At 44.5% G+C, this 288,358-nt stretch overlaps 1 protein-coding gene and 1 pseudogene across 1 annotated transcript; one reads left to right on the top strand and one right to left on the bottom strand.

Moving 5' to 3' along the window:
- The first annotated feature begins 44,604 nt into the window (after nt 1–44,604).
- On the top strand, nt 44,605–45,096 carry LOC147724054 (large ribosomal subunit protein P1 pseudogene; annotated as a pseudogene).
- Nucleotides 45,097–62,316: 17,220 nt separating this feature from the next.
- LOC147724053 (histamine H3 receptor-like) lies at nt 62,317–251,225 on the bottom strand. The gene is made up of 5 exons (XM_086917981.1): nt 251,171–251,225; nt 131,113–131,397; nt 130,557–130,726; nt 62,806–63,417; nt 62,317–62,337 (listed from the first exon to the last, which is right to left on the bottom strand). Exons 1-5 carry the CDS (start codon nt 251,223–251,225, stop codon nt 62,317–62,319), a joined length of 1,143 nt encoding a protein of 380 aa, XP_086774107.1.
- Between the last annotated feature and the right edge of the window lie 37,133 nt (nt 251,226–288,358).

Here is a 288,358-nt window from a genome sequence, read left to right as displayed (position 1 = left end):
CGCGGAGGTAACACTACCGTCCGCACATGCGCATTACTAATCACGGGTACCACGCATGCGCGACCGCTCCTCGTTCATCAGAGCACGCCCGGGCGCCCACGCAAGCACCATGACTCGACAGTTCGAGTCTCTCTACCCTTTCCTCCACTATGCAGGTGCAAGTAATTATCTAATTAACCACAGTATAAAACACTCTGCAGCACCGGCCATTACTTACCGGTATGCGAAGGAGGCACTACAGGTCCAGAGCAGGCTCTGCCCAGAAAAGCTGTGAGTATGATGAAAAACCACCACTACCACTGGTAAGCGCTACCTTTCTCCCCTACAGGTCTCCTAATCAAAGTGGCCAAAACCTTTTTTTCCCACAGGGTCAACCCCTTGCCACTTCACAACCTTGGAGCAGAATACTGCTTAAACTAGCGTAAGAAACAACTCTTGCGCCTTTTTTACCACACATGCACTATGGTTGTGAATACCATGTTTTAGCCACTCCACCCCCGAACTACAAGTGCGAAGCTCACCCTACTGGTACCACCAATACCATTACACTGTAGCCGCCTATAGCCTGCACTCCCTCCGCTATAGTGTCGTCAGTCAGATGTATATAATGCAATACATTTAAGTGACTCTCTTTTCCCCTTGTATGTTTTGTCCTTGTCTATATATGTTACATGTACAGGTGTTTTGAGAAGGGAATCCCCCTCTCACACATAGAAAAACACTTTAGGGCGTGTATACACATAGTCTGAATTACACACCCACTAGTTTAATCACATACACTTATTTTAATATTAGTCCTGAAGAAAGCCAGCATATTCATAAGGCACTGGCTGAAACATGTTGACCCACCAATGGATATGGGAGGTCGTAACTCGCCTCTAACATCCAACAGCCTTATTTTTAACCGCTGACGGTGGCCCAGGTATTAAAGTTTAATTCACCTTTGGGTACTGGGACCCCCGCCAAGTCATTTTAAATCACATTCATAACACTCTTCACCGCACACTCAGCGTCATACCTGCTCCGCTGTAATCAGGCGTCGAAGCACACCCGGGACACCCTAGGTGTCACTGGGTGGGCCCGATGATAAAGTATGCCACCAACTAGATTGGTGGGTGAGGGCTTCATGCGCACACTCACCAGGTGCTCCTACCCCCTGATAAAACATACTTGAGTCCTTGACTTTTGTTAACTTCGTAATGCATAAGCCAGTCTCCTTTTGATTAACTATATATAAACCCCGGGGATAAGGACTAGCTTTCTGGTCCTCTCTCTCTCTCTCTTGATACGCAATCACCCTAGACTATGAACACTAATATCAAAATGAAAGAGCTTAAACAAGACGTACTAAGGGCTAGAAAAAACTCCACCTAACACTCAGCATAGGAAATCTAGCAACTAATTAAAAAGTCAAATCAAACCATCTTTAATCCAAACATTCACTGACTTTTAGTGTCAGCTCTTGCAACCATGCATATTAAACAGCATATTGAAACAAACACTGCCGTCTCAATTCAAGATATTAATCCTTTGGCAGCTCAAACACAATCATTCCCCGATGGCTGCAGACACATGGGGATTCCAAGAACTTATCTCTCACGTTTTCACATAACACTTGTGCACATTTTCTAAACATTTTCTCTAATCACTTGAAAGAGATCCAGCTCTCTCCTACCTAACGTAATGATAACATGCTATTTACAAGCCATATTTACAAGGTGCTATTCACAAGGAACTCAACAAGTCATATTACACTGAATACATTTCACATTTCACAGCACAAGCAAATGCAGCAAGCCATTTAATAGGCAATTTACAAGCCTTTTTCATACACATATTTACAACTGCATCATCACCAACATGTAATTGGCTCCATCACGTACTGTTACCCTTCAAGCCTGTCAGTTCAAACACCAAGATGAAAACCATTTCTCCTACACTGCATAAGTCAGATGCCATGATGTACTGCAATCGCCTCACACTCCAACTGTTCAAGCCCATAGGTCAGGGACCACACCTCACCATGCAATTCACAGACTGTTCCCAGATGTCAAATTTTAAGCATTTCAAGTCCATACACATGTCAGGGGCCTCTCCCCATGTACTTTATTCGAAACTGATTTGTGACGCCAGATGCAACTGGCTATCAGGGCACTCCCCCGCAACCTATTTGACCTGTTCGACTACGCCATATGTAACTGGCTATCAGGGCACTCCCCCGCAACCTTTCGACCTGTCCGACTACGCCAGATGTAACGACCGGATTTTCGGACCAGATAGAATCAGCTCACCAAGACACCGCCAACCCAGCCGAAACGTAACCACCTCCCTCCTCAGGACGCACTTACCAAGGCACCTGGGTACCTACCTGAGGATGGGGGATTAGCAATATACAAGCTTAGATCCTCTAAACCACCACCAAATCTATAGGGATTACTTGAAATACTCACTGATTACTAAGGGATTCCATATTCTACACCACACTCATACCTTATAGTCTCACAGCAACTTAGGCCGAGACTATGCTACCCTCCTACTCATAATGAAGGGGGCAGTTCCGATGACTTACCATTACACACTGACCGCAATCAGTGCTTACTCAAGCCACTATCCTGTGGGTATTTATTTACTCAAGCCACAATCCTGTGGGTATACACATTGATCACAATCAATGCTCTAACTAACGCCATTACACAACAACGATCTCACTCAAGCCACTATCCTGTGGGTATTTATTTACTCAAGCCACAATCCTGTGGGTATACACATTGATCACAATCAATGTTCTTACTAATGCCACTCTCTCTAGCAGCAATCTCACTACACACCGTATCCGTCTGGTGCTCTCACAAGCCACAATCATGTGGGTAAAAAAAATTGATAACAATCAATGTTCTCACTAATGCCACCCTCTCTAGAGGCAATCTCTGTCCTATGAATACCTTCAGCTCTCTCTCTCTGTTGGGAAGTTTCTCTATATATCTAATATCTACTGGGGATGCCTCATACACAATTGTTATATTTTATGTGGTAGATAGACAGTTCAATCCTCTCACACAAGAATGGCCAAATCACAATATGCAAAGGTTATTCTCTGATTTAAGTGCTCCCTGCTCCCTTGCTCAGTTACCACTTACCCAGACGGGAAACGCATCCGTCCACATAACAGCATCTGAGTAGAAGAAAGGTTAACCCTATCAAGAAATAACAGTTACACAATGGTTCACTAAGAACTGGGGTCCCTTTATTACACAATAGCAAATTATAACATCACAATAACTAGCAATCTGGACATAGCCTGAAAAGTAAAGGGGAATAGACACATACACAGATCTGCGGGGTGTCTTTATTATAATGGAAAACAAGAAAGCTTTATTACTAACACATCCACATGTAGCTGACAGGAACTGTAGATAGCTAAAAAGGGAAATTGATTATAACAGACTGCACACAGCTGAAAGAAAAGGGATTAATCAGTGTAACAATACAGTAGGGAATATAGCTTAGGAAATAAAGGACAAAATTAATGTATATGTATATATATATGGGCACTAATATAACTGGACAGATATCACCTGATTATTATGAAGTCTTGTTCTAGCTGTCATCTGCATTCCTCTCTCGTCTGTGCCTTGGCTCATCTCAGATTCTCCCCTGCACTCTTGGACACACATCTGCGCCGATCACTCTGCAGTGGATTCCTCTCTCCCACGAACTGTCTTCACCTTCCAACTTCAGTCTAATGATATAGTTTCTGTCGCTCTGATAACCGTTCGCTCCACTAGCTTCTTCACTCTGTCTGATTGTTCCAGCTCCAATGTCCAACTCACTCCAGCTGCCCCCACAGACTAATCCACAATATAACTTCAGTCTCTTCCAAAAGATATCAATCCAAACTCCAGCTGTTAACTGCCTGCTCCAACTGATCACAACTCCTTCTGACAAGTAACTGCTTCTGCCCACAACTGCTTCTGACTGCTTTCTTCAGCTCCAAAAATCATCTGACTGCTCTCTTCAGCTCCAAACACCATCTGACTGCTCTCTCCAGCTCCAGCAACCATCTGAACTCTCTGCCTCTTCTGCACTTCGCTAATATGGAATGCTCTCCCCTAGTGGAAAGTTCCAGCCAGTAGCCTCCTCCCACCAAATGCATGTACCAGGCTCCCTGCTCCAGACGCTCTCACAGTGATCAGCTGCTTGTTTCGTCTAGAGACTTGAGCCCCAGGGACACTTCTTGATAAGATTCAGCTCCGGCCGGTTCTCTCCAGTTTGCAAAGAGTGAACATTACCTCATAACTAAAACATCACACTTGACCTACATGCATCTCAGTCTGCAGAGGCAGAAAGCAAAATGGAGTCTCTCTGGTTCTGGGCCTTGTAGGCCCGATAAGAATGAAATAGACACTTAGCTCTATATTCAAACCCTACCAATAGGTCATATAAAGTCAGAACTACAGGATCCACCCTCTACTATAGGTAGAATGATGAAAGGACACATAATTATGTCAAAGCCAATAGGCAATAGATGGATTAGGGTCAGGAATAAGGGATCTATCATCATATAAAGCGGCTATCCTCTAGTTTATGCTTCTAGGTCTGAAAAGAGGTCTGAAAAGGACCAAAACAAGCTAAGAATAGGGATCTAGGATGGTAGCAAGCTAAAGTCACCATCACTCAGAAATAGAGCAAAACACCCGGTCAATACATATGACTTGTTCACAGTAAAAGTCCGACCCAAAAAAACATGTAGCCAAATGCAAAAGATCCTAGGTAACTAAATGGTCAGAACACATTTGCTACAAACACATTTACAATGGATACACACCCTTCAAATTATTCTATATTGCAGACCAAGTTACACACTGTGTCCCCAAAGTGGTGGCCAGGGAACTGGGATATATTTCCACTCCTGTCCCTAAAGTTACAAATCGTAGGGTCTACTTCAACAATCAACTTTCCTTTGATAATCATGTGAATTCAAACACCTCATCATGTTTCTTCTTGATTTAAACCCTTAGGAAAATATTTTCCTACATTTCCCCTGAACTGCAACATGTGGTGAGCTCTGCTCTCATTCTGCAACATTGTCTATTGTAGCGCTCATTTCACCAATATTCAGAAAAAATCTAAAAACAAACTGCAGCTTTAAGTGCACAACTGTTTTTGGCTATTCCAAAACATCAATCTGTATCTTATGTTCATCCAATCTCCCTATGACTTCTGGTTAGGAGAAGGATTGAATTTAGAGCCCTTTGTACTGCTGTAAAAGCCCATCATGACTCTGGACCGGACTACTGGAAACTGAATTTTTAACACTATGTTTCTGGCAGGTCTTTGCGCTCCTCCACAGCTCATTCTCTTGTTATCCCCATGGTCAATAAAGGCATGCGCTGTAAAGGCATATTTGTGGAAAAATCCTGCGTGGCAAAGGTAATGTGTGGTAACTGTACCTGAGCAGTTACAGCTGCCTTTTAAAAGCATATGTGGTAATATCATATGTTGTTCTGTGATACATTCATAACTAAGCTTTAACCTTTGATTATTTAATTTAGTTTCAATGGTTTTAAAAAAAGAAATTAATCAAGATGTGTTTCAAATTGTAGAGTCCAGTGCCGCAATTGGAGATTTGTTAAGTGGAGTGTTTCACAGTACGTTGGAGGAGAGTGTTATAAAGTCCATTGTCATAGACCGGAGTATTGTAGATTTGAATCAAATGGAGAAGAGCCGAGTGTAGTAGCATATTGTACAGTGTAGTAAGGTTTTGCATAGACTAGTGGCATGGTGTCTCATATAGTGGAGTCAAGTATTGCAGAATGGAGCAGCGAGTTGCACAGTCAAATGTTGTTTTGAACAGTAGAGTAGGGTTTAGTAGACCGTCCAAATGTAGAGTAGAGTGTTTTAGAGTGGAGTAGGGTGACGCAGAGAGTCAGTGAGAGTAGTATCATCAAGTGAACAGTCGTTCTGTATAGTGGAGTGCAATGTCATCTAGTGGAGTTGCGTATCATAGACAGAAGTTGGGTGGTGTGTTGCCAAGTGTCCTAGAGTGTATTACGGTTGCATAGAGTGGATAGGCATTCAGTGGATTAGAGTGTCATGGACTGTCATAGAGTGTAGTATATTGTTGGAGAGTGTAGTTGCATACTATGGAGTAGAGTGTCAGAGAGTGGAGCAGCGTAGGGCTGAGTATAGTACAATGGCATAGAGTGGAGTATAGTGCCGTACACTGGAGTGATGTATTGTAGAGAGAAGCTAGGTGGAGTGTTCCAAGTGTCACAGAGTGTAGTACAGTGGTGTAGAGTGGCTGAGCATAGAGTGGAGTAGAGTTCTATAGAGTGGCATAGAGTGTAGAACAGTATTGGAGAGTGGAATTGCATACAGTGTAGTAGAGTGTCAGACAGTGGAGCAGCATAGAGCTGAGTATAGTACAGTGGTGTAGAGTGGGATAAAGGGTACTAGGGTGGAGAATAATGGAGTGGAATACACTGGAGTTAGGTGGTGTGGAGTGGAGTAAAGTGTTGTAGAGGGGAGTGGCATATTGTTGATCATAGTGGCGTGGAGGGCAGTAGAGTGGAATGGTGTAGCATACAGTCAAGTAAAGTGTCATAAACTGGAGTCCCGTGTTGTGCAGTAGAGTGAAGTGGGGTGTCGTACATTATTGGAAAGTGATGTAGACCACAGTAGAGTGGCATGCAGTCTATTTGATTTTTGGAAAGTGGCGTAGTGAACAGTGTTGTAGAGTGTGATACAATGGATTAGCACACAGTGTTATAGAGTGCGATGCCCTTGAGTGGCATAGAGTGGAGTGGCATACAGTGAAGAAATGGAGTAGATGAGTAGAGTGGAGTAGAGTAGAGTACTGTGTCAGAGTAGAGTGGAGTAAAGTGGGGTACAGTGGCGTACAAAGAGCTGATTGCAGTGTTGTATAGTAGACTAGAGTATCATAGCATTGAGTGGAATAGAGTGTTGTACCTTGGCCTACAGTATAGTACAATTAAATGAAGAGGTTTAAACAGGAGTAAAGTGTCATTTCTCTTTATTTGGTTTGTTCTTACTGACAATCTGTGGGCATATAACTTTCAGACAATGCTGCCTTCATTTTTATTCTTGCCTTAAGACAATTGCAGGTAAGCAATATGTTAATAGGCTGATATGTAGCAATCATAATGAGGAAATTACTCTATCTCAACCTGATTGCAGATATGTTATCGTGAGAATAAGCTGTCTCTATTTTCTAAGAAATAGAACTAGTTACTGTGCATGTAATACATTGCCATTATTTGAAAACAAGATACAATAAGGTGCAATATTGACCTTGTAGATTGAATAATTAAAAATTAATTTGAATATGCCAAATGGATTTAATTTCTAGATCCCGTTATAACAGCGATGAATACAACACTCAGTTCTGGAAGTGGAAATTATGCAACACAGCTGTATATGAATTATAAATCTAAATTGATCTGTGCATTGAGGTTTATTAGCAGGGCGTCTTTTCACTTACAACTGCTACACAAGGTATACATTTTTCTTAAATCATGTATATCTGAACAGAGGTAAGTTGTAGCTAGACCTTAGCAAAGGGAGCTATTTACTTAAAAAGTAAAATATGCAGTTTGAAGTTTCAGTGAGCTATATGCACCTACATGCCCATTATACATTCAGCCTACACGCTGACCTAAATGCAAGATACGTAAGTAAAAAAGCAAACAGACACTGAAACACCTAGTGAGATAGCTAAAGAAGTAGTGAATGATTCAGTCGCACTGACAGGCACAACTGATATGTATCTTCCGGAAATAAAGGCAGTTTCTTACAAACGTAAATAACCCAATACTCACTAGTACACCCGGGAGGCACTGTATGCAGGCTGTTACAGACACATTTAGAGAACCATATATCACATAAAGAGAGGCGGAGATTTGGTAATACATTTAAATGCATATGAAATCACAGCCACAGATAGGAACTATAGAACTCATACACATGTATACTAAACAAGTGACCCTTTCAAGTTTATCATGTAGACAAGTAGTGGTTGTAATATGTCTCAGGCCCGGTATACTTAAGTTTAGGCATTTAGTTTTAATGGTAGAGCTCTCTTATCACTTAAAAGTGCTACACAAGGTGTAAACCGTTCTTGTACCAGATATAAGTTAACACTATAGTAGGTTGTAGTGAGGCCATAGCACAGGGAGCTATTTGCCTAAAAAGTAAACATGCACTTTGATGTTTCAGTGAGCTATGCGCACTCAAAGAATCCTTTGTACCCAATTATACATCCAGCCTACTCCCAGACTTAAATCCAAGATACCAAAGTAGAAAAGCAGACATACATTGAAACCTCTAGTCAGATCTTTAGAGAGGCACTTACAGATTCAATCAGACAGACAAATACAACTGATATGTATTTTTGGGTAATAAAGGCAGTTTCATATAGACTTATATAACCCAATATTCAGTAGTACACCCAGGAGGCATTATGTGCAGGCCCTTACAGACACATATAGACAATCACATAAAGAGAGGCAGTGATTTAGTAATACATTTACATACAAATGGAATCACAGTCCCAGATAGAAAATGAAACACATATTCAGCATATTCAGATATCTGCTAAAGAACTGTGCACATTACACATCCAACATTAATCCAGACTTACATCTGAAATACCTAAGTAAAAAAACAGACAGATACTGAAACACCCAGTGAGGTAGTTAAATAAGCATGCAAAGATTCATTCAACAAATACAGGTACAGTATATATATATATATATATATATATATATATATCCACACAAAACCTCCAGCAAGCAGAAGGAAGGGGCCACACGCAGGGAATCCAGGCAAAGATCTTTAATTGGAAAGCAGTTTGGCATAATGCATTTCGACTTCACTGTCTTCTTCAGATGCCGCTGCTACACTGAAACTGATTCACGCTGCCGTTTTCTAATGTCTCTGCAGTCCTCCCTTAATTGAAAAGGCACACCTCCCCAGCCATGTGATCGCTCACCTGATGTAGTTTTGTCAGTCCTACATCTCCCAGAAAGCATCTTCTCTGGGTAAGTAATGCGTGGGGAAATTATGAAAATATAAAGTCCATGTGGCTTCAGTGTGTTGCAGATCCCGGCGTGCTGAATTCAGTGTAATTGCAATCCTCAGACCTCCCTGGGTCCCCGCAAACGTTCCACCCTCCCAGGCATAAATCCGCCAGGACGTGAGCTGGTTTAATAGACCGAACTCCTCATGCAGTCATGAGCTGCCTGCTGACAGCGTCCCTTGCTGGACCCATACTCGGGAGGTGGACTGGTGCAATCCAATACCTTGGGCGACGAAACACTGCTTGCGCAGACACCAGTTACAGCACCAGCCAACTTGACAGAACGAGGGCTCCTTAACGCGTCTCTGGTTGACGCGGAAATATCCACACAAAACCTCCAGCAAGAAGAAGGAAGGGGCCACACGCAGGGAATCCAGGCAAAGATCTTTAATTGGAAAGCAGTTTGGCATAATGCATTTCGACTTCACTGTCTTCTTCAGATGCCGCTGCTACACTGAAACTGATTCACGCTGCCGTTTTCTAATGTCTCTGCAGTCCTCCCTTAATTGGAAAGGCACACCTCCCCAGCCATGTGATCGCTCACCTGATGTAGTTTTGTCAGTCCTACATCTCCCAGAAAGCATCTTCTCTGGGTAAGTAATGCGTGGGGAAATTATGAAAATATAAAGTCCATGTGGCTTCAGTGTGTTGCAGATCCCGGCGTGCTGAATTCAGTGTAATTGCAATCCTCAGACCTCCCTGGGTCCCCGCAAATGTTCCCCCCTCCCAGGCATAAATCCGCCAGGACGTGAGCTGGTTTAATAGACCGAACTCCTCATGCAGTCATGAGCTGCCTGCTGACAGCGTCTCTTGCTGGACCCATACTCGGGAGGTGGACTGGTGCAATCCAATACCTTGGGCGATGAAACACTGCTTGCGCAGACACCAGTTACAGCACCAGCCAACTTGACAGAACGAGGGCTCCTTAACGCGTCTCTGGTTGACGCGGAAATATCCACACAAAACCTCCAGCAAGCAGAAGGAAGGGGCCACACGCAGGGAATCCAGGCAAAGATCTTTAATTGGAAAGCAGTTTGGCATAATGCATTTCGACTTCACTGTCTTCTTCAGATGCCGCTGCTACACTGAAACTGATTCACGCTGCCGTTTTCTAATGTCTCTGCAGTCCTCCCTTAATTGGAAAGGCACACCTCCCCAGCCATGTGATCGCTCACCTGATGTAGTTTTGTCAGTCCTACATCTCCCAGAAAGCATCTTCTCTGGGTAAGTAATGCGTGGGGAAATTATGAAAATATAAATTCCATGTGGCTTCAGTGTGTTGCAGATCCCGGCGTGCTGAATTCAGTGTAATTGCAATCCTCAGACCTCCCTGGGTCCCCGCAAACGTTCCACCCTCCCAGGCATAAATCCGCCAGGACGTGAGCTGGTTTAATAGACCGAACTCCTTATGCAGTCATGAGCTGCCTGCTGACAGCGTCCCTTGCTGGACCCATACTCGGGAGGTGGACTGGTGCAATCCAATACCTTGGGCGACGAAACACTGCTTGCGCAGACACCAGTTACAGCACCAGCCAACTTGACAGAACGAGGGCTCCTTAACGCGTCTCTGGTTGATGCGGAAATATCCACACAAAACCTCCAGCAAGCAGAAGGAAGGGGCCACACGCAGGGAATCCAGGCAAAGATCTTTAATTGGAAAGCAGTTTGGCATAATGCATTTCGACTTCACTGTCTTCTTCAGATGCCGCTGCTACACTGAAACTGATTCACGCTGCCGTTTTTTAATGTCTCTGCAGTCCTCCCTTAATTGGAAAGGCACACCTCCCCAGCCATGTGATCGCTCACCTGATGTAGTTTTGTCAGTCCTACATCTCCCAGAAAGCATCTTCTCTGGGTAAGTAATGCGTGGGGAAATTGTGAAAATATAAAGTCCATGTGGCTTCAGTGTGTTGCAGATCCCGGCGTGCTGAATTCAGTGTAATTGCAATCCTCAGACCTTTCTGGGTCCCCGCAAACGTTCCACCCTCCCAGGCATAAATCCGCCAGGACGTGAGCTGGTTTAATAGACCGAACTCCTCATGCAGTCATGAGCTGCCTGCTGACAGCGTCCCTTGCTGGACCCATACTCGGGAGGTGGACTGGTGCAATCCAATACCTTGGGCGACGAAACACTGCTTGCGCAGACACCAGTTACAGCACCAGCCAACTTGACAGAACTAGGGCTCCTTAACGCGTCTCTGGTTGACGCGGAAATATCCACACAAAACCTCCAGCAAGCAGAAGGAAGGGGCCACACGCAGGGAATCCAGGCAAAGATCTTTAATTGGAAAGCAGTTTGGCATAATGCATTTCGACTTCACTGTCTTCTTCAGATGCCACTGCTACACTGAAACTGATTCACGCTGCCGTTTTCTAATGTCTCTGCAGTCCTCCCTTAATTGGAAAGGCACACCTCCCCAGCCATGTGATCGCTCACCTGATGTAGTTTTGTCAGTCCTACATCTCCCAGAAAGCATCTTCTCTGGGTAAGTAATGCGTGGGGAAATTATGAAAATATAAAGTCCATGTGGCTTCAGTGTGTTGCAGATCCCGGCGTGCTGAATTCAGTGTAATTGCAATCCTCAGACCTCCCTGGGTCCCCGCAAACGTTCCACCCTCCCAGGCATAAATCCGCCAGGACGTGAGCTGGTTTAATAGACCGAACTCCTCATGCAGTCATGAGCTGCCTGCTGACAGCGTCCCTTGCTGGACCCATACTCGGGAGGTGGACTGGTGCAATCCAATACCTTGGGCGACGAAACACTGCTTGCGCAGACACCAGTTACAGCACCAGCCAACTTGACAGAACGAGGGCTCCTTAACGCGTCTCTGGTTGACGCGGAAATATCCACACAAAACCTCCAGCAAGCAGAAGGAAGGGGCCACACGCAGGGAATCCAGGCAAAGATCTTTAATTGGAAAGCAGTTTGGCATAATGCATTTCGACTTCACTGTCTTCTTCAGATGCCGCTGCTACACTGAAACTGATTCACGCTGCCGTTTTCTAATGTCTCTGCAGTCCTCCCTTAATTGGAAAGGCACACCTCCCCAGCCATGTGATCGCTCACCTGATGTAGTTTTGTCAGTCCTACATCTCCCAGAAAGCATCTTCTCTGGGTAAGTAATGCGTGGGGAAATTATGAAAATATAAAGTCCATGTGGCTTCAGTGTGTTGCAGATCCCGGCGTGCTGAATTCAGTGTAATTGCAATCCTCAGACCTCCCTGGGTCCCCGCAAACGTTCCACCCTCCCAGGCATAAATCCGCCAGGACGTGAGCTGGTTTAATAGACCGAACTCCTCATGCAGTCATGAGCTGCTTGCTGACAGCGTCCCTTGCTGGACCCATACTCGGGAGGTGGACTGGTGCAATCCAATACCTTGGGCGACGAAACACTGCTTGCGCAGACACCAGTTACAGCACCAGCCAACTTGACAGAACGAGGGCTCCTTAACGCGTCTCTGGTTGACGCGGAAATATCCACACAAAACCTCCAGCAAGCAGAAGGAAGGGGCCACACGCAGGGAATCCAGGCAAAGATCTTTAATTGGAAAGCAGTTTGGCATAATGCATTTCGACTTCACTGTCTTCTTCAGATGCCGCTGCTACACTGAAACTGATTCACGCTGCCGTTTTCTAATGTCTCTGCAGTCCTCCCTTAATTGGAAAGGCACACCTCCCCAGCCATGTGATCGCTCACCTGATGTAGTTTTGTCAGTCCTACATCTCCCAGAAAGCATCTTCTCTGGGTAAGTAATGCGTGGGGAAATTGTGAAAATATAAAGTCCATGTGGCTTCAGTGTGTTGCAGATCCCGGCGTGCTGAATTCAGTGTAATTGCAATCCTCAGACCTTCCTGGGTCCCCGCAAACGTTCCACCCTCCCAGGCATAAATCCGCCAGGACGTGAGCTGGTTTAATATACCGAACTCCTCATGCAGTCATGAGCTGCCTGCTGACAGCGTCCCTTGCTGGACCCATACTCGGGAGGTGGACTGGTGCAATCCAATACCTTGGGCGACGAAACACTGCTTGCGCAGACACCAGTTACAGCACCAGCCAACTTGACAGAACGAGGGCTCCTTAACGCGTCTCTGGTTGACGCGGAAATATCCACACAAAACCTCCAGCAAGCAGAAGGAAGGGGCCACACGCAGGGAATCCAGGCAAAGATCTTTAATTGGAAAGCAGTTTGGCATAATGCATTTCGACTTCACTGTCTTCTTCAGATGCCGCTGCTACACTGAAACTGATTCACGCTGCCGTTTTCTAATGTCTCTGCAGTCCTCCCTTAATTGGAAAGGCACACCTCCCCAGCCATGTGATCGCTCACCTGATGTAGTTTTGTCAGTCCTACATCTCCCAGAAAGCATCTTCTCTGGGTAAGTAATGCGTGGGGAAATTATGAAAATATAAAGTCCATGTGGCTTCAGTGTGTTGCAGATCCCGGCGTGCTGAATTCAGTGTAATTGCAATCCTCAGACCTCCCTGGGTCCCCGCAAACGTTCCACCCTCCCAGGCATAAATCCGCCAGGACGTGAGCTGGTTTAATAGACCGAACTCCTCATGCAGTCATGAGCTGCCTGCTGACAGCGTCCCTTGCTGGACCCATACTCGGGAGGTGGACTGGTGCAATCCAATACCTTGGGCGACGAAACACTGCTTGCGCAGACACCAGTTACAGCACCAGCCAACTTGACAGAACGAGGGCTCCTTAACGCGTCTCTGGTTGACGCGGAAATATCCACACAAAACCTCCAGCAAGCAGAAGGAAGGGGCCACACGCAGGGAATCCAGGCAAAGATCTTTAATTGGAAAGCAGTTTGGCATAATGCATTTCGACTTCACTGTCTTCTTCAGATGCCGCTGCTACACTGAAACTGATTCACGCTGCCGTTTTCTAATGTCTCTGCAGTCCTCCCTTAATTGGAAAGGCACACCTCCCCAGCCATGTGATCGCTCACCTGATGTAGTTTTGTCAGTCCTACATCTCCCAGAAAGCATCTTCTCTGGGTAAGTAATGCGTGGGGAAATTATGAAAATATAAAGTCCATGTGGCTTCAGTGTGTTGCAGATCCCGGCGTGCTGAATTCAGTGTAATTGCAATCCTCAGACCTCCCTGGGTCCCCGCAAACGTTCCACCCTCCCAGGCATAAATCCGCCAGGACGTGAGCTGGTTTAATAGACCGAACTCCTCATGCAGTCATGAGCTGCCTGCTGACAGCGTCCCTTGCTGGACCCATACTCGGGAGGTGGACTGGTGCAATCCAATACCTTGGGCGACGAAACACTGCTTGCGCAGACACCAGTTACAGCACCAGCCAACTTGACAGAACGAGGGCTCCTTAACGCGTCTCTGGTTGACGCGGAAATATCCACACAAAACCTCCAGCAAGCAGAAGGAAGGGGCCACACGCAGGGAATCCAGGCAAAGATCTTTAATTGGAAAGCAGTTTGGCATAATGCATTTCGACTTCACTGTCTTCTTCAGATGCCGCTGCTACACTGAAACTGATTCACGCTGCCGTTTTCTAATGTCTCTGCAGTCCTCCCTTAATTGGAAAGGCACACCTCCCCAGCCATGTGATCGCTCACCTGATGTAGTTTTGTCATTCCCACATCTCCCAGAAAGCATCTTCTCTGGGTAAGTAATGCGTGGGGAAATTATGAAAATATAAAGTCCATGTGGCTTCAGTGTGTTGCAGATCCCGGCGTGCTGAATTCAGTGTAATTGCAATCCTCAGACCTCCCTGGGTCCCCGCAAACGTTCCACCCTCCCAGGCATAAATCCGCCAGGACGTGAGCTGGTTTAATAGACCGAACTCCTCATGCAGTCATGAGCTGCCTGCTGACAGCGTCCCTTGCTGGACCCATACTCGGGAGGTGGACTGGTGCAATCCAATACCTTGGGCGACGAAACACTGCTTGCGCAGACACCAGTTACAGCACCAGCCAACTTGACAGAACGAGGGCTCCTTAACACGTCTCTGGTTGACGCGGAAATATCCACACAAAACCTCCAGCAAGCAGAAGGAAGGGGCCACACGCAGGGAATCCAGGCAAAGATCTTTAATTGGAAAGCAGTTTGGCATAATGCATTTCGACTTCACTGTCTTCTTCAGATGCCGCTGCTACACTGAAACTGATTCACGCTGCCGTTTTCTAATGTCTCTGCAGTCTTCCCTTAATTGGAAAGGCACACCTGCCCAGCCATGTGATCGCTCACCTGATGTAGTTTTGTCAGTCCTACATCTCCCAGAAAGCATCTTCTCTGGGTAAGTAATGCGTGGGGAAATTATGAAAATATAAAGTCCATGTGGCTTCAGTGTGTTGCAGATCCCGGCGTGCTGAATTCAGTGTAATTGCAATCCTCAGACCTCCCTGGGTCCCCGCAAACGTTCCACCCTATATGTGTGTGTGTGTTGTGCTAAGAAAGTCAGTTTCACATGCTCAAATAGCCCAATGTTTTACAGACACACTTAGAGGACTGTAGATATCACAACAATAGACATCCATGTATAAACAAACTTACATACTCATTGAATATGAGCTCCTGTTATCCTGCTAGGGACCTACACAGTAATTGACATATATGTGAAAAGAAAGAGACATTCAAGTCTAATAAATAAAGCCCTTCTCAAGTTTTAAGCTACTCTTCTACAATATATGACTGTCTGCCTAGGTAGGCTGTAGGTAGTAAAAGGGTTATGCTCCATTAAGTTAATGTCTATGTAAGTAGGTGTAGGTCTGATGAGAGGGTGTGTGAGTAACATTATAGGTGAATACATCTGTGTCAGTAGGATTATGAGCAACCGTATACTCACCCATACATATAACTGAACAATAATATAAGTTGTCAGTAGTAATAGGATGGGTGATACGTACTTAAAAGTGTGCAAATCTAGTCTGAAGATTGCTTAAGCTATATATCGTCACATAAACTAAATGTTTATATAGTTAAATATGTAATGTAATACTATATAATTATGTGATAAATGTAGTTTTCTATTTGTGTTCCCAGACATTAATATCTAGTTATTGACACAGATTGACCATGCCAACAAAAACTCAGAGAAGAAAGAAGCAACAGCAAATAGACCACCTTCTTAGAACTAAGAAACTAAAGGGGCAAAATGCAGAAAAGATGGTAAAAGACAAAAGGCTTGCTGGAAAGAGATCCAAGACAGTCTTTTAAATTGTTTGTGCACAACTGGGTAAAGTGCAAAAAGAAGTAAAGAAAAAGAAAACTATAATTCCAAGTTCTAAAGCACAAAAAGTCTCCGATAGAAAAAGTAAGAATTCATTGAAAAAGTGGGAGACTTTAACAAGAAGGCAGAAGCAGTTCAAAGAAATCAGACGTAGAATGCTGGTACAAGAGTAGTTTGCAATTTGTTAGTATCTATGAAAAAGTATAAAAGAAGAACACAAGTGATCAGATAGAAGGAATACATTGCAGGTGTAGTTGATAAAGCCTTTGCTCTGAAGAGAAAACTATTTATCTTAGTTTTAAACAGAATTAAGACCCTGGACAAAACTGTGTTGTCTATGAGAAAGCAGAGCTAAACGCAAGAAGTAATTTTTGAGAAGGTTTTAGCGGTGAATGGATTCATACTTCAAGTACTGAGCCTTTCTTCAATGAAGAAGGCTATTTTCAAGACAACACATTAGTGTATTTTGTTGATGAAACTAGATGATTTTATGAGATAAAAAATTGTATTCCTGTTTCAAAGAAAGCAATGGTACCTGGAAATGTTGAGGAAGAGATTGCTGAAGAGATACAAGGAAGGCGTAGACAGGTAGTGTTTGTAGTATTCGCCAACAATCAATTGATATATTGAGACATTTACTCTGTATGTTTGTTTCCGGAAGTTTAAAACAGAAAATACATACTTTGCAAGGATTAGGTCCATGTAAAGTAAGAAAGCGTACTAATTTACAAGGACACTCACTAGCTAGTCTGTCAAAAAAGTGTGTCAAAGTAGTTTTCACCATTTTAGAATGTTAGATGTACACCATCCAATAATGGGAACTTTTGTTAGAAGGCTTTAATATATAAAAACTCATGCTCTATATTTAGGAGAAATGAATAGAGCTCTTTTATATGGTAGTCTAGTACAAGTAGAAAAGGTTTGTGCTGATTTTTTAAATGTGTTTTTTGGAACAGAGCAGGAGTGTAGGGGAATGAAGAGTTGGTCACAACAGGAGTTGTGGAGCAGAACAGATGTATTAGTGTTTCTAATTTTGTAAAAGAGATTAGAAGGTTTAATGTAGTTTCTTCAGAGCAACAAACTGTGTTTGTAAATTAAACTTGAAAAAGAGAATAGTAATGAGTGGCGAGAATGTGCTGTTTATTTATTTGTAGAGGAACAATTTGACTTGTACATTCATCAAGTTATATGTAAGTACCGCTAGAATAGGTTAGAGGAAAACAAAATGCCTGCAAGAGCAGTACACAACAACTTAGAAATAGTAGCTGTTGCAGAAGTACTTAAAGATTTGAATGTATATGACTCTTTTGAGGAAAACACTTAATAGTCCTGCTACAAGTAACTCCACTAAAAGGACAGCCTGTTTTCGAGAAACTACTACATAATGGAAATAGGAATTTCCTAGGAAGTAGTTTCAATACAAATAATTAATCCAAAATATGCGTCAAGCATCAGATATATATTATGGAGATATACTAAAGGACATAAGAGTGGGAGTTGTCACAAAAGATGGCATGACAGTATTAGAAACCCGAAAAATGTGTTTCCAAGTAATGTTTCAGCTGCTGAAGTAATGTATAATTAAAGTAAAAGTAAAAGATGTATTTGTTAGTTTGATGCCAACACCTGAGGAGTGTAATACATTCAATAAACACTTATTGCAACTGGAAAAAGAAGAGATCATCGAAATTAGAGCAAATGATAAAATGGAACATCAATAAGTTACAGTGCTACTAACAGAAAACTGCAATCAATATAGGTTAGTTTAGAAAAGACTGTGTCAAAGACTGCAAGATTAGAAAAACAGTTTACAGTACCTGTAAAAATTATTGTGTAATCATACATCATAATTTAAATGTTGAAGAAGGGCTATTGAAGGACGAACAGGGTAAAGTTATGAAATTTATTTATTGTCCAAAAGGAAATTATGTGGAATACTTAGTCATACATTTGATGATGTTGGTGAAGTTAAGCACATTAGTAGATGCATTGTACGTTCCCTACTAGTAAAAGACTTGTATATAAAGCGAAAGCAGTTCGCAGTGTCCTTAGTGTATACAGTAACTATTTACTAATGACAAGGTTTAAGTGAAGATATAGCTCTTGTCAATATTGGTAGTAGTGTATTCAAAGAAGGAATGTCAAATGTAGCTTTGTCTCAGATTAGAACATTGTCTGGTTTGATTCTGATTGACTTTGATGAGAAGAAAGTAAATGCTCATGTGAACTGTGTAAGGGAGTATAATCGGTTAAGAGGTTAGTATGCTCCTCATTTAGGCCAATGTCCTGTGTTTGAAAAATAGATCATGTGTCCAAAGCGGAAATCAAAGCAGACTATCAGTGCTGAATAGAAAGATGAACAAAAGGAAAAGCAACAAAGAACTAAGAAAAGAAAACTACAGCACAATGAGGAAACTGATGGTGATCACTTTGATAATACGTCTCGAGTGAACTGTTATGCACATGTAGTGTTAAATAGACTATGCCATTTGCCCCATTTTACAAATTCAATTAAAAAAGGTAGATAAAATAACATCTTCACAACTATGTAATTTGCTTGAAGAATTAAGAAGTAATAGAAGTATTATATATTCTGCTATAAGTATAGGAAAATGTACAGATGACTGTACTGGATCAGTAGTGTTTTCTCAAGATCTGCAGCAGGATGCTCAATAGGTTTTAATGGTAATGCTAGGACTATTAAAGGAAGAAGATGTGAATATCAATTAATTATTTGGTTTAACTTATTGAATGGAACCATAACTGTGAAGATTGTGAATTTACATCTAGCACTGATATCAATTCCGAACGATTCCTGTACTTGCCCTTGCCAGATTGTAAAGCTGTGCCTGTGAGAAGTTGGCCTGGTATATGCTGCCAAATAGTTAAAGTGGGCCCCTTGTGCCAGTCTAACCGGAATGGTGTTTAGGTCAAAGATAACTTTTATTGAAAGCTATCCTAGTGGTAGCCATGGAGAGCAGCCTTCAGACTAAGTCTTGAAGGAATGTTAAGCACCTTGTTTTACCAGAATGCAACTTTATACTACTGGTTAAATGAAAGGAAACCACACAGTAGTTATTAAAATATGTATTTATTATCTATAACACTCTCTAGTATCCTCTACACGAGGATAGAACACAAATCAATAATACAGTTGCAAAGAATCAAACGTAAGTGGCACAATACACAGTTGACTCCACGGGGAGACCAAACCATATACTAAATAAGTGGTATAAGAACGACGACTCAGGACTAGACTTAGTATAGGAGGTGTAGCATTACTGGGACCCCAAGAAATGACCCAAGGTGAATGAATAGGACCCCCACGGAGGATGGGTACAGAGTGTGAACATGAACAAGTGCTCCGTATAATTTAATGGGAAAGTCGCAGTTGGAAAATCAGAGATTAAGGACCCTTCCCTGCAGATTACAAAGACAACCCTTGGACCTTAAGAGTTTGAAGAGCCACCCCACCCGTGGATACCTTCGTACTAGAGCTACCTATTTCAGAGGAGCCGGGGGCATAGGCACGAAGTGGCGTTGGAAACCCTCGTCATTTTCCATGGATGTCGACAAAGTAATTCTACTGGAAGTATGAAAAGTGTCTGGTGGAATACAAATGTGGATGCTAGATGAGAAGAACCTGAAAGCAGTGGGGACAGAGTCTGGGCCCCTTTGGAGTGACCAGGGGCTCGGTAGATGAATGCCCACCGATATTGGGTGCTTCAGGTGTGTTAACGGTGATCTTGACTCTTCAGCTGCTAGGACCCAGAGATGTCTAGGATGACCAGGATCCAGAGGAGAGCTGTCCCATGAAGGATGTCAGGTGCTGAGGGTTCAGTGTCCTGCGAGAGCACCAACAAGCCTTGGCAGCTGCAACCAATGTAGATGCTCAAATTCAGTGTCGATCTGGCCCAGCAAGGACCAGGAGACTCACCACAGCAAGGGGAGTTAGGGCAGGCCTGGAGCAACCAGGGGAGCAAAAATAAAGCAAAGTTGACCCTCAAGTGGACCCACAGGCAGAAGGCACAGGAGTCGTGAGGAGTCTTCAGGTGGGTTTACAGGATACCAGCTAGCAGGGCACAGATTGCAAGGATGCTGGAGTCCTTCTCAGAAAAGATGCGCTGTGGTCAGGGCTACAAATGGCCCAGTGCACGGAATTGTTGCATGACAACAAGCATGTGCAGCTGCAAATAAACACGGTGCACAGGGGTACAGGTATACGGTCCCCATGAGGGATATCCACCTCATAATTGTGAGAGGGTAGCTCCATTTCAGAGACCTTCAGAAATGCACCTGCTGCATTGCTGGAGTCTTCCAGAGTCTGCAGGAGCTCTGGAGCAGCAAATTGGTCAGAAGTGTTATGGTGGCTGCGTTTGCAGGGGAGTGACGCCTTCACCCCAAAGGAGATTCTAATGTTGTCTTGGAGGTCCACAGGGTCCAGCACGGAGCCTGTATAGCCTGTATGGATCAAGGACAGTGAAGAGACTGGGGATGGCAAGGGAAGATGAAGTCAAGCCCAAGGGAGATCCAGCAAGTCCGGCGTGTCCTGGCGGTCGAAGTGTAGTAGTATATTTTTTAGAATCTTGTCCACATAAAATCTAATGTCCAGTAGCCAGGTACTCCATTTTATACCCACGGGAAAAGGTTGGACAGATTCTAGGGACCCTCCTAGGGGAGGGACAGAACAGAGGGGTGGCTACACCAATGTCCTTTGTCCAGTTTTGCCCCAGGGCAGGAGCAAATGGCTACCCAGAGCTGGTCTGAGCTGGAATATGCACAGGGACACCAAATGTGCCCCTCCTGCAGACTTTCTGGAACGGAGACCATGCACCCACCCAGTTCCAATACACTAAATCTTGTCTGGGAGGTGGTCACACCTCCCTGTGACAGGATACCTATTGTCCAACCTTCCTTCGCACAAGCTTGGCTCAGCAGCAGGAGGGCAGACTCATGTCTGTGGCTGGCTGCATCCATTTTGTGCTGTAAGGCTCGAGAAAGTTGGTACCGGTAGACTTAGGTACCCCCAGTCCCTCGATTCTGAGGGCAGGAATCATACCTCCCACACTAGTTACTGATGTTGAGGTATGATTCCAAGGTGTTTTACAACAAACACAACATACTTTGTTGCAGCTGTTTTTGAGATAGCATTTACGGTGAGGTTATACTGCACCTCTACCTGTATGTCTGGCATTATCACGTACATCCCGGGAGAATGGTCTCTGAAAACTGCAGACGGGCCCTGCTCATGCAGCAGCACCCTCTCACATAAAACCCAGCACCCTCCCTTCAGGATTATTAAGGCCTGCTATAGGGGGTTAAGTGTAGTGATATATATAGATATCTGCTATAAGATTACCCTTATAGTGGGAAGCACTCAGACGCTGTTCTTGGTATAAAACCTTTTATTGGCATGAGGGCAATCGTGTCACCAAAAGCGTAGACTGTTAAACGGCGTCCTTATCCCCTGATGCATTTCAAAGTAAAATCCTCTTCCTCAGAGGCGTGGAAGCAGGTGAAAGTTCTGTTTCAGGACCACCCTTTTTTAATGTAGGTAAGCCCACCATGTATGGGCAGTTCCAATAGAACACAGGCAAAGATTGCTGGGCATCATAGTCCTGATGAATAGTTTCTTTCATCCCTACACAGGTGATTAACTGCCGCAAAGTTCCAAGCCCCAAGATGGGCCTCGAGGCAAAGGCTTCCCCTCTCAATCCATGTCAGCGTCCCCAACACGAAGATCCAGTAGTTGCCGATCTCCTGGCCCCCTACTAGGGGGTAGTGCATTCCCGACGGCCGGACTGCTGCAAAAAATACCTACATTAAAGAAGGGTGGTCCTGACACAGAACTTTCCCCTGCATCCACGCCTCTGAGGAAGAGGAATTTACTTTGACACGCATCAGGCGATAAGGACCCGTTGAACTGTCTACGCTTTTGGTGACACGATTGCCCTGATGCCAATAAAAGGTTTTACACCAAGATCAGCGTCGGAGTGCTTTCCACTATAAGGGTAACCTTGGAGCAGATATGATATATATATAGATATAGTGAACCTATGTCTCCCATAAGTGGTGCAAGCACCAGCTTACACAGGCTGCAGTAGCAGACCTGAGGTTCCATTTTGCATGGCCTCTCATCGGTGGCATATTACATGCTTCAGCCCAAGGGAGGCCTCTGATGTACCTATGCCCTGGGTACATGTGTACCATATACTAGTAACTGATAAGGGTACCCCAGTATCCAATCTGGAGTTGTACTAAAGTACATACATGTCAATTTACAGGAGAACGCAGATAGGCTGAGGTCCTGAATAACAGGACATCAGCCAGACTAGTCAAAACAGTGGCTGCAAAAAGCAAAAAGTTGGGGTAACCATAAGAAGCAGATTATACTTTCCTACACAACCCCCACAAACAAAAGGAGATGAGACTAACCATGCTCAGTTGAGTCTTCATGTTCTAAGTGGAAGTATCTGGAGAGTCCATCTCCATTGGCATGGTTTCTCCCAGGTCTATGTTCCACTGTATAGGCCATCCCCTGTAGGGAAATAGACCACCTCAAAAGTTGGGGTTTTAGCCATAAGAGGAGCTTGTGGTCAGTCTGAACAAAGATGTGAGTTCCAAACAAGTATGACTGCAACTTCTTCAGAGCCCAAACCACAGCAAAGGCTTCCCTCTCAATAGCTGACCAATGTTTCTCTCTGGGGGGTCAGCCTTCCGCTAATAAAAGCTACTGGCTGATCCTCTGCATTCAATTGTGATAACACAGCCCCTACCCCCAACCCAGATGCATCAGTTTGAACAATGAATTGTTGAGAATAGTCAGGACTCTACAGAATGTGAGCAGTGCACATGGCCTGCTTGAGGTCATCAAATGCATTTTGACAGCTAACTGTCCACAGAACTTTATTTGGCATTCTCTTTCATGTAAGAATATTCAAGGACTCACTATGGACCCATAATCATTTACAACTCTTCTGTTGTACCCAGTCAGGCCCAATAAAGCTCTGACCTGAGTCTGGGTAGTTGGAGCAACCCATTACATGATGGTGTGGATTTTGCTCTGGAATGGTTGAACCTGGCCTCCACCCACAAGGGGCCCAGGTATACAACCTGACTCTGCCCTATCTGGCACTTAGTCGCCTTGATAGTGAGTCCTGCCTTTTGCAATGCCTCTAAAACATTTCTCAGGTGGACCAGGGGATCCTCCCATGTGGAGCTAAAGACAGCAATATCATCTAGATAAGCTGCACTATAGTCTTCCAGGCCTGTGAGAACTTTGTTCACCAACCTCTGAAATGTGGCAGGTGCATTGTCTAAGCCAGAAGGCATCACCACAACTTGGTAATGCCCACTAGGGGTTGAAAATGCTGTATTTGACTTGGCATCCTCAGCTAGTCTGATTTACCAGTAGCCAGCTATAAGTTCATCAGCCCTTGGAATAGGATGAGCATCAGTACTAGTGACTACATTGAGTCCTCTGTAATCAACAAAAAACCTAATTTTTCTCTTACCATCTTTGGTGTGAGGTTTTGGTACCAAGACCACTGGACCAGCCCAAAGACTAGTTGAGGGCTCAATGACTCCCAATTCCAACATCTTTTGCACCTCAGTCCTTAAGCAGTCACTGACTTGGTCATTGTTAGAAATGAGATGTCTGGTTGGCTAAGGCTTGCGCCAAAGCCAGGCAGAAACCACCACTCTAGTCAGGGCAAGGGAGTTACACGTTGAAAATAATCCCTGCTCACCCCCTTGGTAGCTTGGCACGAGCAGTCAGGCTTATCCCAGAGGCAATGCGTAAAGCATTTGCGCATCACACACACAGCAGCAACACTTTAGTCACACCACAAAAGGAACCCACATAAGGTTATACATAAGAATAGCCTTTGTATTATCCAAAAAACATTAGAATAGTTATCACACAATATACACTGTGCCAACTGGCACTAGGCAATATTTACAGGAGATTATGTACAAATGACATGGCCACTTGGGCCACTGTCAGAACCATCACAAAGCACAAATAGTAAATGTAGAACACAACCAGTAATTACTGGGAAAACAATGTACTCAGCATTATATCCTGCAAGATAAATCACATTATGCAATCAGCATCACATTAGGCGTAAAACACCCTATGCTCCAACCTCCTAAGCATAAATGCATTAGACAATAATATCCTCACCAGCATAAACACATTATGCAATAACTACATAAACAGAAATCTTATTAGAGGCATAAATCAGGGTGTATAACTTACATTTATCATAGGTACCACATAAATCACATTAGGGCCTGGCGCACTATCATTCTAACACTGACCCCCTGGCCTACTGTCCTTCTCAGAGGGCTCAAATGCCCTATGTCCCAAATTTCAGGGCTGGCTGCCATTGCATCCAAGGTGTGCAATCGCGCTGGCACCACTGTGCCTCTTGGGTACCCACTGGGACTTCTAACACATTTTTTGGTCTAAACGTTGCAGCTGCTGCTTATTGCGGTGCAGGCGTGCAGATAACTGTGGGCACTGGAACTCACAGTGCGCTCTGGGACCCTCCTGGTGCTCTGCCAACAAATGTAACTCAATATAGCAGTTGCCCCCTATGGCAGCACAACTGAGGTAAATAAATCAGAACTGGTACCACTGTAAAACCCGAGGCCCACTCCGGGACTTCCTAACCAAATGTGCCCCAACGTTGCAGCTTCCCACTGTCAGGCGGGGCAGCTGTGATCATATTCAAAAAGAAGCACAGGCACAGGCACAACTGTTTCCTCTGGACCCCCACTGGGGCCCTGAAAACAATGTGCCTCATGTTGGAGCGGCCCAATCTCCTGTGGGTCTGCTCAGAGCAAATAGGCACAGGCAATGTGCCTCGAAAGGCACCAACAGGGTGCTACACCGAGCCCCTCTCACCTGGGCTCTGTTTCGGTCATGGCTTTGCTCCTCCCGCCTCCTCTGGAGTCTTACGTTCTCAGCAGCCTGAGGAGCCCGCGAGGCTCCCCCTTCACTTTGCCTTCAACGGGTCCCTCTCCTGGGACACTGGACTTCGGTGGGGAGCCAGCTTGGCTCCGGATGGCTCTTGTGGTGGGCGGGACTTCCTCTCCCTGCTCCACCTGGACGTCTCCTAAGCTCCCCCTACAGTCAGTCGGACTCTGCTTGGCTTCCAGGTCGGGCCTGCGGCTCCTGTATCGGCCGCAATGCAGTGTGGGCACCCGCCTTAAAATAAAGGCATAAAGCGGGTTGGGCACCTGCTCGAAAGGCACCACAATGCAGGGTGGGCATCCGCCTCTAAAATATTCATAAAGCGGGGTAAGCTCCCGCTCGGCGTGCAAAATGCGGGGTGGACTCCCGTTGAAGAAAGTAGCAAATGCTGGGTTATCCCCATGTCGGGATTCCCTCCAATAGGGCTGCAGCTCCGCGCTGCAAAGCCCATACTCTCCTCTTTTTGGACAATTAAAATATAAAGATCGCAGGGCGCTGGGAGCCTGGACTTAAAAAGGAAATGTCCAAAGCAAAGTTTCTAGTGGCACAGCTGGGACCAGGGAGGCCAGCAAGCTGGGCCCTCCAGCATGGAGTCAAGCCCTTGTGGCGGTTCCTCCTGGGCCCCCAGCAGCAGTCATTTCCCTGCAAGACCAGTAACAGCACGCCATTTCATGGGGTCACAGCCCCTATATTTATATCACCTCTTGGCTTTGTCTGCCCTGGCACAGGGCTTGGGGGAACCAGCAAAAACTGGTTATGGGGGGAATTGGAGCACTATGCTTACCAGGCTCCTCTTCCCCTTTGTCAGGTGGTAGCTCGCCATCAGACACACCACTGTGGGGCGGAGCCAGCATTGTACAGGACTGGCACAATCCTATTTAGGGTCAGGGGACTACTCCTCCCACTACTCCAAATGTAGATGTCCCATTCAGCCTTGTGCTGACTCACCCTGCCCCTCTTGGAGCCACACACACCTCACCAGCCCCTGTCACTTAAAAGCCAGACAGGCAACTCACATCAGGCATGCAGACACATAGCACACAGAAATGCCAACTTCTAAAAGTGGCATTTCTAAAATAGTTATAATAAATCTGCGCACACCATTGCGCAGCATTCATTATTACCATTCCAAAAATATACTAAACATGACCACGCTGCTCCTCTCATATCAGGAATTACCACTGACACATTTATCAGGGAATCCCCAATGCATTCCTATGGGAGGGAAGCCCCACACTAGTGAGAAACCAAAATGGCTGTTTGTCACTACCAGGATATGTCACTCACTTAAGATACATGTCCTATCTTTTACCTACAATGCTCTCTGCCCATAGGGCTAGCTGGCCCCTACCTTAGGGGTGACTGACATGTAGTAAAAGGGGATCATAGACATGGCACATACTTCAGGTGCCACGTCACAGCAGCAGTAACACTGAGTGCACAGGCCCTGCAATGACAGTGTCCTGAGATAGGTTTGAAAGACTACATTGGTGGGTATTTACAACAAGGGGTGGTGAGGGACAGAGTCTCTGAATTAAGCAGAAAGCTCTCAACCAGTCAAGAGATCAGGGCTAGATCCAACACCGTTTTTTAGCTCACTGCACCATCCCAGTTTCAGAACCTGGCTGTATGCAAATTAGTCTGTTCCTGTCCCAGTGCATGATGGGAACAGGGCAAACCAAACTACAAAAGCCAATTCTTACACTGGGAAGGAAACAAGCTCCCGGGGACCGGTTTCTGGCATTACAGCCGTCTTCGGCCCGGTTTGCTTGAATCCTGATGGTGCAATGAGCAAGGGTCTCACATCTGAGAATACCCTTCCACGCTTAGGGTGGACAAAAATATTTACAACAAGGGGTGGTGAGGGACAGAGTCTCTGAATTAAGCAGAAAGCTCTCAACCAGTCAAGAGATCAGGGCTAGATCCAACACCGTTTTTTGGCTCACTGCACCATCCCAGTTTCAGAACCTGGCTGTATGCAAATTAGTCTGTTCCTGTCCCAGTGCATGATGGGAACAGGGCAAACCAAACTACAAAAGCCAATTCTTACACTGGGAAGGAAACAAGCTCCCGGGGACCGGTTTCTGGCATTACAGCCGTCTTCGGCCCGGTTTGCTTGAATCCTGATGGTGCAATGAGCAAGGGTCTCACATCTGAGAATACCCTTCCACGCTTAGGGTGGACAAAAATATTTACAACAAGGGGTGGTGAGGGACAGAGTCTCTGAATTAAGCAGAAAGCTCTCAACCAGTCAAGAGATCAGGGCTAGATCCAACACCGTTTTTTAGCTCACTGCACCATCCCAGTTTCAGAACCTGGCTGTATGCAAATTAGTCTGTTCCTGTCCCAGTGCATGATGGGAACAGGGCAAACCAAACTACAAAAGCCAATTCTTACACTGGGAAGGAAACAAGCTCCCGGGGACCGGTTTCTGGCATTACAGCCGTCTTCGGCCCGGTTTGCTTGAATCCTGATGGTGCAATGAGCAAGGGTCTCACATCTGAGAATACCCTTCCACGCTTAGGGTGGACAAAAATATTTACAACAAGGGGTGGTGAGGGACAGAGTCTCTGAATTAAGCAGAAAGCTCTCAACCAGTCAAGAGATCAGGGCTAGATCCAACACCGTTTTTTAGCTCACTGCACCATCCCAGTTTCAGAACCTGGCTGTATGCAAATTAGTCTGTTCCTGTCCCAGTGCATGATGGGAACAGGGCAAACCAAACTACAAAAGCCAATTCTTACACTGGGAAGGAAACAAGCTCCCGGGGACCGGTTTCTGGCATTACAGCCGTCTTCGGCCCGGTTTGCTTGAATCCTGATCACTGCTCCATCAGGATTCAAGCAAGCCGGGCCGAAGAGGCTGAAATGCCAGAAACCGGTCCCCGGTAGCTTGTCTCCTTTCTGGTAAAGAATTGGCTTGGTAGTTTAGTCTGCCCTGTTCCCATGATGCACTGGGCCAGGGACAGACTGATTTGCATATAGCCAGGTTCTGAGCTGGGATGGGGCAGTGAGATAAATAACGGTGATGGATCAAGCCCTGATCTTTGGACTGGGTAAGAGTGGTCTGCTCAATTCAGACACTCTGTTCATCACCACCCCCTTTTGTAAATCGATTTTGGCCACTATAGGTGTGGCAGGGTATACTCAGACATGAGTCCCTTTCTCACTGCTCCATCAGGATTCAAGCAAGCCGGGCCGAAGAGGCTGAAATGCCAGAAACCGGTCCCCGGTAGCTTGTCTCCTTTCTGGTAAAGAATTGGCTTGGTAGTTTAGTCTGCCCTGTTCCCATGATGCACTGGGCCAGGGACAGACTGATTTGCATATAGCCAGGTTCTGAGCTGGGATGGGGCAGTGAGATAAATAACGGTGATGGATCAAGCCCTGATCTTTGGACTGGGTAAGAGTGGTCTGCTCAATTCAGACACTCTGTTCATCACCACCCCCTTTTGTAAATCGATTTTGGCCACTATAGGTGTGGCAGGGTATACTCAGACATGAGTCCCTTTCTCACTGCTCCATCAGGATTCAAGCAAGCCGGGCCGAAGAGGCTGAAATGCCAGAAACCGGTCCCCGGTAGCTTGTCTCCTTTCTGGTAAAGAATTGGCTTGGTAGTTTAGTCTGCCCTGTTCCCATGATGCACTGGGCCAGGGACAGACTGATTTGCATATAGCCAGGTTCTGAGCTGGGATGGGGCAGTGAGATAAATAACGGTGATGGATCAAGCCCTGATCTTTGGACTGGGTAAGAGTGGTCTGCTCAATTCAGACACTCTGTTCATCACCACCCCCTTTTGTAAATCTACATTGGTGGGTGGCACAATCAGTGCTGCAAACTCACGAGTAGCCTGTAAGCTACCAGCCCTTGGTATATGAGATACCACTTTACAAGGGACTGACAGGTAAATTAAGTAGGTCAATCAGGTGTAGACCAATCTTACCATTTTTATCACAGAGAGCACACACATTTTACACTGAACAGCAGTGCTAAAGGGCCCAGAGTCCTAAAACCACCAACACCATGTCAGAAAAAAGTCTAGGAGAAAGGCAAAAAGTTTAGGGATGACCGTGCAAACAGGGCCAAGTCCAACAGTCATGTTGACTGTAAATGTTGTTCTTCACAGGTCAGATTTCACCTGATTTCACTTCATGGGTACACCAGATTGTCTGACTTGGAGTCAGTGAAAACATGTTCCTAAACTGATTGAGGACTTTCCTGCAATCAGACTAGTGCTGATGAGTGAGGCTGCTTCCCAAAGCTACAACTTATACTGAGCGATCATCAGGGTTCTGTGAGAGGTCAGGGAGTGGGTCACTCTCTTCCTCCTGTCCCTCATCAGTAGCCATGAGCAAGCCCATGTCTTCCCTGTCAACATAAGGCTTGAGCCTGTTCACATGAAGCACCCTATGGGGGTTCCTGGGAGTTCCAAGGTCTACCAAGTAAGTGACCTCTCCCTTTTGCTCAAGTATGGTGTTGGGTCTACCCCATCTGTCCTGGAGAGCTGCTGGGATCACTGGCTCCAACACCCACACCTTCTAACCTGGCTGGTAATCAGTCAAAAAAACAACCTATTGGTCATGACAGGCCTTTTGTAATTCCTGGCCAGCCTCAAGGTTTCTTGGATGCCTTCTTCATATACTCAGCTATCCTGGAGTGGAGACCAAGTTCATAGTCCACAATATCTTGTTTGAGAGGTAATTCCCATCTCCTTCACCAAACACAGTGGACCCCTAACTGGGTGACTACACAGAAGTTCAAAAGGGCTGTAGTCAACCCCCTCTGTGGCAGCTCTCTGTAGGCAAAGAGAAGGTAGGGCAACAGAACATCCCATTTTTGCTTGAGCTTTTCTGGGAGCCCCGTTATCATGCCCTTTAGGGTTTTGTTGAGCCTTTCAACTAACCCATTGCATTGAGGATGATATGGTGTAGTAAACGTGTAGTTAATTCCACACTCTTTCCACATTGCAGTTATGTAACTAGACATACATTTTCTACCTCTGTCTGTTAAGAACTCCTTAGGAAAACCCACCCTGGAGAAAACCCCCAGGAGGGCCCTGGCCACCACAGGTGCGGTCCTAAGGGAATAGATTTTGGATACCTGGTAGCATGGTCCACTACCACCAGGATGTAAGAATGTCCAGATGCTGTTGGAGGGTAACCCCCATCACAGGTAGTGGTATCAGGGGGTCCTTTGTAGTACCACCTGCCTCACCACTGGCTTGGCAAGTGATACAGGAGCGCCAAAACTCCTTTATGTCCTCTGACATATGAGGCCAGTGAAAGTGAGGGACAAGCCTGTCCCAAATCTTGCTTTGGCCTAAGTGTCCTGCTAGGGGACTGTCATGTGCTAGGGTAAGTAGGAAACCCCTAAACTTCAGAGGTATAAGCAACCTCGTAGTGGCACCAGGCTTTGGGTCTCTACCCTCTGAATTTAGAAGTCCCTCATCCCAATAGATCTTGTGGGATCCACTGTTATTCCCTGCAGCCTCAGCAGCAGCTTGCTGTCTGAAGGGTTCAAGAGAGGGGGAGGTTTGCTGCTCCTGGCTCAGATCTGCCCTAGAAGGTCCCCCTGTTCCCAAAAACTCAATATGATAAGGTTCAAGTTCATCTAAGACAGTTCCTTCTTCAGGACTGGAGTCATCGTCCTCAAAAGACTGACCCTCACTCGGAGCCTGGGGGGAAGACACAGACTTACCCCTCCTACTCCTCTTCTTGGAAGGCACCTTGTCCATTATTTCAGGATCCAAGGCCTGTTCAGTGGCTCTCTGTTTGGTCTGCGACCTAGTCACAGCAAACACATCTGCAGTGAGCCCAACATTGCTGCATGAGTCCTAAGTTCCATTTCAGCCCAGGCTGAAGCCTCCAAATCATTGCCCAACAAGCATTCCACAGGGAGGTCTGAGCTTACCACAGCCTTCTTTGGGCCAGTTACCCCTCCCCAGGTGAAATTAACAACAGCCAAGGAATTGTCTGTCCTGACATTGCTAGCATTGGTCACTTGGGACATCTCACCAAGTTTGATCTGGTCAGGGTCCACCAGATCTTTTGTCATCAATTTGACACTTGCACATGTATGCTATTGCCTCCTTACCATTTATTAAAGGCTATTGTCTGTATTTGCCCTGGTTAAGACTAACTAATATGGAGGCAATATCCATACCTCCATCACAGACTAGAACAGCCTAAGCAGGAGTGCTGACTAGGCCAGAACCCATCTCAGAGCCCAAGGTTAACCCCACTATTCCCTTGTTCTGTGTACCACCACTTGAAACTATGCTAGGGGGAGCAGGTGCCTTAGGGGCAGTGGTGGTAGGAGTAGCTTCCTTGGCCCTTGGACAACTGACATATTTTTTCCAATGGATCTTCTCATTACAAATATGACATCACGGTTTCCTTTTGCCTTTTCCCTTGTTAGATTGTGCCTCTCCCCAGATGCAGGTTTTTGAGGCTCTGGTGAAGACTTTTGATCTTTATTTTTGCCCCCCCCCTTATCTGAGTTCTTAGAGTCTGGTTCTTTCAGTCACCATCATTGGTCTGAGTTTTCTGCTTCACCCTGGTTCTGAACCACTAATCTGCCTTCTTTCCCAATTCTTGGGGAGAAGTCAGATCAGAGTCCATCAAGTGCAGATGCAACAACTATTTTTGGCAATTAATAAGGATCTGTTCCCTCATAATCAAGTTGTACACTCCTTTAAAATCATTCACCTTGCTACCAAGTAACCAGCCTTCCAGAGCCTTAATGGCACAATCAACAAAGTCTACCCAGTCCTGAGTCTGTGCTTTCTGGGTGTCTCTGAATGTAATCCTGTACTATTCAGTGATTAAGCCAAACCCTTCAATGAGAGCACTCTTCAGGACTGAATAATTGTCAGCATCCTCTTCTCTAACAGTGAGGAGCTTATCTCTATCTCTATTAGCAAAGGAGAGCCACATGGCAGCTGCCCACTGCTCTTGAGCAACCTTCTGTTTTTTTACAGGCCCTCTCCAAAGCAGTTTTCCATTTCTGGATGTCATCCCCTACATGGAAGGGAAGGACAATCTTGCTCAGGTTCCTATGATCAAAAATGTGTTCCCTAACCCTAGGGACACTATAGCTGCCACCATGGGATTCTAGTCCCAATTTCTTTCTAGTCTTCTGAACCTCTAGGGACTCTTTGTCCAGGGCCAACTGCTGTTGCCTGATCCTAAACTTAGCTCTCTCAAGCTCCAGAAGTTGGCACTCCCTGTCATAAGAGTTATCCCTCTTACGAGAAGCAGAGGTCTCCACAGAATGTCTAGAATTATCTAACTCAGCAGAGGGAGATCTAGAGCTCCTTGGTAAACTCTGCACTCTCCCTGGAGAAATAAGGGGATGGTCCTCTTGACACTCTTCCTATTCTTCCTCTGGGGGATCTGAGTTGTTCACGGGTTGATCATTTTGATCCTCCTGTCCAGGGTTGGACTCTAGGTCATAGAAGGTGTCCCCTCCTGACCTATCCTCTTCCCCTGTACCACCCACTCTATCCTGCTCATCTGACCCAGGAGTCTTCCGAATGTCATCTAGCAGTATTGCATCTATATGACATTGAGTGTTGGCATTGCTCCCTGTCTTCAGCTTCCTAGATACACACATGGCTTTCAATTCTGTGAATGCAAAGCTAATATTTTTAGTAGATAGCATGCCACCAGTGGCATTTCCAGTAGAAGACATACTAAGTGAGGTGTGGTATAGGCACCTACCTAACATAGTGGGAACAAAACCCTCTTAATCTGGAGAAAGGGTGTACTAGACCCCTGACTTACCCATCCCCAAGTTCAGTCGAATTTACTATCTTAAGCTAGTATTATATGTTCCTAGATACTAGTGGTTTTTCAGTTAATCAATACAAAAGATTAATCTGGTAAAACAATGCAGGCTTATATCCCCCCGCTGACACCAATGTGAGAAGTTGGCCTGGTATATGCTGTCCACTAGTTAAAGTGGGCACCTTGTACGAGCCCAAACAACCAGTATGGTATTTAGGTCAAAGATAACCTTTATTGAAAGCCATCCTAGTGGTAGCTATGGAGAGCAGCCTTCAGGCTAAGTCTTGAAGGAATGTTAATCACATTGTTTTACCAGAATGTAACCTTATAGTATTGGTTAAATGAAAGGGAAACCACACAGGAGTTATATAAATATGTATTTATTATCTATAACACTCTCTAGTATCCTCTACATGAGAATAGAACACAAATCAATAATACAGTTGCAAAGAATCAAACATAAGTAGCACAATACAAAGTGGGCTCCAGGGGGAGACCAAACCATATAGTAAATAAGTGGTATAGGAAGCACAACACTGGACTAGACTTAGACTAGGAGGTGTAGAATTGATGGGACCCCATGGAATCACCCAAGGTGAGTGAATAGGGACCCCACGGAGGATGGGTGCAGAGTGCAAACACAACCGCGTGCTCCGTACAATTCAATGGGAAAGTTGCGTTTGGAAAATCAGAGATTAAGGACCCTTCCCAGCTGATTACGAAAACAACCCTTGGAACTTAAGAGTTTGAAGATCCACCCCACCCATGGATACCTTTGCACCAGAGTTACCTATCTCAGAGGAGCCGAGTGCATAGGCATGAAGTGGAGTCGGAAACCCTAGTCATTTTCTATGGATATCGACAAAGTAATGCTGCTGCTGGAAGTATGAAAAGTGTTCGGTGGAATCCAAATGTGGATTCTAGATTAGAAGAACATGAAAGCAGAGGGGACAGCATATGGGTCACTTTGGAGTGACCAGGGGCTCGGTAGATGAATGCCCACCGATGTCGGGTGCTTCAGGTGTGTTGACGGTAATCTTACTTCTTCAGCAGCGAGGACCCGGAGATGTCTAGGATGACCAAGATCTGGAGGCGAGCTGTCCCACAAAGGATGTTGAGTGCTGAGGGGGTCAGTGTCCATCGAGAGCACCAACAAGCCTTGGCAGCTGCAACAAATGTAGATGGTCAAATTCGGTGTCGATCTATCCCAGCAAGGACCAGGAGACTCACCACAGCAAGGAGAGTCCGGGCAGGCCTAGAGCAACTAGGGGAGCCCAAATAAAGCAAAGTTGACCCTCAAGTGGACCCACAGGCCGAAGGCACAGGAGTCATGAGGGTACCTCAGGCGGTTTCACAGGATACCAGCTAGCAGGGCACAGAGGATGCCAGAGTCCTTCTCATAAAAGATGCGCTGGGGTCAGGCTACAAACGGCCCATTGCATGGAATTGTTGCAGGACAATAAGCATGTGCAGCTGCAAATAAACATGGTGTACATGGGTCTGGGTATATGGTCCCCACAAGGGATATCCGCCTCAATCTCAGAGAGAGGGCAGCTCAACCTCAGAGACCTTCAGAAACCCACCTCCTGTGTTGCTGGAGTCTTCAGAGTCTGCAGGAGCTCTGGAGCAGCAAAATAGTTACATGCATTACAGTGCTTGTGTTTGCAGGGGAGTGACTCTTTCACCCCAAGGGAGATTCTTCTATTGTCTTGGAAGTCCACAGGGTCTAGCTTGAGCCTGTATGGATCACAGACAGTGGCATGACTGGGGACAGCAAAGGAAGACGAAGTTGAGCCCAAGCTATGTCCAGCGAAGGCCAGCGTGTCTAGATGGTCGTATTGTAGTGGTATCTTCTTGCAGAATCTTGTCCACGTAAAATGTAATGTCTCGTAGCCTGGTAACCCATTTTATACCCACTGGAAAGGGTTGGACAGATTCTAGTGACCCTCCTAGGGGAGGGACAGGACAGAGGGGTAGTTACATCCATATCCTTTGTCCAGTTTCACGCCAGAGCAGGAGCAAATAGCTCCCAGAACTGGTCTGAGCTGGACTATGCACAGGGACACCAAATGAGCCCCTTGTGCAGATTTTCTGGCATGGAGACTGTACACCGACCCAGTTCCAATACACTAATTCCTGTCAGGGAGGTGGTCACATACTGCAAGGATAAAAGATCTCCGCCAAAGAGCCCCCACTGAGGGTACCCGTCATGAATTGCAACGCCGTCCCGACGAGGAACACGCCCAATGATGAAGCATGACACCTAGCGGGCTGGGTGTGTGAGGGCATTACATCCGAATACAGAAATTCCCTTTCCTCTCTTCTGGGCGACTGTATATAGTCAGTCAAGTCAAGTCATAACATTTATATAGCGCACTACATACCCAGAGGGTTTCAAGGCGCTTAGGAAGGGGAGTAGGATTATTTGTCAAATATCCACGTTTTAAGCTGCTTTCTGAACGCTAGGTGATTCTGGGTGAGGCGAAGGTAAGCGGGGAGTGAGTTCCATGTTTTGGCAGCCAGGTAAGAGAAGGATCTGCCTCCCATGGTGGTCTTGTTGATGCGAGGTACAGTGGCCAAGGCTTGGCTGGAAGAGCGAAGTTGGCGGGAGGGGGTGTAAAAGGACAGTCGAGAGTTGAGGCACTCTGGTCCGATGTCGTAGAGTGATTTGTGTGCGTGGGTAAGCAGTCGGAAAGTAATCCTCTTATTGACGGGTAGCCAATGGAGGTCTTTAAGGTGACCAGAGATGTGTTCGTTGCGTGGGATGTCTAATATGAGCCTGGCTGAGGCGTTTTGGATTCGTTGTAGTTTCTTCTGGAGTTTTGCAGTAGTACCTGCGTAGAGGGTGTTTCCGTAGTCCAGTCGGCTCGTGACCAGAGCGTGGGTGACTGTTTTCCTTGTTTCGGAGGGGATCCAGCGAAATGTTTTTCTGAGCATGCGAAGAATGTTAAAGCAGGAAGACGATACGGCGCTGACTTGTCTGTTCATTGAGAGTGAAGAATCCAGGATGACGCCTAGGTTCCGTGCGTGGTCTGTCGGGATGGGTGCTTTCCCGAGGGCTTCCGGCCACCAAGAGTCGTCCCATGCAGAGGGGGATTTACCTAGGATGAGGACTTCTGTTTTGTCTGAGTTCAGTTTCAGACGGCTTTGTTTCATCCATTCGGCGACTTCTTTCATTCCCTCGTGTAGGTTAGTTTTGGCGGTGCTGGGGTCCTTGGTGAGAGATAGGATCAGTTGAGTGTCATCCGCGTAAGAGATGATGTTGAGGTTGTGTTGGCGGGCGATGGCCGCGAGGGGGCTCATGTATACGTTGAAGAGGGTGGGACTGAGTGAGGATCCTTGTGGTACGCCGCAGATGATTTCTGAGGCCTCGGACTTGAATGGGGGAGGCGGACTCTCTGGGTTCTTCCGGTGAGGAACGAGGTGATCCATTCCAGTGCCTTTCCTTGGATTCCGATGTTTCTGAGGCGTTGTAAAAGGGTGCTGTGGCAGACTGTGTTGAAGGCTGCAGAGAGGTCGAGGAGGATGAGGGCGACTGTGTCTCCATTGTCCAGTAGAGTTCGAATGTTGTCTGTTGCTGCGATGAGGGCGGTCTCAGTGCTGTGTTTGGCTCGGAAGCCAGATTGTGAGGGGTCGAGTGATTTGTTGGCTTCGAGGAAGGCGGCGAGCTGGTTGTTGACAGCTTTCTCGATGACTTTGGCCGGGAATGGAAGAAGCGAGATGGGGCGGTAGTTTTTGAGTTCGGTGGGGTCTGCTGTTGGTTTTTTCAGAAGGGCGGTGAGTTCAGCGTGTTTCCAGTCTTCTGGGAAGGTAGCGGAGTTGAGGGAGCAGTTGATGACGTCTCGGAGGTGCGGAGCTATGACGGAGTCTGCTTTGTTGAAGATGTAGTGAGGGCATGGGTCAGTGGGGGATCCAGAGTGGATGGAATTCATCAGGCGGATGGTGTCCTCAGTGGAGATTGGGTTCCAGGCGTTAAGGGTGTTAACGGGGGGAAGAAGGTCAGCTGATGGTGGGGTGGGTTGGCTTCCGGGTTGGTTGTCAAAGCTGTTGTGGATGTCAGCAATCTTGTTGTGGAAAAAAGAGGCTAGGGAATCGCAGAGGGTTTGAGAGGGGGTGATGTCGTTGGAGTTGGCCGAGGGGTTGGAGAATTCCTTGACGATGTTGAAAAGTTCCTTGCTGTTGTGGGCGTTGTTGTCAAGTCGATCTTTGAATGCTGTTTTCTTGGCTTTTCGGATCAGTTGGTGGTGAGTACGGATGGCGCTTTTGAAGGCGTCCTTGTTGCTGGTGGATGGGTCTTTTTTCCAGGCCTTTTCAAGGGAGCGGCACAGTTTCTTGGACTTCTTGAGGTCGTCGTTGAACCATGAGGCCTTCTTGATGCCAAGTTTGTGTTGACGTTTTTTCAGTGGTGCTAAGTTGTCGACGGTGTTGGATAACCAAAGGGTGAGGTTGGAGGCGGCTTCGTTGGCGTTAGAAGAGAGGGCTGGGGAGGTTTGAAGGAGCGATGTGGAGATCTGCTCCGTGGTGATTTTGTTCCAGTTTCTTTGTAGAGTTGGTTGGAGGAGGATGGTGGGTTTCGGCTTGTTGTAGGTGAAGTGAACGCAGCTGTGGTCAGTCCAGAGGAGATCCGTAGTGTGGCTGAAGGAGACATGGTTGCTGGAGGTGAAGATGGGGTCGAGAGTGTGACCTGCGATGTGGGTGGGGGAAGTGACCAGTTGTTTAAGTCCGAGGTTGGCGAGGTTGTCCAAAAGGGTGGCGGTGTTGCGGTTGTTGATCTTTTCAAGGTGGAAGTTGAGGTCTCCCAGAAGGATGTAGTCTTTGGAGGGGAGTGCGTGTGGGGTGATGAAGTCCGTGATGTCTTCACTGAATTTTGCGCGGGGTCCTGGTGGTCTGTAGAGGAGAGTGCCTCGGAGTGTGGATTTGGGGTCGATGTGGATCTGGAAGTGAAGGTGTTCGGAGTTAGCGAGGTTGGCGTCAGAGCTGGTTGAGATGCGGATTGATTTCTTATGGACGATAGTGATTCCTCCTCCTGTATGGTCGGTGCGGTCCTTGCGTGTGATCTTATAGTCATCAGGGATAGCGATGGCGATGTCAGGGGCGGAGGAAGCGTTCATCCATGTTTCCGTTAGGAAGGCGACGTCCGGAGAGATGGTGTCTAGTAGGTTCCAAAGGTCAATGGCGTGCCTGTGGACCGAGCGGGTGTTGAGAAGGATGCATTCTAGGTGGTTGGGGTCGGTAATCTGTGTTGTGGTCGCAGCGGAGATGTAGTCGGTGCCGCTAAATTTGCAGGAGAGGCAGGAGAACGGTCCATGGGTGCGTCCAGGAGCGGCTTGGACGCAGTTGGGGGCGCGACCGGGGTTAAGGGCTAGGAGGGTGGCGGCATCATAGGTAATGCGGGGGGGCTGGGAGGGACGGGGGCCAGGGGGTATGGCGCTGGGCGCGGTCCAGGCGCGGACGGGCGTAGACGGGCTTACCTTTGGCGCACCTTCGGCGCGGGTTGGGCGCGGTCGCTGCGCGTGGACGCTGCACGCGGGAACTTCTGTCATATATGGATGGTGGGGGGGAGGGGCGAGGGAGGGGCAGCGGGAGGCGGGTGCGTGCTGGGGAGCCTCGCTACGAGGCACAGCAAACAAAATGGCCGGAAAAAGTAAACAAAGTCGGCAAATGCGAGCGCACTATGTAACTGCTAAGCGCTATGATTATTTAGCAGATGCGAGCGTTTTGGAAGCTGAAAATCAATTAATTAGTCACAGGTGAGGCAGTAGCGGGGAAATACCAGATATCCAGGCGGAGATCGGTCAGGGAGCGACCACTGGTCACGAGGATCAGGAGGTCACAGAGCAGTGGGCAGCGAAGCAGCCTGAAGGCAGTCCGTGGGAGGGAGGGGCAGCGGGAGGCGGGTGCGTGCTGGGGAGCCTCGCTACGAGGCACAACAAACAAAATGGCCGGAAAAAGTAAACAAAGTCGGCAAATGCGAGCGCACTATGTAACTGCTAAGCGCTATGATTATTTAGCAGATGCGAGCGTTTTGGAAGCTGAAAATCAATTAATTAGTCACAGGTGAGGCAGTTGCGGGGAAATACCAGATATCCAGGCGGAGATCGGTCAGGGAGCGACCACTGGTCACGAGGATCAGGAGGTCACAGAGCAGTGGGCAGCGAAGCAGCCTGAAGGCAGTCCGTGGGAGGGAGGGGCAGCGGGAGGCGGGTGCGTGCTGGGGAGCCTCGCTACGAGGCACAACAAACAAAATGGCCGGAAAAAGTAAACAAAGTCGGCAAATGCGAGCGCACTATGTAACTGCTAAGCGCTATGATTATTTAGCAGATGCGAGCGTTTTGGAAGCTGAAAATCAATTAATTAGTCACAGGTGAGGCAGTTGCGGGGAAATACCAGATATCCAGGCGGAGATCGGTCAGGGAGCGACCACTGGTCACGAGGATCAGGAGGTCACAGAGCAGTGGGCAGCGAAGCAGCCTGAAGGCAGTCCGTGGGAGGGAGGGGCAGCGGGAGGCGGGTGCGTGCTGGGGAGCCTCGCTACGAGGCACAACAAACAAAATGGCCGGAAAAAGTAAACAAAGTCGGCAAATGCGAGCGCACTATGTAACTGCTAAGCGCTATGATTATTTAGCAGATGCGAGCGTTTTGGAAGCAGAAAATCAATTAATTAGTCACAGGTGAGGCAGTTGCGGGGAAATACCAGATATCCAGGCGGAGATCGGTCAGGGAGCGACCACTGGTCACGAGGATCAGGAGGTCACAGAGCAGTGGGCAGCGAAGCAGCCTGAAGGCAGTCCGTGGGAGGGAGGGGCAGCGGGAGGCGGGTGCGTGCTGGGGAGCCTCGCTACGAGGCACAACAAACAAAATGGCCGGAAAAAGTAAACAAAGTCGGCAAATGCGAGCGCACTATGTAACTGCTAAGCGCTATGATTATTTAGAAGATGCGAGCGTTTTGGAAGCTGAAAATCAATTAATTAGTCACAGGTGAGGCAGTTGCGGGGAAATACCAGATATCCAGGCGGAGATCGGTCAGGGAGCGACCACTGGTCACGAGGATCAGGTCCAGAAGCCAGTCTTTTCACATTAGTCACTGTTGTCCCTTCTGAGGAACTGCATACTTCCTTTTTGTTGCTTATATTACATGGGCACTTATGCTGGACCTGTTTAAAATAGCCCTCCCCTGTCTCTCCTCTTGTTGATATATAAGTATCATGTACAGCCCAGGAGAATGGTGTCCGTAGACTGCAGAGGGGTCCTGCTCCTGCAGGAGCACCCTCTCACGTAAAACCCAGCACCCTGTCTTCAGGATTGTTAAGGCCTGCTATAGGGGTGACTTATAAGGTTTTAAGTGTAGTGATATATATATATAGACATAGTGAACCTATACCTCTCGTCAGTGGTGCAAGCACCAGCGTACACAGGCTGCAGTGGCAGACCTGAGGTTCCATTTTGCATGGCCTCTCATGGGTGTCATAATACATGCTTCAGCCCATGGGGAGGCCTCTGGTGTGTCTATGCCCTGGGTACATGTGTACCATATTCTCGGGACTAATAAGGGTACCCCGCGATACAAATCTGGAGTTGTACTAAAGTATATACATGTAAATTTACAGGAGAAAGCAGATAGGCTGGGGTCCTGAATAGCAGGATCCCAGCCAGACTAGTCGAAACAGTGGGTGCAAAAAGCAAAAAGTGGGGGTATGTAACCATAAGAAGCAGATCCTACTTTCCTACAGTGTCTTATGCATTTTTTTTAATTAAAATCGCCCAGCAAGAAATGACCTGTGGAAACTGCAGATCAGAACTTAAGTCAACGTTGTTTCTACAAAAGTGTGAAAAATATGTCATAGTCATGCTACAACAATACAGAGTGCAGGGTACTAAATTAGGAACTGAAATTACAACTATGTAGCTGGACAAATTTCCATTTCAAAAAGAACTTTCCACCGGTGTAGCAAGTGGGGGTAGGGGGGAGGGGGGGGGGGGGGGCGGTCCGCCCCAGGCGGCACCTTTTTTAAGGCCGCTGGCACTGACTAACTGGAGGCCGAGGCCTGTTGCGGCCGGGGCGGGCTCTAGCACAGACAATTTCTTATTTCTAGGGATTGCATTCACATAGCAATTTGCATGGCATACCAATAAAGTTATAAATAGTGTAACTGAAATCGGTTCGGCATTCGTTCGAAAATCAGAGTCAACTCATCACCAATCTGTCTGTGTGACTACTGTTGTTGGGCCCCCCTCCCAGCCTCGCTCACACTAGTCCTCCAGGGCCGTCAATCCAGTGGTAGCGCGCTCGAGCGCAACCAATGACGACCCTCTAAGGACATTTTTGGCCAGCCCTCGCCGCCGGCGCAGCACCGTAGCAGTGTGACACGCTACGCGCTAACAGCCCCATACGCTCGCCCCTCGTCGTGTCGAGCCAAACTGGAGTCGGAGTGCGTGGAGACCACCACCATTCTTCTTGCCCAGCCAGCCTGCTGCTTTCTTTTGTCTGTGTGGTGAGCGGCACGCACGCAACTATAAAACAATTCAAGTGAAGGTGAGTTGGTGACCGTGAATTGTGCATGGTGCAGCTTGTGCTCCACCATGCTAGAGCTACATCTCTAATGCTTGTGACAATGTTATTGCTCAACTTAGGCTCAAGCAGGCAAATGGAGCGGCTGGCGATCATTCCAGTGAACAATTCCATTCATCTTGGGATCCAAGCCGGCTGGCTGCTGCCTGTCGTTGGCAAGTACTTATGGAATACATTTTGAAACTTACCTCCTGTCTGGGAGTTTCATTTAAAACACTTAGTTGTACAGATAATAGTATTTAGGGAATATTCTCCACTTCCAGCTAATCTAGTCTCACTTGGACCCACTCTTCGTTCTATAAACCCTGTTACCCATTGCCATACTGATTGGAAATGGATGGAAATAGTAGATGTTAAAAAACATTCCCTTTAGTAAATTACACTGCTGCTGTTTTTCCGTGATGCAGTTGATTTGCTGAGCTGCATTCGCCTGGTATTTTCACTCCTGTAATTCTATAGAAACCCCACCACTTTATATATTAGCAGCTTGCCAGTGGTTGCAATTAACATCCTGTGCAAATCATTTGACCTCACAGTGCCTGTAAAAAACAAAACAAGCATTGGTATAGCCAAGAGGTCACGTATTTTGCCAGAGCTATTGGCTTTGCCAATGACCCTGTCATGTATGTGCATGTAACTTGCATGATCAAGGTAAATGTTAGCAGCAATACTACGTGTCTCTCAGAGTCTCGGACATCTTTCAAGTGCTCACCCTCCTTTTTCCCCAGCAAAGGAGGGGGGGCAATCTGAGGGGTAGCCCGGGGCGCCACAAGCTCTAGCTACACCCCTGGAACTTTCACAACTATAGCAATCATATTTCATGAAGGAGTTAATATAAACTCTGGACACTACACAATATATTTAGGATGTCAAACAGGATGGACAGAGTGCAATGATATACAAATGACATTCAAATGAAGACTACCTAAAAAGTTACCAAACTCATATCTGCTAATTCTATAACTGAAGTTCTAAGGAGGATTTAGGATAATAAAATGTGGTATGGTGTTGCCATATATATATGGATTATCTGTTTCTGAGACATTATTCAGCCTATTAGGGGTATTGTCTACAGCAAGCTGTCAGAAATTAAAGACTCTTAATAAATGTGGGAAAGGAATTTATAAAACGTTTCAGGCCAGGCACTGCACTTGCTTTCATCCAATCTTCCAGGCACTGCACTTGCACTTATACACTCAGACACTACCCATGCAGTAATGCAATCACCCAGGCACTGCACTTGTACTCATTCATTCACTCTGGCACTACACTTGCACTCATCCATTCGCCCAGGCATGCACTACACTTGCACTTATAAATTCACCCAGGGACTGCACTTACACTCATCCAGTTATCCAAGTAGTGCACTTGCACTCATTCAATTACTCAGGCAATACCCCTGCATGCATGGAACCACCCAGGTATTGCACTTGCACTCATTCATTAACCCAGGCACTGCACTTGCAATCATTCCTTCATCCAGACACTGCACTTGCAATAATTCATTTACACAGGCATTACACTTGCACAGATGCATTCCCCCAGGCACTGGATTTGCACTCACCAAGGCACTACACTTGCACTTATCCTTTCACCAAGGCACTACCCATGCACTCTTCTATTCACTCCCGCACTAGCCATTCAGTTTTGCAATCATCCAGTCACTGCACTTGCGCTCATACTCTCACACAGGCACTATCCATGCACTCACCCAAGCACTGCATTTTTAGTCATTCATTCTCCCAGGCACTACACTTGCACTCATTATGTCAACCAAGCAATACACTTGCACTCATGCTATCATCCAGCCACTGCTCTTGCACCCATACAATCACTCACACAGTACCTCGGCACTAATTGAATCACCCAGGCACTACGTGTACTCTCACCCAATAATCCAGGCACTACCCATACATTTATCCAATCACCTAGGCACTACTCATGCACTCATTGAGTAACACAGGCACAATACACACACCCATCGAATCATGCATGCACTACCCATGTAGTCATTCAATCACCAATGCACTACTTTTACACTCATCCAATCACATATCCACTACTCACGCACTCATCCAATCACCGAGGCACTACACATGCACTGATCCAATCACCCAGGCACTACACACATACTCATCCAATCCACCAGGCTTGCCAAATGCATTTGCCCAATCACTCACACAATCATGTAATCATGCATGCACCACTTTGGACTCATTAAGTCATCCATGCACCACTCATACACTCATTAAATCAAACATGCACCACTCATAAACTCATTTAATCATAAATGCACTACTCATCCATACATTCAATCACCATATACATTTTCATATACTGATTCATTCACCTTATCTTTTTTAACTAAAAAGATGTTTGTTTTTTTGGACTTTTTTGTGAATGTCAAAGTTTTCCTGTTGGAGACAAAAATGGCAACTGGGAATGCAAAGACTTCAACATGCACTAAAAAATGTTAAAAAAAACAATGAAGGGCCAAAAAAAACAAGAATTTGTGATTCTTTGAAGCATTGTGAAGGGCTGTTATGGATTGCTTTCCAGCACCCACCACAGTTCCACAATCCATGCAGTATGATGCCATTCGGTAAAACTCAGGAGACAAATCTTGAAGTTCAGATTGGACCTCTGAAGGGACTCTCTGCCCTGGTGTTGTTGCGGCTGCTATTGAAGCTGAGGGTCCTTCAGTCTTGTGTTGCCTTCTTGCTGCTTTTAGACAATTGCCATATTATGTGTTTAGAAGGCAAAGAATGGATGCCGTTCTGCAAGAATATAACTTGATTTACCCCTTGACAATTTCTTGCCACATATTGTGCATTGCACAAATTTGGTAACTGTTTTTGCTTCTTCCTACAAAATCCTGAAGAAATACCAAGCAACGGTTGATCTCTTCTGGGAGGCCCCTCATCTCCAGAATTAGAAGAATCCACCTCTTGTACTCCCTGGTCCACCTGCTCTTTCCTGTAGGATTACAAGGTGCTGGGTTCTTCTTCGGAAGCTAAGGCCGTTTTGGAGCGTACTTCAATCCGGCGACTAGCACCCTCTAATCCACCCATCCGCCCCCCAGAGCGACCCAGACTTTGACGCCATGGCCTCAGTATCCGAGCTGTCTTGTATCTACGCTGCTGTTATCCTCCACGACGACGATGTGCCCGTCACGGAGGACAAAATCAATGCCCTGATTAAGGCGGCAGGAGTGTCGATGGAACCTTTCTGGCCTGGTCTCTTTGCAAAGGCTCTTGCTAGCATTGACATCGGAAGCCTGATCTGCAATGTAGGAGCTGGTGGTGGAGGTGCCTCTGCAGCTGGTGCTGCAGTTGCTGCAACAACTGCTGCTGCTCCTGCCGAGAACAAGAAGAAAGAGGAGGAAAAGAAGGATGAGTCTGAAGAATCTGATGATGACATGGGCTTTGGTCTTTTTGACTAAATGGACATTAATCAGACTTTCCCTGGTCCACCTGCTGTTCCACCTAATCTCCCTCTTCTAGCTGAGTTGCCAATTTTGCAAAAATATTTGAAAAAAACACTCCAACAAATGCTAGTGAGCTGCTCACAATGAACGTTTCTTATAGAATGTTCAAGATAGATAAATGGGCATGTTCTTTCTATTCTTTTAGTTGAAAAGTGTACCATCCAATCATATTAATTTATTTCCAGATCACATAATCTTCACGATGATCAGCATCTTTACGAAGACTGGAAATTGAACAGAATTATACTTTATTTGAAAATAAGTACTCAAACATAAGTGTTAATCGACTTATATTAATCCCCAAGAGTGGATTATAGAATGTAATATGTATAAGTATGTGTTATACACTTTACCAAAAGCACACCTTCACCACGGTTACCAACGTGATCACTGCTTCCGGCATTGCCACGATGATGCACAACACCAACTAAAAGTCTTTGAATTGAAAAATTCTTACAAAAGTTAGGTTTAAAGAATATATCAATAAACAACTTGTGTCAAACATGAATTCAACTATGTCTAAGTATGTGTTCCCGAGTTTTAAAAAAACACGCGCATTTCAAATCTACCAATGACAACGCAGTCGACAGAGTCACAGCGATTATATAAAACATCACATTGAAGAGGTTTCTTCACAAAATATTCACACAAACTCAAATATAAAGTCTACATTACTAAACAACTAGTGTTTGCTATTAAGTCAAATCTGTTCAAATATATGATTAAGACTTACTCAAAAACATGTCACCACTGTTATCACGATGTTTGTGCGTATATATAAAAAATGCAAAGAAAAAAACTGTGCTTATCAATCCAATGAAAAAAATACAAGGTTATAAAAATACGTGGTATAGAGCAATTATAGATGCAATATACCATTTAAAAACCTTAAAAAATCAATAAAAAATTGTAGGTTGCATGGATGGTATAGATAGGAAATAGAATTTAGAAATCCATCAGCCGAAGGTTACAGGGACTTTATGGTTAGGCTCAGGTTTCACCCATACAAAACAAGTAAAATTCGCCAGTTATAGTTAGCTGAGCTAACTATAACTCGCATCCCCGCAATGCACTGCTTATGATCTCACATATTACATCACTCATGACATGGTCAGTGACATCACTGATGACTTCTCAAATGACATCACTGATGACATCATCCACAGAATCTCAGATGCACCCACTCACACCCCAATATAACCTTTCATACACCAACTCCAACTTCCACACTAACAGTCTCAAAACCATTGACACACCCATACCAGTACATATACACTTACTCACTGATTCATAGGTCTACACACACATCCACTCAGTGAACCATGCAGCCACTCAAACACCAACTCACTAGCTACTGCTATATCCACTTAAGCACCCATATAGCCACTCACAAACTGTCAGACACCAATAGAGCTACTCACACACCGACTCACTCACCAATAGAGTCCATCACATAGCCACATACTCACCTATACAGTTATACATACATCCACTCACTTATTCATACAGATACTAACACATACTCACTCACCTATAGTTACTGACACAAACACACTCTCACCCATACAGCCTTCTCACATTTACTCATTTACACATTAAGTCACTCATATAATCCAAAACTCACCTATACTGTCTTTCACATATGCAGTTACTCACTCATATACCACTGACATACCCATTCACTCACCGGTACAGCCATACACACGCTCAGTCACCCAAACAGCCTCTAACGGATGTGCTAACTAACCAATAGGACACAGAATCACTCATCCATGCAGGCAGTCACACAGATCCTCACCCCACCACACAGACACTCACACATCCATACAGGTACTCAGACAACAAATCAGTCACACATACAGCCTTCCATGTACCCACTCACCAACCCATACAGGCACATAAACACCACCTGACAGATTGGTACAGACATTCACAGAACCTAGTCACTCACCCATACATTCACTGAGACATCTAATAACTCACTCATACAGTCAGTCACAACCGTACAAGCACTCATACACCCACTGATTCACCAATACACCTTGTGAGGTCATAAGCAGTGCATTGCGGGGGCACAATTTATAGTTAGCTCAGTTAACACTTGGGAGAGGCATGATGCTCTCATAAATAGCGTGGTTGACTTTCGCAGACCTCTTGCCTGAGCCACGGACAAAGTTCTCCCCACCCACTCCAAAGGGGCAGTGATTGTTGCGTTACGCTTGCAAGCCTTTCTCTCGAGAGCAAACTTTTAGAATGGAATTTGCATTTTTACTGAACATTATTTATACGATCTGCAGGAGTCTATCTTGATTGTAACTTTTTGAGGAAAATAGGAATGAATTGTCTGCTCCTCACAGTACGTATCTCTGATACACTTTCCCTCTGAAACAAGCACCACAATATGCATTCCTACTAATGGAATGTATTGAGAACTCATCTACTCCTTTTAGCTATTCGCAATCCCTTGAGAGTCCGGGCAGATCGGAAAAATTGGTTAAAAACAACATTCATTCATTTTCTTCACAATAGTTATCCCTTAGACACCTCCTCTTTAAACGTAGGGGACAGCATGCCTTTCTGCTTCCCCCTTATATAGATTTTCCATTTCATTTCAACAACTCCTCAAATTTATCAGCCGAAATGTAGACCATGGCACTGAAAGGGAATGTTACAGATTTTGGGGTGGTGACACAGAATAGGGATGTACCAGGGATTGAGATGGTGACAGGTACAGCTAAAGAAACATATTACTGGAGAGAGGATTCCATCATGCTCTGCTGCCCCATGCCTGATTCCCTCACTTGCTGAATGCCACATTGAGCAAGTCAAAAAAGTCAGGCAGACGTTGCCTTAATTTTAAATCATTCAAAGCTTAGAAAGTGTGTAATACGCCCATATAAAATTTGAGATATCTCCTCAATGTTTTCATTTATCCTTAGCCAATCAGCCCATCCTTTCATTTTCTATCTTCTAGGCCATTATCACTATCTTCCTTATCTTATTAACTATGGCACGGCCCACTAGTCTCACTGTCTTTGCCTTTCTCATCACCCTGCTCTTTCTCTTCTTTCTAAGCTCCCCATCAGGGCCGAACTTGCTACTGGGCAATTTGGAATGCTGCTGAGCTGGGGGCTGATTTCGTTGATGGGGACAGGTCTCCATCAACGAAATCAGCCCCCACCGCAGGGAAATCAGCCCCCAGCTCGGTAGCATTCCAAAAAGCCCAGTAGTCAGTCCGGCCCTGCTCCCCATTCTTTTTTGTACATGCATATCCCCTCTTTGAATTCACTTCAATTAGCTCTTCTTCTCTCCACCAAATATGCATTTCTTCTCTAACATTTGATCGGCCTCATACCTCCTAATACTGTGTTCATGGATAAAGTGCCTACTACAGTAGAAGTCATTTGGTTTCCTCATAAACAAACAGATTTCACTATGCATTCTTTGAGTTTAGTAGTTGACTGTGAAATGGTCACTTACAGGCATGCATAGTATTTAAAAAAAACTCTAATATAAGTAATGGTTCTAGGTGTTTTGATCTCCTATGGATTAGATTGAGATATTTGTTGGTGACATGCTTGTTGCACATATATCCCAGCAGAAAGTGCTTCACTCAATGAGCTGTCCTCCTTACTGCATCATTCTCTCTTACTTTTGCCACTGATGCATATCTTCATTCCAGGGGAGATGATTACTGTTAGACCTGTCAACCCTTTGGGTGGTCCCTTCTATTGTTTATTTTTTTGTCCCCTTTCTGCCTTCCAATACCTTTCATTTTTATGTCCACTGAGTTTTTTTGTGGTGTTGTCCTTGGGGATAAGTGTTACTGGGCCTCAGAACCCCCCTTTTTCCCTGACTTAGGTGCCTTTCTGACTGGATCCACAGGGTCCACAAAATGGTGGCTTACAACTGCCACCTGACTGGTTACCACAGGAGCCAGGTCCATAGGACAGTATGAGGGTTTCCAGAACCTTCTGGACTTCTCTGGACATTCTAGGGGCATCCTATAAAAAGTGGAATGTTGGGCAGCCATTTTGTGTCGTGTGGAGTGGAAGCAGAGAAGAGAGAATCTTGGGGGAGTCCAGGCTGTGGAGGAGGAGCTTGGCACTGTGGAGAGAGGGGGCTTGACTGCCTTCAGAGGATGCTACCCCTTCCTGAGATGCTACCCCAAGCCCATTGACCTGACCCCACGAAGACTCTGGCACTTGAAGCCACAATTCGACTGAGGGTATCAGTTTCTTGAGTGGAAATTCGGGTGGAAGACTGATAGAAACCTAACCGGACTGGTGAGGGTGAGTGGGACTGCCTTCCTAATGGAGCTGTAGCCCTGGGAAAAACTCCTTTGGGTTAGTCATCTCCCTTCGCCCAGCGCTAATTGTTCCCTCGTTGCCTTACTGTTACCCGCCTGAACCCGCTAGACGCCGCAGCCAAACTGACCTGGATTTCCCTGCCTGGGAGGTGATCTCACTATTATACCGTCATATTTCCCGAGGATAAGCGCCAGCGGTGATCTAGTGTCTGGTTCCCCGGGGTCCAAGAAGGGGTCTGAGGAGAGGTCGGGGCTTCAAGAAAGGAGACGTCCTTACGAACGAAGTTGTGCACAGGGGCCGGCACTGACAGGGTGTGCGCGGCGTCCTTGAGGTGGTTGCTAGGCCACGGAGATCGGAGGAGCGTCCTGCCCTGACGTAAGGAGGAGGAGCGGGGCGGGCAGTGAGGCGGTGAGTCTTGCCTTGAGGGAGGAACTGAGGCAGAGACGTGCCGGAGTTTCCGGTATCTGTCAGGCCCAGGGGCGCTTGCGGTCTAGGGCCCGCCCCATTTGGCCTTCGGCCATGTCCCAAACGTTTATGTGGAAAGACTCATGGGTCTTCCCCTGCTGGACATTGGTGGTTGCTTTGTTATAGGGCTAGGGCAGGCTAAGCTTTGGAAATGTATTTTTGCCCAAAAAATTCCATTGATTCCCTATGGTCCGCGAGATGAGTGAGGTTTGGCAGGGTACGCGAGATGAGTGAGGTTTGGCAGGGTACGCGAGATGCGTGCACTTTGGCAACCACGTACCGCGAGATGCGTGCAATTTGGCATGCTGTCGCATTTCAACGCCACAAGCATGGGAAATTACGCGGGTGTGGTTACGTTGATGTACGTGACCACACCCAAGGATCTGTGCTCACTATTCTGGAGATTTCTGAGAAGGAGGTTGATTCCAGGCAGGCTCTGTGTTTTGGTATGCTGTTTAACCCTTTGATGCAGATTCGTGTGTGCCGCGCTGAAGCAGACCTTTCCGGAGGAGCTTCTTGAGTTGGTAACTTCTCCGGCAGTCTTTGAGAAGGTGGTTTTGGACCGGATTTCTTCGCGGAATTTCTTCCTTTGGGGTCCAGAGTTTGCAGATGAACCTATAATTAAGAGTAGGTCGTACTCTTTAGGTATGAAGGCGATTTAATGCACAAAAAGGTTTTCATTTTTTGTATTTACAGAATCTAAAGAGCAAGAAAGATTTAAACGCTGTTTCAGTTTTTTATATCATGTTATTTAAGGAATTAGAAATCTTCAATGTTTTTGGTATGAAGTAAACCCAACATAATATTTCGAATAGAAAGTTATTGTTTTAGCACAGAAACAAGATAAATCTCTTGCTTATGTTTTCTACATGTAACTTGATTATGAAGCTATAACAAGACAAAATTAGAGTGTTTTGCAATACGCAGTTTCGTGCTGTGTGAACAAGTTTAAAGGTTTTGATACTATCTAACAGTGAACAATTTACAGAAGATAATGTAAATCGTGCTATTTTTTCTGAGAGAGTTTTATCAGAAAAGTACAGATGTTTTATGTGCAAAGAAATATCAAGCATTTGAAAAATAATTAGTATAAAAGGTCAAATTGCAAGAGGTTTAATTGCGATATTATTCCACAGAATTTTGTGAAGTGAATCTAGTTTTACATGAAAACTCCATGCTTAGATTGCTGCTTGCATTAAGGAAAATTTACTGAAATATAAGTAAATAGGTATTAGTGTGTGTCTAACTTTTTCCTTTTCAGATCTCCCTCCCAGCTGTTCCCTTCCCAACTCCCCTTTTCCCCCCGCTTGATCACTTCAATATTCTGTGTATTAATTACAATCAGAATTGGAGGTATCGAGAGGTGGGCCCTTATATCATCGCATCAGATTCCGAGGAAGACTTCGTCTGACAGAATCACGCTTCGCTTCTGAGAAGAGCGCGGGCATTTGGTGCCGAACTTGGAAGGGAAGTTGCTGCATGAGAGCGCCTTGTAACAGGTGACGGTTTTACCCTCAGGGGGCTTGCTCCGGTGACTGGTGACTGGGGAACTTAACCCCCACTCTCGGCCAGTGTACAAAAAGTGTGCTGAGGTATCCCGGCAGGAGGGAGCAAGGGTTAGCCGAGGAAAAGGGAGGGGGAGAAAGACGCATGACCTCTATGGCAGTTGCTAACCAAATGTAAAGTGCTTTATTTACTTTCCCTTGAAATTGGGGATAATCGAAGGAGCGGAGTATGACCCAATAATTTCTAGGGGTCAAACCCTCCTTCCACGAATAAGGTGTACTCTTACTGGGGTCAAAACAGGAGTGCTTTAAGTCTTCTAAAGTAAAAGAATGCTCTGACTGTGCTAATTGAAAACCTTTTTGCATGGATACTTTTGCACTAATGAAATAACATAATCTATTGCATTTTTAGACGCTGCTTTGAAAGTCAGTTGTTAAAACCAAATGCTTAATGTAAACTAAGGGTCATTCTGCTGATTTGTCTTTTGATCACCTGTATTTGCTCCTAATGTTTTTAATGACTGTACAATTCTAAACTTCTGCTGGTGCTGTGAAAAAGTAGGATTCACTGGTGTGACTGGAGCTTTTGCTCTGACTGAAATAGGAGACAGGAATGCTATTGGTGAAATTTATGAAAAGATGACAGGTTATTTCAAATGCAACTAAGAAAAAAAAATCTGAAGGAAAGATAAAGCTTTTCTTACTTTTTATAAACATGGTGTGGTGTCATTTTTGGGTGGACGCTCGCTAGACCACTGTGTGAGTGTGGCGCAAGAACCTCAGACAGCCTAGGAATTAGACTTTATCGCTTGAGCCAGGCTATCCCAGGTGGACCGGTAACCCCGGGTCCAACATATTGGTGTTCAGAGGTGGGATTGAGCTTGTGCTTGCGTCCACTTAGCAGTAGTCTAGTGTACTCCACAGACCTACACCTGCAGTTTTCTCCTAGCGGACTCTCTAATTATATATTTGTTTTCCCAAATTCACTCCTGGTGGTGGGTGGAGGTAGCCCTTACTTAACGCCCTTCCTTGAATTCTTCCAAGTGGCTGTCCCTGACTCTCTTTGGCAAAATGGATTTTGCTCTGGAAGAATTGGAGACCTATACTGTGGCTCAACTCCGAGAATTTTGTCAAAATATGGGAGTGTTCTTCAAATGTGGAGCTAAAAAGGGGGAACTCCAAACCAGCTTGAGAGCGTGGGTGGCAGCTCACCCAGATGGGAAGGAGGAGGAGGAGGAGGCAGACCGGGACACTGTCATCGGGGTAGATGTTTTGTACCGACCTGAGAGGGAGAACCTACTGACAGGCCCCAGACCACTCTCAAGGTAGGGCAGTAGTGTCTCTGTGAGGAGCTTGACTGAAGCTGAACTAGCGGACAGGAGGGAGGAGAAGCAGTTAAAATGGGAGTTGGAAAAATTAGAGAAGGAGAGGGAGGAGAAGAGGCTAGCTCATGAGTTGAGTCTTAGAGAGTTAGACTTTAAGACCCTGCAAGTAGGGACTTCCAGTACTCCTAATGGTGGCAGCGAATCCAAAGATACTACCTGGGAACCCAGACCCTATTTACCAAAGGACGTAGTCGCCAGCGACAGTGCAGGAGATGACATCGCCAAGTGGCTGGCTGCCAAATACCAGAAAGGGTCAAGGCAGCAGACCAGGTCAAGCACTACTAGTTCCGTGTTTCTAAGTTTTGGGTGGTGCAAACTTCTTCCTACACCTGCTACCAATAGGTGTTTAGGTCAAAGATACAAACGCAAAAGTGGAAGGTGCACACATCGCCAAGTGGCTGGCTGCCTATGAGGTCTCCTTGAGAGCCCATGGGATACTGGAGAAACACTGGGGGGGGGGGTAGCTTGTATAAATACATGCCTCCTGCAGGAAGGGATACACTATTGGCCCTAGAGCAGGGAGAGCAGACCCACTACCCCACCATGAAAGTGGCGCTGATAAAAAAGTTTGGGCTGACTCCAGAAAAATACCGACAGAAATTTAGGAGCACACAGAATTGGGTGGATTTTCTGGACTACGCAAAGAAGGCATTAGAGGGTTGGGTACAGGGCAGCGAGGTGGGGGACTACGAAGGGTTGTATAACCTAATCCTCAAGGAGCACCTACTCGCAAAATGTTTTCCCAAGCTGCGACAACACCTGGTGGACAGCAAGCTGACCAGCCCCCGGAAGCTTGCTGAGGAGGCGGATATCTGGGCTAATACCCGGGTGTCCTCAAAGGGGACTGGAGGGGACTCCCAAAGGACCGGACAGGGCGCTCCCCAGAAGAAAGAGGGGGGAGATAAAAAGAGGGAATTCTCAAGAGGCCCCCAAAACAGTTTCCATGGGATACTGGAGAAACACTGGGGGGGGGGGGTAGCTTGTATAAATACATGCCTCCTGCAGGAAGGGATACACTATTGGCCCTAGAGCAGGGAGAGCAGACCCACTACCCCACCATGAAAGTGGCGCTGATAAAAAAGTTTGGGCTGACTCCAGAAAAATACCTACAGAAATTTAGGAGCACACAGAATTGGGTGGATTTTCTGGACTACGCAAAGAAGGCATTAGAGGGTTGGGTACAGGGCAGCGAGGTGGGGGACTACGAAGGGTTGTATGACCTAATCCTCAAGGAGCACCTACTCGCAAAATGTTTTCCCAAGCTGCGACAACACCTGGTGGACAGCAAGCTGACCAGCCCCCGGAAGCTTCCCGAGGAGGCGGATATCTGGGCTAATACCCGGGTGTCCTCAAAGGGGACTGGAGGGGACTCCCAAAGGACCGGACAGGGCGCTCCCCAGAAGAAAGAGGGGGGAGATAAAAAGAGGGAATTCTCAAGAGGCCCCCAAAACAGTTTCCAGGGAAAGGGAACAGGATTCACCCCTAAGGCTAACCTGCCCAGAAACCCTCATCCTGGCCAAAGTCAGCAGCCAAGAGTTGTCCACTGCTTTGAGTGTGGTGGCATTGGGCACTATAAGGGAGATGTCAAGTGCCCAAAGAGACCACCCCCTCCCACTGGAGGAAAAGCTCGGAAGTAGCTAGTGTAGTGCTCAGGGAGGAGTTGCCCTTAATTAAGGGGCGGAGTGGGCGGGTGTCACCTTAGTGTCCCTGGGAGATCAGGAGATGGTTCCTAAGATCCAGGTGCCCCCAAATACTACCAAGTATGGGCAGTGGGTCACCATCAATGGCCAAAGAGGGGAAGCTCTGAGGGACACAGGAGCCAGTATGACTATGGTAAGGAGTCAACTGGTTTCTCCAGAGCAGGTGATTCCACATGTACTCCACCCCGCCGCGATGGCTGACGGCAGATTGGGCCACTACCCTGTGGCCGAGGTTCCATTTGAGTGGGAAGGGGTTGCAGGTTCACTTCGAGTTGCCATAAGCCCTGCTGTGCCAGTCGATTGTCTGTTGGGGAATGATATGGAGCACCAAGCTTGGAAGGAGGTGGAATACCGGACTCATTCTGAGATGCTGGGTACACCTGACTGGGCCTGTGCTAGCACAAGGTCCGCGACTACTCGGAGGGGGAGTTCGCATGGGCTGGAGCCTGGAACAAAGGCACAGCCAGCTGCCAAAAAGGGAAAGAACCGAGGACAGGAGAAGCCTGCCTCGGCATCCACGCCCCGTGAGACAGATAGGCCACCTGCAGTGGTGGACCAGGAGTCCGTGGAGGGGGATGTTCTCCCTGGAGAACCTACCTATCCCTGCTGAGTGGTATGTGGAAGGAGGGCCAACCAGGGAGGAGTTTTGTAAGGGCCAGAAGGAGTGCCCTACCTTTGAGGGACTGAGGCGACAGGCCGAAAGCTCAGGCAGCAAGGAATGTTGCTGGGAATTATCATATTTACTGGGAGGATGGACTCCTCTACAGTGAACCTAAGGCACCCATGCACGGTTCATCACGGGCCTTGGTTGTCCCTCAACGTTACCGAGCCTTTCTTTTAGAGCTGGCTCATGAAATACCCTTGGCAGGACACTTGGGTCAGGACAAGACCTTTGCCGTACTTGTCCCCCACTTTTATTGGCCTCAGATGAGGCTGGCATCCAACACGTACTGTCGGACATGTGTGTCTTGCCAAGCCAGTGGTCACAGGTTCATCCTGGTTTTGGTGGATCACACCACACGGTACCCAGAGGCAATTCCTCTGAGGACCATTACTGCACCTGCAGTGGCTAGGGCCCTGATGGGGATCTTTACTCGAGTGGGTTTCCCCAAGGAGGTTGTGTCCGACAGGGGGACCAACTTCATGTCAGCATACATGTGGGCTATGTGTAAGGAGTGTGGAGTTACCTACCCGTTTACCACTCCTTATCACCCCCAGACCAATGGTCTGGTGGGAAGGTTCAACAAGACCTTGAAAGGCATGATAAGGAGTCTGCCTGAGAGCCTGCGGAGGAAATGGGATGTCCTCCTACCTTGTCTGTTGTTTTCCTACAGGGAAGTGCCACAGAAGGGAGTGGGCTTCAGCCCCTTCAAACTTCTGTATGGGCACCCTGTGCGCGGACCTCTCAGCCTGGTGAAAGAAGGATGGGAAAAGACTCCTAGGAAGCTTCCCCAGGATGTGGTGAGCTATATGCTGGCTTTCCGGTGCCAAATGGCTAAGTTGTGGAAGCAAGCTTCTGACAACTTGGAAGCCAGCCAAGCAGTGATGAAGGAGTGGTATGGCCACAACTCTCACCCTGTGGAGTTGGAGCCTGGCCAGAAAGTGTGGGTGATGGAACCTGGAGAGCTTAGTGCCCTCCAAGATCGCTGGACAGGCCCCTTTGAGGTGATGGAGAAAAAGGGTAAGGCCACTTACTTGGTGGACCTTAAGACCCCTCGACAGCCCCTACGGGTGCTTCATGCAAATCGTCTCAAACCCCACCTTGAGAGGCCCGAGGTCATCTTGATGATGGTGACTGACGGAGCAGAGGAAGCGGAAAGCAAGCCTCTCCCTGATCTCTTTTCGTCTCAGGAAAAGGATGGGTCGGTGGAGGGAGTGATTCTCTCACCATCCCTGACTCCTGAACAGCAGAGGGATTGTCGCCAGGTCCTATAGCGAAATTCCTCGCTGTTCCCCCTTGTCCTGGGAAGAACCCACCTGTGTACCCATGATGTGGACACAGGAGACAGCCCACCTGTGAAGTCTAAGACCTACGGGCTGTCAGACAAGGTGAAGGCCAGCATCCACAGTGAAGTCACTAAGATGCTGGAGCTAGGAGTAATTGAACCTTCTAGTAGCCCCTGGTCCAGTCCTTTGGTTCTGGTACCAAAAGCTGCCCCACCGGGCACCACTCCAGAACTAAGGTTCTGTGTGGATTACCGGGGACTCAATTCAGTGACCAAAACTGATGCACATCTGATCCCTAGGGGGGATAAACTTATTGACCGGCTGGGAGCTGCCCAATACTTGAGTACCTTTGACCTTACTTCAGGGTACTGGCAGATCCCCCTTACTGATGGAGCAAAGGAAAGGTCAGCCTTCTGCACGACTGAGGGCCACTACCAGTTCTGCGCAACGCCCTTTGGGTTCAAGAACGCCCCTGTCACCTTTCAGCGGCTGGTGAACCAGGTCCTCTCTGGGATGTAGGCCTTCTCCGCTGCTTATCTGGATGACATTGCCATCTTCAGCAGCAGTTGGGAGGACCATTTGTGTCACTTACAAGCTGTTCTCCAGGCCCTGAAACAGGCTGGCTTGACAATCAAGGCCAGTAAATGTCAGATCGGGCAGGGGTCGGTTGTGTACCTAGGCCACTTAGTGGGCAGGGGAACGGTGTAGCCCCTCCAGGCAAAGATTGAGGCTATCATGGCCTGGGAGCCCCCCAAGACCCAAACTGAGGTCCGAGCCTTCCTGGGCCTCACAGGTTACTACCGTCGCTTTGTGAAGGGGTATGGCACTATTATGGCACCCCTAACTGAGCTCACATCCAAGAAGCAACCTTGACGGGTAGTCTGGAAAGAGGCTTGTCAGAAAGCCTTTGAGTAGTTGAAACAGGCAATGTGTGAGGCTCCAGTCCTAAGAGCTCCGGATTTTTCCAACGAATTCATTGTCCAGACAGACGCATCAGAGCATGGCATTGGGGCAGTGTTATCGCAATTCAATGAGGAGGGTCTGGATCAACCTGCTGTCTTCCTGTCTAGGAGACTGCTTCCCCGGGAACAGAAGTGGAGTGCAATTGAGCGGGAAGCCTTTGCGGTAGTATGGGCTCTGAAGAAGTTGCGGCCATACCTGTTTGGCTCACACTTCCTGGTTCAGACCGACCACCGACCCCTACGTTGGCTGATGCAAATGAAGGGAGAAAATCCCAAGTTGTTGAGATGGTCTATCTCCCTACAGGGAATGAACTTCAGGGTGGAACATCGGCCTGGAGTGCACCACGCCAATGCAGACGGTCTCTCTAGGTATTTCCGCCTTAGTGCTGAGAACTCCCAAGGGGTTGGGTAGCTCTCCCCACTTCCAGCTGGGGGGACACACCTGTTAGTCCTGTCAGCCCTTTGGGTGGTCCCTTCTATTGTTTATTTATTTGTGTCCCCTTTCTGCCTTCCAATACCTTTCATTTTTATGTCCACTGAGTTTTTTTATGGTGTTGACCTTGGGGCTAGGTGTTACTGGGCCTCAGAACGCCCCTTTTTCCCTGACTTAGGTGCCTTTCTGACTGGATCCACAGGATCCACAAAATGGTGGCTTACAACTGCCACCTGACTGGTTACCTCAAGAGCCAGGTCCATAGGACAGTATGAGGGTTTCCAGAACCTTCTGGACTTCTCTGGACATTCTAAGGGTAGCCTATAAAAGGTGGAATGTTGGGCAGCCATTTTGTGTCGTGTGGAGTGGAAGCAGAGAAGAGAGAATCTTGAGGGAGTCCAGGCTGTGGAGGAGGAGGTTGGCACTGTGGAGAGAGGGGGCTTGACTGCCTTCAGAGGCTGCTACCCCTTCCTGAGATGCTACCCCAAGCCCATTGACCTGACCACACGAAGACTCTGGCACTTGAAGCCACAATTTGAGGGTATCAGTTTCTTGAGTGGAAATTCGGGTGGAAGACTGATAGAAACCTAACCGGACTGGTGAGGGTGAGTGGGGCTGCCTTCCGAGTGGAGCTGTAGCCCTGGGAAAAACTCCTTTGGGTTAGTCATCTCCCTTCGCCCAGAGCTAATTGTTCCCTCGTTGCCCTACTGTGACCCGCCTGAACCCGCTAGACGGCGCAGCCAAACTGACCTGGATTTCCCCGCCTGGGAGGTGATCTCACTATTATACCGTCAGATTTCCGGAGGTGGTAGCGCCTACAGGATAAGCGCCGGCGGCGATCTAGTGTCTGGTTCCCCGGGGTCCAAGAAGGGGTCTGAGGAGAGGCCGGGGCTTCAAGAAAGGAGACGTCCCTACGAATGAATCTGTGGAAAGGGGTCGGCACTGACAGGGTGTGCGCGGCGTCCTTGAGGTGGTTGCTAGGCCACGGAGATCGGAGTAGCGTCCTGCCCTGACGTAAGGAGGAGGAGCGGGGCGGGCCGTGAGGCGGTTCGTCTTGCCTTGAGGGAGGAACTGAGGCTGAGATGCGCCGGAGTTTCCGGCATCACGCTTCGCTTCTGAGAAGAGCGCGGGGTATTTGGTGCCGAACTTGGAAGGGAAGTTGCTGCATGAGAGCGCCTTGTAACAGGTGACGGTTTTACCCTCAGGGGGCTTGCTCCGGTGACTGGTGACTGAGGAACCTAACCCCCACTCTCGGCCAGTGTACAAAAAGTGTGCTGAGGTATCCCGGCAGGAGGGAGCAAGGGTTATCCGAGGAAAAGGGAGGGGGAGAAAGACGCATGACCTCTATGGCAGTTGCTAACCAAATGTAAAGTGCTTTATTTACTTTCCCTTGAAATTGGGGATAATCGAAGGAGCGGAGTATGACCCAATAATTTCTAGGTGTCAAACCCTCCTTCCACGAATAAGGTGTACTCTTACTGGGGTCAAAACAGGAGTGCTTTAAGTCTTTTAAAGTAAAAGAATGCTCTGACTGTGCTAATTGAAAACCTTTTTGCATGGATACTTTGCACTAATGAAATAACGTAATCTATTGCATTTTTAGACGCTGCTTAGATAGTCAATTGTTAAAACCAAATGCTTAATGTAAACTAAGGGTCATTCTGCTGATTTGTCTTTTGATCACCTGTATTTGCTCCTAATGTTTTTAATGACTGTACAATTCTAAACTTCTGCTGGTGCTGTGAAAAAGTAGGATTCACTGGTGTGACTGGAGCTTTTGCTCTGACTGAAATAGGAGACAGGAATGCTATTGGTGAAATTTATGAAAAGATGACATGTTATTTCAAATGCAAATAAGAAAAACAAATCTGAAGGAAAGATAAAGCTTTTCTTACTTTTTCTAAACACGGTGTGGTGTCATTTTTAGGTGGATGCTCGCTAGACCACTGTTTGAGTGTGGCGCAAGTACCTCAGACAGCCTAGGAATTAGACCTTCTCGCTTGAGCCAGGCTATCCCAGGTGGACCGGTAACCCCGGGTCCAACAATTACATTATCAGATACAGTTGTTGACAGATGTAACAGAAGTAGAGATGACACTTGAAAATAAGATCTTTTCATGTTTGGAGATTATGACTGGGTCAGTAGCTGATACTTTATTAATAATGCCCGTAAAATCCCCTGTGTTCTTAGCATGGCAATTCAGTCTTTATTTACATGCATCATCATTTAAGATGAGCTTACACAAATGTAAATGTTTTTAGGTGTCTTCAAGTTGTGCTAGCAATTCTCGGATTATTTCGAAATGGGCGTAAATCAGTATTTTATCCGTCTGACCATAATTATTTAATTGTCTTCCCCGAAAACATGAATTGGATTGCATTGGATGCCCCACATTACATACTTTTTATTGCACAATTAATTAAAATCATTGCAATTAGGCCATATAAAACAATCTAAAGTGTATATATTCCAATATTATAAAAAGGGGTATACATTTTTTTCACTCTGTTCTGAAGTTTAAAAGTTGTAATCACCACTTTAGCAACTATAAACATGAAGCTCTAAGACAGTTTGCGCTGCATTATGGATTATAGTTCAGTGTGAATTGTCAGGATCCAAAACTGCTTTGACTGTCGTCAAGTATTTTATGAAGCATGCCGCTGCACTGATTCGCCTTACATGCACTCGACCAGGGCAGCTTGACATGTCCGTATATTTAAAATACGCCAAATTTCATGTTTGCACTTTTTAATTCTCCTGCTAGGCCTCTTTGCTGTCGTCCAACCCTGCTGCTTCCTCTTCCATCTGGCGATATGGAGTATGTTCTGTTTTGGTTCCTTGTTGCACACTTTGTCATTGCTGACAATCTCGAATCAAAATACACTTGATTCCAAACTTTTGAGTAGCTGACCTATCATGTTCCTTCTTTTCTTCTGCACTGCTTTCGCCAGAGAGGTTATATCTTTATCGAAGAAAGATGTAGGGGATCTAGTTCAAAATCTTGTAAACATCTCTTCGGGATGTTGTTACATTGATTCCAAAGCGATGATCACTTCAGCTTCTCCTGCTCAGCTCCTTTGGGGCATATCAGCAAGGGCTTTATCTCTGCTTTTTTGGCTTTAAAAGCCAAATAAGTCGCGATAAAACTATCACCCTATCAACAAGAGGGTGCTAACATGCGAAATCGCATGTTAGCACCCTTTTTCACTACGCCTCCCTTTGCATCTCTAATGAGATACAAAATTGGAGTTCCTGACAAAAATAACTGAAGAAGTGTCGCTAACCGACATTTCTCCAATTATCAGTTGGCAAGCTAACAAGCATAACAATAGGAAAAGTAGCACTAACTGCGGTTATCGCTACTTTCCTTACGCCAGCTTTTAGTTTGACTTATCCATGATTTCCAATGGACGGTGGATATCATGGTTAAGTATGCCATGCCCTATAAACAACGTAGCGCCAAACATTGTGCGATTATCGCTGGAATCCCAGCGATAATTGCACATTTGGCAGCTAACTCAGGTATTTTTATCGCTCTGGAGATAAGCGTCGCTGATAGCACGCTATCTCTGCAATAAAAACAAGCGATTCCTGGCAATAATTATCCCAGCGCTAAGTGCGCTTAGCGATAATTATTGCTAGGTGTTGATGATATGCCCCTTTGTTCTTTTATACCTTAAAATTTGGTAACTATAAATTGTCTAATATCTGTTTAGTCTTAATTACCAAAAGTATTTTCAATTTTACTTTCTATCTGTGTGTGTTTTTTTGGTCATTTTTGTTTTTTACCAAAGGTGCTATTTATTCAATCTTTTATCATTTTTCAGACTTTGAGATGTTGCTCATAAAGACCTCATGGCCCGACTTAGAGTTTGGCTGACCTGTTGCCATGTCACCGACGTGACAGATGTCCTGTCTGTCTTGTTACAAGGGCCATAGCATATAATGTATGTGTAGTAAGGTAGGCAGGATCTCCGTCACATTAGTGATGTAACTCACCCAACGAACTCTAGTCAGAGCCAGATTTATCCTTATTATTTATCTGAATTCACTGAATCAGCACTTCTTAAAAAATCCATTTTTTCAAAACAATTAGGGCGATTTGTATCGACACCCTCATTTGCGATTCTCAAATAGCGATTTTTTTAGAAGGGCATGTATGTGCGCCACATGGAACTTTCACAAATGGCAAAAAGTGCATTTGTGAAAGAAATTGCAAATTACCACCAACTTCAAGTTGGTGGTAAATTGCGATTTCTTAATGAGAAATCGCACAACTTGGGTGCTTCATACATAGCATTTAAGAAATCGTAATTTGCGATTCCTTAAAAGCTGACGCAAAATTAAGGAATCTCAAATTTTGCAATTCCTTAATTTTGTAATGCGATTTCAATCATACATCGCATTATCCGGATTTTTTGCCGCAAACGCTGCTGTTTTGAGAATCGCAGCATTTGCGACTAAAAAAAGGATGATACATATGCCCCTTAATTCCAAAAAGCAAATAGCTGCAAATATAACACACATAAAAAGAAGCTTTTTAAAGAATTTTACATAACAAAAAAAAATTGTATATTTGTTTTGCTACAACTAAAAAATATAGGAATTTTGCATTCGATCTTTATACCTAATTTCTCGAGGACTGCCGAACATTTCTTACGAAATAAAAACATGGCTAAGACTAGAATTCCTTCCTCACCTCTTATTCTGTTTTCTCTAGTACTTCACTTAGGTAATCCTTATCTCCTATCTTAAAATTCTTCCCTTGACATGTTCTTTCTAGCATTCCCAGATTTCCTTGAGGCACTTTTACATCTACATATCTCAGGGAACAATATTTTAATGAAAGCTTTTTTAAAGGCTGGGTGACATAATGGATAAATAAAGGGATTGAGTGAGGAGTTAAGGTAAGTGAAGAGGTAAGTGGTATCAGACCACTCTGTTGGTATACAATCTTGTTGGCATGCTTCACGTACAATCATAATCAAGGAGTAGGGCGCCCAACAAAAGCAGAACGTGCCCACTAGAACTGCTAAGGACTTTGCAATTTTGATATCTGCAGACAGCACTGTAGTGGTTGTTGGAGGCGGAGATGTTCTTGGTGTCTTTCCTGTACGGTGCTCCAAAACAACAGTTCTGTTGAGAAATGCATTGAGGTTCGTAAATAGTTTACTACGTTTAAAAAATGATGCAGGCTTCTCTTTCCTTTCTTGTTTCGAAGGCGAGTTTTTGTTGCCATTACAGTTTGTGAAATATGCAATGGTGAAAATAGGACTGGAGTCTGTGGTGTTTAGGACCAACGATTTCTGTCTAGTCCTTGTGCGGTTTCTGATATTAATGTAGGTGTTCAGGTTAAAATAAAGAATGCCGACAAGGGGGGTAAAGAAGAAAATAATCGATGACCACAGCCGGAAGTACTGGTTGTAGAAGAACTCAGGATTACAATCCCCCTCTGGAATGTTGCTGTAGCCGGCTACATATTCCCAGAATATTATCACTGGGCCATACACAAGGAAGGCGAGTGTCCAAGCAACCATCATTTTCTGAACAGCACTTCCGATGTTATGTTGTTGTCCTCTGTAGCTTACCTTTAAAAAAATAATAGATAAGAACATTGTGTGCATTTAGCCACTAACACAAATATCATGGTCTATTAATCTAGATTGCTCCGATCAAAATGACAGAGCTCCTTTTATGGGTAACATTTCAGGACAGTCCTTTTCTGCTCCTTCCACCCGATTTAGAATTTGTTTGTATAGGTGGTTAATCCACATTTGTGTAATGCATTTATGAGTGAAAAATGTGTTGCCTGTTATGGAGCCATAGGGCGGTCATTCTTCAGGCACACGTTAAATATGTTCCACGGTCTTTAGTCACTTAATTTGCAAATGTACTAGAACGTTCTAATATGAGGCACAGTACAGGTGCATACTACTTCCACATGACCTAAAGCAAAACTCAGGAGCAACCAGGAGTGGGGCGTCTGCATAACCTCTAAATCCTCACTCCATTCTCATATGTAAAAACAACCACTGGTAACACCAATGGGTCTGCCTTAGCCACCAGTGGTTTGGCTTTGCCAATGCATGTTTTATTTTGTAAAACAATATTGTTAGGGGAGCTGTTCGGCACTCATCATTAGCTAAAAACAAAAATATTTTTGGGTTCTCAAAAAGAACACATTTCCATAGTACACCCTGGCAATGAACGGGATGGGGTGCTTGTGAAAGAGCAGGATGTTATCATTCACAAAGAAGGTAGCCAATGGGTGGAGGGGACTGACCATTTTCACCATGCTGTGCATTGAAGTGGGCAGAAGAAAAATGTAAATGGCACATTAACAGACAGATGGATGAAGAGGGCTGTTTGAAAGACCCTTTAAGCAAGCATGTTAAATATTTCATTTTAGTAAAATCAAAAGGTCATGGCCAACATCAAACCAAATAAAACATCTTTCAACTGCGTCAATCTAAAAACCCTATAAAACACTTTGAAAATGAATGTGGATGCTGAATCTCTAAAACTGCATGAGGGGCTGTATTACACACAGTGCCTAGAGGGAGCAACTGCTGTGTGAATTAACTGTGTGTGCCCCCAAGGCACTATTGCATTACAGGAGGAGCTGCACATGCTTTTGCAGCCCCATCTGTAATACTGATAGTGCTGGCACACTTACAGATTTAGCCCTATCTCCTCAGGGGGTTCCATTACTGGCATGGGGTGGTGCCCCATGCAAATGAGGGAATCACTGTGCCTCTGTACCCCTGCCATATTATTGGCGAAGGTACTGAGGCAAAAAGACCTTCAGGGGATGCACAATTACCTCTACGTCCCTCGTCCTCGACCCAGTCATAACACATGAGGAATTCCATACGACAGGAAACAAAACAGGAAACGCTTTTAGACTCCACCCACCCTCCTGTCAGGTGCTATAACCCACCTCACCACCAGAAGCAAATCCTGTTTTGTTTCCTGTCGGATGGAATTCTGATGGGGGACGCTTGGGTAGGTGCCGGGCACTTACCTGCTTCGCCTGTCCTGTGGTTTCCTCCTTTGCTGGGCATTGGGGGTGCTCATGGACCTCCGTGGGATGTGGACACCAGGCTGCTGGGCTTCCTGTGTTTCCTGGATTGCTGGGGACCTGGGTTGCGGGGCCTCTCGGGTCCCCGGGGATTTCGTCTGTTTTGTTACTGAGAGTGTCTCTGCATCTGTCCTTGGACCAGGCTGCCGGTTGGAGCTCCGGTTCTTCTTGTGCCCTGTGCCTTTGGATTTCTGGGCGCAACGCGACTTCTCGCTCTCCGGACATTTCGTGGATGGCCGTGTTGCTGTTTGCCGGAGCCCCGCCCCACAGTCCAAACTCCGGAGGCTGGCTCCCACTGTCGCTCTCTTACCGGCCGCTTGTTATTCTCGGATGTGTATGCTCTCCCTCCTGGAAGGGGGGGGGGGAAGCTGATTCTGCCTCGGAGCCCGTTTAGGATGTCTCGGCTGTGTGCGAGGGCTATCGCCTGGGCGGCGGGGGCTGGAGCCTACTTGTCATGGCGGGCAGCGGCCGTGAGGCCGGTTGGATTTCTGCTCCACATTGGCTTGTGCAGGCGCCTGGGTGGGCTCCGGGCTGCTTGGCTTTCGATGCCGTTCGGCTGCTGGAGGTGATGTCATCGTTTATTTGGAAGGATTCATTTGCAGTCCGTGGCTCGGCTCCTCCTTCCTACCTTCCTTCCTCCTCGTCTTTCGGCTATTGGGTGAGTGTTTCTTTAACAGTTTAGGCGGGATTCTGCTGATTTGTCATTCATCTCTGCTGCTTGTGGTGCTTTTGGGTGTCTCAAGTCTCCTCTGCTAGCTGGTTGACTGTGCTGCTTTGCGATGGGGAAACGCCGCGGGAAGAGAAAGCATGTCTCTCCTGTTCGGTCTCCTTCTTCCTCCTCGGATAGTGAGGATTCTGCCCCTGCTGCTCGGAGTACCAGTTTGGGTGACTCTAAGCGTCTGAAGCGCCTGATTTTGGAGACGCTGTCTGAGCTCAAGGCTTCCAGTAAGGGTGCTGGGGGTCGCTCTGAGGCTGCTGCTCCCCTGTTTTTGGACATTTCTTCCTCTGCTTCCTCGGATGAGTCCACGTTGGGCGTGGTGGATCTGTAGGGCAAGTACATTTCCAAGGACCTGATGCCTGATCTTCTTGGTCATGTTAGGGAGAATATGGGATTCCCTGAGGTCTCTGTGCCGGGCCCCTCCAGGACACTGTTCTGCATCAGTTTCAGAAGCCGTTGTCTTCTTCCATGCCCGTCCACCCCTTTGTCATGGATGTCCTCCTAAAGGAGTGGAAGGACCCAGATCGTATTTCTATGCCAAGATTTATGTCTAGACTTTATCCTTTGCAGGATATGGAGGTTGCCCTGCCTGATTCGGTGCAGGTGGACTCCATTGTTGCTTCTCTGGTGGGTCGGCCCTCCATGGCAGATGATAATATCCTGAAGGATGGGGTTGATAAAAAGATGGACTCTGCTCTGAAGAAGTCCTATGCTGGATCTCACCTGGCTCTTAGGTCGGGGGTATGGTGCGTATGTTGCGCAGTCTTTGCTGGCTGACTTCAAGACTTTGGTTTCTACTATGCAAGAGGGGGGCACTTGTCCGGAGTTGCTGGAATCTATGCAGCGTCAGTCGGAGTTCCTTTCGGACCTCGCCTTTGACTCGGTCAGGGCTTCAGCTCTGTCTTGTGGTTCCTCTGTTGCTGCCCGTCGGAACTTGCTTCTGCGAGGTTGGAAGACGGATGCTGCGCAGCGATCTATGGCCTTGAGGTTGCCCTTTTCTGGTACTCATCTTTTTGGGGACGCCCTGGAGGACAAACTCCATAAGGTCTTCAAGGAGAGGAAGCATTCGTTGTCATTTCGTCATACTCCTTCTCAGAGGGGGTCCTCCTTCTCGAATGCCCGGTCTTTTTGCCAGCCTTCCAGATTTCAGCAGTCCTCGTTTAAGGGCCAGCCTGGTGCTCGTAGGTCCTTTCCTAGGAGGTTCCAGAAGAAGCCCCAGCCGGATGGTGGGTCTGGCGCTCCTCGTTCCTGACTACGCTGTTCCGGTACCCGTTCTCGCTGGTGGTCAGCCCACGGTTGGTGGGAGACTGCGGCTGTTCCTCCATGCTTGGCTGCTGACGACCTCCGACCAGTGGGTGCTGGATGTTCTTTCCCGGGGTTACCAGATATAGTTCCTGTCTCCCCCTCCTCCCTCGGGTGTGGTGGTGACCTCTTTACCTTCGGACCCTTCTCGCCGTCTGGCATTGCTGGAGGGTGTTCAGTTACTGTTCGAGAAGCGGGCAATTGTCCCGGTTCCCCCTCTGGAACGGGGACTGGGGACTTATTCTGTTGTTTTTGTGGTTCCGAAGATCACGGGGGGTTTCCGTGTTGTCATCAATCTTCAGACCCTGAACTTATTTGTGCAGAAAATCCCATTCAAGATGGAGACTTTGCAGAAGGGGATTCCCCTGATACAGGAGGGTTGGGTGTTCACCTCGCTGGATCTCCAGGATGCCTACCTGCATGTTCCGATGGCGTTGGGGGATCAACGGTTCTTGCGCTTCTGCCTGGAGGGTCATCACTGGCAGTTCTGCGTCCTTCCCTTCAGTCTCCGGTCCGCCCCCAGGGTGTTCACCAAGGTGGCTGCTCCCTTGGTGGCTCATCTCCATCTCCTGGGGGTGTCCGTGTTTCTGTACCTGGACGATTGGCTGCTGCAGGCTCCGTCTCTGGAGGTCATGTCACGCCACCTTTCCTTGACCATGCATACGCTCGAGGATCATGGCTTCCTTGCCAATCTGCCAAAGAGTCACCTGGACCCTGCAACACGGAGGACCTTCATTGGGGCGGTGCTCGACTCTGTGCTGGGCAAGGTCTTTCTCCCGAAGTCCCGGATTCTGCGGCTTCAGTCTTTGCTGAGGAAGTTGCTTTCCAGGGTTTCGGCTCCTCTCCTGCAGTGGCTGGTGGTTCAGGGCCACATGTCTGCCACTGTGTTCACGGTGCCCTGGGCCAGGGTTCATCTTCGGCCTCTGTTGTGGCATATTCAGCGTTGGGTGCCCTTTCCTGTCCAAGACTTCTCGATTCCTGTGCCTATGTCTCCAGAGTTGGTGTCTGCTCTCCAGTGGTGGCTGGATTCTTTGAATCTGTCGCGGGGCATGTGGTTCCATCCTCTGCCCCCCTTGGTGTTGACGACGGATGCCAGCACTTCCGGATGGGGTGCAACTCTGGGCCCTTGGGCGGTGCAGGCGCGTTGGCTTCCTTCGGAGTCTCTCCGGTCTTCGAATTGGAGGGAGCTGTCTGCGGTGGAGAGGGCTCTTCGCCTTTTCAAGGATCATCTTCTGGGGTGCAACGTGTTGGTGAGGTCGGACAACACTGTGACCGTGGCCTACATCAACCACCAGGTCAGTACCCGCTGCCTTTCCCTGAACTTGGTGGCGTTTGCAATTGCGAGTTTGGCCGAGTGTCATCTGGTGGCCCTCTCCACTCAGCACATTCGGGGTGTGGACAACGTGGTTGCAGATTCCTTGAGTCGGAGGTTCCCGTCCTCTCTCTTCCTATGTCTGGCCCCTCGGATTTTCAGGTTGCTGTGCATGAGATTCGGGACTCCGGTGCTGGATCTGTTTGCCTCCCGGTCTGATGCCCTGCTTCCCCTGTTCTGCTCCAGGACTCCGGAGTCGGGGCATGGGGAGCGGATGACTTGTCTGTCCTTTGGCCTCCTTGGTTCCTCTATGCATTCCCCCTTTCCTCTGATCCCTGCTTTCTTGCTGAAGGTTCAGCAGGTGGGGGCTCAGGTGGTGGCTGTTCTGCCTTATTGGCCTCGCCGCTCCTGGTTTCCTTTGCTCCTGAGTCTGGGGGTGGGCCCTCGGTGGATCCTACCCTGCTACCCGTCTCCTCTGAGTTCCCTGTCAACCTCCCTGTTGGTTCCTCTCTCCTTGGCAGTCTGGAGGTTGAACGGCTGTCTCTTGGTGTCCGGGGGTTGCCCGACCACCTCATCACTGTGATGCAGGCTTCTCGTCGGAAGTCCACTCTTTCCTCCTATTCCAAGCACTGGGTTTCCTTTTCTTCTTGGTGTGCTTCCCTGGGCCTGTCCCCTGCCTCCTGTGATGTTTCTTCTATTCTTCCGTTTTTTTTGGATGGCTTTCGAAAGCACTATACTTTGTCCACTTTGAAGGGTCAGTGGGCTGCTATCCGGGCCTTTCGGGATCCGGCTTCTCTTCTGCCTTCGGACGGGTTGTTGGTTTCCCGTCTGCTTCGGAGTTTCTCTCTTTCTGCTCCTTCTGTCCGCTCCCCGGTTCCTCCTCGGGATCTTTCTTTGGTTTTGGGTGCCTTGCAGTCCCCTCCCTTTGAGCCTTTGGAGTCCCTGGACTTGAAGTTCCTGTCTTTCAAGGTGGCCTTTTTGGTCGCTGTTACTTCTGCTCGGAGGTTGGGCGAGCTTACGGCGTTGCGCTGTTCTCCCCCCTTCTTGAGGTTTATGGACGACGTGGTGGTCCTTTCTTTGGACCCCGAGTTTTTGCCTAAGGTTCGTTCACGTTTCCATTCCTCCCAGGAATTGGTTCTTCCTTCTCTCTGTCCTTCTCCTTCCTCGCCTTCTGACATCTTGCTCCATTCTTTGGATGTGAGGCGTGCTTTGTCTGTTTATATTGCACGTTCTGCTGGGTTTCGGTCTTCTGACTCCCTCCTCGTGACCTTTGGTTTGGCTGGTAGGGGTAAAGCTGCCTCTCGCCTTACTTTGGGTCGGTGGATCAAGGCTGTGATATCTTTGGCTTACCAGGGCTCTGGTTTGCCTTGCCCGTCTGGTGTTCAGGCGAGATCTACCAAGGGTGTGTCTGCTTCTTGGGCTGCTTTCCATGGAGTTCCCGTTGAGGAGATTTGTAGGGCGGGGACCTGGGCGTCCGAGTCCACTTTTGTGCGACATTATCGCTTAAATTGTGCTCTGTCTGGCCGCCCTAATTTTGGTTCTGGAGTGTTGCAAGCTGTGGGGGTCCCCCCCTGTTTGATTCTGTTTGTTTCTGTTTATTATTAAACTCTGTCTTGCTGCACTCTTTGGTGTCTGTTCCTTTCTGTTTGTGGTGTGCTAAAGGCCTTTTGTGGGGTTGCTTTGGTATGCCTCATGTGTTATGACTGGGTCGAGGATGAGGGACGTAGAGGTAATGCTATGATTACTGGTGGTAATCCCCATTACTCTTAGTCCTACTCGTCCTCGACCCAGTCATACATCCCGCCCGCCCTCCCTTTCCAGGCCCTTGGTGCTTGGTACATCAGGATTTGCTTCTGATGGTGAGGTGTGTTATAGCACCTGACAGGAGGGTGGGTGGAGTCTAAATGCGTTTCCTGTTTTGTTTCCTGTTGTATGGAATACCTCATGTGTTATGACTGGGTCGAGGACGAGTAGGACTAAGAGTAATGGGGATTACCCCCAGTAATCATAGCAATAGTGTGCCACAAAACATTGGTGCACTGTGTGACCCTCTGAGTGCAGCCTTATGGGAGGGGCAAAGGATGTCTTGTGCACCCCAGACATTCTCTGACAAGGGAATCCCTGTTCCCTCTTTACAGCACAGGCAGGTTGCCATCTGCACTGTGAATTACAGAGCAACTTGTAATCAATCTCTCTGTGTTTCACTGAATGTGCTGCAACCAGGGTAGCGGCGAGTTTGAGGCAAACTTGGGGGCAGCACATTGATTCTAATAGCGAGCACTGTCTTTGTTTGCGCTTGGTGCACCTGTTTAAAAAGGTGCATCATGGTGCAAACAGAGACAGTGCACCCATATTATAATACAGAAGCAGGAGTGCAAATGAGAAACATCCGGAACAAGATGACAAGGTCAATTTGAGTGTGCTTGTGTGAAAATGTCCTCCATATTCTGGAATCTGAACATCTGCCTCAAAAGAATGCAAATTCACTTACCTAATCGACGTAAGGACTCATTCTGATGCTGCCACTTTTTAAGGAGGTATTATCGCAACGGTTAAGAAATAATAAAGCAAGTACAGTACCATTTGCCTTGTGCAATAATATATTACAATTCCGAGTTTTTCCAATATTAATGGTGATTATGCAGTCATTCAATGTACATTACTTGTTCCCTGTTCCTGCTGTGTTGGGTTTTTTCTTGCAGAACCTTCAGCAGGCCCTAACTCACCAAATTGGTGCAGTGAAAGTCCACCATGTACAGTAATTTCACTTACATTGTACAATTGATTTGGTTCCAAACTCCAGTTTGCGCCTGAATAAGGATTAACTAATTGCAGTAGCTCGTGCCATGTTTAGTTGGAATGTTCATCGGTGTAGAGTCTCACTGCATGAGTATTCTACACCGAGTGCTGGAAAAGGCAGTTGGTGGTTGTCGACGCCACAACTGCTTTTCCCATGATGGCTCAGCTGTAATTTTAAAATAAAAAGCACTTACCTGTTCCAGTCTCCCTGTGTCTTTACTCGTTATGACACAGTTTTATTGGCGACGAGTGCTGGCCACCTAAATGGACCTACGTGCCTCCAGGATGCGTAGTCAGCTGCTTGCTTGAAGTACTTGGAGCGTAGTATCCTGGGCTGATGTTACAGATGTCTCCACTGTGACTTTCATTCAGATCCGGCAAAAAGAAGGGGCAAAGCAATAAAAAGTTGCGAAGGAGCAGTGAAACGCAAAAGATGGTGTGCGTTTCACCAACAGTGAAGAGGATGACGGCGGCATGGTGACGTATGCTGACGAGTTCTCGGTGAGCGCAAGAATCTTTTGTTGGAACGCACGGGGAGATTTTTTACGTGAAAGCTCACAGAGAAGTGAACACTCTGCATGGTGACGTGTTGTATCCATGGATACGGAGGTACAGAAAGACACTCTCAGTATACATTGTGGCGCATGAAAAGCAGACTGCTTTTTCATTGTTCTAGTTGTGTGCATGCCATAAAGACACAAAAAGACAATACAAAAATGCAAAAAGGAAATTGTTATAAACTCTTTACTCCAGATATATTTACTGGGAAGAACTGCATTTTTTATTGAAAATTTTAAGGGATATCTACAAAGGAAAGGACAACATCATTACAACAAAGTATATCTTGAACTATTTACTTGCAGAACTTCTAGTTTCATCTATTTTTCAAAGATAAAAAAAATTAAAATCAAGATGCAGACTGTATCCCCACCTCCACCTTTTTTGGAAAGTCCAGGTGAACCTCCAATAAAATGGAAACAGTGGTTCGATGGATTTCAGACATATCTTGGTGCTATTGGTGCAATAAGATTTAGATCTGAGAGAAGGAAATACCTTCTTCATTCTTTGGGGTTTGAGGGAAGGGAGAGTTTGAAACATCTTCCTCCACCTGTTCTAGTTGGTGAAGAGACCCTCGATGAATATCAAGATACTGTCTAAAGATTGCAAACTAGGTTTGATGTCCAGCCTAGCTAGGTGGTTTTGAATCACAAGTTTTTTTGAGAGTCCAAAACAGTGGAAAAGATGTTGACACTTATATAACAGTTTTGCGAAGATTAATATCTGAGTGTCAATTTGAGAATTTTGTGGACCAGCTGGTTCGAGATCAGTTCATTTGTCACTGCACAGACAAGACGATCAAACAAAAGCTCCTCTCGATGGGTAACCCAATGTTATAAGAAATGATTAAATTGGCCAAAAGTAATGAAACGTCTCAAATATCTGCAAAGGAGTTAGAGCCGAAACACAGTGAAGCAGTTTCTGCTGTCAGGATTAAAGATTCGAAAGATAATAAACAAGGAGACAAGTCACAATTCAGTGTTGGTGGAAAACATAGTTTGTTTTTCAACCAACATAATATGTGCTTTAGATGTGGTTACAGAGCTAATTTTAAAGGTAATGTTTGTCACTTGTAGAGTTTGCAATAAACAAGGTCACTTTGCTAAGGTTTGTCAAACTAGTAAGGGTATACAAACCTTGTCAGTAAAATGTGCTCAGGATGACAACATGTATGAAGAGGGAGAAAACTTTGTTACCAAAGACATGATTTCAGTTGTTCAAGATGAAGGAGTCAAAGTGGGTAATCCTGAACTCTGTGTCAATACTTACGTTGATATAATAGTTGGTGAAAAGGTTTTGAAGCTTTTAGTATACTATGGAGCGAGAATTTCGATGATCATTAAATATGTTTTTGACAGAACTTGGCCAACTAGATCTCTGTTGCCTCCTGATCGAGAAGCTCTTTCATATGAGGGAAGGGAAATCGATTTGTCTGGTTACATTGAGGATATTATGGAGTTTAAAGGGAGGAACATTTCTGGTAAACTTTACCAGAAACTCAAGGGTTTAAATATTCTCGGCTGGTTTCACCAGGGTCTTTTCAGAATGGTACTTAGACCTGGGACCAGTGAACAAGTAGCCGTGGTGAGGGACAAATTGGATCTTGAAGAAAGCATTAATGAATGTCCCTATGTTTTCTCTGGAGAATTAGGGGAAATTAGTGATTACCAACATGAGATCATAGTGAAAGAGGGTGCAAAACCTTTTAAGCACAAACTCAGAAATGTCCCTTTTAGTATTAGGCAAGACTTAGAAAATGAACTGAAGTGGTGCCCCCTTCCCCCCCCCCTTAGTAGTTGCCCGTAAACAGAGTGGGGAACTTAGAGTGTGTTGATCTTTGTTGCCTCAACAAGGAAATGTGGGTGGATTCCAATCCACTGCCGAACACTAATTAGTCTTCTAGCAGATTTCAAAGATGCAAAAAAGATTATGAAACTAGACTTAGCATCTGCCTACAACCAGTCTGAGCTAGCTCCTAATTCCAGACATCTGACTGCTTTTATTTCACCATTTGGCACCTACCAATATGTTTGCATGCCTTTTGGCCTAGCATCAGCTGCGTTTGTGTTTCAGCGTTTAATGTCTGCTATGCTTAAGGGAATTATTAGATTATCTGTTTTCCAAGAGGATGTATTCATTTTTGCACCAGATAGGTCTACCGTTGATAATATACTTAAAAAAAGTGTTATCTAGATTTCAGTCGAAGTGGATGGTATTACGCCGGGACAAGTTAATTTTTCTCACAGATGAGGTTGACTATTTAGGACTGATCCAGCGCTCCTAATGAAAAACTGTCTCACAAATGCTACTTATCTCCACAATACTCACCAATAATCATGAATCACTACCAAGGCCCATAAACTAACAAGACAATTTTTGAGCGACTGAATCATGTGACCTAATTAATCAGAACTATTCACAGACTATTTACAATATTATATACAACTGCAGTTTATCATTTCTTACCATGGTTTTTAAACATATGACATTTAATTAAGTCACTAAGGCGAATGGATCAACTAATGATAATTAGACCATGAATAAACAAGACCAGCTTGTTGTTTCAAAAATCTAATTTGTATTAACTTTATTATTCAAAGAAAGAGCATTTTTAATCAAGAATCATTATTTAATTAGCAAAATGAAAGCCTCATTCAAGGAAAAGATTTTTTGTCTGACATTTTAATGATAAATCAGTTAGCATGAATTAGAACAAAATATATATTTCCATTCCCTAAATTCTAACTCCGTATCTAAAACTCTCTTCACCTAAAAGAATAATCATTAAAGACTGCTGTCCTTACTTGCGCCAAAGAGTCCAACAGCACGTTACTCCCTTCAGGAATCGGAAAGAGAGGAGAGATTCCCTCCTCCCTATGAGCCAGGTTTTATACCTTTCTAACTAGCTAAAGTAAATACATTTTGCATTCTTCTCCATAAATCCAAACTTGTCATTGGCTGAGCCATGTCAGTCCACCATTATGTCACTACCAATTCCAAACCAAGAACGGGCTTTTCTTTAGCCCTATTGTCCTTTGCTTTCGTGTCATTTCGCTTCCTCGAAATGTATCCTATTCGAGCTACAGTTCATGACTTCCTGGCCTTGGCAATCCTGACGCTTTCTGTCCTTGGACCTTCTCCATGAGCACATTAAGCACAACTTATTCAACAGTATTTTCTGACAAAATTGTCGACGTGGTAAAACTTTCCACTGTGCAAGGCTCCTTTCTGGACAGGATTCGAAAACGCCATCTTTTGTAGTCCTAAGGCCTCTCACGGAAACTAGTATTTAAACAAATACAAAACAGTAATTATTTAGAGAATTGAGACCCATTCTGTTACCCACCCCCTTTACTAATTATTACCCCGTTAATTTATGTTACCTAGCTAAGCACACAAAGTAGTATTTATATTAACCTTCTTCGTTTAGATCATAAGGATTCTCCACGAACTTTTGCCACAGAAAAGACATAACATTACATAAGCACACAAATGGGCACATGCCATTAATTAAACAGCCGTATTTAATAATGACAAAGACAATAGACAAGGTTAGTTTATTTTCCACACACTTGCAATTGCAACATAAAGCATAACAATTAGTCCCACATGTTATTCTGAATGATTGCATTTTTAAAACTAAGTTGGTTAATTATTTCAACACATGCTTATTAATACTATTACATTTGTTATGGAAGTTTAACTTTGCGAGTATGAACAACATTTCATTCAACAGCTCGCTCCATCAGGACACAAGATCACGGGACAAAATATTCATCCCAAATCTAGTTTGGTAGATTCTATTTTGAAAGCAAAATCACCCTCTGACTAGCCTCAAGTTCTTTTTAGGACTTTGTGAATTTTATTCTCGTTGTATTCAATATTTTGCTAACAAATTGAGGACTCTTTCTCAAATGCTTGTGAAAATATTTTTATTTGAGTGGACTGCTGAGTGTCAGAGTGTGTTTGAATGGGTCAAGAGATAGCTTATTTCTCCCAAAGTTTTGAAACATTATGATCCAGATCTTCCTTGCACTATGTTGCCTCAAACTGAAAATGATGAAGTAAGAACCCTTGGTTTTGCTTTGAGATTTCCTTCTCCAGCTGAAAAGAAGTACTCAGTTATAGAGAAAGAATTGTTAGCTTGTTGGTGGGCAGTGATAACATTTCGTAATTTTATTTGGGGAAGAAAGTTTTGTCTCCAGACTGACCACAAGCCATTGGTTTTTATTTTGAGTGGAAAAAACGTAAGAGGTTTTACTCCCCACATAGCTAGACTGTCGTCTAAGCTACTCCAGTTTGATGTTTCTCCTGTGTATATTCCAGGAAATAAGAATGGGTGTGCTGACTATCTTTCTCGTTCTTCTGACACTGTGGAAGATGAGTTTGTCATTGATGAAAAAGACAAGGAAGAATGTAATGTTGCTTTAGTTGATAACCCTCAGATGTGTGCTATCACTGAGAAGGAGTAGCGTTGTGTTCTAAGCAAAGATGTGTCTTTGACGACAGTTATGAAGTATGTGAAGTCCGGTTGGCCGAAGGAGTGGAACCTCAATTTTGAATAGAAGACTTTTGTACAAGTTGCAGACGAATTGTCTATTGAGGACGGTTTATTACTTTGGAGTGATGAATTGGTTCCTCCTGGTTGTCTCAGATCTAGTATTGTTCTGCGTACACATGAAGGACATCCGGGAGCTACTATGACAACAAAAAAAGGTTAGGCTTTCTTTTTTGTGGCCTGCAATGGACAGGGAGGTAGATGAAGTGGTCATGTCTTGTGTAGTTTGTTCCAGCTGTGATAAAACTGCAAAGTTGCGTACTCCTCTGTCTCCCATAGAGTTGCCTTCAGCACCATGGGTAAAGTTGGGGCTTGATATTGTTGGTCCTTTTCTTGCGCTTGATCCCTCCTCAAGGTTTGCTTCAGTCATGATGGACCACTATTCTAAGTGGCTCGAAATCAGGTTTGTTAAGGAAGTGACATCAAAGGTTGTTGTCGAATTGTGGAATGATGTTTTTCGAGAGAAGGTTTCCTGAGTTTCTTGTGGCGGACAATGGGACTCAATTTGTAGCAAGTGAACTTGATGATTTTCTTCTTTCTAGTGGTATTAAACATCTCAGGAGTTCACTTTATCACTCACAGACCAATGGTCTCATAAAATTCACCTGAACAGGATGTTAGGTGAATGTATACAGTGGGCCTTGTCCAATAAGTGTGTTGTTGCTAATTCTGTCATAAATATGCTTTGGTTCTATCATACCACTCCTCATTCTTCCACAGGTGTGTCACCTTTTGAGTTGCTGCATGGAAGTAGAGCCACTATTTCTTTTTCTCCCAGTTGGATGAATAAATGGATCAAAGGTGGAAAGTGGTTAGATGAGTGTTTTTGAAACCGGGTTGGTCTTACTCAGAGTACTATGATTCTAGGAAGAATGTCAAGGTGATTGAGCTGTTGGCTGTGGTTGGTGATTGTGTTCGGGTGAAAAAGCCTGTCCAAGTGAGGAAGGGTGGTTTCAAGTTTGGCCCTCCCATTAAAGTGGTAAAAGTCTTTGGTGATTCTGTAAACCTTGCGAACCGTCAGTGGTGGAACAAGTGTTTTTTAGTAAAGTCCAGTGTGATTGATGAACCATCTTGTGGAAGTAGTCAAGGTCGTTTCTCCCATGTCGGTCAGTCTGTCTTAAAATTTTGTTCTAGGATTAGGAAGCTTTCTGTACGTTATAGTGTTTAACTGTTTTAGTTTATTTTGTACAGGGATTGTTAATATGATTTGCTGATTGTCATTTTAGTTTTTCTTGCATCTCATCCAGCTCTGTTTTTCTTGTTCCTTAGGCTCTGCTTTCTTCCTGTTACTACTTTCTCCTTTTCTGTTCTCTTTTCCCTTTTCTCTGCTCTTTTCTTTTTTTTCTATTATAGTTTTAGGAAAGACCCATGTAGTATTCAATTTCAATTCAATTTATTTTATTATGTTTTGGCTCTCAACGAGGGCCACATAAAATACACAATACAAATTACATGCAAAAGAAAAATTCAATACAGCAAGCACAAAGCAAATTGCATCCATTGACAATAGACAAGAATAATCAACATCAGACACCTCCATAACACATTAATAAATAGCTAAAAAACCTTTAAAAAAATTAAAAATATAGAAGCAAAACATTTCATTTGGGGGACAGTGTAGAAATTGTAGGAAGATATTTACATTGGAAATGCCTAGTTGGAAACATATTGGTTTTAACCATTTAAACCGCAATAGACGGAGTGCAGGGCAAATCAACAAGACATGCATTCGATCCTGAGCACTCATATTACAAAGATTACACATCGGAGAGGATCCATACCATTTAGATAAGAGTAGATTTAGGGGCAATAAATCATATCTTAAAAGAAACCATAATCTTCGGACACCATGTGGAATATTCCATGTGGCATAGGGTTGGGCCAACTTCATAGAATAAGAATTAAGGAGGAGATCACAACCCCTTTTTTCTTGTATTACATTCTTATCTGTTTGAAAACAGAGTTCCCACGATGCCTGTTTCAGCAGGGTTTTTAGCTGGGTCGGTGAGTGTAGGAATAAAGCACTTTTGTCTAGCTTTAGAAGTGACACAGCTCTTCTAAAGTTCCTTACTATTCGAGAGAACTCTTTGAAGTTGCCCAGCAGTTCTCCTTTAAGGAGAGCTCTCATCGATCCCGGCTCAGCTCTGGCCAAGCAAGCCACCCATCTTACCAGAGCACATAGTCCCTGAACCCAACTGCTCCTAAGGCCAAAATCGAGCCTACATTCGGCCAAGGAGCACGCGGTGTTAAGGGTAGATAAGGATCTTAGGAGTTTCCCTTCAATTTTGTGTCAGAAACCCCAGTGCTTCAGCTCTACAAGTTCTATGCCATATAATATCGTAGCAGGAATCTTTGCCCTATACACCTCAAGTAAACAGGCGAAGTGTCTTTTACCAGTGGCGAGATAGAGGGAATTCAAGCCTTTGCCATGAGCGAGGGCTTTACGTGAATTATGCTCGATATGGGGCTTCTCACTCAAATTGGCCGCAATTATTTTACCCAAGAAGGTATAGGATTTGAGAACCTCTAATTTCTGGCCACCTATAGACCATCCAAAGTTTTCAGATCGACACTTCTTTTTCCCTGCAATACACATAATTTTACTTTTAGATGTATTAATCTTCATAAAATGAGAGTCAGCAAATGCATGTAAAGCCTGCAGCCGATTAGCCAGACCCTTAGGTGTTAAATCTAGGACAAGAATATCATCGGCATACATCAGACAAGAGATAGGGAACCCCCCCACCACCGGAACTATACCCACACAAGCAGTCAGGGAAGCAGGAAGATCTACCGTGTACAAGGAAAACAATAATGGAGCCAGAAGGCAACCTTGTTTAAGGCCGTTCAAAGATGGAATTAATTGCGAGAGTCCCCTTTCTCCACCTTGAAGCACACGACACCAAGTATCCGTATGGAGAGCACGTACAAGATCCAATAAATAAGATGGTAAGCCAAGGGCTGCTAATTTTCTCCACAGCGTACGACGATCTACTTTGTCGAACGCTGTGGAGAAATCAATGAACGCAGCAAACACCACCCCCCCTCGCACATGTGTGTATTTGTCAGAGATCACATGTAGGGCGGTGAGATTATCTAGTGTGCCGTGCCCTCTACAGAAACCAGTTTGTTCTAATGGTAAGATATTATTCTCCTCGATCCATTCGTTAAGTAATATTAGGATACATTTTGCAAAAACCTTTCCGATTGAGTCGAGGAGGGCTATCAAACTGTAGTTCATGGGGTTGTCCCTAGCTCCCTTCTTAAAAATAGGGATCAATAAACTTCCCCTCCAAGAAGCAGGGACTGTTTTAGTGACAAAGCAGGATCTAAACAATGGGTAGAGGATCTTACTCCATAAAGAGGGCTCCTGCTCCAAAACCGTCATAGGTAGTTCGTCAGGTCCCATTGCTCCGGAGGAGCGCATGTTCTTTATGGCCATTTCTATGGTTTTCTCTGTTGGGAAATTAATAGGACCCTCAGATGTTAGAACAGGCTCACTATCTTCAACCAATGTATCATTCCCAGCATACAGCTTCCGAATGTGAGAGGACCATACCTCTTCAGATATTGGGGTGGGGAGAGGGCTAGTTCTGGCACCACATCCCTTACCAACTATGGACCAAAATTCTCCAGCCTTACCATGCACAACGGCTTCCCTTAGATTTATCCATACAGAATCTTCCTTCTCTTTTTTTAGTTTCAATTTCAATCTAGTTCTCCTTCTTTTTAACCTCGATATTTCGTTTGCTAATTCACCAGATCTACCTAAGAATTGCTCCCGTACTAGTTTATTTATTTCCTTATTCAGGGTACGCAATACACTAGGATAAACTACCTTTTTCCTAGAACAACTAGCCTTTTTCACATCCAAGATGATCTTCCTCATAAATTTTTCAAAGTTAACAATTTCGGAACCCTGCCAATCGTTTAATTCTAATATGGTTTTGCATAGAATATCCTGCACACCTATAATGGCAGTTGGGTTCCAAAAACATCTACCCGAAGATCCATGGAAATTAACATCGTTATTATTAAGGGACCAAGACCCAGTGGGGGGAGGTTTTCAAGAAATAGTTATAGTGATTATGCTGTGGTCACTCAAGGGTGTTGGGGATACCATAAGATCATGAACGCATGGGAAAATGTCATAATCGGAGATCACATAATCAAGTATTGAGGCACTAAAAGGGGACCTATGGGTAAATTTCGCAGGGACATCAGAGGGGAATCTCCCATTTAGAATAAGCCCCTCGACTGCCGGTAGTTCTTCCAAAAGAATCTTCCCTCTTTTATTAGTTATTATTTTATCTGGAAAGAGGGATTGTGGAATAAAGTAGGCCTCTTCTTTAGGTTTATTTCTAAATAAATTTAAACTAGCATTAGAAATTTTACAGTTCAAATCTCCTACAAGGATAACTTCAGGTGGAGGATGAACCTTTTTAATCTGTCTGATATACTGAAACACTTGCTTCAATAAAATGTTAAAACACTCTTCGGGAGGAATGTAAACATTAATGATTACGACAGCGGACTTATTTGGAAAGCTAGGGAGATTTGCTATTGGTATAGCTTGGAAGAGATTACTTGGGTCAGTATAGTGAGAGAATCTCCACTGCAGTTTGTTAGACAATAAGCAAGCAATTCCCCCTTTAGCATGACCTTTCTTGGAGGGAGCAGCCGGCGCTTCCAACACATAGTAATCCTTCCCTGCATAAATGTTATTAGTACACCATGTTTCTTGGATGCAGATCACATTTGCTTCCAGCGAGAATAGAAACTCTAGTTTCTCTGGACTACTATATAGCCCAGGCGCATTCCAAGAAATAATTTTCAAATTATTATTAAAGATGGTGAAATAATTTGGGATTATCTGTGCTCTTATTTGATAGGGCACTAGGCAGCCAATTCCACCGTTGATTATCCTCTGATGGGAGAGAGTTCTGAATTAGTGGAGGGGGCAGTACCTGGGAGACCGAACGTTTCCCCTTAGAGACCCAAATCTTTAAATCTTTAAATGGAGAAAGGGCCCCATCTTGTTTATCACCCTTTTGGGCCATCCTATGGGAATGAATGGCATTTCCTAGAGTGAAAATAGGCAAAACATCAATTCCTCTGCATTGGAAATTCTCCGCTTGTTGCAATATAAGATTTACAATAATTTTCGAGTGAAATTTGACCCTTATGCGTGTCACACTATCTCCACCTAACAGAGTAACTAACTCAATGTCACTTGATTGAATAAGGTGAAGACTTTCCAAGTCTCTGAAACATTTAAGCAGCCATGATCTGTTTAAGGGCAAATCAGCATCAAATAAAGGCAGGAAGTCCAGAACCAAAGTGTCCACATAAGACATTGATATTTTTGCCTGGGAGGAAAGATGTGGACGTACGTCAACCCCATCTATAGGAGAAAAAGAAGAAGCCAAAGGGTTGAGGGCCCCAAGTTCGGCCGGGATAGATCTCCTCACCTCCACCATTGGAGGGGCAATCAACCCATGACCACCATTCAGAGGTAGGTCCTCCACAGTCATAGGAAGAGTATTACATATGACCTCTGGACCACAATCTGAACGGCAGGTTTCAATAGCCGAATTCGTGGCCACCGGGTTAGAGTCGGAGACATTATCTTCATTATCAGTTAAAACAATTGGATCTTGGAAGATTATCCGCCTCTGTCTTTTCTTCCTGTATTTGCGCACAGGTTTCCTTTTTTTTCCTTTATTATTTCTATGTTTGCCGATTTTTTCCTTTATCACTTTCTCATCATCGTGTTGCCCTTTTTTTTCAGGGATGAATATTGGAAATAATTCTTGTGTCACTTTTAAAACTGAGACAGACAGATTTTCTTCTTCTATTTCAAGATCTGAGTTCTTTACACAGTTAGTCGCCGCAGTGACTGGCAGGACCGTGGCATCGTTTTCTTGAACTACTACTGTAGGCTTTATACCAGAGTTACCTGCAGGAGCATTTACATACCCCGTTGCCAAGCTAATACCAGCCTCGGGAGAGGGGTCACTCCTCTTTTCAGGAACTTTTAGCAGCATCATATTCAATATTTGAGTGACAGAATCCAAAATACAGTCAGAGCTGCCCACAAATTTGCCCAAAAGAAGTAATATAGAGGCCAGCAAATGTTCCAGGGCAATCAGAGATTCCGATATAGGTTTTTCGCCTGCAGCAGCAGAAGGACAAATTCCAGATAGATTGAGCTCAGGGCTCTTGGAGACATTTAGCAACGCGGACATGTCCTGCACATTTATTGAAGGAGTGCTGCTATACAACAGTAACCCAGAAGGAGTAGCACCCACTGATGGCTTAATGGCATCTGGAGATTTCAAAGTAGCATCCAAATAACGGCCACAGAGTTCTAGGTCAATGGATGACAATGAGGAATCTCCTCCTGACCGAACATAAGGAGTAGAGGCTTGTTGAGTTGGTGAATTGTTAGTTTGTTTTCCCTCCGCAGTTTGAACATGGAGCTTGATATCACTATAAACTTCGGAATGTACAAGGCAGGTCCTCGCAGTAGTTTTTATTTGGGATGGATCTCTCACCGAAAAATGGGCATGTGCAACTGAAACTGAGCCTTCTATTTCATCAACTGGTAAATTCTTATCCACTGGTTTTTCCCACAGTTTAAAGAGCTGACATTGACCCTTTAGTAGAGGGTTGTTGACTGATTTATTTCTTAGGGGGTTGGATTTTGTTTTGGCACAGGTCGTTCCCCCCCAATATTCTCCCAGAGCGAAGTTTCTTTGTCATCCTCTCCAGCAATTTTTCAAAGTATGTCGTTTATAAAGAATAAACTTCCACAAAGAGTGTGATTAAGAACGAGAATAGACCATAAAATAAATGTTATAATGGAGGAAAGTCTGGTGTTGCCTTCCAGTCAGTGTCAAAGGAGCAGAAAACCGATTTTAAACCTCACAAAGCGGCACTTCGCTTTGAAACGCAACACGTATTTTAAAAGCAAATATAAATAACCTGGCCCAGCCCAGCCTACCTCAGTCACCGAGGGCCACAGAGGGCCCGCCCTTTGCCCGGGCTTAGCCCGGCGCGTCCCGCGATGCGCGGTCCTGCAGCGCAATTAGAGCCAGGTGAGGGAGGCGTGGCTGGCAGGTGCTCCAGGCCCAGATGGCTTGTGGGCGATGATGTTTCCAGGCCTCCCTGTCCGCCTACAAGCCCACAAGCGGGAAACGTGAGCAGTTAAGTACAAGCGCTGCCAAATAGTGCTTTGAAATGAACAGCGTTTTGGAATGACAGGAGCGTTCTTCCCAGCGTTACAGCTGTGCGACGAGAGTTCACCTCCTTAGCAGTACGACAGCCAACTCAGGATCAGCAGCAGCAATCTCCGCTCCCCAGCGGTCCTGCAGCGCAATTAGAGCCAGGTGAGGGGGGCGTGGCGGGGAGGTGCTCCAGGCCCAGATGGCTTGTGGGCGATGATGTTTCCTGGCCTCCCTGTCCGCCTACAAGCTCAAAATCACGAGTGTTTCCCACGAAGCGGGAAACGCAAGCAGTTAATACAAGCGCTGCCAAATAGCGCTTTGAAATGAACAGCGCTTTGGAATGACAGGAGCGTTCTTCCCACAGTTACAGCTGTGCGACGAGAGTTCACCTCCTTAGCAGTACGACAGCCAACTCAGGATCAGCAGCAGCAATCTCCGCTCCCCAGCGGTCCAGCAGCGCAATTAGAGCCAGGTGAGGGGGGCGTGGCGGGGAGGTGCTCCAGGTCCAGATGGCTTGTGGGCGATGATGTTTCCAGGCCTCCCTGTCTGCCTACAAGCCCACAATCACGAGTGTTTCCCGCGAAGCGGGAAACGCGAGCAGTTAAGTACAAGCGCTGCCAAATAGCGCTTTGAAATGAACAGCGCTTTGGAATGACAGGAGCGTTCTTCCCACAGTTACAGCTGTGCGACGAGAGTTCACCTCCTTAGCAGTACGACAGCCAACTCAGGATCAGCAGCAGCAATCTCCCTATCCTTCGTCCAGTGCTTTGCCTTTTCTCCTCCTCATCCAACCGAGCAGGAAGTGCACGGCATACTTTCTATCCATGAAAAGTATGTAGTAGCTTGTTCCATGTTTAGTTGGAATGTTCATCAATGTAGAACCTCACTGCGTGAGTATTCCACACTGAGTGCTGGAAAAGACAGTTGGTGGTTGTTGACACTGTGACTTCTTTGCCAAAGATGGCTCAGCTGAAATTTTAAAATAAAAAGCACCTACCTGTTCCAGTCTCCCTGTGTCTTCACTCGTTGCGACACAATCTGAGAAGAATGAAGACCTAGATTCTTCAGTCCTATTTTTTTACTGCATACATTTTCTTTGACTTTTTAATGTGAAAAATGGCACATTCAATTTATTGAATACACTTATCAAATATAGGTTTAAATAAAATAAAACATCCTCAAACACTTATATGGCAGAGAGAACAATTCGCAAAATTAAAAACATTGAAAGATATAAACATCTATATCTAAAATTCCAAATTCTCAGACATAAACAAATCAAAAGAGAGCAGGGGATGTTTTGATCCATCGAAAGAAGGAACAAGAGATCCAGGTTGAGTAGGGAAGTGAAGTGTATATGTACTAATGGTAAGAGCAGCAAGTAATTTTAAATAGTGGCACTACAATCCCTTAGGATTCTGGTAATTCTTTGTCTGCAAATTTACATGATGAAGGTGATGTTCATCATCCCACATAGGCGATATTGCCTGCAGCATGTTAGTTCTTTGCTAGGTAGGCAATTAGTTACTCTTGAAATAGGGCATATAGTTACTTTTGACATTATTTTCATAGCCTCCACACTTGACCCATAAACTATGACAAAATGAATGTTGCATTTTCTTTTTTTATAGTCTTCCATGGCTTTTAATGTTCGTGCTTATGTCACATTTACTAAGTTTGTGCCAAAAGTGTAAGAAACAAAATGGTGAGAAATGGGTTCTTTATAGTCAGAGTTGTGTTGGCATACAGTAACATTCTTCTTTTTTTATTTGCTTAACTTCACCTGACAGGTGTTTGCTTCCATGAGAAGTGTTGCTGCTTTTTGGCTAGCACATTTCTTGTTTTTGAAAATTCTATCTAGATTTTTCAGTTCTGCCCCCAACCTTGGATGATTAAGTTGCTGCCGTAGCGGGTGCAGAAGGGCAGTATTACCTTTTCAACTGCTGTAACCTAATGACTTCTTGTTGTAGAGGGAAGTAAATGTGTGTCTATACATGTCATTGCCAGTTTGAACCAGAAGGAGCTCTTGTCAACTGGGTTGCAGTTGGAGGAAGTATTCAAGAAAGATGGGTACATAGAGAAAAGAGTAGCCTTTATGGATGTATTTTAAAAGCAGATGCACAGACATTTGGCATGGTTGATACTCAGTGTTAGGATGTTATCATCTGGCCACTAGGTGGCACTCACAAAGTCCCTCTATGGCCCTGCCTTTCTCCCTAAATAGGATTGTATACACTTCTACACTTTGCATTCTCTGATCTTCTTCAAATACCCATCCAGGCTTTTGCATTACCTTCATGATGCCTCATAGTTCCTGTAGTCCTTTCTGTCTCCCAAGCCTGCCCCAATCAAGTCATGGTGGTGGTATTCTATTCTCTATCTTGATTCCTGGATCCTAAATCTGACCTCTTTATACTTGCCTTTTGGACTTTTCATGCTCTTGGCTCTGACCCATTCTCCGTTCCTGGCTTTCTGTGTTCTGTCTTCTGTTTTCCACAGTCTTCCTCTTTCCAAGTCTCAGAACTGATTTCCCTTCATTGGTGGTTCGCAGATTCCTTGCCCCTGGTTGATTCCTTGTACTTGGCTCTCTCCCTTCACCTGTGCTCCTCCACTTAGCCACCTGCTATTTCTGCTCTGTCACTCTAGGGGCTCACTGCTGACCTTGCTGCTGAGCCTCCTTGAACTCTACTGACCCTTCTACTCTACTTCAGGCTTGATTCCTGTTTTCATTGTTGTTTGATTCCATGTTCCTATTCTGATTAGTTTTTTGCAAACAAATGTTAGTGCCTTTTACATGTCATATAGCATATCCACTTTCAGGGTGGCAATGTGCAATAGGAAGTAGAGCACGACCAAGCAAAAGCATCTGTTATTGTCCCTACTTGGTCCCATTCGCAAATGTTTGCTATAACATTCACGCCGCTATCTAATAGCGGTACAGCATTCATACAAGAAATTCCCCCGCCCCTCCTCCCCAACAAATAACTAAGCATCCCCTGCCCCTCCCTCCCCGCACTGCTGTCTCCTCGCGACCACTATTGATCTCAGTTAGTAGAATCTCTTGCGTTTGAGGTGTGTGTAATGGTGCAACGCCGGAGCCTCCCATCGCAACTCCTTCCTCTCCTGTGTGTGTCGATGCCATGGAATGCTCTCATCCCTCTGGCTGTACTGAGTTTTTCCATCCTAATCTGGTCCCTGGTGGTTCACCACGGGTAGGGGTCTCTCGGGGGTGGAAGCCTCTGATGTCCCGCCATCTCTTGTTAAGTCCTCCATCAGCCCCTCCCATGCCTGGGCTCATTCCGCTTGCCCACTCCACGCTGTGCATTCCTAAGCAGGACCCTGCCCTCATAACCCGCCCATTTCACCAGCTCTCCCTTCCATCTGTGCACGTTGGGGCCCTCTGGTTTCTTCCAGCTACTGGTTATTTCTCGTTTTGCCGGGATAAATGCCAGGTCCTGAAATCTAGCTATGGTTTTGGTTTCGGCAATGTGTGGGAACAAGTGTAGCAGTACATGGGTAGATGTGCAGGGCACCACCCTCTTCGTCACCCTCGCTGTCACCTGTGTCACTTCCTGCCAGTATTGCGTTAAGGAGGCACAGTTCCACACCGTATGGGTAAGAGTCGGCCCCTGAGCATGACACCTCGGGCATCGAGCATCCGCGCCATCAAAGTAGCGGTTAATACGTTCTTGAGTTAGGTAAGCTTTGTGAGTATATAGGAACTTATCAGGCTAAACCAGGTGTTTCGAGATACTTTGACGGTTCATTCTAAAATATTGTCCCAGTCCTTGTCGTCTAGTGGCCTGTCAATGTTGTCACCCCATTTGTGTCTTAGTCTGTCCAGCGATTGTATGGAGTCTCGCCCTATGGCTCTATAGAGGCACGCCACGGCCACAGGTTTCTCCCGCCAAGCTTATTTTTTCACATGTTGTGTGTCGCTGTGGTTCCTGCGTCCCCGCTCCCCAATGTCATCTCACCACTCCTTTGACCGCCCCATATAGTAGATAATGCCCCCGTGGTATGTCACCGTCAGCACTGAAGATCCTTAAAGGAGAGAAGCTCCCCATCTCAGAAAAGATCCCCAACCTTCATCACTCCTGCTTCAACCCAATCGTCCAAGCTTCGCCACTGTCCTCCAAAGTGGAAGAGCTTCCAACATCGACAGCGCCTCTCCGGAGAATATGGGCGCTTTGCTCTGGTTTTCTGCTGGCATCTGCCCCAGCAACGATTTATCACTCTATGTTCGTTGCTGCGGATCTTTTGAGGCCTGGCCATCCTTAGTAGAGTTCGGAACACATCAGCCCTGTCCGGGGTGAAAGGTGGCACCCCCTTGTCCGGCTCCCTGCTTCCCGCCACCCACTGTGTGAACCTCTGCAGTTGTCCTGCTAAGTAGTAGGCCTCCATGCCAGGCACCACCATGCCTCCCCCAACCTGGGCCGCTTTAACGTATTAAGGGCTACCCATCTGCGCCTTAACCCCCATATGAAAGGCGACAAGCAGGAGTCCAGCTCTCAGAACTAAGTCGCTGATTTCCAGATTGGGAGTGTTACAAAGAAGTAAAGCAGCCGAGGAAGAGCCACTATTTTAAGTAGGGAGATGCAGCCCATCACTGAGAGGGGAAGTCTCCCCCAGAAAGACATAGTGTCTTTAAGTGAGCGTAGAGTCCTCCCTACATTGTTCCTATTCTGATTAGTTATTGTGTTTGTTGCCTTTCTCTTGATTTTCCTGCCTCTTTGGTCCTTTGTTTGCCTTGTTCATAGTTCTGAAGACATCCAGATCTGCATTGTATATGCAGATTCCTTCTTTTTTTATTTCTGTGTTCCTGTTCTGACTTTATATTCCTGTTCTGTCATAGTTAGTGCACAGGTTTTCAGTATATTATATTAGGTGCATTCCTGTCCTGTTCTAGCCCCTTATTTTAGTCCAGATTTTCCCTGAGCCCAGTTCCCATTTCTGTGTAGCTTCCACTGTTTTCCTTTGCCTTCTTGTGTGTATATGTGATAATGCTGATTTTCATTGCTTCCAAGGGTGCCAGTTAGAGCCCAAAGTGTGTGCCTTTGGCGCAGAGAGCCACCCAGTGCTCCTTCATAAGAGCTGCTGGGTGTCTCGCTGAACTGGCCGAAATGAATCTACTCCTTTCTGTCTTCTAAGAACCTTTTCACCTCCCAGAGATATCACCTCCGAGGAGCATACAAACTATAATTTATGATAGTTAGTCTATTGTTTCCATGATGTTACCTTATTGTTTTTACTTGTGTTAGCTTCATAGTTTTCAATAGAGACATCCAGTAACCTATTCACTGCCTGTTGTTACATGCTTCTGTCTAGTTTCCCTCCCTAGCTCCAGGTAATCTCTTGTTTAAATCTTACCTCTTCTCTAGAAATCCTGTGCCCTGCATAGAGTAAGCACCCCCATTACCCTGTCTTGTCCTAAACTAAGCTTGTATCCCTCACATGTTGTCTTGAACTTTGCTGGATCTCCGACACTCAAGCTCTAAACTTGTGTGGCACAGGGCTAAGGTTGGTCTCTTTCTCCACTAAAAATGTAGTTCTTTGAGAGAGAGCTTTGAAAATAATTCACTCTCTATTTGTGATGGGTAGACTGGCATGTGTGAGCTGATTTCCGACTTTTTTTTGACATAGAGAAATACTCTGGTGGACATCAATAAAGATGTAAATATCAATGTACAAAGGAAAAAGTGGAAGGCCTTGAAAACATGTGTTATGCTTTCCTGATAAAACAAGTAAACTACATTTGAAAGTATGCCTATGGGTGTATGCCACCATAGGATATTTGGGAATGTATCAAAGTTTGCCCCACTATGAAAGGTTTTGTTGCTGTGGTAATGCTACTGCTGGATCTTTGGAACACCTAACCTTTAGATGTCCATTATTAAATACCCACATTTCTAAATGACTGAGAAAAAATTGGTGGTTACCTTCATAGAAATCGGAGGCTGAACAGCTACATTTCAGTTTTTTGGGTGAATAGGAAGACATAATAAGATATACTTTATAATCACTGTGTAGCATGCTATGGCACATTGAGGAGGATTGTCAAATTGACAGTTTGCATGTTATTTCTATGTATATATGGATGAGTACTGATGGAGCAAGGACTCATAAATCAGAGACTTGCTCGGAAGTAATCCTCTCATATAATCTCGTAATAAAGTATTAATAATGTTTGTAATACTAATTTTACACGACATTTCATATTTCTAGAACAGGGAGAAGCTTGCCTATGTGTTTTACTAAAAAGTAACCAGAGTGCAACTAAAGATGGCTGCTAATGCTGGAAAATGAACTGTGTAAGCGTCAGATGCATGGCGTCTTAACGCTAGGAGGGAAAACTCTGCTTCTGCACAATAGCATTTAAAATGGCCGCTTGAGAACTCACATGCTAAGCATCTGCTTTACTGAAACTAATATGTGTTATATAATAAATACTAATGCATAAAGTCTTCATAAGTAAATGGGATTAGAGTACATATAGGTGGTATGCAGTGAAATCATTTTATTTGTATATAATACGTGGCATTGCTATCTCTCTATTAGTTCATATTTGGGCCTCCTAGAAGGCTAAGGTTTGATAACCATGTGAATGGCTGGGCATGCGCAAGAGAGACCACTCTAGAGCAATGAGCTCAAGTCTTGGGACTCGTCCGAGGACATCTAGTGGACGTACCCTGGGAACCAGCTGAGCATCCTGAAGATTCAATGAACAACTGTGAAATCTTAGACATTGTTGTCAAATAAAGTTTTTAAATATGGGTGGGAAATAAAGCTTGGGAGAACAAATTAATGGGCGGTAACTTAAAAGAATAAGCCCTTTAGAAAGTGTTAAACTTAGCATGGTGAGATGATCATCCCCTCAGCTTGTCCAATCAGATTTTGGAAATTCATACGGTTGAAACATTTAGGGGTGGAACATGCCATTAAGAAGGGATAATTGGGGTAGTTAGTTAGTTCAGATGTAGGAGTCGCTGCCAGAATGCTGAAAGACAGAGAAGCTGTCCAAATGCTGATTGAATACCTAATGAAGCGGTACAAAAGGGGGTGGTGATGGACGGAGCATCTGAACCAATCAAACACTCACATCCAGTCAACAGATCTGGGTTTAATCCATCCCCGTTCTTTAGCCAACTCTGCCACCCCAGTACAGACATGGCCAAATGCAAATCAGTCTGACCCTGTGCCTCATGGGAACAGTCCAGCCCGAACTGCCAAGCCATGCCTTCCCTGGACAGGAAACAAGCTACCGAGGACCAGTTTCTGGCATTACAGCCGTCTTCAGCCCGGCTTGCTTGAATCCAGTGGCAAAGTGAGCAAGGGACTCACGTCTGAGCATACCCTGCCAACTTATGGCGAACAAAGCGGTACAAAAGGGGTGGTGATGGACCGAGCATCTGAACCAATCAAACACTTACACCCAGTCAACAGATCTGGGTTTAATCCATCCCCGTTCTTTAGCCCACTCTGCCACCCCAGTTCAGACATGGCCATATGCAAATCAGTCTGACCCTGTGCCTCATGGGAACAGTCCAGCCCGAACTGCCAAGCCATGCCTTCCCTAGACCGGAAACAAGCTACTGAGGACCGGTTTCTGGCATTGAAGCCGTCTTCAGCCCGGCTTGCTTGAATCCAGTGGTAAAGTGAGCAAGGGACTCACATCTGATCATACCCTGCCAACGTATGGCGAACAAAGCGGCACAAAAGGGGGTGGTGATTGCCGGAGCATCTGAACAAATCAAACACTCACACCCAGTCAACAGATCTGGGTTTAATCCATCACCGTTCTTTGGCCCACTCTGCCACCCCAGTTCAGACAAGGCCATATGCAAATCAGTCTGACCATGTGCCTCATGGGCACAGTCCAGCCCGAACTGCCAAGCCATGCCTTCCCTGGACCGGAAACAAGCTACCGAGGACCGGTTTCTGGCATTACAGCCGTCTTCAGCCCGGCTTGCTTGAATCCAGTGGCAAAGTGAGCAAGGGACTCACGTCTGAGCATACCCTACCAACTTATGGCAAACAAATCGGTACAAAAGGGAGTGGTGATGGACGGAGCATCTGAACCAATTAAACACTCACAACCAGTCAACAGATATGGGTTTAATCCATCCCCGTTCTTTAGCCCACTCTGCCACCCCAGTTCAGACATGGCCATATGCAAATCAGTCTGACCCTGTGCCTCATGGGAACAGTCTTTGAATACCTAATGAAGCAGACTTAGAATTGTATAATTCATTTAGATTAGAAGAAGATTGCGGAAGAATCAAAGTAGTAGTAGGTTTAGAAGAAGATTGCGGAAGAATCGAGGAGGTAGTAGGTTTTAGAAGAAGATTGCAGAAGAAACGAGGAGGAAGTTAGTATCAGAGAGGGGTAAGGCGCAGGCATCGAATCCAGTAGAGGATATCTGTCCTGTCCTATCCTGTCTGGAAGAACCTGTAACCTGAATTTCCTTTAAAGGCCCTGAACTCTTGGTTAGTGGGGTTTGATTTTCGCACCATCCTAGGTAATTATAAATCTGTGTATTGTGTCTATGTGCTTTCTCTCTCTGTCCTCTTTTTCCTGAGGCACTTGGTATTGTGAAATGTTATTAATTGGATAGACAGATTCTACTTCCTCTTAAAGATGGAGTTATCACTGTAAATGTTTTGGTCTTTATGATTGATTTAGATAAACATTTAAAACTTTCCTGAATCTGTGGGTATTTAATAAGAAATCAGGTAAATGAGACGTATGTGATAATCATCAAATCCTAATTAACTAAAATAGATCCATAAGTTATGAAAGGGCTTTAGATCTGTAAAAATAGGAGAAATAGATAATCAATGAGCTTATAACTTTAGCCCTGTAAACTTGATCCCCAATGGTGTTCACTGACCTATGTTGTGTGAGTGAATGTATAAGCCCAGATGAGCCTATTGTGATAGATATCCGCAGGTTGGTGGTCCTTTGGATCAGTTTGCTGGTAGCAGAGGATGGTTTGTATTCATTAGTTTTGTGATTATAGGTTATATATTTATGTATTAACAAACACGTCTGTAAATTGTTTCATGTTGTCTGGAATTTCCCGGGAAATGTATAGCGGTGATGAATGGCAATCACACTGCAGTGAGGTTACTCGTCGGTTTTAGAAATTAAGTTGTGAATAAGTGAGAGTAATTGTTAGCAAGGAGTTCACTGGTGCAATGTTGGTGTTATATGAAGAAAAGGTAACACTGGAAGAGTAACAGGTTCTACTTAGTTTGAGTGAAGGGTAAACAGAAAGGTTTTACTGGCAGTGTATGAGGAGTAAGCGGAAGGTTTTACTAGTAGTGAAAGAATCTATTAATCTTTTGGTTTATGAAAATGACAGAGTAGCTAATGTTGTTATGTTGTTATTACTTACAGTTTTTGGTGAAAAGCTAAAAGAAAGTAAGATTTGTATTACCTTGTGACAAAGAAAAGAAATTGTAAAGGAGGGGACAGGAGTTGCACTGACATCACAGAGTGCCACGCTGGAATTGGTCGAAACAGAAGCTGTGTGAGTTACAGAGGATTATAAAAGAGGGGTCAGTAGTGTGTAGTGATACTGACGACAACAATTTATTGAAAAATATAAAATAAAGCATTTGAAATAATGTTCACTGACCATCCATGCATCATTCTGAGTAATATGGAATATTGTGTACTTTTGTTTGTAGGGCCTTAAGGTGCTGTGTGGAACTATTTATATTCACTGAGCACATTGAGGTTTAGAAAGCCTAGCAGGTGTTTTATGATATAAAAATAAAACATATGTGTCAGGTGGTGTGTGTGTTGTACTATGTGTGTACGGGAAAGGGGCAGGGGGAGTGTTAACAGTAAAAATAATCCAGTTTGAATATATTGGCCATATCAGGCACACAATATTTTGGCCTTTTACTCCACCACTGGAGAGGTAATTTTTAAGGGGGGCACAGGCACCAAAGTACCTGCTATGAATGAAATATATGGGAGAGGGCAAGAGGCAAAAAGAAAGGAACTTGGAATTAAGAAGAAAATAGAGTGAGGGAGCTAAAAGAGGAACTGTATTGTTGCATTTATATAGTGCTTCCTGCCACTGACTGTGATGCAAAGTGCTCCAATGTGCACCAGGATCCTGCACATTTTTCGTAGAGTGCAGGGATGAAATAGTGTTGATTGTAGGCTGACCTACGTAGGCAGTGTTGTTTGATGTGCATGAGGTGTGGACACATGCTCTAAAACATGATGTGCAGGTGTTGATTTGCATAAGCAATAGGTGTTGCAGAGCTGAGGAATAATAGAGGTTTTGAATATGTAAATACTTACCTATTTTGAAATGTTGCAACAACAGGATTTTAATGATCCTCAAAAGGTAATAGGTTTGCAAAACATTGTCATTTTGTAGGTAGATGACTTAACTGCTTTGGCCAAAGAGGAGTTTACACCTGTATTCACGTTGTTGAAGGCACAGACAGTAAGAGTAGAGCTAGTCTGGAATGAGGCTATCTGCACTAATATTATATACAGAGTCTTTAATGAAGGAAGCGTAGTTCCTAAACCTTGAATGGCATGATGGAGTAAGCATATTGCTTTGAAGGGTATGCATCTTGCCAGAGAAAGTGTTTGAAGAGATTGAGTTACAGGAGAAATGTGTGACCTGGAGTTAAGTTTAATAAGTTTCAAAGCTGTGCTCTTGATTCCCTACGGAAGCTTTAGTTTTGCAACTACTTTATTGATTACTATATGGTACATTTGGCAAGCTTTAATTGAAAGCCTACAACACTGTATAACTTTTTTGCTGCATCTCTATACAAGGGACGATTTGACTTAGGCATCTCATCTTGTAAAATGTTCCCTCAGTAACTTGATGCCTTAAGGTATCAAACAGATGTTTGTATGTATTATTAAATTCAGATTTTTTACTTGGGGTGATGGTTTAATTGTTAGGCTCAGCCCCTTTTGCTATATGATGGGTAGTTGGTTCATTTACCACAGGCTAGTAATGTGAATAACTTTTGAGCAAATCCATTCACATCTAATGGTCTAGAGCTATGAGACATCAACTAATGTCTCAAAAGTCTAACGTGGATGGGTGAAAAAGTTTTGGTAACATTTGTGTGCTATCCTTGTTAGTTGTAGCAGTGGGTTTGAAAGAAGATGTATATTCTGGTAGTGGTTTGACATGTATGATAAAAGGAGGGGTTGATTCTGGGGCTTTAAAGAACTTCTTTTGAGGGCATAGGACAAACCCAATTAGTAGAGAGAGAGCAAGAGTGAATGACAGATACAATAACCAGGAAGGAATAAATCTAGTGGAAGATGAAGCCTTAGAACTCTACTGATATGGAGAAGGACAAGATAATCAACCATTTAAAATCAGAAGATATATCCAATAGTAGGAGGGCTGTCCCATTTGAGCCGCCCTCTGTAGATTTGATATAGTCCTATGTTACACTTATCACTGATTTTGCCTCCTAATGGTACAGAATACTGTGTGGACGACTGGGAAAAGGTGATCTTCAATAATGTAGGGTAATAGTTGGTCTTTCAATTTGCTTGCCTGCGAGGACAGTTACATATAAGGCAACAGTTAGATGGAAATGTTGGGTCTGGGCCTGTTTCTTTTAATAGATTTAATGTGGATAAGAAATGAAGAATCAGTGTCAAGGTGATAAAGTAACACAGGCAAAAATCTATGCAAGCACATGCATGCAAACTTATAGACACTATTTCTGTCAGCGCACGACATACACCAACCAGTATGGTGCAGTCGCTGGTCCTACAGGAACAACTGGAATCCACCATCTCCTCTCTTAATTGTGACTACTGCTGTAAATTTTAACAGAGTGAGTGACAAAAACAGTGGACAATGGAATGGGTGGGACCAGTAGCACTTATTGTGCCACAAACCTAAGTAGGCCTTTTAAACATGTCCCAGGCCTGCTATTGGAGCCTGTGTGTGAAGCATTAATCTGCCATTTCAATCTGGCAAAATAAACCTTTTGGCAGGCCCAAATCTCCCTTTTTAAGACATATAATTCAAGCCTCCGTTAGACCCACCACAGCAAAGAGTGTGGGTGCAGTGTATTTAAAAAGTTGGACATATATGTTTAGGTTTCAGATGCCTTTTTGATGGAAAGCTCCGAAATTAATTTTTCAGTACTATGAGGGTTACATCTCCAAAAGGGTAACATTGGATTCCCCTTACATTTAATAAGTGGAATATGACTGTCAAGTTTGGTATCAAAAGAATTATAATTTAAAACCCTTTTTAATGAAGAAGTCAGATTTTACATCACCATTTTGAAAATGCCACTTTAAGTTTCAGGCCTGTTGGTCAGCTACGTGAGTAAACCGGACTACCCACAACTACGAAGTGAATTTTAGATTTATAAAGAGGTACATATTCCCCGGTCTCTGCTTGAGAGCCTATACTTTAACTAGATAAGGAGGGCAGGTGTTTTAAAAAAATATTCTTACCTTATTGGTTTTTCAGAATCCAGTCACAGCCCTGAAGAGAATCCATTGAAAGAAATTAGGATTCAAAACATGTTGGCACGTGATGGAGCAGGCTGATGAGCAAAATTTTGTTCTAACCTGTGAAGTTAATCTTCCATAATAAAATAACTTGACTAATAAGCATGTGGTGAAATTATTAATCAACTTAGTTTAAAAATGCAGTTCTCAGTACACGCAGGATAAATCAATGTGCTTTATGTTGCAAACGCAAAGAAGAAAATAATTAACTAACCTTGTCTATTGTCTTTGTCAGGAATAAATGCGGCTGTTTAACTAATGGCATGTGCTTATTATGTGTGCTTATGTTATGTCTTTTGTGACAAAAGCTCATAGAGTTCGCGCAGTTCCTGAAGGAAAAGTAAACATATTGCTGCATACATGTGCTTCGGCTAGGTAACATAAATAACCTGATTAATTATTAGAAGGGGGCGGGTAACAGAATGGGTCTAAATTCTTTAATTAATTGATGTCTTGTGTTTGTTTAAATAATAGTTTCTGAAGTGAGGCCTAGAAAGTGGCTCAGAAAGTATGGCTGACAGAGATGCAGACATGAAACCTAGTCCAGAGTGGAGCCTTGCATTTACGTAGTGGAGAATTTTTCTGCACAAACATTATTAATTGAAAAGAACAATCTTTTGCCTGAATAAAATGTGCTCACGGAGAGAAGGACCAAGGACAGGAAGAAAAGTGTGTGCCAAGATTAGGAAGTGATGTTCTGAACTCGAGTAAAGTAACATTTCCAAGGAAACGGAGAAACGTGGAATTGAATAGACAATAGGGCTTATGTAAAGCCTAGTCTTGGTCAAAATTTGAAGATGACCTAATAGTGGACTGACATGTTTCAGTCGATGAGAAGCCTTGATTCCATTGAAAGAATGTAAAATGTAGAAAGTTTAGATAGAAGAAAGGTATAAAATCTGACATCATGAGCAGGCAAAAAGCTTGCTCGCTCGCTTGCTTCCCGATTCCTGAATGACAGGCTGCTGGACTGTTGGCGCACGTAAGGACAGCAGACTTTAAATAATATTTTCCTTTTCAGGTGAAGTGAGAAATAGACAGGGAAATAGAATTAGGGTATGGAAACTGTTATTTGCTAATATTTCATGATTCTGAACTTGCTTAAATAATGTCAGTTTATTAATTCATTTCCTAATAAAATGCTGCTTTCTATTTGCTTATAAAATAAAGATTCTAAATCGTAAATGCTCTTTCTTTATGAAGAATAAAGTTAATAAAAATTAGATTCGAAAATACCAGCTGGTCTTGTTTATTCATGGTCTAGTTACTATTAGTTGATCCAATCGCCTTATGTGGTTTGATTTAATAAATGTCAAATGTTTAAAACCATGGTAAAAGATGATAAACTGCAGTTGTATATAATAGTGTAAATAATAGGTGAGTGAATTTATTAATCAAATCACATGATTCAGGTGCTCAAAAATTGTCTCATTGGTGTTATGGGCCTGTTTGAGTGTTTCATGATTAATGGTGAGTATTGAGGTAATAGGTAGCGTTTGTGAGACAGTTTTTCAATAGGAGCACTGGATCCATTTCTTGGTAGCAGAGTTTGGTTACTATGGTAACTGACATGTTGCATGGTAATACATAGGATACATGTCTAAAACATGTTAAGTTTGTTCAGTTGTTACATGTAGTCGAAAGGTTTTTTCCAGCAGTGTGGAAATTCCTAGTTGAACTGGCATAAGTAGTGTCACAGGTGAAGTTACACAGTGCATTTGTTCTGTTTCAAAATAGTGGTATCGTCGTATATCACAAGTGTTGTGGACATACAGCACAAGTTTAGGGATTTTAGGTGTGTAAGGTAGAATATATAGCGAGGATTGTCTATGAAATCGTAGCTTTCGAGTATAGGGACTTTGATCCTGTTTTAAAACTCACTGTGAAAAGAGTAGTAGAATTTATCTAAGCTTGAGTGAAGGGTAAGGAAGCATCATCTATCCTACTGGCGAGTGAGTATTTCTGTCAGTGGGTTAAAGACCTACTAAAGATTTATGTATGAATGGTTAGGGACTTTTTTCGTATGGATGTGCGTAAATGAATGGTAAAGTAGCCTTACTTTATCGACGAATTTAAATATTCTGTGAAAATAGTGTTGTCTATTTCACGCGAAAAGAATACTTGATTGTTTGAGAAAGCTATCACTTTATTTGATGAAACAGACAAAGTCTAAATTTTGGCAGTTGGAAGATGAAAAGCTTAATGGTGGAAATGTAAATGTTGCAATTCACATAGATAAACCTGTTAGTGGAACATTTTGTATAAGAAGAGGTAATACCCAATTCGATAATTATTTCGTAGGTGCAAGTCAATGTGAAGAAACTTATTGAATTGTAGGGGGTTGGGGATTTAAAGGAGGCAAAGATCCAATTTTTCCTGGAATTTATTTTATCTGTGGAGATAAAGCCTAATATAATCTCCCGGACCACTGGTATGGGACATGTTTCGTAGGTTTAGTTTTTCCAAAAATCTTTCATGTGGATAGAAATGCAAAGGGTTCATTTGAAATTGGTAATCACTTGAGTAGATATAGAAGGGAAAGCTTTTCAGAAATATTGGGAGATATATTTGGTGAGTTAATACCTATGGTAGGAATAACCCTGAATGCAAACAAAATCAGAAAATTGTCCACAATTGTTGACAGATTGTCAACAGACACTGCAGGTGGATTTCAATTAGTAGATACAGAACTTGTTGCCATGAGATCCATGGTAATGCAGAGTCGTATTGCCCTAGACATTTTGCTAGCAAAGGAGGGTGGAGTTTGTGGGATACTACATGTTCAACATTGCTGCACATATATACCTGATAAGAGTCAAAATATAGAAATGTATATAAAGAATATTACAGAGCTACATAGTGAAATAGAACCTATAGAAGATGAAAGTTTTTCAGAATGCTTGGGTAAAAGATTTGCAACAATTAAGCGCTGGTTTCAAGAGATTGGTAGTTCAATTATAGGTAAAATAGTTTTTCCTTTAATAGTCATAGCTATAATAACACTTTTGTTTAAAATTAGTTGCATGATACACAAGAGAAGAAAACACTTAATAGAAAAGAAAAGAATTTTCAAACTCAGAAAAGAGAAAGAAAAAGAGATAGAATTAGAAGAGTTTCGGAGAGCACAATATGAAAAATACAGAAAAACAGATGAATCTAAAGTTTAGAAATACTAATATTAAGAAAGTCCAAAACATGTTCAAAGGTTGAACATTTATAAAAATTTGGGTATTGCTTGGTGATTTTGAAATCACCAGATGAGGGAGTTAATGGAGCAGGCTGAAGAGTAAAATTTAGTTTTAACCTGTGAAGTTAATCTTCCATAATAAAATAACTTGACTAATAAGCATTTGGTGAAATTATTAATCATCTTAGTTTAAAAATGCAGTTCTCAGTACACGCGGGATAAACTAATGTGCTTTATGTTGCAAACGCAAAGAAGAAAATAATTAACTAACCTTGTCTATTGTCTTTGTCAGTATTAAATGTGGCTGTTTAACTAATGGCATGTGCTTATTATGTGTGCTTATGTTGTGTCTTTTGTAACAAAAGCTCATAGAGTTCGCGCAGTTCCTGAAGGAAAAGTAAATATATTGCTGCATACATGTGCTTCGGCTAGGTAACATAAATAACCCGGTTCATTATTGGAAGGGGGGCGGGTCAAGAATGGGTCCACTGGCAGATGCATCAAAGTTATGTTTTGCGAGTCCTTAATAGCGAATTCTAAGGAATCGCTATTAAAGACTCGTAAAACGGGATGCATGTAGGAATCGCAATGTTATTAGCGATTCCTACAGATTCCTTATTAGCGATTCGGTAATAGCTAATCGCTAATAAGGAATGGCTTTCCCATTCATTGCTATGGGCCTAAAGGCCCATAGGAATGAATGGGATATCCATTCCTTAATAGCGATTAGCTATTACCGAATCGCTAATGTTCCACTATTTCAAGGGTGCCAGGGTGTCCAAAGGACACCCTGTTCCACCCCTGAAATGGACCTGTGCACAAATGTTACACACACACATGCCCTAAGGGCATGTGTGTGCGCAACATGTAACTTTGAAAAATGCACAAAAGTGCATTTTTCAAAGTTTTAGCAAATTATTACGAAGTTCAACTTCATGGTAATTTGCTCCCCCTATTAGCGAAATCGCTATTTTTTGGGGGTTTCATGCATTGCATTTAAGGAATCTCATTTTGGGATTCCTTAAATGCAAGAGCAATTTAAGGAATCGCTATTTAGATATTCCTTAAATTGCGATTTCTGCATTTGGGATGATACATCCCAAATGCAAAAATACCGGGAGCAAATGGCCTGATTCTGAGAATCTGCCCATTTGCTCCCGGTATTTTCTTTGATGCATCTGCCTGTAAATTATTTAATTAATTGATGTCTTGTGTTTGTTTAAATAATAGTTTCCGAAGTGAGGCCTAGAAAGTGGCTCAGAAAGTATGGCTGACAGAGATGCAGACGTGAAACCTTGTCCAGAGTGGAGCCTTGCATTTACATAGTGGAGAATTTTGCTGCACAAACATTATTAAATGAAAAGAACAATCTTTTGCCTGAATAAAATGTGGTCACGGAGAGAAGGCCCAAGGACAGGAAGAAAAGTGTCTGCCAAGATTAGGAAGTGATGTTCTGAAATCGAGTAAAGTAACATTTCCAAGGAAACTGAGAAAAGTGGAATTGAATAGACAATAGGGCTTATGTAAAGCCTAGTCTTGGTCAAAATTTGAAGACGACCTAATAGTGGACTGACATGTTTCAGCCAATGAGAAGCCTGGATTCCATTGAAAGATGAGCAGGCAAAAAGCTCGCTCGCTCGCTTGCTTCCCGATTCCTGAATTACGTGCTGTTGGACTGTTGGCGCACGTAAGGACAGCAGACTTTAAATAATATTTTCCTTTACAGGTGAAGCGAGAACTAGACAGGGAAATAGAATTAGGGTATCGAAACTGTTATTTACTAATATTTCATGATTCTGAACTTGCTTAAATAATGTCAGTTTATTAATTCATTTCCTAATAAAATGCTGCTTTCTATTTGCTTATAAAATAAAGATTCTAAAACGTAAATGCTCTTTCTTTATGAAGAATAAAGTTAATAAAAATTAGATTCGAAAAGACAAGCTGGTCTTTGTTTATTCATGGTCTTGTTACTATCAGTTGATCCAATCGCCTTATGTGGTTTGATTTAACAAATGACAAATGTTTAAAACCATGGTAAAAGATGATAAACTGCAGTTGTATATAATAGTGTAAATAAAAGGTAAGTGAATTTATTAATCAAATCACATGATTCAGTTGCTCAAAAATTGTCTCATTGGTGTTATGGGCCTTTTTGAGTGTTTCATGATTAATGGTGAGTATTGAGGTAATAGGTAGCGTTTGTGAGACAGTTTTTCAATAGGAGCGCTCGATCACACGCATCATCATCAGGGGAAGAGTTCCTATAAAAACATGTATAGCGACTAGGGAAATAATTTGCTCAAAATGTATATACTCTGTTGCGCAAAATGTTTTACCCCAGTTGGTTGGTAACCCTAGCCTGTGTCACTAAAATTTTTATTGATTTAAATGTGGTTTACCTTATTGTTGTTCTCTCCTGACTGGTAATAGTTTATATTGATTGTCATTCGCAATTTGATCTGATGTTTTCATTTTTATAGTTTTGTCATGATGTTAGGTAATTGTGAAGTGTAGTCCATATGGGTCTAACTCACAAAAAGAATGATAATGGAAAACAATGAATAATTAAATGATATAGACCATCTTATTCATGATTTTGGTCTGAGTCTGCTCTAATAGTTGGCAGCCCAATAAATGGTCAGCTAGATTTTTTATGTATTTTTATTTACTGGCCCAATCTATCTGTGTGATACAGGGCCCACCCCTTTCCATAACTAAACATTTGGAAAGTTGGCATATTCTTATCCTAACCTTGTGGTGCCTGCTGCCTTTATTCTGACTATCCTGACATGACTAAGTGTAGCTAGCAGTTGGTCTTTGTGTATTGCTCCCAGTGAGACAAAGGGGAAATAGTTGTTGCCAGGATAGCCCAACTCTGACTTCATAGTGGGCATAGCTGTCACCTATCACATTTACACATCACAAAGTGTCTGTCTGAGCACACACACAAAGTCTCTTGTACCCCCAGACAGGCTGGGGCCAGGGCAGTGATGCAGGAATTTACAGGCACTTCTAGAGGATGTACGTCTCTAGAAACTTCTATTTTTAAGTGGGCACCAGGCATAAATATTGGACTCTCTGGCCCAAGTCTTCAGTCCACCTCTGGACCTGTGGATACTATAGAAGAAGGGCTGCTTTGATACTTTTCTCCCAGAAGGACTGCCCCTGCTGCTCTGTTGCTCTTCTACCATGCTACCCTGCTTAATGGGAAGGAAGAATTGGCCTACATCCTTCAACCCAGGCTGAAGTAATTCCAAGGGTAGGCTGAATGACCTCCTGTTCTGAGCCACAGAGGCATAACATGCTCCAGAGTCTCCTTGCAACTACCCATCTGACCTATGCCTGGAACTGCAACTGGGCCTGCTTGAGCTCTGCTGGCTTCTTTTGGAGTGAGTTACTGATCATAAGAGGTGTCCCTCAGGTCCCAGACCCTTAGTGTGGATTCAGTTGAGCTCCCTCTCAAAGTAAACGAGAAATTCTGAGGTTTTCGTCGGTTCACACTAATATCTTGCTGCCTGGACCCACTCGACAACGTGAAGCTCCAGTGAATCTCACTCTACGTGCCACAATCAACACCAGAGATGCCCCGCAAAGCAAGATCTGCACGTCTCCCTACAGCTTCGACAATCCACAGTGACCGCTAAAGTGAATTCCCATCACCTGACAGGAACGTTCATGCTAAGGGGATGACTGTCCACAAACCTGGCTTGTTTCCGTGCTACATCAACGCCCATCTGTGATCCTCTCCTTACTTCTCATGGAATCCCTGGAGACTCCCTTTAGTGCTGGACTCCAGAATGTAGGTACACAAGGGGGTGGTGATGGACAGAGCATCTGAATCAATCAAACACTCACACCCAGTCAAAGGCTCTGGGTTCAATCCATCACCGTTCTTTAGCCTACTCTGCCACCCCAGTTCAGACATGGCTATATGCAAATCAGTCTGACCCTGTGCCTCATGGGAACAGTTCAGCCCGAACGGCCAAGCCATGTCTTCCCTGGACCGGAAACAAGCTTCTGAGGACCGGTTTCTGGCATCCCAGCCGTCTTCAGCCCAGCTTGCTTGAATCCAGTGGCAAAGTGAGCAAGGGACTCACGTCTGAGCATACCCTGCCACAATTATGGCGGCCAAAGGCAGTACGAAAGGGGGTGGTGATGGACGGAGCATCTGAATCAATCAAACACTCACACCCAGTCAAAGGATTTGGGTTCAATCCATCACCGTTCTTTAGCCCACTCTGCCACCCCAGTTCAGACATGGCTATATGCAAATCAGTCTGACCCTGCGCCTCATGGGAACAGTCCTGTTTGTTTGCGGTTCTGTGTAAAAGAACTGAAATTTATATTACCTTGTAGAAAGTCTATATCTCCAGAAATCTATGGTGGGTTTTTTCACCTTGGACTCTAAAATTCATATAATAAGATCTGTTTTTATAAATTGTTTTCAGATTTCTTTCATATTGTGTGAATTTATGATTTCGTTTTGCTGCTTCTAAATGTTTTACACTTGTTTCTTTGTTTAAGCCATGGTGCTCGAAGACATAGCTACTCAGAGTTGATTTTAAGGTTTACAAATGAGCCTGATTAACCCCAACACAGTTTTTGTGAGTGAAAACAATCACTGTGGCAAGGTTATTGGTGGTGCAAACCTAAAGTATTCCCATGTTAATATCACTTTATCTTACGGTGCTCCAAAGGGAAAAGAGTGGCCAATAACACCCCAACCTCATTATGGGTAACATCCCCAACTCAAATGAATTAGTAAGAAGCATGAGCAGCGCACTGTTCAAAATGTCAGTACGTAAGTGCAGTGGTGTTTCTTCACACAAGATTTAGGTAATCTCAATACATTCTTTAGTCACTTTGATCAATCCAGAAGCCAACACGTGTTTCATCATTAGGTACATGCACCTCTGACTTCATCAGGGCTTTACTTTCATGTATCCTACTTTTTATTATTGTTGTTGTTAACACATTACAGTCCCAAGTGTATTCATTGAGCAGTCAAAAATAGTAATAATCCTCTTTAGGCATGTATGTATGTGCATACAAAGCAAGCCTCACAATCTACAAAAAATTACTTCAGTAATCAAAAAAGGCCTATTTTTCCGAACAGATCACTGAAGCTAAATCCTCTGCGAAGGAGCTCTTCAGAACTGTGACCAATCCTATGAGCCCCCCCAAACCGATTACTCACAGCAGTCCAGCTTTCTTTGATGCTCTAGCCTCTTTTCTTCTGAATAAAGTAGAGGTTATCTTCTCCTCATTCAGCAATCAACAGGATGAGGCCAGGGAACTGGCAGTCGGGATAAAGGTGATCAACAACTCTCCCTCGTTTAACCGTTTCACCCCATTTGGGAACAAGGAGGTTAACAATGTGCTGATGAGATGCCGCTCTGTTTCCCCTATGGACCCTTGTCCGGCAGCAGTAATTAAAAACTCCCCGGAGGTTATTTCTAACACCATAACCCCTTTATTGAACCTCATATTGGAGGCAGGTCATTATTCTACAGCATGGGAAACTGCCTCAATTCTGCCACTGATTAAAAAACCTAATATGGAGCCTAGTGATCTTAACAGCTATAGACCCATTCCCTGACTCCCTTTACCAGCAAAAATATTGGAGAAGGCTATGAGCATACAACTAAGTTTGTTCTTTTAGAACACCTATACGTTGGATCCTTTTCAGTATGGGTTCCGCGCGGGACACAGCACTGAGTTAGCATTGATCAATGCCACGGAGGAGGTTCTCAAGGCGGTGGACCAGGGAGGCTCAGCCATCTTGATCATGCTAGATCTGTCGGCAGTCTTCGATACGGTCCATTATGATGTGCTGATGGGCCGTTTATCAAAGGCAGGGGTCCTGGTAAAGGCCTGGAACCTACTGAAATAATTTCTGGCTGACAGAGTACAAACGGTGGATGTAGGAACTGACAGATCAAACCATTCTCCCTTCCCTGTGGAGTGCCGTAGGGGTCTACCCTCAGTCCGACGCTCTTTAATATATATTTGAGCCCACTGGCCGCCCTCATAAGATCCGCTGGGCTACTATTAACTTCTTATGCAGACAATACCCAAATCGTGCTGTCATTTCAGTGGGGCCAAGAAGCGGAAAAGGCCCCTAGTTGTCATGACTGCATGTTAGCAGTAACTGGCTGGATGTCTGCTAACTGCCTGAAGCTGAATGCTGGCAAAACAGAGGTGCTTATATTTGAGGACAACCCCAACCTCTGGTCTCTAGCATGGTGGCCCAGTGATATGGGCAATCCCCCACTCCCTTTGTTGAAAGTCAAGAACTTGGGGGTGATCATGGACAACATATTCACGTTTGGTGACCAGGTCAGCGGGGTGGTGTCAACAAGTTTTTTCATGCAGAGAACAATGAGGAAGATAAAATTCTTCCTCGCTGAAGATAGTTGCAGAACAGTCGTCTCAGCCTTCCTTCTGTCCTGCCTGGACTATTGTAACAGCCTATACTTGACTATTCATAAGAAACATCTCAACAGATTACAGATGTTGCAGAATGCGGCAGCCAGGCTTCTCACTGGCACTCCAAGGTTTATGTCTGTTAGAATTGGCCTATGTTACCTTCATTGGCTCCCGATAAAACAACGAGCTCAATTCAAAGCTCTTTGTACAGTTTTTAAGCCCATGAGAACTCCCAAGTAGGGACCCTCCGGCGGGGGAAATCAAGAGCCCTAAGAACCAACCAGGTTGGTTTACTAAAAAATGTAGGGAAAAAAAATCTGACCTGATTACCGCTGTCAAAGGCAAATCCACGGTGGTGATCAGGCTTGCCAGGAAGGAGTACACCCAGACCACTAATGCAGCCAAGAAAGAGTGGGAGGATAGGTATTGGTCCGATCTCAAGGAAGCAAGTGTGGGTAGAAACTCCAGAGGGTTTTGGGATCTAATAAGAACAAGAAACAGACCAGATAGCACTTTAATCACGTGCAACATCCCAGACCAAAATTGGTACAACCACTTTCTCTCCCTCTACACCTCTAATGAGGTGTACACCCAGACATCCCCCACTAGTGGTTTCCTCCCACTCAAATCCCTGGGGGACTCAATGGGCGATCCCTTTACCCCTAGAGAAGTCGAAAACGTAATAAAAACTTTGGTTCCCCTTAAAGCAGCTGGGCCAGACAGGATACCGGGTGATCTGTTATGCGCTAATCCTAAAGAGTGGGGGAAGCTGGTCTCAACCCTGTTAAACGCAATTAACAATGGTACACCTGTCCCTGAATCCTGGAAAGGGGTGGAGGTCATCCCGATATTTAAAAAGGGGTGTAGGGACGACCCCGCCAACTACAGGCCCATAAGCCTTATCGACTGAACTCAAAAGGTGGCGGGGAAAGTGATCTTGGGAAGGGTGCTCCAGTGGGAAGATGATAATAACATTCTATCGGACTACCAAGCCGGCTTTCATCCTGGAACAGGGACCATAGAACAGGCCTTCAGATTTGTCCTTCTTTACTGGAAGGTGGTGGTGCTGGGCAAGGGCAGTCTTTATCTGGCCTTTATAGACCTGAAGACTGCCTTTGACCTAGTACCTAGGGAGGGGTTGTGGAAGGTTTTGTCTGAGATGGGGTTGCCCCCTTATATCCTGTCCCTACTGGTGAAGCTCCATGCTGACAATTTCGTGCTGGTGCGATGGGGTAAGCATGGGGAGTAAACAGAGAGGATTCCAGTGGAAAGGGGTGTCCGCCAGGGATGTGTGCTTGCTCCCACTCTGTTTTCTCTTCATGTGAACAGAGTGGTAGAGCATCTGCTAAGAAATCCTGCAGATGCACCATCCCTGATGGGCAAGCGCATCCCCACACTGCTTTTCGCTGACGATACTCTTCTTATCTCAAAGACCCCTGTAGGTCTGCAGAGCCTCTTGAATAGTTTCCAGGAGCTCTGCTCACAAAGGGGTCTTATAATTAACACCAACAAAACTAAGTATCTGGTTCTGAACCCGCCCAAAAAATTGGGCCGCCCCCCGCTGCTGAACTCCGTGCTCCTGGAGAGGGTGGACGAATTTGATTATTTGGGCATTTGTCTTACGGACTCAATGCACTGGAACTCGCATATACAAAAGATGCTACTAAGTCATAAAAGGGTGGGTGGTGCCCTTCTCAAGGAGCAACGCTCCTCCACAACTAAGCCTATTGCCCCTGTTATGGAGATTTATAAAGCAAGAGGGGTCAGTGCAGCTTTGTATGGGGTGGAGTTGTGGGGCACGTGCAATCTTGAAGTACTAGCCAGATCAGAGAACAAATTCCTGAAGGACCTGATGGCTCTCCCTCAGAGCACTCCAACAGTTCCTATGCTAATGGATTTGGGATGTAGATCAATTAAAGATCAAGCCCAACTCCGCCCCCTCCTACTATGGGCGTGGCTGTGGCGTGTGCCAGAGCTGGGCTCATATGCGCAGACTTTGCGAGAGGTTATGCTAATGGAGGGCTGGTCTAAAATCAAGTGGTTGAGGGATGTGAAACGGCTGTTAGGGGTTCTAGGCCTTGGAGATGCATGGGAATCCAGGACATCCCCCCTAAAGCTGTTTTAAAAAAGTTGTACTGGAACTGGATCTCTTGCAAAATCTTCACAGAGTCGAAACATTGTAAATCCACTGCTGATTTTGTGAGGATTAAGGATGTGGTGGCTTATGAATTGCATCTTGACATTATTTCTAACCCCATAAATCGGGCCTTGTACTTTAAATTTAGAGTAGGGACCTTACCTGTAGGCGAACTGACTGCTCACTGGAAATCTTCCCATCAGTCTTCGCCCTTCTGCGCAACATGCCTAACACGAGTAGAGTCGGTTGTCCACATTTTCTTCGAGGCGGCGCTGGCTCAAGCCTTTATGTAGACTATTAGGCACTCGGCAGCATAAAGTGGCGCTGCGTATTTTAATGTCTGATACACGCACCTTGTTTGTCTGCGGTGTGTCCAAGTTTTTAAAATGGTCATGGTTAATACGATCGAAAAGGCTTTCTTTGTCTATTTAATGCTTGTTTTAACTGTTATGCAATGTTTTATTTGTGTAAATAGAAAGTGCCAGTTTTAAATGTTGTATTTTAAATTCACTGTACACTGCTTTTATGATATTTTATATATCGAAATAAAGCCTTCAATCAATCAATCAAAGTCCATGATGGGGATTGGCCCAGAAGACCTAAAAAAGCGCATTAAATGGTATGTCCGTGGGAGAATGCTGCGCTCAAGGGAAGCAAAGTGGGTGATCCTTCCTAGAGCTAAAAAGGCTAATTGCGGTCAAAGGAGCTTTGTCCAAGGAGCCACCAATGCCTGGAACAACCTCCCTTTACATCTAAGGGCTGCCACGGAGCTTCTTTTGTTCAGGAAATGTCTGAAAACTTGGTTGTTCTGAGTTTAGTCTCAGTCTGGGCTCAGTGATTGAGGGTTCCAGCTAGATAGTGCTCAGCGCCAGGACACCCTTGGGTAACATGGCGCTTTACAAGCCTAAATACCATAACATACCATAAGTTTGTTTCTATCAATATTGTGTCAACACCTGTCTCTTGGTAACCATAACCAAAGGAGAGTACTCCTACGTTGTATGCAAACCTGAGTGTCAGTGTATTATACGGTAAGGTCGCACAACCATGCCATGTAATGCCCCCAAATCCTCACATTGGTGTCTAGTGGTGGGATCCAGAACTTGTGTTTAGCTCTACCAGACAATTAATACTTTCATAACCATCAAAACATCTGCCAAGTCGACACTGCGAAGTTTCTAAAAGTTTTTGCCAAGTACTGTATATCCAAGGCGCCTATTTCCAGCACTTACTGACTAGTTGTAAGAAGACTACAAGTTTCTCAAAATTTAGTAAAAGGTTTTGCAAGGTCTTCAGGAATGAAAAACATGAATATTGACTTGGCAATCTTGCCCACACTATGGGTCAATGATTTAAGGGTGTGCAAGGCTAGAACAATCAGCCCAGGCATCACTGCCAAGAAGGAGGACCTGGAGAAGGCCCTCAGAACTTGGGATGACGCCTGGAGAGCCCTCGCCCAACTGGCAGAGGAGATCACCTCTGTCAGTGAGGGTGAGGAGGATAGCAGATTTCTCTTTGACAAGGTGGGAGACAAAGAGAGTGTGACAGTTCGTTCAAAGCATGACTCCAAATCTGGAAGTGAATGAGCTGCACTTGAGTAAGGAGACCCAAGGATCTAGAAACCCAACTCTGTCTTTTGGATATCCAAGAAAAGAAGCTGGCTCTAGAGGAAAGGAAATTGGTTCTAAAGGAGAAAAGTGTCAAGCTGGGGCAGAAACCCCAAGGACATGGTGTCAGCAACAAAGATGCATGGGGTGCCTTTAGCCCTAGGTTGCCCAAGGGTATTGTTCCTAAATATGTAAAGGGGCTGACAACATATGAGACGGCTCTAAGGGTGAGAAGGGTGGGTACCCAGCATTGGGGGTCCGTTTGTGGAAACTAGCTCCAACGGTAGGGAGAGATAGACAGCGGACACTAGAAGATGAGGTGGCAGAGTCATACACTCACATGAATGGGGCACTCATCGAGCTATTTGGTTTAAACCCAGAAAAGTATAGACAAAAGTTCAGGAACAAGCGCAAGGGGTCAACTCAGACATGGGTGGTTTTTGTGAATACCTCAGTAAAGTTACTGGAAGGCTGGATAAAGGATTTCAAGTGCATTCCTATGAGGGGCTCTACAGCCTGGTGGTTAAGGAACACATACTTATCCCTTATCACTGGCATCTAGTTGATTCTAAGCTATCTAGTCCTAGAGAATTAGGCTAGTTAGCTGATGAATGAGTACACACTAAGGTGTCCAAAAAGTCCCAAGTTGGCGATCATTAGAAAGGAGGACATGCCCCTTTCATGGGAAGAATGGGGCCAAGCATAACAAGTCAGAAACACCCAGAGAGTCCTGAAAAGGTTCCAAATGGAGGGAAGCCAGAACCACATCCCATTCAAAGTGGAGAGGATACATGGGAAATACTTTTTTGATCCTGCAAAGGCTGTGGGTGTACTTTTACTGTAGGCATCCAAGGCACAAGAGGGAAAATTCTGCATGCACCACAAAATCACCCACTGGTGACCATCTCAAGTGCATTGCCAGTGTAGAGATGGGGTAGAAGTTGTCCCTCTGGGTCGCAAGCGACACACGGAAGCCACCTTAGTTTCGATGGGTCAGGAGGAAGTTGAACCCTTGGCTCACTTGCCTACCAACATGAAGTACAGGTAGTGGGCAAGAACCAAGGGGACTGAAATACTGGATACAGGAGTCACCATTGCTAAAGTGATGGCTTAGCTGGTTTCTCAAGGGCAGACCATACCTGATGAGCTGCACCAGATAGTTAACTTTGACAATGTTACAGAGTCAAATCTCAAGGCAATAGTGGACATTGAGTGGGGAGGGGTTACTGGCCCCTAAGAAAATAGATGTGTCCCCTGACATCCCAGTGGAGTTTCTATTGGGTAACAACCTTGAAACTACGGCCTAAGCAGAGGTGAAGAAAACTCATGCAGCAATGCAGGGTCTCCCTGAGTGGTATGTGTCTCCACTAGAGCACAAAAGACCTTAAAGGGAAGTCAAGGTACCTTGGAGCCAGGAAAAATGGTATAGATCCCTAGTTCCGAGTGGAAGGACAGGAAGAAATGCAAGGCCACTGAATCATTTTCAAAGACCCAGGAAGAGCCTCACCCACAAGGGGAGGCCTGGTGTCTGAAAAGGAGACTGCTTCCTTGAGAAATTTGCTTAACTTGCAGAGCTCCAAGGAGCAGGTGGACACTCCAGAGAGAACTTACACCTGTCCCACTCTTAAGGGCTTGAAACAGCTGCTGTCGAACTGGAGCAGGGAGATGTTAATGGTACCCATAAGGTATACCAGGAGCAGGGAACCCTGCACACTGAGGCAAGGGACCCAACACCGGGGGACAACCAGGATAGATGTGATCCCCCAACAGTCCAGAGAGTTCCTCTTTAACCTGGTCCATGACATCCCTACTTTTACTGGTCCCAAATGTCAGAAAAGGTGAAGGTGTTTGTTGCTCCTGTGTCACCTGTCAACCCAGTGGCAATGCAGGTGGCAAGCCAACGGATCCCCCTATACCATTGCCTGTGATGGGGACTCCCTTTGAGAGGGTGCAAATCAATATTGTTGCCCCCCTAGACCCACCTACTGCCTCTGGCAATAGGTTGATCTTGTTGGTAGTGGTCCATGACACCAGATACCCTGAAACTATTGTCCTTAGGACAGTTCCTGCTCCTGCAATAGCTAGAGCCCTGCTTGCCATCTTTACTAGGGCTAGGTTCCTTAAGGGGGTCATTTCAGCAAGGTTGCATGAATTGCATGCGCATCTGAAAGTCTAAGGGATGATTTACCATGCCCAAGGAAATGGTCTTGTGGAGAGATTCACATAGACTATGAAGTGCATGGTTATGAGTTTATAGGAGAAAATCAGAAGCAGATTGCATGTTCTGCTGCCATGCCTGCTGTTTGCACACAGGGAGGTTTCTCTGAAAGGAGCAGTTTTCAGTCAATTTGAACTACTCTGCGGACACCCTGTAAGGGGTTTGTTGTACCTTGAACCTCCTGTACTTCCTTACCTTTCCTCTATCTAGTATTCTCCTTTAGAATGTTGGCCTGTTGCTTAGTAGCCCTGTCATATTGTTCCATAATTCAAACTGATTCAAACTGTTGTGGAGCAGTTGGGGTTAAATGTCACCCACCTTGGTGCTCCTGGCTGCTGTGTAGCCTGTTTGAATTAAACTTGATCTCCAGAACCTACTGCGTCTACAGAGTCGCTCACTACAAGGTTCTGTGAGTTTGGTGAAAGAAGGCTCGGAAAGACCTACATAGAAGCCCAAACAAGACATTTTGGAGAGTGTGCTCGTCAACGGTTGAGTACATGAAGAAAGCAAACAGAAATTTAAAGACCAGCCAGGAGCTTATCAAGCACAGGTACAACCAGAAGTCCTCCATGGTTGAAAAGCAACCTGGACAACTGGTGTGGGTCATGGAATCTGTGGCCCCTAGAGCCCTGCAAGACAAGTGAACTGAGCCTTACCCTAACTTGGAGAAGAAGGGGGAATTGCCATATATGGTGGACTTGGGAACCCCCAGACACCCCTATAGGGTGATGTGACTAAGCTCAAGCTCAATCACAATAGAGCAGATATCACACTACTCATGGTGACAGAAAGCAGTGAAGAGGAGAGTGAACCTCTTCCCAGCCTGCTGTCTACCAATGTTAAAGATGGCTCAGTGGAGGGAGTTTTCTCTTGCATGTTGATAGAACAGCAGCAAAAGGACTGTTAAAACCTGCGCAGTCAGTTTGCTGATCTCTTTTTGTTGACCCCAGGTTTAACAACATGGTATGAACATGATGTGGACACTGGGCACAGCTTGCCTGTCAAAAGCAAAATTTACACTGTGTCAGACCAGGCCAAACTATCATTAAAGCTGAGGTTGCAAACATGCTTGAGTTAGAAGTGATTGAGTCCTCTAGCAGTGCCTGAGCTAGCGCAGTAGTTCTGATGCCTAATCCCCTTTCCAAGGGAAGAAAATCAGAGGTCAGATTCTGTGTGGACCATAGAGGTTTGAATGCAGTCATCAAGACTGACTGTCTCCCCAAACTAAGAGTTGATGAGCTCAATGTTAAGTTGGGGGCTACAGAATACCTGAGCACCTTTAAACTGACTTCATGTTATTGACAGATAGCCATCACAACAGGAGCCAAGGAGAGGTCTGCTTTTTTAACTCCTGAAGACCACTTCCAATTCAAAATGATGATCTTTGGGTTGAAAAAGGCACCTTCCAGAGGAGAATAGAGTGCTCTGAGGGTAGAAGACATTATAGCAGCTTATCTGAATGATATTGCTGTGTTTAGTTCCACCTGGGAGGATCACATGGTCCACTTAAGGGGAGTGATGCAATCCATACAGCGAGCAGAGCTGACTATCAAGGCAAGTAAATGCCAGATAGGGCACAGTTCTGTTGTGGGCCTGGGCCACAAAGCAGGTGGAGGCCATGTACATATCATGCTCAAAATCCTTTCAATTGTGACCTGGGAAGCTCCTATGACCCAAACCCATATCAGAGCATTCCTTGGCCGGACTGGGTACTGCAGGAGATTTGTTAAAGGGTATGGTACCATATTGGCACCTCTGGCAGAGCTAACCTCCAAGAAACAGCCAGGCAAAGTTATCTGGACTGACCAATGTCAAAAGGTATTTGACACTCTTAAGGAACCTTTGTGCTCAGTACCTGCCCTAAAGGCACCTGATTTTAGGAAGGAGTTGGTTATCTAAACTGATGGTTCAGAGCATGGCATTGGGGCAGTACTGTCACCGCTAAATGACCAGGAGCAGGATCAACTGGTTGCCTTCATTAGCAGACGTCTCCTCATCAAAGAGCATCATTGAAATGTCATTAATAGAAACGCCTTTGTCATGGTTTGGGCACTGAAGAAACTGAAGTCCTTTCTGTTTGGGACACACTTCTCAGATGGTTGATGCAGATGAGAGGCATGAACTGTTGAGGGGGTCCATTTCCCTACAGGATATGGACTTTTCAGTAGAACACAGACCTGGGACTGACTATGTCATTGCAGATGGCCTTTCCATGTTCTTCCACTTAGATGATGAGAACTACCAGGACAAAGGTTAGTTGCTCATCACTTTCATCTGGAGGGGGGCAATGTTAGGAAAGGCTTCTTTTTTGCATGAACATTCCCACAATTTTGGACTGATGCTGTTCGTTTTAATCTCTGAGAGTCCACAGTCTTCTCACTGTACCCAGTGTTCTAACCATTACAAAAGGTATATTGAGTTGGCTATCCCCAATTGGCATATACTGACTTAGTTGTAAGTCCCTAGTACATGGTATACAGGGTACTATCAAAGACATGTAAGACAGAGTGTCCACTCAGATCTGCAGCACTGGTTGTGACACCCTATGGGTTCCAGCCTGCAACTGCAGCATGAAAGAACAGTTTTAAAACTGCTTGTCTGATTTTGCCAAACCACCACTTTCTTTAAAAACATATGTAACTTTCCCTTAAGGAAGGCCCACTAACGCAGGGACTGTATATTATTATTAATTCAGCATATATTTTTAATATGTCCTAACAACAAAACGTCCAATTGATGTGGGAGAGTTACTAGCCCCATCGACTAACACAGAGTTACCAGCTGAACCCTCAGCCTGGCTAACTTCTGAATGGGACTACTAAAACTGGTATGTCAAGGTTTTAAATTAATCATGGCATTAAACCCGTCAATTTTAATGCCACTTTTAAGGAAAGGCAACTTTTAGAAAGTTGCCACTCTATTGCCCAGTTCATCCAGCTGTTGGCCAGCAGACAGCCTTCTGCCCTCCCAGAGAGAGGTGCAAACAACTCCCAGGTGCAGGAAAATAAGATCCTTCTGTGGAGAGAGGTGGCAACTCCCCCTTGCAGGAAGCCACTCAGGGCGTTCGCCCAAAAGACTAGCTTCCAAGGCATAGCCATCCTTGGTGGGCAAATGACGATCACAAGCTCGAGAGGTTGCCTCTTTGTTCAGGTAGACAGGATGGGAGTGGTAACAGAGCGAGGAGACCAAGCCAGTTTTCTTGTGGACATGTAGCCCACCGGTAGCCACATCTCGAGGATAGGCTACTGAGCTCTTAACATCCAAGGAGGGCTTCAGACATCTTGGGAGTGGGTAGAAGATTGCACTTTGGGATTGCAAGATCCCACACATAGCCAAGGTCGTCATAGGGTGGGAGGGATCCTGGTAGCCAATTTGCTGGTGACAGCATCATTCAGAGATGGCACTTTTTGAGCATAAATATGGAACACCAGGCACCTTGAACCGCAGATCAATGTGGAATTGGAGAAAGTACTGAAGAAGGACTGCCCTGCTTTCCCCTGGATCTGGCAAAGAGACACTGCACCATCTGCTGGACTCCACCTACCACACGTTGGGCTAGAAAAGAGGACTGTGGCTCCAGGCTTGAGGAAATGTCGCTTCCAAGCCCTAGACCAAAGAATCGACTCTATGGGTCGGTTGACTGATATCCTTGAACCGGCACCAGGGCCATCAAAGTAGAAGAAGCCCAACTCGGCAAGTCAGTAGCTACTTCAGGAGAATCGCCGTTCATTGACGTTGAGTGTCCCAAGAGACCGATCCTTGATGACCAAAGGCCAGAACCTGGTAAATGTCATCTGAGTCCAAATTGGTCACCCAGAAGTGACTCTAACCTCCACCAAATGATACCGCTGAACCTGTCTTGGACGAAAACCAGTAGCCCAGCCACTGATGACCTTCTACTGGCTCAATGAGAACTTCAAGGGACCCGACATCTGCAGCCTAAGTCACCCCACTTGATTTGCAGACTGAGGATTACCCGCAAGGACACTCCTGTTGACCTCACAGCACCATGAGCATCCTTGAGCATCGTCCATCTCCTGCATACCCAGCATCAGAATGACTCAGTGAAAGTCTATTGAAGTCATGATGTAAAGCTCAGAACCGGACTGGAGAATTCTTTGGTAAGCATGTTAACTCTCCAAATGCTCCCTAGTGGCCCTCCTGACCTTCTCCTTGCCAAATCTGAATGCCATGTTTGGACTGGAGTAGACAAACACAACTCTTGTCAACTTTTCAAACGTTTCCACATTTTACAGTTACTAATGCTTGTTTGCGATTGTGACTAAAAGTACTGATATTAATATTACCTTTGAAAATCTATACCTCTGTAACCCTACAGTGAATTGGATAATTTTGGGCTCTAAAAATTCATACAAATATAATTTATTTTTATAAACTGATGTCAGCTTTCTTGCGTTACTTTCTTATTTCGCTATTTGGTGTTTTTAAATATTTTACACTAAGGACTAGATGTATGTAATTCTATTTTACGACCTCTTAAATACCGAATTTTACCGATTCGGTATTTAAGAAGTGGTAAAATAGAGGGGGGGGGGGGTGTAGGTATTACAGAATCGGTAAATACCGAATCCTTAAAATTCGGTATTTACCGATTCTGTAAATACCGATTCGGTAATGCCCATTGATTCCTATGGGCATTGAATACTGATTCCAGCAAGGGTGCATGGGGTGTCACTTTGACACCCTCTAGCTCCCCAAATACAGGCATGAGTCCCATGTGGAACACAGACATGCCCTAAGGGCATGTCTGTCTGTCACATGGCATAGGTGTGCATGCACACATGTGCATGCCCACCTGGATTCGGTATTTTACCACCCAATTGGATTGGGTGGTAAAATACCGAATCTGAAAGGCCTTTGGGACTCAGAAGAGTCCCACCTACATCTAAAAGTTACCGAATCAGTAAAAATACCGATTCGGTATTTTACCGATTCGGTAAATTTACCGAATCCGTAAATTTACTGAATCAGTAAAATTGGCCTCCTACATCCCAAAACCCCATTTACCGGTCGGTAACGGCCAAAATCGGCCGTTACCGGCCGGTAAATGGCCACCTACATCTGGCCCTAAATCTTTTGTTTCAGCCTTGCTGCTCAAAATCTCAGCTACCCAGGATTGAGCTTAACGTTTACAAAAGAGCCTGACTTGGGCCCAAGACAGTTTTTCCGAATGTATTACACTGAGTTTTTGCGCAACCATACCATAAAATATGCCCAAATCCTCACAGCCCCTTCTCTTTTACATCACCTGAATCCCATTTGTGGGTTTCTGAGATGTCTGTCACTGTAATGTTATTTCTGTGAAAGTACCATAGTTTTTGTAAGTACTTATGCAGATCTTATTGGCGTTCCACAAATCTAGTTGTTAATCTTATTGTTGTGGGTTCCTTTCGATGACTTTTGGTGGGTAACAGGGTTGATCTATTCAGCTGTCTGACCTCAGCATTTTTTTAAATGTTTTTGTTACATATCCTGGGTCAAAGAGGCACTTAACTAGGTGAAGGTGGTGAAGACATCGTCCTCAAAGTGGTTTTGTCTTGTTTTAAGAAGTTCATAGTTTGATATACCTGGAATGAAGGACTTTGGACGGACAGCAATCTGCTTAAAGAACAGAGTTCAAAGTTGCTGGTTTTCATTGACGTTTTGTTTGCAGTTCAGTATTATTGTTATAAATGGTGCTCAAAAATCACTGCATGGTTGATTTGGTATTGGATGGATTTTGATTCATTAATGTGACAGATATCTGTATTGTTCCTGTTTCCTTATCAAATTTGGAGATTGTCATCAATGAATCTCCCCCAATATAATAGAAAGTTGGATGAATTCAGTGACATTTTCATCACAAAACCATTGTCATTCCACTTGTTCCACGAAGAGAAAGGCACAGGATAGAATAGTATTTTGCTTCTGCTGCTGTTCCGTGAGTTGGATATAGGTTTCATTGTTGAATGTACTAACCTGGTGGCTAGAGTTTTTCCAATCACTTCTAGGCCATCTTATTTGTCAATGGACATAGAGAAGCTTACTATTAGGAACAATCAGGTATTCTGCTACTCAACACATCTGGTAAACATTCGCCTAATTTTCTGTAGTCTGCTGTGGGCATCTCAGAAATGCTGACCAGCAATCGACTGACCATTGGTTATGCCCGTGCACCCGATGGAGGTGCTGTAGTTCCATGGTTGGTATGGGTTTGTTCAAGCAGTTGAAATCCAAATCTTTGGATTTATTCATGCAAGGCATTCCTGACCCAGGGCTGTATGCAGGCTGCTTGTCTTCCAGAGAGTATGTTGATTATGGCCATGTTTTTACAGAACACCAACAGGATTGCTCCATCTTGATGGCTCACTCTGTATCTTCCAGGCTGTTCTTTCTCCTGCTACATGTCTGCTGTTGCCTGTCTTGGTCTGCTTGACTGAGCTTCTGAGATATTTTCTGGTCTCAGTTTCATAGCTGGGAACCAGGTTTTTTCTCAAGTCTGAATTTCTTTCACTCTCCTGCTTCAGTAGTTAGTACATTATCATTCTGATACAAGGAATTCATTATGTAGAGGCAAGATGGCTGCCGTGGCGTGGGCTGTATGAGCAGCTCCGCTCCCTGCTCCGAGTACCTTGACAGGAGAACGCTTGAATATCAGCCGAAATGTCAGCCGAATCAACCCGGCTTTTTTTTCTTGTGGGTATTTACGTGTTTCTTGGAAGGGTTTCTGCAACAATGTTTCCGCTAAGCCACAAGCTGTAATATGTAACCAGAATCGAGCGGCAAGAGACTTTGTGTGTAATTGAAAGCCAGAAATCATACCTATCATCTGATGCAGCTGGAGCCTGTAGATTTTGCAACCTGAGTTCTCTGTGTGCGGATGCTAGCTGAACTGCTCCTTCCTTGGCGGTGTGCTCCGCTGTGGCGTTTACCGGTTTTGACATTCGGTTTTCGCAGTTTTCGTTGTTTCATGGTTCGTGGTCGTGGAGGTGGAGGTGTCCGTAAGAAGAAAATGCTGCCTAAAGAATCCAAGGAACAAACCAAAACTGTCACCCGGAGTACCGCGAATAAAGCTGTCGTGGGAGAAAATAATGTAGGTACGGCGGTGGTGGGAGGTAAAAAAATGCCTGCAAGTATTGAAGTGCACACGGATGTGTCTACACCCGGGAAAGGAAAGGCTTCAACTTTGCCTGCATTGTTTGAGAAGCAGGGTGCTATGCTAAAAACCGTAATGTGAGTGAAAATGTTGAATCTGTTCAGAACATAGAGGAGGTGGTACAAAATATCAATGCAAATATAGCAGACAGTGGATTGTTATATTCATGTTTGAGTGACACGGTCGCAGAGAACAGTTGCATTATGGGAGATGGAGTCCTCACTGAACCTTGCGAGCGTATAATGCTGGATTCTAATTTCAATGCTATGTCACAAAACTCTAAAATTCTTGGGTCCACTGATACATTACCGGCACAGGCGCTAGAGGGATTGGAGGCGTTTGTAACACAAGAGGCAGTTGAGAACTTTTTTTCACTATCTGATCCCTCCTCTGATGAGACTATGAATCTCAGTAAAGACTGGGCAGACTATGGTGAAGACACTAGCTCTGCTGAAGCTGGATTGGAATTGGAGGAGTCAAGACATAATCTAACGTCTCCGCATTCAAATGCTTCTACGGTCAGAAGGCGAAAGAAAAGAGGTTCACAGCGCACGACTGGTATAGTCACTGAGGCATGCGCTGAGACACCCAAGGGACTTGAAACAGCTACAGTGGATTCTATGGAGTCTGTGGAAGGAGTACGATTAAAAAGTGGTACCAAAACAAAGGAGGTTGTATTAATGAATCCAGAAGAAATAACTCTAACTACTATTTACACCACCATGATGACTCATCACGCTGAAAGTAAGTCAGAAAACTTGCGTACCCAGGCAACCTGTTCAAAACTCAAAAACACTTTGCGACGAGCCATTAAACTTTGTACTGAAACAGCTAATAGAGTCTCTGAGGGTGAGGCAAGAATTTTGGCATTGGAGGAAGAAGTTATTTCACAAAAACGTGAACTTGAGAATGTTAAAGCGCACAAAGAGGATATTTCACATAAATTGTCTGGGCTGGAGAATCAGGCGCGCCGGATTAATTTCCGCTTTCACGGAATACCAGAGAAGAAGGAAGGGGTCGACACAAGAAGATTTATTATCGAACTCTTGATTGAAGCATTTCCTGATCTCTCATCATGGGACTGGTCAAAAGAAGTGCAGAGAGCACATAGATTTCCGCTTAACATCAGAAAACCCAGGCCGGGGGAGGAGGAATATCCTAGGGCTATACTAGTCAGTTTTAATAACTTTCTTGCTAGGGAGGAAATTTACCGCCTAGCCCGCCCTGACAAAAAAGCTGTAGCTAAGAATTGTTCTTTCTTCGTACGACCTGACTTCTGCCAGGCTACAGTCTCCCAGCACTGGCATTTAAGAGAGCTAATTCCAGAATTTCAAAAAAAGGGGGCTACTGTATACTTGCAGAATCCGGCTAAATTAAAAGTTATGGTTAAAGGGCAGACAACATTTTATCTTTCAGAAGTTAAAGCAAAGGAGTATTTGGTTTAATTATGAGGTCTAAAAATTAGGGTTTGATTTAGTAAGAAGTTTATTAATTACTTTGATGACCTGTAATTGTTATTGTTATTGCTTTAATCAGATGAACTTTGTTAGTTAAGCAGTGATAGAGTTGATACATGTTATATGATATTTATATCTATTATGTCTTTTATGTTGGTACTATCAGTTATCTATCACGCTGCTCTTTGACTAATATTTTCTTCTTTTCTTCCTGGGGGGCTCTCGGGGTGGGGGGACACGGCAATTCATACTTTACAGGAACTGATGGTTCCTGAGTCTCTTTTGGTGGGGAGGGGGGGTAGTTGCAGGGTGTGGGGAATGGGGGGCATGGTGGGTGGTGGGGGTGTAAGGCAGTGGTAGTAGTTAAGGTACAGAAAGGCAAACAATCTGATATAACTGGTACAAATTTCTGTAGAAGAATATCAATGATGCTAAGTTTTGTGATAATTTTTTGTTATGATGGATAAGAAGATTAAAATTTGTACGCTAAATAATAATGGCCTTAATGACCCTAAAAAGATAGGAATCTTGTCTAGATTAATTCAGTTGACACAAATTGATATACTGTGCTTACAGGAGACGCACATTTCTTCGGACAAAAGAAATATATTGAATAGGTTGGGTCTTGACCTTTTAGTTTGCTCTAAGCAGACTAGCATTAAAAGAGGGATTGCGATATTTATGACAAAAGGGATCGGGAAATGTATCAGAACGTTAGCTGATAGGTGGGGAAGATGGGGGCTTGTAGAAATGATTATAGAAGGCAACAAATTCACAATATGCTGTCTATATTGGCGAAATCTTGATGATAACGAGGTATTTGATACTATTAATTTGGAACTTGCTACTTGGTGTCAACCGCTAATATTATGTGGCGACTTGAATATAAATATTGAGTCCGATTGGAATATCCGTGTTCATTAAAGGTAAACTGGCCAGAAGATTAGGACTTATACAGCTTTAAGAGCCCTAGTGGTAGGTAATGGTTTGTTTGATGCATGGCATAGATTTTTCCCCACTGATCCCGGATATACTTTCTTTTCTTCGCCGCATCGAAAATTGGTTCGATTAGATTACTGCTTCATTTCCTCTTCCTTTTTTGGAAAGGTCTAATATTGATATTATGCTTCAATTAGTCTCGGATCATAATCCTCTTATATTAGAATTATCATTACCTTCCCAGAGCTCAAATTCAAATCATCAATGGTCATTCCAAAGGAGTCTACTTTTAAATGAACAATATCTGATACATATGGCTAAAATCATTCAAGAATTTTTTCTATGTAATGATGGGACGGCCTCAACTCAGATAGTATGGGACACATTCAAATCTGTTATTAGAGGGGAAACTATGCATTTTTCTAATTTTCATCGGACATTTAAGAACAAATCCGATCAAGTTAGGGGGGCAGAGTTTAAACTAGCCAGTACTATTAGCAATGGTCATGGAATAGAGGAAGCACAGTGCCTCCTGACGATTAAGCGGGCTGCCCTAAATGCTTACTTAGCAGATCAGGTTGCCATTAAGTATAAATAGCATAAAGCAGAATGTTACGAACTAAATGATCAGACAGGAACATTTTTAGCACAGAGGCTAAGACAAAAAGCAGTTTTGAATGACATAACAAAAATTGTTGATCTAGCTGGCTTAACTCAAGAAAATCAACCAGGGATACTAAAGGCATTTAGAGATTTTTATAAATTACTATACAACAAAACTAGTGATGACAATATCCAAGACAGCGTACCATTGGATTATTTGAGGAACATTGATAATCTCTTTATCAATGACACAGACATAATGTCTTTAAGTGCTCCGATTTCTTGGGAGGAAATAGAAATGGCTATCTTGAGCTTAGCTCCAGGCAAAGCAATGGGGCCAGATATGATCCCTCTTGAATTTTATCGGGTTTTTCGAAATATGCTCAAACCCCATTTGCTTAAAATATTTCAACAAGCCTTTCAAGGACATTCGCCTATCTCTTGGTCGTTGGCTACTATAGTCATATTTAGAAAAAAGGAGAAGGATAGCAAGGAAATGGGTTCATATAGGACGATCTCTTTAATTACTTCAGATAGCAAAGTCTTCTCAAAATTACGAGCAAACAGATTAAATGATATAATGCCAACGATAGTATCTAAGATCCAACATGGTTTTATAAAAAAGAGGGACACCACTGACCATGTTAGACGTATCATTACTTTATTGGATTGGGCACAGGCCACAGGATCCCCAGTCGGTGTTATATTGCTGGACGCTGAAAAAGCTTTTGACAGGGTCGACTGGGGATTCCTGTGGTCTGTCTTAGCATGGAAAAGATTTCCTAAAGAGTATATTCAAGCCGTTCAGGTGCTATATAATAATCCAAAAGCTGTAATACGTATCGCTACTGGTATATCTGATCCTTTTTCGATCACAAGGGGTACAAGGCAAGGGTGTCCCTGCTCTCCCCTGCTGTTTGCGCTCTATATCGAGCCTTATTTAATCAGACTAATAACAGAAATTAGGATTACCCCAGTTATGTTACATTATGTGGCCTATAAAGTCCTGGCATATGCCGATGATGTGGCTGTTGTCACATCAGACGTAGCATTAGCCTTACCTAAAATAATAGAACTTGCCCGAGAATATGGGGAATTCTCTGGATACAAATTAAATATCTCAAAGACCTAGCTTATACATTCGGCTGTAGGCAAACCGGATGATTTGGTATTTTCCCCCACAGCCTCATATCTTGGTGTGACAATTCCTGCTAAAGTCGAAGATATTGTTGGGCAGAACACAGATTCTTTACTATCTTCTGTAAATAGGACTCTGGAAAGACTGGATAATTTACATTTATCACCATACGGACGTACAAATGCAGTAAAAATGATTATATTTCCCAAATTTTTGTATCTATTTCGGACTATACCATTATTGTTTTCCTCTGCTTTTATTGGTAAATTAGATAGAATTACTTCCAGGTTCATATGGGGCTATCGGAGAGTTAGAAGATCTTTGAAATGGTGCACTTTGCCAAAACTAAGAGGAGGATTGGGGGTTTTGAATTTTAGATTATATTATTGGACAATCTTCTTAAAAGCTATGGGTATTATGATCTTTCCAGATTTTTGTTTGGATGAAGTATTGGCCCCCTCTATTTATGAGATGCTGCTAGGAGCAGAAGCCCGACAATGTTTAACTAGGTTGATAGAACCAAGTTATTACAAAAAAACAAAGTTCAAAGTTTTGATCGCAACATTCCATATCTGGAATACAATTTAATAAAAAGTTTGGTTTTAATATGAAGCTAAATTATTACACACCATTTTGGAGAAATTCTTCGCTCCCGGATATCTTCAGGTATTCCGTAATGCAGCGGTGGATAGACCTTAAGATCAGTACATTTGGAGATTTGTTTCAGAACGGGCAAATGGTATCATATTCATATTTGCAGGATAATTATACTTTAATAAGGGGAGATTTTTTTTTAAATATCTCCAAATTCGAAGTTTTATAGAATCTAAAATTTTAATCAATACCAGTTCTATGAATAAAATAGATGTGTTGGAAAGTTGTATTAAGAAAAACAGAATTGGTACGATATATCAATTGATGTTAAATAGAATAAAAGATGACCTTGAGATCTATACTAACAAATGGCAAACAAATCTAGGTATAGAAAAGATCGATATATCTAGATCTTTAGAAATGGCCAATATGGTATTATTCAATGGGTTTTTAAAAGTCAGCACTTTATGGCCGCTTTCGATCTATACTATACACTCTCGAAACTGTCATTATGGAAAGCTAAGGGGGCAAGAGCTGTAGTCGCTGTGGGTTTGCAGCTGCCAATCTAATTCACATGCTTGTTCAGTGTCCAAAGTTGAATCAATGTATACAAGAAATACAAAGGTTTCTGGATAGTATTTTAGAGCTATCAACAGTATTACTACCAGAACTAGTGATATTCGGAATCCAAGCTAACCTAGTTGGTATTAGAACGCTCGAAGAAGAAGGCTTCTTATTTATAGCCATGTCGGTGTATAGATATTGCATAACTTCTCGTTGGCTTGATGCGGACCCTCCAGCTTTCCATCATTGGCAGTCAAAATTATTAAGAGTCTATCGGCTTGAAAGTGCAATATATAGACTTAAGGGCTGACAGAAGAGGACGTTTGGTGATAAATTATGGTCACCTATTCATAATTGGATCTAATAGGTCTATCATGACTTGATAAATTAAGTGAACCCGCTTTTTGTTATCATGTATATTGCTACGATATAGTCTATGTCATTCTGTCTTTAGTTCTTTTTTGTTCTTTTTTTTCTTTTATGAATTACCCTGTAAAATGTACCTTATGACTTTCGTCTGCCAAAATAAATTAATTAAAAAAAAAAAAGGAATTCATTATGTATTTTCTTACCAAGCCCGGGCACTCGTGAATGACTACACAACACACGGAGAGTAGTTATCCATGTCTTTATTCTTCAGCGTGTAAGCAAGAACTCCACGTTCTAAATCCAGATTCATTTCATTACCATCCAACACTCATGTCACAGGTTTATGGAGTCCATCAGGAACCAAAGGAGTTCTGTCATTCTTTATGTACACAACACTACATCTCCCCCTTAGTTAAATAAAAAGTTACAACTTTTCCAACAAATAAATGAATGAAGTGTACATAAAAATTTACATACACACATAACTTTTCAATGAATCTTTGTGGCGCTTGAATCAAACGTACTGATCGGATCATTGGAAACAAGGAGCTGGCAGTTAAAGTGTCAGTGATTTGCGTAGGAGAGGTGGAAAAAACAGTATTTGCAAGATCATTAACTCTCTGTCTGGACTCAGTCTCTACTGTAACATCAATGTTTGGTTAGTGATGAGCCACATGTCTGAAGTGAGAAGAATCTCTAGTACGGGACTTCCCAGGATGTTGGATAGTCACTATATAGCCTTTTTAGGTTGCAACAGTATAGGGCTCAGTCACGAAAGAAGCATCTGATTTTCATTTTCTGGATTGACAAACTAGTACTTTATCTCCTCCCTTAAAAGTGATATCTTTCACATCACATCGCTGGTCAGTATAGATTTTCATTTTCTGTTTGTGACCAGAATCTTCAGTATAAATGTCTTTCTTAGTCTTTGATCTGAGGGTTGGTCCATTGAGTTAACTTGGTCTACGCGGCTCTGCCAAATATTAAGGTGAGGGGATGATTGGTAAGCTAGAAGGGCGGTATTTGAAACAACCTTGAAGTCAAGCTTCTCTAATGCAGTATGCTGAACAGATTTCTTTAGAGTACTTATGAATCATTTTACAAGGTCATTGGCCTTGAGCCAAAGAAGAGTGTTTATTGGATGCTTTATGTTGAGATGGCTGAGAAAGCCTCTGAACTCTTGACTATTGAAGGGCCGGCAGTTGTCAGATTTCAAGATCAGAGGGCACCCCATGGTGCAAAGATGACATCTAGGGCCAGATGTATGAAGGGTATTACCGGTCGGTAACAGCCGAAATCGGCTGTTACCGACCGGTAATAGGCTTTTGTGATGTGGGGGGGGCAATTTACAGATTCGGTAAATACCGAATCGGTATTTACCGATTCCGTATTTACAGAATCGGTAAATGACAGGTAGGAAGCACTTTAAACAGTGCTCCTGTGCTTTAAGGATTCGTTATTTACCACCAACTATTAGTTGATGGTAAATAAGGAACACCTTTGAAAATGCAAATCAATGCATTTTCAACTGTGCCATGTGGTAGATATACATGCCCTTAGGGCATGTATGTGTGCCACATGAGCACACTAGCACTAATCAGGGGTGCAACAGGGTGTCAAAGTGACACCCTGCCACCCTTGACTCTTTCCCTATTTTACCGAATCAGTATTTACCAATTCGGTAATTGACATTCACTCCTATGGGCCTCCAGGCCAGGAATGAATGAAATTACCGAATTGGTAAATACCGATTCGGTAATTACCGAATCTGAATGATACAGTAATTTTTACCAATTTTTGATCTACATAGCAATTGCCGATTCGAAAATACTGAATCTGTAAAATTCAGTATTTTCGAATCGGTAATTTGCAATTACCTACATCTAGCCCCTAATCCTTCAATTACCTTTTCAAGAGTGAAGGATGAAAAGTCTTCTACCAATAGAAAATGGGAGTAGTCATCAACAATGACCATTAGATAAGGCTTATTCTCATGAGGACCAAAAAAATCAACAGCAATTCTCTCCCAAGCATGGTTAGCCAATTCTGACATGTTTAAAGGGTGCTGAGTAATGTGTGATGAGAGGCAGTTGCATTAGTGACAGTCTTTTAACTCTTATTCAACCCTTTCGTCGCGATAAGTAAACCAGACTCTGCCTTGAAGAGCTCTCTTTTTGGGAACTATTTCTCAGTGTCCCTCATGGGATACTTCAATTACTTGTTGTAGTAGACTCTCTGAAATGACGATGAGTTTACCTCATAAGATGAGGCCTTCCTTAGTTACAGATTTTTCCTCTCTGACATTTCTGAATGTTAAGTATTCACTGGTGAGTGGTTCAGAGTACTGTTTCCAAGATTGGTGAGCAATAATGTCTCTCAATTATACAATGAAATTTATGTAGGCTTCAGCCCTCTTAGATGGGGTACCATGGCATTGTAATGGTACTCATATAAAAAATAATAAGCAGGATGTTTATCTTTCCCTGGTTGGTGAAAAATTGTATTCTTGTAATCTCATACCCCAATAAAAGAGGCATCTTGGTGTTAGGATGCCAAATACTGTCAATAGTGCTTGATGATTGCTAACTACTGGGAAAGGCTTTCCATATAAGAACACCTGAAAATATTCACAAGCCCATACCACTGCTAAGCTTTCTTATCAGCTTGTGAGTAAGCATGTTGAGTTTGTGATAAGATTTTACTGAAGTAAGCCACAATATGCCTTCGGGCATTTGGCTGTCCATTGTGCTGTGCAAGAATAGCGCCTAACCCCACAGGGCTAGCATCAACTTTACCCTTGGTATGAAGCTTGGGACCAAAGTCGGCCACTTCAGCAGCATTTTGTAATGGCTTGCTTGATTTTTCTTTAACTTTCATCGCACTCACATGACCACTGAAAAAACCATATTATTTTTCGTCAACTCTCGTAAAGGTGCACCGATTATGGCAAAGTCTTATATGTATCTAGAACATTAACTGGCCATCCCAAGGAATGAACGTAAAATATAAATGTCCTCTGGGGGATTCGCAGTAGATAGCACTCCACAACCTACACGCACCATGCAATGTATACTCTCACACAAAACAAAAACCGACCTTCGGGTCAGTCAAAAATGGGTGCCGGTCTGTCATGGTCAAGGTGCAGCAGGTAAGGGGGGACCTGGTTGAAAGAGTAGAGGACAAAATTGCAGGCTGTACCCTGAAAAAAGGGTGAGTTTTCACTCCTTTTCATCCTGTTCAGCCAACTCAAAGTAGGAGGGATTCCTGAGGAAATTGGCTTTGAAATAGCCCACATCCACATCTGGAGGGTGGGAATCCTGGCTAGAGTCCAGCAGCCACCTACTGCAAGCCATCCCACCATAGTCGCAGGGTTGAAATGCTGGCAGCGGACTTCTCCACCATTGCCAGCCAGCATCTAAATCAGGTGGGCGGACCACCAGGGTGGTGGACGGGAAGACCGTCCAAATAAAAACCACTGATTTGCAGTCCCATCAACATTTAAATCAGGCACCAAGTCCGAACATAGAAATCTTCACCACAACTTTTTCATGTGTTTTGTTGGCACTTTCACTATTTGTGTGCTGCATAAATACTTTACATATTGTCTCTAAATTAGGCCTCACTGCTTTTGTGCCAAGCTACAAGATGGTTAAGCACAGGTTAACTTAGTGACTTTAGTGGTTCACCCTGACAGGACTTGTGGCTGTTGCTTGAAAAGGGTTTCCACCCCACTCAATTAACAACCCAATTTCTCATACTATATCTCTGAACTGATGCCGGGGTAGTATGTCCCTGCACCCTTATTTACGTTGACTTGTTTCACCCCTTGCTAGAAAAATGCCCATATGGGTCCTGGGCTTTCTTCAGGAATAGTTGCCTGCCACAGGAAAAGCTGATGTATTGCCTACTGTTGTTCATTAGTAATCCTAACTCAGTCAGTCTGGACATACCTCATAAAACATTGAACATGCAAAGGGACTACTCACTCTAATGCTGAGTTCCCCACTCTGGATTCCTATAGAGATCAAAATAACTAAGGGTAACATACTATTATATATAATCAACATCAGACCAAATTGTCATTGATTCAGTGTATACAAGTATATACTCATGGAACACACCACAGTAAAACAGTGCACAGCGGTATGTAAACATATCATAATTTAAAAAAAACACTTGAGACATTGGTAGTTGAGACACTTTCATTTGGACATAAATAGAACAGTAAAAACAACATAAAAGATGCAATCACACGTGTTGTTCACTGCAAGCTAAAAACCAATGTAAATGAGTGTTTGTGTTGTCCATAGTCACTAGTATTTTACCCTAACTGAGGGTCCATGTAACTTAAAATACATAGGAATGGAATGTCCAGGAAAGTCAAAATAAGAATTAGTGAACACCTAATGAACATTCATTAGCCAGCTGAGTTTGGTCTGACTTTGCTTTGTCACAAAAGCTATGCAATGGTGTTTGGGAAAGGTCTGTCATTGTGGCAGCAGTTGTTACTCACTGCTTGGTGTTATGCAGGTGAGTTCCATAGCAATTTGCTATCATGATGGAAATTTTACAATTTTGTGTGGTATTCATACTAGGGCCATCTGGCCTGAAGGGTCCTCCTTCATGTCATGTCGACAGATCATTCTAAGAGCAAACTTATGGTTTTAAAGGTGCGGCGGCAGGTCCACTCAACTTCTTCACCACCAAACATGTGTTCGGGCCACCTGCCAGATTATGAGCTTTTTTGGGCATTCCCATGGTGGTACCTTTAAAAATAGGCACTGCAATGAGAATGCCAAAAACAGTTCCAGCATGCCGTGCAGGAACTTATGTGCATGTGCACAGGGGGCACTAGTTTTGCCCCCCTGTGTGCATACACAGGCTCGTGAGGGACAAGGGGGCCGTTTTTTTTCCCTCTCAACCAGGGTTTTCAAGGAGCAGGAACCGCCATGAAAACCCAGGCAGTAAGGAAACTCGTAAAATGTTTGGCGAGATCACGATGGTCCTGCCAAGAATGTTGCGTCATCTCGACCAAAGTGCCTCCTCCAAGAAATGCCGGTGGAAACGCCATGGGACCAGGGGGTCCCATGGCGGGTCGACCACCTGAGTCATAATCCACTGCTGCTCACCATGAGTCTGGGGGTACTCTGGCCGCCGGACTCGTAATCAGGCCCTTAGCATGGAGGATGCAGGCAGTCCAATGCACCTACAGAAATTACAACATCAACGATTCAGCACTCCAACATGTATAAAAATTAATATTTTTCACAGGTTCAGACAAAGTAAAGAAACGCACAACAATTCAGCAGGTTCCGGTTTCTTTGGTTCTTTACTGAAAAAATTATTCATAAAAACAACTGAAGCCAACGCGTTTCGACCTCAAAAGGTCTTCTTCAGGGCAATAGCAACAGTCATTATTTTCGTCCATTAGATTTTTTTACTCTATTTCCACTCGGTCCCTTCCTCTGGATAGGAGAGCCAATTGGGCCTCTAATTTATAAACTCCACCAAAGGTATAGCCCCTTGTTGAATGGCTTCTTAATGGCCTAATCCTAAGTCAATTCTATCAGTGTGGGCATGGATATTTCATCCCATGTATATTTGTTTTACGTATGAAGCGCTCCCCGAATCGTAGCCAAATCGTCAAATATACACAGGGGGCACTGATTGTGCCCCCCTGTGTGCATACACAAGCTCGTGAGGGACCAGGGGGCCCTATTTTTTCCTCTCTGCCAGGGTTTTGAAGGAGCAGGAACCGCCATGAAAACCCAGGCAGAGAGGAAACTCATCAAATGTTTGGCGCGACCACCAAGCCTGTTGCGGCATCTCGACCACCGCACCTTCTCCAGGGAATGGCGGTGGTCCCATGGCGGGTCAACCACCTGAGTCATAATCGGGCGGTTGGGAGCCCACCACTGCTGCTCACCATGAGTCTGATGGTTCTTGGGTCGCCGGACTAGTAATCAGGCCCGTAGCATGGAGGACGCAGGCAATGCACCTACATAAATTACCTCTTCTTAGCGGATGGCTTGATATCATGGCTAAACTGTAAAATTGATAAGCCGTCATCTGCCAAAATCTAAATGGTCCTTTAGAGTTCTAATACCATAAGTAATCTAGAGAAAACAGTATTGTAAATCATCATTATGCAAGCAATAAAAATGCAATGTTAAAAAGGTGGTAGTTGCAAGTTTGTTTAGAGGGACGAACACACTGTTTACAAATTATGAATACTTACAGCTTTAGTAACAGCCAAAAATCGGTCATAGCTGATCAAGACAATATTATATATTGAGCATTGGCATATCACATAATCTATGGCCAGCCATGCTTTGCAGATATACTTTCCAAGAATCCACCTTCCATTCATAATATAGTTTTTCATGTAGAGTGGAATAGAAAAGGTACCTAAACAACATTAGTGAAATGCAATTAATAAAAAAACAGCAACTTGCTTTTTAGATCTTAAGTCAATTTAAATGTGAATTGAAACAAAGACTCATTATATACTTTTTCTAATTGCTTTAAATAACATTATACAACTCATGCGCGTCTATTACAATTGTTCTTATCATATTTACATGCTGCTACTTGAAACTGACCCTACATGTCCATCATAATCAATTACCTACGTATACCTTTTTTTAGTTGGTGGAATCAAGCAGTATCTATCATTTTTACAGCAGCCACTGTGTTTACTGCTATAATGATTTAACCGTCCGTCTAGAATTCACTGATTGTTCAGACCTAGGTCAACAAGGAGTACAACAAAGTAAATAGAAAAAATTATTTACCGATGCAGAAGTCACAGACCGCTAGGTTCAGAAGGAAGTAATTGCTCTGAGTTCGAAGGTTTGCATCTACAACAAAGCTCAGAATCACCAGCGCATTTCCAGTCACAGTGACACCGATCATTAACGCCATCGCTACATCCTTGATGAGTCTTACGTTGTCTGACGTCTTCGCTGCGTCACTGGGAAGATGGGTATCGTTGATGGTAAGAACGTCTCCTTCAAATGGCAGTGACGTGTTTATCGAAGTCATTGGCAGGTTGGTCATAATAACATCTGAGGGTGTGCCTACAAGAAAAAAAGGCATTGTATGACCATTAGTGTGCTTCGTTACTTCTATCAAGAATTCGCTGAGGTATGCTGCACAGCAATTAGCTTTATAAATACCTCTGGGCCTGTCTTCCTTCCCTAATGCTAAGCCCTTAAACAGGTGCAGTATATTAGTCTCCCATTTAGTTTTGCCTCAAATATACAAGGGACAGGCCTCAAGATGTTTGCCATTTTTAAAAAAAAAAACTGATTTTGGAAATTCTATTAATTAAAAAAAATGCACAAGCAGTAAGAGAAAGATTAAACAATGTGCTGGTTTCTTTTTTTTATGTTTTGCTTCAATTTACTTTATTCAGTCTTATAAAGTATTACAGGGTAACATTCTACCAGAAACATACAACACAATGATTTAAAAAGAGAATTGTTTTATAGAGGCTCCAGAACCAAGCACCCACACATCCCCTGCCCCGCAGCTACCATGAGACCCCTTTCAAGTAACTTCATTCCAATAAAACTCACAATATACACTACAGCACCATGACATACGAATCCCCTCAGATGCACACTGCCTTCCACATGCCTCCTCATTTTAATCAAACTATAAAGCAAACACCAATTGCTAGTACAGTTGTTTGTTCAAATCTTAAATAAGGACATCAGCATTTCATATTGCATTTTAGATTTTCATGCGAACCCTCATAGGACTTGAAGAATGTGTACAATCGCTTCTTGATTAGACAGTGACCATAACCTCGCAGTGGTGCCTATTCACGAAAGCATTCATGAGTACGGGGTGACTTATTACTATAAACATGTATAACACAATGCATTAATCCTTTGTTCACTTGCTTATTGCATCTGCAGTAATCACTTGTATTGCATTTTTTTGTCTGTGTCATATTTAAATGGCTTTTATTCACCAAATTAAACCTACATGTCCGGTAGAATTATCCCGTCTCTCTCTCATCAGAAAACAGCCTTCAACACTATATCTTGTTTCATCATACAGACCTCAACTGGTACTTCCTTCTTCTCTATCCATGCTTCTGTGATCAAGTCTTGAATCATCTGCAACTCTTGCAACTTCTTGTCTACCCGACTCCTATTTTGTAGTAACTTCTCTTGCCCAACCATATCCTGTTAAAGACCTGTCCCTTCCAGCAGCAGCTGCTCCGCTAAGGCTCCTGCAGTGCACAAAGGGAAAAATAAATTGATAATACCACAATGTTATTATAATTAATTTTTTCTGTGCTGAAGCCAATTCCGGGGGGGGGGGTGGGGGGGGGGGGGGAGTGGGGCTTGTCTGTCGTCACAGCCAGCAGGGGAGGAGTGGTTGGTGCACTTAAGTAGGCATGACAGTTTGGCCGGCCATCTTGGCCTGTATTACACAGCTTGAGTGGAGAATATGCACAAGCTCCAACTCCCTCTCTGAGCGCGGAACCAGGCCACTGAAACCAATCACGATGCTGCTGTCATTCTGGTGACAATAGCAATTTGATTGGCCGGGGAAGTCAGAGTGCTTCCGGTTGACAGAAGAGTATGGTGGAGAGGCAGAGGCCGGCAGCCAGGTAGGTGAAATATTCTTTTCTTTTCTCTCCCTGCCGCACCACTACTGCCCCAGAGCAGCCGCCACTGCCTTGATCCACACTTGAAAGCTGAGATGGACAAAGGCGGCAGTGTTTCTTGAGCCTGCACATACTCACTATTGAAAGTATGCTCTTGAAGAACCTCAACAGCTGACTTCAATTCTTGAAGACACACTAGCAAGACCCATTGACATTAACTTTTATAAGTGGTTCTAGCTATAAATGATGTACTTTTAATTCTGAAGTTCTTCACAACCCAAACTACTATAAGCACCTTCTACTCAATGACTAGATGTCTGGTCTTAGCTCTTTCAACAGGCAAGAAGCAAAACATGGTTTTCCTGTTCTCTGTGTAATAATACATGTTAGAACTGGGAGTCTCTAGTTGGCTGAGGTAGGTACCTTAGTCCAAATAGGTACCCTTGCTTCTGAGTCAGGGAAAGGAAGGACACCTTCTCAGATAGCCCCTGCTTACCCCCTTGGTAGCTTGGCACGAGCAGCCAGGCGTATCTCCAAGGCAAATGTGTAAAGTATTTGCAACCACGCTCTCAGTGACCCAGTGTTAACACGCTAAATGGACTCAACATGAGTTTAATAAAAAAACAATTATATCTTTATAAAAGAAGATTTATGATGAGACCACACGATAAAAATCCATCATATGCGCATTTGTAATATTTCACTTTGCCAGTTATTAGGCCAGCAAGCCCTTGTAGGTTCTTGCAGTATTAATGAGCAACTCTTGATGATCCAGTGCATTCCTAATGCAATGCTATGCAGTTCGTAATGCAAGAGTCAGGCACTTTGTAATTTAAAAATAATGCATTTCTTAATGCAACAATTAGGCAGTACGTAATGCCAAAATAATGCAATTCGTAATGCGACAATCAGGCAGTTCGTAATGCAAAAATAATGTACTCCGGAACGGATCGCGGTGCTCTGGACGGTCTCTATGGCACTCTTACTGACTCGCAGTCAGCTATTGCCAAATTATGACCCCAACACTGTTATTATGGAAAACAAAGTGGAGCTCCACACTCCAGCCCCTTTACTGCCACTCCACGGCAAGTACGGACCGCGATACAGACTTGAGCGGAGGCTCGCTCTGCAAAGATGGGAAAGCCAGAGAGTGTTTCTCTTGTAGCCCGAACCATGCCCCAGGTGGCGACACACGCACACTCGCTGAGCGTTACCAGGGGGGTAAGATCTCACTCTCTTCTCCTCGTGGGTTGGGACTCCGATGCGACTTCATTGATCTTGGGCAGTGGGACTCAATCCCCGACGGTGATGGTTCGAGGTCTCTCTTTGGCAAAGGCAGGCTCGGGCGTGCAGTGGTGAATTCCCGCAGCTCCTCTGGGGATGCCGGCCCGGGCCGATGGCAATCAGTATAGCAGCACTTCTGGACACCCTGTCGATCAAAGCAGAGAACAAGGCAACTGCGGGACACACAGTCACTGAGCAATTTCTCACTAAGGTCTCAGGCTGCACGAAGCACACACACACAGTGTCGCTGAGACTCACTTGAGCTCTGGGTGCACAAGATCACAGGGCAATCCTCACGAAGGTCTCAGGCGGCACAAAGCACACACACACAGCATCGCTGAGACTCACTTGGACTCCGGATGCACAAGATCATGGGGCAATCCTCACAAAGGTCTCAGGCGGCACAAAGCACACACACAGCGTCGCTGAGACTCACTTGGACTCCGGATGCACACAATCATGGGGCAGTTCTCACAAAGGTCTCAGGCTGCAAAAAGCACATGCACGCAGCGTCGATGAGACACACTTGGAAACCTTTTTGTTCCTGAGTTTCCACAACAGGGAGCCAGCTCTCCTCAGGCCCTTGGAGACATGTTACTTCGGGACACAACACACAGCAAAGTCCCTTCAAGCAGGGGGACACAGCACACAGCAAAGCCCCTTAGACTCTCCTTAGTTAGATCAGAAAACTGCAGGACAGCCCCAGAACACACAGCAAGGGTCAGTCCTTCTCTTCAGTCTCTTCAGCTGTTCTTCCTTTGGCACTGGTTCCTCTTGACCGCAAAGTAGTTTTCAATCCTTTTCAGTCTTGATCAGTCAAAAGTCCAGCGGTTTCAGCTCCCATAGATACACCTCTAAATGTCTTTGAAGTCTTTGTGTTCAGGGTGGCACTGACCCCTGTCCAAACCAGTTCTGGGTGTCTCCTTGCCAGTGACACATTCCTCCTTTGATTAGTGGGGGTCTCTATCCTCAATCACTCAGCAGGAGATGGAGCCAATGTTTTATGGCAGCAGCCCAGGCCTCTTCACCTCCAGGGGCTACTCCTCCCCCCTACACTCCAGATGCAGGTCAGCCCGTTGCTGTCTCACCTCCTCCTCTGGGTTAAGACATTTCCCAGATGCTATCACATTCAAATCCAGACAGTCAATACACAGCCAGGCAGAGACACTCAGAAATGTTAGAACACCGAAACCAGCCACTTCTGAAAGATTGGTTTCTAAACATGCAATTCAAAAACAACCTTCACAATGAGATGTGTTATTAAATTGTGAGTTCAGGCACACTAAACCTCACCTCTCCATCTCAAGCCTATGCAAAGATTGGCTGGAAGCATATTACACAGCCTCCCCCATTCTGTCCGATGGGCAAGATGGCCTTGCTACAGTGAAAAACGAATTTGGCGTTTTTTCATTGTCAGGACATGGTACACACCTTAGTACATGTCCTACCTTTCAAATACACTGCACCCTGCCCAGGGGGGTACCTTGGGCCTACCATAGGGGTGTCTGATGTGCATACAACGGGAAGGGTAAGGCCTGGCAAGTGGGGGCACTTGTCAGGACAACAAGGCAGTTTACCAAACTGCGTGCAGGCACTGCAGTGGCAGGCCTGACTTCACTCTTTAGGGCTACTTGTGTGGGTGGCACAATTAGTGTTGCAGACCCACTAGTAGCATTTGCATTAACAGCCCTGGCACACATAGTGCACTTTACTAGGGAATTTACTATTAAGGCAAATATACCAATCATGGACAACCAATTACCATTACACTTTACACAGTGAGCACTTGCACTTTGACTCTAATCAGCAGTGGCAAAGTGCCCAAAAAGCATCTAAGTTGGCAACACCATGTAAAAAAAAGGTCTAGGAGGAAGGCAAAACGTTGAGGGAACTTTAGCCAAAAAGGGCCATTTCCAACAATACATCAAAAATGAATGAGTCGGAATGGTGGTAATTAAGCATTTACAGTTAAATCAAGACAAGATTGCTTCAGCTCCTAATTGGTCCTTAAAGGCTCTAAGCTTCTAAACTTATTTTGCTCCTCAGTCAATCACACTTCAACCTATTTTTAAATTTCCTAAATTTACCAGATTCATAGAAATAGGTAATAAAACTCAGACAAATCTACAAAAAAAGTAATCTATACTTCACAGGCTAGTTCATGCATTTCTAACAGATATTTGCCACAACAATACCAGGTTTCTCTCCTTCACTTTTCACCAAATAATCAATGTGTCCTAACATAAATTCTTTACTTTTTGCTAAGAATCATATAATTCTCTCGAAGAAGTACTTACACTTACCATGATATTCCACATTGCTATTTAGCATCCCTTCTAAACTCTGTTATGCCATGTTAGAAATGCAGGAGCTTCCAAACAATGTATGCATCACCCACTTTAAGCCTGGGGCTGCTGACAGCATATCAAGGGGCAGCTTAACCAACATTTTGCACAAGATTTGTGTTACTAAAATAATGCAAACTGGCATATAATGATTATTTTGAGTTTACTTTCCATCACAAAATGTGCTTTGCACTGGAACATTGTCTGAAAGTAAATATTTGCACCAAGGGGGCTTCCATCGGTGGCATAGGTGGGAGTTAAAATTCAGCCACTCATGGTTTTTGATTCAAAACCCAATCTACTAACAATAGTAGAGAGGGTTTTAACATAAAAATAATGTCTCTTTGAAGCAGGAGAAATGTGTTTATTTCACCAACATGTGCAGGCTTTGCATGCAGCCACGGCCGGCAGTGGGAGTACCTGCAGGGCGGTGACGTGAGTAGGGGGAGGGGCAGGGTGGGGGATAGTAATGTATGGATTACGAAGTTTTACAGGTAACTAAACATTTAAATAAATAAAACAAATTTCGTTGCGCACACTGCTTCGCATTTGGGGATGCAGTGCAGTCAACAAAATTCATTTTATTTATTTAAATGTTTGCTTACCTGGGAAGCTCCGTAATCCATACATTACTACCCCACACCCTGGTCCTCCCCACGTCACCACCCTGCCGGTACTCCAACTGCCGGCGACGGCTGCTTGCATGTGTGGTGCACTGTACAGCACACACCCAATGAGGCAAATGTTTTACAGTTTGCCTAAGGTTAGTATTATGTACTGGAATTAGGCCAGGGAAAACCTGAGCTTAAACAGGTGCATTGAGGAAAAATGTTTCCTTTCTCCTTGTTTTTGCTGTTTCCATGCGTGCTGTGTTGTGCAGAACACATGGAAACAGCAGAAGGCCATTGATTGTTTATGTGCAGGAAGGTGACCCATCAAGAAATCAAGAAAAAAATGACATTTTGAAATGTCTATATGTGCTGTATGAAGCAGCACAAATAGACGTTTGTAAATGCCATTTCAGATTGTTTATGTGCAGGAAAGGACACCTTTCTGCACATAAACAACCATCCCCTACAACTCAGGTACCCTTGTACTATGGTGCAAGTGTGTCTGCATTTGCACTAGGCAGCTAAAATTAGTGCCAGCGCTGGGCGAAATGCAGGGCTGCACTGTATCCTTGTAAATACGGTGCAGCCCTGCATTTTGAAAGTGTTGGAGTGGAGTGCGACATTAAACCAAGGGGGCTATTGCAACGCTCTGCAAGTTCCTCGTGAATATGCCCCAAAGTCTTTTGATTTAGCTTGTTATCTTTCTCTTTTGCTAACAGCAATATTCGGAACTAGAAGCTTCAACGTGGCTGGTCACATAGGGTGATGGCGATCCTAGGCAGTAGGCAGATAGCTTACTTGTGTCTGTATTATGTGAGCGGTGCAAAATGGGGTAGGGAGAACCACCCTTATACCTTAATTGTGGCTAAACCACTAAGGAAAACAATAGCATAATCCCTTGAACACGCTAAACAGTATATATAACACATAGGTAATAAAGAGAGAGCAATCTTGATCCATAGCTCGATCTGGCAACACAAACGGTTTATTCTTCACATGGTCAAATGAAATAAAGTCTTAACCAACACATATTTTGTCGCGTTTTGCTGCTGTAAGCAGCGACTTCTTCAGGGCTAAGAAACAATATGGGAATTGTAAGTACCCAACAGAGATCGTTCCTAATATCACATTCACCACTGTGAAAAGAGCATCCAAGACACTTCTGTTCATGTTGCTTACCAGAACCTGTGGAAACCCATGATAATGTACAATAACAGTAAAGCAGTCTATTACTATCTGGTGCATTGGGGGTTCACATGTGATGTGTGCACATATTATATAGAGTCAGACTTTCTACAGACTTTCATCACACTTGTAATGTCATAGTCAATGGGAGAAAACGCACACGTAAAATTGTGACTTTCGTGGTCTAGTGCACGCACAGTGAGTCTATTAATGTTAAAACAAAAAGTTGACATCCCCTTAATGTTGCCTACTATCAATAAAGATGAGACTATTCAAAACAAGGGAAATACCTAAAGTGTCCTCAGCGCAGATCCTACAGGAGATGAGTCAAAATATGTAGAAAAATGACTCAGTATTGTATTCGAGTACCCAGTGGTGTCCAGCATTAATTGCCACTTAGGACTGCAGAGAAACCAACCTTCGCTTTGGTTTTAATTCTGTCCCTGTGTATTGCACAGACCTATTTTGCAGTCGCAAACTGGCAGGTTTCCCATTTGCGACCACAAAAAATAGTCGTACATCTGGCCCTTGGTGCCGTCCTTCTATGAGATTTCACTGCGTCACTTTTAGGATGCTGTTGCGTCAAAATCTTGCGCCTGCCTCACAGCAGGTGTAAGACTGACGCAAGACCTTTCACATGGTGCTTTCCCCATGTGAAAGGATGCATTACTGGAGTTGCGTCACATTTGTGACACACTCCAGTAATGCGTCAATTTTGTGTTTACAGATATGTCAGAAATACTGACGTATCTGTAACTCCTTGCGAATTGATTAGTCATAAATTAAATATGACACATCTGGAATGTCATAAGGAGTGCGCCCAGAAAAGTGACGCATCGCTGTTTTTACGTAGCGATGCGTCACTTTTCAGAAATGAGGCCTTCAGTTTATTCACTGTGTCACCTCTACGACCCTTTCTTGCGTCAATACGTCCCTTTTGCATACATTACACCTGACGTAGGAATAATGTGGCACAGGGGTTTACAAAGTGACATATTTACCTAGAAACGCCACTTTGTAAATATGAATAAATAAGGTGCATTTTTTATTGGACTGTTGTGTCACAAAAAGTGATGCTTTGGTGGCGTTAAAGTGACGCATGGCTTCATAAATGAGGCCTTCTGCCTTCAAGTCCAGCAATGCATCTTTTCTTATCCTTCCACCCCCCTGTTCCTTTTCAACATTTTCATTGAATATCAACATTCCCCATATTCACTCTTCTTCTCATAACTTTCTTTCCTAACACTCACCTTCTTTCAGTCCTCCTACTTCACTTCCTTTTTCCTCTCATACCTTTCTGTTCTTTCTTACTCATTCTCCTTTCCATTATCAATGCACTCTATTTCACTTACTCTTTTTAATTTTTTAAGAATATAGCTCTTTGATGAGAATTGGAGGTAGTTCTGAAAAGAACTTTTGGTTTTCTTCTTTTTTCTAAACAGGAACAAAAACAGGGAATGGAAACTACTCAACAGGAGCAAAAAAACAAAAAAAAATTAGAGGTGGGAAGGGCAGTGATGGTTCTCCAATGCTCGAACCATGAGCTGAACACTTTGCTCCCCATAGGTGAGGAGTTGATTGCAGTATCTGCATCTGAGGACACCATGGTTAAATGCAGGTTGAATGTTTGGCACCTGCTCCTGCGATTGCCCCCTTCCAGAAGAAGTTGCTCCTCCGGTTGATGTAGAGGCCCCTTCACTGGGAACCTCTTGTGCCAGAGCCCTGACACTTTCCTGGGCAAAATTCTGGGGGTGCTTCCTCTCCACATGCCGGATCATTGTGAAGTTCCCAAAAGAGTACTTTTTCAAAGGGTTTCCTCGAGACAGCGCTTCTTTGCAGATCCTGCACTGCACTTTTAGAGCATTTACCTTTTTTAGTCCAGGTGGGATTATAAAAAATTTCCAAATGAAATGTTCCTTAACTTTTCGTTGAGGAGGCTCTTCATTGATGAATTCTGGTTCATCCTCACTGCTGGATTGTCTGGCAGCCATAGTAAAACCAACAAATATCCAGGAGCATAAAGGCAGGTCTTGCAGTCAACAAAAGTGAAAGAAGAAGTGCAGCAAATGGGTGGGGATTTCATTCTTTGTAAAAAAAACTGTTAGCAACCAATGAAAAGTGTTATTTTAAGGTCACATGACCCGACGCGCTTACGCTGCGCGCTCCGGAGCGCTTCCGGGTGCGCAAACGCGGCGCGAACGTAGACGCTTCTGGGGCGCATACGTGGCGCAAACATAGGCGCTTCCGGGTGCGTTTACGCGGCGCGAACGTAGGCGCTTGCGAGGGCTCTTACTTTGCGTCACGAAGTGACGTCATCAAACTTTTATGGAAATGCATAATCATTTTCCTTATAAAAAAAAACTGATTTTATTTGTATGGTACGAAATGTTTTGCATTATTATTAACTTTTCATTCATATTTTTTTTCACGAACGAAAGTAGCGCTCTGGGTGCGCTTTCTGGTGAGCTTACCGGTGAGCTTACCGGAAAGCTTACCGGAGCGCGTACCCAGAGCGCAAAAGAAAAAAATTATATAAAAAAAAATCAAAAATGAATACTTACACAAAACAGCAAATTGTAAAAAAAAAAAAAGGTTAGAAACTCGATATAGAACGGAATTAGCATTTAAAAAACCTTTGAAATTCACTGAAAAAACCATAAGTTTCACACCAGTTATAGTTAGGAATTAGCATTTAAAAAACCTTTTAAATTCACTGAAAAAACCATAGGTTTTACACCAGTTAGAGTTACCTGGAAATTTTACTGACATAAAACCATTGAAATTCCCACGTTATAGTTAGTTGGACTCACTATAACTTGCGCGCCTGCAATGCACTGCTGATGACGTCACATATTACATCACTCATGACATGGTCAGTGACATCACTCATGACATCACTGATGACACCATCCTTGTGACAGAGTGACAGACCTCCTTTCAGTGTAATATAAGCCTTGAAACACATATTCAAAAATAGTATTTAACATTTTCAAAAAAGTGGAGATACCCATACCAGTTACAACAAACAATTCAGTAATTCCACCATCTATATACACATCCATTCATTCACAAACAGTTCTATATAGTCACTCATATATATACTCACTCATCATATGTAGTGATACACCTATACATCCTGTTACACACCGACAGTCATCCAAAAGTTACTCACACATGCAAATAAACTATTGAACATCCATTTATTTGCATATACAAGTATACACACACTACCACCTTACTTCTAAGGGAACTTACACATACTTACTCTCTTAAACAATCACTTATAGACACACATACTTAATTAAACAGGAACTCTTACAATCTCTCACTCTCACATATACTCACTTATATACATTAATACTCACATATACTAGATTAAAACATATATCGTTACTGATAAAGACACTAGTGACACAGTCATTCACTCACTAACACACACATATACACACTCATCCACCCATACAGTCCTGCACATATGCTGTTTTCAAAACACATACAAACAGTGAGTCAGTCATTGATGCATCTATGTGCTAAGTAATACCCCCACCAAACCATACAGACACTCATACTGATACTAAAAAAATATCTAATAACCCCTATACACACACATATAGCTACTCACCAACCCATGCAGCCACTTATACACAAAGTGAAACACTGATACATATATTTAAATATTTAAAATTTATTCGCTAATATATGTATTCACTAAGATACATTTAATAAGCCAGTTAACCAATCAACTTTTTTTTTGAAACATCCATTTACACAGTTATTAAAACATTTATTCTTCCATCAACCTTTACATATACATATATAAAACATATTTATTTTTCAGAAATACACACATTCACTGGATGGTGTCATCAGTGATGTCATGAGTGATGTCACTGACCATGTCATGAGTGATGTAATATGTGACGTCATCAGCAGTGCATTGCAGGCGCGCAAGTTATAGTGAGTCCAATTAACTATAACGTGGGAATTTCAATGGTTTTATGTCAGTAAAATTTCCAGGTAACTATAACTGGTGTAAAACCTATGTTTTTTTCAGTGAATTTATTAGGTTTTTTAAATGCTAACTCCTAACTATAACTGGTGTGAAACCTATGGTTTTTTCAGTGAATATATATATATATATATATATATATATATATATATATATATATATGTACATATATATATATCCAGGCTCCAGGTTCGCATCAGCAATCCCGAGGCACTCGCAGGCGGGTGCAGATTCCCGCACTGATACTCGCGGTGAAAATGGTCGCTCCAACTCGCTTCCGTTAAGAAAACGTTAAACGCACTCCAGGGGTAAGCGGCAAAGATTTATTTAGCTCACAAACAAGTGTAACAGACGCGTTTCGGACAAAAGTCCTTTGTCAATGTTTACAGTTTTGACCGCCTGACAACATTATATATACGTCATCTGAATGTAACTAACAAACGGACCAATGCGATAGTACATGTGAATATGGCAGCCATTTTTAAAAGGTTAACAATGAATATTTCACAGTACCTTTCATACCATATCAGATATGAGAGCCGCCATTGCCGGTGCGTATTTAGGAATATTGCCGTGTATCGGCATGTCACCGGCATTATGCACGTACATCATTTTGGCCCGTTAGTTAATACAGTCAATAAATGAGCACCTACGAGGTGATTAAGCATATATATATGCAACAGCAACAGCAACAGGCATTATTGGCTAAAGATATTTCCTAAATCATAGTCAAAGTGCATTCCTTTTTTTGGTATGTACTATAGACTAAATGCCTAAAGAGAAAATGATGCCGTGTATCGGCTTTTTAAGAAAAATATGCCAACATGCCTTTATCTTAATCCTAATTACAAAACATTAAAATTTATAGAAATTCTTATCACCACTCCCTACAGGGCTGGAGAGAAAGGAAAAAAGGGCCCAGTAGCAGTTTGAAAAAATACACCCACTGTGCTTGGTGACTGTTTCTGTATGAAATCAATTTTCATGCTTGTAAATTTTGGTGTCAAGCTCTAATTTCAAAGTTGTATTTGGCCCCTAATAGAAGATGGCTCCATTTCGAACACATTTCCTTCATCAGCAGTAATTTTCTTTCTACAATGCAGTAGTTTCTCCTTACTGGGAAGGGTGCAATAAAAAAAATGAGGTTCCTTGATGTCACCCTCTTGTCTCTGCAGCAGAACCACTCCAATTGGCACTGCTGAAGCATCATCATGACTAGAAACGTCTTTGAAGGGTCAGGAGGACAAAGAACAGGACATGTCATAAAAGCTGATTTTTATCCTTGAAACACTCTTTCAAATAAATATCACAGAGACAAAACCCTTTGTACCCAAGAACGGAACCAGGGTACGATGTGAGAACTAACAGGGTGGCTCCATGGTCTCATTTGTTTACAGGTGTGTGTCAGGTATGTGGACCCACTGTTAATTAAATATCATGCAACACAAGAAATACAGAAGCCTTTTCCTTTCAGAAAGCTTAAATGATATTCTCCTTGATATACAGCAGCAATTATGTGACAGACAATGGTGCAGTTCTCAAAGGGAGTATGTTGTGCCAATAAAACAAGTGAGCTACTTAATATATACACACTCCATAGTCTCATTTGCTTACAGGTGTGTGTCACATATGCGGACCCACTGTTACCAAAAAATCATGCAACACAAGAATTACATAGGAGTTTTCCTTTCAAAAAGCTTAAATTATATTCTCCTGATATATACCAGCAACTATGTGACGGACAAAGGCACAGTGCTCAAAGGGAGGATGCTATACCAATAAAATAAGTGAGATACCTAATAGTCACACACTCAGGATTGTACATTATTTCCTCAAATTGCCAGTCCAGTCATGCTGATCCCCTGAGAATATGCTGTTTTTTGGTAATCAGTCCCTGAGTTTAGTTTGTTTCAATCCTATCCACCAATGATATGAGTCAAATCAAGATGTGAAGCATGCTGTCTCTCTTTTGTACCTAACATACCATATTCAATACCCTGGAGGGGGAGGTGTCTTCTATGACGCTGGTGTATGTTAACCGGGTTGCACTAAAAATTCAAAACAAATGTCCAGTGCTAAATCCGCAAGATCAACCAGGACACGCAGCTGGTACTCTCTCACTCGCATTCAATCTTTAGGTCTGCATATGTGACACAGACCTATAAATGAATGAGGCCCATGAAACCTCTGTTAGTTCACTGAAATGCTCTTTCAGCACAAATATCCCTATTACACACAATCTTGAGTTGTCCATTTTTGAGGATTATTGTCATTTTGCTGGTGTAACCTGACAGAATCTTTATGAATTGCTGATAACACTTGATACAGACAAAAAACTTTGAGTTTGTCTGACTGTAAAAGTAGATGGTCAGTCCAATATTGCATATATATTCCTCTCATCATTTGTTAATCAGTGTAGTGTCAGTAACAATACCATGTATTCCACTTCACTAATTCCAAAAGAGCATTTTTCTGGTTTACATGTCAGTATGTTTCTCCGAAGTCTCTGTAATACTATCTGAACATGTTCCCTGTGATCAGCTAATGATTTAGAAAATATCACACTGTCATCCTAATAGACTATGACAAAAATGGCCAGCTTATGAGAAGATTTACTGTCAATGAAATGTAGGGGAATAAAAGGATCCAGAGGGCATTATCCTATATTCAAAATGTCCATATGTGCTCCATAAGATAATATTCCACTCAGAGTGACTCCTCATATGTAGTATGTCAGAGGCTCCCTTGAGATCTAATTTGTTAAAGAGTGGAGTCCCCAAACAGCTTCCAAGATGTCCTTGATTAAAGGAGGAGAGTGTCTATTCTTTATTGTTCTTTCATCCAATCCCTTATTATCAATACAAAGCTTAGCTGATTATTGTTTTACAGGACAAAAAATAATGGGGTCCTAGCTGCAGAAGAAGTAGGAACTATGTGTCCCTGTCCCCAGCTTTTATCCAAATTCTGTTTAAAAACCTACTTTTCCTTTTCAGATAAAGAATACATCAGCTTGTAGAGAACTTCACAGTTAGATGGGAATTACCAGACTTAGATTTGAAACAAATGTTTATAAATTATGTATGCTTATCTGGAATTAAACTTAAGGAATATACCCAGGGAGATATTCCTGTAACTGTTGAATGCCTTTCTTTCACTTCTCAAGTAGTTGATCTTAGGATAAATTGACTATAATGCTTGGAATTGAGACAGATAGTCAGAGTAGCCCAGTATATATAAAGGTTGTGACAATGTAACCAAGGAAGACCAAGGATTACCGGATGGTTAAGTGACTTTAATTCAGTTAGACTAAGGTAGTAGTCCCTGAGGTGGAAAGCCGGGGACTTAGGCTCACATTTTATCTCTACTCTCCTTTGTGCTGCCATAAAGAACTACATTTATGTTTTTGCACCACCTGTCCCTAAAAACATAATTTTTAAAAAAACGATCTATAATTTTAATACTACTTACTGCTCCTATTCTTGGAGGGACAAGCTCATCCAGGTTGCCGATTTAGGGCTCCTGGACGCGAGATTTTACTGCGGGCGCCATTTTGGGTGAGGGAGGTCCGCGTGCTAGTCTCTCGCCTGCCCACTCAACCCAACCTATAAAATGCAACACCCCTTTCGGACGCGCAGTGGACGAGCGCAGGGGGCGCGCTGATGGCGCGCCAGAGCCAAGCCCGTCTAAGCCCGTCCGCGCCAGACCGGGCCCCGAACCCAGCTCTATCTCCACCAGTGCCGCACATTCAGCTGTATACGCAAGGGAGGCTCTTGTCCAACTTAGATAGACTCCCCAGCTGAGCTGCTCCCATACATTCACATTGTTGAATTCGCCCACACATTGCCCATCATGTCCCTTCCAACTTCAGGGACCCGAACACCGTCTTCCCACACGGGCCCCAGTCAACATGGCCCGACTTAACTGCCGTTCGCTGCCCAAACACGCTCCAGAAATAAAATTGCTTTTACAAGACCTCCCCTGGAGGTCTTGTTTCTCACAGAGACATGGCTAACAGCTGATTGCAACCCAGATATTGCGCAAGCCCTGCCCCTGGGTTATTTGATACAGCGCCTTGACAGACCAGCGGGAAGGGAGGTGGAATTGCCTTGATATATCAAGACCACCTCTCCTGTCGCATCACCGACAGCCCCATTCTAGATTGTGAAAATGCTCTGTTCTCGATTCAAATTTCCCCCGGGAAATCCCTCTCAGGCCTCCTGGTATATAGCCCCCCGGGCCTCCAAGGTCGCTTTTCAAGCTCTCTTCTGGAAGCCGCACTGGCATTAGCCAGCATTTCTTCCAATTTCATCATCCTGGGTGACTTAAACCTTCATTTCGACAACCCCAATGATAAAGGAGCTTCAGAATTACAACTTGATCTCGCAGCCTACCAACTCCACCTTCTCAGTGACCAACCCACTCATCAAATGGGTCATCTTTTAGACCCCCTATTCTCGAACATTCCCAATTTAAAAATTCAAAACCCAATACCTTTACCTTGGACAGACCATTTTTTTATCTGCTTTAGTTGGCACCTGCCAGTTCCATACCGGCCAAAACTACCCTCCTCCTGTCTCGAACATCGCTGGTCAAAATTGGATACAGAGGAATGGAGGCACTTCCTGGAACGCTCTAAGCCACCTAATGACTCCCTCATCCACGCAGCAGACACCAAGTTCTCTGCTTGGATTGAAAATTCCCTCGATTTAACCCTTCCCAAGACCCCAATCCTGATCGCTAGGGGTAAGCCGCGATCCCCATGGTTCAACCATGAGCTCCGCTTACTAAAAAAATTATGCAAAAAAAAAGAAAGAACTTGGAGGAAAGAATCCATCCCCCAAAAAAAGAAAGACTATAGCTGCGCAATCCTTATCTATAAAAAAGCTCTTAAATCCGCTCAAGCAGCTTTCTTTGAGGAAAAAATTAGAACTTCCTCTAACCCAGCCAAAGAAATGTTTCGCATAATCAATAAACTTTTAAAGACACCAGACCCTCCCCTACCTGATGACCCGCTCAAGGATCGTTGTAATGAATTCGCTGAATTCTTTAACCTTAAAAATTCAAAACATATTACAATCTCTTCCTCACCCTCACAGATGACACTACCCCCGATCCTCTGCCCCTCACCCAGTTGCAACCCGGCTCCGGTCTGAACGCCTTCTCCCCCGCCACAGAAGAGAACCTTCTCCCTATTTTTTCATCCATCAAAAGTGGTTCCCCACGTGACCCAGCCCCTCCCCATATTCTTAAATCAGTCACATCAACTATCCTCCCACCTCTGGTCCAACTTATAAACACTTCCCTTACTCAAGGCATTATGCCCCCAGGCTGGAAAAAGTCCATTGTGAAGCCCCTTTTGAAAAAGTCACATCTCGACCCAATATATCTGGGTAATTACCGCCCCATCTCCCTTTTGCCTATAGTGAGCAAAACGGCTGAAAAATCAGCTCTCAATCTATTTTGAAAATAACAACCTCCTCCACCCTTCCCAAATGGGTTTTCGCCCAGGTCAGGGCACGGAGACAGCCATAATGGCTGTCATGGAAGAAACACGCAAAATCTTGGACTCAGGAGGATCAGTGGCAGTGATCCTCCTGGATCTAAGCGTGGCGTTCGACACCGTGAACCCCCACATCCTGATCCATAGGCTAAGGGCATTAGGTATCTCAGGGCCTGCTTTAGCCTGGTTGAAATCCTTCCTCCACAACCGATCCTTCCAAATTTGGGAGGGATCATCTAAATCTCACTCCACTCCCTTACCCTGTGGCGTTCCCCAAGGGCTCCTCTTTGAGGCCTACCATTTTTAATGCTTACATGTCACCCCTCCAGGAAATTGCGTCCCCCCCATGGAATCAACCTAGTGACGTATGCAGACGACACACAGCTTGTAGTATCTCTCAGCCAACCTGACCGCTCCCCCGACAATCTTTATTCTTGCCTTTGCGACATCTCATGCTGGATGGACCAATCCCATCTTAGGCTTAACGGCGAGAAAACGGAGATCATGGTACTAGGTAACCCAGCCCACTTTAATCCAAACTCCCTGTGGCCGCCCTGCATGGGTCCAGCCCGACCCCTAAATCTTCTATTAAAAGTTTGGGCATATGGCTAGACCAGGACCTCTGGTTTACAACCCAAGCTAGGAAATCTGCCGGAGCATGCTACGGTATCCTTAGGACTACTCGTAAAATCTTGCCTTTGCTTCCTCAAGACACTAGGAAACTCATCATCCAGAGTCTTTTAATATCCAGACTCGACTACGGGAATGCCCTGTATCTCGGCGCCCCAAAAAAAGTAATTGCCAAACTTTAGGGCGTACAGAACTCGGCAGCCAGGCTGCTAACAGGCACTCCACTGGCTCCCGGTGCAGCAGCGGGTCAACTTTAAAACGCTCTGTCTGACCCATAAAATCCTCCACAACAACGGCCCACCCATTCTCAAACACTGGATCAGACATCATGATACAAAAAGAAACCTGCGCTCCGCCCATCTTCACCTGGCACATGTACCTAGGATCAAAAAGGCCCGCTCAGGAGGTCGCCTTTTCTCCTTCATTGCTCCCAAACTGTGGAACTCTCTCCCCCTCACCCTGCGAGTGGAACCCAACCATCTCACATTCTGCAAGGGTCTGAAAACTTGGCTCTTTCCCTGATTTTCCACCTCTGCCACTACCTTGTCATTAGCGCTGGGACGCTCAAGGGCAGCCATGGACTTTATAAATCCCTATTTGATTTGATTTCATTTCATTTATTTCATGTGACTTATAAATTAGGGTCTCTTGATGATTATACATGGTTACCATAAAAAGCAAAGTATACTCACTGACTTGTCCTGAGGTTAAGGGTGCGTCTTTGATTGTATGTATGACTTTAGTTGTTTACTTGTTATGTCTTGGTATTTCTTTACAGAAAGCCCACTTTGAGTCAATGAATATTCCGGTGGCACCAGAGCCCAACAGTGCCATTAATTGAATGTTTTGCCATTGTGCAAACGAAAGGTCACCGGTAGTAAAAAAATAAGTGGTGTCTCTTTTCAGAGTCAAATTGATAAGACAATATTCTTAGTACCCAACTCCTCCTTCCCAATTAGGGTTGTGTTCAGGCATTTCCTAAATTCTTAGTCAGTCAAACAAGACATTGGCAAATGAGAGGTCCACCTTCTTCACAAAAACAACATATCCCCTTCAGCCATATCTTTGCCTCTCACTTTCAGCTTGTGGACCTCTAGAAGAACCTATTTGCATAGGTTCTTCTGTGGTTACTGTGCCCTTTGTTTCATCCACTTTCCTGGATTGAATGTTTTGTATAAATGAGGAGTACTGACCAGAACATCCTAATATCTTCTCCATACTACCCTCCTTGGGTATATGCTTGATGTGTCAACAGCCTTCAATTTCTTCATTAAAGAATAAGGGACGAAGTACAGGAACAAACGCGTCTTTTATATCATCTTCAGACCTCTTCTGAACATAATTAATAAGGAATTGTTAGACCTGACAGCTTTGGAGTTGTCTTCCCCCAACTTTATGCCTTCTCCTGTCACTTGTCACTTTTTCTGACTTTGTTGTTGCTGGCCTTTGGACTGATGAAGGGTTAAAATCACGCTCTCCCATCTGATCACCAAAAAGAGCATCTCTTATCTACTTTGGTAGCATAAAGGTCCTATATGGCCCCATCAGAGAGAATCTGGAAATATGCTTAGATTCACACATCTTTTGCCATGTATAATCAGCAAATAAAATCCCACAGATTCCCTGAATTCCGGGTTTATAGACCCAAGCCAAAAAGTCAAAAAGACACGCCTTAGGTCAACAAAATCCACTAGGCCTAAAATAATGTTAAACTTGCGTTTCTGTTGCATTGAAAACAACGAGGTAAATTGGGCCACCACGAAGTACAGTAATTTTCCACAGCATCAAGACCAATGCCCACACACGTACACAAACCCAGCTGGTACAAGTTGGCACATCTTGGGACTTTTTACTGAAATATTGTTTTGAAACTTAGCTTGCCAAAATAAAAGCTGCAACGTCTTGCAAATGCTAGCACCTGGCGTAAGTTCCGCTCTCACATACATTTTTAGAAATATGTACAGAACAAAATGATCTTTGTTTATGTTCTGCGGTCAAGCATGGCCAACCAACCATTAGGACACCTGACCGCCCCCACTGTCCTAGGACAATGCGGTCAAGCCACCTACATCAGAAAATACGTCAGGACAGTGTCAGTTCTGCAATTTCAGGTATAAAAGATTCACCATCACAATCAGAAGACAGAACTCTCCACATGCGTTTGGTGGTTCTCCGGCCGGCCGTTTATCTGATTTGGGACTGTCAAGCCTACTATATCAGGCGATGCCTTCCCAAATTGGATAATATCTTTATCTCTCTTAGAATTCTTGACCTTACCAGGTATTTTTCCATCCACACCCAATCCCTTGTATTCTTAAGGTATCTTTGCAGCATTAGATCTTGTAGGGTTGCTCTCCCTAGTTAGGTGCTTTAAGACGCTAGGCCTGATAAAAATGTACTCTATATAACTCTGCTAAATTCAATTCTACTCTCTCTCAAAATGTTGCAATATTAGCTCATCCCCAATTGGCATATTCAATTTACTTGTTAGTCCCTAGTAAATAACACCACATGTGCCCAGGGCCTGTAAATTAAATACTACTAGAGGGCCTGCAGCACTTATTGTGCCACCCACTTAAGTAGCTTCACACCATAGCTCAGGTCTGCCAGTACTGAGCCGGAGATTGAAGTTTACACTACCATTTTGACCAGCCAAGAACATCCTCTTGCCAGGCCCAAACCTTCCTTTTTACACACATAAGTCACTCCTTAGGCAGGCTCTGGAAAACCCAAAGGGCAGGGTGCAATGTATTTAAAAGGCAGGATATGTACTTTTAAGGTTTATATGTCCTGGTAGAGAAAAACTCTCAGATATGTTTTCACTAATGCAAGGCCTATCTCTCCCACAGGTTAAAATTGGTATTACCGTATTCCATTGACGAAGTGTAATTCCCAACTGTGAAGAGACAGAATTTTCACGTTTGGTGACATCTCTAGAATCACAATTTAAAAACCCAACTTAAATTAAAATTGGATTTTAAATTGCAAAAATAAAACTACCACTTTTACAAAGTTGACATTTTCTTTCTTTAGCCATTTTGTGCCTGCTGTCTGTCTCTGATCACTTGTCTGGAGTGAATGGCAGCTGGACTTTGTGTATTACCCCTAGACTGTCACACACAATGGGAGCTTAGGTGTGACTTGATGGGCCATCCTGGGAGGATGGGAGGGTGGAGCCAGAGCCAGACTCACTCACACTAGAATATTCTATGCCCTGTGCCCACACAAAGGGCTGCATACCCCCTTGTAGAGAGTATGGAGCCAGTGTAGGAAGAGAGGATCTCAGTGCACTTCAAAGGCATGTCTTTGAAGTCTCCTCCACTTCAAAGACACAACTGGGAATACGTTCTGGACCTCAGGCACCGCCACTTAAGCACACTTCTTGATCTGTGAAGACTCTGCCAGGAAGAGGGACTGCTGTGCTGCTGAAGGACTCCTGCCTTACTATGCTGGCCAGCTGCCTGGCTAGCTGGATAGCCTCCTGATCTGAAGTCTCAGGGACATAAAAGACTTCCAAACACCCTACTTTTGCACCTGAACTCAGCCATCTGTGGGTCGGGCTTGCCAAATGGGGCCACCTTAGTCTTGGACCCCCTGGAAGTGGGCCTAGCTTGCTACAGTGGAACCGACACATGCGCCATCGAACCGACACACTGCTGCATGGATAAGAACAGATGCATCACCTCTGCTACATGGATTGGCACCAATGCATCACTGCTGCTGCATTGATCAGACTTGTGGCATTGCCTGTTTTTACTGAAAAACTTTCTATTCAATATCTCAAGTTCTATTTATTCGATTTTTGTTGTCTGGTCTTGTTTTATTTAATAAATTAAGTTCTATTTTTCTAATCTGGTGTGGATTTTTTTTAAGTGGTGTTTTCACGGATTTACTGTTTGAAGTGCTACACAAATACTTTACACATTGCCTCTAAAGTTAAGCCTGACTGCTCTGTGCCAAGCTACCAGAGGGGGAGCACAGGTTAATTTAAAGTGTATTTGTGTCTTACCATTCCAAGGACTGTGGTTAGTGCTTGACCAGGGCTCCTACCCCAGTCACCAAAGAATCAAGGGGCATAATATCAAGCACAGAGCTAACATTGTCGCCGCTTTAGCTGCAGAAAACTGCCGCTCAAGCGGCGATAATGGGCTTGATAATATGCCGTAGAGAATTCCCATAGAAGCCCATGTTCACACCAGAACATGAGCTTCTATGGGAATTCACAAGGCCGTATTATCAAGCCCATTATCGCCGCTTAAGCTGCAGTTTTCTGACAATAAAGCGGCGATAATGTTAACGCCATTTCTTGATAATATGCCCTCTAATTTCTAAAAGAAATGTTCCACTCACTGGGTCATGCCCTCTGCTGGCTTTCCCAAAGAACCACTTCAGGAGAATATACAGGTCTTCCAAACATCTGGTGAAACTCATGAGGAAAATGATAATAATAATTTATCCTGGCACCTGAGAAGGTTATCAATGACATAAGGCACAGTATTGTTATCGTTATAAATCTATGACAAATAAGGCACTCAAAATGGAAAGCAAGCATTAAAAAACAGGTTGATTAGATCTGGATTGATCGACTAAAAGCTGCTGTATATAAAAATTGTAGAAGGCTCTGTCATATAACCTCCACACAACTGGGTGAAGTATAAGGCCAAAAATGTGTCCAATCTCAGGTAAAAAATGGTTGTCTTATATTTAGAACCTTTACTCTGCTGATCACCCACATGATGAGGATGTACTTCCTTTGGCGGTTATCTCCTCTGAAGCGGAGACTTAGTAAGCCCTTCAAGACCCAGATTAAGGTGAATATACTTAAGGCATGAAATTCTTGTGGTAGGGGCTTGGACCAGGTCCCAATCTCTTTCATAAAATTGGAGGTAGATCTTTAGTCAGGTTATTTGGCAGCTCTCTTTAACTATTGTTACTGGCATAGATGATTTCCATCTTCATAGATGAGTAGTATCATTTTACTACTACATAAGAAGTGCTCTATTGCCTCCCTAATAGCTATAGGCAAATAACGCTCCTTGAATTATCACAAAGAAGTGCTAAAGCAATTTGTTCTCAAAATGACATACAATCAGTTAATAGTATTTCAACTGGAAAAAAAGGAAAAAGCAGCTTCACAAAGAGCTTAAGGGGCGTACTTTCTATAAAAAAAGTTCCAGTAAATATAGCATGAACAATCAAGGAAGGTTTACTGTATTTGCATGTTGCCGGTGTGGTTGTATCTCATATAATGATAGATGTAACAAGTATCCTACTGGATCACTAAAGTGCTAATAGTGTGATATTACAGGACATTTAACTAGGGTTTGTAGTAAAAAAAAAGAAAAAAAACAACAAGGTAACTTGCCTTACAGAAACTGATTCAGATTTTTCTGGTAATGAATATGAGATTCCGAAGAGTTACTGTCTGGAAAAGGAAATAAAAAGAAAATTGTTGTTCTCAATATTAATGTTCATGATAGAAGTAAACCTTTATGCGTCATCAACTTTAGAGGCATTCCTGTGCAGGTTACTGCTGACTCTGGATCTCCGTTTACTATTGTAGCTCATTCTGTTAGGGAAAGTAATTGTGTAAATGCAATTGGTCCACACCTCCTGCCTACTGATGTGAATCCAGAAAGTTTTACTGGTGAAAAAATAAACATGTTGGGTTATCCTTTGCTTAATTTTTAATTCAAGGGCAGAAAAGCAATGTGCAAGCTGGTCATTTAGTGCTAGGTTGGAAGGATCAGAGAGCTTTGCACATTATTCTTGACCCCAAAAGTCCTGAGCAAGTCCTAGTTGTATGGGAGAGTGAAAACACTAAAGAATGGGTCTAAAATTAATTTCAAAATGTATTCAGTGGATGCTTGTTTCCGGTCCAGGGAAGAAATGGCTTGGCAGTTTGGTCTAGACTGTTCCCATGAGGTACAGGGTCAGCCTGATTTGCAAAAGGCCATGTCTGACCTGGGGTGGCGGAGTGAACTAAAGAATGGTGATGGATGAAGCACAGATCAGTTGACTGGGGGTGAGTTCTTGCAATGTTCAACACCCCATCCATCATCCCCTTTGATTTTGCTTTGTTTGCCCTAAGTTGGCAGGGTATGCTCAAACGTGGGTCCCTGCTCACTTTGCCACTGAATTCAAGCTAGTCTGGCTGATGACGGCTGATTAGCCAGAAACTGGTCCCAGGATGCTTATTTCCGGTCCGGGGAAGACATGGCTTGGCAGTTTGGGCTGGACTGTTCCCATGAGGCACAAGGTCAGACTCATTTGATTATGGCCATAACTGACCTGGGGTGGTGGAGTGAACTGAAGAATGATGATGGATTGAACCCGGATCAGTTGACTGGGGGTGAGTGCTTGCAATGTTCAGCGCCCCGCCCATCATCCCCTTTGGTATTGCCATGATAGAAGTAAACCATTATGTGTCATCAACTTTGGAGGCATTCCTGTGCAGGTTACGGCTGACTCTGGATCTCTGTTTACTATTATAGCTCGTTCTGTTTGGGAGAGTAATTTTGTAAATCCAATTGGTCCACACCTGCAGACTACTGAATCCAGAAAGTTTTACTGGTGAAAAAAATAAAAATGTTGGGTTATCCTTTGCTTAATTTTGAATTCAAGGGTAGAAAAACAATGTGCAAGTTCTATGTTGCATTAGATGGTCCTTCAGTGCTAGGTTGGAAGGATCAGAGATCTTTGTACATTAATCTTGACCCTAACAGTCCTGAGCAAGTCCTAGTTGTTTGTGAGAGTGAAAACACTAAAGAATGGGTCTTAAATGAATTTCAAAATGTATTCAGTGGCAAAGATTGTAAACTCAAGGGGCTCACTCACAACATTTGTGTTAAAGCTTCTGCTATTCCCAAAATAAGTAAAGTGTGTAATATTCCAATGATTGTTAGAGACGAGGTCAAACTGGAACTTAAGAAATTATAAGATGCAGGGATTATTGAGCCCACAGACATGTCTGAGTGGATGTCTTCATTGATTATACCTCAACATTCCCATAGGAAAATTTACCTGTGTGCAGATCTCAGGAGTTTGAATTACAAGTTAGCAGTGGATCAGTTCCCACTGCCAATAATTGATGAGATGCTTTCACTAACCAGAGGTGGAAAGTGGTTTTCCACCATCGACCTTTCCTCAGCAAATCACCAGATCGTTTTACATCCCTCTTGTAGAAGTGTAACCTCTTTTTGTACCCCATTTGGGTGCTATCAATTCCGCCGAATGCCTTTTAGTTTGGCATCTGCAGCTGCTGTATTCCAAATGTTAATTTTGCAACTATTTGGTGATATGCCGGGGATTTTGTTTTTCCAAGACATCATCCTCATCATGGGTGTGATAAATACGAACATGGTGAGAGAGTAAGGAAGGTATTTTTGTGTCTAAAAGATTTCAACTGCAGAAGTTTCTAAATGCAAGTTTGCAGAACGGAAGGTGTTTACTTAGGACAAGAAGTAAACAACAAAGGAATAAAACCTAAGGAAACATTAGTCAATGAAATTATCAATGCTCCCTCTCCAAAATCCAAGGATGATTTACGATAATTTTTGGCTTACTCTAAATTTGTTGAACATTTTTCTGAAAAGAACTCATGCAATGAGAGCTTTGCTAAAAAACAAAGTGAGGTTTGTATGGTCCACTGAGAGTCAACAAGCCTTTCAAACCATTAAGGAAGCTATCAGCAAAACTCCAAATCTTCAAGGTTTTGACCCTCTTGCTAGCACTTTTGTAACCACAGATGCAAGCAATAAAGCTTTGGGTGGTGTTTTGCCCCACCTTGATGAATACAAGAAAGAAGCATTCATCACCTTTGTTTCCAGATCACTATCCCCTACAGAGGTGAAGTACTCTGTTATTGAAAGAGAGGCGCTGGCTTGTGTTTAGGTGTTGGAGCACTTTATGAAATTTCTCTGGGGTAGAAATTTAGTTTTAAAGTGTGACCATAAACCTCTTACTAAATTACTAACTACGAAAGGATTATCCAGGGCTACTGCTACGATTGCCAGATTTTCTATGAGGTTGCAGGATTTCAGGTACGTTGTTCAGTACATTCCTGGTATAAAAAACATTATAGTGCATTTTTGTGAGTATAATGGCTTTGCCATTAACGGAAATTGATAATAATTCATGGAATGGGTATTCATTTGTTAGTGTTTCACAATAGATGTTTTGAAAGGAAGCATTAATCAGGAGGAATGGTTAAATGCCAAAAAGGAAGATACTGTTTTCGTGGACATGAAATCCAAAGTAATTAATGGTTGGGGTGGTGTAGAAAAAAGACATTTGACTGAGTATTTGAGAAGTCACAGATTAGATGTGTGTGAATGATCAATTTTTGTTGAGGGGTTAAAAAGTTATTCCTCCCACAGCTTTGAAGAATCGAATTATAGGTCTTTGCCACGAAGAACATTCAGGTATCACTCGTACCAAGCAAAGGCTCAAAGTGTTATATTGGTGGCCTGGAGTAGACATTAATGTGGAAAGGTTTCTGTGAAAGTGTGTCAATTGTGAAGTTGCAAATGTATCTCGAAAAACACTTAACCCCCAGTAGGTGCTTTGCGTTGCTCAAATATGCTATGGGAGGATGTACCATTGGATTTTATGGGACCTACTAATTTGCATTTGCAAGATAGTTCCATCAAGAACATTATTGTACTTTCTGATTTGTTTTATAGCGGTTTGAATTAAGTATTGTAGAGACTAGCAATCTAAAGTGGTCATTGAATTTCTAAATGGTATGTTTTTAAGGGAAGCATTTCCTGCGTCCTATCTTACTGGCAATGAAGTATTATTTAAATCCAATGAAATGATTCAGTATCTTAAAGCATCAGGTATTAAACAGAAATTCACTGCACTTTATCACCCAAGTGAGAATAGTGTTGTGGAAAGAGTTAATGGAATTTTCATAGGCCTTCTGCAACTTTTTAATAAGGCAAAAATTTCTTGAGAAAATGAACTAAAGATAATTATTTGGGCTTATAGGGTGGCATGTCATGCATGGGTCAGCTGTCGTCCTTTTTCTATAATGAGAGGTATGTATGAATGTTTTGTGACAGCAATTGCGGTCACAAAACATTCTCATTTTACCACCTACTTCAAGTAGGTGGTAACCCATTCACAAATGGGAATGTTTGTAAAACCATTTTTAAGAGCAGGCAGTGGCCCCACTGACCACTGCCTGCCCTAAAAAACATTTTTTTTAACTTTTCATTTTTCGTTTTGTAAAGCATCTCATTTTCCTTTAAGGACAATGGGCTGCTCTACAAAAAAAAGGTTGCTTTATTGAAAAGCAATCACAGACATGGTGGTCTGCTGATCTCAGCAGCCCACCATCCCAGTGATTTTTGCGATTCCTAGGGGGTCACAAATTGCGACCTACCTCATAAATATTCATGAGGTAGGTCATTTGCCCCCTAAGAATCGCAAAATATGTACTATACACCTTCATACATTGTATTTTGTGATTTCCTAATTGCCAATCCTTGTGATTTGCAATTAAGAAATCGCAAAATGCTAGCTACACACATCTGTCCTTAAGTCATTTTAATAAACTTTTGTATGATTAAAAACTTTTTTTTGGTTCTTCTTTCACACTTTCCTTTCTTTATTTGTCTTGTATACAGGTGTTAAAAAGAAGAAAAAAAGGAGAAAGGATGTGTAGTATTGGTAGAATATATTTTAATTGGTAGAACCTTTAGCATGTAGAATGTGTTAGCTCATTGCATGCATTCTAAGTTCCATGCATACATGTCATGACATTGAATCTTTAAATTCATTGTTGTTCTTTTCCTTTGAGATGTTACTTGCTTGCTATGGAGTTGATAATAAACAATCTACTTTTGGAATGTATTTGTCCGTGATCATTTAAAGGAGATGCTACAGGGGGCCTTTGCAGAGTGGAGAACTGCAGAAACACAGACTAGGTCTCACACAAGCAGAGCAACGGCAGGCTGGAAGGGCGACTAAAATACAAGGTAAACAACTGTGGTCCAAGGCCTGATTGGTGGGTGAAGGTGCCCCATAGACTATGCCACCCTGGAAAGTAAGACACTGTGCCAGTGAGACACTCTCATCCTCCCCCTTCTTCAGGATTTTGGCTTGATCCCTCCTCCACCTGTAGAACCTGAGCATTCCTTGGCACCCCACATTCCCTCCCTCCCATGCACAACAATGAGACAGAGACTGCACACAATCAGCTGGATATCCTCTTGCCAGGGTAACTTAAGAGGCGATATCTTTAGCCAAGGGTTGGCTGTTCACGGTTCGGTTCACCCCCAGGGTCCCGGAGTAACTGACACAACACTGCATTGGTTCTCTATATGTTCTTTGAAGAGAGTGTCTTCTTGTTGACACCCTGGCCCCGGTCAAAGATATTACACTGCAAAACGACAGTTGTGGTGCCTGAGAATCTCAGCACAGCCCTGTAACCACTGACTATCTTACCTCATGTGGTGTAAAGTCCCGGGGAGGTCAGGGGGGCCGAAACAGGATTCATACCTGGCCCCTCAGGAGGAGACATTAAACAAGTTGGATATTATGCTGAGTACAATTACCACAACTCAGAGTTCTTAGAGCTGGCTTTGCGGAGACATTGCTCCTCAACGGTAAACATCCTTCTTTTTATAATAGTGAGCATACAGGGTATCCATGCACTATTTCCAAGACAGGCTTCAAGACCCATTGTGGCCAAGTTGCTACACTTTAAGGACTGCAATATCATCTTGCAATTGCTGAGCAAAACAGCCAGTTCATAGCAGAAGACAGGAAGGTATATGTCTTTCCTGCCTACACCCTGGCAGTCCAAAGTTAAAGTGTTTCCTATATTGGAGTGGAGAAAAGACTACCGGAGATGGGGTTGAAGTATGTGTTGCTCTTCCAGACTAAGTATCAAACCATTCAGAGCCAGAATTTCATGTTCTTCAGGGATTCTGATGCGGCATGGGATTGAGTGAAGCAACAAAACCCCACTCAACATACAGGATCTTCTGCAAGTAGGATCAGCTAAAATGAAAAAGAGGATGGAAGTGACACAGCTGGGCATGTAGACAATGTCACAAGAAAGCTGGCATACAGCTCAGGTGATGGGGAAACTCTCTAAATGACAATGGTGGACAGAACAACAGATTAAGGAGAAATTACAAATCATCCATTAGTTCAAGAAACGAAAGGATACCCACAGCGACTCCGCAAACAGCTGATGATCTTCTGTGAGGGCTGTTGTTGCATTGTGAACCTATGGTAGACTGAGGGAGATGACAAACGTTCTAAGACTGGTGTTGACGTAATGTGTATTGGAATATCTCCCTCTCCTATCTTGTGAAAACACAACATTTAGCCACGGGAGCCAGAGATGCAGGAAGGGAGAAACACTGAACACATTACTCACAATGAAGACGTTAGTTGGGTTCCGGAACTGGCTGAGTGGTCCAGCAATAAGATAAGCAGCCTGTGTAAGCCCCAGGTTTGTAACATATAAATAGCTTTAAGCAGGAGGAAATGTTATGCCCACTCCGGGAAGAGCAGTTAGGGTTGTTTTTTGTTGTTGATTTGATTAGAAGGGACATACAGAGATATTGCCATTACTTACAATGAACCCTGCACACGTGACCTTACCAATGTTGGCATATCCAATGTAGACACTAGATATGATAACAACATATATCGGAGTTGGGCAGAAGCCTACACTATAAGTCTTTTCTTTTATTATCAATGCAAGCACAAAAGGGAAATTCAGACAGATATTAACTAATCACATGGAATGCCCAAGGTCTCTTGAATGCCACAAAGAAGCATCTGAAAAAGTGGGGTACACTTTTCATTGTCTTAGAGGAGACATCTCACCAAGCCAGAAGGGGATAGGCTGAGATGTATTTGGAAGGTGGTTGAGGTATTCAGCACATCCTTTTTTGCGTATGCCAGGAGGGTCCTTTTATGGGTGCATCCAGTGGTCTCTCTCACAGTTGTAATGCAAGTTTTTGAGACAGGGAAGAGGTACACATACATGGGAGAGCGATTGGATGGGATGGTGCTTAATTTGTTGTGGGTCTAGCTTGCCTTTACTGATCAGGCAATGTTCCATGATATTCTTGCCACTGTATTGGCCAGAATCCTTATGAGCCACTTATAGTAGGAAACTTTAACTGAGTCTCAAATGTTGGCAAAGATAGGTTTCACATCTCACTGATCCGAATTTCATCTTGTAGCTATTCACAGAAGCTATTGAATTGGATGTTGAACTGGAGTCTCACATAGACGCGGAGAGCCGTAAACCCAGATCAGAGAGAGTATTTTCACAACTCTTCCCTACCTGCTGGGAGAGACATAATATTCAATACCAGGCACCTCTTGAGGGCTGCTACATTTGGCTTAGCACTGAGTTAAAACCCTTTAAGCCTGCAATGCCTTGCTCTTATCAATACAATGGGGATTCATACTCACTAGAATTCTAACTTAGCGTCTAAAGCTAGCAGCTTTGGAAGACAGCATACAGGGACAAAATAGCGGACAGGGTGAGGTAATATATTGAGATAAATGGCAGATCCCCTGGAGTAGCATTAAATACATTTGAGAGACTTTTAAAGCCTTTATTCAAGGCATTTAAAAATACAACTGGATGCTTGTGGCACTACACACAAAATGTAATGAGACAGAAGGTGGGATATAACCCATAGAGACTCGGGCAGAGTGTCAAAGGCTGATAACACAGAGCTGATACACAAGAGACAACTCAAAATTGAACGGCAGCAAAGAATAGGGGGCATCTTTACAATATTTTGGCATAGGGCACCACCAAAAGCCTTCTAGCTGCTCTGTCCTACATCAAAAGAAAAGGGCAGGAATGCACCTTTTCTACATTATGCAGCACATTGCTGTCCTTTCTGCTAGCACTGGCACACAAACTGAGGCTAAGTGCCAATGCAGGCATCCATGCACTATGGTGCAAGGTTGTCTGTGTCATTGGCATGATTGTTATTGCGCAGGAAGGGACATCTTTCTGCACAAAAGCAATTAAAGGAGGAGTTTCCCTCAGTCATTGTGTGCTGCAGAATGCAGCACATGTGGAAAGAGGCATTACAAGGAGAAATGTAAACATTTCTCCTCATTATACCTGATATGGGAAGGTGTTAGTTGTGGTACTGTCCAAGATTTACGCTATGTTGTAAATATGGGGTATTGTCAGAAACCATGGATGTTGGGTGAGAACACCCACAGAGTGGCCTTTCCACGTAGAGTAAGGCATTGCCTTACTGCATATTCATAAGGTCATGAAAAACCACACACTGTGGCTTTGCGTGGTCTTGCATATATGGGCTGGCACACTGCGCCTCAGGAGCATCACAAATGTGATGCTCCGGTAGCATAAAAGTGCTGCAGAGGAATTGAAAATTTGCCCCTAGATTCACAATTTTACAAGGAATACATGGTTGTGAGGCATTCAGAGTTAGACAAGCCAGGCCATTTATTAACACAGTTAATTCACGTACAACACAATTATAGCTATCCAACATTCGAAGGGCCCACTCCTCTACTCACAATCGGGCATAACTAATGTATTTGCTGTCTACTACACATACCTCTATGATGCCACCAATTGTCAGATCTCCTTTCAGAGGGCCATGGGGCATGCAGGGGCTATTGGGCCCAATTGATGTGGTTGAGATCTTTTACTCCTGATGACCTGGGCCCTGATCGACTGTTGATCCCGTTCAACTGGGTCAAGAACCCTTTCTACACTTTTAGTGGTAGCTGTGGTCGAGCAGTCAAGGCTACCTGGGGGGATATAGATACAGATCAGTGAACATGAATCATATTTCACAGTGCAATCAGTACGAACAAGAAATAATGTCCAGCCAAATACTTGCTTTTATAATAAAAAGATGTTTTTCTATGTTATTCTACACATGCAAAGAGATGCGCCATTCAAATGGAACCCCCCTTGAGGTCAGGACTTTAGTAGTTATAAGGTGAATTCCTGTCCCACCCTCCTTTTTCTATCATGGTTAGGGTTATTTCCTATTCACTGGTGGCTGCATCAGGGAATGCAAACTATTATGCTGGACTTAGGAGTTTCCATTTGACTCTTTATGAGTTCAGTCAAAAGTGTCTATAGTGCTGCAGCACCTTCAGCTGTGACTCCCGTGGGGCCACAAAGACCCTAGTTTAAGTCTTACCTGGTCTTGCAGCACAAATGCATTCCCTGTCAGAGTGGGTGCCCACAGCGCAGGTACTTGCAAGATCCGATCCTGCTCTGAGAAGTCAAGCAGCTCGCTGTACATGCAGCATCATCAGGTGGGCCTAGTCTCACTCTCAGGAGTGGTGCAGCTGCTCGCCCCTACATTGGGGATATTTTCAGCTCTGAGCGATGCAGCAAGTCAAGTCCTTCCCAGTGGGGGGAATTCAGTCCTTTGGCTCCCAATTGGAGTCCCACAAGAGCGCGTCGTCCTCCTCAGAATCCCCATGGTCCATGGGGGTTAGTCAGGGTCGATCCCTCAGTGTGACTAGACCCGCCGGTCACAGCCTCACTTTAGTCCCGAGTAGTGGCCCAACGCCTTTGGTGGTTTGTACATGGCAGTACTTCCTTGCACACAGGGTTGCTGCTGTACCAACTGGATGCATGTAGACTCCTCTAATGTGATCACACACACCATGGTGGCCCCTATGGCATACTAGGTCACCATTATGGGTTAACAAGTCCTGCCCCGCTTGTCATACAACATCTTCACTGGTGGCTCCCTCTGGCATACATGGTCACCTCAACAAGGCTGTGTGGGCTTGGTGTCCTGTGCACAGTGCTTGATAATCAACACAGTCTACGGTAGCCCTCTCTTGGTATATGGAGGTCACCAGAAATATCTTGCACACATGGTACAGCTTGATCAGTTCACAACTGAGCCCTCAAACCTCGCACAGGAAGTCCTCAAAGTAGCTTTCCTTTCTTACATAGCCTGTCTGTCTGTTCGACAGAGAAGAATTTGGGAAGACTCAATCTCCTCTTCTTATAGTCCTTTTCTAGACACCGAATGTAATTTAGGGTCTGGGTCCTTGAAGCTTTATGTTAGGGTTTTGCTTCTCTAGATGTGGGCACTCATTTTCATCTTCCTTCATGAAAGAGGTCTGTTACATCAGGCACAACTCTGAAACTGATTGTCCACAACACAATTCATGGGAGTGACCAGAGTTCACACCTGGATGTCAGCAACAGTGATTTGTGCATCAAAAGGTTAACCCCAGACCCCAAACCCTACTCTTTTTGATTCTCTTATCAGCACCATCTCCCTTCCTGAGATTTGCCCTTCATATAACGTACCATTGCAGGCACATTTGCTCAGTGTTCATTCATAGCACACATTCTGTTGAACACTAATACTTCTATACATTGTACCCTCACATGTACATATACATTCAGAACACACAATGAGTCAGCACACACTGTTCAGTACTGAAGCTTTCCTATATTCAACCAGGGTGTCCTTATTTCAAAACAAAAACACTGCCAACACACACACTTGCCATGTGCATGCTGCCCATCCCTTCACCCTTCATATACTGTACTTAACACAAGCACACATACACCCAGCAGATGCGGTCTCTGCACACACACTACACATCACTATATTTCTCAAGTAATATATTCCACTCATGCCTACATACAATCTGTACATGTACTGTACAGTAGTGCACATCCTTGTACTGCACCCTTTTGAGACACGCATACATCCAAAGCAGAGTCATCACCCCTGCGAATAGCGCAGCAAAACACATCTACCCTATGTAGGTCAAGGGTGAGAAAGGTACACAGCAGCTGAACTTTTAAAAAGGCGAGTGAGGCTGTAGGCCTAACTCTTGTGACACAGGGTAAAAAGGTCCTGTTCACTGCTACTGATCATACACGGTATGCTGCCACCACCACGTTCATGCTGCTTAACTTCTGGTGAAGGCGGTAGCCTTCCATCACTATGAGGGTATCACTTTGGGCACCCCTCCGGATCCAACAAGACCATACTCTATAAGACAGGCCTATTGTCATGGCACACATGCATGATCCATGTTCACCTATGGCACAAAAGTCAGCATTAGGGATCAAAGCAACAGTACAGTTTAGCACTCAGGGCAGGAGTACACGTCTGCATCATGACAAAGACTTTTCTGTCCCAACGGAGAGCATGCCAAAAATTGCAGCATTGACAGGAATCTAGGATTCTAGGTATGATCTGGCATCAACTTTTGACAATAGGGCAAAGTATTTCAAACTGTGAGCACCCTGATCTGATGATTGTGCACATCAGTGGCAACAATTTAAACACCGTCATAGGGATAGCTCCAGAAATTCAAATGAAGGAAACTTTGACAGATTTGATTATGCTATTTTGTCTATTTTAATCACTCAACATATGTAGAAGGCAGAACTGACAGTGGGCAGAAAATATTGTCAAACAATTGATAAACCTTGGGAAAATGTCAACAAAGCAATGTCAACATTTCTTCATGACCAGACGTTGGACTCTATGATTTCAGGTGTGCTACACTGTTGTCATAATAACAGACTGGTAAAGCTCTAGTTGTTCATTAGAACACTGTGGGGAGGGAAGGAGCAGGTGCACACTCTTGGAAAATGGAGGGCAGGAGGGAGGGAGCAGGTAGAGGCAGCAAAATGACCATGCCAGGCAGACAGGAAAGACAGTGGCAGAACAACAGACCACAGAAGGCATGAGGGATGGGGCACACACACGAACATCAGAGAGTGGGGGCCAGGGGTAGCATGCTGACCATGTAAGACAGACAAGAGAGGCTATGGCAAACCATTGAGAGCTGAAGAACTGGGCTGTGGCAGCACAATGGAGCATGGAGGGCGGAGGGATATGGCAGGCGCACGGACTAGGACATTAGAGGGAAGGAGTTAGGTGGAAGGAGCTACAAGCTGACTATACAGGGCACGGATAGTATCAGCGCAATAGACCACACAGGGCAGGTGGGATGGTAGTGGCAGCACAACAGACCATGAAGGGTATGACAGAGGAGGCAGGGGCATGCACACAGACTGTAGCAGGGTTTCCGTTCTCCCACAGAACTGTGCACAGAGATCTAGAACCTGGGTGAATTAGGGTGACCCAAAACTCACCTTAGTATCAGAAATCCCCTTACCGAGCTAGCTACAGTGTCTCATTGGTCATAACAAACTCCCAATGACTTAGACAATCCAGAACATGAACTTAGGGTACCTCGGGTATCGTGGAACACATTATTTGTGTAATTTATATAGCGCGCAGCTACCCCAACGGGGTGTCCCGGCGCTTCTGAGTGAAAGCAGAGTGATAGTCCTGGGGGAATTAACAAAAGAGAAAAGTTTTTAGTGCCTTACGAAAGGGTAATTCTTCCTGGATCAACCTAATTGCGATCGGGAGTTTGTTCCAGAGAGTTGTGGCACAGACCTGGAAGGTTTTACCTCCAGAACGTGCTTTCCTGAATCTTGGTATGGAAAGCAGATGTTGGGAGTTGGAACGGAGGTTCCGAGAGTTACAATAAGGACGGATACTAACAGAGAGGTAGGCCGATCCCCTACCCCTAGTTGCTCGATGGGCTAAGGTCATGGCTTTGAATGCAGCTCTTTGATGGATTGGAAGCCAATGTAATGCTCTGCGATGTGGCGAAATATGGGTGCGTAGGGAAACCCCGCGGACCAACCGAACAGCCGCATTCTGGACTGTCTGGAGCCGATGTAGGAGGCCCGCGGGCAACCCTAAATACAGGCCGTTCGCATAGTCCAGGTGAGATGTAATCAATGCCTGGACTATGGTTTTCCTGGTATCACTAGGGAGATAGGTGATGAATTTCCTAATCATCCTGATCTTGGAAAAACAAGCGGCTGAAACGGTCTGTATTTGGTTGCTAAAAGAAAGATTAGAGTCCCACTTGACCCCTAGATTTTTTACAGAGTCCTTAGGGACAGGGGGAAGGCTGAGTTCCTGTGGCCACCAGAGAGTTGAATCAAGAGGGGAGGGTTGATGGAAAAAGAGAACCTCCGTTTTCGCCGCATTCATCCGGAGGCAGTTATGGTCCATCCATTTTGAAATGTCCCGCAGACAATCCTTCAAAGGATCAAAAGTAGTTTGCGTGGCACTCTCATAGGAGAAAAGCAGCTGAATATCATCTGCATAGGAAGTAGCTATGATGCCCGACCTTGCAATGAGTTCAGCCAGAGGAGAAAAATAAACATTGAACAATAGTGGGCTCAAAGCCGAGCCTTGAGGGACACCCCATTTCAGGGTACGGCTAACAGAGGTAAAAGGGTGAGTATAGACTGCCTGGGTGCGATTAGACAAAAAAGAGGTCAGCCACTCCAGGGCCTTCCCCTGAATACCCTTCGACCGAAGACGGTCAATCAAGATGGGGTGAGAGACAGTGTCGAATGCTGCCGACAAGTCGAGCAGCACCAGCACCGCTCTGGAACCCCCATCCAGTTTCCACCGCACAGAGTCGGCCATTTCTATAAGGGCAGACTCAGTGCTATGGCACTTTCTAAAACCATGTTGGGATTTATGAAGTAGGCCGTGGATTTCAAGAAAACCTGCCAGTTGTTGCTGCACTAGCTTTTCAAGGACCTTGGCAGGGGCTGGAAGCAGAGAAATGGGTCGATAGTTCACCGGCTCATTAGGATCTGTATTAGCTTTCTTTAAAATCCGGACCAGTAGGGCATGTTTCCAAGACTCCGGGAAAATTCCGGTTTTGAGCGAGTCATTTCAGATGTAGTTGAGGAAGGGATTAAGAAAAGAGGCCAATGATTTATATTGCTTGGCTGGCCAAGGGTCAAGTGGTGAGCCGGAGCGGCATCTAGACAGTTCCATCAGTGAGTGTTCCAGTGAGATTGCCTCAAAGTCTGAAAAGATGGAAGAAGACTCGATGCAGTCAGGTAAAGGCGTATCACTCCCAAGATCATTATTCTTGGGGAAGGTGTCATAGATCTTCGCGATCTTGTCTTCAAAGAAGACACATGACACATGAACACTCTTTCGCTCTATAATCATTTCAAACCACAACGGGGAGTAAAAGAACACACGTGCAAGTTTGAAATATTTATTTTTCAATGCAAGGTTCTCAAACGCAGTATCTTATATAATACCAACATACATATTATAAAAATCAGAGTTATCAGCATAGTCACTAGTCCATAGTAAGCGAACGGTGATAGCATATTATAATGCAAAAATCTATAGAAATCTGTATCACCTATATTTCGCGCACCCTATTTAGCATACTATATTATATCTAAGAAGGTCTCATTTGGGTTTTAGCAGGGCGGGCCCATACCTCTAAATGTCAGCAGAAGAAGATCACATCATCAGCTACCAACTCTCTTCATGCGAAGCACCATCAAGTGTGTTTTTGCATTCTCAGTAACTCTATCTTAAACCCGTGTAGAGCCCAATGTTGGCAGCAACATTATTTGTGTTATGTCTAATGTGGTGCGAGGATCAGGCCTCCCAGCAACCTTGTGTTAGGTTATTCTTAGAGGCTATAGATCTCAGTGTGCAGACAGTGTACCAAGTGTACCAGGCACGACTGATATCAGAGCAATAACATATTATTCTCAATAAATCACATCTTTCGTCTAGGTTGAAAGCTACAATAATAATTATGTGCCGTGTGCAAACTGAAGCCGAAGGAAAATATGTCGTTTAAACATTTAATAAACTCATGCTAACTTAACACAATATATAGAAAAGCATTAACTATATGACACCCCCCCAATGATCGGAGGACGGTCAAGAAACAAGCCAATAATATAATAAAGGCATAACATGAAAGCAGAGTTCGAAAATATTGAGCCGAGCTAAATGTATGTATATGTATATAAAAATTAACAATACAAAATATGTATGAATGCCTATTGTGGTCAAACAGAAATGTAAAAAATCTCGAACTTGAGGCCTAATATAAAATCCCAGGCCTAGAACATATCATGTAAATTGTTCGTAAGAAAAATGGCACCATTCAGAATTACTAAAAAGTCTCGTGCCCGTATAGTGAAAGTCTCCAAAGCCACTCATGGGTGGATAGAATATGCAAAATAGGTAGCCACAGCTTCTAACATGAAATCACTGTCATCATCCGAAAACAGTTCAGCCATCCAATTAAGCAATGGGAAAGAACATACGTGCTCCTCCTACACCGAACCCTCTAGCAACATCAGAGGACAACTCGGTGGGTTCTCAAGAACGCTATGTGCCAGAAACTCATGCGCCGCTGCGGGGATGTCCCACTGACCCATTACTCCATGCATCACTGCCAAGGCCATAATCCTTTCGCCAGAACAAATCAACTCGTGAGCAACTACGGGGCCCATCAGGTGATTAAAATCGACTTCAGGAGATAACGGCAAGCAGAGACACAAATCAATGGCCCAGTCAAAATCGCAGCTCAGGCAATGAAACACAGGCTGGACACATGTGAAATAGGAAAATCGAAACGATAATCCAAATGCCGTGCTTAAGGTCGCAAGCGGCAGGGTGCCATAGTAATCAAGCATCCGGTTGCGAAACAGTGTCAGAAGGGGCTGAGCGGCTTCTTGCGCAGGATGGGCATCCATGTTTTAGGAAGCAGAATAACACCAAAACGCCTGCAGCTAAAGCCAGCAAAACAGGAAATCCGCCAAACAAGCTCGAAAATATTGAATGGAAGAAAGCAGGGATAACACCAAAAATCTTTTCAAACGTAGTCACGAGACCACTGCTAACCAATTTAAAAAAATGAGCTAAGCCAGACGTGGAGGAGGCATTAAAGATCTGATGTACTAATTTGCAGAAATGAAACGGCAAGTCAGTATTTAAAAGTGCCTGCACCTCTGTGCGTGTGTTAGCCATGTGAAGGACATAAGTTTCACGGGCCGAGCTCAGGGCCACTTCTTTTTGAGACAAAAGAGCCCCTATTCGGCTCAAACCATTGAACTCTGCTCTCAAGGTTGGGATGCGCGGCCAGATGGAAACATCTGAATTCCCATGCGTGGGTGGAAATAACACATTCTTGCAACACACCACACGTTCTGATACAGTAACCACATAGGCGATACCGACCATTAACCCACAACACTCCTCGTTATTCAAAAGTAAATAACTACCGTTTGTCGATAAAGTAAATGTGGGAACTATTGCAGGAACCGGTGTGCCTTTTAAAACACAGGCTAAATTAGGCCGGTCCTGATTACAAGAACGATGCAACTGGATGTGTCTGCATACCAGCGAACGGTCAGGCGACTGTGTGCATTCTTCCCCATTCAGATTCACTTCCTTTCCATCCTTCAGGCACCTGTACGTGTATGGTAAAGACCATGCCTCTAGTAGGAAAGCACTGCCTAGTGGTTCATATTTCCCTATTGCAATATACCGCTTACAATTAGTAAATTTATATAAAGCAAAAGGTAAAGTAATAACACCATGGATAAGCCATGTAGCAGCAGCTGCCTCAGCTACAGAAAAGGGCAAAGATTCTAACTTTTCAATGTGCAACATAGAAAACGATGCATCTCGCATGGAAAGCATGCGCTGCTTGTCAGTCAAATTAAACGGGGCAAATAAGGATGATACGTTCATGTAACTCCAAGGAACGCGACCAGCTTTCAGAGTCTGTAGTGTCCATGCAAACTGCATTACAGAACGCAATTGAATTTGTCCATGGTACAATACAGATACTTCATCATTTACAATGTCAACCACAGAAGAGACAATATTGTTCAATGTGTAAATTCGGGAAAAAGCATGTTAATACTGTTATCGACAACTGCAAGCACTTTTTCCAAATTTGCTTGGTCAATCGCTCTCAGGCGTTTAGCAGCCTCAATTTGCGAAAATTTCCAAATTTCATTGTAAACTGCATAAATCCACCGTTTAGACCTACCCTTAGCTGGGCCTTTTATAAAATCATTCAAATCCACGTTTTCAGTTAACTGAGACAGATGTAGTTTAACTGCAGCTAAAGTGGAATGTTGTAACCAATTCTGACACAGTTTCCCCACAGAATAAGTGGTGACAGTATAATCAGTTTCAAAACGGGGACCAGGTCTGACTTGTGTGAACCCTTCAGACAAACCCAGAAAACGACGTTGGCAAGAATCAGCACTTCTTTGCCACATCAGCCAACCCTTTGGATCCAAACTGGATATATTAAAGGACGAATTGTGCAATAGAGCTTGTAACTCACGAATGGACATTTCAGTATAATTACCCCATCCTGAATATTCTTCCAATTCGGGGATAATTGGTGTATTTAATTTTTTAGAAGTAGCCAATCCAAAGCATGTTTTTTGGAAAATGGATGAATTTAGAAACAACATGTGATTCGGGATGAGACATGCACGATGCAAAGCCTCAGTGCCTTGTACCTGCCAATCTTTGGTACTCCAAACCGATTTAAGGTCAATTGTTCCTTTCCAAAACTTGTTGCCATCTACAGCTAATCTGTCTAGAAAGGAGTTCGAATACAGCATTTTTGTATCGGTAAGTCTAACTTTGGACATGGACTTTTGTGTCATTTTGAAATAAAATAACTCAGGATTTGATTGATTAAAATCGGTAAAATAAGAATATTTTTTCAGAAATGTACTGAAGCTGCCTCCCAATGGAGCAGGGCAATGTTCCCACTGTGTGTAATTTACAGCAACCCTCCTGGAATTTGTTTTATGTAAAAAATGATTACCATAATGTTGAAAACAAAACAAATCACCATAATTAATAGAATCTAAATATAAATCCTCAGCATCAAAGGCAGCATAGTATTTCAAATCAGAGAATAATGCTTCTACGGCCTGAATATCCCAATCATCAGAACGTATATTTTGTTTAATCACATCCCCCATGTTTACTCTAAGCACATTCGGAACATTAATCACTTCAGTGGGCCCATGTATTTGAAATCTAACAGCATCCCACACAATCCCATCAAGGACAGGCCAAGCAGTAATGTTGACTGTATTCAAGTTTCGTTTCAGTCTGTGTGCTGAATGTGAAGAGGAAAGAGGGGAAAATGTTCCATTAAGGTACCGAATTCCTGTTCTTTCTTTAACATAGTGACCATCGATCAGGCGGAAAAAATAAAACACAAAACCAATTGACATAAAAAGGTAAAATGAAAATAGAATCAACCAAACGTATGTCCAAGGGGGAATTAAAAAATGTTTTTTAAATAGAGTGGCATATTTTGCAATAGTTGAGGGTTTCTTTGAAAGTTCCGAAACAGAGTCAAAAGAGAATCTGGACTGGTCGGCCAAACGAGTCTGCAAATCTGGCATAGATAAGTCAGCAGGATAGGTGTAGTTCAGCTCATCAATGTTAGTAACAGGAATAGTATTTAATAAAGGACTGGATTATGCAGACATCTCGAGGGACACCTCCTGTTCTGCACCAGAAGTAATAGCCAGCACAGAATGCCTCACCATGGAAGGACAGGATATAGCCGGTGTCATGCTATGAAGAATCGCCACCCTGTGTGTCTTGACATTGTCAATAGAAATAAATCTGTTTTCTTTACGACCTGGAAGTGGTGGTAAAATTACTGTTCTTGTGCCCTTCACTCCAAGAACTCGAACCGGTGCACGATATGAGGGACCAAATTCTTTCTTGTTATCGATCTTCTCTCGAACCAGTTCTCCAACTTGGGGTAGCCAGCCAACTACCGGGATCTGCAACGCATCATCCGATGTGGAGGGCAAATGTTCCTTTGCTAGAATGTCTCTGGTCTTTTGTAGATCCTGTAAAACATTGCAATGTTCATCTACGTCAAAGGCCGTGGCCTGGGCCTTGCAGTCTAGACCGTCGAGGTCAGGGACGTACATCTTGATACCAAAGAGCATTTCGTATGGAGTCCGCCCACCCAGAGACCTTCTAGGGAGATTATTAAGCGCACGCTGCACGCCATTGAGGTGGGCTAACCAGTTTCTGCCAGTGCCTATAACTCGAGCTGTCAAAGATTGCATTAAGTCACGGTTCATTCGTTCAACTACACTATTTCCCTCAGGTCTGTACGGAGACGAAAACTTGACTTGGACCCCCAACGAAACCATAGCATCCTTATACGCCTTAGAGGCGAAAGCCGGACCTTGGTCCGAATGGAAGGTACCACAGGCAAAAATCCCTACAAAGACTCGCAAATCCTTAATGACAGTCCGTGAATCAGCGCTCCGATGGGGCCATACCCACACAAAGCGTGTGCATGAATCAACTGCTACTAAGATGTACTTATATGCAGTATCAGAAGAAAAAGGACCGCAGTGATCTAAATAAACGCACCCAAGCGGTTTATTAGAGATGTACAACTGTGTCTGAGGCGGACGCGCAGCAGTTGAAGGTTTAATCTGCTGGCAAATGTCACATTGAAGGACATAATCGCGCGTCTGTTTGTACAGTCCCCGCCACCAGAACCTCTGTTGTAGCTGTGTTACAGTGGCTGAGACGCCCGCATGTGCAGACGCCACACCTTCATGAGCCGCTGTAATCAAAGAAGCCCTGCGATCCGAGTTGAAAATTAAACGTTCGCCAACTTCAGGAATTTTCACATAAGGAACCTTATCGGGACTTAAGTGGTATGTGTATTTAGAAGGGAACCCCGCAGGATATTTACTTCCCTTCTAAGTAGCAGCAACCGCTGCCAAGATGTCATCATCTATCTTACTTTTGGACCTCGTGACTGCTGCAACTAAGTATTTCGATAGTGCTGACTTCGCTGCTTCATCAGCAAGCGAATTTCCGACAGCGTGGACCCCCACGCGCTGATGGCCAAGAGTATGAATTACAAACACGAGAGGCAACTTCTCTTTGAGTTCTGCCACTCGGACCCAGATCATTTTATGTTTTATAGTACTAACTTTGGAATCACGAAATTCATTCTGAATCCAAAAGAACAAGTTCTCATTGTAAGACTGGACACAGTAGTAAGAGTCACTTACGACCAAAGTCGTCACACTCGGATCTGCGTACTCCAATGCAAGCATCAGAGCACGAAGCTCAGCCAATTGTGCGGTGCAGTCCCCAAGCGTCTGCGTGTGCACGACACTGGACTTGAACTCATCGTTCACCATGGCACCGACCACAATGGCGCAAGCGGAAACGTAGGCATGTTTAGAGCCATGCGCAACCTGCGCCGGACCATCAGTGTAAATGATGCTATGGAAATCCTCCAACGGCCGCATTGCTAAAGGAGCAGGATGAACAAATTCATACTGTAAGAACTCCTGCGACCGTAAAGTGGCGTCAAAAATAAACGTGACATCCTGGGATGACAAGGATGCAGCCCATTGAATCCACCGAGGGTGCAAAGCTTTAGAATTTGGTACACTGGCTTTCGTAACCGCCTCCAAGGCAGGACACGGGGTAACAACCAACATGCGTTTTCCCTCTGACAGGGCACGTTCCTTGAGAATTGCCATGTGCACAGCCGTCAAAACTTTCTCCACAGTGGAAAATCGCAATTCAGCCGAAGTGTACAAGTGTGACTTGTAAGCCATAGGTACTGTATCTCCTTCATTAAAAGTTAGGTACGTGAAACCTACCGTCCCCGGGACAATTCTTATCACCAGGTTGGTCTGGTTATCACGAGTCTGTAAGTATTCAGAAGTGAGCAAATCAGCTTGCAAAGACTGCAGAATAGCTGAATGCTCAGGCAGCCAGCATGATTTGGAAAAAGATGGTTGTATCAAAGCATACAAAGGCTTGATACGCTGGGCATATTCCGGAATGTATGTCCTCCCGAAATTCAAAAAGCCCAGCAATGATTATAATTTTTTCAGTGTTGTTGGAGAGCGCAACTGAGCGCACTTCTCTAGGAAGTGAGGAGCCAAGCCTTTTCCTTCATTAGTTAGTTCATAGCCTAGAAACAACACGGTATATTCTGCAATGTGCGATTTTGCAAAATTAAACTTGTAACCCATGTCTGCAAAGTTACAAATAATACTGTTCACTCGACACAGATGCTCCCAAAGTTCGTCGTCTGTGAGATAGATATCATCCACATAGGAACAAGCATCTGGGTCGATCCTCTCCAACAGAGAGACAATGCGTGCGGAAAATACGCCAGGACTATTCTTATAGCCCATTGGAAGACGGCGAAACATTTTTTGGACCCCGCCGCATGTGAAAGAAGTCCATTGGGAACTTAGACTGTCCAATGAATGGGCATAAAAACCATTGGAAATGTCAAGCGTGGTTTTGAAACGCTTACGCACAAGACTATTTACAAGGGCAGAGCCGTGAGTATTCTGTACTGCACAGTTACGGCAATGCAAGTTTAAATGCCGGTAATCCAAAACCAAACGGTAAGAGCCGTCCGGTTTGTTTACAGTAAACAGGGGGTTATTCATCGGTGACACACACGTTTCAATTACACCTTGATATTCCAATTGTTCAAGGATCGCTGCGACCGAAGCTTTGGCTTCACGTCGTATGAGATATTGAGGTTGAGGCTGTGGCTGAGGCCGTAAATGAATCTCGTGGTTCAGGGACAATTTATCCCAGCCACACTGATTACGGTACACAGCCGGTGCAAGCGCCAGAGCCCACTCTTCTGCAAAGTGCAGCGCTTCCACTCTCGGAACTGTGTTCGCGAAACTGGGGAGGATCACCTCCTCCCCTCTTGGAGCTGCGAGCACAAAAGGTGGGGGCAGTCAGCCTCCGAAAGCAAAATGCCATATGTAGACGAAAGATTTTCCCAAAATACCCCTTTAACCGTACGTCGTATGTCACCTTCAATTAACAGGACAATTTCAAAAAGTCTATCAGGGGGAGCAACTCTTGTATCTGCTGTTTCAATCACAACATAAGTGTCAGTCGCTGTCACCTTCAGTAGTGGACGGAGGGCCTCTCTCACTATGGTAATCTCCGCCGCGCTGTCCAGCAAGGTCAGAGCCCAAGTCAGATTCCGAAGCCTCGTTCTCACAATCTGGGGCATATCGATGCGCTGTCAAGGCTGCGACCTTCTTCTTGGCAAACTGCGGTCTCTGAGGCGTAGAGCCCTCCTTCTTGTCTGCACAGTTGCGCGGGCGGGGCTGACCACGTCCTTGCTGGCCACCCCGGCCCCTGCCGCCCCCTCCACCACCGGTTGACGGAGCCGATGAGTCCTGAAAGGAACGAGGAGAGCGTTGGTCAGAAGCCTGAAAACGTTCAGGTGTCTTAATCATCGCGCGGTCGCGCAAATCATAAACCCGTTCCGACTGCGCAGGCAACGGAGACGCAGGGCGTGAAACCTGTGTTTGTTGTTGGTGTTGTTGCTTACCCTGATTCTGTTTTTTAGGCCAATTTTGTTTTTTGGACTTGGGCTGAGCGTTCGCCTCCGAAGACTGTCCCTGGGGCTGCTTTTTCTCCTTATCAGAAAAAGTCTTAAGGCCCTTGGCATTGCGGCCAACCATTTTATAAGCCGCCACAATTATCCTTGCTAACTGACGGGGTTTGTCCACGATGGGAATCAACGCCAAGGCGTTAGCCACCTGGAAGTTCACTGCATCCCCCTTGACGTTTGCAAGGATCAGATCGCAAACTACCTCAAGGGAGCCACACAGGCGCATACACAACTCAACCGCTGACTCCGGTCCGTGATCATCCTGAACACGTTTAAGGACCGCAGGCAGGTTGGACATAGACGGGGAGCCAAAGCACCTCGAATAGACCGCTGCAAAAGTCTTACCCCATGTTTCACAGTCAACAAGCTCAGGGGCCAAATCTTTCGGCAAACTAAGCGTAAGAATCCGGTGTTTTTCACCAGGATTCGTATTAGGAAACACAGCCTCCAGCTGGTCGAATTTCTCGGCAAGCCAGAAAGGAAAGTCATCCTAATCCTGGGGCTTCTTGCCCATTACGGAATTCACCATGACAGGACTGATTTTCAAACCAGCCTGACCTGCTTGAAGCTGCGCACCCTCCGGGCTGCGCCTTGAACATTACGACTTGTGTAATGAACAAGTACCCTAATCACTTCAACCGCGACCTCGTGAAGACGTCGCAGGTCACCCACGTTACAAGTGGCGCGATTAGGGTGAGGAGTAAATCCAGCCAAAGCGGGCCAAGGTGTGCCCTGAATGGACAAAGGACCTAACCTCGGAGCGGTTAAAGCGTGTGGTAGGGCGCCACCAAACCAAACTCCATGCTGCCAAACATCAATAGGTACTTCCTGTGCTCTGTACGGAGCATATGCAGCAGGTACAGCTGACGGAGTGTACGAGTGGAACACACCAGAATTCGCGTCCACTGGCGGAAATGCCACCCACGAATAAAACAGTTCGTACGGGTAAGCATGTTCCGCACTCACTACCAGAACCACAGACAAGCCTTCCAAAGGAACATCATAAGTCCGCAAATGATCACGCACCGCAATGCGACTATGCAGCGGGATGTCCACGGCTTGTGCCATGATTGCACAGGAACGTGAAAAAACAAAGATTACTTTGTAGTACAACTGGGTAGTCATTCAAGGAAACCGTTTTTAGATAGATTCAAGCTTGAAAAGACCTATTTCAAAAATAGGTAGGTTTTTCCGACACCGCCGTTTTCCGGAAACGGGAATGAAGGAGTTAAGGTTAGAATGATATACTACTCGAGTGTCATGATATAAGGCCAACAACCGTTGGGCGCCATGTAGCAGGGTGTCTGCTCTCCCACAGAACTGTGCACAGAGATCTAGAACCTGGGTGAATTAGGGTGACCCAAAACTCACCTTAGTATCAGAAATCCCCTTACCGAGCTAGCTACAGTGTCTCATTGGTCATAACAAACTCCCAATGACTTAGACAATCCAGAACATGAACTTAGGGTACCTCAGGTATCGTGGAACACATGAACACTCTTTCGCTCTATAATCATTTCAAACCACAACGGGGAGTAAAAGAACACACGTGCAAGTTTGAAATATTTATTTTTCAATGCAAGGTTCTCAAACGCAGTATCTTATATAATACCAACATACATATTATAAAAATCAGAGTTATCAGCATAGTCACTAGTCCATAGTAAGCGAACGGTGATAGCATATTATAATGCAAAAATCTATAGAAATCTGTATCACCTATATTTCGCGCACCCTATTTAGCATACTATATTATATCTAAGAAGGTCTCATTTGGGTTTTAGCAGGGCGGGCCCATACCTCTAAATGTCAGCAGAAGAAGATCACATCATCAGCTACCAACTCTCTTCATGCGAAGCACCATCAAGTGTGTTTTTGCATTCTCAGTAACTCTATCTTAAACCCGCGTAGAGCCCAATGTTGGCAGCAACATTATTTGTGTTATGTCTAATGTGGTGCGTGGATCAGGCCTCCCAGCAACCTTGTGTTAGGTTATTCTTAGAGGCTATAGATCTCAGTGTGCAGACAGTGTACCAAGTGTACCAGGCACGACTGATATCAGAGCAATAACATATTATTCTCAATAAATCACATCTTTCGTCTAGGTTGAAAGCTACAATAATAATTATGTGCCGTGTGCAAACTGAAGCCGAAGGAAAATATGTCGTTTAAACATTTAATAAACTCATGCTAACTTAACACAATATATAGAAAAGCATTAACTATATGACAAGACAATGTAGGGCAGGTGGGAGGGTAGCAGGGGCATCAAGGTGACCATTCGGGGCACAAGGATGGGTCCGTGGCAACACAAAGGACCATGGAATGCAGGATTGAGGGGGCAAGGGTAATTCACATAGACAACAGAGGGTGGGGGAGAAAAAGACAGCAAGCTGACCAAGCAGTGTAGGCAGGAGTGGCAGCAACAACATCACAGACCAAGGCGGGCAGGAGGTAGAGGGCAGGGGCCTGGCAACAGACCATGGAGGGCAGGAGGGAATGGATATGGCCTGGACTTAGAGAACGGAGGTCTTGGGGACAGGGGAAGAGGCAGTGCCAAAAAGCGGACTATGCCGGCCAGGAAGGAGGGGTAGTGACAGCACACCAGACCATGCAGCGCATGCAGAATGGAAAATGGCAGTACAGTGGACCATAGAGGAAAGGGGCAGTGGCAAAACAACAGACCAGGAGCAGGGGCATGCCAATGGACCACAGAGGGCAGGACGGAAAGGTTAGGCACATTCTTAGATAATGGATGTCAGGGGGAGGGAGCAGGGGCAGCAAGCTGACTGCAACATGGCAGGTAGGAGTGACTGTGTCAGCACAAAGGACCACACATGGCAGTTGGGACGGCGGGCAATAGCACAATGGAGCATGGAGGACAGGAGGCAGGGTGCACAGGGGCCACACACAGACAACGGAGAGCAGGGTGGAGGGGTGCTGGGGTTATAAGCAGCAATCTTGGGTAAGTGGGAGGGACAGGGGAAGCACAGCACACCATGGTGGGCAGAAAAGGGGAAAGGGCATGCCCTCAGACAACAGAGGGAAGGTGGGAGTGGCAAAAGCAGCAAGTAAAGTTATTTTGTAAACATATATTATGTTTTGTAATATACATCAATTAGCCTGATTAGTTTATTCTTAAAATGGTATAGTGCCATTTAATATAGATTCTACTAATATTTTTAAAGTCTATTGTATTTCTATACATTTTACATAGGTTAAAAAAATGTATGCATTGTATATTTTTATAATTTTTCATTCAACTTGCATTTATTTGTATTATAACATAGCCTTTTTTATTTCGGTTCATCAACCATTTTTTTCTTTTTACAACCAGCTATGTTTTTTGTTTATTTACATCATTTTTGGGCGATTTTAGTCACTCCTGAATGTGGTTCCCCCTTTGCTGGTTTATGGATAAGGTAAGAGTTCTTTAAAGTTTTTGAAGGTTTTGTGGGGTAGGTCAGATGTGTGTAGGGTTAATGTAACATAGTATTTTTGTTTCTTTTGTTGTGTGGCTTGTGGTGTTGTAGTGAAGTGAGGTAAGCCTTAGTGTAGTACATGTAGTGAAATTAGTGTAGTTATTGATTTTTGTGATGTGACTGTGTTGTGATCCACCTAGTTCTCTCTCTTTTCCTATATTGGTTCTTCCCCCTTCCCCTCCCCTCAGCTCCCACTTAGAACGTTCCACTGAGAGCATGCATTAGAATGTTGAAATGACAATGACAGCTGAGGAGAGTGGATGATCGGAATAAAGAAGCCCTTCCTTACCTGGAGTGGTGTCTTCATTTACTTTCTGAACTTCAACAGACTGTAGTGGATATATGTATTTTGTATTGTTTGCTATGCTTTTGGATATATGTTATTTGCGGCCAGGTATGTTTTATTTTAAGATAGTCAGTTATACTTTACAATACAACAAGGAACTTCCTGGAACATCATCAACTTCTTCGGAGGAAGAAAAAGAAGAGATTTGTACTGGGGAAGTGTGAAATTAGGGGATGAAACCATGAATCCCATCATTTGAAAGTTTTTCACTCATCTCCCTAGAAAGAAGAGCTTGAACGTGAGGAGGTTTACATACAAACTCTGAGTTCGGGACAGCAGGGCCGGACTGGTAAGTCCGGGCACTGACAATCCCCCGGTAGGCTGGAAGGGGTGGGGGTTGGTTTTGTGACAGCGGGCCGGTTCTGTTGCTGGGGCCGATTTGGCAGTGACAGTAATTACATTAAGAACAGCGAAGCATTACCTTCTCTTTCCTCCTTTTGTTGATTTCCTTCGGTGTGAAACGAATTCAAAAAAGAAAAACACGTTTGCTGGAAAGGTGGCGTAGCTGGAGGAGGGGGGGGCGGTGGGGGCACTTCGCCCCAGGCGGCACTATTTCGGAAGCGTTGGCGGCTGCACATTTTGGTTGCCTGTGGCCTTTATTATTGAGTAGAATGCAGTGCTCCATGCTGTCAGGAACAGATAAAACCTCAATGTCAGGATGAGATGTGTAACAAGTCAAGGGAGGCAGTGGATGACTTTCCTGAGCTCCGGAGCTCGGGAAAGTCATCCCCTGATCCCGTCACACATCTCATCCTGACATTGAGGTAGTCCACTCCCAGCTTCGTACCTGGATCAGACAGAAAAGAAAAGCGTTTTTGTTTTACAGGAAACTGATCCACATGAAGTAAACACAAAAGAAGGACAGGCACAGGAGGGGAACATAGAAGAACAAAAAGCCTCAAAGTTGTCAACAGGAATGAGGAAGAGACATCACCCAGCACGAATCACTGAGACTCATCAGAGAACACAGAGGGAGAATGAAATAGCACTCCGAGCAGCGCCCAGCTGCGAGATTCTGGCTGCAGGACAGAAAGGAGAAGGCTGCAACTAATTCCACTGACCAAAGAGGTGTCAGCAAAACATAATGCCCTGCCACACTCCCGGAGGAGCGCGGACTGGTCGCAACTGCAAGCGATCGGAACCCCCGACTCTGCCTGGCCAGTCCTGACTTCGGTGACTGCATCACCCTGATTCATAAGCCCTGGAATTGACATGGTTTTAGAGGCTTGCAATTAATAGGCACTTATCAAATGTCCTGATGATGATCCCTTTGATTTAAAAGTGGGATCGAAACGCTGTCGACCAATTTGTGTGCCTTATACAGTGTATTTATTGTGTACCTTGTTGATGTAATGGCGCATTTTAATACATCTGTTCACATTATGATTTGAAGAACAACTTAAGCTTTTTGCCTAAAAGCCCTTTCTTGTTCACTTTGAATGTACTAAAGTGTTAGTGTTTAAATGAGGTACAGGCTTGTGCCCCACAACGTGAGACTGTCGAATAATATTCTCTCTTTATTTTGTTGCTTTAATTAAATACATTCTGACCACTGTCCGGCTGGACTAGTAACTTTAATACAGAATCCACTGTGTCTGTATTCATTTGTAAGCTTTATCCTATGTTGCATGGGACCATTGTTGTTTTTATAATAATTGCTCCCTGAGGTCATGTGCTGACTTAACTTGAGGTCCCTTGTTGTTTTAAAATACAAGGTAGAAGTGAGGCAAAATTTGATTTCTACTCTGAACCACGTGTATGAGATTAAAAGTACACTAAACATATCACAATGCAACAGTTATGCACTCGACTACTAGGGGTAATACCTTAGAACATGGGTATTCACAAACTTTCTCTCGTGGGCCAAATTTACAGTGTGGTTTGTGTCCGAGGGCCGCACCGATGGGGGCGGGGTCTGTGGAGGAGGGAGAGGGGCTAGAGCAACAAAAAAACTCTGACCATGAGGTTGATCCCAGGTCCCTGCAGGGGAGGCCTTCGTCCACTGAGCCAGAAGACCCAGCATACACGCATCTCTCTCTCTCTCTCTGTCTCTGTCTCTCTGTCTCTGTCTCTCTCTCTGTCTCTCTCTGTCTCTGTCTCTGTCTCTCTCTGTCTCTGTCTCTCTCTCTCTGTCTCTCTCTCTCTGTCTGTCTGTCTCTCTCTCTGTCTCTCTCTCTGTCTCTCTCTCTCTCTCTCTCTGCCTCTCTCTCTCTCTCTGTCTCTCTCTCTCTCTGTCTCCCTCCTTCTCTTTAGCTCTCTCTCCCTGTCTCCCTGTCTCTCCCTCTCTCTCCCTCTGTCTCACTCCCTCTCTCTCCCTCTCTGTCTCACTCTCTCTGACTGTCTCACTCACTCCCTCTCCCTCCCTATCTCCCTCTGTCTGTCTGTCTCTCTCTCTCTCCCTCCCTCTGTCTCCCTCCCTGTCTCCCTCCCTCTGTCTCCGTCCCTCTCCCTATGTCTCCCTCTCCCTTCCTCTGTCTCCCCCTCCCTTCTTCTGTCCCCCACTGACTCCCTCTGTCTCCCCCTGACTTCCTCTGTCTCCATCTCTCTGTCTCCCTCTCCCTTCTTCTGTCTCCCCCTCCCTTCCTCTGACTCCCTTTGTCTCCCTCCCTCTCTCTACCTCCCTCCCTCCCCCTCTCTCTGGCTCCCTCCCTCCATCTCCCTCCCTCCATCTGTCTGTCTCCCTCTGTCTGTCTCCCTCTGTCCCCCTCTGCCTCCCTCCCTCTGTCTCCCTCCCTCTGTCTCCCTTTCCCTCCCTCTTTCTCCCTCTGTATCCCTCTCCCTCTCTCTCTGTCTCCCTCCCTCTGTCTCCATATTCCTGTCTCCCTCCCTCTGTCTCCATATGCCTGTCTCCCTCCCTCTATCTCCTTCCCTCTGTCTCCCTCCCTCTGTCTCCCTTCTCCCTCCCTCTGTCTCCCTTCTCCCTTCTCCCTCTCTCTGTCTCCCTCCTTCTCTTTAGCTCTCTCTCCTTGTCTCCCTCTCTCTCCCTCTGGCTCACTCCCTCTCTCTCCCTCTCTGTCTCACTCACTCTGACTGTCTCACTCATTCCCTCTCCCTCCCTGTCTCCCTCTGTCTGTCTCTCTCTCTCTCCCTCCCTCTGTCTCCCTCCCTGTCTCCCTCCTTCTGTCTCCGTCCCTCTCCCTCTGTCTCCCTCTTCCTTCCTCTGTCTCCCCCTCCCTTCCTCTGTCCCCCACTGACTCCCTCTGTCTCTCCCTGACTTCCTCTGTCTCCCTCTCTCTGTCTCCCTTCCTCTGTCTCCCCCTCCCTACCTCTGTCTCCCCCTCCCTTCCTCTGAATCCTTCTGTCTCCCTCCCTCTTTCTACCTCCCTCCCTCCCCCTCTCTCTGGCTCCCTCCCTCCATCTCCCTCCCTCCATCTGTCTGTCTCCCTCTGTCTCTCTCCCTCTGTCCCCCTCGGCCTCCCTCCCTCTGTCTCCCTCCCTCTGTCTACCTCTCCCTCTCTCTCTGTCTCCCTCCCTCTGTCTCCATATGCCTGTGTCCCTCCCTCTATCTCCATATGCCTGTCTCCTTCCCTCTGTCTCCATTTGCCTGTCTCCCTCCCCCGGTCTCCATATGCCTGTCTCCCTCCCTCTATCTCCTTCCCTCTGTCTCCCTCTGTCTCCCTCCCTCTGTCTCCCTTCTCCCTCCCTCTGTCTCCCTTCTCCCTCTGTCTCCCCTCTCCCTCTGTCTGCCTTCTCCCTCCGTCTGTCACCCTCCGTCTGTCTCCCTCCATCTGTCTCCCTCTTTCTGTCTCTCTCTTTCTGTCTCCCTCCCACTGTCTGTCACCCTCCCTGTGTCTCCCTCTCCCTCCCTCCCTCTCCCTGCCTCCCTCCCTCCCTCTCCCTGTCTCCCTCTGTCTGTATCCCTCCTCCCTCGGTCTGTCTCCCTCTTTCTGGCTGTCGCCCTCTTTCTGTCTCCCTCCCACTGTCTGTCACCCTACTTCTGTCTCACTCTCTGTCTCCCTCTCCCTCCCTCTCTCTCCCTCCCACTGTCTGTCTCCCTCTGTTTGTCTCCCTCTCTGTCTCCCTCCCCCTCCATTTCCCTCCCTCTCCCTCTGTCTCCCTCCCTGTTCCTCCCTCCCAGTGCCCCAGCACATTTATCTGTGAGGGGCTGCCATTACCATAATTCCCTTAAAAGAGAGCACCAGCATCTTGTTCATTGCGACGCCGGGACTGAGAAACGTTGCCTGTTTTTAAAACAATGTGGTTTCTAAAGACACTGCCCTAAGCACTAGTGCTGCTTGTCTGAAGTACCGCAATCCTTTGGCACCTTCAATTGCTTACCTGCATTGGATTGAGTGGTCCCAATACTCCTGCACTGCAGGAATTGCCCGCAATAACATAATTACTCGAACCGAAGCGCACCAGCGCTTCAACATGTGCTGACTGCAGGCAAGTTTGGAATGCGTCTACATAACTCAGAAACCTTTTGGATTTGAACACCAGACGGTGTTCCTGGATTCTGCACTTGCTGCTGCTCTTGCTAAGCACGTGCTATTTGATGACTGTAATTAAGATAGAACTAACTGGCCAATTTAGCTCGATGGTAGTACTAAGTCAATATAAATATAAAGAAAATAACAGAAGTCTTAGGAGAACAATTGACATGGTAAACAAACAAGCTACCACGTCTGACAAGATGAAGTTGTCACACACAGTGTGAGAGTAAAGTCATCTGGATATACACGATGTCATTAAATAAACACTCGATGACTACATTAGAGACAGCAGGCGAGATAACCATAGGTGGTGTATTTATCTAAAGTATCTATGTAAAACTGTTTTCATTAGCTCATATTTAATGGAACAAGCTCCTGTGTTTCTGTCTCCTTTCCCTCCCTTCCTCTCCCTTTGTCTCCGTCCCACTACTTCCCTCTGTCACCCTCTTCACCTCACCCTGCGTGTGTCAGCCCGGGCTGAGACAGCCTCCTGGCACACACAGCCCCGCCCGAGCACTTCACAGGTCTTTAGAAAGACCATTTGTATGTTAATGAGGCCTTGCTGTATTTAACCTCTTCTTAGGCCCCTGCAGCTCCACTCTGGCTATCATTGGAATCACCCGGCGGCCGGCCCCCACAGAGCTGCAGAGTCTCTAAGACTCGCGCTGCAGCAACCAGCAGTGTTTGAAGACACTATTATTTTTTTTTTTAAATACATGGGTACGATGTCTGGAAGGTCGGCGGGCCGCCAGGGAAGGCTTGCCGGGCCGCTGGTGGCCCGCGGGCCGTACTATGAGTACCCGTGCCTTAGACGAACACACCAGCCCCCCACAGTCTCTATACACTATGCACTTTCTATAAAGCATTCAGGGCCTCATTTATGAGAAGTGATGCATCGCTGCATGAAAGCAGCGATGCGTCACTTCTCAGTGCTCCCTCCTTGCGACATGATTGATGCATCATATTTATTGTATGACGCATCATGTCGTAAGGAGTTACAGATACGTCAGTATTTCTGACTTATTTGTATGGCGCAAAAGTGACGCATTGCAGGAGTGTGTCACAAAAGTGACGCTACCCCAGCAATGTGTCCTTTCACATGGGGCAAGCCCCATGTGAAAGGGCCTGCATCAGTCTTACGCCTGCTGTGAGGCAGGCGCATGATTTTGACTCAACAGCGTCCTAGAAGTGATGCAGTGAAATCTCATAGATTTCACAGCGTCACTTCTACGACCCTTTCTTGTGCTGGAACGCCCCCCCTGCATACATTATACCTGGTGCAGGTATAATGTGGCGCAGGGGTTTACAAAGTGGCGCATCTACCTACATGTGTCACTTTGAAAATATGGTGCCACAAGGCCCATTTTTTACGCTGTTGGTTGTAAAAGTGACGCACAGCCTCATAAATGAGGCCCCCAGTTTTTGGGGAGTTCATGCAGTAAGTAGAATGTCTGCATCACTATTGGTGACAATAATTTCACTAGAGAGAAAAACGATGCACTAATGGTGGACTGCACACCAGGTTATGACAAACAGTGTCCTACGGAAAAGCCTTGATATATATTAACCCAATTATTCTGTGTTTTTCCCTTAAAGCATGAGCGACAGAGAATAACCCTGAGGAACTGTAAGTGAATCTACTTACTTCTGTGGATATAATATTTCTGTCCATTGTCCCAACACCTACAACAGGGATAGGTTCTTGAAAGGTCTTGACAAATGCCACATGACTCAAAAGGGATCATTAGCTCATTCCTATATACTTCACCTCCCTTACTTTTAACCTTACCCCAACCTCGATAGTATATTAAAGAATAGATTTAGGAGTTGGAGGTCATTTTAATTCCATCCACAGATCCCACCAAATTTTGGATCCATAAGAGCTCCATCCTGGTGGAGGTTTGACCTAACCAGACATAGGGTCAGGGACCCTATGATGAATCATGCCACTAGGATACACCAGTAGAAAACGATGCACTAATGGTGGACTGCACACCAGGTTATGACAAACAGTGTCCTACGGAAAAGCCTTGATATATATTAACCCAATTATTCTGTGTTTTTCCCTTAAAGCATGAGCGACAGAGAATAACCCTGAGGAACTGTAAGTGAATCTACTTACTTCTGTGGATATAATATTTCTGTCCATTGTCCCAACACCTACAACAGGGATAGGTTCTTGAAAGGTCTTTACAAATGCCACATGACTCAAAAGGGATCATTAGCTCATTCCTATATACTTCACCTCCCTTACTTTTAACCTTACCCCAACCTCGATAGTATATTAAAGAATAGATTTAGGAGTTGGAGGTCATTTTAATTCCATCCACAGATCCCACCAAATTTTGGATCCATAAGAGCTCCATCCTGGTGGAGGTTTGACCTAACCAGACATAGGGTCAGGGACCCTATGATGAATCATGCCACTGGATACACCAGTAGAAAAGAATAGAAGGACTTTTATATAGCGCATGGTCCCTGGAAGCATCTCAGTGGTCATACGCCACTTGTACATACTAGTGGGTGAGGGTCTTCAAAAAACGTTTTTTTGGGTCTTCTGAATTGAAATTGGCTACTTGGGTTTCACTCTCCTTTGATTATATTGATTATACTCTTGGGAGTGGAGTGAACCTATAATTCTTCTTTCTCCCTCCTTCAATTGTGATTTTTATCTGTCCTCACTTTCGGGAGATTGACAAGAGCTCTAGTGTCTTTTGTTGATGTTTCATCAATTTCCCCTACATATTAGCCAAGAACATCTTTCCCTATTGCCATGACACAGTGAACATATTATATTTTGAACATTTCTGCATAAAGATCAAAACCACATCATTATGACATGTGCTGTGTCGATAATGAAATATTTGCAGTTGCAACAATGTGCAGAGTGTTTCACCAGATGTTCAAGCCTCATGGTTAGATATCTGAAAACAGTCCACTGGCAATAAAGATACATAAAATAGTTGACATGTGAGATAGTGAGCAAACCTTTTGGCCTCATATATAAGGGAGAGTTGCATATTGCATGCTACATTACTCCTATTATTTGTTATCATACACAGGATTTGTACTTCTTTGTAGTACAAATCCACAGTACGAAATTAATAAAAAGAAATGTGGACGGTGTTGTTTATTGGGTAAAAGAGGCTATGGTTTGAAAATAAGCAGCACTTAGATGCTTGTTAATAATTGTCAGTACATGCACTCAGATGGGGTTTGGTATTAGTTTCAAGTTTTTTGTGGTGACTGGAATTTACATATGTTGTATAGCATTTGCTTAATTGTGCTTTCTGTGGCTTGGAACAATAACATTTAACCAGAACCAAACAAATGGTGACTGTAAATTGAACATGCTGCGGTTGGCTGCCTGTGGTGTGTACTGCAAATAATATAAAATTGAGTAGGCAACATTTTAGGGAAGATATTTTTCCCTTCAGAAGGTGTGTCCATCATCTATATTTTTCCTGCAGAACGCAAGGTTTTGGCAGGCGTTCCTTGTAATTGTTACCTGTGGCTGGGATGCTTAATTGTATTTTGTTTATTTCTTACGTGCGGTCGGCTGGTTAAAGAAAATATTTATTATACTGGAAATCATCTTTTTGTTTAATAGAAGCCACCGCATGTTTGGAGGACAGAATTTATGGAATGGTGAAGAGGCAAAAAGACTGATGAACTCAGTTTCAACGCTGCCCGTCCGGGCCCGGTTCTACTTCTGCGCTGCGCAATGGAGATGACCGTGAGGAGATGATTGCCAGCACCCCACTACCCCCAATCTGCCCCCGGGTCTGACTGATTCACTTTGAAAGCCGTAAACCGTTTGATATTTGGGCGGGTGCAGATTGGGGGAAGTGGGGTGCTGGCAATCATCTCCTCACCGCCGCAGACATTTTAAGGCAAAGGGGCAGTGGAGACACCAGCAATATTGGCAGGGAGGGAGGGAAAGATGGAAGGGATGAAGGTGGGAGGAAGGGATAAGTAAAGAAGGAGGGAGAGAGAAAGTGTGGAAAGACTTCTAGAAGGGAAAGATAAATGAAGCATGCAAGTGAAGGCAAGGGGTTGTTGTAGAGATCTCTTTAGTAAGACAAGATCCCACAAAGTAGTTCATAAGTATTTATATGTAGTTGAGTTCATATGAAGAAAAGTGGTTCTTTATCTCCTGCAGAGGAAAAGTATTCTGTTATAGAACGAGAGGCATTGGCATATGTATGGGCCATGGAGCACTTTAGGAAATTTGTACGGGGGAAGAAATTTTTGCTCAGATCTGATCATAAACCTTTGACAAAACTCCTCACCACAGAGGGTCTTTCAAGGGCTTCCGCTAGAATTGCTAGATTGTCAATGAGGTTACAAGATTTTGTTTATAATGTACAATGTGTTCCAGGTGCTAAAAATGTAATAGCGGATTTTCTGAGTAGATTTTCGCTACCATTAAAAGAAATAGACGATGATCCATGGAAAGATTACTGTGTAGCTGGGGTGTTTGATGACATTCCTGGTCTTTCTAAAAAAACCTGGGAGAGGGAGTACGAGAAAGATGAAACTTTGCACTTAATAAAGGATAGAATCGCTAATGGATGGTCCAAAACTGAGGCCATTTTGGGAGGTGCGGGATGAATTGAGTTTGGAAATGGATTGGGTTTGCAGGGGAGGAAGAATTGTACCACCTTCTGGTATTAGAGATAGAATTATTGACATAGGCCACGAGGGACATCCATGAATCTCTCTCACAAAAAGGAACATAAAAGTTTTGTATTGGTGGCCAAGGATTGATGTGGATATAGAAAGAAAGGTACGTACATGTATCAGTTGTGAGAATGCAGACAAAACGCAGAAGACTCTAAACCCTCCTTTATCTTCTCTAGGTTGCCCGAATTTGCCTTGGGAATGTGTTGCATTGGATATTCTAGGACCTGTAAGTTGGCAGGATGGTTCTTGTAAGTACATTTTGGTACTGGTTGATGTGTTTTCGAGATGATTAGAAATTGAAATAGTTATGACTAAGCATGGGCGAATTTTGCGAATCTGGCGTTCGCGAATTTGCGTATTTGTGAACTCACAATCCGCAAAATCCGCGAATTCTCACGAATTTGACGATTTTTTTGTTTTTATAGTGTTCGCAAGGGTTTCTGCCAGTTCGCGAGGATTTTGTACCAGTTCGCATTTGCGAACTTACTTGTCGGCACGCAACGGTCGCGACTATGTTGTTTCTACGTCTGGTTCATCATCACAGGTTCACAGCACCCTCTGTTTCAACACTGCCACCCTCTGTTTCACCCATGCCACCCTCTGGTACATCAATGCCACCCTCTGGTTCATCATCATCACTGTAGATTATGGGGGGGGAAAGCAAGCACACCTGCCCTGCTTCAACTGACATGAATTAATTTGGGGTTGATTTATTGATGTGTCACTGTTTTAAAATTCCAGTCTGGCACCTGCTTCCTTATCTGTAATTTGCTTTCTGTTGCAGTGCAATTTTTTTTCCCGGGACCTTTGTGGCCTACTTGTAGCTATTCTATGATCGGCTGTGAGGGTCAGAGCAGGGTCATACAATTGTTGCAACTAGCAACTGAACTCTGGAGGGGCCCCAGTCAGGAAGCACTACAGGGAATGGTTACTAATGATGAATTTGAACTTTTGCACCTGCTGAGTGCTTTCAGTTTAGCAAAACTCGTTTTTCTGCAGAACAGCAAATGTAATGCCCCAAACAAAATTACTTGTGAAAGTTGATTTCTAATCAAAAAGTGATCCAAAGAAAGTCAAAAGGCCTCAAATCCAAAAAAGGGCAGGCAAATGTCAACCTGAGGAGTTATTCTGATAAAAATCATCATTTTCAGAAGGTATATGCTGCTTGCTAGTGGATTTCTTGTGCAGAATTGCAAATTTTGTAATTTCGCGAGTGCGAGATTGTTGCTGCCCGCTGCGCCTACATGTTCGCAATTGCAAACTTACGCCGCACGCCGCAAAATTGTATCACCAAGAAAAAAAAATCTGCTGCTTGCGAATTTGCGGATTTTCGGTAAATTCGCGAGCGTTCGCGGATCGCGAATTTACCGAAAATTCGCAAAATCCGCAAACGGAACGGATTTTCCACCCATGCTTAGTTATGACAGTGAGCACAAAAGTTGTCATTTGCTTTCTGGAAAAGTGTCTTTTTGAGGGAAGGTTTTCCAGCCTCAATTTTGACAGATAATGGTGTTCAGTTCAAATCTGAAGTAATTAAAACATTTTTGAACAATATTGGAATTGAACAAAAATTTACGGCACTTTACCATCCTAGGGGTAATTCTGTTGTTGAAAGGGTAAATAGAGTTATAAAGGGAGTTTTGCAGTTAGCAAAGAGAGCGAATAAGAATTTTGAGGATGAACTCGACAAACTCATCTGGTCTTATAGGATAACTTTGCATGAAACGGTTGGTGAAAGTCTTTTTGGTTTAATGCGAGGGAGATTTCCTCATTGAAAGATCAATCCCATGAGAATGAGACGGGTAGACCAATCCAAAATGTGAATCACCACTTAGACACGTCGAAAATAGTCAGGTACTCACGATTGAAAATCTGGTGATCTCAACAAAATGTACAATGCTAGTACTGGAGAATGAACGCTATCCCATCCTCGTCGCCAAATCTGTAGTGATCTCTTTAGTAAGACAAGATCCCACAAAGTAGTTCATAAGTATTTATTTGTAGTTGAGTTCATATGAAGAAAAGTGCATGAAGCAGATCAGGTAGGTAACAGTAATATGATCTTACAACATTCTACCATCTGCAGAACACCATAACGTAAGGTTCTATTACATAGTACAGTTCCATGTGTAATTAAAGAAACATACAATCACCCCAGTTGTCCGGAGGGATGACAGGAGTAGGGGATGGGAGAGAAGAAAGGGAAAATAGGCGCAGAGAGAGAAGAGCTAGAAAACTGCTTAGGACAGACGGAAGGAAGGGAGTTTGCAAGGGAATGAAGACTGACACAAGTGAAGGAAACCAGAGAGAAAGGAAGGGAAAAACAAGGGAGGAGAAGAAAAAGGGAAAGATGGTGGTAAGAGAATGAATGATTGAGGAAGGAGAAGTGAGAAGCCACAGTGTGTCTAGGCTAGAAAAACCTGCAAGGCTTATATCTGAGGTACAAATCTTGGCAAAGCCAATTCAGCCAATATGTAATGAAAAATGTGCTGTAAAATGCACCATTTTGGTCTGTCTTTCTTCCAAAAATGTTCCTAGTAGTGGTCGGGCTTGCTCGCTGCGCTCGCTACTTGCCAGATGGGGGCTGGTCTGGCAAAATTTGCCAGGGCTGCTTTCAGTTCCCAGTCCGGCCCTGGAGAGGCATGTACTCCTTTAGGACTTCTTCCACAACATGCCATCTAAATTCAGAGCTTAAAAAGGAGTATCCTGGATTTCTGAAAAAACAGAAGGAAAATTACAAACACCAGAAATATACGCTGCAGGATTCACTAAATATTCCAGAAGAGGTGGTGCAGAAAGAAAAAGAGAAAACTACAGACCTCAGGACCTTTTCACTTTATCGCACTGAGTGCAAAATAAACATCTGGTGCACAGAAATAAATCCAAGGATTGGGAACAAAAAAATGCAGGAACACTACCAAAGATACCAACAATTAAAACGTATTACAGTTTCAAGTGGCCTTTTGTCTTGAAAGGTGTTCATGTAAAGCATAAAGAAACAAAAATGACAAAAAAATCAAACGCAGAAAAACAAGATGTTCTTTTGAGGACTACCCACCAAATCAATAAAATAGCTTGTCACTTTTTAATTCTAAGCCCTGCAAACCTTATATCATCAGATTGGGTGTAGTCCTGCATCCACCCTCTGTTGCTATGGCCAGACACCAGGCTCTGCTGCCAAACCCAGCTGTGCATTGTCTCTGACAAAGTGCAGCCGGGCAGAAGGGCTTGGCTTCCCATAGTAGTTTTGATGCTGGACTTGTGTCCAACCCTCACTGTACACAGTCTAACGTCATGTCCAGTGAAGACTGGTAACCACTGCAGGTTTGGTAAACACCTGGTGGACAACCACCACTGTAAATGGCTGGAGAGCTTGTATATGTGGGTCGTACACCTGTAGGAGTTGAGCACTGGGCCTAGCCAATCCTAAGAGACAATCCCCACACTGCACATAGCTGAAGGAATGATTTCATTTAGGTTGGAAACTTCACTGCCCGCTCAGAGAGAGAACAGCATTCCTACAGGCACACGAAAGGCCCAATTCACAGAACTAACTTTAGACAAAATCCTAAACTTACTACCATTTTGGTATTCACAGAAGGCACTTACTCATTTTGGTATTCACAGAAGGCACTACCTCAAGTGCACTTTCTCATTTTGGTATTCACAGAAGGTACTTACTCATTGATGAGTAACTTACTCATTGATGAGTAAGTGCCTTCTGTGAATACTAAAATGAGTAAGTGACTTCTGTAAATACCAAAATGAGTAAGTACCTTTTGTGAATACCAAAATGGTAGTAAGTTTTGGATTGTCTTAAGTTAATTCTGTGAATCGGGCCCTACGTCAAAACAGGGACTTCAGAGAAACCACAAATTTGAACTCCTCAGTAGCAGTGTTCACAACTGAACAGTTATCTTTTCTCCTCATCATAGTGGCAAAAAGCAAGGGAAGAAGCTCCTGCATTGTGTGGCAGTCTGTGTCAAAGGCAGTAGGCCATGTCAGATACATGGTGCTAGCATTAAGTCAGAGACAGTTGGCAAGGAATATACATTTTGAAAACTCTCTGTTAAATATCATATATAGAGGGCACTAGAAAAACCCAGTTCATGGCACTGCACCAGGACAACGGGGGTTATACATGCATGGGTCCTTAATAATTGTGCGTTTTGTGTGTAGTATTTAGCTGTTTACTTAGGTTAAATTACTTTTCCATTGGTGTAATAATTGGTATGAATAGTGAAGTCCTAATTGTCTAGCCCACTTCACCTCTTTGAGTAAAAGCCAAATTTGGCAACACCACGCTCAGACATTTTCAAAATGTAGGGATGCACCGTATTTACAAAAATAGAGTGCAGCCCTGCGTTTTCCACATTATGCCTTGTTGCAAGGTTTCCTGCACAGCAGGGGTTATTGTTTATGTGCTGGAAAGGATAGCCTTCCTGCACATAAACAATCTTTAAACATGGTTTGCGGTTGATTTGTGTCCTGCAGAATGCAGCACACATAGAAATATGACAATACAAGGATAAATTAATCATTTCTCCTCATATTGCCATCTTAAGGTTGAGTTTTACCTGACATTAGTTTTTGGCGCTGCCCCATCCTTGTAAATATGGGGCAGTGCTAAAAAGCAATGGGTATTGCAGAGGAATGCCCACTGCAACACCCATTGCCCGCCCCTTTGCCTCAGCAAACTGCTGCAGAAAGGGGCATATTTACAAGGTGGCATTAAGTGGCTTAACTCCACCTTGTAAATATGGGATACGGGGCAACGCTACCGGAGCATCAGAAAAAGAGACACTCAGATGGCTTTTAAATATGCCCCTAAGTGCGTGTAGAGTTTGAGAGGCACTTTATTTTCAGGCCTATACAAAATATCAGTCCAACTTTAGTTGTTCAATTCAAATGAAAATGCTAAATGTGTTCTCCTAGCCAGTACGTTATCATTAATCAATATTTTACAAAAATGACATCTTAGTGGAGTTCCGCACCAGACTGAGATTACTCTGCCCGTCAGAATTATAAATGACCCTCTATCTTGCAGTCATTTTTAAAGGCATTGACAGTAGCCTTCGTTAAAGTGGTTCCTGTCAATTAACTTTACCGTTTTCTATGGGGCTCTGTCGGGAAACGCAACCTTGTAGCAAAGAGTATACTTTTCTTCTTTTAAAAACGAAAATCTCAAAACTGTGTTTTCTGTTTGAAAAAAAATAAATGCTCCCCATGTCATGCGAGGCTTCTCCCATGACGGGGATCATTATAATATTTTTAAGGTTCCTTCCTGCATTCTCAAATTCATAGTATTTTGCACAAAAATACAGTGATAAATGCTGGGTTTGCATTTCATCTAATTTCATATAATTGTTCTGAAATTACAACAAAAAATGATGCACATTTTCACCAATGAATAAACGTGCCAAAAACCCATTATTTTTAACATATGTACTACTAAACACATTTTCGATCTGTTATGCAAAGCTCAAATTTGATGTTATTACCATATTACAGCCTAATTGACACGTGAAAACCGTGCCTATTATCTCATATATTCCATTCTAGGATCAGTTGACAGATGAAAACAACTGGAAACATTCTCACAGAGTTTATCTATTGTGAATTTGCCTCACTGCCACAGATTGACTTTTCCCTTTGTGCTTTGGTTATGATGTGTCTACTGCAATATGTTACATAGTATAAACTATACACACAGATCCACTGAGAGGAATATGATAACTCAGTATCTTAAATCACTCTGATCTCCTAAACATGAGTATCTCTTTTCTTTTTATTTTGTGCTCCCATATCAAGGCTAGGATTCGAGAGTCCCTTCAACTACACCAGAAAGATAACGAAAATGCATTATAAACACTAATACTCCTGAATTCTAAAAAAATAAATAATTTAGCTCTAGAACCTAAAGGGCAAATGGCACCAATGTACAAATATAGCTTCACATTGCAACTAATCAATTGTTGTTCAGTCTAAATGAATAGCGTCAAAGTTTAGACCATGGGGGGACTTTGTGTTCAAATCCATTATATACCATGATTTTCTTTTCCTGAGCTTCAGAACTATATCACCCACCCGTGGGTCGACATCTACTTTTTCAATACCATAAAAGATTAAAACTTTATAAAACGTTCGAAGGGCCTTGTCACTAGATAATGTTTATCATGGTCGGCAACAGCTCACATCTGTTCTTGCACTCTCCTGTGCACATGATGGATTGTGCTGCCTACATATTTAAAAACAGAGGAGTGTGGCCCTATGGACAGAAGTGGGGTAGGGCCCAGTATATGCTTTACAAAAAGAGAGACCCACACTTCATAATATTTCAAAAAAGTCTTATTCTAGTTGAAAAGATAAACAAAACCTAATATGTTTATCTCTGCAATTAATTGCGCCTTTTATTCGTATTTTTAGAATGAGAAATACTGTTTTTTAGCAAGAGAAGACAATATTCTTCACATACATAGCCACACAATCTTGTTGTCTTAATTATACAAAAACATATATACAAAGAATGAAAAATACAGTTATTACAAATCATTACATACTACAATACATTACATTCAAAAAGGAAAAAAAACAGGTGAAAGATGTCAAATTATTTCAAATAACATCATCAAAGTACTGAAGGATAAGTATAGTTCATTTCGAAATACTAAAGTGTCATCAATCAATGTGGATACTTAGTATAGAATAGATGTCAACAACGTTTTCAAGGAATAAGGCTTAATCCCCTTTATCAAGAGCGTTTTCAAAGAGTAGGACTTAATCCTATTTGCCGACGCGTTTCGAGTGTGGGTTCCTTGTCCCCAGACTCTCATCAGGGCCAAATCAGTCCTTTTCCCAACCTTTATCCTAATAGTGAAAAGACAAAACAGATTGTACACACTTATTAAAACTGCTTCCCTCAACCTTCCTAGGCTCTGTGTTATATACATGCTTAGCAAAAAAGTGCCGTACCTCAAAACTGTAGAGGTAAAGGTCACTCTTCAAGGTTGTGAATGAAGCTGTGTGCACGCTTCTAGAACGAGAATTAATGTGTGTTTATTAGCTGAGAAAATTCCACGTTCATTTCTCTTAAGATATATAAAAAAAGGGGGCAGGACATTCATACCTGCGGCTGAGTATCACAAAAATCGGCTTTGTGAGCTGTTTATCACATCGATTTAAAACGTGACCACTCGTGTTTTCAATTTATTTCTTTCTGTGAAAAGAGTAACAAAATCGTACTGTTATGGCTATCTTTGCATGTTTTTGGTTAATAGCCATGAGCTTCCTCACGTTGGTCGCGGTGTCTCGCACCAGTCGTGACTCGCGGTAACCGTTCACTATTTGCTGCGAATCTGCAACGTGAAAGAACCCATTAGGGCCGCTATGCCGGTTACAAGGAATACAAGCGTTCGAATCCAAACCAGGGGTCAACACTTACCTCTATCTTTTGTTAGCATTCCTCTCAGCGCACTTCCTTGTTTTGGTTCACCAGTCTTGGTCAAACAGGCAGCCGCCTATTAGTTGCTTTAAACTTTCTTGACCAATCCAAATCAAGCATTGTAATGAAACCACGGTAGTGCATTCTGGGAGTTGTGGTGAATTGAGCGACTCGTGTTAAAGTCTCATTAGAGTCTGTTCAATTAACTCATGGAATTGAGTCCTTTGTTAATGCTGTCAAATCTCATTATTAGGTATGCTGCCTTGCGCAGCAGAGCCTGTTCCACATTTGGTGATCTATGTTTTGGATCTATGCTCGCCAAAACAGTCCAAGTGAACTCAGTTTCTTTGTGATTTAAAGCCACAAAATGGTCAACCATTGGTGCATTAGGTACTCTTTTCTTTAGTCTCGACCGATGCTGTGAAATTCGAATGTTCACCTGCTGGCATGTTTTGCCGATATATATTTTATTGCAAGCCCACATTACTGCATAGATGACGTTCTTACTTTTGCAATTTGTATGCGTATCATGCCTCCATTTAATGCCACTATGGCTGAATTCATTTCCTTCTATAGCACTACTGCAGGCGACACACATACCACATTTGTGGTGTCCGGTGATGGGTTTAGGATTCCACTTTGATATAAGGTCACTCTTAGTTTTTGGAACATAACTGTCTGCCCGGATGATTTGCTGGCCGATACTGGGATTTTTTTTCATAGCGAAAATTGGTCTTTCCAAAGGGTATTCAAGTCCCTCTAGCAAATGCCAATTTCGCAAGATAATTTGCCTGAACTTGTTAGTATGAGCCCCATAAGTGGTTACACAGACCAGTTTGTTTAGTTCCCTTTTCGGTTTGATTTTTAGAAGCTCCTCTCTAGGAGTGTATCTTGCTCTTTTTCTTGAGTGCTTCAACAGTTTTTTGGGGTAACCCCTCATATCCATTTCATCACAAAATGAAGCTGCATGGGTGTCAAAGTCAGTTATTTCAGAACAATTTTTTCTTATCCTCAGCAACTGACCGTAAGGAAGATTTTGTTTCAGACACTGGGGATGCGCACTGTTATAATGTAAAATAGTATTTTTATCCGTCTCTTTTTTGAATAGAGAGGTTGTGAACCTATCTCCTTCGATGCCAACTTCCACATCTAAGAAAGTCATTCTCTTTATGCTTGAATCAATTGAGAATTTAATGTCTAGATGTCTTACATTCAACCAGCCAAAAAAATTATTGAGTTCCACCTGGCTCCCCTGCCACAGGAGCCAGATGTCATCAATGTAACATAGCCACTGTTTTATGTTGTCACTGTATGGATTGTTCCTATAAATGAATGTTTCCTCATACTGGGCCATGTACAATACCGCCATCTCCGGCGCGTACGGACAACCCATGGCCGTGCCTTTGATCTGAATTAAAAACTCATTTTCGAATTTAAAGTAATTACTCCTCAAAGAGATTTCTGCCAATGATATGATAAAAGCAGTGGGGACCCTATGGGGTCTCTCCCGTTGCTCCAGATAAAGTTCCATGACTTGTAGGGCTTCATCCTGTGGGATCTGTGTGTATAACGAGTTGACATCCATCGTGGCCATCAATTGAGTTTCCACGTCAACTGTCATCTCTTGTAGCTTATTGATAAAATCAATTGTGTCTCTCAAGTATGACTTTACTTGTGGTAGAAATGGTTTCAGAAAGAAATCGATATATTTGGAAACAGGTTCCAATGCTGAGTTACATCCGGAGACAATCGGTCTTCCAGGTAAGCATGAGCGAATTTTGCGGATCTCGCGTTCGCGAATTTTGCGGATTTGCGGATTCGCAATCCGCAAAATCCGCGAATTCCCGCGAATTTGCGGATTTTTTTTTTTTTGTGTTCGCCCGTGTTTCTGCCAGTTCGCGAGGGTTTTTCACAATTTCGCAATTTGCGAACTTACCTGTCGGGTCGCAAGTTTTGCGAACTTGTTGTTTCTAATTGTCCAGCCTGTTTGGGACACTCTTCTTCATCACTGCCACTCTCTGTCACCACTGCCACTCTCTGACTACTCATGCCACCCTCTGGCCCACCCATGCCACCCTCTGTTTCATCACCACACCCTCTGGTTGTCCAGTGTACATTATTTTCGGCAAAGCAAAGCACACCTTCCCTGCCTCAAGTGACCTGAATTAATTTGGGGCTGATTAATGTGTCACAGAATATTTTTTTAGCTGGCACCTGCTTCCTTAGTGCGCCCTGATTAGTGATCTTTTGCACTTGCTAAGTGCTTTCATTGTTGCAAAATTAGTTACAACACCTGCCCTGCCCCACCTGACAATAATGAATTAGGGGCTGATTAATGGATTTTAACTTCCAGCCTGGCTCCTGCTTGTCTCCCTTAGCTGTAATTCAGGACCTTTGTGGCATATGTGTAACTATTCTGAGGTTCAGAGCAGGGTCACATAATAGTTTCAACTGGCAACTGAACTCTGGAGGGGCCCCTCAGGAAGCACTACAGGAAATGGCTACTAATGATGAGCCTGAACTTTTGAACCTGGTAAGTAGTTACTTTCAGTTTTGCTAAGATCTTATTTCTGCAATTTTGCACTTATTCGCGGGGCGCGAACTCACGTGAACTCACGCGAACAGTGCGAGCAGCGCGAGCAAAATCCGCTGCTCGCGGATTTTGCGGGAGATTCGCGAATCTCGCGGATTGCGGATTTCCCGAAAATCCGCAAAATCCGCGAGCGGAACGGATTTTCCGCCCATGCCTACTTCCAGGTGGTGTCTGATGATTTTTGTGAATTTTTGGCAAAAAGTATAGAACTGGTGTTCTTGGTAATTTTTTTATTTAAAAACTCAAACTCTTTAGGACCCAGGAATCCTTCTTCCAATCCTTCTTTGGTGATTTTAGCAATCTTATTTTGAATTTCAAAAACCAGGTCTTCCTTGACTGGTCTATACCATTCCCTGTTGTCTACATGTGACCTGCCTTCTGATAGATACATAGGTCGGGGCCAAATTACCACTGCACCCCCCTTATCCGCCTGCTTAATTATGATTGAAGTATCTGCTTTGAGATCCTGGATGGCCGTCAATTGGCTCTTACTGATATTATGATGAATGAAGCTTTTACTTTTTTCCAATTTTGTCAGTGACGAAAGCACCGCCTGTTCGAAGGCATAAATCTGTTTTGGTATATTTGTTGTTGGCAAAAATTTAGATTTAACCCTTAGTCCAGTGGTTTTCACTACTTAAAGTGGGTTCGGCACCAGCGAAGAAGGTTTTTAGTCTAATTTTACGGCAAAAATCAATTGCCTCCAAATTAAGTTTGGTGAAGTCAGTTCTTCTACTGGGGACAAATTTTAAACCCAAACTTAAAATCATTTTTTCATCTGGAGTTAATGTTTTGTCCGAAAGATTTACAATTGTAGAGGTATCTAATTTTCTGTTTCTCGTTCGCATCTCCCATGGCTGTTTGAAACGGACCGTTTGCTGACCGCCCTTCCCTAAAAAAGGCTGATTGAAACCCTTTTTATTCTGCCCACCCTGTCTTTGCTCAGGTGAGGACCCCGAAGACGAGGTAGATGAAAAGGTGGTGAACCTTGTTCTTGATCTCCCCTGGTAAGAATTTAAGGCCCTTCTTGAATCGGCCGTTGTGTAGTAGTCCTCTTTTAAGAACGGATACACTTGGTCAAGTTTGAATGACTTCGAATCCCTCTCAAACTGGGAAGTTTTTGTATTGATAGTAATATCTTTAAAGGTTTGTATTTCTTTTTCGATCTTCTCTAATAGGGTTTTAGCCTCTGTTTCTGTCTTATTATCAGCTATGGCCTTTATTAAGTCCGCAATCTCTTGTTCTTCCTGACTGCATAGGCGTTGGGCCGTCTCTATTGTATGAACCATAAGGTCTCTGCTACATTTTGTGTTAATGTAACTGAAACCTTTTTTATATTCTGTGTCTTCGACAAAAATCACAGGGATGTTCTTAACTTGTAGACCCCATGGTATGGTGCCAGCCTGGAGGTGCTGCCGAAGGAAATACCCATGTAATTCAGTTCTTATGTGTTTCTTTTGAAGGCGAGTTAATTTGTCTGCCTCATTTTGGTGTTTCGCTGTGGTGCTAAGTGAAAGACCTGAGAAGGGATTGGAAGCAATCAGGTTCCTAATGTGGCTTTCTGTGAAGGACAACGTCTCTTTCTCTGACATACTTTGACAGGAGAAGCTTCTCCTGACACTGAATGAATCTACTGATCAAAAAAACAAGACCGTTAAGGTCTCAGTCCAAACCCACTGGTTGTCACCCACTCGGGTGACAACCCGCTCTAAACTTTGAAAAACAGAGGAGTGTGGCCCTAGGGACAGAAGTGGGGTAGGACCCAGTATATGCTTTACGAAAAGAGAGCCTAGGAAGGTTGAGGGAAGCAGTTTTATTAAGTGTGTACAATCTGTTTTGTCTTTTCACTATTAGGATAAAGGTTGGGAAAAGGATTGATTTGGCCCTGATGAGAGTCTGGGGACAAGGAACCCACACTCGAAACGCGTTGGCAAATAGGATTAAGTCCTACTCTTTGAAAACGCTCTTGATAAAGGGGATTAAGCCTTATTCCTTGAAAACGTTGTTGACATCTATTCTATTCTAAGTATCCACATTGATTGATGACACTTTAGTATTTAGAAATGAACTATACTTATCCTTCAGTACTTTGATGATGTTATTTGAAATAATTTGACATCTTTCACCTGTTTTTTTCCTTTTTGAATGTAATGTATTGTAGTATGTAATGATTTGTAATAACTGTATTTTTCATTCTTTGTATATATGTTTTTGTATAATTAAGACAAGATTGTGTGGCTATGTATGTGAAGAATATTGTCTTCTCTTGCTAAAAAACAGTATTTCTCGTTCTAAAAATATGAATAAAAGGCGCAATTAATTGCCGAGATAAACATATTAGGTTTTGTTTATCTTTTCAACTAGAATAAGACTTTTTTGAAATATTATGAAGTGTGGGTCTCTCTTTTTGTAAAGCCTACATATTTAAGATCACACAGGTATTGTAACACATTGATGACATAATTAGTGCCACATGTGATAAACTGAGAAACATTTCTGCAAGTTTTAGTGTAAGGTACATTATATTCTTTGTGTCTGACTGAGTTCGAACATGCCTTGCATTTTCCACAGACATAAACACCACATAAATCCATGCTCTACTTATCAATCCCAATGATTATAGTGGTGCTGTCACTACATACCAATGTGTCGGCAAGTGATCTACTTCTCCGATAAATGATGGCTGGGTTTTCCGATACTGAGTAACCTATGATAGTATCACACTTTAACGAATTCCAATTGCTGGGCAAATTCCTATTACAGTGGTTGATTCAGTATTAAAGGCGGTAATCAACCTCCCAGAGCCTTCCTCATCTGATCGGGGCTTCTTGCTGGGGCCAAAAGTATCTAATTGCTTGACTTAATGTTAACTCTTAGTATGGACAATTTGAGTACCAACTCTGGGTAGCCACATTGTTTATACCTACCTATCATTGTGCGTGGTTCACTAGAAAATCCTCCTCAATACTCCATTCCAATTCATTTACATTATTTCACTATAAGTTATACTCCACTTCAGCTGTTGATGGTGGCTACTCAGGGTGTGGAGTAAGCTGTTTCCAGCCATGTGTTTTCTGAAAAATTTGAAACTTAAATCTCCATATCTAGAAAAAGTGTACTGACTCTGTTCATACTGCAAGTCAGTTCCAGATTGTAATTATTGACATTCAAATGTTCAACAATGTGTCCAACCTGCTCTTCACTCCCCTTCAAGATTATTTAAAGGTCATCTATGAATCTGAACCACATCAGAACATTTTCTGTGCTCCTCCCACCAGCCCATCAACAAGTTGGCTTAGCTGGGGGTGAAGCAGGTGACCATCAGTGTTCCCTGTACCACCCTAAATAGTGCTCTATTAAATAGGGAAAAAAATGTTCAGACAGTATTCCATCATCTTAAAGTTCATCTGTGTAAGGGCATAGTAACAGATCGGCCTGGCTCTAAAAAAGTATTCACAAGCTGCAGCCTCATATTTGTGTTGCATTCTGATAATACAAAGTGACCTCATCAAGTGTCATCAGTAGAAAATCATTCTCCCAATAGATACCATCAAACCTATTTAAATAATCTTTGGGATCCTCAATGTGCGAGAGAGGTGAGAAGGGCATTTACCAATGGCATCATAATTATATATATATATATATATATATATATATATATATATATATATATATATATATATATATATATATATATATATATATATATATATATATATATATATATATATATATCTAAACGAAGTTGCTCACACATTTGAAGACCCCACTCACAACGTTGTCAGCTTGCTCCTGCCGGCCGAATAAAGATGTCAAAAAGCAACGTTGTGAGTGGGGTCTTCAAATGTGTGAACAACTTCGTTTAGATATTAAGTGGCCTGCTCTGGTCATGAGGACTCCCCACCGCATAGCAAGCGGGTCCGTGTGTCTCTAAGTGATGAGGCATACACTAGGAACAACGTGACAGTTCGTCTCGGCGCAAAGAGGGTAACAAGCCATTCCAGTTCCAATAGCGACCTAACTGGAAATTAATGTTGGAGGATGGGGAACAGCAAGGCCACTTTGGTTTGATTAAGGACTACGGCATCCAGAATGCCAAGTGCGGACATGCACATGAGGGCGGAGCGATGAACTACAAATCACCCGCGAATATCCGGAGCTGTTTTCCTGTCCCAGAGCCAAGCCGGTGATCAAGGGGAAACCTTCTCCGAAACGCGTATGGTGTTAATGGCTGCTAAAATCGTGATGAAAACTGGTGTCAGCTTGCTCCTGCCGGCCGAATAAAGATGTCAAAAAGCAACGTTGTGAGTGGGGTCTTCAAATGTGTGAGCAACTTCGTTTAGATATTAAGTGGCCTGCTCTGGTCACGAAGACTCCCCATCGCATAGCTAGCGGGTCCGTGTGTCTCTAAGTGATGAGGCATACACTAGGAACAACGTGACAGTTAGTCTCGGCGCAAAGAAGATAACAAGCCATTCCAGTTCCAAAAGCGACCTAACTGGAAATTAATGTTGGAGGATGGGGAACAGCAAGGCCACTTTGGTTTGATTAAGGACTACGGCATCCAGAATGCCAAGTGCGGACACGCCCATGAGGGCGGAGCGATGAACTACAAATCACCCGCAAATTTCCGGAGCTGTTTTCCTGCCCCAGAGCCAAGCCGGTGATCAAGGGGAAACCTTCTCCGAAACGCGTATGGTGTTAATGGCTTCAAAAATCGTGATGAAAACTGGTGTCAGCTTGGTCCTGCCGGCCGAATAAAGATGTCAAAAAGCAAGGTTGTGAGTGGGGTCTTTAAATGTGTGAGCAACTTCGTTTAGATATTAAGTGGCCTGCTCTGGTCACGAGGACTCCCCACCGCATAGCAAGCGGGTCTGTGTGTCTCTAAGTGATGAGGCATACACTAGGAACAACGTGACAGTTCGTCTCGGCGCAAAGAAGGTAACAAGCCATTCCAGTTTCAACAGTGACCTAACTGGAAATTAATGTTAGAGGATGGGGAACAGCAAGGCCACTTTGGTTTGATTAAGGACTACAGCATCCAGAATGCCAAGTGCGGACACGCCCATGAGGGCGGAGCGACGAACTACAAATCACCCGCGAATATCCGGAGCTGTTTTCCTGCCCCAGAGCCAAGCCGGTGATCAAGGGGAAACCTTCCCCGAAACGCGTATGGTGTTAATGGTTGCAAAAACCGTGATGAAAACTGGTATCAGCTTGCTCCTGCCGGCCGAATAAAGATGTCAAAAAGCAACGTTGTGAGTGGGGTCTTCAAAAGTGTGAGCAACTTCGTTTAGATATTAAGTGGCCTGCTCTGGTCACGAGGACTCCCCACCGCATAGCAAACGGGTCAGTGTGTCTCTAAGTGATGAGGCATACACTAGGAACAACGTGACAGTTCGTCTCGGCGCAAAGAAGGTACAAGCCATTCCAGTTCCAACAGCGACCTAACTGGAAATTAATGTTGGAGGATGGGGAACAGCAAGGCCACTTTGGCTGATTAAGGACTACGGCATCCAGAATGCCAAGTGCGGACACGCCCATGAGGGCGGAGCGATGAACTACAAATCACCCGCAAATATCCGGAGCTGTTTTCCTGCCCAGAGCCAAGCCGGTGATCAAGGGGAAACCTTCCCCGAAACGTGTATGGTGTTAATGGCTGCTAAAATCGTGATGAAAACTGGTGTCAGCTTGCTCCTGCCGGCCGAATAAAGATTTCAAAAAGCAACGTTGTGAGTGGGGTCTTCAAATGTGTGAGCAACTTCGTTTAGATATTAAGTGGCCTACTCTGGTCACGAGGACTCCCCACCGCATAGCAAGCGGGTCTGTGTGTCTCTAAGTGATGAGGCATACACTAGGAACAACGTGACAGTTCGTCTCTGCGCAAAGAAGGCAACAAGCCATTCCAGTTCCAACAGCGACCTAACTGGAAATTAATGTTGTAGGATGGGGAACAGCAAGGCCACTTAGGTTTGATTAAGTACTACGGCATCCAGAATGCCAAGTGCGGACACGCCCATGAGGGCGGAGCGATGAACTACAAATCACCCGCAAATATCCGGAGCTGGTTTCCTGCCCACAGCCAAGCCGGTGATCAAGGGGAAACCTTCCCCGAAACGCGTATGGTGTTAATGGCTGCTAAAATCGTGATGAAAACTGGTGTCAGCTTGCTCCTGCCGGCCGAATAAAGATGTCAAAAAGCAACGTTGTGAGAGGGGTCTTCAAATGTGTGAGCAACTTCGTTTAGATATTAAATGGCCTGCTCTGGTCACGAGGACTCCCCACCGCACAGCAAGCGGGTCCGTGTGTCTCTAAGTGATGAGGCATACACTAGGAACAACGTGACAGTTCGTCTTGGCGCAAAGAAGGCAACAAGCCATTCCAGTTCCAACAGCGACCTAACTGGAAATTAATGTTGTAGGATGGGGAACAGCAAGGCCACTTTGGTTTGATTAAGTACTACGGCATCCAGAATGCCAAGTGCGGATACGCCCATTAGGGTGGAGCGATGAACTACAAATCACCCGCGAATATCCGGAGCTGTTTTCCTGCCCCAGAGCCAAGCCGGTGATCTAGGGGAAACCTTCCCCGAAATGCGTATGGTGTTAATGGCTGCAAAAATCGTGATGAAAACTAGTGTCAGCTTTCTCCTGCCGGCCGAATAAAGATGTCAAAAAGCAACGTTGTGAGTGGGGTCTTCAAATGTGTGAGCAACTTCGTTTAGATATTAAGTGGCCTGCTCTGGTCACGAGGACTCCCCACCGCAAAGCAAGCGGGTCCGTGTGTCTCTAAGTGATGAAGCATACACTAGGAACAACGTGACAGTTCGTCTCAGCGCAAAGAAGGTAAAAAGCCATTCCAGTTCCAACAGCGACCTAACTGGAAATTAATGTTGGAGGATAGGGAACAGCAAGGCCACTTTGGTTTGATTAAGGACTACGGCATCCAGAATGCCAAGTGCGGACACGCCCATGAGGGCGGAGCGATTAACTACAAATCACCCGCGAATATCCGGAGCTGTTTTCCTGCCCCAGAGCCAAGCCGGTGATCAAGGGGAAACCTTCCCCGAAACACGTATGGTGTTAATGGCTGCAAAAATCGTGATGAAAACTGGTGTTAGCTTGCTCCTGCCGGCCGAATAAAGATGTCAAAAAGCAACGTTGTGAGTGGGGTCTTCAAATGTGTGAGCAACTTTGTTTAGATATAATGGGCCCAATGTAGGAGCCCTAATACCGGTCGGAAACGGCCGATTTCAGCCGTTTCCGACCGGTATTAGGGTTTTCTAATGTAGGAGCATGCTTTACAGAATCTGTATTTTACCGAATCTGTATTTACAGAATCGGTAAAATTACTGAATCAGTAAATACAGACTCGGTAAAAATACCGATTCTGTAAAAGCACATGTAGGTAGCACATCTTTGAGTGCCGCAGGCCTTTCAGATTCGGTATTTTACCACCCAATCCAATTGGGTGGTAAAATACCGAATCCAGGTGTGCATGCACATCTGTGCATGCACACCTGTGCAATGTGACACACAGACATGCCCTTAGGGCATGTCTGTGTGCCACATGGCACACCAGTCCGGAATTGGGGTGCCAGAGGGTGTCAAAGTGACACCCCCTGCACCCTTGCAAAAATCGGAATTTACCGAATCGGTAAATACCGATTCGGTATTCATAATTGATTCCTATGGGCTTCAAGGCCCATAGGAATCAATGGGGGATACCGATTCTGTATTTACCGAATTGGTAAATACCGAATCTTACAGATTCGGTATTTACCGATTCTGAAATACCTACATGTGCCCCCTTCTATTTTACGATTTACAAAAGGGGGTGGTGATGAACAGAGTGTCTGAATTGAGCAGACCACTCTTACCCAGTCCAAAGATCAGGGCTTGATCCATCACCGTTATTTATCTCACTGCCCCATCCCAGCTCAGAACATGGCTATATGCAAATCAGTCTGTCCCTGGCCCAGTGCATCATGGGAACAGGGCAGACTAAACTACCAAGCCAATTCTTTACCAGAAAGGAGACAAGCTACCGGGGACCGGTTTCTGGCATTTCAGCCTCTTCGGCCCGGCTTGCTTGAATCCTGATGGAGCAGTGAGAAAGGGACTCATGTCTGAGTATACCCTGCCACACCTATAGTGGCCAAAATCGATTTACAAAAGGGGGTGGTGATGAACAGAGTGTCTGAATTGAGCAGACCACTCTTACCCAGTCCAAAGATCAGGGCTTGATCCATCACCGTTATTTATCTCACTGCCCCATCCCAGCTCAGAACATGGCTATATGCAAATCAGTCTGTCCCTGGCCCAGTGCATCATGGGAACAGGGCAGACTAAACTACCAAGCCAATTCTTTACCAGAAAGGAGACAAGCTACCGGGGACCGGTTTCTGGCATTTCAGCCTCTTCGGCCCGGCTTGCTTGAATCCTGATGGAGCAGTGAGAAAGGGACTCATGTCTGAGTATACCCTGCCACACCTATAGTGGCCAAAATCGATTTACAAAAGGGGGTGGTGATGAACAGAGTGTCTGAATTGAGCAGACCACTCTTACCCAGTCCAAAGATCAGGGCTTGATCCATCACCGTTATTTATCTCACTGCCCCATCCCAGCTCAGAACATGGCTATATGCAAATCAGTCTGTCCCTGGCCCAGTGCATCATGGGAACAGGGCAGACTAAACTACCAAGCCAATTCTTTACCAGAAAGGAGACAAGCTACCGGGGACCGGTTTCTGGCATTTCAGCCTCTTCGGCCCGGCTTGCTTGAATCCTGATGGAGCAGTGAGAAAGGGACTCATGTCTGAGTATACCCTGCCACACCTATAGTGGCCAAAATCGATTTACAAAAGGGGGTGGTGATGAACAGAGTGTCTGAATTGAGCAGACCACTCTTACCCAGTCCAAAGATCAGGGCTTGATCCATCACCGTTATTTATCTCACTGCCCCATCCCAGCTCAGAACATGGCTATATGCAAATCAGTCTGTCCCTGGCCCAGTGCATCATGGGAACAGGGCAGACTAAACTACCAAGCCAATTCTTTACCAGAAAGGAGACAAGCTACCGGGGACCGGTTTCTGGCATTTCAGCCTCTTCGGCCCGGCTTGCTTGAATCCTGATGGAGCAGTGAGAAAGGGACTCATGTCTGAGTATACCCTGCCACACCTATAGTGGCCAAAATCGATTTACAAAAGGGGGTGGTGATGAACAGAGTGTCTGAATTGAGCAGACCACTCTTACCCAGTCCAAAGATCAGGGCTTGATCCATCACCGTTATTTATCTCACTGCCCCATCCCAGCTCAGAACATGGCTATATGCAAATCAGTCTGTCCCTGGCCCAGTGCATCATGGGAACAGGGCAGACTAAACTACCAAGCCAATTCTTTACCAGAAAGGAGACAAGCTACCGGGGACCGGTTTCTGGCATTTCAGCCTCTTCGGCCCGGCTTGCTTGAATCCTGATGGAGCAGTGAGAAAGGGACTCATGTCTGAGTATACCCTGCCACACCTATAGTGGCCAAAATCGATTTACAAAAGGGGGTGGTGATGAACAGAGTGTCTGAATTGAGCAGACCACTCTTACCCAGTCCAAAGATCAGGGCTTGATCCATCACCGTTATTTATCTCACTGCCCCATCCCAGCTCAGAACATGGCTATATGCAAATCAGTCTGTCCCTGGCCCAGTGCATCATGGGAACAGGGCAGACTAAACTACCAAGCCAATTCTTTACCAGAAAGGAGACAAGCTACCGGGGACCGGTTTCTGGCATTTCAGCCTCTTCGGCCCGGCTTGCTTGAATCCTGATGGAGCAGTGAGAAAGGGACTCATGTCTGAGTATACCCTGCCACACCTATAGTGGCCAAAATCGATTTACAAAAGGGGGTGGTGATGAACAGAGTGTCTGAATTGAGCAGACCACTCTTACCCAGTCCAAAGATCAGGGCTTGATCCATCACCGTTATTTATCTCACTGCCCCATCCCAGCTCAGAACATGGCTATATGCAAATCAGTCTGTCCCTGGCCCAGTGCATCATGGGAACAGGGCAGACTAAACTACCAAGCCAATTCTTTACCAGAAAGGAGACAAGCTACCGGGGACCGGTTTCTGGCATTTCAGCCTCTTCGGCCCGGCTTGCTTGAATCCTGATGGAGCAGTGAGAAAGGGACTCATGTCTGAGTATACCCTGCCACACCTATAGTGGCCAAAATCGATTTACAAAAGGGGGTGGTGATGAACAGAGTGTCTGAATTGAGCAGACCACTCTTACCCAGTCCAAAGATCAGGGCTTGATCCATCACCGTTATTTATCTCACTGCCCCATCCCAGCTCAGAACATGGCTATATGCAAATCAGTCTGTCCCTGGCCCAGTGCATCATGGGAACAGGGCAGACTAAACTACCAAGCCAATTCTTTACCAGAAAGGAGACAAGCTACCGGGGACCGGTTTCTGGCATTTCAGCCTCTTCGGCCCGGCTTGCTTGAATCCTGATGGAGCAGTGAGAAAGGGACTCATGTCTGAGTATACCCTGCCACACCTATAGTGGCCAAAATCGATTTACAAAAGGGGGTGGTGATGAACAGAGTGTCTGAATTGAGCAGACCACTCTTACCCAGTCCAAAGATCAGGGCTTGATCCATCACCGTTATTTATCTCACTGCCCCATCCCAGCTCAGAACATGGCTATATGCAAATCAGTCTGTCCCTGGCCCAGTGCATCATGGGAACAGGGCAGACTAAACTACCAAGCCAATTCTTTACCAGAAAGGAGACAAGCTACCGGGGACCGGTTTCTGGCATTTCAGCCTCTTCGGCCCGGCTTGCTTGAATCCTGATGGAGCAGTGAGAAAGGGACTCATGTCTGAGTATACCCTGCCACACCTATAGTGGCCAAAATCGATTTACAAAAGGGGGTGGTGATGAACAGAGTGTCTGAATTGAGCAGACCACTCTTACCCAGTCCAAAGATCAGGGCTTGATCCATCACCGTTATTTATCTCACTGCCCCATCCCAGCTCAGAACATGGCTATATGCAAATCAGTCTGTCCCTGGCCCAGTGCATCATGGGAACAGGGCAGACTAAACTACCAAGCCAATTCTTTACCAGAAAGGAGACAAGCTACCGGGGACCGGTTTCTGGCATTTCAGCCTCTTCGGCCCGGCTTGCTTGAATCCTGATGGAGCAGTGAGAAAGGGACTCATGTCTGAGTATACCCTGCCACACCTATAGTGGCCAAAATCGATTTACAAAAGGGGGTGGTGATGAACAGAGTGTCTGAATTGAGCAGACCACTCTTACCCAGTCCAAAGATCAGGGCTTGATCCATCACCATTATTTATCTCACTGCCCCATCCCAGCTCAGAACATGGCTATATGCAAATCAGTCTGTCCCTGGCCCAGTGCATCATGGGAACAGGGCAGACTAAACTACCAAGCCAATTCTTTACCAGAAAGGAGACAAGCTACCGGGGACCGGTTTCTGGCATTTCAGCCTCTTCGGCCCGGCTTGCTTGAATCCTGATGGAGCAGTGAGAAAGGGACTCATGTCTGAGTATACCCTGCCACACCTATAGTGGCCAAAATCGATTTACAAAAGGGGGTGGTGATGAACAGAGTGTCTGAATTGAGCAGACCACTCTTACCCAGTCCAAAGATCAGGGCTTGATCCATCACCGTTATTTATCTCACTGCCCCATCCCAGCTCAGAACATGGCTATATGCAAATCAGTCTGTCCCTGGCCCAGTGCATCATGGGAACAGGGCAGACTAAACTACCAAGCCAATTCTTTACCAGAAAGGAGACAAGCTACCGGGGACCGGTTTCTGGCATTTCAGCCTCTTCGGCCCGGCTTGCTTGAATCCTGATGGAGCAGTGAGAAAGGGACTCATGTCTGAGTATACCCTGCCACACCTATAGTGGCCAAAATCGATTTACAAAAGGGGGTGGTGATGAACAGAGTGTCTGAATTGAGCAGACCACTCTTACCCAGTCCAAAGATCAGGGCTTGATCCATCACCGTTATTTATCTCACTGCCCCATCCCAGCTCAGAACATGGCTATATGCAAATCAGTCTGTCCCTGGCCCAGTGCATCATGGGAACAGGGCAGACTAAACTACCAAGCCAATTCTTTACCAGAAAGGAGACAAGCTACCGGGGACCGGTTTCTGGCATTTCAGCCTCTTCGGCCCGGCTTGCTTGAATCCTGATGGAGCAGTGAGAAAGGGACTCATGTCTGAGTATACCCTGCCACACCTATAGTGGCCAAAATCGATTTACAAAAGGGGGTGGTGATGAACAGAGTGTCTGAATTGAGCAGACCACTCTTACCCAGTCCAAAGATCAGGGCTTGATCCATCACCGTTATTTATCTCACTGCCCCATCCCAGCTCAGAACATGGCTATATGCAAATCAGTCTGTCCCTGGCCCAGTGCATCATGGGAACAGGGCAGACTAAACTACCAAGCCAATTCTTTACCAGAAAGGAGACAAGCTACCGGGGACCGGTTTCTGGCATTTCAGCCTCTTCGGCCCGGCTTGCTTGAATCCTGATGGAGCAGTGAGAAAGGGACTCATGTCTGAGTATACCCTGCCACACCTATAGTGGCCAAAATCGATTTACAAAAGGGGGTGGTGATGAACAGAGTGTCTGAATTGAGCAGACCACTCTTACCCAGTCCAAAGATCAGGGCTTGATCCATCACCGTTATTTATCTCACTGCCCCATCCCAGCTCAGAACATGGCTATATGCAAATCAGTCTGTCCCTGGCCCAGTGCATCATGGGAACAGGGCAGACTAAACTACCAAGCCAATTCTTTACCAGAAAGGAGACAAGCTACCGGGGACCGGTTTCTGGCATTTCAGCCTCTTCGGCCCGGCTTGCTTGAATCCTGATGGAGCAGTGAGAAAGGGACTCATGTCTGAGTATACCCTGCCACACCTATAGTGGCCAAAATCGATTTACAAAAGGGGGTGGTGATGAACAGAGTGTCTGAATTGAGCAGACCACTCTTACCCAGTCCAAAGATCAGGGCTTGATCCATCACCGTTATTTATCTCACTGCCCCATCCCAGCTCAGAACATGGCTATATGCAAATCAGTCTGTCCCTGGCCCAGTGCATCATGGGAACAGGGCAGACTAAACTACCAAGCCAATTCTTTACCAGAAAGGAGACAAGCTACCGGGGACCGGTTTCTGGCATTTCAGCCTCTTCGGCCCGGCTTGCTTGAATCCTGATGGAGCAGTGAGAAAGGGACTCATGTCTGAGTATACCCTGCCACACCTATAGTGGCCAAAATCGATTTACAAAAGGGGGTGGTGATGAACAGAGTGTCTGAATTGAGCAGACCACTCTTACCCAGTCCAAAGATCAGGGCTTGATCCATCACCGTTATTTATCTCACTGCCCCATCCCAGCTCAGAACATGGCTATATGCAAATCAGTCTGTCCCTGGCCCAGTGCATCATGGGAACAGGGCAGACTAAACTACCAAGCCAATTCTTTACCAGAAAGGAGACAAGCTACCGGGGACCGGTTTCTGGCATTTCAGCCTCTTCGGCCCGGCTTGCTTGAATCCTGATGGAGCAGTGAGAAAGGGACTCATGTCTGAGTATACCCTGCCACACCTATAGTGGCCAAAATCGATTTACAAAAGGGGGTGGTGATGAACAGAGTGTCTGAATTGAGCAGACCACTCTTACCCAGTCCAAAGATCAGGGCTTGATCCATCACCGTTATTTATCTCACTGCCCCATCCCAGCTCAGAACATGGCTATATGCAAATCAGTCTGTCCCTGGCCCAGTGCATCATGGGAACAGGGCAGACTAAACTACCAAGCCAATTCTTTACCAGAAAGGAGACAAGCTACCGGGGACCGGTTTCTGGCATTTCAGCCTCTTCGGCCCGGCTTGCTTGAATCCTGATGGAGCAGTGAGAAAGGGACTCATGTCTGAGTATACCCTGCCACACCTATAGTGGCCAAAATCGATTTACAAAAGGGGGTGGTGATGAACAGAGTGTCTGAATTGAGCAGACCACTCTTACCCAGTCCAAAGATCAGGGCTTGATCCATCACCGTTATTTATCTCACTGCCCCATCCCAGCTCAGAACATGGCTATATGCAAATCAGTCTGTCCCTGGCCCAGTGCATCATGGGAACAGGGCAGACTAAACTACCAAGCCAATTCTTTACCAGAAAGGAGACAAGCTACCGGGGACCGGTTTCTGGCATTTCAGCCTCTTCGGCCCGGCTTGCTTGAATCCTGATGGAGCAGTGAGAAAGGGACTCATGTCTGAGTATACCCTGCCACACCTATAGTGGCCAAAATCGATTTACAAAAGGGGGTGGTGATGAACAGAGTGTCTGAATTGAGCAGACCACTCTTACCCAGTCCAAAGATCAGGGCTTGATCCATCACCGTTATTTATCTCACTGCCCCATCCCAGCTCAGAACATGGCTATATGCAAATCAGTCTGTCCCTGGCCCAGTGCATCATGGGAACAGGGCAGACTAAACTACCAAGCCAATTCTTTACCAGAAAGGAGACAAGCTACCGGGGACCGGTTTCTGGCATTTCAGCCTCTTCGGCCCGGCTTGCTTGAATCCTGATGGAGCAGTGAGAAAGGGACTCATGTCTGAGTATACCCTGCCACACCTGCTTAATTCAGAGACTCTGTCCCTCACCACCCCTTGTTGTAAATATTTTTGTCCACCCTAAGCGTGGAAGGGTATTCTCAGATGTGAGACCCTTGCTCATTGCACCATCAGGATTCAAGCAAACCGGGCCGAAGACGGCTGTAATGCCAGAAACCGGTCCCCGGGAGCTTGTTTCCTTCCCAGTGTAAGAATTGGCTTTTGTAGTTTGGTTTGCCCTGTTCCCATCATGCACTGGGACAGGAACAGACTAATTTGCATACAGCCAGGTTCTGAAACTGGGATGGTGCAGTGAGCTAAAAAACGGTGTTGGATCTAGCCCTGATCTCTTGACTGGGTGAGAGCTTTCTGCTTAATTCAGAGACTCTGTCCCTCACCACCCCTTGTTGTAAATATTTTTGTCCACCCTAAGCGTGGAAGGGTATTCTCAGATGTGAGACCCTTGCTCATTGCACCATCAGGATTCAAGCAAACCGGGCCGAAGACGGCTGTAATGCCAGAAACCGGTCCCCGGGAGCTTGTTTCCTTCCCAGTGTAAGAATTGGCTTTTGTAGTTTGGTTTGCCCTGTTCCCATCATGCACTGGGACAGGAACAGACTAATTTGCATACAGCCAGGTTCTGAAACTGGGATGGTGCAGTGAGCTAAAAAACGGTGTTGGATCTAGCCCTGATCTCTTGACTGGGTGAGAGCTTTCTGCTTAATTCAGAGACTCTGTCCCTCACCACCCCTTGTTGTAAATATCCCTTCTATTTTACCACTTCTTAAATACTGAATCGGTAAAATTCGGTATTTTAGAAGTGGTAAAATAGAATTACCTACATCTAGCCCTAAGTGGCCTGCTCTGGTCACGAGAACTCCCCACCGCATAGCAAGCGGGTCCGTGTGTCTCTAAGTGATGAGGCATACACTAGGAACAACGTGACAGTTCGTCTCGGCGCAAAGAAGGTAACAAGTCATTCCAGTTCCAACAGCGACCTAACTGGAAATTAATGTTGGAGGATGGGGAACAGCAAGGCCACTTTGGTTTGATTAAGGACTACGGCATCCAGAATGCCAGGTGCGGACACTCCCATGAGGGCGGAGCGATGAACTACAAATCACCCGCGAATATCCGGAGCTGTTTTCCTGCCCCAGAGCCAAGCCAGTGATCAAGGGGAAACCTTCCCCGAAACGCGTATGGTGTTAATAGCTGCAAAAATCGTGATGAAAACTGGTGTCAGCTTGCTCCTGCCGGCCGAATAAAGATGGCAAAAAGCAACGTTGTGAGTGGGGTCTTCAAATGTGTGAGCAACTTCGTTTATATATATATATATATATATATACATATATATATATATATATTACCTACTGGCGGTCGCCAGTAGGTAGTTATAGTTAGGATAATTTTCAATGTTAAATCTCAACATTCTATTTTGAATAACTTTGGCGCCGGTTGACGAATCTGCCTGAAATTTTCAGGAAAATGGTCTCATGGCGGTCCGGTCCTTCCCTGAAAGTTTGGGGGGGATTCGTCAAGCGGGGGCCGAGATAAAAGGGGGGTCCCAAAACGCGTTTTCCCCATGTTAATTTTTATAGGGCGGTCGATTTCACTTTTAGCTCGAACGGCTGAATGGATTTCCACCAAACTTGGCAAAATTGTAGGGACTGGTAGCCCGATGTGCCTTTGCTATGTCTCAAGATATGTGCTTCAGTGGATTTTGAGAAATTAACGTTCAAAAAAATATATATATCTATAGGCGCTCTCCGGTGCGCGCACCGGTGAGCGCTCCCGGCGCGACACGCGACTTGCGCGCAGAAAGCTGATTGGCTCTCAGTTGTCTGTAAACATTCTAAACAGTCCGGAGCGGCCGCCATCTTGTCTATCGGTAAAATCTAGTCATAAGAGGTGGCAAAAACAAAGGGTGGAATTGACCATAAGGGGGCAGGGTAGACCCCCCCCGACCCCCTAGGTTTGATATGGGGGCCATTAAAGGGCCCCGCGGGGCCTCAAAATTTTATTTTTTTTTTTCGATTTTCGCGGGGGAAGCGCCTGGTGCGCGCACCGGGGAGCGTATCGAGGAGGGTACTATGGAAAAATAATCACTTCAAAAATTGTATGTTTATGAATTGTTTTTTTTTTTATTTTTTTATTTTATGTAAGTACCTACATGTAGGTACTAATGAAGAGACTTAAATTTAATGTTCACCATCTTCTTTGTAGACATCTTGCATGTTGTTATTGTATTTTTTGTGGTATATGGAATTCATAATATAGTCTGTCTGGAAAGGAGAAACAGATCTTTTAAGCACTCCCTGAGAATTTCTAGGGGATCATGAGTAGTCTATCCTGTTCACTTATGAAAATGAGGTGTAAAATATTCATATGAGATAATATAGTGGGAGAAAGGTAGTAACTATGAGTAAACTTACTATGTAACAGAAAAATAGTTGAACAGTATACTATAAGTCTCACTTTATATTTTAAACATTTTTGGTAATACTTCATGAATTACATATAAAAAAGAATATTGTCTGAAACAATTGAAATTATTAAAGATAAATTTATTCCTCTGATTCTTTTTCATAATTTAATAAAATTTCTAACATAATATTGTCCGGAATTTCCTCATAATTATATGTACATGATTCAATTTCTTCCAAACATTCTATAAACTGTTCATCCAAAGAGTCATCCATGAAATCAACTTCTTTTTTTTCATCTTCTGGTTTTTCCACCTTTACTTTGATAGAAGTATCATTTGCCTTATTTTCTCCTTCCATTTTCTTTCTGAAAATTGCATATAAATTAACTATATTAGTAGAGCTAGTATACCAGAGAAGCCTAACTCAATCCATAACTATTACAGAGAAGTCTATCTCTATCTCTAACTATTAAAGAGGGATAGCATATCACTAACAGAATATTTTTTAAGAAATAAACTTAACGTGTACAATATACTTCCATAATTAGAAGTTACCTTAGAGAAATTAGTTGAAGTTGTCAGTGAAATTTGTTTTCAAGTGTACTTCAGGAAGCAGTAGTCAAAATGGCTGTGTTTCCCTCTCTTCTTTTATATATATTGTTGTACTTAACCAATCAAACGTCAGGAAATAATCGTAGAAAATGAGAGATACTTTTTAATTGGTTGTAAATTCTAACATTACAAGTGTGTTTTTGTCATGTAATTTACCTCAGGATATTTAGACAGGCCTGTAGCCTAAATGTCTCAATGGAATTTCACCAAATTTGGGCAAATGGTAGGGACTGCTATGTAGTAGGGCCTATTCTATATTTGATGAAAGTGTCTCCAGTGGTTTTTTTGTAAATTGCTTTCCCACCTTTTTTTATCGAGCGCTTAGCGGTGTATCATATCATTTTAGTTTTGCAACGATGTAGACCTGATGGAACTAAATTGACAACTTCTATCAAAAATTTTGTGGCTTCTCAGTTATCAATTTCTGGAAGGACCTTTACAACTGAAGCTATTATTTATCATGATGGACCTTCGACCACCTCAGGACATTATACATGCTACTTAAAATCTGAAAATGGATGGAGTTACTGCAATGATTCTCATTTAACTTATAAACAACGTTTGCCTTATGACTCTACAAATTCTTATCTAGTGTTTTTAAAACCAAAGTTTTAGTAAAGGGAATTGGCCTTTGAAGACGGGAATAGTTAATAAAAGTTAGTTAGTTAGTTAGTTAATCTAATATTTTAAATTATTTATCTCATGTAGATACTTTAAGTGCATCTCAAAGTAAAAAATACTGATATATCTGACACAAATTGGCCGTGAGGAAAATGTAAGATATGATGTTGTTAGATCTTTTTTCATAGGAAGTTGATGAAATCGAAGTTATAGAGCACAGCAGACTTTTTTTCACCAAAAGGACCTTCACTATCTGCAATCTCATGTAGATACTTTAAGTGGATCTCAAAGTAAAAAATACTGATATATCTGACACAAATTGGCCGTGAGGAAAGTGTAACATATGATGTTGTTAGATCTTTTTTCATAGGAAGTTGATGAAATGGAAGTTATAGAGCACAGCAGACTTTTTTCCACCAAAAGGACCTTCACTATCTGCAATTTGGTCTCACGGAAAAGTAAGTGAATCAAAGATTAGTGTACTTATATGAGATGTATGTTTGAATGGTTTTTTTTAAACACAATCTTTTAGATTGTGTTTTTTTTTCCCGCTGTTATATGATGAAGACTTTGATCTCACTAATTTAAGTGAAATTCAATATATTCTGAGAACAGCAAAAATAAATAATGTAACATATTGTAGAAGTTATTGTGTAGTTTGCATTGTGTAATTTATATTGTGTTCACATTGTCTTATACTCATTTTCTTTTTCACCCTTATTTACCTCTCTTTACTAATTTATACTCTTTTTTCATCGCTGTTTCTTTAGTGCACTTCATTCACAACTTCTTAATCTAATAGGAACTGTCTGCATTTCCTCTGTTCCTTCCACCACTTTTTATCTTTTTCATATTCTCACAGTACCACTGCTTTAGTTTCCTAACCCTCTCTTTCTTTTTCTCCATTTTTTTTCTTTCGCATCCATTGTACTGTAGTTCACTTAGTTCTTCCTTTTATCTTTCTGTGTACTTACTCTCTCACTCCTGTTTTATCCATCGTTCTATACTAACTTCATTCCTTTCATCCCTTCACTCTGTTACTTTACTTCACTCACTCTCAATCATCTTCTATTCCTCTTTTTTATTTATAGTTTCTCAATCAGACTTCTCTCCTTTTCACTCATTTTTCTTTTATTTTCTTATCTTTACTGATTTTGATTTGAGATCTTACATTCTTTTAGTATCTTATTTATCTTTAGGAATTTGTTTTCTTTCTATTTCTTTTTCCTTTTTTTTTTCTCTTTCTACATTACTTTCTTTCTGTTTTTGTATCCTTCACTATTGCTTCATTTCTTAGTAAACTTTAGTAGATTTTTAAACCTCATGAACTGTTGCTTCTATTTTAATATATATTTTTAAGAAATTATAACATATTTTTTCTTTTATCTTTCATAGATACAAGTTTGCATTGATTATATGGTAAGTGTGTTTACAAAATCTTTTTTGTTATCATCTTTGGTTTTATTTTCACTATTTTTCTCTCACCCTACCTCACCCCTGTTTCCTTACTTTGCTTTTCTCACTTATTCTTTTCTTCCATGTTTACTTCCTACCACATTCAACTTCTTTCAGTACCTTTGTCTATGCACACTCCTTCACTTACCTTTTTTACTGGTTCACTTAGTTCCTTTGTGACACTCCTTCTTTTACTCTCTTTCTTCTTTCGCTGTATTATTCCCCATGTCTTACCCTTATTCACTTACATGTACCCTGTTTCACCTCTCTTTGCTTATATTTACTGCTATTTACTATCCCTCCATCACTACTATTCCTTTTCTTTCATTCCGTCACTACCAGTCATTCACAGGCTTAACTGTCCTTCCTTTTACTTTCATCATCCATTTACATTCTCCCGGAACCTCTGCTTTTGTCTTCTTCCTATTTCTTCTTTTCTTTTGCTCCCTTATTCATTTTTTTTTCTCAGTTATTTCCTCTTACACTTTTTATCTGTCTTACTATCTATTACACAGTCCCTCTGTGTTCCTCCCTTTAGCTCTCTTTCTCTTAACACCACTCTCTCTGTCCCCATTTCTTATGGTCACTTCTTCATTATTTTTTTTTTCTTTTTTTTTGTTGATGCGCTGACGGTGCGCGCACCCGGGCGTTTATCGGTATGCGCACCGGGAGCGCTCCAAAGTCAAATATAAAAAAAAAAGGAAAAAACTATTTTAAAATAAAAATAGTATCTTAATATACATTATAGGGTTCATTTTTAGAAAAACATACCTTTCTCAGCTAAAGACATTTGCGAAAAAATAAGCTTAGAAATTCAATAAAAAGTACATAGGTATGAAGCCCTACAAAAAGTTAAAAATTAGCATTAAAAAAACCTATGAAATTCACTGAAAAAACCATAGGTTTCACACCAGTTATAGTTAGGAATTAGCATTTAAAAAACCTATGAAATTCACTGAAAAAACCATAGGTTTCACACCAGTTATAGTTAGGAATTAGCATTTAAAAAACCTATTAAATTCACTGAAAAAACCATAGGTTTCACACCAGTTATAGTTAGCTGGAAATTTTACTGATATAAAACCATTGAAATTCCCACGTTATAGTTAGTCGGACTCACTATAACTTGCGCGTGCAATGCACTGCTGATGACATCACATATTACATCACTCATGACATGGTCAGTGACATCACTCATGACATCACTGATGACACCATCCAGTGAATATGTGTCTTTCTGAAAAATAAATATTAGTGAGTTATGTTTAAATATTTAAATACATATATTAGTGTTTCACTTTGTGTATAAGTGGCTACATGTGTTGATAAGTAGCTACATGCGTATGTATATGCGTTATTTGATATTTTTAGTAGTATCAGTATGAGTGTCTATATGGTTTGGTGGAGGTATTACTTAGCACATAGATGCATGAGTGACTGACTCTTTGTTTGTATGTGTTTTGAAGACAGCATATGTACAGGACTGTATGGGTGGATGAGTGTCTATATGTGTTTGTTAGTGAGTGAATGACTGTCTCACTAGTGTCTTTATCAGTAACTACATATGTTTTAATCTAGTATATATGAATATTGATGTATATAAGTGAGTATATGTGAGAGTAAGAGATTGTAAGATTTCCTGTTTAAATAAGTATGTGTTTCTATAAGTGATTGTTTAAGAGAATAAATTTGTGTAATTTTCAGTAGAAGTAAGGTGGAAGTGTGTGTATAACTCTATATTCAAATAAATGGTTGTTCAATAGTTTATTTGCACGTGTGAATATGTGTGTGAGTAACTTTTGGATGAATGTCGGTGTGTAACAGGATGTATAGGTGTATCTCTTCATATGATGAGTGAGTATATGTATGAGTGACTATATAGAACTGTTGGTGAATGAGTGGATGTGTATATAGATAGTGAAAGTACAGAATTGCTTGTTGTAACTGATATAGGTATGTCCATTTTTTAAAAATTTCAGTTTCTATTTTTGAATATGTGTCTCAAGGGTTACTTTACACTGAGAGGAGGTCTGTGACTGTGTCACAAGGATGGTCTCATCAGTGATGTCATGAGTGATGTCACTGACCATGTCATGAGTGATGTAATATGTGATGTCATCAGCAGTGCATTGCACGCGCAAGTTATAGTGAGTCCGACTAACTATAACGTGGGAATTTCAATGGTTTTATATCAGTAAAATTTCCAGCTAACTATAACTGGTGTGAAACCTATGGTTTTTTCAGTGAATTTAATAGGTTTTTTAAATGCTAATTCCTAACTATAACTGGTGTGAAACCTATGGTTTTTTCAGTGAATATATATATATATATATATATTCACTGAAAAAAACCATAGGTTTCACACCAGTTATAGTTAGCTGGAAATTTTACTGATATAAAACCATTGAAATTCCCACGTTATAGTTAGATGGACTCACTATAACTTGCGCGTGCAATGCACTGCTGATGACATCACATATTACATCACTCATGACATGGTCAGTGACATCACTCATGACATCACTGATGACACCATCCAGTGAATGTGTGTCTTTCTGAAAAATAAATATATTTTATATATGTATATGTAAAAGTTGATGGAAGAATAAATGTTTAAATAAGTGTCTAAATGGATGGTTTTTAAAAATTGATTGGTTAACTGGCTTAATAAGACATCATCAGCAGTGCATTGCACGCGCAAGTTATAGTGAGTCCATCTAACTATAACGTGGGAATTTCAATGGTTTTATATCAGTAAAATTTCCAGCTAACTATAACTGGTGTGAAACCTATGGTTTTTTCAGTGAATTTAATAGGTTTTTTAAATGCTAATTCCTAACTATAACTGGTGTGAAACCTATGGTTTTTTCAGTGAATTTCATAGGTTTTTTAAATGCTAATTCCTTTGTATATCGAGTTTCTAACCTTTTTTTTTTTTTACAATTTGCTGTTTTTTTTTAAGTATTCATGTTTTTTATATAATTTTTTTCTTTTGCGCTCTGGGTGCGCGCTCCGGGAAGCTTTCAGCTAAGCTCTCCGGTAAGCTTTTCCGAGAGCTCATCTGAAAGCGCACCCAGAGCGCAACTGTCGTTCGTGAAAAAAAATATGAATGAAAAGTTAATAATAATGCAAAACATTTTGTACCATACAAATAAAATTAGTTTTTTTTAATAAGGAAAATGATTATGCATTTCTATAAAAGATTGATGACGTCACTTCGGCGCGCAACGTAAGTGCCCTCGGAAGCGCCTACGTTCGCGGCGCATAAACGCACGCAAAAGCGCCTACGATCGCGCCACGTTTGCGCCCCGGAAGCGCCTACGATCGCGCTGCGTAAACACACCGGAAGTGCTCCGGAGCGCGCAGCGTAAACGCGTCTGTTCATGTGACCCTAAAATAACACTTTTCATTGGTTGCTAACAGTTTTTTTTTACAATGAATGAAATCCCCACCCATTTCCTTCACTTCTTCTTTCACTTTTGTGACTGAAAGACCTGCCTTTTTTGCTGCTCCATATTCCTTGATTAATCATGGCTGCCAGACCATCCAGCAGTGAAGATGACTCCAATGATTTCATTGATGAAGAGCCTCCTCAGCCGAAGGTCAAAGAACATTTCATCTGGAAATTTTTTAAGTTTCCAGCAGACCAGAAGAAGGTGAATGCACCAAAAGTAGAGTGCAGGATCTGCAAACAGGTCCTGTCACGGGGTAACCCCCAAAAAAAATACTCTTTTGGCAACTTCACCATGATTCGCCATGTGGAGAGGAGGCACCCCCAGAATTTTGCCCGGGAAAGTGTCAGGGCTCTGGCACAAGAGGTTCCCAGAGATGGGGCCTCTACATCAACAGGAGGAGCAACTTCTTCTGGAAGAGAACAATCACAGGAGCAGGTAGCAAACATTCAACCTGCATTTAACCATGGGGTCGTCAGATGCAGATACTGCAATCAACTCCTCACCTATGGGGAGCAAAGTGTCCTGCTCATGGTTCGGGCATTGGAGAACCATCGCTGCCCTTCCCACCCCTAATTTTTTTCTTTTCTTTTTGCTCCTGTTGAGCAGTTTCTATTCCCTGTTTTTGTTCCTGTTCAGTTAAAAGAAGAAAACCAAAAGTTCTTTTCAGAACTACCTCCAATTCTCATCAAAGAGCTATATTCTTAAAAAATGAAGAGTAAGTGAAATATAGTGCATTGATAATTGAAAGGAGAATGAGTAAGAAAGAACAGAAAGGTATGAGAGGTGAAAGGAAGTGAAGTAGGAGGAATGAAAGAAGGTGAGTGTTAGAAAAGAAAGTTATGACACAGTGAATAAACTGGAGGACTCATTTCTGAAAAGTGACGCATCGCTACGTGAAAACAGCGATGCGTCACTTTTCTGGACGCACTCCTTATGACATTCCAGATATGTCATATTTAATATATGACTAATCAATTCGCAAGGAGTTACAGATATGTCAGTATTTCTGACATATCTGTAAACACAAAAGTAACGCATTGCAGGAGTGCGTCACAAAAGTGACGCAACTCCAGTAATGTGTCCTTTCACATGGAAAAAGCACCATGTGAAAGGTTTGCTGTGAAGCAGGCGCAAGATTTTGGCGCAACAGCATCCTAAAAGTGACGCACTGCGTCATTATTACCAAGCTTTTTGCAAGGAACACCCCCTCTGCATGCATTATACCTGACACTATTTTTTAAAAAGTGACGCATCTAGGTACATGGGTCACTTTTTAAAACTCTGCGCCACATTGTATCTGCATCAGGTATAATGTATGCAGAGGGGGCAATCCCTCGCAAAAAGCTTGGTAATAACGACGTACTGAAATCTATGAGATTTCTCTGCGTCACTTTTAGGATGCTGTTGCGTCAAAATCTTGCGCCTGCCTCGCGTCACTTTCATGTTTACAGATATGTGAGAAATACTGACGTATCTGTAACTCCTTGCAACAAGATTCGTCATACATTAAATATGACACATCTGGAATGTCATAAGGAGTGCGCACAGAAAAGTGACGCATAACACCAGCAGTGTAATAAAATGTGCCTCGTTGCACTATATTTAAAAAGTGACGCATCTAGATAGATGCGTCACTTTTTAAATATTGCATAACAATGCGCATTTTTTTACACCGCTGGTGCGTCACAAAAATTGACGCACAGGAGGCGCAAAACTAACAGCGCAAGGCCTTCATAAATATGGTCCTGGATTTTCCCCGTGCTTCGCCGGTGCGCGTACCATGCGCTTCCCCCGCGCAAAACGAAAATTTTTTTTTAATGCCCTGCAGGACCCTATTTTAGTCCCTACATCAAACCTAGGGGGTCAGAGGGGGTCTACTCTTCCCCCTTATGGTCATTTGCCCCTTTTTTTTTCAAACCCCTTGTGTCTCGATTTTACCGAGACACAAGATGGCGGCCGCTCCGGACTGTTTAGAATGTTTACAGACACCCAAGAGTCAATCAGCTTTCTGCGCGCAAGTCGCGTGTCGCGCCTGGAGCGCACTCCGGTGCGCGCACCGGAGAGCGCCTATAGATATATATATTTTTTTGAACCTAAATTACTCAAAATCCACTGCAGCACATATCTTGAGACATAGGAAAGGCACATCGGGCTACAAGTCCCTACAATTTTGCCAAGTTTGGTGTAAATCCATTCAGCCGTTCGGGCTAAAAGTGAAATTGACCGCCCTATGGAAATTAACATGGGGAAAATGCGTTTTGGGACCCCCCTTTTATCTCGGCCCCCGCTTGACGTATCCCCCCCAAACTTTCAGGGAAGGACCGGAGCTCGACGAGGCCATTTTCAGGAAATTTTCAGGCAGATTCGTCAACCGGTGCCAAAGTTATTCCAAATAGAATTTTGAGATTTAACATTGAAAAAAATCCTAACTATAACTACCTACTGGCGACCGCCAGTAGGTAATATATATATATATATATATATATATATATATATATATATATATATATATATATATATATATATATATATATATATTTCCACAGTAGTCAACTTCCACAGCACATGGCCATAGGCTATGCATAGCTAGGTTAGCCACTCATGGGAGGAGCTGGCCAGAGGGAATTGTTGAATGTACTATATGATTAACCAGAAACAAAATGCACTGAAAAAACAATGGTCAAAGTAGAGTTATTTTTATCTTTGGTTATAATATTTCAAAGTATGTTTACAATACCTCAGAGATTTACATAAAAAACACAACTAAAGTGCAATTATAGTTAGGAATTAAAATTAAACGACCACTGAAATGTGCAACTTATGGTTACAACCACAATTTTTAAGACACACAACAGTCATACGAACCATAACTTGCACACCAAAAGCAAATGTATTTAAACAATAAAACATACTCAAACCATTACATAATGCTGAATTCATGGCCATCGCTTTCAAAATGATAAGGGTAATGTGATATGTAATCTCATCTGTAAGATTATTCGCAACCTTTGTGGTGAGGTTATGCTCTTTGTATTTGGGCATGGACAATGTCTTCCACACCAGGTAATCATATATTTTTATGATGCTGCATGTGTGGTTTACATAACTAAAGCCTTATCCCTCTAATGCGGTGCTAAACGAATAGCATTAATGGGGGTAGATAAACAAATAGAAGTACTGTGCTTTTCTAGCAAATCGCTGTAGTTGTGGAACTGAAAAATAATTTCGCAAATATATTGAATTGTGAATAATTGTCATTGATTATCTCACTGCTGGTGAATTTCAGTGATGTGTACACTGTCTATTGTAACTATAACGACAATCTAATTGTAGTTCAGTGGTGGCTCGCTCTATGCAAGCCACCACATAAAATGCAGTTATTATTTTGCATTCGTAGGTATTTTAATTTATCAACCATACTTCTGGTCCTGGGTTTCTATAATCATGTTTAGATGAAAGTGATGTGGCATTCCAATGACACACTATGCTCACAATTTATGATGTCAATAACATAATTTTGATGTCTGGATGACCCCTTTGTTCAAATAGTCAGACATGCCTGATTCCTACATCTAAGCTGCATCACTTTAATAATCTTGGTGACAAAAACAAGCTGCATCTTCAAAGGCACTTGTCAGACATAACCTTTATGGTAGAGCTGCTCAGAACTGCAGGTGGAAGAAGTGTAAAATCAAAGAGTATGCTGATGGGGCATGCAGAGTGTAGCGTTCGTTTATTCTGTCATATTCAGGTGCCTGGGCGAAGCATTGTTTCATCTACAATTACAAAGGCTCAGCGGTAACCCTGGGCGTATTTCGCATAGTAAAGCTACGCGTAGCTACGTGATGTGCACTTCGCACTACGCAAGCTACGTGTAGCTACGCGAACTGTGTAGTGCACTGTGCAAAATGCTGTTCGCACTGATTGCACAGTGCTGGATGCTTGTCCGCACTGTGCAATCAGTGCAAACCGCATCTTGCATAGTGCAAGCGGTCGTTTTCTGCCACTCAAGTAGATTTCTACTGGAGCGGCAGCTGTCTCAGCGCGGACTGGTAGTTTCTCATGCCTGACCTCCCCGCATTGAGAATCTCGCAGGAAGGTTTATTTTCCACGATCGCGATCGGCAACTTAATGTTGCTGATTGCGAACGAGCAAAAAGTCTCGCCGGGATGTCATTTTGCTCGCTCGCGGTCGCCAACTTGACTTTGAGTATCGCAAGCAAGCAAAAAATTACCGCTACGCATGTTTGCACTGTGCTACGTGCAATTTGCGTAGTGCGCAGTAGCGCAAACTTTGCAAACTACGCAAGCACAGTGTAGAACTTCACCAGGGTTACTCAGTGGAAGGGACAAAGCATTTCTCTGTCCTAAAAGAGGTAGAGGGTTATTTGTTATTTGTTATTACGGGTTTATATAGCGCCAAGTCACCTGCAGGTCTCAGGGCGCTTATACCACATGTCATAACAACCAAGGGACTAAGAAGGGTAGAGGAAAGGACAGGAATTACGCTGAGTTGTATGGGCCTGCTGCAAGGGCCTGAAATTAGAGAAAGAGTCCGGTAGAGCAGGATAGTAGAAAGTGCAGCTGCATGCATCGGGGGTGGGGGAGGGGGGGGACACAGGAATCTGAATGAAGGAAGTGCTGCAAACACTCGAAAAGAGTGCCACAGGAACCTGAAGAGAGCCACTGCTGACCGGAACAGAAGCAGTAATTTAGAAGTAAAACATTTGAATGTGAACGCATCAGGAGTTTAAAGGAAGCAGGCTCTGCAAGAGTCAGAAGAGGTGGAAATGTTATTATTAAATGAAACAAAATAAAATTACTGGTAGAACCTGGGATAATACATACTGCAGTAACATTGTGAACACTTGTTCGTGTATTTAAACATTTCAAGAGAATCCCTTCGAAATTGCTTTTTAAACCTAAAGCTTTCTATCCAACTTCTTTATTAAAATGTGTCGTAAATGCACTGTTTTGTCATCTATTTGGCAAAATAGTGTCCGGGTGATACCCCATCAAACCACTCTACAATTTGTCGAATTCAGTCAAAGTCGCAGTTTTTACGCCGCACCACCTTCAAATTTCACCAGCCTCACTGACAACATCGGGGCAAGCATCCTTTCCATGCCAGGTCCTGATATCTGCATTGTAAGCTTTACTTACACAGCAGGCACTGGATAAACAGCAGCAGCCTCAATTGGCAATAGTTGGAATAACACGAACCCTGCAGCTGTTCGCGCGCTCCTCTTGGACTATAGGGCCTGAATCTGAGTGTCTCTTTCTCTGAAGCGTATAACTCCTGGAAGATCCACAACCCCTTCCCTCTCCTCGCTCAGCATCCGATCTCCTGCATCCCAGGGTCAGACTTTCCAGCTACTTTGGTGAAGGCAACAACCTGTCCAACTCCCCCTCCACCTGAGCTGCAGGAGAGTGCCTGACCTTGGCATGGAGGGGAAGGAATGAGGGATTCCGCTGACGAGGATGGGATAAACATGCACGCGTCCTGCCTCTTGATTTTGCTGTAGGTTCAAGCAAACAGAAAGACTCTGGTTGTTCTATATTCTCCCGATCTAGACTCTTTGTAGAGGAGGCACAGGGACAGACATATGTACAGCAGGGCTACGTCAATGCTTCTTTGAAAACAGTGCTAAATTCCACAGTCAGGAGCTGGGTGATCAGCGTGTTTGAGGCCTCACTAAACCAAAACCTGTACCTGCATCAAATTTCCTAATTTAGCATTTTTCTCACAGCAGTAACCGGGGTGTGGCTAAAGAAGATCAGACAATGATGTGCTGTAATAAAAAAAGGCACAGAGAATATAGGCAGAGGGGGGATGGATGAGCGTGAGAGCAAAGAGGGAAGAGACAAATGTTGGAGTAAGGGGAGTGGGGGACGTTGATAAGATACCTTTCCAACTAAAACTGGTCTCCTGAGAAGTACTGTTCCTGAAAAGTACTGTTTTCCTCCTATACATTAAGGGGCAGATTTACAAGCCCCTTGCGCCACTTTTGCGTCATTTTTAACGTGGTAAAAATAACGCAAAAGTGGCGCAAGGGGCTTGTAAATCTGGCCCTAAGTTTACCAGTCGTGTTCTGATACGCTGTTGTAAGTTCCACATCGTGCTATGTATGTTCTCATTAATGGCTCTTTTGATTAGCCTATATGCCTGATAAGAGCAAAAGCAGGGCTATGTGCCTTGCTGCAGTGTAGGGTATGACAAGGCGGTATTCTCGGGGAAACAGAGACAATGGAGATGGCACAGTGGCCAACAATGGAACCAAGGCATGATTCCGCTCCCATCCCTGCAGCTGTGACTGACACCAAAGAAATAAAGATGACAACGACGGACCTGACTACATATTTGACAGATTGCACAAACGGCAGTGGGGTCAAAGTAATGTAAAAGCAAGTATTTGTATTTCCGTATTTCATAGGATTTATGTGAAGCCCATGAAGCATATTTCACAAACTCACATCACTCAAATGTTGGGGTGTTTCAAAATTTCTTGAAACTCGGAAACTTGGTTGTGAATTCAATTGTATTGACCCTTAAATCCCCGTTTCAAAGTTTTCATGTCAAAAACACAATGTATCTTGGTTCTACCTGTGCCTCTAAGAGGGCAGATGAAGACTTTGAACTACATCTCTCGGAGCGGATTTTACTACATAAAGAAGACAACATTAATTTAATGACATTCCTGGTCATTCGACCCTAAGGTACGTTGGTACAACATTTCCATTGGGAGCAGGAGCCAAAATGAAAAAAATGAATCTGCCAAAACCAAGTGAGCAACCCATTGGCTGTCCCTATGTGACCGACATACAGTGATGCCTACTACAAATATTCTCTCTTTATCTAGTTGTGTTTAAATGCTTTAGCCGGTGTAAAATGGACGCAGGAATGACATTGCTCGTGTATTTATTTTAGCCACATTCTGCCTTTACATTCCAGGTGATCCAGGCAACAAAATAAACAAAGAGAATCCCAGAGACTTTGGGGCAGATTTACAATGAGTGGCGCATCCCTGCATATACCCAGGGATGCGCCACTTATTGTGTGCCGCGCCTCCTCAACCATGGATGCGCCACATTTTCAATGCAGCGCACCATGGGGCAAAAACGGCACAGATGCGTGACACATCTGTGCCGTAAAAGTGGCTCATTGCTGGAGTTGCATCGCAAGCGCAACGCAGCTCCAGCAACGCTCTAGGGGAGCCTATTCTTACAATGGGGCGTCAATCCTTACGCCCGCTTGAAGCAGGCGCAGGGTTTTGACGCAGCATGGGCCCCAAAGTGACTCAGTGAAATCTTGTAGATTTCACTCAGCTACTTTTAGGAGGCGTTCCTGCGCCGGAACGCCCCCAACCCCCCCTGCGCCAGAACGCCTCCTTCTGACGCAGGGCTTTACAAGGTGACGCATCTCCCAGATGCGTCACGTTGTAAATATCCCGCACCATGGCGCATCTTTTACGCCGCCGCTGCGTCACCTAAATGACGCAACGGCGGTGTAAAAGAGGCGCAAAGGGCTTGTAAATCTGCCCCCTGAGGTTTTAGATGAACAGGAATTAAAAGCTTCGACTGAAGACTTACTTGCAAATTGCCACTCATTTAGTTTTCATAAAAGGATGGTATGTTTTACAAGAATGTAATAAGCTGCCAACATAAACTCCCATCTGCAATGAGGTGCGTGGTAATAAGTGGGGGAATGGTTCTTTTCTGTGGCCGTCGCTACTCACAATGGATGCGATTGTACACATGGTTAGCAAGCCTATTCCGCTAACGCCCGTCAAATATGTACCTTCGTTTCAGTATTTCCCACTTCCGTACTTCCATATTTGCCACATTACTGCGAGTTGCTGAAGACTGAATCTATGCGGCACAGGATTTAACTTTGTCGAAGAAAACATTTTTCTTTGCAGTAGTAGCTTCCAGTCGACCATCGATCAATCGGTCAGTACCATATTCTTTCCACACACAATAATGTCTCCGTTACATCTGAATGACCCTCTCTGTGGTGTGGTAAAGACACGTACAACAGCCTTGTGCTTTTATTCACCTCTGAGCCGTTACACTTGGGATCGTTCTAATTGTGCGCACCAATGAAATATTGTAATTGCTCAAACAATGAGTAGCAAATCACATGGAAACAAATGTGCCAACAATTCCATAGAGTCTATTCACCTAAACTACGATTTCCTTTACTAGGATAAACTAGTCTCCGTTTCTCTCATCATCGTATCTACCCCACTCTCTTTTACTCACTCTCTCTAAATCTCAATGACACCCTCAATTTCTTTTTTAATTTCTCCCTTTTTTCTGTCGCTCGTTCCTCCCTCTTTTTCTATTTCTCTAGCAATCTCCCCCCTCTCTCAATCGAGATATATATATATATATATATATATATATATATATATATATATATATATATATATATATATATATATATATATATATATATATATATATATATATATATATATATAATTATATTTAGTGTTCAATATTTATATATTTACCAATTATAGTTTACTGTGTGAACTGTAACTCGAGCCGCATCATGCATTGCTTACAATCTCACATATTACATCACACATGACATGTTAAATGACATCGCTGATGACATCTCAAATGACATAATTTGATGACATCACTGTCGACATCACTAATGACATCATCCAAGCTACTACTATTAAAATTCCCCTATAACCCTTTATAAAAATTTTAAAAAGAATATTTGACGTAAATGTCTCAAAATCATTTACATGTACAAACTGGGGGTTTATAACGTGCAGATATTTATTTCCACCTGCCCGCTGAATAACTTGGCCCACTCTACATTATCGAATGATACATAATTCCCAATTACAGACGTTTTAAGTTGCTCTAAAGTTGTTCGCCATTCTGTTCATTTTGAATATGTGTAGTACATTTTTACCTAACTACTGAGAGTTGTCTATATGGCTTGGTTAAACATGCCTTAACAGTGATTAATGTACAGATGTGAAGCGGGTAATTCTATGCTGAAATTTCACTCCGCCAGACTTGGGAGCCTTGGGGCCTGATTCACAAAGGAGATGAACACTCATGGAGGAGTCGCCGCAGTCGTGGTGGGGACCTGCATTCATAGAAACACATGCGCATTGCAGTTTCACATGGTGGAGGTCCTGCCACGAGTGTGGGCCCCCCGCTATGATCGTGGAGCCGCTTTGTGAATCAGGCCCAAAGTGTTTCAAAGTGATTCAGTGAACAAAACAAATTCACACTAAATAAACTCCTGTTTTTCACCACTCTCCTTTGTTTTGATCCACATGAAATTTGCCATTATGAAGCCAAATCGGAAAGCTTTGGACATATTTTTTGAATGGTGCAAACGTTAGTAACTAAAAAACGCTACAGATGCTACGGATAGTTAACCTATACATTTTCACTGACAAAACAAAGGTGAAAGTGATATCAGAGTAAGGTGACAGAGTCACACGAAATATAATTTTCAAAAACTGAAAAACCACTGTAATTCACCATAGTTCAGGTAGTTCTGCAAGCTAACTATAACTTACACCAGAATCTTGCACTGCTTATGACCTCAATCATGCATCACTCTAAACATGTTAAATGAGACCATTGAAGTCATTGAAGTCATCACTGATGACATCTTGAATTATATCATTGATGACATCATGGATAACATCACTGATGACATAATTCAATGAATGTGAAAGTGTTTTATAGCTGTTGTGTAGTAAAAGTGATTCAACAAAATACATTTAGGAACAATCACTTGAGAGGGTACCACACGCAACCAATTTACAACATGTATGACAGGAAGACAAGGAGCCTCATTACGATGTTGTTCGTAAAGGCTTCGAATGGCATTCGGATTTTGCTAACTCGTGTCGGAACCCATATTTCCTGCTGACTCAGAAACGTTTCCGAACGACCGATTACTATAGGAGGTAACCGTTCGGTCTTTTCAACTCGGTTTCGACCGGCATTCGGAGAAACCAATTTGGTCAGAGCCGAATCGTACAGCTCTATGGACCGTGTTTCCAACCGACATATTATGATATCAGATTCGGACAGCCATTCCGAGTCAGTAACTTTGGGGGCCCATAGCAGGCCCCCGTTCACCCAGAGGCCTCCGGTGGCGGCCCATGGGGGTACCCCTGGGACCCCTTTTGAAACCATGCACAGTGTGGTGGGCACAATGGGGTGCCCACCATATGGTGCAAGGTTTTCCACAACCACCTCTTTCTTCAATGGTGGCCTGTGTTGTCGGTCCGGACAGTATTCGGAAACATCGTAATTGGTCAGTAGGACTTCCTGTACTCAAGTCGATTGGAAATGATTTCGACAAGTGGTCGGTCAAAATACTTTCCGACCGACATCATAATGAGGCCCTAAGTGTCAATTTGGTCACATTTAGGTGATGCCTTAATGTTTTACCGGAATTCTTCTGACTAAAAAATTAAATGTCTCTATAGAAAATGAATGAATGAATGTAGGGATTTATAAAGCGCACAAATACTGCTTGAAGGTCCCGGCACTAATAATGGGACTAACACCTTAGTGGGTCTTGAATACCCTCCAAAAATTATTTCTTCTTTATGTACCTTAAAGGGGTCTACATTGACAATCATAGACTGAAAATCCTTTCTGGGTAATGAACATTATTTTTCTCTAGGATTGGTGACTTGTGTATTAATGTTGAAAGCTGTATATTTGAATATCAAATACAGAGACATCATTTGGCATAATTTTTAGCTCTAAATACCATTCAAAAAATTGTCCTAAAGAGGGCAGTTTTTTTAATATTAACTCCAAATTGAGTGATTTGTTTGTAAACAATATTTGCTTGGCTACTATGTTGCAGAGCCACAATTCAGTTTATAACTCTCTTGGAGTGTGGATATCTGATACTGGGGGCATCCTGGTACCATCTCGCCACAGTTGAATTTAATGTAGGCAGATAATATATGAAGCTAAGAGTCCAAAGTCAGATCCAATTTCAAAACTAATTAGCACAAATTACTAGATTTAACTCAATGTTTTGCATTTAGAAAAATCTTTGGATTGTTGGCTACCACAAGTCCCAGTGCATGCCACAAAATTAATAATGCCCACCACCGCTCTCTGAAGTCAGTTCTCTGGTACATCTTGCCAGGACATAATGCACACTTATGAATCCATGCATGCAGAGAATGTATTGTGCAATCAATGGCCTGTGAGTCAAAGACGCGTGGAAGAATGGAAGAGAAGCTACAGAAAGCCGACAAATTTAGTTATATAATCATATTACGATTCATTTAGAAAATAATAATTATCTGCAGCAATGAATTGTTTAAGCAGGCAGAAGATCATTGATAAGTGCTTCCTTCTTCCAATTTATGAATTCAGGAGTGATTGGAACACATTTCCAAATTTTATAGGAGATTGAAGATTATGTCATGATCAGCTCGATTCACTAAGACATATTTTATGCTGTTGCCAATATTTATTAACCCCTTCGCTGCTCATGACGAGCTCAGCTCGTCATGCAGTAAACTGGTTGTGTGCTCATGACGAGCTGAGCTCGTCATGAACAATGGGATTTCAAAATAATGAGCACCGGGGGAAAATTCCCTTAGCATTGATGTGGTTAAAGGAAAGAAGATATGCAATGCTGACTGAGGAGCTGCATACGATTGAGGAGCTGAATATTACTACCTGATAGTGCTAACTGAGAGGGAGAGATTTGATATATCAGGGGGTGAAGGACCGGGTTTTAGAACCCAGCGGGGTCATGGAGAACGCCCGATGCCTTCGAGTTCCCCTGTCTTGGCGAACAGAGACACAGGATACTTCTTGATGACGTCAAAGACCAAAGTTTATTGGCTGCAACCAGGAACAGAGATCTACGAAGCACACACAAAAAAGACAGATGGTCTTTTATGCCGAAATTCAAGCCTCAGGCAACATTTCAAATTAGCATCGAGTTCATACAAATGGACCAATGACAGTGCGACAATTTAAAAGTAACGTATGACAGCAATCCCATTCCATTGTCCAGCCCACCAGAAATGACCAAGCACATTCCAGGTTTCTTGTCGGATCAGGCCGGACAAACCCATCATAAAACCCTCAACCCAAATCAGTGATTATGTCGTAAAGGAAGGAACAGAAACAGATTAGAAATGAGATAGAAAGTTGAGTGCAGTGTACCATAAACTCGGGCACGTCCTACTCTTTGATCTTTATCTGACCAGCTGCTTAACAAGGAACTGGCTCAACGAGGTCAGCCTCGGGCATCGAGTCAGTTCGGCCAGGTCATTCAGAAGTCAGCTAAGGCATACGTGTCTGAAGGACTCATTCGGCCACAGTAATCAGGTCTATGTGAGGGCAACCATACAAAATGGCTGCCGTACACAAAATGGAACCCGAAGGTTCAAACTAAATCCTTGAATACAGAGTGTTCTCATCGATCGATTCATGCGAAAACGCTCAGACACACTACACTCGTCATTTGCGGTCTGCTGACACCAAAATCGTCTATTTCTGACGACCTTTATTGTACGGGTTCGGAACCACCGACACCACAATCAGACAAGTGGCGTAACAACGACAAAGTGGCTTCCCTACAAATCTCTTCAGTATCAGCGGCAACTAGCAAATCATCAACGTACTGAATAAGGGCTGCACCATCTGGTAAAACCAACAGATCAAGTTGTGTCTTCAAAGCTTGACTATAGATCGATGGACTCTCGCAATAGCCTTGAGGAGCGCGTTTAAAGCGAAAACTTCGTCCTCTTAAAGAGAATCCAAAGATGTCCCTACTCTCCATGGCAATCGGGATACTGAAGAAAGCATTCTTCAAGTCAATCACCGAAAACCATGTGGCTCTAGCCAGAATCAGAGTCAACAAAGCAGTAATATCAGGTGCAACAGGAAATTGTGGAACAACAATCTCGTTTACTTCGCGAAGATCAATGACAAACCTATATACAGGAGGCTGTGAAGAATCAGTTCTCTTCAGAACAGGCAAAACAGGACTATTACACGCATTACCTCTCGTTTCCTCAATGACACCCTTGTCGATCAGATCATATATAATCGCTAAAAGTGCACGCTCACCATCACTAGATATTGGATACTGTGGAATGCGCGGTAACTTAGCATTCGCCTTCAGTGTCACAACATATGGGGGAATTTCCAGTAGGCCCACATCATTCGGACCAGTAGCCCACAATGAATCTGGTAAAGAAGACAATTCAGATGGAAGACTATCTTTCGACATGTACATCGGAGAGATCACTCTCTCACCCAAGGTAAGATGTACTCCTGACGGAGAACAATACAGCGCGCATACAATCTCTTCAATAAATCCAAACCCAACAGATTCTCATTACAACCTGTAGTCAAAAGAAGGGGTGCCTCGATCTTACAGGGTCCAACAGAAAGAGACAAAGGAGCAGAAATCGGATTTGTAACGGGGGCGCCAGAAAAACCTACAGAAACATTATCAAAGGTGTGCCAGGGAGTTTAGAGTGCATAATAGAACTCTTTGTAGCACCAGTATCTAGCAGAAAAGGTTCTGACACACCTGATGCAATCACTTCAACATAGGGTCCACTCTGATCTACTGGAACTGAAACAACTCCCTCTCTTTGTCCATGGCTGTCCTAACAATCATTACCATTTGCTTCGTCACCTTCAACATAGTAGTCGTCCATATAGTACTGTGCTGTCCTACCAGACGAACCTCGCTGTTGATCAAAACTATTCATCGAGTTCTGTGGAGGCAAAGAAAGTACATTCTGTGCTCGACCTCTACCTCTAGGCGCTTGTTGAGCACCTCTACCTCGTACACCAGACGCACCATTCGTACGCAGCAACAGAACCGGACAACTATTCTTGTAATGACCCTCTTCTTTGCAATATGCACACTGATTAGGACCATACGGGAAACGCTGTTGAGTTTTTGAAATACTGCTGAGGTTGCTGATAATCACGCTGACTATTAGTACGGGGTGGATAAGCTTGCTGTAGAAGAACTTTAGTCTTCAATTCCTTAGTCTTCTTGTCCGCTTTCTCTAACTAATTTTTGCGCCTATTTTCATAGTACTGGGCCGTAGCTAAAATCTGCGCTGACGTCGAAACGGCCCAAGCACTCTCAGAATCCTTCAGCTTAGTGCACAACTCGGGAAGCAAATTATGCACAAATTTTTCAACGAACAATCTCTGGCCACCTTCGGTAGCCATATCCTGACCACTATGATCTACAAAAGTCTCCTCAAACCGCGTGAAAAAGTCAGACACAGTCTCATCTTTCTTCTGCTTACATGCAGACAACTTGTCCCAATTAACACGCACTTCAGGCATCAAGGTCTTCATGAAAGTAATAATCCTACCAGGAAGTTCAGTAATAAGATCTTCAGGCTTAGCACCTCCAACTTGTCTATCGTTTGCAGCAACAAGATTAACCCATGTATCACCCAATTCATTATCGTGATCCGTATGTCGAATCACATTCCAGATAGGCTGTGGAACAACATTACCAAACAACATGTCTATATCCGCTAAATTTATGACGCACGAACCCACAGTTTGAGTGAGCTCTTTATAATATCCCGCTGGATTCTTGCGCGGATCAGGTAAAGTCTGCTTAAGTGCTAAAACTTCAGCACGTTTCCAAGGAACATGTACCCATACTCGCTGAAAATGCGCAATAACAGGTGGAACAGCAGTTGCATCAGCATGTCTCCAAACTGGAGGAACCTCACGCATCGGATATTGACGCGCTTTTCTCCTAACTGACGAATCAGGCTCAAACAATCGCTCAGAAGGAGCATTATTACGAAACCACAATAACGTCGACACCGCTCTCTCGATGTCGAGGAGACTCACAATCGTCCCTTTCGCAAACTCGGAATGCAATCGATGCAATTCTTCAGGCGCTTTACCCACTTCGTCCATCCACTGTTCATGGAGGAACACACACATCATTTCAAAAACGTACCATTGCTTTGGTGCTTTCCATTGCTGAAAAACATTCATAATACCCTCAAGATCATACTGGGAGGTATACGTAACCCATCTACGTGCCATGTGATCCAAAATTACACGCTCATCTGTATCAGGCAATTGACTACGTGATTGTCTACGCTCATCAACTGGAGACATACCCAATTGTCCCAACAAAGGAGAAAAGAAACCAGAAAAAGCAGCAGTCATTCTCTGTCTAGTAGAAGGAGAAGATGGAAGAATAAGAGAAGATGGAGCAATAGTAGAAGAATCCAAAGTCGGAACAGAAGGAGCATTAAGAATAGGCGTAGGAGTAGCAGACAAAGGAGAAGGCAAAGTTGGCGGCCCCTGAGGAGGCTGCGCCAAAGGAACAGTAGCCAACGGAAGAGGAGCTGGCTGTGGAAGGATCGCAGGTGGCACAACAATCGGAGGTTGCACAGCCACAACTAGTGGCGGCGGTGCCGTAGCACTCTGTGCATAAGGAGGTGGCGAACTCAACAGATGCGACATTAAAGGATCTTTCGCAAGTTCTTTCTTGTCTTCCTGCTCTTTAGGCGGCAAAACTGGGTAGCATCTATCTACCGCTAACTTCTTCACCCTAAGCATCTGTTCGCTTTCTTGCTCTTCCTCATTATCCCTAAACGCAACAGCAGCTTGTACCATTGACATACCTAGTTCTCGTTTATTCTTCTTCGCTAATTTCATTTCTTTCTGTTTGGCTTCTGTGCGCCATATGCGGAAAGAGTCAAACATTGCCGGCCGGGCTTTCTTCTTGAATAATTTCACTTTGAGATTATCTAGAATCTCAGTTTCAAAACTACCGTAACGGGGCCACTGTAGAACACCGTCTTTCCTCGTATACTTTACCCAGATCTCGTTATAGCTAATAGGACCTACACCATGCTTCACGTATAATTCATATGTAGGAGTTCCAATTGGAGGAACCGGACACGAATCCTCTAACTGGGAATCCTTAGAACAACCACAACCAAATATCTTTCCATGTCTGCTAAGACCAGGCATCCTGCTCACTAGTCTAGCTTCAAACAACAAGGGAAATCTCAAAACGATAGTCTCGCGTATACACGAGTCCCTTGGCTTTGGGGCCTGCAGGTACCAAATCAAAGCGATCCACTAAAGGGATACCAAAAACAAACTAAGGACTAGGAGACGCTCCACTCATACTTAACTGAAATGTCGATGGCGTCACCAGAAGACCTGTCAATCGTCTCACTCTACAAACGTCTAAGGCTCCAAAACAGGGCGACAGTCAGGGCATCAGTCCTTCGTAGCCGTCGGAAAGCGGGAAACCTCGCAGCAAAGACTTTCGGACCACGCCGACATACAGGGGTCGATGAAGTGGTAGGCCTTCCTCCAGAATTTTCACACAAAGCTCCTCACGATCATCGGGCTTGGACCGGTACCGCTGAAGTCGCCCCACGTGGGCGCCAACTGAAGGACCAGGTTTTAGAACCCAGCGGCGTCAGGGAGAACGCCCAATGCCTTCTAGTTCCCCTGTCTTGGCAAACAGAGACACGGGATACTTCTTGATAACGTCAAAGACCAAAGTGTATTGGCTGCAACCAGGAACAGAGATCTACGAAGCACACACGGGTGGTTCGCTAAAGACTGCACACATTCAATGAGCGAAACATGGTCTTTTATGCCAAAACTCAAGCCTCAGGCAACATTTCAAATTAGCATCGAGTTCATACAAATGGACCAATGACAGTGCGACAATTTAAAAGTAACGTATGACAGCAATCCCATTCAATTGTCCAGCCCACCAGAAATGACCAACCACATTCCAGGTTTCATGTCGGATCAGGCCGGACAAACCCATCATAAAACCCTCAACCCAAATCAGTGATTATGTTGTAAAGGAAGGAACAGAAACAGATTAGAAATGAGATAGAAAGGTGGGTGCAGTGTACCATAAACTCAGGCACGTCCTACTCTTTGATCTTTATCTGACCAGCTGCTTAACAAGGAACTGGCTCAACGAGGTCAGCCTCGGGCATCGAGTCAGTTCGGCCAGGTCATTCAGAAGTCAGCTAAGGCATACGTGTCTCAAGGACTCATTTGGCCACAGTAATCGGGCCTATGTGAGGGCAACCATACAAAATGGCTGCTGTACACAAAATGGAACCCGAAGGTTCAAAGTAAATCCTTGAATACAGAGTGTTCTCATCGATCGATTCATGCGAACCCGCTCAGACACACTACACTCGTCATTTGCGGTCTGCTGACACCAAAATCGTCTATTTCCGACGACCTTTATTGTACGGGTTCAGAACCACAGATCCAGACCCAAAAGCTCACGGTACTACAGGGGGAGCGGTTAGAACTTGCTGGAAGCAGAGGTACTGATGAAGTGGAAAAGTGAAGGTTCTTGGTTTTGGAAGAGTTTAACATCAGAGGCCCAGTGGTGAATGACAGTGACGCAGTCAGAGATACCTGATTTAAGGTAGAGAGCAAAGGTTAGAAAGGATCAAAAAATGTGTTTGTATTCATCATAGACATGGTTGGAGAAGCCAAAGGTGGAGCTCACATAACCGAGCAAGATAATTTGGAAAGAGAAACGCAGTGGGCCTAAGAACACTAAGAATGAGCTGTGCTTCTTTTGGTACCTGGAAGTCTGCAGCTGAGGGGGAGAGGGGCTAGTCCACAGATGAATCCTCCAGCGCCTGCCTGGAGTCTGCATTTTATACAATACTAGTGCCTAGAATGATTGACTGGCTATCAACAAGGAGGTTGCTTTTGAGGAATTGGAGACTTTTTCCTGAGACTGACTCCAAGGCCCAAACCCTACTGGCCCACCACCAAAACTGCATTCACCATTGATGTTGCAAGCAGTAAAGCTGCATTGTACCCAGCAGTACACGACTCATGAAGGCACTCACAGCCACAGCAATAGGCTAGTAAAGGGCAGCGGAGTAACACTACGTTTTTATAACTGCCTGGGATCATTAGAAGCACTATCAAATACACCCACATCACTATGTGAGAGACTGATAACTGTTGTGGAGACTGATGTGCACAGTAATCATTTCGATGAGGTGCCCATGAAGCACTAAAGTCCCTCTACTTGCAAAAAGGTCTCGAAGGGATTTGTGGATACGACCAAGGCAAAGCAAGCTGTAACTGTGTCTTCCAAAGGCCTGGGAGGAGTTCAGGGAGACGCACTTCATGGAACTCCGCAGAACTTCGCCAAGTGTTTAAAAAACTGCAGTGTTACGTGGATTCCTGCGGGTGGGCGGAGTTTCCCTGTGTGCCCGTTCGCGTTGCGCTTTTAACATCAAATGCAACTCGAAGTACTTTCTCACTTGCAAAATCACTCTCAACCGGCACTACGCAGTTAGCATGCGCACAGCCATCTTGTTTTCTACAGGTGCTGGGCCTATTTTTTAATCCCTCTTTAAACGTTGTAATGCTCCATCCTCCTAATTCATCTACAACTTGTTTTTATCTATTGTATTAGTGTGTGTTATAGTGTTCCTTTTATCACTTTTTGTATTTGTGTATATTTTTCCATTTTATTCCTTCCTTCCTTCCTTCCTTCCTTCCTTCCTTCCTTCCTTCCTTCCTTCCTTCCTTCCTTCCTTCCTTCCTTCCTTCCTTCCTTCCTTCCTTCCTTCCTTCCTTCCTTCCTTCCTTCCTTCCTTCCTTCCTTCCTTCCTTCCTTCCTTCCTTCCTTCCTTCCCCTGTTTCTTTTCTTTACCCAAACCAGTACCATGAAATAACAGGGTGACCAGGGGAGTGGCAGCACCCCTGAACAGCCAGCAGCAGCCGCCTACCTGCGGGCAACACTATCGCCCATGTGTGAAGCCCGGGGCTATTTTCAGCGAGTAGGAGGTAGGAGCACTATTTCTTTTTGTGCAGGTTCACCTCCTCTCCAACCTGGCAGCAGGTAGCATTCCCAGCAGTGGATACCCCCTGCGGGATCGTCAGCTGCACTGGGGATGGTGCCCCAGTGTGTGCGGTGCCCCAGCCAGTTACAGCACACCTTCCAGAAGCTGGATATTTTTGAACGGGAGCAGGACCTGTTTGACCTACTCGGTGTTGAGATCCTGGGGCTCGGTGAGTATTATTAATTATTTGTTCTGTATATGTTCTGCAATGCTATCATTTATTGCCAAGTAGCATGTTGCTCACACTCAGAGGTAAGTTACAGTTAGTTTACGTTAATAATATTATAATTATGTGATCCAGTTATAGCTAGGCAGGTGCTCAGTGTTACCTAATCGTACTTATTATCGGCGCTCACTTTATTAATTAAGAAGCAACTGCAGACACTTCTGTCCTCCTGTCACCAAAGTGAATCAGTGATAGCAGTGAGTTAGCTTTCTTTGTGACTATCTGTATGTAGCTCATACAGTACCAAGCATTTTTAGAGTGATGTATAGTGTGCATCTGTGCATGGCAAAAAAGGGAGTCTGAGTTTGTCCATCAAGGGAATTGAGAAATGAGAAGAGAATCAAAGATCATTCCTTGCAAAGTATTAGTTCCAAATGTATTTTTTGCAGAGGAAATTTGGAATAAAGATTTTAGGATTAGTATGGCAAATTAACGATAGTCGATAGGTTCGAAACTAGTACTATAGGCAATCTGATTTAGATAAGTACAATTTGACTGCATTTGCCTGTCATAATACTTTTGTGGAGATTAACTGAATCACTAATCTACTTTTTTTATCTCTTCATTTGTTACATCAGCACCAAAGGGCAAGAAGAGGGAAGTTGTGGAGGCGGGTCTGGGAGAAGCTGGTTAGGAGGCACCAACCACCAGCAGCGCTGCCGAGGTCTCTGCTACTCCAGTACGTCCTATTATGTATTGTTATCATTTCCCTAATGTTGGGTTTTAAACTTGTTGTCGGCTTAGGGCAGAATCTTGGGATATTGGAATGTTGGTGCTGGGTTCCAGGACAGGAGTTGCTGCCTAGAGCCTGGTGTTGCAAGCAAAACATAAAATTGCTCTCACACCATTACTTGTCGTCCTACTTTCACGTGGCAAAGAGGATGGGATACAAACCTGCATGTGCAAAGCAGAATGAATTTGCTCTTTTTGCTCGGCCCACTATGCTACTTTTAAATTTTGCCTTGTTTATTTTTTTACAGTGTCTCCTTTCTTTCTAACTCCCCTATCCAATTCTAGTTTCATTCCTATTATCTCTGCATTTCCTGTTACCTTATTTCATGTTTTTAATTTTGGTGGATTACTTTTTCCAGTCTCTAGTTCACTTTTTTTCTGCTTTTTTAGTAATCTTTCCCTTTCCCCTTCATATTCTGTGGTGCTGTAAGACTGACAACATATTTTTGGTATTCTACTGTCCAATATAATGATTGCAGGCCCAAGTAAGCTAGTATTATAAATATTATTCACTATGTATGTTTTTTGAGAAGGCTTTCATTTTTTTGTGAATGCTTTAACAGTTAACAAGAGAGTGGCCATGGTCATGGACCCCCCCTAATGTTGTGCTGTGTAATTCATTTATACAGTTTACTAGCAGTTTCCATGACAGTGCAGCACTGCTAGAAAGTATGAGGTCCCATTGCATTTGCCAACCAACACCATATGTCTTTCAATGATCATTATTCCACCCCTCTAATACAAAATGTTTTTGGTTGACTTCACTACCTGGCTTTTCTAACATCGTCAACCAACAAAATGCCCAGAGTAATATTGTAAGATACTGCAGTGCTAACTGAACTGTAGTGATATTGGTATTGGGGTTGTATTTTTCTGATTGAAAGAATTTAGGGGACGCATGTCTAGCGTCTAAAAAATGTATAATGTTTTATTCTATCTGTGAGAAATAGAGATGCACTCTAAGGTTCAACATTTCTCTGCGTTAATAAATTTTAAACCAAGGGTGCTGCACTACTTTTGTGTGTTGACATCACACATTTGTATCTCGAACAATGCACGGAAAAACCTTCTGCAGAGATGGTATCCTTGTGACAAAAATCGGCCGTACAAGTGTAGCTGCCTAAAGCTTAAAAGTCAAGATACGAGACATACATCCTTTGAGTTTCAGCCTTGCCTCAATACAGGAGCGACGTACCCACAACTCGGGTTTCCATTCCAAAAGATCATCTGGCAAAGCTTTAAGGTGCAGTGCACACTGACACCTTTCAGATTACTGCCCCTGAGGAAGGGACCTGTGAGTCCCGAAATGCATTGGGCTTCGGGCTTTGTGACATCTATGGGCCACGTGACAGCTATGCACCAACGAATATGGGAACTGTAACGGAAGGATATTTTTATTTATTTTATTTTTTATTTTATTTCAATTTATATAGCGCGTTATAACCCAGGGGTCTCTAAGCGCTTTGTCAGGATCAAAACATCAAGTACCGTGGAGGACAACTGTTCATAAAAATTACAAATCACCCCATGCTTGCTGAAAAAGCACTGTTTTTAGTTTTTTTCGGAAGGACAACAAATTAGTCTCCTTCCGCAATTCCATTGGCAGCTTATTCCAGGCTGCTGGGAGTAAATAGGAAAAGGCACGACCACCCACTGTGGCCAATCTACAGTGTGGTTGAGTAAGGAGGGAGGCGTCAGCAGATCGAAGCACCCTGGCTGGACTATAGAGAATTAGGCGAGATTTCATGTAGGTTGGTGCCTTACCGTAAAGGGCTTAGTGAACAATGCACATCCCTTTAAACATCACCCTTTGCTTAACCGGCAGCCAGTGCAGTTCTTGCATAAGGGGCGATGCATGGGTATTTCTTGGCTTTTTAAAGATAAGCCTAGCAGCGTCATTCATGACAACCTGCATCTTATTCAGGAGTTTTTGCGGCAGCCCTATGTATAGCGAATTGCCATAGTCTAACCTAGCCAGGATCGTGGCGGAGACCGCTCGCCTCAGAGTGGAAAAGGACAACAGAGGTGACACTTTCCTAAGTTGTCGAAGGAGGCCGACACAGGTCCCCACCACAGTCCTAACTTGTTTCTGCATAGACAGCCTGCCATCCACCTGGATGCCTAAGCTCTTAACCACAGCTGCTGGTTCCGGAGGTGACCCTAGTTCTCTTGGCCAGAAATGCTCATTCCATGGGTTCCCTGCGATGGTAATTGGCAGTACCTCGGTCTTACCCGGATTGATCTTTAATGAATTTCTTGACATCCAATTGGCTGTGTACTTCAAGATGTTTTGCAATCTTACGAGAGCACCCGGACCATCATCTAGTTGGATCACTATCTGGGTGTCATCCGCATAGTTGTACACCTGGCAGTCCATCTGGTTGAGCAGTCTAATCAAAGGTTGTAGGTAGATGTTAAAAAGGAGGGGCGACAGGGCAGACCCTTGTGGCACTCCGCAGGTGATCGATGTAGTGGTGGAAAGAAGGTCACCAAGCTGTACTCTCTGTGACCTCCCTTGAAGGAAGGAGGAGAGCCAAGCATGTGCCGTGCCCAGAATGCCGATATTGTATTGGCAATTTGTACTGTACAACACTAAGCTTTTTTAAAAGAATTTGGTTTGTTAAAGCAGTTTATGTAGTTATAAGATGGTTGCGTAATAGTACGCTGATGAATGTAAGCATTGTATTATGCTTTATTATTTATTGGTCAATAACAAGTTCTTGGAAAAAGAAAATGTTGATTTAGTATGTTTTTATACTAAGTGAAAAAAGTGAAGTTTATTATTATAGAACGTCTGTTCAGTAGGAACAGTGCTCATTACAATCAGGGTCTAGCCTGTAAGTTCTCCAGTTTAATGTTTTATTCTAGCCACACACACCACCAGTGATGTTGGCTCAAGTACTGCTGCAGGAGTACAGGCAATTGGGGGGGAGAAGGAGCGGCAGGGACAGGCACTGGTAAGTCACATAATTGCTTGTTTATTAACAATTACTATTATACTCAGTAGCAGACAGGGCATCGTCGACTTGTGAATCATGACCATGAACACCCCCATTTTACCAGCCGCAGTGGCGGCTGAGTAACGGCCTCTTCTATCTGCAACTCAGCAAAAGCTCACATAATGAGCGTTGATGGCTTGAAGGAAACGGGAATGAGCGGAAGGTTAAAAGAAAGGATGGGTGGAATGGTATTGGAGTAAAAGAGTGGATGGGTGAAAGGGTATGGGGTTGGGCACAGAGATGGATGGGTGAAAAGAAAGGATGGTCGGAAAAGTGTGGATATTGAATGGATGATAATGGATTGGAAATGTTGGTGAAAGAGTGGATGAGAAAAGTAAAGCCTAATTGATGGTGGCTATGGGTGAATTTCAATGAAAGCATGATTGAATATTTGGATTGCTTGGATGAATAAGCAAGGCAGCTCTTCTCATGTAGAGGCCAATGATGCTTAATAACTTCTCTTACTTTGTTTTATGGTCATCAAAGCTATGATTTAAAGTGGGGGTATTTCGAATTTTTTTATCTACTCCCTTGACTCACTGAATTTGTTAAGAGAGGCAGATGTATCCCGCCCATCATCATTCATCACCTCCCTTCTCACCCATGGAATTTTGTCACCCATGACCGAAGTTCAGTATTGTTCTATTTGTGACTGAAGAGTTGGCTGTGCAATGTGCATCTGCTTCCGTTAATGTGGCATTTACAAAGTTTTCAATGCATTGCAAACCAAACATTGGGAGTGTAGTTGGCCTAACAGCTAGGGCGATGGACCTCAAATCTGGGGAACCAGGTTCGAGTCTCGGCAAGGACGCGCTACATCCTGTGATTTTGGCCAAATCACTTACTCTCCCCTGGCCTAACAAATATGAGTGTGTCCTCATGTAACGTAGTTGGTGCTTGTGTAAAGCGATCTGATACCCGATACCTTCGGGTCTAGTTTGCTTTATATAAAACTCTGTAAAAACACACATACATTAAAGGTGTGTTTCCCTTTGCCCACTGAGCCACCTCTTAGTACTTCACTTCCTCATTCTTTCCTAAATTCTTTCATCGCAGCCTACCAAAAAATAGAAGAATCCATTCTTGGCATGTGTCACATTTTATAGCGTGACGTGATTCCAAAATATATCTCATAGCTTCCCATAACAGATTTATTTGACGCCTGTTCAGATTTTTCCCTTTCGACTTCTGTCAACTACAGTGACTGAATAAGCCAAAGCTTAGAGTCACAAGACAAATTGATGATCAGTGTAGAGACCCCTCAATTCTATATCAAAAGCTCTACCCTACTTGCCTTATCCCTCTACCCTAACCTGCTGTAGACTAAGTCAAGTTTCCTTTCCTTGCTGCCCAGCGAATGTATTTGTTGGAAGTCATATGTGGTGGTGGGTGAGGTCAGTGAATGAAGTGGGACTAGCTGCATGATTTGATTTCAAGTTTGGTGTATGGAATACGCTGTGATGAACATGCACAATACAATCTATATAGCCCGATCCTTTCCTTGTAGTAGAGTGAATCATTTTCTCCAACATCTGCTTATGGCAGACAGGAGCAAAATACCTGACACGCTGGCTAGCAATGAACATGCCTCCATTAATTTAGCACAGCAAACAACTTGTACTCCATAGTGCATAATGCCTTACTCAAAGTGTCTCTTTAGTTACTTGAAAAGGCTTTAGAAGAAAATGTAATCAAATCACAGTTTTTTTAATTCAGTGTTATTCAACCGTAATACTTTTCTGCCACACAGTCAGTGCTTTATGCGAGGAATCTGTTGGTAAAACATAAAATTAGCCTTGTGACTCTTCTAATAATAATCACATCAAATTCCAATGACAATAGGGGACCAGCAATTTACTGCTACTGTGCCACCCACTAATTTCAAACAATTGTTCGCACAGAGCATTATCTATAATTAGTAATTTTTCTTTTTGTTTTTCTCAATCGAGCTACTTTTTCTGGTTGACCCATACCCCAGACCACACAGGAAATAGAGGCCCATTGATGGCGGCAGAGACTGGACTTTATCCAGCGAGAAAACTGGCGGCCGGTGGTCCTGGAAAAGAATAGGCAGAAACAGCTTCCTCTGAGCCGGGGCCGAGTACAGCCGGTCACCCTCAGCCTCCAACCTCCCAGCAATCCCATTGCTGCTCCACCACCAGTTGACAGGGGCCCTGACAACAACTACTGCTGCCCCCTCACGCTCCCCCTCTGACAGTCCATTGCTACGACGCTTCCTGCAGCAGCTGGATGCTATGGAGAGCTGGCTTATCAGGATGGAGCAGAGCCTGGACCAGCTCCGTACCCAAATGGACAATGCTCTCTTCCAGTCCATTTAAAAAGTTTTTTGTTTCTGTGAAAGGGACTTGTTGTGGGTAGAGAGGGTGGGAGGGGAGTTGGGACCTGGTTTTTATTTGTTGGACATTTTTGTACATTGGTGGTTGGGTCAATTTGTTTGTGGAAAGGGGTAGGCCTGCTGTGGGTGGAGAGGATGGGCTTGTTTGTAAAATAAAATAAAGAGGAAAAATATAATTCATCCAAATGTACTTCGTTTTTACGCAGCGTCTTTATCTGCTTGTAGGAGTGTATACCGCTTAATTATAGGCAGTTATACCTCTGTAACTATTTTGACCATTAGGGGGGATGCTGCCAATCCATGACCTATATTGTCTACAGCAAAGTAGATAAAAAATTACTTGCACTATCAGTTACTTTTTTAATAACGTAACTAGTTCACTTCAGTCCATAGTTGCCATTCCTGAATACAGATGAAGCAATAACTGGGAAGGCATCACAACATTACAAGTGAGGTCCCACTTCCACGTAGGTGAGCTCCATCTGTAGGATTAATTGGAAGGATTATCCATCACAGGCAACTAAATGGAAATAAAAACACTGGGTCAGTGGGTTATAAATTATATCAAAGCTTTACAAATAATTGAGACCAAACAACTATATGACTGAACAAAGAATTCCTGATAGCGATAAAATAACAAAAAACTGCAATAGTAACTCCTTAGTAATGGGGAGCAATTATTTAATTAAAACTAAAGTTATGAAATCTACAAGTCATGGAAACTGGACTCAAAATCTGGATTGGGAAAGTTATGCGTTCATGGTTATGCAACACACGCCTGAATGATAATGCTGTTGACTGATGTTCTTCATTCTATATCTAAAATATGGACCACTTTAATGCACATTTGCCCCAGCAAGTGTGTGATCCGTTGATAGTGTAAATTAAGCCACACTTCAATAAATCACAAAGCCTGGGGGAAGAGGACAGGGGTTGGATGAATGGATGGGTAAGGGGATTTGTGAAAGGCTTGACAAAGACAAACACTACACAATTACAACATTCATCTCGGTGATAAGCAGCACATCACCGTCATCAATCTGTTATGGAAGGAAACAATGGAATGAGTATAACACTCTACAGTTAAATGCATTGCAAACAGTCCTTCTGCTTCAGAGACGCAGGTATTCAGATATCTAAATGTTCTGGCTTCTAGGTTGAAAAAAATAAAATTGAAGAGTGAACGCACCCACCCACTTCTCCAAATATGATTGTTAAAAAAAAATTATACTGTATTACAAAATTAGGTGGTGCATCTGTATTCTCCTTGGGAATGTCCATCACTCTTGGGTCCCTGTCTTGACTTGTCTGGTTGGTAGGTTGGTGTGTTGAGCTCAGCTTTCACCTTTCATTCATGAAGAAACTATTTTAGAGTCAAGTAGAAGGACAGAAGGATGGTAAGCTTCACAAGGACTGTACCAAGAAGACTCAGAGGCAGAGCAAAAATAACAAGAGGGCTCAAAGTTTCACTTTTGCAACCAGTGCAACAGACACACACTTAGCATTTCGCAAATCAAAGCACCTCTATCTATTCCACATATCTGAGTACTTGGCCTCAGAAGCATGGTTTCCCTTTGAAGTTGATAACTTCTTGCTTCTAGCTGTTGATGAGGTAGTCCCACCCTGAGTTCTTCCATCCTCTATCTGACTCCAAGTAACTCTGTCCCAGTCATGACCAGATCAAGATAGACATGTAGTGCGTCCTGTTGAAAGATAAGTAAAGAAACAGAATTGCAGTAGTTTGTATGGGTTTTTGTTTGTTAATTAAAGTGACTGTTCTGGTCTTTGAAGAACCAAAAAAAGGAGTGGACCCTGCAAATAAATCTAGCTAAGAGTGAAAGGGACAATCACCTCCAGGAAAAAATGATCACCCAATAGTCAGACTCCAAACACTTCAAATCATCTCGAACAAGTTCCCAAATTACAGTTCAACACCCTTTCTTATTGTCTGTCACCACATGAATCATCAATCATCACTCACAATCGCATAATAATCATTTGTTTGGTGCAATGTTTACCTGCTCCAACGCAAGCACAGTGGTAGGTATATTATCTCCTCTTTGATGCAAGCACCAGATTAGAATTTGGCAGTCTTGTAAATTAAATGATCGTTTGTGGTAGCCCTTCTAGGTGATGAAAAAACTGAAGCATCATAGGAGTGAACCATGCAGGTTAATTTTCACTAAGAAAGAATGTAAAGGCCAAGCTACTCCGGGAAAAAGTTATCACCCATAATTCAGGCCCCAAACATTGCAAATCATCTCAGGCAAGTTCACAAATAAGAGTTCAACACCTTCCCTCCATTACAATTGTAGTTACCTCTTCCAATCCAAGTACTTGTAGGTTATGTAGTAGGTATATAATTGAATCTTTGACGCAACCAACACATTGGAATTTGGCACTGACACTCTTGCATATCAGTGATCAGAGCAGAATTTAGTTTGTACCATGGATCAAATAGTGTGGCACAGATGTACTCTTTGGACGAGATAATGGCACGTTGCAGCCTTTTATTACAAGCAAAGTGAAGGATTAAGCTCTCAACCAAGTTGTGCGCTTCTGTGTTTTGATTAACACCTGTGGAGTTGTACCCTTCAGACACCATCTTTACCTTATCCAACCGGATGCAATAATGAGAAAGCTTGGCCCATTATGCTGTCCTCCATGCAAAATTCCCTTGTGAAAACCTCAAAAGGGAATAGCATCTGTATCAGAAATTTGACTAGGCCCCACTTGTCTGCATCCATGGTCATAGCTTTCCCAAATGTATTCCCTTCTCTTTGAATGACTTAGTCATTGATCTGTTTGTACTGCTCACACAGACATTTGCAACATGTAATAGGTTAAGTTCTAACGTCTTGGTATCTCCTGTATCAGGTCTTTAACTGGTGCTCTGTTTGCTCGCTGAATAATCTGCAACTGCTTCTGGCCTTTAAAAGAAGGGCTGAAATGAGTGCAGATTTTTCTGCACATTGCAAGTATGTTGCTGACTATGTCTTCTTTTTTGAGAAAGTTTGATGCAATGGGCCAAACACAGGACCCTGAAATAGCCACCATCTGACATGGCCTTGACTATGTAACTGCCATTGTACATGGAAACACATCTTATTCTTAGACCTCTGGGTCGCAGCCATCCATACACCTTGCTGTTAAAGCCATCCAAGATGTTTGCAATTGTATGTGATTTCTCCATAGTGAACATGGCCACTGCTGCATGCCTTTAAATGCTCCTAGACTTTCTTTAGAGCAAAGGCCTGTAGATATCTTCTGCTTTAACCCTGCAAAGGCGAACCAGTGTGCTGTGATTCACATGTAATCAGTTGCCTGACAACTTGCCCACATTACTGTTGTTAGGTGGATAGTGTGAAAACACCTTTCTGCAAAGCTTCTCCAAACCTTTGCAGCATATCGTGGTGCAGCTGTGGAATGGCAACTCCGGAAAAAAAAGTTCTTACTTGGAATCTTCCATTTCTGGCAGATGGCTACCACAAATTCTAAGAATACCACTCCTTCCACAAAAGAAAAAGGTAGGAGGTCCAGTGCTTACATTTTTGTCAGCTTCCCATTGTACAAATGTCATGTTGGGTGATTGTGGTCAGAGGGACCCTCCGGCCTTAACATCCACAAAATAGTAGCATGTATTTTCCTTTCTTTTCTGGTATCACTGATGAGACGGCGTTAGAGAAGTAGGTGGCGGTAGACTCCGTGTGCATCATAGAGGTGCAGTCACAGTATGCCGTGGTTTCCCGAGCTTATTTCGAGTCTTGTGCCATTGCGAAGTTGCTTTGCTGGGTGATTCCGCTGGAGCATTGCTGGGGATATAGTTGCTTTGATACTGGATGTCACCCTGTTCTTCTCATCACCCTCACCTCCCAGCTTTTAGCTGATGCTCCCCAGCTCTCCTCACCTTCATCACCAAGACCAAGTTCAGCAATTTCTTTAGGATGATCCTTCCACTGCATTGTGCGGTCTTTTTTTGTATGGGTTGTTTGGCCTCCAGTACCATAATGCATACCAGACTTACCTAAACATTTGTGTGATAAATGGTGCATAGTGCAATGTGCTCCCCCTCTCCGCTAACTGTAAAAAAGAACCTAACTGGGGAGGAGTACTTTTTTTACTGTGCCACTGCCAAAGCCTGAAGAAGAACTGGAGGTAGATGGGTGTGTCGTTGATTGCCTCTCTGCAGTGCATACTTCTACTGAGTTAGTGGTTACTAGTGCAGGTCTCTGCTGGGGCTCTGCAAATATGGGAGCAGGCGGTGCTACCTCTGACACATATCTTGGAGCTGGTTGAAGAGCAATATCAGACTCCTCAGTGTCACCTTCCACAATGACTGGCTCGTCATTGTCTTCCTCCTCAATATCTCCTTCCATAATTCTAAGGCTTTCAGGAGCTTTTCTTTTCCCTTGCATCTCCTGGCATCTCCTGGACTCTGCCCGGGTCCACTCCCTATCCCTATCATCATCATCAGAAGTTTTGCTTTGAGAAGATGGTGCAGTAGTACCCTTCCTTTTCCTTGCTGGGGATCTGGGAGTCAATTAATCTAATAGAGGAAGTTCTTGCACAGAAGAAAGCTCAACCCCCTGTTCTGCTGGCTGCTGTCCACTTTATGCTGTTTCCTAAAACTATTCGGTACTACTTTGCAAAAGGGACAAATCAAATTCAGTGTCACTGTTCATTGGCATCGCCATGACTTCAGTGGCCACTTCACTGACAGGCATGGTGTTAGGCTTAGGTTGGGGTGCTACTGTTGATGTGGGAGTGTTGTTCTCAGCACATTCCAATTCAGGCAAGTGCAGCAGGCACACAACATAGTCCAAGAAAGGTTTGGGGCGACATGCCACTGGTGGGATGATGCTTCTTCTCACTGACCACTTTCATGGAAGCATCTTTCTTTGGTGCTATACTAAAATGCTCAGTTTGCAGTTGCACTAAGCTGCACATGTGAAAGAGATTGGAGGATTGATGTGTGACGTCACTGCACAGGCCTTCTGTTTGGCAGTACTGCGAGTGATGTCTCTTCTCTTGTGCACCTAAAAGCAAACAAGCAAGAAAAACATTTAGTAAAACATGGCATTGTTGAAGTTTGAATTAGTACATACAAAGGCAATATTAGTGTAGTTGGTGACTTAGGTAATAACCACTTTAAAGTCAAACCGTACCACCATACCATAAAATATAATTACCCATCAGAAAAACACACAATATACAGAATGATAGAGCTCTCTCCTTTATGCCCATATTTTCTAACGGAGATGCATGTGGCGCTCAGGGAGCTGCATGGGTAAATTGAATAGTAATCTTTAAAAAATGGATGTTAGGTTGTGCCTATGCAGGAACTTGTGGTTGTGGGTGAAATGAAATAATCATCATTACAGAAATGAATGATGCTGATGTGTCTAAAGTGCACTGCAGCCACAGTGTCCAGCAGGAAATGGAATTATATACCTAAAAAACTGAACAATGTTGCACAGCTGTGCACCGATGATGGATGGATGGATAGATGGGAGGAAACCTATTGGAGATGCAAAATAAAACAAAAAGCAAAAAATGCATGCAACATTATATAAGCACTGATCATCAAAATCATATTCTTAATGCACATGCTACAAAGATTCTCAAATATGTTATTAAATGATATCTCACATCCATCCATGGAAGCCTATGGTAAAGGCACACTGGCTGGACATACAAAATGGATGCCATCCAGTGCCACATGGTCAAACTACAACACCGAGCAAGGAGTTATGGGGGAGAAAGAACACATGCAAGCCCATGGCAAAAGCACACTGGCTGGACACACAAAATGGCTGCGAGCCAGTGCCCCATGGTCAAACAACAACACTGAGCAAAGAGAGATAGGGAACAAGAAACGCATTCAACCCTATGGCAAAAGTACACTGGCAGTTTGCACAAAATGGCTGACAGCCAGTGCCACATGGTCAAACTACAACACTGAGTAAAGATGCATGGGGAACAAAGAATGCATGCAAGCCTATGGAAAAAGCAAACTGGCTGGACGCATAAAATGGCTGCCACAGGGTAAAACTACAACACTGAGTAAGGGTTCAAAGAGAACACAATCAGGCCTATGGACACAGATTCCACAAAATGGCAGTTGGAGAAGACAATCCACTCAAAAAGCATCTCAGATGCTTCTTGAGTGCAAAAGCTGCTTAAGTGGTGCATTCACAATCACAATTGGCACTACATTGGTGCCGTCATGGCCAGAAACTGTGCAAGCAAGCATGAAGTCTCACATGAGCTTTCTAGCCACCTGAGATTATCGTGCCACTCGCAATTGATATCTATTTGGGAGTGGGAATGGTCATCGGTGGTCGGGGGAAGACGGCTGCCAGGATCTCAGAGCCCGATGAGTCAGCGGTCAGAATTGTAGACTCGACAAGAGGCAGTGCAGAGGAAGGCACTGCATTCGGGATTAAGATGTCTCTTCCAACAGTCTTTTCACGATGGAAAGACTGCCATTAAATGACTGCCAGAAACTGACTTTGGGGGTGCCAAACAGGACCCCTGTCCCTCTTGAGCCACTTTAAAGTGGCCTTGGGAAAATTGCAGTATCCCCACATAACTCCATGTGCTGTGTGCCATGCACCACTTGGTGCATGTCACACAGTGCATTGATGTACACAAAGTGCTCATTTACACTGCAGCTTTTCCTGCAGCCCTTTACCTAATCCACAGCACAAGCCGGAGTGTAAATGGGTACTTTGTGACCACCAGCCAGTTCTACCACTTTTTCAGGGGATCTCGGGCAGACTGAGCACCTTCAAAAGGACATTAATAAATGGCAGATTCACTGTAACTGATGTTCCACTTGAACAAAGGAGCGCATACATGGGGAGAACAATAATTCAGCCAGGGAAAACTGAAGACATGTCAAGCACATTGAAAGGTGCACAGATTGCAGGGAAAATAGATAGACAAGCCATAACCCTCTTCTGTTAAAAAACTTGCAGTGTAAATAATCATAGCAATTGAAATATAAACCTTTGATGGATGAAATATGAATATTGGGGTAAACAGAATAGCGTTTGGGTAGATCAATGTGAGTTGAAGTGTTCTCTTTCAAAAGATTACAAGTAATTGCACACTCTACATCATTAAGGCCTGTTTCAAATGGAGTTTCTCCTCTTGATTCACTACATGCAAATGATTAACTCCTAATATGCTCGCTCTGTCCTTTAATACAACTTGCTGTGATTTATCAAAAACTGTGATGATTGGGCTCATGATTATGTTGATTCTGAGGGGCTTTCACTGAGCTGTTTGAAGCTTTTTTCGTGAAACTTTGTAGGTGTTCATTCTAAAATTACAAAGTTACTCCATGGTGGCAAACCATGTTCCCCTCTCCTTATACTCTGATCCATTTTAATCCTGAGTTCACTCTGGTCTGAGTCTTAAAGCCTTTGATAACAGATGGAGAAAGGGGTGCTGCTTGATAGCACACATCATCCATGGGGATCTTAACAGATCATAAATAGAGAGAGTTAAATAGATAGATAGATAGATAGATAGATAGATAGATAGATAGATAGATAGATAGATAGATAGATAGATAGATAGATAGATAGATAGATAGATAGATAGATAGATAGATAGATAGATAGATAGATAGATAGATAGATAGATAGATAGATAGATAGATAGATAGATAGATAGATAGATAGATAGATAGATAGATAGGATAGATAGATAGTTGCTTGTAAATGTCACCAGAAATGTAATATGGCATGATAAAATATTACACATTACCTATTATCTATAATGGTGGTGTTGTTACTCATTGGTACAAATATTTTGTGGTCATATGCTATGTTTCCTGTGGAGAGCAAGCGTGCCTACCCAGGGCCACCATAGGAGTGCACATCATATTCCAGGCATCAAAAATAGGACTCCAGCTGCTCATTTAAAAAGAATACAGCAGCATGCATGGATGTTTTTTCTTCATGCTTGCGGTGCAATAGATCTATGCCAGTGGATAAAACATCTGGAACTGAAAGCATCAGCAAAGACAAAGAATACCAGATTGAAAAGCTTATTTATCTCACTTTTTGATATCAGGGGTGAGATATCCAGGTTATTTGCATCATTATTAGGGTTTCAGAAAATCTCCACCTGGACAGTGTGGCAGACCATGTTCAAGGACATAAAGAAATGCTTCAATAATGGCCAAAATAGAGGGGCATGGCTAATCGCCTACGAGAATGGGCGCTCCATAGTTTCTCCTCAGAGCGTCACTCCCACTTCATTCTGCTTTAATTCGCTCCAACCGGCCCGATTCCCACCCGGGTGCCGGGAGAGTATTCCTGAGGTGCCCTGTGATTATCTGCATAAATTTGGCGCAGATTGACCGAACTTCCTAATGTGAGCTCCGAGATCCGGGACTTGCTGAGTGCCCCGGCCTTTGTAGGTGCAGGGCCGTGCTGATTTTCTGCCAAGCAAGGCCACGGCTGCAGCCTGGATCAACGGGAATACTACGGGTCAAGGGAGAGGCATCCCCGGCGGGGCCTGTGAGACCGGAGATCCGGCGGGGGGCTACCCCGACAATCCGATGAGTGATGGTGGCCCGGGGGGTGCGGCGATCCTCGAGGAGTGCAGAGGTGCGCACCGACACCGCAACATGTTTATGGGCCTGGGACGGCCCTGAAACAATTGGGCAGACTGCGGGAGGACGTCGCGAACGGAGGGGGGGCGTACGAGGGCCTCCCCCAGTCATCGTTGTTGTGGGAGATTAGGCCTGGGACAGGGGGGACTTTGGTGTCTGCCAGTGGACACGCACTGGAGCCAACCATCCGGCTGAGTAGGTGTGAGACACCATTGTCTGCTAAATAGCTGATGTGAGGAAAACGTTACTTAAATGAACACACGCTAATGGGGGCACATGATCTCCAATGTGAGGAGTCTCCACATGACCTGCTACAGGGGGCTCGCCAACAGAACCTGAATCAGTCCCACTGGAGGCACCACCTGAAGCCCTGTACGCTGCCTACCCCATTGTCTTTGCACCGATCTGGAGACAGGTGGAAGTGACCGGTGGGGTAACTGGAAGCGGGCCATTTGCTGCTGGAGCCCCAGCACCTTGTGAATATGACTGTGGGACCGCACACCAGCGGAATCATGCCTCACATACGCAGGTTGCATCAGTTTGGACACTGTTGCACTAGATACAGGGGGGGCGCTGGAGTAACAGTGCACCTGGGGTGCCTAGCTGACCCGCTCCTCACCTGGGGAGCCCTTGACCTGTGGGATCAGAGGGTCTATCTGCGCCAGCAAGGAGTACTGTGTCTATTAAAAGGGTCCCCCCTGATCTCCGGAGGACTGCCCATAACTGGGACACAGACGAGTGTTGACCCCCCCTGACAGGTGCCCTTCTGTGTGGGGTGCCCCCTGAGAAAGCCGACAGGCCGGGTGGAGTATTTAACCGCAGGCGGCGGGGAGTAGCAGCGGCGCCCGGGTCACTACCGGTACCCGCGTGGGAAGGCCAAGATGATGTCCGGTAGCTCGAACCGAGGGACGACCCAGACCAAACTGGAGAACTTCACCTGGCAAAAACAACAAAGTGAAGACCGTACTGAAGCGGTGACACCGGGAGATTCAGCGGAACCATCGAACAAGGATCTAATAGAAGCCATAACAGCAATACGGACCTTGCTCAAAGTGAGGATTGACACTGTAGCCACGGATGAGGGACTGATTCGAGAGAATATGAAGAAGACAACAGAAAGGGTCGCTACTGTTGACTGCTACTGTTTTAATCTTTTATGCATTTGCACTTTAAGCACGTTATTTTCAAACGGCTAGTTTAGCATTTTGCACTGACATTGAGGCGCGCTGACTCCCCGGTCCACCGCAGCTTTCATTGCTGATTGATGTGGAGGGAGGAATAGCGCTGGCACTTCCTGGTCGTTCCACGACGGGCGGCCATTATTGCAGGGTGTGGGTCTAGTCTCCCAGCCCTCCCTGACTATTAAAGAGCCTTTTACCCTCGCGCCCCCTAATGATTGTGAATATTGTGGTGGGAGCGTGTTATGTGAAGCTCTGTTCTGTGCTGTAATAATTTAATTAGGAAACTGTGGAATAGCATTACTGTGGAATAACCGGTTTGCTCAAGACTCGCTTTTAAAAACGCTGGTTTTAATCTTTTATGCATTTGCACTTTAAGCACGTTATTTTCAAATGGCTAGTTTAGCATTTTGCACTGACATTGAGGCGCGCTGACTCCCCGGTCCACCGCAGCTTTCATTGCTGATTGATGTTGAGGGAGGAATAGCGCTGGCACTTCCTGGTCGTTCCACGACGGGCGGCCATTATTGCAGGGTGTGGGTCTAGTCTCCCAGCCCTCCCTGACTATTAAAGAGCCTTTTACCCTCGCGCCCCCTAATGATTGTGAATATTGTGGTGGGAGCGTGTTATGTGAAGCTCTGTTCTGTGCTGTAATAATTTAATTAGGAAACTGTGGAATAGCATTACTGTGGAATAACCGGTTTGCTCAAGACTCGCTTTTAAAAACGCTGGTTTTAATCTTTTATGCATTTGCACTTTAAGCACGTTATTTTCAAACGGCTAGTTTAGCATTTTGCACTGACATTGAGGCGCGCTGACTCCCCGGTCCACCGCAGCTTTCATTGCTGATTGATGTGGAGGGAGGAATAGCGCTGGCACTTCCTGGTCGTTCCACGACGGGCGGCCATTATTGCAGGGTGTGGGTCTAGTCTCCCAACCCTCCTAACCTACATAGACTCGGATTTGTAGCGCAGCGGAGACGCGCAGCGGAAGCGCCTTTGACGCGCCGAAGAGGCGCCAAAGAGAAGCCAGTCTGTGCCAGTCCGTGACAGGACGGGGCTAGGGGCTCAGTCTCAGGTTGGTTACCCCTGTACTTATAAGTGTTATTCGTATGCATAATATTACATATTCGGCTGCCGCACTTCACCATGTACATACATCTTTGCTCGGTGATTCTGTGTGCTACAAGGGTCAGTTCCTGGAAGGGCCCTTTTCCTGTAAAAATTGTCATTTTCAGAGCATGGATGCTCCGCCTCGGATGGAGTTATCTGCTGTGCCTGTCCCCCCGGTTCTTACTAATATCGGTTCCCGCAATAAATGTCTGCTGTGTAATGTCAGATCACTGCCTAAACATCACATGCAGATCTGGGATCTCATCTCAGAGGCAGAACCTGACTTATGTTTCTTCACCGAAACTTGGCTAAAACCCCACACTGCACCTACTATTACTTTGGGAATACCGGAGGGATATAAAATTATCTGCCAGGATAGACCCATAAAAAAGGGAGGTGGTCTAGCCATTGTGCACAAGGATAGCATTATGGTCTCCATTCTCGAGCAATATTGCTCTGCAAAGATTGAGATGTTGGTTTTCAAAATCTGTATCTCGCCAAAATGTTTTGTGAACGGTGCTCTGATCTATCGGCCTCCCGGACCCATGAACAATTTTTCCAATATGTTATTGGAATTATTGGCCCCCCATGTTAATGGAGATAAAGACTTCTTATTATTGGGTGATTTTAATATACATGCAGAGTTAAAGGAGGAAAAAGAAACCCAGGATTTTTTAAATGATCTTTTTTCATTGGGATTCCTGCTCCGTAATACAGGACCTACCCATAGGGCCGGACATACTCTGGACCTCATCTTGTCCAGGTTTCCTGGAATTGAGGGCTCTGCCCCTATCGTAAATGTATGGACTGACCATTTTACGATAGAATTCTCTATTCCTGAGATAGGACCTATTCCTAAAAGAACCACTCAGATTCCTATGAAACGGAGACAATGGCACAAGATAACTAACGAATCTTTGAAGGATGCCTTCTCTATTCAAGATCATGTCACAACGAACGATATCGATGTGGCGCTAGAAAATTATGAAAAGGCAGTAACCATTGCCATTGAGCATATAGCTCCAATGAAAACCTTTAAGACCCGCCCGACGAAAAATCAGGAGGTGTGGTTCTCAGAGGACTTAAGGTCCATGAAACGGAGGACTAGGAAACTAGAGAAAATCTGGCGTACATCCCATTTGGAGTCAGATAAAGGGGAGTATCAGACGGCGCTAAAATCATATCATAAAGCTATTCGAATAGCCCGTAAACAACATATCACCTCACAATTAGAGGCGGTAGGAAATGCGCCGAGGACACTCTACCAGATACTGAACTCCTTCCTGAAGCCGGCAGCATGTGAGAGTGTTGACACTTCATCTCAACAACTTTGTGACGATACTGCCTGCTTCCTCACGAACAAGATTGAAACCATCTATGAAAAGATTCATGTCTCCATAGCATCCATTGGACATGTTATCTTTCCCACTGTGGTCCCAGCGAGTAAAAAGGTCCTCGCCCCCACCTTCACTAATTTTCCTAACATCACTGTGGCTGAAGTGGAGGGACTCATTACAACTATAAAAAGTGGGAGTCCCATGGATCAGCTTCCACCGAGAGTGATGATCTCAGTGAGGAGCATATTGGCACCAGAAATCCAAAGTTTGGTCAACCTCTCTTTGGGTACAGGCTGTGTCCCTTTAGAGTGGAAGAGAGCCCAAGTGCGTCCCATCCGCAAGAATACTGCCATTGCGTGGGCTGACATGACCAATTTGAGACCCATTTCCCTCTTACCATTCTTGGGAAAGCTCATAGAAAAGCATGTCAACAAGCACTTGTCTAATCACCTGGAACACACTGGTGCACTAGATCCATCTCAGTCGGGCTTTAGACCAAAATACAGCACGGAAACAGCATTGCTGTCAATTACCGATGATCTACGCATGCTCCAGGACAAAGGAACATCAGCTGTCCTGGTGCTGCTGGATCTATCGGCAGCTTTTGATACCATCTCACATGAAATTTTGGTCGAGCGCCTGACTGAGACTGGACTAGGGGGCATGGCACTGGCTTGGCTAAAGAGCTTTCTTCTGGATCGAACCCAATGTGTCACCATGGGAGACTTTCGATCCAAGGAGACCAGGATTACTAAGGGGGTGCCACAGGGCTCTTGTTTGAGCCCTACATTATTCAACCTCTATGTGGCCCCCCTGGCGAATATCCTGAGAGCCTTTGGTTTTTGCCCAGTGTCATATGCTGACGATACTCAGCTGCTCTTTCCCTTTGACCATCTAACTCCAGAGGTATTACATTCTTTCTCTGAGGGGATGAGAGCAGTTTCCCAATGGATGTCTTTGAACAAGTTGCAGTGCAACGTTTCAAAGACAGAGGTCATGCTCTTTGGTGAGGCTAAAATCTGCTGGGCTCCTGACTGGTGGCCTCTAGACCTAGGCCCAGTCCCTGAGCCTAAGCAGATAGTCAAGAACCTAGGGGTCCGTCTGGAACAAGAACTCAGCCTGAAGCAGCATGTTACCAACATTGTGGGGTCCTGTTTTCGAACTATAGGACTACTGCGCAGAGTTTTTCCACTGCTTCCAGACACTATTAGAAAGACCCTGGTCCAGGCGCTGGTTATCAGTCGTCTCGACTATTGTAATGGCCTCTTGCTGTCAGCTAATGAGGAGGATCTGGACAGGTTGCAGGTTGTGCAGAACACTGCAGCTAGGCTGGTGGTAAATGCTCCTCCCAGAACACCATCAAAACCACTTCTTGCCAGGCTTCATTGGCTCTCCATCCGTCAGAGAGTCATCTTTAAGATCTGTTGTACGGTACATAAAGGTCTTCATGGTTTGGGTCCCTCTTATCTCGCAGACAAGTTTGTGCCGTATGTCCCTTCCCGTGCTCTACGGTCCAGTGATCAATTGCTTCTTATGATTCCTAGGATCAAGCGGGCAAGGCAAGGGGGTAAGGCTCTGTCGGTAAGGGGACCGAAGATTTGGAATGGCCTCCCCCTCCAGCTTAGGCAGCTTGAAAATCATCTGGCCTTCAGGAAAAAGCTGAAGACGTTTCTGTTCCAGGTCTAACTATACAGTCTCAGAATTGGATTGCAGTTATGTAACTTGTTCTCCTGTAGGTTTGGCAGTCATAAAGCGCGGAGATACTCCCCTGGGAGTCTATTCTAGCGCTCTACAAACACGCAAAATAAATAAAAATAAAACCCCTAAAGAATTGGTTACGGACACCGCCCTGCTCAAGAAAGAAATCAAAGACCTCCGCTCCTCCCATGAGGCAATGACCCTACAGCTCGACGATTATGAGGGTCACATGCGGCGGAACAACTTTCGCATTATTGGTGTGCTGGAGCGCATGGAGGATTCAGAAAAGGGGGTGGTGATGAACAGAGTGTCTGAATTAAGCAGACCACTCTTACCCAGTCCAAAGATCAGGGCTTGATCCATCACCGTTATTTATCTCACTGCACCATCCCAGCTCAGAACCTGGCTATATGCAAATCAGTCTGTCCCTGGCCCAGTGCATCATGGGAACAGGGCAGACTAAACTACCAAGCCAATTCTTCACCAGAAAGGAGACAAGCTACCGGGGACCGGTTTCTGGCATTTCAGCCTTCTTCGGCCCGGCTTGCTTGAATCCTGATGGTGCAGTGAGAAAGGGACTCATGTCTGAGTATACCCTGCCACACCTATAGTGGCCAAAAACGATTCAGAAAAGGGGGTGGTGATGAACAGAGTGTCTGAATTAAGCAGACCACTCTTACCCAGTCCAAAGATCAGGGCTTGATCCATCACCGTTATTTATCTCACTGCACCATCCCAGCTCAGAACCTGGCTATATGCAAATCAGTCTGTCCCTGGCCCAGTGCATCATGGGAACAGGGCAGACTAAACTACCAAGCCAATTCTTCACCAGAAAGGAGACAAGCTACCGGGGACCGGTTTCTGGCATTTCAGCCTTCTTCGGCCCGGCTTGCTTGAATCCTGATGGTGCAGTGAGAAAGGGACTCATGTCTGAGTATACCCTGCCACACCTATAGTGGCCAAAAAAGATTCAGAAAAGGGGGTGGTGATGAACAGAGTGTCTGAATTAAGCAGACCACTCTTACCCAGTCCAAAGATCAGGGCTTGATCCATCACCGTTATTTATCTCACTGCACCATCCCAGCTCAGAACCTGGCTATATGCAAATCAGTCTGTCCCTGGCCCAGTGCATCATGGGAACAGGGCAGACTAAACTACCAAGCCAATTCTTCACCAGAAAGGAGACAAGCTACCGGGGACCGGTTTTTGGCATTTCAGCCTTCTTCGGCCCGGCTTGCTTGAATCCTGATGGTGCATTGAGAAAGGGACTCATGTCTGAGTATACCCTGCCACACCTATAGTGGCCAAAAACGATTCAGAAAAGGGGGTGGTGATGAACAGAGTGTCTGAATTAAGCAGACCACTCTTACCCAGTCCAAAGATAAGGGCTTGATCCATCACCGTTATTTATCTCACTGCACCATCCCAGCTCAGAACCTGGCTATATGCAAATCAGTCTGTCCCTGGCCCAGTGCATCATGGGAACAGGGCAGACTAAACTACCAAGCCAATTCTTCACCAGAAAGGAGACAAGCTACCGGGGACCGGTTTTTGGCATTTCAGCCGTCTTCGGCCCGGCTTGCTTGAATCCTGATGGTGCAGTGAGAAAGGGACTCATGTCTGAGTATACCCTGCCACACCTATAGTGGCCAAAAACGATTCAGAAAAGGGGGTGGTGATGAACAGAGTGTCTGAATTAAGCAGACCACTCTTACCCAGTCCAAAGATAAGGGCTTGATCCATCACCGTTATTTATCTCACTGCACCATCCCAGCTCAGAACCTGGCTATATGCAAATCAGTCTGTCCCTGGCCCAGTGCATCATGGGAACAGGGCAGACTAAACTACCAAGTCAATTCTTCACCAGAAAGGAGACAAGCTACCGGGGACCGGTTTTTGGCATTTCAGCCTTCTTCGGCCCGGCTTGCTTGAATCCTGATGGTGCAGTGAGAAAGGGACTCATGTCTGAGTATACCCTGCCACACCTATAGTGGCCAAAAACGATTCAGAAAAGAGGGTGGTGATGAACAGAGTGTCTGAATTAAGCAGACCACTCTTACCCAGTCCAAAGATAAGGGCTTGATCCATCACCGTTATTTATCTCACTGCACCATCCCAGCTCAGAACCTGGCTATATGCAAATCAGTCTGTCCCTGGCCTAGTGCATCATGGGAACAGGGCAGACTAAACTACCAAGCCAATTCTTCACCAGAAAGGAGACAAGCTACCGGGGACCGGTTTCTGGCATTTCAGCCTTCTTCGGCCCGGCTTGCTTGAATCCTGATGGTGCAGTGGGAAAGGGACTCATGTCTGAGTATACCCTGCCACACCTATAGTGGCCAAAAACGATTCAGAAAAGGGGGTGGTGATGAACAGAGTGTCTGAATTAAGCAGACCACTCTTACCCAGTCCAAAGATCAGGGCTTGATCCATCACCGTTATTTATCTCACTGCACCATGCCAGCTCAGAACCTGGCTATATGCAAATCCGTCTGTCCCTGGCCCAGTGCATCATGGGAACAGGGCAGACTAAACTACCAAGCCAATTCTTCACCAGAAAGGAGACAAGCTACCGGGGACCGGTTTCTGGCATTTCAGCCTTCTTCGGCCCGGCTTGCTTGAATCCTGATGGTGCAGTGAGAAAGGGACTCATGTCTGAGTATACCCTGCCACACCTATAGTGGCCAAAAACGATTCAGAAAAGGGGGTGGTGATGAACAGAGTGTCTGAATTAAGCAGACCACTCTTACCCAGTCCAAAGATCAGGGCTTGATCCATCACCGTTATTTATCTCACTGCACCATCCCAGCTCAGAACCTGGCTATATGCAAATCAGTCTGTCCCTGGCCCAGTGCATCATGGGAACAGGGCAGACTAAACTACCAAGCCAATTCTTCACCAGAAAGGAGACAAGCTACCGGGGACCGGTTTCTGGCATTTCAGCCTTCTTCGGCCCGGCTTGCTTGAATCCTGATGGTGCAGTGAGAAAGGGACTCATGTCTGAGTATACCCTGCCACACCTATAGTGGCCAAAAACGATTCAGAAAAGGGGGTGGTGATGAACAGAGTGTCTGAATTAAGCAGACCACTCTTACCCAGTCCAAAGATCAGGGCTTGATCCATCACCGTTATTTATCTCACTGCACCATCCCAGCTCAGAACCTGGCTATATGCAAATCAGTCTGTCCCTGGCCCAGTGCATCATGGGAACAGGGCAGACTAAACTACCAAGCCAATTCTTCACCAGAAAGGAGACAAGCTACCGGGGACCGGTTTCTGGCATTTCAGCCTTCTTTAGCCCGGCTTGCTTGAATCCTGATGGTGCAGTGAGAAAGGGACTCATGTCTGAGTATACCCTGCCACACCTATAGTGGCCAAAAACGATTCAGAAAAGGGGGTGGTGATGAACAGAGTGTCTGAATTAAGCAGACCACTCTTACCCAGTCCAAAGATCAGGGCTTGATCCATCACCGTTATTTATCTCACTGCACCATCCCAGCTCAGAACCTGGCTATATGCAAATCAGTCTGTCCCGTGCCCAGTGCATCATGGGAACAGGGCAGACTAAACTACCAAGCCAATTCTTCACCAGAAAGGAGACAAGCTACCGGGGACCGGTTTCTGGCATTTCAGCCTTCTTCGGCCCGGCTTGCTTGAATCCTGATGGTGCAGTGAGAAAGGGACTCATGTCTGAGTATACCCTGCCACACCTATAGTGGCAAAAAACGATTCAGAAAAGGGGGTGGTGATGAACAGAGTGTCTGAATTAAGCAGACCACTCTTACCCAGTCCAAAGATCAGGGCTTGATCCATCACCGTTATTTATCTCACTGCACCATCCCAGCTCAGAACCTGGCTATATGCAAATCAGTCTGTCCCTGGCCCAGTGCATCATGGGAACAGGGCAGACTAAACTACCAAGCCAATTCTTCACCAGAAAGGAGACAAGCTACCGGGGACCGGTTTCTGGCATTTCAGCCTTCTTCGGCCCGGCTTTCTTGAATCCTGATGGTGCAGTGAGAAAGGGACTCATGTCTGAGTATACCCTGCCACACCTATAGTGGCCAAAAACGATTCAGAAAAGGGGGTGGTGATGAACAGAGTGTCTGAATTAAGCAGACCACTCTTACCCAGTCCAAAGATCAGGGCTTGATCCATCACCGTTATTTATCTCACTGCACCATCCCAGCTCAGAACCTAGCTATATGCAAATCAGTCTGTCCCTGGCCCAGTGCATCATGGGAACAGGGCAGACTAAACTACCAAGCCAATTCTTCACCAGAAAGGAGACAAGCTACCGGGGACCGGTTTCTGGCATTTCAGCCTTCTTCGGCCCGGCTTGCTTGAATCCTGATGGTGCAGTGAGAAAGGGACTCATGTCTGAGTATACCCTGCCACACCTATTGTGGCCAAAAACGATTCAGAAAAGGGGGTGGTGATGAACAGAGTGTCTGAATTAAGCAGACCACTCTTACCCAGTCCAAAGATCAGGGCTTGATCCATCACCGTTATTTATCTCACTGCACCACCCCAGCTCAGAACCTGGCTATATGCAAATCAGTCTGTCCCTGGCCCAGTGCATCATGGGAACAGGGCAGACTAAACTACCAAGCCAATTCTTCACCAGAAAGGAGACAAGCTACCGGGGACCGGTTTCTGGCATTTCAGCTTTCTTCGGCCCGGCTTGCTTGAATCCTGATGGTGCAGTGAGAAAGGGACTCATGTCTGAGTATACCCTGCCACACCTATAGTGGCCAAAAACGATTCAGAAAAGGGGGTGGTGATGAACAGAGTGTCTGAATTAAGCAGACCACTCTTACCCAGTCCAAAGATCAGGGCTTGATCCATCACCGTTATTTATCTCACTGCACCATCCCAGCTCAGAACCCGGCTATATGCAAATCAGTCTGTCCCTGGCCCAGTGCATCATGGGAACAGGGCAGACTAAACTACCAAGCCAATTCTTCACTAGAAAGGAGACAAGCTACCGGGGACCGGTTTCTGGCATTTCAGCCTTCTTCGGCCCGGCTTGCTTGAATCCTGATGGTGCAGTGAGAAAGGGACTCATGTCTGAGTATACCCTGCCACACCTATAGTGGCCAAAAACGATTCAGAAAAGGGGGTGGTGATGAACAGAGTGTCTGAATTAAGCAGACCACTCTTACCCAGTCCAAAGATCAGGGCTTGATCCATCACCGTTATTTATCTCACTGCACCATCCCAGGTCAGAACCCGGCTATATGCAAATCAGTCTGTCCCTGGCCCAGTGCATCATGGGAACAGGGCAGACTAAACTACCAAGCCAATTCTTCACCAGAAAGGAGACAAGCTACCGGGGACCGGTTTCTGGCATTTCAGCCTTCTTCGGCCCGGCTTGCTTGAATCCTGATGGTGCAGTGAGAAAGGGACTCATGTCTGAGTATACCCTGCCACACCTATAGTGGCCAAAAACGATTCAGAAAAGGGGGTGGTGATGAACAGAGTGTCTGAATTAAGCAGACCACTCTTACCCAGTCCAAAGATCAGGGCTTGATCCATCACTGTTATTTATCTCACTGCACCATCCCAGCTCAGAACCCGGCTATATGCAAATCAGTCTGTCCCTGGCCCAGTGCATCATGGGAACAGGGCAGACTAAACTACCAAGCCAATTCTACACCAGAAAGGAGACAAGCTGCCGGGGACCGGTTTCTGGCATTTCAGCCTTCTTCGGCCCGGCTTGCTTGAATCCTGATGGTACAGTGAGAAAGGGACTCATGTCTGAGTATACCCTGCCACACCTATAGTGGCCAAAAACGATTCAGAAAAGGGGGTGGTGATGAACAGAGTGTCTGAATTAAGCAGACCACTCTTACCCAGTCCAAAGATCAGGGCTTGATCCATCACCGTTATTTATCTCACTGCACCATCCCAGCTCAGAACCTGGCTATATGCAAATCAGTCTGTCCCTGGCCAGTGCATCATGGGAACAGGGCAGACTAAACTACCAAGCCAATTCTTCACCAGAAAGGAGACAAGCTACCGGGGACCGGTTTATGGCATTTCAGCCTTCTTCGGCCCGGCTTGCTTTAATCCTGATGGTGCAGTGAGAAAGGGACTCATGTCTGAGTATACCCTGCCACACCTATAGTGGCCAAAAACGATTCAGAAAAGGGGGTGGTGATGAACAGAGTGTCTGAATTAAGCAGACCACTCTTACCCAGTCCAAAGATCAGGGCTTGATCCATCACCGTTATTTATCTCACTGCACCATCCCAGCTCAGAACCTGGCTATATGCAAATCAGTCTGTCCCTGGCCCAGTGCATCATGGGAACAGGGCAGACTAAACTACCAAGACAATTCTTCACCAGAAAGGAGACAAGCTACCGGGGACCGGTTTCTGGCATTTCAGCCTTCTTCGGCCCGGCTTGCTTGAATCCTGATGGTGCAGTGAGAAAGGGACTCATATCTGAGTATACCCTGCCACACCTATAGTGGCCAAAAACGATTCAGAAAAGGGGGTGGTGATGATCAGAGTGTCTGAATTAAGCAGACCACTCTTACCCAGTCCAAAGATCAGGGCTTGATCCATCACCGTTATTTATCTCACTGCACCATCCCAGCTCAGAACCTGGCTATATGCAAATCAGTCTGTCCCTGGCCCAGTGCATCATGGGAACAGGGCAGACTAAACTACCAAGCCAATTCTTCACCAGAAAGGAGACAAGCTACCGGGGACCGGTTTCTGGAATTTTAGCCTTCTTCGGCCCGGCTTGCTTGAATCCTGATGGTGCAGTGAGAAAGGGACTCATGTCTGAGTATACCCTGCCACACCTATAGTGGCGAAAAACGATTCAGAAAAGGGGGTGGTGATGAACAGAGTGTCTGAATTAAGCAGACCACTCTTACCCAGTCCAAAGATCAGGGCTTGATCCATCACCGTTATTTATCTCACTGCACCATCCCAGCTCAGAACCTGGCTATATGCAAATCAGTCTGTCCCTGGCCCAGTGCATCATGGGAACAGGGCAGACTAAACTACCAAGCCAATTCTTCACCAGAAAGGAGACAAGCTACCGGGGACCGGTTTCTGGCATTTCAGCCTTCTTCGGCCCGGCTTGCTTGAATCCTGATGGTGCAGTGAGAAAGGGACTCATGTCTGAGTATACCCTGCCACACCTATAGTGGCCAAAAACGATTCAGAAAAGGGGGTGGTGATGAACAGAGTGTCTGGATTAAGCAGACCACTCTTACCCAGTCCAAAGATCAGGGCTTGATCCATCACCATTATTTATCTCACTGCACCATCCCAGCTCAGAACCTGGCTATATGCAAATCAGTCTGTCCCTGGCCAGTGCATCATGGGAACAGGGCAGACTAAACTACCAAGCCAATTCTTCACCAGAAAGGAGACAAGCTACCGGGGACCGGTTTATGGCATTTCAGCCTTCTTCGGCCCGGCTTGCTTTAATCCTGATGGTGCAGTGAGAAAGGGACTCATGTCTGAGTATACCCTGCCACACCTATAGTGGCCAAAAACGATTCAGAAAAGGGGGTGGTGATGAACAGAGTGTCTGAATTAAGCAGACCACTCTTACCCAGTCCAAAGATCAGGGCTTGATCCATCACCGTTATTTATCTCACTGCACCATCCCAGCTCAGAACCTGGCTATATGCAAATCAGTCTGTCCCTGGCCCAGTGCATCATGGGAACAGGGCAGACTAAACTACCAAGACAATTCTTCACCAGAAAGGAGACAAGCTACCGGGGACCGGTTTCTGGCATTTCAGCCTTCTTCGGCCCGGCTTGCTTGAATCCTGATGGTGCAGTGAGAAAGGGACTCATATCTGAGTATACCCTGCCACACCTATAGTGGCCAAAAACGATTCAGAAAAGGGAGTGGTGATGATCAGAGTGTCTGAATTAAGCAGACCACTCTTACCCAGTCCAAAGATCAGGGCTTGATCCATCACCGTTATTTATCTCACTGCACCATCCCAGCTCAGAACCTGGCTATATGCAAATCAGTCTGTCCCTGGCCCAGTGCATCATGGGAACAGGGCAGACTAAACTACCAAGCCAATTCTTCACCAGAAAGGAGACAAGCTACCGGGGACCGGTTTCTGGAATTTTAGCCTTCTTCGGCCCGGCTTGCTTGAATCCTGATGGTGCAGTGAGAAAGGGACTCATGTCTGAGTATACCCTGCCACACCTATAGTGGCGAAAAACGATTCAGAAAAGGGGGTGGTGATGAACAGAGTGTCTGAATTAAGCAGACCACTCTTACCCAGTCCAAAGATCAGGGCTTGATCCATCACCGTTATTCATCTCACTGCACCATCCCAGCTCAGAACCTGGCTATATGCAAATCAGTCTGTCCCTGGCCCAGTGCATCATGGGAACAGGGCAGACTAAACTACCAAGCCAATTCTTCACCAGAAAGGAGACAAGCTACCGGGGACCGGTTTCTGGCATTTCAGCCTTCTTCGGCCCGGCTTGCTTGAATCCTGATGGTGCAGTGAGAAAGGGACTCATGTCTGAGTATACCCTGCCACACCTATAGTGGCCAAAAACGATTCAGAAAAGGGGGTGGTGATGAACAGAGTGTCTGGATTAAGCAGACCACTCTTACCCAGTCCAAAGATCAGGGCTTGATCCATCACCATTATTTATCTCACTGCACCATCCCAGCTCAGAACCTGGCTATATGCAAATCAGTCTGTCCCTGGCCCAGTGCATCATGGGAACAGGGCAGACTAAACTACCAAGCCAATTCTTCACCAGAAAGAAGACAAGCTACCGGGGACCGGTTTCTGACATTTCAGCCTTCTTCGGCCCGGCTTGCTTGAATCCTGATGGTGCAGTGAGAAAGGGACTCATGTCTGAGTATACCCTGCCACACCTATAGTGGCCAAAAACGATTCAAAAAAGGGGGTGGTGATGAACAGAGTGTCTTAATTAAGCAGACCACTCTTACCCAGTCCAAAGATCAGGGCTTGATCCATCACCGTTATTTATCTCACTGCACCATCCCAGCTCAGAACCTGGCTATATGCAAATCAGTCTGTCCCTGACCCAGTGCATCATGGGAACAGGGCAGACTAAACTACCAAGCCAATTCTTCACCAGAAAGGAGACAAGCTACCGGGGACCGGTTTCTGGCATTTCAGCCTTCTTCGGCCCGGCTTGCTTGAATCCTGATGGTGCAGTGAGAAAGGGACTCATGTCTGAGTATACCCTGCCACACCTATAGTGGCCAAAAACGATTCAGAAAAGGGGGTGGTGATGAACAGAGTGTCTGAATTAAGCAGACCACTCTTACCCAGTCCAAAGCTCAGGGCTTGATCCATCACCGTTATTTATCTCACTGCACCATCCCAGCTCAGAACCTGGCTATATGCAAATCAGTCTGTCCCTGGCCCAGTGCATCATGGGAACAGGGCAGACTAAACTACCAAGCCAATTCTTCACCAGAAAGGAGACAAGCTACCGGGGACCGGTTTCTGGCATTTCAGCCTTCTTCGGCCCGGCTTGCATGAATCCTGATGGTGCAGTGAGAAAGGGACTCATGTCTGAGTATACCCTGCCACACCTATAGTGGCCAAAAACGATTCAGAAAAGGGGGTGGTGATGAACAGAGTGTCTGAATTAAGCAGACCACTCTTACCCAGTCCAAAGATCAGGGCTTGATCCATCACCGTTATTTATCTCACTGCACCATCCCAGCTCAGAACCTGGCTATATGCAAATCAGTCTGTCCCTGGCCCAGTGCATCATGGGAACAGGGCAGACTAAACTACCAAGCCAATTCTTCACCAGAAAGGAGACAAGCTACCGGGGACCGGTTTCTGGCATTTCAGCCTTCTTCGGCCCGGCTTGCTTGAATCCTGATGGTGCAGTGAGAAAGGGACTCATGTCTGAGTATACCCTGCCACACCTATAGTGGCCAAAAACGATTCAGAAAAGGGGGTGGTGATGAACAGAGTGTCTGAATTAAGCAGACCACTCTTACCCAGTCCAAAGATCAGGGCTTGATCCATCACCGTTATTTATCTCACTGCACCATCCCAGCTCAGAACCTGGCTATATGCAAATCAGTCTGTCCCTGGCCCAGTGCATCATGGGAACAGGGCAGACTAAACTACCAAGCCAATTCTTCACCAGAAAGGAGACAAGCTACCGGGGACCGGTTTCTGGCATTTCAGCCTTCTTCGGCCCGGGTTGCTTGAATCCTGATGGTGCAGTGAGAAAGGGACTCATGTCTGAGTATACCCTGCCACACCTATAGTGGCCAAAAACGATTCAGAAAAGGGGGTGGTGATGAACAGAGTGTCTGAATTAAGCAGACCACTCTTACCCAGTCCAAAGATCAGGGCTTGATCCATCACCGTTATTTATCTCACTGCACCATCCCAGCTCAGAACCTGGCTATATGCAAATCAGTCTGTCCCTGGCCCAGTGCATCATGGGAACAGGGCAGACTAAACTACCAAGCCAATTCTTCACCAGAAAGGAGACAAGCTACCGGGGACCGGTTTTTGGCATTTCAGCCTTCTTCGGCCCGGCTTGCTTGAATCCTGATGGTGCATTGAGAAAGGGACTCATGTCTGAGTATACCCTGCCACACCTATAGTGGCCAAAAACGATTCAGAAAAGGGGGTGGTGATGAACAGAGTGTCTGAATTAAGCAGACCACTCTTACCCAGTCCAAAGATAAGGGCTTGATCCATCACCGTTATTTATCTCACTGCACCATCCCAGCTCAGAACCTGGCTATATGCAAATCAGTCTGTCCCTGGCCCAGTGCATCATGGGAACAGGGCAGACTAAACTACCAAGCCAATTCTTCACCAGAAGGGAGACAAGCTACCGGGGACCGGTTTTTGGCATTTCAGCCTTCTTCGGCCCGGCTTGCTTGAATCCTGATGGTGCAGTGAGAAAGGGACTCATGTCTGAGTATACCCTGCCACACCTATAGTGGCCAAAAACGATTCAGAAAAGGGGGTGGTGATGAACAGAGTGTCTGAATTAAGCAGACCACTCTTACCCAGTCCAAAGATAAGGGCTTGATCCATCACCGTTATTTATCTCACTGCACCATCCCAGCTCAGAACCTGGCTATATGCAAATCAGTCTGTCCCTGGCCCAGTGCATCATGGGAACAGGGCAGACTAAACTACCAAGTCAATTCTTCACCAGAAAGGAGACAAGCTACCGGGGACCGGTTTTTGGCATTTCAGCCTTCTTCAGCCCGGCTTGCTTGAATCCTGATGGTGCAGTGAGAAAGGGACTCATGTCTGAGTATACCCTGCCACACCTATAGTGGCCAAAAACGATTCAGAAAAGAGGGTGGTGATGAACAGAGTGTCTGAATTAAGCAGACCACTCTTACCCAGTCCAAAGATAAGGGCTTGATCCATCACCGTTATTTATCTCACTGCACCATCCCAGCTCAGAACCTGGCTATATGCAAATCAGTCTGTCCCTGGCCCAGTGCATCATGGGAACAGGGCAGACTAAACTACCAAGCCAATTCTTCACCAGAAAGGAGACAAGCTACCGGGGACCGGTTTCTGGCATTTCAGCCTTCTTCGGCCCGGCTTGCTTGAATCCTGATGGTGCAGTGGGAAAGGGACTCATGTCTGAGTATACCCTGCCACACCTATAGTGGCCAAAAACGATTCAGAAAAGGGGGTGGTGATGAACAGAGTGTCTGAATTAAGCAGACCACTCTTACCCAGTCCAAAGATCAGGGCTTGATCCATCACCGTTATTTATCTCACTGCACCATGCCAGCTCAGAACCTGGCTATATGCAAATCCGTCTGTCCCTGGCCCAGTGCATCATGGGAACAGGGCAGACTAAACTACCAAGCCAATTCTTCACCAGAAAGGAGACAAGCTACCGGGGACCGGTTTCTGGCATTTCAGCCTTCTTCGGCCCGGCTTGCTTGAATCCTGATGGTGCAGTGAGAAAGGGACTCATGTCTGAGTATACCCTGCCACACCTATAGTGGCCAAAAACGATTCAGAAAAGGGGGTGGTGATGAACAGAGTGTCTGAATTAAGCAGACCACTCTTACCCAGTCCAAAGATCAGGGCTTGATCCATCACCGTTATTTATCTCACTGCACCATCCCAGCTCAGAACCTGGCTATATGCAAATCAGTCTGTCCCTGGCCCAGTGCATCATGGGAACAGGGCAGACTAAACTACCAAGCCAATTCTTCACCAGAAAGGAGACAAGCTACCGGGGACCGGTTTCTGGCATTTCAGCCTTCTTCGGCCCGGCTTGCTTGAATCCTGATGGTGCAGTGAGAAAGGGACTCATGTCTGAGTATACCCTGCCACACCTATAGTGGCCAAAAACGATTCAGAAAAGGGGGTGGTGATGAACAGAGTGTCTGAATTAAGCAGACCACTCTTACCCAGTCCAAAGATCAGGGCTTGATCCATCACCGTTATTTATCTCACTGCACCATCCCAGCTCAGAACCTGGCTATATGCAAATCAGTCTGTCCCTGGCCCAGTGCATCATGGGAACAGGGCAGACTAAACTACCAAGCCAATTCTTCACCAGAAAGGAGACAAGCTACCGGGGACCGGTTTCTGGCATTTCAGCCTTCTTTGGCCCGGCTTGCTTGAATCCTGATGGTGCAGTGAGAAAGGGACTCATGTCTGAGTATACCCTGCCACACCTATAGTGGCCAAAAACGATTCAGAAAAGGGGGTGGTGATGAACAGAGTGTCTGAATTAAGCAGACCACTCTTACCCAGTCCAAAGATCAGGGCTTGATCCATCACCGTTATTTATCTCACTGCACCATCCCAGCTCAGAACCTGGCTATATGCAAATCAGTCTGTCCCGTGCCCAGTGCATCATGGGAACAGGGCAGACTAAACTACCAAGCCAATTCTTCACCAGAAAGGAGACAAGCTACCGGGGACCGGTTTCTGGCATTTCAGCCTTCTTCGGCCCGGCTTGCTTGAATCCTGATGGTGCAGTGAGAAAGGGACTCATGTCTGAGTATACCCTGCCACACCTATAGTGGCCAAAAACGATTCAGAAAAGGGGGTTGTGATGAACAGAGTGTCTGAATTAAGCAGACCACTCTTACCCAGTCCAAAGATCAGGGCTTGATCCATCACCGTTATTTATCTCACTGCACCATCCCAGCTCAGAACCTGGCTATATGCAAATCAGTCTGTCCCTGGCCCAGTGCATCATGGGAACAGGGCAGACTAAACTACAAAGCCAATTCTTCACCAGAAAGGAGACAAGCTACCGGGGACCGGTTTCTGGCATTTCAGCCTTCTTCGGCCCGGCTTTCTTGAATCCTGATGGTGCAGTGAGAAAGGGACTCATGTCTGAGTATACCCTGCCACACCTATAGTGGCCAAAAACGATTCAGAAAAGGGGGTGGTGATGAACAGAGTGTCTGAATTAAGCAGACCACTCTTACCCAGTCCAAAGATCAGGGCTTGATCCATCACCGTTATTTATCTCACTGCACCATCCCAGCTCAGAACCTAGCTATATGCAAATCAGTCTGTCCCTGGCCCAGTGCATCATGGGAACAGGGCAGACTAAACTACCAAGCCAATTCTTCACCAGAAAGGAGACAAGCTACCGGGGACCGGTTTCTGGCATTTCAGCCTTCTTCGGCCCGGCTTGCTTGAATCCTGATGGTGCAGTGAGAAAGGGACTCATGTCTGAGTATACCCTGCCACACCTATAGTGGCCAAAAACGATTCAGAAAAGGGGGTGGTGATGAACAGAGTGTCTGAATTAAGCAGACCACTCTTACCCAGTCCAAAGATCAGGGCTTGATCCATCACCGTTATTTATCTCACTGCACCACCCCAGCTCAGAACCTGGCTATATGCAAATCAGTCTGTCCCTGGCCCAGTGCATCATGGGAACAGGGCAGACTAAACTACCAAGCCAATTCTTCACCAGAAAGGAGACAAGCTACCGGGGACCGGTTTCTGGCATTTCAGCTTTCTTCGGCCCGGCTTGCTTGAATCCTGATGGTGCAGTGAGAAAGGGACTCATGTCTGAGTATACCCTGCCACACCTATAGTGGCCAAAAACGATTCAGAAAAGGGGGTGGTGATGAACAGAGTGTCTGAATTAAGCAGACCACTCTTACCCAGTCCAAAGATCAGGGCTTGATCCATCACCGTTATTTATCTCACTGCACCATCCCAGCTCAGAACCCGGCTATATGCAAATCAGTCTGTCCCTGGCCCAGTGCATCATGGGAACAGGGCAGACTAAACTACCAAGCCAATTCTTCACTAGAAAGGAGACAAGCTACCGGGGACCGGTTTCTGGCATTTCAGCCTTCTTCGGCCCGGCTTGCTTGAATCCTGATGGTGCAGTGAGAAAGGGACTCATGTCTGAGTATACCCTGCCACACCTATAGTGGCCAAAAACGATTCAGAAAAGGGGGTGGTGATGAACAGAGTGTCTGAATTAAGCAGACCACTCTTACCCAGTCCAAAGATCAGGGCTTGATCCATCACCGTTATTTATCTCACTGCACCATCCCAGCTCAGAACCCGGCTATATGCAAATCAGTCTGTCCCTGGCCCAGTGCATCATGGGAACAGGGCAGACTAAACTACCAAGCCAATTCTTCACCAGAAAGGAGACAAGCTACCGGGGACCGGTTTCTGGCATTTCAGCCTTCTTCGGCCCGGCTTGCTTGAATCCTGATGGTGCAGTGAGAAAGGGACTCATGTCTGAGTATACCCTGCCACACCTATAGTGGCCAAAAACGATTCAGAAAAGGGGGTGGTGATGAACAGAGTGTCTGAATTAAGCAGACAACTCTTACCCAGTCCAAAGATCAGGGCTTGATCCATCACCGTTATTTATCTCACTGCACCATCCCAGCTCAGAACCCGGCTATATGCAAATCAGTCTGTCCCTGGCCCAGTGCATCATGGGAACAGGGCAGACTAAACTACCAAGCCAATTCTTCACCAGAAAGGAGACAAGCTGCCGGGGACCGGTTTCTGGCATTTCAGCCTTCTTCGGCCCGGCTTGCTTGAATCCTGATGGTACAGTGAGAAAGGGACTCATGTCTGAGTATACCCTGCCACACCTATAGTGGCCAAAAACGATTCAGAAAAGGGGGTGGTGATGAACAGAGTGTCTGAATTAAGCAGACCACTCTTACCCAGTCCAAAGATCAGGGCTTGATCCATCACCGTTATTTATCTCACTGCACCATCCCAGCTCAGAACCTGGCTATATGCAAATCAGTCTGTCCCTGGCCCAGTGCATCATGGGAACAGGGCACACTAAACTACCAAGCCAATTCTTCACCAGAAGGGAGACAAGCTACCGGGGACCGGTTTATGGCATTTCAGCCTTCTTCGGCCCGGCTTGCTTTAATCCTGATGGTGCAGTGAGAAAGGGACTCATGTCTGAGTATACCCTGCCACACCTATAGTGGCCAAAAACGATTCAGAAAAGGGGGTGGTGATGAACAGAGTGTCTGAATTAAGCAGACCACTCTTACCCAGTCCAAAGATCAGGGCTTGATCCATCACCGTTATTTATCTCACTGCACCATCCCAGCTCAGAACCTGGCTATATGCAAATCAGTCTGTCCCTGGCCCAGTGCATCATGGGAACAGGGCAGACTAAACTACCAAGCCAATTCTTCACCAGAAAGGAGACAAGCTACCGGGGACCGGTTTCTGGCATTTCAGCCTTCTTCGGCCCGGCTTGCTTGAATCCTGATGGTGCAGTGAGAAAGGGACTCATATCTGAGTATACCCTGCCACACCTATAGTGGCCAAAAACGATTCAGAAAAGGGGGTGGTGATGATCAGAGTGTCTGAATTAGGCAGACCACTCTTACCCAGTCCAAAGATCAGGGCTTGATCCATCACCGTTATTTATCTCACTGCACCATCCCAGCTCAGAACCTGGCTATATGCAAATCAGTCTGTCCCTGGCCCAGTGCATCATGGGAACAGGGCAGACTAAACTACCAAGCCAATTCTTCACCAGAAAGGAGACAAGCTACCGGGGACCGGTTTCTGGCATTTCAGCCTTCTTCGGCCCGGCTTGCTTGAATCCTGATGGTGCAGTGAGAAAGGGACTCATGTCTGAGTATACCCTGCCACACCTATAGTGGCCAAAAACGATTCAGAAAAGGGGGTGGTGATGAACAGAGTGTCTGGATTAAGCAGACCACTCTTACCCAGTCCAAAGATCAGGGCTTGATCCATCACCATTATTTATCTCACTGCACCATCCCAGCTCAGAACCTGGCTATATGCAAATCAGTCTGTCCCTGGCCCAGTGCATCATGGGAACAGGGCAGACTAAACTACCAAGCCAATTCTTCACCAGAAAGAAGACAAGCTACCGGGGACCGGTTTCTGGCATTTCAGCCTTCTTCGGCCCGGCTTGCTTGAATCCTGATGGTGCAGTGAGAAAGGGACTCATGTCTGAGTATACCCTGCCACACCTATAGTGGCCAAAAACGATTCAAAAAAGGGGGTGGTGATGAACAGAGTGTCTGAATTAAGCAGACCACTCTTACCCAGTCCAAAGATCAGGGCTTGATCCATCACCGTTATTTATCTCACTGCACCATCCCAGCTCAGAACCTGGCTATATGCGAATCAGTCTGTCCCTGACCCAGTGCATCATGGGAACAGGGCAGACTAAACTACCAAGCCAATTCTTCACCAGAAAGGAGACAAGCTACCGGGGACCGGTTTCTGGCATTTCAGCCTTCTTCGGCCCGGCTTGCTTGAATCCTGATGGTGCAGTGAGAAAGGGACTCATGTCTGAGTATACCCTGCCACACCTATAGTGGCCAAAAACGATTCAAAAAAGGGGGTGGTGATGAACAGAGTGTCTGAATTAAGCAGACCACTCTTACCCAGTCCAAAGATCAGGGCTTGATCCATCACCGTTATTTATCTCACTGCACCATCCCAGCTCAGAACCTGGCTATATGCGAATCAGTCTGTCCCTGACCCAGTGCATCATGGGAACAGGGCAGACTAAACTACCAAGCCAATTCTTCACCAGAAAGGAGACAAGCTACCGGGGACCGGTTTCTGGCATTTCAGCCTTCTTCGGCCCGGCTTGCTTGAATCCTGATGGTGCAGTGAGAAAGGGACTCATGTCTGAGTATACCCTGCCACACCTATAGTGGCCAAAAACGATTCAGAAAAGGGGGTGGTGATGAACAGAGTGTCTGAATTAAGCAGACCACTCTTACCCAGTCCAAAGATCAGGGCTTGATCCATCACTGTTATTTATCTCACTGCACCATCCCAGCTCAGAACCCGGCTATATGCAAATCAGTCTGTCCCTGGCCCAGTGCATCATGGGAACAGGGCAGACTAAACTACCAAGCCAATTCTTCACCAGAAAGGAGACAAGCTACCGGGGACCGGTTTCTGGCATTTCAGCCTTCTTCGGCCCGGCTTGCTTGAATCCTGATGGTACAGTGAGAAAGGGACTCATGTCTGAGTATACCCTGCCACACCTATAGTGGCCAAAAACGATTCAGAAAAGGGGGTGGTGATGAACAGAGTGTCTGAATTAAGCAGACCACTCTTACCCAGTCCAAAGATCAGGGCTTGATCCATCACCGTTATTTATCTCACTGCACCATCCCAGCTCAGAACCTGGCTATATGCAAATCAGTCTGTCCCTGGCCCAGTGCATCATGGGAACAGGGCAGACTAAACTACCAAGCCAATTCTTCACCAGAAAGGAGACAAGCTACCGGGGACCGGTTTATGGCATTTCAGCCTTCTTCGGCCCGGCTTGCTTTAATCCTGATGGTGCAGTGAGAAAGGGACTCATGTCTGAGTATACCCTGCCACACCTATAGTGGCCAAAAACGATTCAGAAAAGGGGGTGGTGATGAACAGAGTGTCTGAATTAAGCAGACCACTCTTACCCAGTCCAAAGATCAGGGCTTGATCCATCACCGTTATTTATCTCACTGCACCATCCCAGCTCAGAACCTGGCTATATGCAAATCAGTCTGTCCCTGGCCCAGTGCATCATGGGAACAGGGCAGACTAAACTACCAAGACAATTCTTCACCAGAAAGGAGACAAGCTACCGGGGACCGGTTTCTGGCATTTCAGCCTTCTTCGGCCCGGCTTGCTTGAATCCTGATGGTGCAGTGAGAAAGGGACTCATATCTGAGTATACCCTGCCACACCTATAGTGGCCAAAAACGATTCAGAAAAGGGGGTGGTGATGATCAGAGTGTCTGAATTAAGCAGACCACTCTTACCCAGTCCAAAGATCAGGGCTTGATCCATCACCGTTATTTATCTCACTGCACCATCCCAGCTCAGAACCTGGCTATATGCAAATCAGTCTGTCCCTGGCCCAGTGCATCATGGGAACAGGGCAGACTAAACTACCAAGCCAATTCTTCACCAGAAAGGAGACAAGCTACCGGGGACCGGTTTCTGGAATTTCAGCCTTCTTCGGCCCGGCTTGCTTGAATCCTGATGGTGCAGTGAGAAAGGGACTCATGTCTGAGTATACCCTGCCACACCTATAGTGGCGAAAAACGATTCAGAAAAGGGGGTGGTGATGAACAGAGTGTCTGAATTAAGCAGACCACTCTTACCCAGTCCAAAGATCAGGGCTTGATCCATCACCGTTATTTATCTCACTGCACCATCCCAGCTCAGAACCTGGCTATATGCAAATCAGTCTGTCCCTGGCCCAGTGCATCATGGGAACAGGGCAGACTAAACTACCAAGCCAATTCTTCACCAGAAAGGAGACAAGCTACCGGGGACCGGTTTCTGGCATTTCAGCCTTCTTCGGCCCGGCTTGCTTGAATCCTGATGGTGCAGTGAGAAAGGGACTCATGTCTGAGTATACCCTGCCACACCTATAGTGGCCAAAAACGATTCAGAAAAGGGGGTGGTGATGAACAGAGTGTCTGGATTAAGCAGACCACTCTTACCCAGTCCAAAGATCAGGGCTTGATCCATCACCATTATTTATCTCACTGCACCATCCCAGCTCAGAACCTGGCTATATGCAAATCAGTCTGTCCCTGGCCCAGTGCATCATGGGAACAGGGCAGACTAAACTACCAAGCCAATTCTTCACCAGAAAGAAGACAAGCTACCGGGGACCGGTTTCTGGCATTTCAGCCTTCTTCGGCCCGGCTTGCTTGAATCCTGATGGTGCAGTGAGAAAGGGACTCATGTCTGAGTATACCCTGCCACACCTATAGTGGCCAAAAACGATTCAAAAAAGGGGGTGGTGATGAACAGAGTGTCTGAATTAAGCAGACCACTCTTACCCAGTCCAAAGATCAGGGCTTGATCCATCACCGTTATTTATCTCACTGCACCATCCCAGCTCAGAACCTGGCTATATGCAAATCAGTCTGTCCCTGACCCAGTGCATCATGGGAACAGGGCAGACTAAACTACCAAGCCAATTCTTCACCAGAAAGGAGACAAGCTACCGGGGACCGGTTTCTGGCATTTCAGCCTTCTTCGGCCCGGCTTGCTTGAATCCTGATGGTGCAGTGAGAAAGGGACTCATGTCTGAGTATACCCTGCCACACCTATAGTGGCCAAAAACGATTCAGAAAAGGGGGTGGTGATGAACAGAGTGTCTGAATTAAGCAGACCACTCTTACCCAGTCCAAAGCTCAGGGCTTGATCCATCACCGTTATTTATCTCACTGCACCATCCCAGCTCAGAACCTGGCTATATGCAAATCAGTCTGTCCCTGGCCCAGTGCATCATGGGAACAGGGCAGACTAAACTACCAAGCCAATTCTTCACCAGAAAGGAGACAAGCTACCGGGGACCGGTTTCTGGCATTTCAGCCTTCTTCGGCCCGGCTTGCATGAATCCTGATGGTGCAGTGAGAAAGGGACTCATGTCTGAGTATACCCTGCCACACCTATAGTGGCCAAAAACGATTCAGAAAAGGGGGTGGTGATGAACAGAGTGTCTGAATTAAGCAGACCACTCTTACCCAGTCCAAAGATCAGGGCTTGATCCATCACCGTTATTTATCTCACTGCACCATCCCAGCTCAGAACCTGGCTATATGCAAATCAGTCTGTCCCTGGCCCAGTGCATCATGGGAACAGGGCAGACTAAACTACCAAGCCAATTCTTCACCAGAAAGGAGACAAGCTACCGGGGACCGGTTTCTGGCATTTCAGCCTTCTTCGGCCCGGCTTGCTTGAATCCTGATGGTGCAGTGAGAAAGGGACTCATGTCTGAGTATACCCTGCCACACCTATAGTGGCCAAAAACGATTCAGAAAAGGGGGTGGTGATGAACAGAGTGTCTGAATTAAGCAGACCACTCTTACCCAGTCCAAAGATCAGGGCTTGATCCATCACCGTTATTTATCTCACTGCACCATCCCAGCTCAGAACCTGGCTATATGCAAATCAGTCTGTCCCTGGCCCAGTGCATCATGGGAACAGGGCAGACTAAACTACCAAGCCAATTCTTCACCAGAAAGGAGACAAGCTACCGGGGACCGGTTTCTGGAATTTCAGCCTTCTTCGGCCCGGCTTGCTTGAATCCTGATGGTGCAGTGAGAAAGGGACTCATGTCTGAGTATACCCTGCCACACCTATAGTGGCCAAAAACGATTCAGAAAAGGGGGTGGTGATGAACAGAGTGTCTGAATTAAGCAGACCACTCTTACCCAGTCCAAAGATCAGGGCTTGATCCATCACCGTTATTTATCTCACTGCACCATCCCAGCTCAGAACCTGGCTATATGCAAATCAGTCTGTCCCTGGCCCAGTGCATCATGGGAACAGGGCAGACTAAACTACCAAGCCAATTCTTCACCAGAAAGGAGACAAGCTACCGGGGACCGGTTTCTGGCATTTCAGCCTTCTTCGGCCCGGCTTGCTTGAATCCTGATGGTGCAGTGAGAAAGGGACTCATGTCTGAGTATACCCTGCCACACCTATAGTGGCCAAAAACGATTCAGAAAAGGGGGTGGTGATGAACAGAGTGTCTGAATTAAGCAGACCACTCTTACCCAGTCCAAAGATCAGGGCTTGATCCATCACCGTTATTTATCTCACTGCACCATCCCAGCTCAGAACCTGGCTATATGCAAATCAGTCTGTCCCTGGCCCAGTGCATCATGGGAACAGGGCAGACTAAACTACCGAGCCAATTCTTCACCAGAAAGGAGACAACCTATTGGGGACCGGTTTTTGGCATTTCAGCCTTCTTCGGCCCGGCTTGCTTGAATCCTGATGGTGCTTTGAGAAAGGGACTCATGTCTGAGTATACCCTGCCACACCTATAGTGGCCAAAAACGATTCAGAAAAGGGGGTGGTGATGAACAGAGTGTCTGAATTAAGCAGACCACTCTTACCCAGTCCAAAGATAAGGGCTTGATCCATCACTGTTATTTATCTCACTGCACCATCCCAGCTCAGAACCTGGCTATATGCAAATCAGTCTGTCCCTGGCCCAGTGCATCATGGGAACAGGGCAGACTAAACTACCAAGCCAATTCTTCACCAGAAAGGAGACAAGCTACCGGGGACCGGTTTTTGGCATTTCAGCCTTCTTCGGCCCGGCTTGCTTGAATCCTGATGGTGCAGTGAGAAAGGGACTCATGTCTGAGTATACCCTGCCACACCTATAGTGGCCAAAAACGATTCAGAAAAGGGGGTGGTGATGAACAGAGTGTCTGAATTAAGCAGACCACTCTTACCCAGTCCAAAGATAAGGGCTTGATCCATCACCGTTATTTATCTCACTGCACCATCCCAGCTCAGAACCTGGCTATATGCAAATCAGTCTGTCCCTGGCCCAGTGCATCATGGGAACAGGGCAGACTAAACTACCAAGTCAATTCTTCACCAGAAAGGAGACAAGCTACCGGGGACCGGTTTTTGGCATTTCAGCCTTCTTCGGCCCGGCTTGCTTGAATCCTGATGGTGCAGTGAGAAAGGGACTCATGTCTGAGTATACCCTGCCACACCTATAGTGGCCAAAAACGATTCAGAAAAGAGGGTGGTGATGAACAGAGTGTCTGAATTAAGCAGACCACTCTTACCCAGTCCAAAGATAAGGGCTTGATCCATCACCGTTATTTATCTCACTGCACCATCCCAGCTCAGAACCTGGCTATATGCAAATCAGTCTGTCCCTGGCCCAGTGCATCATGGGAACAGGGCAGACTAAACTACCAAGCCAATTCTTCACCAGAAAGGAGACAAGCTACCGGGGACCGGTTTCTGGCATTTCAGCCTTCTTCGGCCCGGCTTGCTTGAATCCTGATGGTGCAGTGGGAAAGGGACTCATGTCTGAGTATACCCTGCCACACCTATAGTGGCCAAAAACGATTCAGAAAAGGGGGTGGTGATGAACAGAGTGTCTGAATTAAGCAGACCACTCTTACCCAGTCCAAAGATCAGGGCTTGATCCATCACCGTTATTTATCTCACTGCACCATGCCAGCTCAGAACCTGGCTATATGCAAATCCGTCTGTCCCTGGCCCAGTGCATCATGGGAACAGGGCAGACTAAACTACCAAGCCAATTCTTCACCAGAAAGGAGACAAGCTACCGGGGACCGGTTTCTGGCATTTCAGCCTTCTTCGGCCCGGCTTGCTTGAATCCTGATGGTGCAGTGAGAAAGGGACTCATGTCTGAGTATACCCTGCCACACCTATAGTGGCCAAAAACGATTCAGAAAAGGGGGTGGTGATGAACAGAGTGTCTGAATTAAGCAGACCACTCTTACCCAGTCCAAAGATCAGGGCTTGATCCATCACCGTTATTTATCTCACTGCACCATCCAGCTCAGAACCTGGCTATATGCAAATCAGTCTGTCCCTGGCCCAGTGCATCATGGGAACAGGGCAGACTAAACTACCAAGCCAATTCTTCACCAGAAAGGAGACAAGCTACCGGGGACCGGTTTCTGGCATTTCAGCCTTCTTCGGCCCGGCTTGCTTGAATCCTGATGGTGCAGTGAGAAAGGGACTCATGTCTGAGTATACCCTGCCACACCTATAGTGGCCAAAAACGATTCAGAAAAGGGGGTGGTGATGAACAGAGTGTCTGAATTAAGCAGACCACTCTTACCCAGTCCAAAGATCAGGGCTTGATCCATCACCGTTATTTATCTCACTGCACCATCCCAGCTCAGAACCTGGCTATATGCAAATCAGTCTGTCCCTGGCCCAGTGCATCATGGGAACAGGGCAGACTAAACTACCAAGCCAATTCTTCACCAGAAAGGAGACAAGCTACCGGGGACCGGTTTCTGGCATTTCAGCCTTCTTTGGCCCGGCTTGCTTGAATCCTGATGGTGCAGTGAGAAAGGGACTCATGTCTGAGTATACCCTGCCACACCTATAGTGGCCAAAAACGATTCAGAAAAGGGGGTGGTGATGAACAGAGTGTCTGAATTAAGCAGACCACTCTTACCCAGTCCAAAGATCAGGGCTTGATCCATCACCGTTATTTATCTCACTGCACCATCCCAGCTCAGAACCTGGCTATATGCAAATCAGTCTGTCCCGTGCCCAGTGCATCATGGGAACAGGGCAGACTAAACTACCAAGCCAATTCTTCACCAGAAAGGAGACAAGCTACCGGGGACCGGTTTCTGGCATTTCAGCCTTCTTCGGCCCGGCTTGCTTGAATCCTGATGGTGCAGTGAGAAAGGGACTCATGTCTGAGTATACCCTGCCACACCTATAGTGGCCAAAAACGATTCAGAAAAGGGGGTTGTGATGAACAGAGTGTCTGAATTAAGCAGACCACTCTTACCCAGTCCAAAGATCAGGGCTTGATCCATCACCGTTATTTATCTCACTGCACCATCCCAGCTCAGAACCTGGCTATATGCAAATCAGTCTGTCCCTGGCCCAGTGCATCATGGGAACAGGGCAGACTAAACTACCAAGCCAATTCTTCACCAGAAAGGAGACAAGCTACCGGGGACCGGTTTCTGTCATTTCAGCCTTCTTCGGCCCGGCTTTCTTGAATCCTGATGGTGCAGTGAGAAAGGGACTCATGTCTGAGTATACCCTGCCACACCTATAGTGGCCAAAAACGATTCAGAAAAGGGGGTGGTGATGAACAGAGTGTCTGAATTAAGCAGACCACTCTTACCCAGTCCAAAGATCAGGGCTTGATCCATCACCGTTATTTATCTCACTGCACCACCCCAGCTCAGAACCTGGCTATATGCAAATCAGTCTGTCCCTGGCCCAGTGCATCATGGGAACAGGGCAGACTAAACTACCAAGCCAATTCTTCACCAGAAAGGAGACAAGCTACCGGGGACCGGTTTCTGGCATTTCAGCTTTCTTCGGCCCGGCTTGCTTGAATCCTGATGGTGCAGTGAGAAAGGGACTCATGTCTGAGTATACCCTGCCACACCTATAGTGGCCAAAAACGATTCAGAAAAGGGGGTGGTGATGAACAGAGTGTCTGAATTAAGCAGACCACTCTTACCCAGTCCAAAGATCAGGGCTTGATCCATCACCGTTATTTATCTCACTGCACCATCCCAGCTCAGAACCCGGCTATATGCAAATCAGTCTGTCCCTGGCCCAGTGCATCATGGGAACAGGGCAGACTAAACTACCAAGCCAATTCTTCACCAGAAAGGAGACAAGCTACCGGGGACCGGTTTCTGGCATTTCAGCCTTCTTCGGCCCGGCTTGCTTGAATCCTGATGGTGCAGTGAGAAAGGGACTCATGTCTGAGTATACCCTGCCACACCTATAGTGGCCAAAAACGATTCAGAAAAGGGGGTGGTGATGAACAGAGTGTCTGAATTAAGCAGACCACTCTTACCCAGTCCAAAGATCAGGGCTTGATCCATCACCGTTATTTATCTCACTGCACCATCCCAGCTCAGAACCCGGCTATATGCAAATCAGTCTGTCCCTGGCCCAGTGCATCATGGGAACAGGGCAGACTAAACTACCAAGCCAATTCTTCACCAGAAAGGAGACAAGCTGCCGGGGACCGGTTTCTGGCATTTCAGCCTTCTTCGGCCCGGCTTGCTTGAATCCTGATGGTACAGTGAGAAAGGGACTCATGTCTGAGTATACCCTGCCACACCTATAGTGGCCAAAAACAATTCAGAAAAGGGGGTGGTGATGAACAGAGTGTCTGAATTAAGCAGACCACTCTTACCCAGTCCAAAGATCAGGGCTTGATCCATCACCGTTATTTATCTCACTGCACCATCCCAGCTCAGAACCTGGCTATATGCAAATCAGTCTGTCCCTGGCCCAGTGCATCATGGGAACAGGGCAGACTAAACTACCAAGCCAATTCTTCACCAGAAAGGAGACAAGCTACCGGGGACCGGTTTATGGCATTTCAGCCTTCTTCGGCCCGGCTTGCTTTAATCCTGATGGTGCAGTGAGAAAGGGACTCATGTCTGAGTATACCCTGCCACACCTATAGTGGCCAAAAACGATTCAGAAAAGGGGATGGTGATGAACAGAGTGTCTGAATTAAGCAGACCACTCTTACCCAGTCCAAAGATCAGGGCTTGATCCATCACCGTTATTTATCTCACTGCACCATCCCAGCTCAGAACCTGGCTATATGCAAATCAGTCTGTCCCTGGCCCAGTGCATCATGGGAACAGGGCAGACTAAACTACCAAGCCAATTCTTCACCAGAAAGGAGACAAGCTACCGGGGACCGGTTTCTGGCATTTCAGCCTTCTTCGGCCCGGCTTGCTTGAATCCTGATGGTGCAGTGAGAAAGGGACTCATGTCTGAGTATACCCTGCCACACCTATAGTGGCCAAAAACGATTCAGAAAAGGGGGTGGTGATGAACAGAGTGTCTGAATTAAGCAGACCACTCTTACCCAGTCCAAAGATCAGGGCTTGATCCATCACCGTTATTTATCTCACTGCACCATCCCAGCTCAGAACCTGGCTATATGCAAATCAGTCTGTCCCTGGCCCAGTGCATCATGGGAACAGGGCAGACTAAACTACCAAGCCAATTCTTCACCAGAAAGGAGACAAGCTACCGGGGACCGGTTTCTGGCATTTCAGCCTTCTTCGGCCCGGCTTGCTTGAATCCTGATGGTGCAGTGAGAAAGGGACTCATGTCTGAGTATGCCCTGCCACACCTATAGTGGCCAAAAACGATTCAGAAAAGGGGGTGGTGATGAACAGAGTGTCTGAATTAAGCAGACCACTCTTACCCAGTCCAAAGATAAGGGCTTGATCCATCACCGTTATTTATCTCACTGCACCATCCCAGCTCAGAACCTGGCTATATGCAAATCAGTCTGTCCCTGGCCCAGTGCATCATGGGAACAGGGCAGACTAAACTACCAAGCCAATTCTTCACCAGAAGGGAGACAAGCTACCGGGGACCGGTTTTTGGCATTTCAGCCTTCTTCGGCCCGGCTTGCTTGAATCCTGATGGTGCAGTGAGAAAGGGACTCATGTCTGAGTATACCCTGCCACACCTATAGTGGCCAAAAACGATTCAGAAAAGGGGGTGGTGATGAACAGAGTGTCTGAATTAAGCAGACCACTCTTACCCAGTCCAAAGATAAGGGCTTGATCCATCACCGTTATTTATCTCACTGCACCATCCCAGCTCAGAACCTGGCTATATGCAAATCAGTCTGTCCCTGGCCCAGTGCATCATGGGAACAGGGCAGACTAAACTACCAAGTCAATTCTTCACCAGAAAGGAGACAAGCTACCGGGGACCGGTTTTTGGCATTTCAGCCTTCTTCAGCCCGGCTTGCTTGAATCCTGATGGTGCAGTGAGAAAGGGACTCATGTCTGAGTATACCCTGCCACACCTATAGTGGCCAAAAACGATTCAGAAAAGAGGGTGGTGATGAACAGAGTGTCTGAATTAAGCAGACCACTCTTACCCAGTCCAAAGATAAGGGCTTGATCCATCACCGTTATTTATCTCACTGCACCATCCCAGCTCAGAACCTGGCTATATGCAAATCAGTCTGTCCCTGGCCCAGTGCATCATGGGAACAGGGCAGACTAAACTACCAAGCCAATTCTTCACCAGAAAGGAGACAAGCTACCGGGGACCGGTTTCTGGCATTTCAGCCTTCTTCGGCCCGGCTTGCTTGAATCCTGATGGTGCAGTGGGAAAGGGAC

Source organism: Lissotriton vulgaris, chromosome 4_1 (genome assembly GCF_964263255.1).
Source record: "Lissotriton vulgaris chromosome 4_1, aLisVul1.2, whole genome shotgun sequence".
NCBI classification, from domain to species: domain Eukaryota; kingdom Metazoa; phylum Chordata; class Amphibia; order Caudata; family Salamandridae; genus Lissotriton; species Lissotriton vulgaris.
Note: the sequence above shows the minus strand (reverse complement) of the source record. Positions and strands in the feature narration are given on the sequence as shown.

What these genes read in the sequence shown, in the direction of transcription:
- LOC147724053 (XM_086917981.1), bottom strand. Translation starts at nt 251,225, where the DNA reads ATGCAGTGGAAGGATCATCCTAAAGAAATTGCTGAACTTGGTCTTGGT. An exon ending in TTTTGGCTGTTACTAAAGCT is followed by an intron (nt 63,418 to 130,556) that starts GTAAGTATTCAT and finishes ATTTTTTTAAAG; the next exon opens with GTAAGCTACAGAGGACAACA. An exon ending in CCTACTCCTTGATTATGATT is followed by an intron (nt 62,338 to 62,805) that starts GTACGTGAAGCA and finishes TTATATTTGCAG; the next exon opens with CTATTTGCTTTTTGGAATTA.